Genomic DNA, 288,358 nt, shown 5'->3' with positions numbered 1-288,358 from the left:
CCATTCTTGAGGAGTGGCTTTTTTCTTGTAACACTCCCATACAAGCCACATTTGTGGAGAATTTGTGATATTGTTGTCACATGCTCACAATGTCGACTCTTTGTCATAAATTCCTGCGACTGCTTCAGAGTTGCTGTCGGCCTCTTGGTCGCCTCTCTGACCAGTTTCCTCCTGACTCTTTGTTCCAGTTTGGAGAGATGTCCTGATTCTGGTGATTCAACTCAGTGATTCAGTTTTTTTTCTTGACATGTTGGTTTTATGATCTTTCACTTGGATGTTCTAAGTTGGACTGAGTAAATACAGCTGGATAAAAAAAAAAAAAAAAAAAAAAAAATTCAGGCTGCAAAGAAACAAATATTTTAAATGGGGGTGAATATTTTCTATATCCTCTGTATTTATTTGTTTTTATTTAAGGCCAAATGATACATAAAGTGAATGAATTGTCAGCTGATAAGCTAAAGCTTTGGTGTTTTTGTGTACGTGTCATTTTGTTTTCAGCTTGTTGCCACTTAACACCTGCCAAAGGAAGATGTCACATTGGCCAATGGTGATTTTTTTCAACATGTTGGACGTCTCTGCCAACAACGCATTTGTGCTGTGGATGGAAATAAATAATTTATGGAACAAAGGGAAGAAATACAGAAGGAGGCTCTTTTTAGAAGAGCTAGGGAGAGCTCTGGTGGCTCCCCTCATGAAAAGACGGGAGAAAATTCCCCACACTCCAGACTCTCAGAATATGGTGATGGAAGCTCAAGCAAGTTGTTCACCAGTCAAAGCCACTCATCTCTCACCAGTAACCCCAGGCAAGAGGAAAAGGTGTCAGGTCTGTGACTGAAAGAAGGACATGCACATTTGCGGGTCACACCCTGTTATGATTACTTACTGCCAAGCATGTAGAAAGAAGGTTTAAACAAGACTTACATACTGTTTGTTACTTGGATTTATGAATAATTCTTTCCTTGCTGTTTTCTTGTTTACCATTGGAAAATGTGTAATCTGATTATTTCCCCATTTTGTTGGCTTTTTTTAAATCAGTTTATTGCATTAGAGTTTCTAAATATTGATGTTTTAAATAAATAAGCTGCAAAAATAATGCATATTCTGTCTTTTCATTGTAACGCTCTTTGTAAGTCTAATGTGGCATCACTGCAAAAACAGACACTTCAAAACATGTGGATTTAAAGATGACAATCTTTGACAAATATTTGTTTTTCTATGTAAGTATATCTAAGTACATATCCAAAATCATAACTTCTAAATTAAAATTAACTTTGATAGAGCATTGGGTTACTGAGATAATACCAACATGTGGATCACCAACGCCACCTGCTGGTTATAATTGTCATTTCATGTCATTGTCATGACAGCAGATGTTCAAAAACATACATGATATTTATCTGATTTTTCAGAATGAAGCCAATGGTTTCACTGCAGTAAAAGTAATAAATGTGTGTTTATTTTATATGAAAATTAATGGTGTAATTTAGAAATTAGGTCTAAATGTTTTTATTTTTTTATTTATCCCATTAAGTGAAGTTAACGTTACTACATTTCTTTAAAAATTATTTATTGAATTAAAAATATGATAAATTATTTGGTCACACTTTATTTTAAAGTCTAATTTTCTTCTATTAACAAACCATTAACTATGACTTTTGCCTAAAAAAACCTAATTTGCTGCTTATTAACAGCTAGTAAGGTAGTTGTTAAGTTTAGGTATTGGCTAGGATTAGGGACGTAGAATATGGTCATGCAGAATGTGCTTTATAAATACTAATAAAAAGTCAATATGTTAATAATAGGCATGCTAATAAGCAACTAGTTAATAGTGAGAATTGGTCCATATACTAAAGTGTTACCAATGATTTATTTTAAATAGATTAATTACATTTATTTACTCTCTGGTGTTGCTCTAATGTCATATGACATTTCTTTTTCAGAATACAAAAGGATAAATCTAAAAAAAACTGTTAGCACTCCTCTATAATGGTAAAACAGTGATGAACTTGAAGCCTTAATATAAGAGGCAAAACTATAATTGAATGATCGCATACGACTTTGTGCGGTTAATTAGGAATAAATGTAAAAATGCTCAAAAAGCACTAACCTTGAGAGAAATGTACTTTGTTTTAATTCATAGAAAATTACTTAATTTAAGTATTGTAGCAATGATAATGTAAATGTATAAAATAGAATTGTATTGGTTGTTGTTTATATTGTAGGTTTATTTGTTTAACCTGGAAAATGTTTAATTTTGGGGTGAACTGTCCCTTTAATTTGTATTTAAAAATGCTTTTAGCATTTAAAACTGTTACTTTTATTTTGTATATATTTTCAGTGTTATTTCATAGCTCCAGCGAAGGCCAGTCCAGATGGCTTTCATGTCCAGACTGTCTCGGTCACGGAGTAATTCCAGATCTCCCAGCAGAAAGGACTCAGAGAAAGGCTCTCCTGTACTAACCGTTGCTGAACTAGAGCGTCTGTTGTACACTGGGAAAACCGCCTGTAATCATGCAGATGAAGTGTGGCCAAGACTCTACATAGGTGACCAGTGAGTAGCCCATGAATATCTGCAGTTTTGGCCATATACAGGATGTTGAACAAGAAATGATGCTTTAGAGGCTCATACAAAACTAGTATTGAATTTTCCAAACAAAAACAGATATAATGGTCTTCACTGATCATAACATTTTTCACTTAAATTTGCAGAGAAATTGCCTCAAACCGTAAAGAACTCATCAAGCTTGGGATCACGCACATCCTCAACTGTGCTAAGAGCAAATGGAGAGGTGGTGCAGAGTGTTACGCTGGCATGAACATCACGTATCACGGCATTGAGGCCCACGACTCGCCCTCTTTCGACATGAGCATCAACTTCTACCCAGCGGCTGAGTTCATTCACAGAGCCCTTAGTTCTGGAGGTCAGTTCAAACGGAGCCTTTTTCAGTTTCAGTTTTAAGTTTCCAGGTCTTATTAAAATCAAAAGCACAACAGTTTTACAGCCTGATGATGCCATAGAGTGCATTACAGCCAGCCCACTTTTTCAGCGGCATTCGTTACGGAAGTATTTTTTCCATTCATTTTTCCCATAAAGATTTTTTTTTAAATCCTTGTTGGGTTTGTTAAAGCGTCATGAACCAAACCAACTAGCCATGAGGTGAATCGCAACAAACTTTTATTTGAAGCAAAAAAAGTATTTGAAAATTGGACAAAATGACAAAGGTACAAGACTGTACTTAATGGCTTTAGTGAAGGAAAGAACTACAGTCCCTTTAAGCATTGCAAATTACATAATCAAATTAAAAACTGTTGTGAAATATAAGTTTTATATTAAGATTAATATTTATATAAGCTTTTGATTGCATCAATAGAAACAATATATTTAAAGTTTATTGCAAAATATGCATATATATATATATATATATATATATATATATATACATAAATATATTTAAACGTGTGCATATGAATATGAATGTAGTCCAAAATCCAGTAATTTTTACAAGAAAATTTGTTTTTTCCATTTTTTTCTAATTTATGATTTTCATAACCAATTAAACACTCAGTATAATACTTTGAACAAAAATTGGAAAATTTACATGAATATTTGCTGTGTCCCTTTTTGTACTTTTGTCATTCACGTGAATATTTTGACATGGTGACTTTTATTTTGTAGGAACGGTTCTTGTGCATTGTGCCGTCGGACTGAGCAGATCTGCTACGTTGGTTCTGGCCTACCTCATGATTCGGCAGAACATGACTTTAGTGGAGGCCATCAAGACCGTGAAGGACCACCGTGGCGTCACGCCGAACCGTGGTTTCCTACGTCAGCTCAGCGGTCTGGATAGCATACTGCGTGCCAGCCGTAATGTAACATAAAGCCACTGGTAGCATCTAAATTTCAACCATTCTGCCCAGGCCTTTACCTAATGTGTTTGTATTGCAGAGCGTCTTTACATACAGTGAGTTTATTCCAGCTGTCCTTCTGCGGTCAGTAGAAATGCCTTATTACATCAGGACCTCTAGAAATGTGTGTAATGCCTTATTCGCTGTTAAATGTTCACATCTGTTCATGTGACCACCCACTGAAGTGTTGATTACCATAGAGAATTACATGCATGCTTTCATTAAAATGAGAAGGAATGCTTAATGGGGCTATTCACACTCAACATGTTTTTGCATTTAAAATGCAATTTTAATTAAAACGAAAAGTTTAACTTTTAATGCCACATTTTTAGAACAGTTTGTCATGTGCAAGATACTGCAGTTAAGCAAAGGCATTGGTCCAACATGTCCGTCTAGTGCATTTTTACAAATAAAGGCAGAGCAGTGTAGAGGAAGGCAAAAAAAACAAAAATCGTTGTGAATGATCCCAAGCCTGGTTTATGCTTGCCACAAATTCACTTGGTTGTGTGTGACAAAAATTATGTCATCGCACCACTGGCATACAGTTCAAAATGGTCAGTTGGACAGACAGAATGCGCTAGAATGAGAATCGAATTTTCCAGATTCATGTGCTGGAGACAAATACGGAAAACCAAAACATCTGGCATCTTGAACAGATCTTAAAGGGATATTCACCCAAAAATGAAATTTACCCCATGATTTACTTACCCTTAAGGCATCCTAGGTGTATATGACTTTCTTCTTTCAGATGAATCCAATCAGAGTTATATTAAAAAATATCCAGGCTAATCCATGCTTTATAATGGCAGTGAATGGGTGTCATTTGTCAATAGTCCAAAAGAAATCCAATAAAGCACATCCATCCATCATAAAAAATGTCCCACATGGCTCTGGGGTGTGAATAAAGATCTCCTGGAGCGAATTTATGCGTTTTTGTAAGAAGAATATTATTTAAAACTTTATAAACAGTAATCTCTGGCTTCTGCTAACTGTTGTATGTGCATTGCATAGATGCGTTTTATTGGACTTTTTTTTGGACTCTTTGAAAATATCTGATTGGATTCGTCTGAAGTCATAAACACCTAGGATTGCTTGATTTTCATTTTTGGGTGAACTATCCCTATAAGCAAGAACCTGTTGCTATTGTTCATACTTAAGATTTGAAGACAAAATACAACCATAAGTATTCAAATTTGGCATTCCAGCATGAATGATAATCCACAATTGCAGTTTTGTTATAAATTTGCATGTGTTGAATCACATGAAAGCGGCGCAGTAGAATGCAAAAACATGTTAGGAGCCGTTCACTTTAGAAAGATGAGACGCAGTGTGGTGGAATAGAGAAAAAAGCAAGTTTCATATAAGTTTTTTAAACAGATGAATTTAGAGCTGATATTTCGAAGGCCGTTATCACGAGACACAGCAAAAAAAGAATAAAAAAAAGCCAAAAAGACGTGCAAAAATGCATTCTGCCTGAGCAATCCTTTAGCTACTGCCACAGACCCCCATCAATCACTTAGAAAAATAGAGACCACATAGAATTGTCATGACAACAAACCTAGCAACACCCTAGTGACCACCTACAACACCATAGCAACCACTCAGTGAACTTTAGTATCAATCTAGACATAGCAATGCTTTAGCAACTGCCAACAGCACCCTAGCAACAACCCAAAACAATGTACCACAAAATACTACCATACTGACTGTCCAGAACACCCCATGATGATCCATCGATTTTACATTTAAGTTTAAATTTGCATTTCATTTTAGGTAATGTAGCTGGTCACATGTGATATGACACTGAGGTCTAGTGTACACAAGACTATATGCAAATTACAGTCAGTTTTGTTACACAATATCTTATTGATGTGTGCTTTGTATAAATACAACAACAACAACAACAACAACAAAAAGATCTCATGCTAAGTATTCTACATGTTTCAAGTTATACAAGTTGTCTCTTTTAACTTGTTTTGTATGGTATTGTAATATAGAGTAGCTAATGTACACAAGTGCAGCCTTCTTGTACTTACAAATCCAGCAAATCCTCAAGTGCAGTACAATGTACCGACTGTAGCTGTATAAATTACAGTGTGCTAGTATTATTGTCATTTCTGTACATTTGTATTATTGGGGACAGCTGTTTATTGTATCTGTGTATGTGTTCGTCATCATAACACCTAACAAATATTCAGTGGAGCTGAACTACTGCCAGGACTGCAGATCTCTTCCACTGCACGTGGATCTAAACTACACACCAGTTTGTGTCTTAAGAACAAGTGTTGATCGCTCAGAGATTAAACTTGTTTTGGACCAAATTTCTGAGTTATGGGGCGTGCAGCCGGAGACAAAATGGGGCGTTCAACAAAATTTAAAAGCATTGTTTGTTTATTTATAATGTACATGAAATCTAATAAACATTATTTCATTTTTCAAGTTGCTTTTGAGCTTGATCTGGAAAGGACTGTTTATGCATAGCTATTTAAAGTATTTTCCCCAGCAAAACAGATTTAATTGACTGATTTATTTATTTCACAAAATATGAAAAAGCCATACGTGCCACTGTTTTTATTTATTTATTTTTGTTTGTTTTATTGAATTTTTATGTTATATTGAGAAGAATAAAATGCTTTGTGTATACTAGTTTTTGTTTTTTACTTGATTAAAAAACACTAACACGGTTTGAAGTTAAAAACGTCTTTATGATGGATTTGTTTCTTAAAAACAGTTTTTCTCCTCACAAGATGTTAACTGATGGAGTCGAGTGGTGTGGATTATTGTGATGTTTTTATCAGCTGTTTTGCAGAGGATCTATTTGTGTGCAAGTGATGTAATGCTAAATTTCTCCAAATCCATTAAGATGAAGAAAAACTCATCTACATCTTGGTTGGCCTGAGGTTGAGCACATTTTCAGCAAGTTTTCATTTTTAGGTGAACTATTGCTTTAAAACCCTTATATAGCCCCATCCATGTGGTCATGTCATTCAAAATGTAGAGCATGTTGAGTTTAAATGTTTTACATTTCATGATAAAAAAGTATTCCAATTTAAATTGACTGACTTATGAAATATGAAATCTGTCCTCACTGTCCATGTGAAGGCTGACTCTAAGTTTCTTTGTAGTAGAGAGTTTTGAAGTTGACAGAGTACCACTGAATGTTTAGGGCTGTTTGCTTGTGTATAAGGAAGCTGGTGAGGGAGCATGGAGGACTAGGAATCAATCATTTGCTATTTATGTTGTTAAATGTTGTTAAAAGAGAAACTACTAATGGTCTACACTACAGACATATTTACAATCACCTATTTAATTAATTTCAGTAATTATGTATTTAAAAAGCAATAAAATAAAATGGAAAAAAAATTAAAAATCTGGTCTGGGTTGCACTAAGGTTGATCTGAGTTTTTTTCTTTTCTTCTTCTTCTTAATCCCAACACAGTAGCTGAATGTCCAGCATAACGAGAAAGTGAGCAAAACTGAAAATTGGCAATGGATTGAATTTTCTTTATTCAAAGAATTAAGAATAACTCATGAATAGCTCTCACAGCATATATTAAATATTAAATGAATCTTCTGTGAATTTACTGTGGTGACTTGTTAGGAGGGTGTGAACAAATAACTCTGAGTCAGCTTGATTAGTTCCCAGCGTACAAAGACTCTAAAGCCACCGGCTCAAATTTGCCTTTAAACAGGTCATATTTCAGTCTAATTTTCCTTAAAAAAGTTTAATTTTATTTCTTTAGGGTTTATTTTTTGTTATGATTTATTTTATTTTGGGTTAATGTTTTATTATGTGTTTTTTTTTTTTATTGAATTTTTTAGAAAAAAAAAAGATTAAAAAAATTGTTATATTATATGTGCTTAATTAAATGGAAAACAAAATTAGGAGGCTTTGACTGTGATTTATTTATTTATTTTCAAATAAATCAGTTTGAAATAAACTTTACATGGGTTAAGAAATGTTTGTGCTTTTTTTAAAACAATTTCACATTTTAAGAACTATTCATGCATATATGTATATATATATATATACATATACATATATATATATATAATATATATATATATATATATACATATATATATATATATACATATATACATATACACACATATATATATACATATACACACATATATATATACATATACACACACACACATATATACATATACATATATATATATATATATATATATATATATATATATATATATATTAGATGTCACAAACGTTTTCTGTTGTATAATAGAGCTACTATATTTATACATAGTTATACTTACACTAATATTTCTATACTAGTCTGTTAATATATTATTACACTAAATATATTTATAATTTTTATACCATAATTATTATACCATATAATGTTATATTATTACTGGTTCTTTTTATAATAGTGCAATTTATTTTGATGAACTTGAGAAGTTTTAACGGAGTGAATCACTGAATAAACAGTGAGTCTGATATTTAGGCTCCGCCTCCTGAATTACAGGCGGGGTTTAATGTTTTCTCGTGCATCTGGATATTTATGTCTTTCTGAGGTCCGTTACATAGTTTGATTTTTGTGATGCGGTCAGGAGTTTATTTTATTCACACTTATTTTATTCACACACACCTGTAGATGTGACTAAACAGTCCGTGATTCATTTGACGCTTGATCCGAGTATGAAGAATAAACACTGAAGTAAAGACACTCAGAAGCCTGTTTATAATGGTGAGGTTTATTTTTAAACTACTATTTAATGTCACTGTAAATTTGAAAAAATGTTTTCTTTCTTTTTCTTTTTTAAATGTGTTAAAAGTGATAACGCGTTTGAAATAAAAGCTGTCTGCTTTAAATACTTTCAGTGCTTTTTTTTCATTGGTCTTCTAACCTTACAATTTGATTAATTTTGCTCTAAGCTTGTTCAGGCTCGTATTGTTTATGAAACTGCATTATTATTGGGTATCATATTGTTTTGTCTTACAAATAATCACCTAATTTTACATAAATGGCATATTAATTGTTTTGACTTCTTTCAGGGCATCTTTTTCATCTTCAGGAAATGATTCATATTTAAAACACAATGCCTCCAGTGACCTCTCAGGAACTCCCTCTCAACATCTATGTGGTCATCTTTGGCACTGGGATCTTTGTCTTTGTTTTAAGCCTGATATTCTGCTGCTTCTTTATAAGGTAAGTGTGACTGTAATATTGTGATTAAATCTGTAATAGTTTAACAGAACAGCCCGTTTGGACCATGCCGATCCTGGATGACATTTCTAAAACTCTTTAGTGACTGGACTTCATCAGTATTTTCTTGTGAATAACGCCTGTGACACACTGACAGCTGCAGAGCAGAAGGGACTTCCTCAGGCCTCACGCACTTCCGAACTCGAACAATTCAGGACTAGATTGCATCTCTGTGGTTTTTGTTCACAATGCTATTTTTGACCAAAGACTTTTGGCTAATGTCATGTCAAACACTGAGAACTACGAAACCTTCTTTGAAATTTGTGTTTAGAAACATACGACACACCACAACCTTTGCCTGTACTGCCATACTGATGTCTAGAGAGAAATAAAATAACATATACACACACACACACACACACACACACACACACACACACACACACACACACACACACACATATACATACATATACATATACATATATATATATATATATTTTAACTAAGTCATCCCTTGTTAATGAATGGTTTGAATTGTTTTTCTTTGCAGTAAACTGAGACATCAAGCTCAGAATGTGAGAGCTGGATACAAGATGGTGAGTGCGTATTATAAATGATATCATCAGAAAGTGTTTGACACTTACATCACACTAAAAAACGTCTCAGATTCTGCAGGATTTTTCTCTTCACTAATGACACTTTTCTTCATGTTTGAAGGCTCGCTTTGAATCTGCCGGTGTTTTGGCGATTTTTATTGGATGTTCACACAGGTGTCCTATTAGAGGAACCACAGGTGTAGAAAATCACATAAACTATTAACACATTCTTTTTGATTTCATTTTGTCATGTCAAATGTGCTTATGCCACTTCTAAATGAATGGCACTTTCTTTGATTTTTTATTTAATGCATTGACATTCAGACATGTTTGTGTCAATTAAGTAAAGTCAGCTTTACTTCTATAACGTTTTATAAAATTGTGATTGTTTTAAAGCAGCTTCACAGTATCAACGGGAAAATAACAGAATCATTTATGCAAAATTCAAATATGAGATTTCAGTTTCAGCTATAAATCACCTCCAATTAAGATAATAATGTCATTATACAGCTCCAGTCAGTATTGATCAGTTCAAATGAGTTTCTTTCACCTATAAGCAGCTCTACAAAAGGCAACAATGTCATTATTCAGCCAGTTCAGAGTCAGTTCAATGTTCATTTAATTCAGTTCATTAATTGTTGTTGTTGCAAAATTCATCAGCTGTGTCCAAGAAGTGTCTAAATACTTTTTTTTTTGCTGCTACTATATTTTAAAACAAAAGATAAAGGACTGTGTTTTGCATTACAGGTTGTATTTGAAAATGAAACAACACGGTCACATGCACATGGGGTAAAAGTTTTGATTTAAGTTATATGTTATTAAAAAGGCAAAATATATTTGACTACTTGGAAGGTTTTTTTTTTTACTTTTTAAACCTCTGATTTTCCATCATGTACATCGTGTTTCTCAGTTAACATGTGCAGTCTGTTTGGAGGACTTCAGGACAGAAGATGAGCTTGGAGTGTTACAATGCCGACACGCCTTTCACGAGAGGTAAATCCCTCCGCTGCCTTTTATCATCTATTAATAAAAGTGGTTCATTGAAGCGAACACACCCTGGCTGTGCCTCGTAACTTTAAAAGCCCGTTCACACCGAGAACAAGACCTATAAAGATGAGTAACGTTAATTATTTTAGCGCCAACACACCAAAGCAAGATAACGCTACGTTTATTATTATTATTATTATTATTATTATGAGCACGCACCGCCCTTATGGCTGTCGCTTTAAGAGTGGATTTTGATTGGCTGTCAATGTTTTACCGTCCATCAGCTGGGAAAAGTCGTTCTGTGCCGTTATCGTTATTTAGGGTGCCCATACGTCCTCTTTTTCCCGGACATATCTTGGCCAGGATTTCTTAATAGCCCAAAATCGCTGTAGCAACTCAAATACGTGTACAAAAACACATGATTTTAGGCAATTTAGAGAAAAAAGGAGAATCGGACGTATGGTCACCCTATCATTATAGTTGTGGTGTGGACTTCCATATTCTCAGAGATATCGAACGATGATTAAAAGTTTGTTATAGTCATCGCCCTTGGTGTGAACGGGCCAGAATCATTTCAGCATATTGATTTGTCTTTCCAGGTGTCTGGTGAAGTGGCTGGAAGTGAGATGTTCATGTCCCATGTGCAACAACCCCATCAGTGCTGCTCTGGGACTAACGGACAGCCAGGGACACCTGCTGGATGAGCTGCTCTAAACCTCCTTTTCTGCCAAACTCTAACCTCATTAAGGTTCACTTCGAATGAAGTTCTCTGATACCTTACCTAGTAATCTGGTACAATTCAGAGAAAAGACGTTTATTTAAAAGCACTGTTATTGCAAAGAATCATTTTTTTCATCATTTGTCATCAGTCATTCAGGTTTTTTTTTTGTATGTCTGGTTTAAAATGTTTGCATAATGTTTCCATACAATATTGTGGGTTTCTTCTTTTTTTTGGTGTCCTGTGTTAGTAAGATCATTTTCAAGTATTCACTTTATGAATTTAAATTTAGTGGGACAGAAAACAAATGCTTAATTGAAATCAAATATGACTTAACATCACTGATCTATAATATCGTCATATATAGATCAGTGCTTAACATGCATATTTCTGGGCCTATGCAAGTTATGGTAATAATAGGATACATATTAACATGCATATAATTGTTGGATTTTACAGACATACATTTTTACTTAAAGTCCATTACTTTAGTAGGCTATTATTCCATTACTATTTTGATTTTAATTTTAGTAACTTGTTTTCCAAATATGTTTATATATAGTTTTATTATATTTATTAAATATAGTTTTCTATTTAGATATATTTTTTAGTTTACTAGTTATTTTACTACATCGATTTAAACTAAATTAAAATGTTTGCCTCAGCAGCTAGCTGAAATAAAAAAAGCTAATTATAAAGCCTTAATTTATGCCATTTCAAATAACTAAAATGTTTTATTTTTAGTTAACCCTGTTGAGAACCATTGCACTAATAAAGTGTCAGATTGGCGCCACCTGCTGGCCACTAGAAAGAACTGCAGCAGAACGCTGGCACTTTAGAACCAAAACTGACTTTACCGGGCTCCTTTTGAAGACTTCTGTATTACAAGAGCATATCAGCACATGCTAAATGAAATATCTCCAATTTCTTTAACAACAATTGAGCTGAACTGTCTGTTCCAAGAAAAGAAAGAATACAAAAACCTGCTGAAAGGAATCTTGATCCATCTTTAATTCATGTTTAACAGATTGTGTCCTGGGGACCGTCAGATTACATAAAATAGGACCATGACACATAGAATAAGCATCTCATTCAGGAATGGCAATAAAAAAAAAAAAAAAAAAAAAAAAAAAATCTATTTATCGTAAGAAATGTGCATGGTTGGAATGGGAGGGGAGTAAGAAACAATTAAAGTTGGCCACAATCAGCAATAAGGATCTTGGCAGAGCATTTCCCGCTGCTGCTTCCTTTCTTCTCCATGGCATCCACTACATCAATTCCTTCGACTACTTTCCCAAACACAACATGTTTGCCATCGAGCCTGGAGAAAAAGAACTTTAGCACTAACATCAAATTGAAATGCTCTTAACATTTTTATACTCCAAATAACCTTTAGTACAATGGAAAGGTTCCAAGGATGTTAAAGGTTTTTATCTAACAATAAAATTATCTCAAAGAAGCCATTTACCAAGCAGTATCAGCGGTGCAGATGAAGAACTGGGAGCCGTTGGTGTTAGGTCCAGCATTGGCCATGGACAGGGTTCCCTTCCCTCCATGCTTCAGGGTGAAGTTCTCATCCGCAAACTTGTTGCCATAGATGGACTTTCCACCAGTTCCGTTATGGTTGGTGAAGTCACCACCCTACATCAGAAATAACATTGACCAACATCAGTGTGAGTGGAAATCATTGCATCTGATAACGTGACGGGGTTCAGATCTTACCTGGCACATGAATTTGGGGATGACACGATGAAAGCCAGAGCCCTTGTAGCCAAAACCCTTCTCACCAGTGCACAAAGCACGGAAGTTCTCTGTGTAGATATAGAGACATTAATGCACGAGAAGACAGAGCCCACATTTATTTATAAGAAACCCATTTAATGTGGAATAAGATACTTACCGGCAGTTTTGGGAACAACATCAGCTCTCAGCTATTTTAAAGGGAGGGGGAAAACCAGAAATAGAAATTAAGCTTATGTCCAAGCTTACTTAACAGAAAACTGCTTATTGCAAAGTATGTGTAAATATCAGTAGACTTCTGTTTCTAAATATTTTAATTAGAAAATAATTGGCCATTTTGAGAACATCATAGTTTTATATATATATATACACAGCTATAAACAGTACTCTATACAAATTGAGTTAGTGTAAATTTTATGTCTGTGCACGCAATTTAAACTACATTTCGCAATTGAACTGCATAAATATGCACTTTTCACTTCTATACATGAAGATTGACTTTCATCAAAACTTTAATGCAACATTTTAAACAATGAACACAGAAAACTGATCAAAGGCTACCATGAATAATAAGATAAAATAGTGATTTAAAAGAAATCTTGTACATGTAAGTCTTGTACATTTTGAATTAATCAAAAGGATAGATTAAAGGCTTTGCAGTGACTTAAGTGACTATTATTTCTTGAAGGTACTGACCTTTTTCTATTTTACAACGAGTAGGTATAGATTTTATACCATAACTGTTAAAATACTAAAACAATAGCAGGACAAAGCGGTTTCTGCTGGTGTAACGTAGAACAGGTTCAACTCAAGACTTCAGCGTTTCTCTGCAAACCTCGACATTCACGAGAGCGCGCGCGTTACTGATACTGCACAAGTGCACTGACTCACATTTCTGCAGTACCAATACAAATTGTAACGCCAGTCGTTAATTATTCATGTCTGCGCATTTAAAACAATTCCATTACTTATAACTTGGGAAGAAGTTAAAATATGACAGCGCTGAGATGCAATATAAATTCACTTCTGGTGAACATGTTTCGCTAGACGGCTAATCTCCACTGTTCACCCCGCCCTTTTAAAAATGGAATGCTCGAGGTATGAAAAAATGATGAAAATGGCGTCCGTATTAAAAAAAAAAAAAGCCGTGTGCAGCGCTACACACGCGCCTGTAATCACTGAAAACTCCGCCATGTGCGCTCAGCTGTCAGTCTCCTGTCACTAACAGCAGCTCAACTCACATTCTGTCCGATTCTGGCTCAGATCGACGTTCCGTGTAACAACCGGCAACATTGTAGCGTCTGATAAACGGCGAAATGTAACAATGTTGCAGCTCGGCGCGGGAAACAAAATTGCTTCCCCCATCCGCCTATCTCAAAATAGAGACGCTGAGACATTACACGAACACACGCTTCTTACAACATTTATAATGGACGAAAAGTTCAATTAAACTATGTGATACAAACGCAAGATTTATTTATTTTTTTTATTTATTTTTTTGCATCCACCACTATTCGATCACTTTTTGTGACCTACCTCCATTACAATCCTCCCAGCAGACTTCCCATCGATGGTGATGTCAAAAAATACTCTGGGATTGGACATGATGGCAAAAAAAAATCAATTTGTATTAGTAGTTGGTCACCGAACGATTCCTACAAAATGCCGCAGCTCTACGGGAAGCAGGATGCGTGCGAAAACGGAATATATAGAAGCAGCCAGCAGCCCTTTTTTCAACTGGAACCTATGAAGCCGTGGAACCGCTGAATGACGTGCGCGTTGTCCAATCAGAGGCGACGCGCATGAATAAATTACCGCAGCGTTCGAACGCAAAGCTCAGATGGAGAGCGTTTGATTGACATCCTCATTGCCCCGTTAGAGGAGGTAGACATGACATTACTGCGTTCCATCCAATGAGCAACGAGGGAATAGTGTGGGCGAGTACCAGAGGGTCTGTCATGGCGCGAGGGCGGTGGCCAGCAGCTGAATTCGCCATTACAACACAAAATGTTATCACGGATAACGATTGTTTAGAGGGTTAAATTATCTTTTTTTTTCTAATTTATGGAGTCCTAACTGATATGTCAACGCACTGGAGAAAGATACGAAGCGAACCGAGTTACACAAAAAGCTTTTTTTCCTCCTCACTACGCCCGTCTTCTTGCATGACACACACCTTTGTCCGGACACGCCCCTTGTGTTCCCGCGTCTTGACACAATGCGGTGCTGCTCTGCTCTCCAAATAAAGCCAATGAAACGCAATGGGGCTTAAGTCTTTACTTATAAAACATAATGGAAATATCTCACATCTTTAGAAAAAACAAATCGATTTCAATTGTACATGTTTAATTCGATTGATAGAACTTAGTGATCCACCCAACACATGACAGTCAAACATCTTTTTGAACAGTTTGATCAACAAGTGATGCTGGTTTCTCAGTTTTTCATGATCATGGTCACAGATTTTGATGGTGAATTCTTTTTTTTTCTCTTTCTAACAAATTCATAAACTCTGCTAGGTAACACAGAAGAGAGATGCATACAGGCCCATCAATTATCTTTATAATTATAATAACAATTATTATATAATCAAAGATAAAATTGTATGATACACAAATGACTTCAAACATACAAACAAACAAAAAAAGAACAAAAGCATATCCGACGACTCTTGATACTCCCTGTATTGTTAATATACAAACTGCACTTCGCTAATGGTGCCCAAAGAGCAATGATAAATAATAAAATCAGACAAGACAGGAATCGACTCATTTCCCCTCCACGCCGAGAAAGCGAGCGCTGAATGGAAAACGGGGGGGAATGTCTGACATGAGCTCTTGTCATAGTGTTTAAATTGTCCTTTTTTTTCCATATCATGGGGTTAAGAGAAAGTTCACATCTGTGACAATAATAATACTATATCTGTACATATTTCACATGAATCCCAATGTTTTCCTCCTCAGTTATGAGTGTGGTTATAAACATCAGTCCATTTCCTGTTGTGACACTCCCACCCACCCAGATTTGTCAGAGCAAAATCTCACTACGGGAAGATGTTTGTCCAAAAAAAGTCCTTGTGTGCATTTTTATGTTTTATAACCTGTCTACAAGGTGCTACAGGGCTGCTTGTGCTCTGTCTGGTTTCAAAGCTTCACACATTTTGCTGACGAAGAAAACTGAATTTCTACCAAATAACAGCCCAAACTTGCATATTTAAGGGCGAGTGAAATGTGTCCGCAAGTGAGGGTGTGATTTGAGCCGACGACAATCACTGATTCCAGTCCTTGTTTCGTAATGCTAGAAATTCAGACCTCGTGGCCTTAAACCCACAGGGGAGGAAGACCGTTTTTAAAAAGAACATTGACGGAAAAAGAAACTAACAAGAGACAGACGAAAACAGAGAACAGGGTGTGGCATAAAATTAGTCTGAGTTTGTGCCAAAACACACACAAAGTGGGACTTGAGGTGTGCATTTGTGTTGGTTTCACAAAAGACTTCGTGTGAAGGCAAATACAGTAGCTCTTGAAGCAAATATGAAGCTCTTGTGTGTGCAAAACATAATAGTGCACTTCTTTAATGCTACTGTTTAAGGTCTGACATGTTGTGATTGCCTCTATTAGCACGTTTAAAAGAAAAAGGCTACACTTCTTCAAGTAAAGTTCACTTAAGATCAAGTCATCTGTGGTTTAAAACCATGTTATGTCACATGGAGCTAGTTTGTGGTCATCTTTGGGGAAAAAAAAAAAGGTAGAAATAAAACACAAGCCTGTTTATTAAGAGAATTACGTTCATCCGTTTGTTTTTCTCAAGTTACAACAGAGACCCTTTGGCTTTCCCCGTGTTATTTCTGAAGTGTAGCACTGAAGTGAAATCCTTATCTAATTTAGATTTAAAACAGGAGCTGCAATGAAAAAAACGAACAGTGACCCACCCCACACAATGTCATTTAACCACACGAGTCTGATGTGAGATGAGGCATCTTTCTACAAACGATTCAAGAGAAGAGTGGGAACTCTTTCAAACTGAAATTCACAATAAAATCTCGACAGAGTTCATAGAAGCAGACGAACAGTAACATTGTCACAGGAGGAAGAAAAAAAAAAAGAAAGATCTTCGTTGCACCTTCCTATCAGTCACTGCATTCCAGTCTCAGGAGGAAACAGTGCAAAGACGTAATCGGATATCTGTTATGCTTTCCAAAGCTCCTCTCAACGAGCCGGGAGTGTGAGGGGTTAGGGAGGCTGTGTGTTGGACGGCGATGTGCGACTGATGAATGAGCAGGACGGGGGGCTCAGTTGCTCTCAAACAGAGCGAGCAGGTCATCGTTACTGTTGTTGGGAAGGTCAGGGGGACCCAAATAGGACAGCAACTCATCTGGGTTTGTCAGCTCTGGGAGAAGCTGGAAAACAATTAGGGAAATCCAGAGTTAAGAACCGCCCTAAGGCAATACTAACGACACTCAAAACTGTTTATATTGGTAATAATAAATTCAACATAGCAGGCTATTCATAAACATGCTAAATTATTTTCCAATAAACAGGGGTGCACATAAGTGGTCCGCAGGTCTGCATGCGCGACCAAAATAAGAAATGCGTTGTGTAAATTAGTTCAGAGCGAGCGTTTGCGTACTGACATAGTTGACAGCTGTTAATGCACAATTACCATTTTAGACTGACAAACTGTACTGTATAAGTATCTCTATTCAAGCTGAAAGCATAAATCTTTATGATCTTTGGCTAAATGACTAAATGTAAATCTAGGCTACCTGCTAACGTTTTCAAACCACAATGCAAAACTGTGACATTTCATTCACTGACGCTCTTCATTCGGCAGCGCTAAACCTGGAAGCGCATATACTTACTTGCCGGCAACTTTAAAAGATAAGTGCTTGATTGTTTTATTTTTGAAAATGAAAAATTTAAATAATTAAAATTAAAAGTAATAATCAAGATTAATAATAAAAAATTATAAAATATTAGTAAATTTTACATTTTACTTTTAAGTTCACTATACAATTATTGTATTTGTATTTAATACTCCCTTTTTATTTTAAAATAAAATAGTATTATCACACTTTATTATTTAGTTTATTATTTTATATATATATATATAAAAAACTAAATAAAGTGCAATAATATTATCACTTTTATTAATTTATTTTTTTATAGTTATATTTGATGGGTCACACCGTGTGAGGACCAAACCAAATCTCCAGGTTCTGATATGAGAACCAGGCTGAAAAACGTATGTGCACCCTTGCCTATAAATTCCATTCAAAGCAGAGGTCTGCATTATCGTGGGATTAAATTAGAGATTTGTTTTGCTGCAAAAGTACATTTATGATTTGCAGGGGGAGATGGCCAGTTATTTTTCTATAATAAAAAAAACTTAGTGGCGAAGTCTGTGAATCAATTAAATAATCGCTAGGCCCAAATGGAATCTTTTAAACTGATTTTGGAAGGAAATCTGTGGAATTGCTTTAGTCATGGGAGTTAAAGGGATAGTTCACCCAAAAATGAATATGCTGTCATCATTTACTCACCTTCATGTCGTTCCAAACCCATGGGACTTTGGTTAATCTTCTAAACACAAATTAAGAAATTTTAATGAAATCTGGAATGTTTCTTTCTCTGCAGGTAGCCAAAACTTAGAAGATCCAAAACGGTCAAAAAGACGTCACAAAAATAATTCATATGAATTGAATCGATTAACAGATTGAATTTAGACACTTATTTACAGCTAAGCAATGACTGACACATTCATAGAGCGCATCACATATGGTAAACATGGAAGCTCAAACATGCGTCCATGATGTGCGAAAACCAATGAGATTTGTTATAGTGATGTGATTCACTCTGTATGTGTGTTCATATGTGAATAAAAGCCTAAATAAATCTTTTCAACATATAAAGTCACTGTATCTCTTTACAAGACTTGGATTAAACAGCTCGAATCACATGGATACAATTTCAAGATATTTTTTGGATCTTCAAAGTTTTGATTATCTGGACTTTTAATGGAGACACTTTTTTTGTTTCGAAGTCATACAGGTTTGGATTGATATGAGGGTGAACTATCTCTTTAAGAGTAGAACACTATAACCAATATTCCAAAATAGTTTATAAGTGCAAATGTGTCCCAAAGCAGATGTGGGGCTGGCCGTTACCCAAAAACGTTCCAAAAAGGGGAACGAACAGCTTTAAACATGCATAACTGCATGCATGGGACCTCAATTAAGCAAGAACGGATGGGAAGAAGATCATTATAAGTTGGTAGTGGGTGTACATGGAGTAAAATCCCGCAGAAACAGGCGGTTGTGCTCTGCAGACCTCTAATTTAAAGTGTTGACACCATGGGCAAAAGTCATTGCTTTGATCTGTAATAGATGATTGATTCCGACTTACATCAAGGGCCGGCTCTGAAACATCGCCCGGTCCCCCGGGGCCCCCCAGCCCAAAGCTGTCTGTGTGCATCCGGGGATTCTGGGAGGAGTTGCGGGAGTGCATGGGTCCACCAGGGCCAACCATGTTGGAGTTACCATGGAGAGATTGATGCTGCTGTTGCTGCTGCTGTTGAAGGGGATTGTGGGAAGGGTCCATGCGACTAGAGTGAGGCATCTTTATTTAGGAGGAAAGGTGTAAAGACAAAATGAGACGGTGAAGCTGGAACACACTGCACAGTAATTTAGTGACCTGTCTTGTGTTTTGTTTAGAGCGGATGAGATGTGGTGGGAAAAGCAGCAGCTGCGAGTGACGGACAGGAACACTGCGCTGTGCTGTCGCACACAGAAACGTTTGAATAGCTCTTATACGTGACAACATATGGGAACGACAGAAACCAAGATGCCAGTAAAACAAACTTGGATATCCAAGATAAGGATAATTTCAGTACAGTACATGCAGCAAACCAGCTGCGTTAATTCAAGCCACATAGTCAAATACATTTATAAATTTACACAATTATTGTAAATTATATTGTAAATCCAGCTAGCTAGTTGGATGGATGGACAGACAGACAGACAGACAGTCAGATAGATAGATAGATAGATAGATAGATAGATAGATAGATAGATAGATAGATAGAAAGATAGATAGATAATGAATAAACAGACAGAAAGACAGATAGAAAGACAGACAGACAGAGAGATAGACAGATGAAAGATGGATAATGAATGAATAGATAGATAGATAGATAGATAGATAGATAGATAGATGGTCAGTCTATCAATTCCTTGTGGTGAAATTTATCTAATGATAGGAAAACCCACCTGTCCTGACATCGGGTGTCCCACAGGTTTTTCAGGGGTAAGGAGGCCACTCGGCAGGTCAGACTGGTAGGAGAGAGGGGGCGGCCCAGAGGCAAACTCCCCCAGGGTCGGTGTGCCAGGGGCATTGGGGAAATCAGAGAAGCCTGGTTGGTTAGAGTATCCTGAGCCACCTGAAAGACATGCAACAATAAATCAAATGGAGGTCAAAACGCATTTCGTCCAAAAAAATATGCCTACGAAATTTGTTCACATAAATGCTTTTGTGGTCACTATTGGCATTTTTCCACTGCATGGTACGGCTTGGTACGGTTCACTTTTGGGGGGTTTTCCACTGGGTACAGTACCTGGTACTTTTTTTAGTACCACCTCGGTTGAGGTTCCAAGTGAACCGTACCTTTACCAAAACGTGATGTGTAAGATCTGCTGATCACGGATTGGCTGTGGAGAATAGTCACTACCTGCGTCACTGAACTTCCAACACAAACACAACAGAACCATTAGATTTAAATCAGCACAGCCAGCCAACGATCGAACGCAACTGTTCTGAATGAGCACACCTTTTTTTAACAGCCAAAAAGTTTCGTTGTCTGTTGCGGAAGTACAGACGTTCCTCTCGTTAATAGCAGAGGAGCGGATCCAGCGAGAACTTGATGGAGTCGTGGCAGAAGAGGCGGCGCAACTATAACGACATGTAAATATTCCCGCCCACTCTAAAGCGATACTAAACTGCAATGGAAACATAAACCGTGCCGAGCCAAGCCATACCGTACCGTACTGAGCCGAGTTGTACCATGCAGTGGAAAAGCGTCATATGAGGCCTTTACAGTTGGATGTGACGCCTACCTTGGCTGGGATAATCAGGGGTGTTGCTGCTGCCACCTTGTGGCATAGACTGATAGGGCGAGGAGGCTGGCCCTAAAGCTGCAATCATCTCCATGACGCTGGGCAAGATCATATGACTAGGGCTCAAGGTGCGACAGCGTTTCAGGGCAGGGCCGTCTGGGTCCTCTTTAATATGCAGGTCTGGTTTCACTGGGACCGGCTTCCAGCTGCACACCGGATCAATGGTGATCTCCTCATAGTCCGAACTAAACAGGAGAAAATAATTTAAGAACTAAAATACAGAACACTCCGCAGCTTATAGTGGCCATGAACCTTAAACCTAGACCCTCACATACAGCAACTGACCACGTTTTATGGACCCAAACTTTTCAATACTGGTAATACTAATGCCATGAACTTCACAAATTTGGTAAATCCAGCAATCAGTTCTTACTTGGAAATGCTAAAATCATACTGATTATGTCTATTTCACCCAGCTCTTGCCATTTTTGTGTGCAATATGTGTCACATGGTCAGGGAACTAAAAATAGTATAATTTAGGATATCTGCAATCACAGTTTAGATGCTGAGGTTATATAAAAACTTACTTCTGGATGTAGATCAGAATGCCCAACATGTACTGGTCCACTTCTAGCCCCTCCAGAAGGGCTGTTTTACTGCAAGGAACAGAGAAGTTTGTAAAACTGTACAAATACATCAGATATATACCATACAAAACACATTTCTAGGAATGCACTTTTATACAATATGATATTATTCAGGCAAATAAGATAAGCCAATAATTATTTACATTTTTTGGCCAAATAACAATAAATAAAAAATATAATATAAATAAATGTGTTATTCTAATTTTAATATTAATATTAATTCTTTATTTTTTTTTAGTAGTAATATTGATATTAGTAATATTTTAATAATTAATATTAGTATTTGTTATAATATTAATAAAAAACTAACATTAATAAAAATGTAAATGTAAAATACTTGATTATTAAAACTAATATATATTAATATTACATTTTAAATTATATAGTATTTTGTCTAGATAAATTACACATAAAACAATCTAAAATCATTCATGTAAATATTAGAATTTAAAAGTGAATTTAGGCATCATAACATTATAAATTATAGTATGAAAAATGCATATTCATTCTGAGATTTGTTATAGACTACATTTAGCACTGTTATTAAATTATTAGTGTTTTTAATAATTTTAAGACAGTTTTCCCGAAATAACATCGGCCGATTACCACTATGGTATGGATATATTTTGCATCCCAAATAATTTTCTTAGTATTAAAATGACAAAAGTGCTATGGAGATGAAGGGTAAAATGAGAAGATGATTCTTACTTGCACACAGGACAACGCCAAGTACCTCTCTCACAGTTCAGCTGCAGGTATGATTCCAGGTCGAAGCACTGTGGACCAACAAAGATGGTATTTATCTCAGAAATTTACTTTACAATGTCATGTGATTCAAATGTAAGCTAGCGGGCCTCCTCACCTGTATATGTCTGCAGTCGTGGCCCCTGGCAGGAAGCTGGATGCGTCGGAAGGTGATCGGACACTTGAGCGACACCTTGATGGCTGTCTGTTCCACGCCATCCTCGCCATTAAGGCCGGGAGTTCCTGGGATGGTACCGCTACTGAAGTTCCTCTTAACTGTGGAGGAAGAAAGAAGGATGAATTGCCATGGTTTCTGAGTTTTTCTGTTTTTATCTGTTCTAAAATACAGTAAAAACTGTGAACTATTATCACAATTTAAAATAACTGTGTTCTATGTGACTGTATTTTAAAATGTCATTTATTCCTGTGATGCAAAGCTGAATTTTCAGCAACATTACTCCAGTCGTCAGTGTCACATGATCCTTCAGAAATCATTCTAATATCCTGATTTGCTGCTCAAGATTGTGGAAACCATGATCCTTTTTTCAAGATTATTTGATGAATAAGTGCAAAAGGATAGCATTTATTTGAAATGTTAAATTATGTCTTTGCTATCACTTTGGATCAATTTAATGCATCCATGGTAAATATACGTATTAATATCTTTTTTAAAAAGTGTATGCAAAAGTGTTCACTCACTTTTAGCGACACAATGATCCGCTGGCAGGAGCCTCTTCTTCATCAGACCCTGAAGCACGGAGCGCACAGATGGCCTGTGAACCAGCTGCAGCACGAAAAGATGAGACTGCAAGAGAAAAAGGAAACAGGAAATGAACGCTGGCCCACATAAAACTCGTATTTGTCAGGCTGTTTGTGATTAAGTAGAGATTTCTGAAGGAAACGTGCGATGCGAGTCTCTGTACTTACACAGCAGCAGGCCGTGACCGTTATCTGGATGGTGTTGCGTCCCGGCTGGCACACATGCTTCAGGTAAAGGGGTTTGTGGGAAGTCTTGTTGTCCCCGCGCTCGATGGTGAGAGGCGTGGCGTTGACGCTCACCTGTACCGATGCCGGCCAGTTGGTGTTCATCTGCCGGTCTTCATGGTGATAGCACTTAAACTGCAGCTCCAGGTCAGGCCTGTTAAACACATGATAGATAAGATTACATGTTAAATACGACAATACTGACACATTTACAAACACAAATAGTCCCTGAGATGCTGAAAGGAATGAAAATGTCCGACCTCATCATAAGGGTCTTATACACGGAGTCTCGCAGCTGGAAGACGTGGTTGCTGACAGCCAGGTTGTGCTCCAATCTAAAAGGCTCCAACACCACCCCGTCCCGTACAGGGAAGGTCAGACGCAGGTCATCACTGGGGTTTCCTGCAGACAGAAGAGCAGAGTTTCAGTTACTGAGGTGCCACACCGCTTTCATTCATATCTCATATGGCAAGAATCAAAGGCATCTTATAAATGTTATAAAGTTTTTTTTAGCAGCCATACTAGATTTTTTGTTGACACTTATCAGTGTGTTCCAGTTTCAGTTTATCTTGTTATAAAGTGTTATAAACAGTGTCAAACATAAACTACCCTACCCTTTACCCTAAGCAGTGTTGTTATTATTACCTAAAATTAAAACTAGTAAAATCGAAGTGAAAGCTGAAATAAATTAAAATACAAATATTAGATGAAAAACTTTTTGACGCCAAGGCAACATGTCTAATTTTTTAATACTAAAATGACTAAAAATAAAACTGAAATGAAAAGAAATTAAAGCTAAATATAATTTTTTTATATATAAAAATGACAGAAGTACTAAACTAAACTGAAAAAAAAAAATCGAAAAATAAAAGCTAATTAAAATATTGATAGATACTACAGTGTTACGTAAATAATACTTATAAAACACTACCTTATGTGAAAAAAGCAGCTTTAAAAGACTTCATATGAAGTTTTCATCTTATGTGAGTGAGCATTATTTTAACCATTTTTTTTAACTATTTCTCAGTAAAACAGAGCATTTGACGAAAGAAAGGAAAAAAGTACATGCAACTTTGAATCCATTAGGAATCTACTGGATTAGCGGTCTTTATATGAAGAGTAAATTACTTTATTTTGATAAAATATTCTGAAGACTAACATTTAGTTTTTTGTCTGGAACAACATATGCAGATAAACCATTCACAATAAGGCCAGTAAAATGGTTGAATTTAAATATATGTAAGTCAACTTAAAATGTCTGTCAGAATTTTTTTTAATTTCTTCAGGGGTTAAAGAGGAAAAAACTTTTTTTCATGTGATAAGCATTTTATGTGACAGCAAAACATTTTTATTTCCATTTACATCAGAGAATTATAAACACATTCCAGAGATAAGAGGGGTGTTGGTTTGGCTGCAGTGCCAAGTGTTACCTGTAGGGGGCTGCAGAGAGTTAATGTTGGGCTTGACGTCATGGAGGAAGGGCGACTTGACATCTTGGCCGGGGGACATATATGGGGGCATCGAACTGCCAGGGGTCATGGGAGGAGTGGGGTTTCCTGGGAGAGGAGAGCTGGGGTATCCTGGCATTGCACGTCCGGGCTGTGAAAGACCAGAAGTGTGTGCAGGCATTACAATCTGTGGCCAGATTATCTTTACAGTCAGATTTTCATAACCGATACTGTTCAAAAACACATTCAGCTGTGTGGAGTTTGGACCCCGGCTGCCAAAGTCAGATCGAGGTGCTCACACGAAATGGTGAAATATTAACAGGCAGCTCCAACCGACTCACGTTTCACCAAACACACATGCATGCGAGAGAGGACACCAACCCCATTGACAGCGGCCTGGTTGAAGGTGTTGTACCCGGCTCCTGTCACTCCTGAGGGCAGACTGTTGTGGCTGTTGCCCTGTCCGTTAAACTGGTCCGCCTGCTAAACAAACACAAAGCTTTCAACATCAGGCTTAAAACAGAGCAAGTCAACCTTGGTTAAGCATAAATCATAGGGAGCTTGGTGCAGTGCGTTCTGGGATTGCTTCCTCCACAGAGATACATACTTTAGAAATTAGCAAAAATAATGTATCTAACATCTTACATTTAAAATTGGACCTGCCTATGTAGGCAGCTCACTAGGTTTTGTAACAGAGCCTAAGCATGCACTCATTTAGTGCACACTACAGTGATATGACAACAGTTATAATCTACCACTGTAATTCCAAACCCAGCACGGAATTTAAGCCACTCAGGTTGGTTCGTGTTTCACTGGAACTTCCAAAAAATCTTTTCATGACTAGTTGCCTCTTTAAAGTTCACTGCTGTATTTGTCAGTTTTAAATGTTGGTGTGTATCTCTGAAAACAGCAGCTTGTTTGTCAGTAATACGGAGAAAAGGAACCTGTTCTTTGGGAAACACGATGCCGCTTGCAGAGTGTTGCAATTTTCAAGTGAAACTTTCTGACAGCTTTCAAACGGAAAAATATGACTATAAATAAAATATGACTGCAAGTTTTAGAAAGTACCTAAATTTGGTTACTAGGAAGGCTCAAGTCTTTACAAGCAGCTTGATTTGAGGTGTCACACATCTGCAGCATTCCAAAGTCATAAAAAATTTCAAAATTTTCCAAATCCTAACTGCAAGTATGAGCAATAATAGCGATGATCTTTGTACCTTGTAGTACTGGTTGGGGTTTCCTGGTCCTGCAGGATACTGGCCCATATTGGGTTGCTGGAGGGGCATTCGGTGGGTTGGGTAAGATGGGGAAGGAGCGGACCGCTGTGGCCCTGGGCCGTGGTACTGCATGGGCTGGCCTGGGTACGGGCCCCCAGCTCCCATCCCAGGACCATACTGCTGACCCGGAAATCCCTGCATGAAAAGAACAACAGTCATTCCAGAACAGAACCAAATCTCAGCACTATGCTCATATTTTTGTCTAAATCATTCTTATGTTAAATACAGTTGTTTTGAGGAGTCCACATCTAGTTTTAAGTCGTAACAAAAAAACTTTTTTTTTTTTTTAGCTTTGTTCCAAAATAGTTATGTGATCTCAACATGTCTGTCACCATAATGAGGAACTACACTAATGCAGTGTTATTCTTAACTAAAACGAAAACTATTAGAAATATTTTTTGTTAAATAAAATAAAATACGATGAAAAACTTAAAAACAAAACAAAAAAACCTTGAACAAAAATGTAAAATGTTGCTTTGGCAACTGACAGAAAGGAATTATGTTTAAGTTAAAGTATTAAAATTGAAAAAAAAAAAAAAATGAAGTCACATTGACGAAGCACATACATTTATTGAAACCTAAACTAAAATTAAAATGCAAACCAAAAATATAAAAATAAAAGCCAATCCAAAATACTAATAAATACTATAACAGTGCTTTGTTCCAAAATCTAGTGAGCTGCTATGTGATCGACGGCCTACACAGGCAGCATCCTAACTGAAATACAACTTCATAAGTGACCGATTAAGAACATAATACAAATGAAGCAACTCACAAACCCTTGCAAGTCCTGACGCACAATTCGTTTGGTAGAATATAGCTTTAGTTATGATGTTCACCTAATGATGTGATGTCAAAATCTCATAGTATACTTCACTCTTCTGTTTTCTGGTTCCTGTCATGTAATTTTCTTCATCAGCAGTTTTTTATATAATTTTAAACTATATTATACAATAAAAGTAATTTAATCACAATGAGGTATTTTTAACCAAAACCTTATGGTATGGAATAAATTACATGCAACATCTTGGATGAGTTTTCCTAAGCTCATCATAATGCATTATGGCATTATCTGTGAATGATACATTTATATCTGAGAACCTCATGGCCTTTTGTGTCGGGAACATGTCTGATTGTCATATAAATTGTCTAAACTGTGTCTACTTTGACATCTGAATGCTCAAGTTGGTGAACATGAGTCTCCACTCACGTCGGAGTTATAAGGGCGTTTCAGGCCCTGTTGGTGGCGCGGAGGACCCTGCTGGCCTCCCGGGTAGACGGGATGCTGGGGCAACCTCTGGCCCTGCTGTGGGTACATGGGACCCATTGAAGGAGGTCTGGAGCCGACCATTCCAGAGGGGGCCATGCCGGGTGGGCCCCGGGGTCCAGAGTGCGACAGGAACTGGGTGTTGTAAGAGGAAGCACCACCCATCTGCAGAGCAAAACAACACAGAGATCCACACCCATCAGAACCAGTGTCGGGTAACAATAGCTGGAGACATGCCTGCTGCCGTGACTTATGGCTGTCAGGCCCTGGGCATGAAAGGGAAACGGCAACTAGGTCACCACTGTAAACAATCAAAATCCTGTGTGGCCATGATGTCTGCCGTCTAAACCCGAGAAGAAAGGCGGAATGTAAAATCTTCTAGAAAAATGAGGGGAAAATACTTTGCTTTTTTTTTTTTTTTTTTTTGCAATAATTAAGGCCATGTTTTTGGAAATAATGTTCGTTAATATGCATTCCTCCAGCAGGGGGCGAATTGAGCACCATGGAACCAGAGGTTACTGTGTGTCACACAGTAATAATTGCTGGAGTGGAGTGCAAATCCAAACCCCCCCCAAAAAAAAGCAGAGTGTCCACCAATCAGATTAACGGCATAAAAAAAAAAAAACAGATATTAAATATTCAAGGGGACGAGATTCATCACTAAAACATTTAAGCATGGCAAGACCTATTCCAGTGACCTTCCCTTCAGTACTGTTCACCGCAACATAGGTCAACCGTATATAACGTGAACACAAACAAGTCAAGTTTCTTACAGGCCCGTAGTTCATCTCCTGGTTTTGCTTCTCCTGTATTGCGGCGACAGTTGCTGTGGCGGTGGCCGTTGCTGTGGCTGCGGCTGCGGCCACAGCAGCTGCGGCAGCCGCTTGGGTGAAGTCAGTGGGCGGGCGCACTCCATGGGGCGGCATCCCGAGGGAACCCCCTCCGTTATTTGGGTAACTGAAAGGGACAGACAGAAGACAAACATGTTATGAATTGCATCGTTCATAACATGTAACACATTTGTGTCATAAAAAAAGATTAAGAAGCTGCTGATTAAAGTGACCCAGCATATTTGTTGAAGGTGGCATAAGTGGAGCTGATTATTCACGTTGTTGTAGCAGCAAGGTGTTGGTCTGGTGAGCCAAGGGGGACGCTGACTATTCTGAGTCAGTGATTCACAAGATTTATTGCGATGCATTTCTCTTAAGAGACATGAGTGTGTGTGTGTGTGTGTGTGTGTGTGGTTCTGTGAGTCAGCGCAGGGGTGGGACGTTACAGAACACACATCCCCCACTGCGGTGACGTCCGTCCGGCTGCCTGACATCATGCAACTCCCACGAGGAGCAAAGTCTAAATACAGCTACACAAGACACTGGACAATCGTTCCTTTCCTCACCTGCCCCCATATCCAGGCCCGGACGGGTATCCCCCGCTGGGCCGCCCGTACATGCCCTGCTGCATGAAGCCCTTGTTGGGCTCGGGGTAGCCCTGCTGGCTCATAAACTGAGGGGAGTTCATGCCCGGGCTGTTGCCAGGCATCATGTGACCACCGGCTGAGTTTCCACCTGGACCCATGGGAGCACCAAAAACCTGTCGATAACAAGAAGAGTTTTTAGATTAGTCATGAACGTAACTGAACGCTATTTTTTTAATTGCTATTATGTGTGTAATTTTATCAATGAATAGCATTAAAACGGCTTCTAAAAACGTACTTCGTCATGTAGGCTATATCATCTAAAAACAAAATGAACAAAAAGAAAGACAGGACTTGAGGCGATTAGGGTTTCCATCCAAAATTGCAGATTTAACTTAAGCGCAAAATTGGAATATCACATAAAACATTTGCGAACGAGCACTGTTTCCCTCCAACGCATCAAAGAGAACAAAATCGTCACTTTCTGTTAAACTGCTACTAAATATCAGTAAGAAAACTAGGAGAACTGAATATAATAATTTTCATAGCCTATATGATAAGTTACTTGCACCTCAGAGCGAGCAGACGAAACACAATAAATGATGTCATTGCTTTCAGAGGCGGATGCATGTTGCTGTTTGGGAACACAGTTGTGTAAGACATTATACAGATTATTATACATTATACATTATACAATACTTTGATGACAGACTTTGCTCAGGCATTTCAGAACGACCATAACAACATTTCAGATGCTGTGCAACTAGATCATGCAGTCCGCTGCTAGTCAAGTTATCCCTCATAGCGCAAAGTCAAAATTTTTCTTATATGCACTTAGAGGAATTTATTTGCAAAATGCATTTCCATCTCCCATCATTCGTTTTAATTAATTTTTTTTTGCAAGTGTAAAAAAACATCTAGTGTGAGTGTAAAATTTTTTTTGCAAATTAAGGGATTTTTATTCAAAATTTGACATTTCCATCACTCGTTTCTTATTCAATACTTCAAAATGCACATTAAAACAGGGTGATGGAAACATATTCCTGCACTTGAAAAACGCAGAGATAACGAAAAGCAAGCCAACAGAATTTCGGAAAGTGCCTGGACATCACACAGCACCACCGAAGTGGGTCTTCGAGGAATAGATGGCGCGGGCGGGATCGCAGCGGTTGCGGGCTGTAGTGAATGACATTAGCTGGCTTTGGCTAGTCTCTAAGCTAACGCCTATGTGCCTGTTTTGAATATGATTATGCATCGCTCCCGTAGAGTTATGTAAGCCACTTTGACATTACAGAGTTTACACAAAACTTTTCCCATTCCTTATAAATCAAAATAATCCCACACCTTGCTCGTCTTTCGCGTGGTCACTTTTGAGCTCGCCACAACTGACACGAAGAAAACTCATGTGAGGAATCGACTATTGTTTTCAGTGTTGACTCTTTAGGATTTACCTGTAAAACCATTTAGTAACAAAACTATCAACCCGCACATCCCTATACCCATTTTTTAGTTATATATATATATATATATATATGTGTGTGTGTGTGTGTGTGTGTGTGTGTGTGTGTGTGTGTGTGTGTGTATGTGTATATATACACACACAAACAAACACACTGATACTGTTAAATATATGTAAGCATGTAGGTGTGGGTTTGGAAATTTTCACTGGTATCATTGAGTCAGAAGTGTCCAAAAATTATTATAATAATTAATAATTTACTTAAAATCAATTAATAATTAATGCATTGATAAATCATTTTTATAATTAAGTTTATATTTTTTTAAGTAATTAATATTTATTATTTACTATATTTAAGTATTTCTCAATAAAACAAAATTAGCTCTGAATGATTCTAAATGGTTTGGTAATGGGATCTGCTGATTTACTGACAACAAGAAGAATGTTTTGTTTGAGAACCAGACATAAGTAGGACATTCTTGGAACATGCAGTGCTTTCTTTGAGGTAAACAAGCTGGTGACATCATCATGGCGGAGGGCCCTTCTTACCTGGCTGGGTGAAGGATTGGTTACCCCCCACACTGTGGTTACCACAGAGAGGGAGCCGGCAGGCTGATTGGGGCCTTGTTGCCAGGGGACAGGATCATATGGGTAAGAGGCGTCACTGCAGGGCGAGAGAAACACACGGACACCGGGGTTATTAGTGCATCTGAGTGCTTCCTGTATAAATCGCTCTTAATTCACTTCTCACTGATCCGCCTGGCATTATCCACAGCAGATCCTTATTATATTCCATCGATGCCTTTTGTCCTGGTATGATATCAGCATATGGTGTGAAGTGTGTGTGAGAGAGAGAGAGAGACGATCTTACTGCGACTTCAGACGTGCCACAGCCACATGATCTGAAGGTACTCAGCACAATGTTTCCATGGCGACTCCACAGTCACTTAGAGACAGGAAAGAGTAACGATGCCAAGGGAGAGGGGGGTGAGAGAGTAAGTGTGTGTGTGTGTGTGTGTGTGTGTGTGTGTGTGTGTGTGTGTGTGTGTGTGTGTGTGTGTGTGTGTATCTACTGTTTTCTGTGTAACTGGATCAAACCAGATCGCTCTCAATAATCGCTCGCCATCTTTACATAATTAGCCAAACTACATCACATGCTGATCAGAACAGGGAAACATGGACCTTAGTTAGAGTCAATGCCATATTTAATTTGACTTGAATAACAACGAGGCTGTGAGGGATGAATGTTCAATCAGTTGTACTGTTATGCACATCGTTCCTCTGGAAAACTGAAAAAATTAGACCTGAATTAAAGCTGTGCAATCTATTGAATGGATTACTAAGGTCCCGGATTCATGGCATTATATATGGTGATTAGTTTAAAAGGGCTAAAGGTGCACATGTACAGCTCCAGCAGAACAACATTAGGAAGACTATAAGGTAACCAATCAAAACTTGCACCTAAATCTGCATTTTAGGGACTGAAAAATGGTCTTAATGGATAGGACTGTGCCCAATAAGCCAACTTTAAAACAATAAGGATGGGAACAGAGCCCAAAACAACAATATTAGATAACGCTGAGTTAGCTGGTCACTTGTTTTACGACCTTTAACAATGCTTAACACTTGCTGGTGAAAGTGACATGAGTGAAACGTATTTGAGGAAAAATACAAATGGTGGGAAAAAAACTTGAGTGACTGTCATGCATCTTCAAAACAACTTGAATAATTTATCATCAGAAGTTCAGCCAAGAAGCCAAATGCATCTTTTATTGACGTTGTAAATCCTAAACCGAAGCAAAACATATACTACCGTTAAAAAGTTTTGGTGTCATTTTTTGTTTTTGAAAGAAATCAATACTTTTAATTCAACAAGGATACATTAAATTGATCAAAAGTGACAGTTAAGACAATTTTTTTAAAGATTTTTTTTTTTTTATAAAATGCTGGTCTTTTAAACTTTCTATTCAATATCAAAGAATCGTTAAAAAATGTGTCATAGTTTCTAAAAAAAAAAAAACAGTGATAATCATATTGTTCCTTGAGCAGCAAATCAGCATATTAGAATGATTTCAGAAAGATCATGAGAAACTGAAGACTGGCGTAATGATGCTGAAAATTCAGCTTTGATCACAGAAATAGATTACAATTTTTAATATATTACAATATTAAATAACAGAATTGTAAATACTAAAATATTTCACAACAAATCCATGTATACTGTGTTTTTGATCAAAAAAATGCAGCCTTCATGGGCAAAAGAAACTTTTAAAATCATTTAAAAAATCTTATAGACTCCAAACTGTAGATAAGGGGAAGAAACTGCTATAGTACTGAGCATTAAGTACAGAGTAGTACTGAGCACATTAATAACATTTCCTATCTAATTAACAAAAAGGTAAGTTCACTAAATGAGCTCTAAATTGTCTTGTTTTTGTCACAGTTTCAACAGTGATTCAATTGAAATAATGAAATAACAGTGATAATAATTGCAATACTGTGATGATTTAATAGAAAAAAAAACCTTAAAATACAGTTTAATGGCCAGTAAATTATCTTGAGTCACTACTTATTGGCAGGAGTGCCAAAAACCTTGGCCACCGAATGGGAGCATTCCAGGTAAAACTTATCCAAGCGGCAACAGCTCGAAAGTATCAAGAAAATGAAACCTGCAGGGTTTATCGAGTGATAACTGGCTCTGAACAGCTTCTCACCCGAACTGACCCGAGACACCTCAACCCCACTGCCACATGGAAGACTCTTCTCTTTAAAGCCCTTGAAGAAAGCCGAGATCCCCTTCTTGACACATTTTCACCTCGACCTGCGGCAAAGTATCTGCTGGCCTGCAGCCCACAGGAAATTGAGGTTCCAACAAAGGCTCAAAGCGAGACTCTCGATGAGGCTTGTCATTGCATTGCCGGGGCAAATAAACAAACTGTACCATTGGCGGCTTAAAGGCATTCCATAGGAGGCAGAGGTTTCTCAAAGTTCTTCTGCAGGAAAACCACCAGATACCCCTGCTCTCTGAAACAGGAAACTGTGGTTTCAAAGCCAAATCCTGCAGCAGCCAATCAGCAGCTGAGAGACAAAGCGACCAATCAATATTAAAAAAACCCAACACTCGTGCAGATTGAGAGCTCAGTGAATGAGAGGAGAAGGCGTGGGCATGAGGATTCAGTTTGGGGGCCCAATGCATGTGCCACTGCAAACGATTTATCTTCAGTGTACTGTGGTGAGAGCGAAACGCCAACTTCCACTTTTTCTTCATGTTTAGACTGTTTGTTTCATTATCGCCTCTGAAGCAACATAATTCCGTCTCAAATATCAGTAAAACTCATGAAAACGTGCCAAGTACACCTACATACGGGAGCCTGCAGTACATCATTTACTAAATATTTAAAAATAGATGTTAGGCAGAATGTCTACGCAGCATTTTTCCAAACAATGAAATTTAGTTTTAAATATATTAAATGCATATTTTATATATATATATATATATATATATATATATATATATATATATATATATTATAAAGTGGCTGGAGAGTGATATATATATATATATACACACACACACACACACACACACACACACACACACACACAAATAGAAATAATACTTATCTAATTTTTTAAATATATTTAAATTAGTCAAATAAATAGCTACATATATTATAATATGTGTAATATAAATTATATATGAAATAAATTAATGCATATATATTTTATTATAATTATGTAATGGATAGTTACATATATTCATATAATATTATGTAATATGTGTAATATATTACATATATTAATATAATATTATGTAATATATAATTTGAATGAATGTACATTTAAACAAATTACCTATATAACATAATTACAAATTAAATATTATATATTTTAAACTACTAACTATACATACATACATACATACATACATACATCTATATATACACACATATATATTAGGGCCGGGACTCGATTAAAAAAATTAATCTAATTAATTAGAGGCTTTGTAATTAATTAATCGAAATTAATCGCATTTTAATCGCATATAAATATTTGACCTGAGAACAGTGAGAAGTAATTGTTTTTCAAATGGATTTATTGTATACCATTGAATAATGACTGAATACATAAGCTTAAGCAACAAAATAGTTTATTTTTGTTCAACCAAGTCTAGCAGACCAGTGCAATTTTTGCCATGAAGTGTAGCAATAGCATATTTAGAAACAATTTAGAAATAGTACATTTCAGAAATTCAGGAAGCTTATAGGTGCTGGAACTTCTGTAAAGAGTTTTTTAAGTAATACACAATACTGTCAATTACATTCAGAACATTGGAAACCCTGACTATTAGAAAACATCTCTCTGTTGCTTCAGAGGCCATACATACTAAGTCCAACTCTCAATAAACTTGGCCAAAACAATAAAGAGTTCAACACAACTGTTGCACCAACAAAATAATACATAGTTCAACATAAAGTGTAAAGTCCACGCTAGCGGCTATATGTTTTGCGTTGAGGTGATACTTGAGGCTCGATGTGCTGCGCCGGTGATATGCGAACGCTAGTTGGTGCTTCAGTATAATCGTGTGCGGAGATGCGTATAGTGTGTGAGAAATTTTGCGGTGTGAAAATATGTTTTTTTAAATGTGGGGGATTTTTTTTTGTGTTTTTTTTTTATTTTTTTTAGCGTTTTTTTTTTTGTGTAATTAATTAATCTCAATTAACGCGTTAAAGTCCCGGCCCTAATATATATATATATATATATATAAAAAACAAACATACATATATATACATATACACACACACACACACACACACAAACAAACTATTTACATGCCACTAATGCTGCTGTTCGCTTTCATTTTGGGGGTATCATCTTTGACATTTTCCTTAACCTCCTTTTGTGTTCCACAGAAGATAGTCAGTCACATGTTTGAAATGACATGAGGATGAGTTAATGACATTTGTCAATTTTAAGTGTCCCCTCAAAAATAAAGTTTCCAAACAGAACCAAATAAAGTTCCAAAAAACTTTTGAATCTAGGGTTCTTTAGAAAACCATCCATATACTGGTACTTAACTTAAAGAACCCAAAGTGTACCATCAATAACTTGTTTTCCTCTCCAAATAACCATAAAGCACTCTTAAGGACCCTTAAACAGATAAAGAAGGCTCAAAGAAGCAAAACACAACTCACAAAAGAAAAAAAAAAAACAATTAAACTGCACGCCAAGGCTAATCTCATCCAGATAAGGCTGCAAAACAATAAAAACACATTGCTTCCCTGAAGCTATTACCAAATAGTAGTTAAAATGTGCAATATCAACAATCAAAACATCAACGCTATGTTTCAGACTGTTGAGTGCAGCTCTGAGGGAAGCAGGTGTCAGTGTGAGGGGGGTTTGAGAGTTCAGAATGTCGTTACAGAGGAAACAGTGGGCGCGAGTCACATTTTGACTTGCAGCTGCGCCTTGTTGATGCACAGGAGCTACTGACCTGTGTGGCGTTGGAGGCAGGGCAGGTTTCATGGAGTTGATGGGGTTCATCGGAGGAACCTAGGGGTCTATGTGACACCCCGAATCTCCTCAACCTAGCAGGCAGTCTGCAAAAGAAAAAGAAAGAAAGAAAGAGAGAGAGACACGTTAGACTAGGGCTGCACGATTATGACAAAAATCATAATTGTCGATTATTCCCGTGAAATTGTGATTAATAATTACGATTATCACATTTTACATTGAATGATGTTTACGCCATTGTTTGATACAACTGCATGCCGTATTTTAATATGAAAATGAACAAGCTGAAAGCACTCTAACTGAAAAAACTTTTAGTGCTTTTCTATAGTATTAAGCCTCAAATGTCGATTATACATCGGATTGGTTTCTTCTTTAAATTATATAAAAAGTAAAAATATGAATGGTATTATAATGTTATACTAAAATTAAAATTATGGGAAAAACCCTATAGATAACATGTAGAAAGAAAAAACGCACACAGAATAACATAATGTGGTGGTTTTTGAGATTTTGTGTTTTTGTGGTATATATTTTTGATAACGATTAGAAATACAATTAATAGTGCAGCCCTACGTTAGACTGACAGCATTCAATCAAAACAAGGGCTCTGTTCTGCTTTGACTTACTGAGGCAGATGCATAACACTGCTGTATTGGCTTTAACCAGTTTCATTTGTAGGGCTCTCAGATGGCTGCGGTTTTGCCCAGAGGTACGGGGGGTTAATCAACAACGGACTGCGCCAGCACATCTTTCTCCGCGCTTTGATAGGGTGGGTTTTGCAATCGTTTCCTCGAGTTGGAACCTTTCCATCAATCACAGTTTAAAAAGCAGCCACCGCCGCACACAAAGGAGCAAGATTTGACAGCATGTGGCATCTCGCGGGCTGCTGCACCACAGTCGAGAGAATCTCGGGACTGCAGCACCTCAGACAAAAGCCGGTGCAAAGCTTGAGCTTTAAAACAGAGCGGCGGGTTACAACCGTGGACGACCCGAACGCTACGTGTCACTTTAGGATCCTTGTGCTCTCTGTGGAGATGGGAGAAGCCGGGGAAGGAGGGAGGGAGTGAGAGAGAGGCCTATTTATAGCATGATTTGATTTCAAAAAGAAAAGAGAGATGTGGAAACATGGAGGTTCTCATGGCTGCTGCCGCCACCGCTTTGAGATCCGAGCCCTCTGCGAAGATAACGCCTTCAACCCCGCTCAATTATTTAAGCCATCAGGCAGCTTGTTCCGACCAAAGAGGATGCTTCTTTGTGTGTGCGCGTTTAGATTGTACAACATTAATGACAACAAGACCCCCCACCCCACCCCACCGCCTCTCCGTCTGTCTCCACTCTTGGGGGTGAAGCTTGATTAGCACACAAGCTAATTTGCCACCAACATCAGTGGCTGTCAGTCCCCCTACACCCCTAACTCTCTCCACCCCCTCAACATCCCTCTCCGCTTCCATTTTCTTCTCTTTCCTTACAGATTTAGGTCAGACACCCCACAGCTTGAAAAGAAAGGTGGATGAATGCCGCTTCTTCGAGGGGGGCTGCAGGAAGAGGTACTCAGAGGAGTGACAGAGCTGATCAGAGAGAGGTTCACCTACAGGGATAATGAGAGGATCGTGTGGAGGATGAGAAAGGGAGGTGGGCGGCAGTGACAAAATGAGATCCTCCATTGTCGTGTTTTGATAACCACTTGACTGAAGCAGGCTTAGCAATATTTACATGCTCACATAGCCATTTTCATTAGCAATTACACCAACTCTGTCCGTGTAAAGAGCCGTTTATTAAACCTGTATCTGATCTCAGCCTCTTTGCAATGCTATACTGAAGGATTTGTCTATTTATGGTTTGTGCATGTTTTTTAAACTAGGGATGCATAATATATAGGTGATCAAGACCAAAAAAATTAAATAAAATCCACCACTACCAACAAAATTGGTATAAAATTGGTCCTCCATCTGAAAGCACGTGATGGAAATTTACTACTAATTTACTGACAATTTGTAAGTGTTCAAGTAAAGAAATTGAACACTTAAAATAACATTGCATATTCTTCACTGTATAAATTAAATATATAGATTAATCATTTCGAGCTTAAGTAACATTAAGGACACCGACAACAGGTGATCACTTTAAACTCATTTTATGAGTCTAATATATTATATATATTTGTCTTATCAAGCACAAGACGACGCAGAAAGAAACTCCATACAAGGCTTTCGTGTTGCCTGAGACACAGCTCTATATGTGCTATGCACACAGAACACACTGATTGGAGTTGTTATTCACATCTTCTTGTGTTTAAATGCGTTAAAATCACTTTAATGTTCAAATTTGCAAGGTTTATTTGTCCGTTAAAGTGCAAGAAGACTCGAAAGAGAAACTCAATTTTATTTTATTTTTTATCAATTTTAATCATTTAGAAATGTATTAATTTAATAAATTATAAAAAATAAATATACATAATAAAAATAAAATAATATAATACATAATAAAATAATAAATTGAAAACAATAAATGATATATTTTTATTAAAAAATGAATAATAATAATTAAATATAATCTGTAAAAATAAAACAAACAAAAATATTTTCAAAAAAAGGCCACAGCATGAGCTGCAGTGGGTGGAAAAAGTACCCAAATTGTCCAAAGCATGGAAACCAAAATAAATTTAGAAAATATTAATGCGGAATTACATTTACAATCTCAATAACTTGCTGAAAAATGTCTTTCTGAATGCAATTAATAAAAAATAAATAGATCAACATATTAATCTATTACTTTAAAAAAACTACATTTTTTTCAATTACATTTATTTATCATAACAACTGTCCATTAGGCCTATAAGAAAAATTGAATGGTGTTTGCCCTGGCAAAATTCACTCCCACAGTTCTAGGACAGCAGATGCTAAGGCACTCTGGGTTGATTTCTTACTGGTCCAGGGCAAAATAGCCCAACCTCATATCTCTAGAAGGCCACTAATAATTAACAGCATTCTGTATCAAGCCAAAATGCTTGTTTACTACTTTTGATTTCTGGAGCCTGTATCTATGAAACACATTACCTTATAGCTCTCCATAATTAATTAACCGCCGAGTGACGAGCATTAATGGCGTTTAATTAGCCCAGTGCATCTCATCCCACCCCTGTAATCATTAATCTCTCATATTGGAACAATCCTTCAGTGAAGGAGCATCTATTCAAACAGTGGACAACCGTAATCCATCCACTCTGGAAACACGATACAGCACTTATGAGGAACACACACACATAGTTAAAGACCCCATGATGTGGCTTGAACACCGTTTGCTTTCCTGTGTTGACATATTTCCTATTGCAACAAAGTTTTAAATCACAGCCATACAACTTGCTTTAACAATGTAACATTCTTATTCTAGAGAGCATCTGATTGGACGACAAATTATACACGCCCCTGAGTGCAAGATGAGTCATCAAAATTTTTAATCCACTTTCCAAGTACAGAAACAGGAATCAAGTTCTTGGAATCAAGTCACAGAAATTCAATTTCAAACATGAGGTCTTTTAAAACATACCCGCACACCAAAGTAAACATCCCAACAAACATGTTAAGCGTAACAACGAGCCAAGGTGTGCTCATACCATCAGCAAAGGACACACACACTCTCCTGAAGCACTAGGTCTTATTTTGTGCTGTGAAATAACGCGGTTCAGCATCTTTGCTTATTGCTTTCCCTTCACTGTGTGACGGATAACAGCACAAACTATTCTTGCCCTGGAATGAACAGAACACACTGTTCTTTACTGCTGTGCTCCATCTAACCCCCTCCCCTCTTTTCCTCTAGTTCCACCCCTGGCCTGCAGTGACCTGTTCCTGCTGGGCTTCCCTCCCTTTCTCCAGTTCCTCCTACACGTGGACCATCATTTCTTTCTCGTGCTATTTCCCTTACTTTTAACCCTTTAGGTGCCAGGGTTTTTGGGAAAAAATGCTGTATTTTGATATCAAGATTTCAAAAGCTTGTGGCTTGAAAGGGCTTAAAGATAGAGATCTACTGGGAATAAGAAAAATGTTGGGCATGACCGAAAGTTTATGTGGGGTGTAAATATACTCATCTAATTTGCATATTATGACATCATCAGGAGGCAGCCATCTCAAATTTCATATATAGCAGATATTGAATTGATGCTTGAACTTACTTGCATGGTTTTTTTTTGTGTGTGTGTGTGTCTTTTTATCCTCATTCCAAATAATCAGAAAAGAGGAAGCCAACAGTAAAACAGGAGAAAGTACTCAATTATTACTATATTACTACACTATATAGTAAAACGCATGCGAACAGTAGCCTACTTTTTGAACATTCATCAGTAATATTCAGGAAATAAAAGATACTGAATGGATTTTTTAACTTATTTGCCAGGTTTGTTTTTTGTCTTTTTATTCTCATTCCAAATGATCAGGGAAAAAAAATGAAAAAACAAACAAAACAGGAAAACAGGGAAAAAGTAGTAAATTATTACTATATTACTGTGCCATAGTAAAATTAATGTGCCTATTTTTTGATCAGTTGACCAGCTGTCTGCCCAGTCAGGTATCTTGGTGACACTACGACCACGTTCGCCCCTCCCACCCACAACCCCATTGGGCAAAGGGTCGAAATGATCACTTGTTTGTGCTTCGTGAACACTCTCACCTTGCACGGCGGCACCATTGCGCTGCAAAGATGTACCGGGAGAAGCACGATCATTAGACGACTGATCGTCATTTCCAAAAGGCAAATATTCCCTTCAGAGTCAGAATCGGCGAATAACATTTGCAACACATCCTCACAGTACAACTTTTTATTAGCCATTTGGCGATTTTCTCTTTTTGAGGAACTACAGTCTATTTTATTAAGTATTACAACTTTGGTGCTTAGAGGGTTAACTTTCTCTACCCAACGTCAAACACACAGAGTCTCTTCCTGCACCCATCCGACAAGACCGTTCAGTCGGGGACAGCAGGGCAAGACGGAACCACAGGGGTGTGACCATTAAGGGCACGAAACGCCTCTGCTTTTTCTGCCAAACAGCACACAAAAGCTGGCAGGCCTTTGATTTCTGATAGGCCGGAGAAATGCCTGTGTGTCAGCACTCTTGAAATGAAGTGCAGATTCAGCTCTCTGCAGGGACTGTGCTTTCAGAGGACAGAACCTGAAACACATCACAGGTTCGGAGAGTATTCTAGGAACGATCGAGACTGGGATAAAAAGGAGTATTGTTCTGCACCTGAATTCAACTTTTTGTTAATTTTTGAAGCTACAGTGTGTGTTTTCTGCATCACTAGCAGCAACAAATGGAACAACTCTGGCTCAAAGGTGTGAGTCTGCAGCAGGACTAACTGTTTATCCAAACAATGGAAGGCAAGTAGAGTTTTTGGGGAAATTATTTTTTACAATCCTTCTTGGTGCTGCTAGTGTCACAGAAATCAAGTGTTATTAGTATTGGTAATTAAGTATTATTGGTATTCTGTATTATTGATTATAAAAAAAAAAAAAAAAAAAAAAAAAAAAAAAAAATCATAAAACCAACTAACTAACTAAAATATAAAAATGGCCACAAATTAAATATAGTTTTATTACTAGTTTTTATTATATAATTTTAAATATTTTAGTTTTGGCCAAATAGTAATAATAAAAATAACATTAATAAAATGTTAATGTTAAATAAATATACAACAATGATTAAATAAATTAATAAAAATAATTATAATTATTATTATTTTGTTATTTATTAAATCATCGTTGTATTTTTTTCTCATATTTATTATTTACTTTAAATAAACAAATTAATAAAAAATAAACAAATAATTAATACATTAACTTTGGCAGACTAAAAACTAAAGAATATATTTTTGAAAAACATACCAAAACATAAGAAAAAAAATAAATAAAATTATTAATTCTAGTTAAAAACGATGAAAGCAAAAACTAAAAAATAATATATAAATTATATATAATGAAATTAAAAAAATAAAATAACTTAATAAAAAGATCCTACCTGAACTAACTCACTGCATTTTCTAAATGTCCCCCAATCCAAGTTAGCTAAAATCTGTGTGTAATAAAGAAATAAAAAATCAAAAAGAAGAAGAAGAATTTGAAAAGCACAGCTGAAGAAACAACTTCAACAAAACAGTCTATTTCCACATTTTTTCCCCATCTAATACAACATTGCTTGAGAGCCAGCAACTTCAAACGAAGGACAATCCCAGTGCATCATTAAGAACAGTGGTCGCTCAAGACTAGCTGGGAAACCGCCTGTCCAAAAATCCACAATTCGTCTGCCTGCCAAATGGGGGAGCGCCTTGGGTCACACGGTTAGGCCTACCCTCCCCCATGTAGCCGAAGCCAGAGCCGAGAATCTGCTGCCAAACAGAGAAAGAGAAAGAGGCTGGGGGCTGGGAAAGGGGATGGAGGATTAGGAACCACAGGAAGGCTGGGCCTGATAACGCATTCCTCCACACATGTGCACACAAACACACACACACACTCGCTGCTCTCTGGCTAAAAGTGTCTCAACACCAGCAACGGAGCAGCAGCAAAGATTGCGGGGTTGAAACTGTAAGCAAGAACAGAGTACAATAAAGATCACTGTGGATATAAAAAGACACACATCTCACAGAGAGCAAGAAAACGGAAAAGAATGGGACGCCGCAATACATACACGCCCACAGACAGTGAGCTGTGAAGAACACTGATCATATCTCTTACCTGAGAGATCGGGAAACAAACTGCCTGGCGATTTACTCAAATCTGAAATAATATTAGGTGTCTGACAGTGCAGCGCAATAAATGCATCAACGCATGAATATTTGAGAGTGCCAATTCTGTATTACTGCAGCAAAAAACATGTTAAAACACGCCCTCAAACATCCACCACCCATCCACAAAAATGTAATGTGCATAACAGTGATGAAAATGCAAATTTGATTATTTGCAGAGAGATAAAAAAGGGAATGTTCCCAGTTAAACTCATACCTGCCTCATTCCCTACTAATCTCGCTTCGCCTTTAGGCCTCGGCAGATTGTGTGACGCAAGTTCGGCATACAGCAAAGACTCTGACATGGAAAAATATGCAAACGTAACTTGAATCCCAGTGTAGGTAACATAGATATAGATGAGTTGTTTTCGGGAGAGAGAAGCTCGGTTTAGCTGCAAGGCAGCAGCGACCACACTGCTGTTTGTGTGTGTAGCGCATGCCACCTTGTAGGTCAGCTTTGTTTGTTCAGTGTCCAGGCCCGTGTTTGGTGCTGTTTGAATTTCTCAAACAAACACACAGGCTTGAAGAGTGTGTGAGTGTGTACAATCCGGTCCGCCACCTCCCTTTGAATAAATTCATTAGCAGCAAACAGAAAGTGAAGAACAACCGGTTTTTGCACACTGCCTCGTCCTGGTATACATCTATGAGAGCAAAGCCAGATGCAAGAGATTCAGAAATTGTGTGAAGACTCAGCAGCATGTCAGCATCCAATTATTCTGAGTCAGTTCTAGTACTTTAACGATTTGTTTTAAAGTCAAATACAGCTGATTTCAGCCAAATAAAGGGAGTATAATATAATACAAATATTTTATGATTAAAAAAAAGGATTAACTAAGAAAATAAAATGGAATAATTTAAATTTAAAAAGTTTTGGTCCATATAAAGAAAGTCAATGAGGTCCAATGCCTTTACTCACCCTCAAGTTGTATCAAATTTTTATGACTTTCTTCTGTGGAACACAAAAGAACATTCTGAAGAATGTTGAACTTTTTGTCCAAACAATGAAAGTCAATTGGGACATAAACATTACTGACTTCCATTGCATCAAAAAAAAATTTTAATAAATAAATAAATACTGAGACATTTGTTAAAATAGCTTGTTCCACAGAAGAAAGAAACTCATACAGGTTTGGAATGACATGAGGTTGAACACATGGTGACTTATTTTTGGTAGACTATCCCTTTAAAAGCAAGCCTGAATTCCAAACGATACTACTATGACATCGCCAGCATGGAACGTGATGAGCATCCATGTTTCACAACACATCTGTGAGCGGTTTGGTCGTTGTTTGTGTCTGGAGGAGCGGCAGGGCATCAGGCCAGAGCAAGCACGTAGTGGTGGAACAAAACAGGCAGTGACTTTCTTAACTCAGCAGATTTCATGGCTCTCTCCAGGTCACCATCACTCAGAGTCCAAAGATGGAGGGAAAAAGCTTGTCGCCACAAGGCTCATCTCATCACCATAAAACTATGACAAATGCTTCTGCTTCTCGTCTACCATCCGCTTGGAAGTTTGGGAGTGTCCTGGACTCTCCAGTGCCAATCAAAACTCTCAAAAGGATACTCTTGGTGGAAAGACTTACTCTACAACGTCCCAACAAATTCCTCAAGGAAAATGACTAGGAAAGACAATTAATAAGCATCAGGGCTCCAGACTGCATTTTGCGACCTTTTTTTCCTGCTGGTGAGACTTAATTTTGTGAGTGGTCCTACTGGTGCAAGGGTTGGGTGATGTCTACAAATTTGGCATCGGATGATGTCTACAGTGAAACATTACGATGGACCATGACATCGGCGGGGGCGAGCGGTGGGGGGGGGGATTCATGATGCCGGCGCAACATCGTGATGTCTATCAGCCATCCGCGATGGATGATGGACGATGCCGTCATATGCCACCGAATGCACTGCCATTTCTGTTGCATATGAGAAACATCAAACGTCAAGCGAAACAAAAGCGTAACAAAATCCCGCTACTCATTTGAGCTGCTCAGCGCATAACGTTTATCAGCTCGGACCGCGACACATACGTTTCTGCTCCTTTTCTACCATCCCAGGTTCTCCAGTGTCAATCAAAAAATATACTTGGTGGAAAGACTTGCAATGTCCCAACCAGACATTGCTTAAAGAAAATGACTAGGACAGACAACATCAATAAGCTCTTCAACTGCATGCACCGGCATTATATTTTTACCATACCTCAGTGATCTCGCTTCCCAAACCCTTTCATCTCTTCAGATCCAAAATTGGGGGGAAAAGCTTGTCAATACCATAAAACTATCACACAACTTTCTGCTTCTCAGTGCCAATCAAAACTCTCAGAAAGATATTCTTGGTGGAAAGACTTGCTCTCTAACGTCCCAACAAGACATGCCTCAAGGAAATGTAGTAGTTCTTTACCTGTGAGTACAGCCATTATATTTCTATGAAAAAGAAACTGTGAGTAACACAGCTGAATGCATCAGTGTTTATAGGTTATTAGCAAAGCTGTCAAGATGCACGACATTCTGCAAGGCATGAAAAGGTTGAGAGGAAGTGCACAGTGGAGCGCATTCATTTGGCCGATATCAGATTTCTTTACGGGCATCAGTGAACAGTCTATAAGAGTCCAAGCCTCGCTGCTCTAAAACCCATTTCCCCTGTTCGCGTTCATTGAAATCGAGCAGCAGTGAATGCAAATGGCGTTACACTGTATTGATTCTCCTTTAATGATTTTGTTACACCTCGGACTGTCCTTTTCAAAAGCAGAGCTGGCTGGTTTGTTCAAGGGCCTCCGCTTGATAAACTTGTCTGACTTCAATGCTCAGCTGCTCCGTGCGTGTGTGTGAGTGTGTCTCTCTCTCTCTCTCTCGCTCTCTGCTGCAACGTGACTCGCTCTGCACACAGCACTGTCTTTCTCTCTCTCGCTGGTGTAGAGGGAAAAACAGGTTGACTGACTGATGGTTTGGCTGATGAACGGTGACAGAGCCACTCGATGGAGACTTGCATTGGGACAGCTTTCTGCCGGCCAACAGCGGCCCCCCTGCTCCATTATCAGAGTGATGCCTGCCGTGCGGCTTCCGTGGGGCAGTAAAAGAGCTTCTGCTGGGATCATAGCAGAGATGTTACTCTAATGGCAGTGTTTTGACTGCCAGGCTTTCGCATCCTTGCATAATGCGACACTTCCTAAAGATGAGTGGGTGGCCTCTCGATATCAATACGAGGGGCTTGAAAACGAGCAAGGTTCATGTGTATCTTATTTTTTGGAACGTGACGAACCCTACACATGCATGGCAACAAACAACGTTTGCATAAAGAAGCTCCCCTGCTGATGACTAGCTGCAATCATGGGACTCATCATGACGAGGCTCTTCACAAAGACAGCTCAGAGCCTAGGCTGAGTGCACATGCAACCACACTGTCAAGCTGAACACCACAAACCACCATCACACCTGCATCCAGAAAGAAAAATTTGATGAAAAGGTTCTTCCACACCCCAAAGCATTTGCGACTAATTGAGCAATTTGTCTTTTTGCTCATTTATTTTATCCATTCACGAAAAGGTGCGGCTTGAAATTGTAAAAAACAACGCCTTCCCTGTAACCAAAAAGCCTGAAGAAAACGATGTATATATGAATTAAGTGTATTTTAAAGATAGATAAATAAAGAAAATAAATTATATATTTATATTATTTTTAAAAATGGATATTAGACATATGGATATTTAAATAGATAAATATTTTTATGAAAATAAATTATCTATTTACATTATTTTTAAAAAATGGATATTAGACATATGCATAGTTAAATAAATGTATATAATTAAACAGGTATATTAAATATATTAAATCTATTTATATATTAAAACAGACAAAGAAAAGGGAGATAAATTATAAATTTATATTTATTTATAAAATAAACAAATATTAGATGAACATTACATTTTTTATAAATACATTTATTTATAGTAAATATGTAAATTAAGATTTTTTTAAATATATAAAAAAGTAATGTATTATATTTAAATATATACATATATAAAATACAATAAACAGATATTATATATTTAATATATTATTGAATATATTAAATATATAAACAAATAAATATGTAGATAGATGTACAAAAAAATAAAATAGAATCAATTATACCTATCTTAAAATATATACATATATAATGAACTGTATATACACACACACACACACACCATTTTTTATTTTTACAAGAAGCCATTTTATGTTTATTTTATGTATATAAAATTACTTTGTAATTTGCAAAATGGTCTCTCCGGACGAGAGCAGCGTGTATCTGAGCACGCGTGTCTGGTTTTGTGACAGAGCAAAGGAAATCTGCGTGCGAGCAGAGAGATTTGCGCTCGCGCATTATTTTAATGTGCTTTCGCGTTACATTAACGCGCTCTCGCTGCTGCTTCTGCACCGCATACACATACTGTATACGCACTGCAGACGGAGTACGTGTGAACCTGTATAATGTGTAACAAATATATTTCAACACCTGAGACACCGCTACAATGAGCTCTATGACCAATGCATGGCAAAAAAGAAAAAAAAATGTATTTATTATTATTATTATTATTTGCCATATGTCTAGACATTTTGTAACACCTTTACTTAGTGATTATTTTGACTTATGTCTGTTCTAGAGACATGTTACAACTTTTTGATAAAGCTCTAATTGGTTTTCTTTTGGAAATATGTTTCAAATTCATACTAAATGCATTTATGACTGTAAAGCATGTCTGTGTGTCAAAATCGTGATTAAAATCGAAATCGCGAAATTGATCAAAGAAATCGCGATAGTTTTTTTTTTTGTCCATATCACACAGCCCTAATCGGTATCGGCTCCGATATTGGCATTTTCTGCCGGATCAGGAATCGGCAAGACAAGACTGATCCAAATCCGATATTGTGCGTATACTATTATGTGTTATTGTTGAGGCAACATTATAAAGCACCAAAAAGTTTTTGTGCACTATATTTCAAGTGTTCTGAAGCTGTTTCATAGTTCAATGTGACGTAGAGATGAATATTTAAGTCATTAAATTCAAGTTCACATAAACTCTTCTTTCCTATACGGCTGTCTGTCGTCCTCCATTCAGCAATCAAACTGTGTGTTGTGTTCGGTTACTACAGTCAAAACAATGAAACTCTCTTCAAGAGCGCACAGTAACTGAGGTTTAAAACTGTTAAAAGAAAAGGCTCAATGAACTAACTCAGTTTTAATACACTACGTATCAATCTCTCTTCCCTTTGTACTAGTGATGAATCGTTCACGAATGAATCGTTTGATTAAACCGGTTCTTCTTAGTGAACCGGTTGAACCAGTTCACCAAATCAGACTGAATCGTTTGAAACGGTTCGCGTCTCCAGTAAGCATTAATCCACAAATTACTTAAGTTATTCGCTTTTTTTAACGTGACACTCCCTTTAAGTCAAAATAAACCAATATCCCAGAGTAATTAATTTACTCAAACAGTACACTGACTGAGAACTGAAGATGAACACGAGCTTTTCTAGCAGACTCGGAGGACTCCGTGTTGTTTCAAGCAAATCATTCTGCGCTCGGGATGTGCATAAGAGCTCTGTGCCGCTATATATTGGCGCCTTTAGTATTATTATACTTTTCTGCGCAATCGAAGATTTTTAATAGTCTTTCTTGTTCTTTCCTATCTATCAAATGATGCTGACTTTATTACTGTGCTATACATTTTTGTTATTTGATTTTTATATTTTTATGATGATTTATTTACTTGTTTTTTCAAGAATATATTTTACAACCATACAAAGAGAAATGTGTAACATTTTACCAGAATAAGATTAGACTTATTCACTTTTATTTGTAAATAAAACATTTCACTAGATTTTATAAAATTATGGTGCACCCGTGATTTTTCTAGAGTATCTTTTGCTGCTGAATTATCCACTAACCTAGTTTATAATAGTATTTTTGTCATAGATTATGGTTCTCAATTCTAGTCCTCGCACTACGCAACATCTTCACACATGGACAAATGTGACATCATATACCTCTGTAAATAAATACAACTTAAAATTACGTCTCGCTCACTTCAATGCACCATGAATGGAACATATACGTTCTCTTCGAACTGGAATCATGGCGAAATATCCTATGATATCCACTTTGCAGGGCACTTACGTTCGAATAGGACAAACATCTGAAGTGATAAGAGAAACATACAAAATGTGCAGAGCAGGGGGGCACGAGGACTGGAATTGAGAACTGCTGCATTACAATGAAGTTGTCTATATGTAGTAGACTGTGATTAACACACAAAAGAGTGACGACCAGGTCAACACAGAGAAGTACAGAAAATCTACATTGAATTAAAAAAAGAAACTGCTGGTATCGGATTGGATTGGTATCAGCAGATACTCAGAATTAGGGCTGCACAATAAATCGAATTTCTAATCGCGATTATAATTACGGATTCCACAATTACGTAATCATTCAAAATGTTATTCTGCATGCTTAAGATGCATTTTTTTCTTTCGACATGTTACCTTAGGGGTTTTTCCCATTATTTAAATTTTAGTATGACATTATAATACCATTCATATTTTTACTTTTTTATAATTTAAAGAAGAAACCAGTCCGATGTATAGTCGACATTTGAGGCTAAATACTATAGAAAAGCACTAAAGGTTTTTCAGTTAGAGTGTTTTTAGCTTGTTTATTTTTAATATAAAAATATGGCATGCAGTTGCATCAAACTATGGTATAAACATCATTCAATGTAAATTGTGATAATCGTAATTAATAATCGCAATTAAAATTTCAAGGGAATAATCAACATTAGGATTTTTGTCATAACCGTTCAGCCCTACTCAGAATTTTCGATATCAGATCGGTTCTGTAAAAAGTATCGGTGCATCCCTATGTATAACAATAGCTGTGTGTAAGCCCCACCACAATCTTCAACCACACAGCGATCCTACAACAATGACTTTCAATGACAAGTAACAATGACTTTCCAAACAAACACACTTGCAAGAATGCAGCCCATCATTTAAAGTCACTGTACAGTTGGTCAGGCAGTATTTGTCAAGAAACAATGGTCCTTGCAGTGGCAGGTGTATGAACCCTGTGCGTGGTCATAAGTCTGACCCACTAATCAGCTTATGGGAGGAAGAAGGGGAAATCATTGCTCAGAAGGCTGGAAGAACATTCTGCTGTTGTAACAGGAAGCTACAGCACACGAGCATCCGAGCAGCCTAGCATGGAATAACACAAACATGTGAGAAAGCGTTAGTCAGAGGGGTCCGTTTGACGACAGTGCTACACCTCTGTTTTCTCAGGTTGTGGGTGTGTTGTGGTCAAGAGGCCGGCGAGAGGACTGTTTGTGTATGTGGTAAGATGACGTCAGAGGAATGGGTCAGTCGCACTTCTCCTTGGGCTTTACACTGTGTCAGTAAAGAGTGTGTCAGTGTCCCACCCATGCACTGACTCACCGTTTCAGTCTGACAAACACACGCACACTAGGGCTGCACGATTATGACAAAAATCATAATTGTCGATTATTCCCTTGAAATTGTAATTGCGATTATTAATTACGATTATCACAATTTACATTGAATGATGTTTTTTACAACTGTTTGATGCAACTGCATGCCGTATCTTTATATGAAAATAAATAAGCTGAAAACACTCTAACTGAAAAACCTTTAGTGCTCTTCTATAGTATTAAGCCTCAAATGTCAACTATACATCGGATTGGTTTCTTCTTTAAATTACAAAAAGTAAAAATATGAATGGTATTATAATGTTATACTTAAACTAAAACAATGGAAAAACCCTTAAGATAACATGTAGAAAGGAAAAAACATATCTTAAGCATGCAGAATAACATAAGTGGACTGAACGATTAATTGCCGCTTTGAACGATTATGTAATTGTGGCATCCATGATTGTAATCTCGATTAGAAATTTGATTAATTGTGCAGCCCCATAAACATTCACACACACCAGATCTACCAGGGAGATCCGAGCTGGAGGAAAACCGGGGCTACTGCTTCTCCATCACTTAGACAGTAACACCTGAGTGGGTAAAGCTGTCCCAGGCAACAGATACAAACCAACAGATTCCAGATCAACTGAGTGATGGGCATTTTACACTATCCCCCCATCAGCTCAAAATATCACACATTAATCAAACACAGCATAAACTTTTTACAACTTGCATCTGTACAAAATGACACTAATGCAAACAGCTGTCCTGAACCTCTGACTGTACTGGTTCCTGGTTCAAGACTACCAGGTTCATGTCCTTCAGCTTGTATGGAGCAGATTTCATTCAGCCCCGATCTGGAACCGGCTTCGGCACACTCATGAGTCAGCAGACTGTCAAAAAGTTTAAGGTATGACACTGCTGAATGGAGCATACAGTAGTCAGCTTGTGATGAAGACAGGGGGTTAATGGTCAGGCAAACCTGACACCCTGTTAGTTTTGTCTATGACGAGCAGACGGAGAGGTGATTCTGGCTTAACCATTCTGGTCCAACAGCCTGCGGGAGTTGCTGTCCCTGCTCTCACCTTGTCATCCTGCCAGCCGGGACTAAGGGCAACGTGAACGCCAGTCACCTTTGTTCTCACCCAGAAAATGCAGAGTGTTAAAAGCATTAGTGTGACAAATCTATCTAGGGATACTTAGGAAAGCACATGAAAAGAAGCAAGTTAAGACAGGTTCCTTTCCTGGGTGGTGCTGCTGAAGAGAATCACAACCTGCATCTTGCGTGTTCATTCAGGTGAGAAAGTTAAAAACTGTTTTTAATGGCCATTTCAGCTTATTTCATAGGTGCTTTCTAAGAAACAATGAAACTACAAAGAACCCATGACTTGGACTGCATATAAATTATTGATATAAAGTCTTGGCAAGGGTGCATGGGGAAACAATAACCTTCAAGGGATAGTTCACCCAAAAATGAATATTACCCCATGATTTACTCACCCTCAAGCAATCCTAGGTGTATATGACAAGTCTTCTTTCAGACGAATACAATCAGAGTTATATTAAATAATGTCCAGGCTAATCCATGCTTTATAATGGGAGTGGATGGTAGCCTAAATTTGCATTCATCCGTTATAAAAGAAGTCCACACGGCTCCAGTGGGTTAATAAAGGCCTTCTGGAGCAATGCAATGCATAAGAAAAACATCCATATTTACAACTTTATAAACCTTAATCTCTAGCTATGTCATACACCGATCGGTCTGCGCAGCGCCGATGCATCTCGAACAAGCCTTACGTGCTAAACGTGCGTACGACAGTTAACGGAAGCTAGAGATTAAGATTTATAAAGTTGTAAATATGGATATTTTACTTATACAAATGCATCAGGTTGCTTCAGAAGGCCTTTATTAACCCCCAGGAGCTGTGTGGACTTCTTTTATAATGGATGGGTGCAATTTTTTGGACTTCAAATTTTGGGCTACCATCCACTCCCATTATAAAGCATGGATTGGCCTGGACATTATTTAATATAACTCCAATTGTATTCGTCTGAAAGAAAAATGTCATATACACCTATGATGGCTTGAGGGTGAGTACATCATGGGGTAAGTTTCATTTTTGGGTGAACTATCCCTTTCACTAACAAGAAGCAAGAACAAACATGTTATTTCAGCCGATGCCAATCAGTAAATTATTAAGCGAAAGCATGGAAACACAGTCTGTTGCTGTAAACAAGCTGCCAGTTGGTTGCACAACAAATTTCTCATCTCAACAATCAGATTCTTTTACTTCACCATCAACTTTTTTTTCCACTGACAGAAGGTGAGCGGAGAGGCAGGATAGAGACGCAGGGATAATGAGGCATCTATCAGAGCCCACAGTGTCCCTGTCACTGAGAACAGAGAATCCATTAACCCGAGTGACCTTGCTTGGTGGTGTCCACTCCACACTAACCAGACAACACCATCGCCGCTGCCACAGCCTGAGGAGGAACCAGAGGAACGGCTCATTACTGCAGAAAACCAGCCTTGGTAGGGAAGGGTTGTGAGGAGCGATATGTGTCCTCATGGTTCAGCCAAAAGCAGAATTTCATGTTGTGGCAGATTGATTTGCCTGTAATTCAAATCAGACTCAAAAGCTGCGGCACACTACTCCGCAAATGACCAACTGAAGGACATAAGAAGCCAGGGTGTCAAAAACAGATCTTCACTCTACACAACGTCACAATTAATGACGATTATAAGCTTTTAAATCTATAAAGTTATAGATTTAAAACATAAAAAATTAAAACAGCTTAAAGTAATACTAAGTAATAAAGAATTAAAGTAACAATTAAAGTAATTTAAAAAAATACATATTTAAATATTACCACACACACACATTTATTTATAAAAACAGAAACAAATGCAGTATTTCAAATGGTCCCTTACAGTAAATATATATTTTTTACTTATATTGCTATATATATCATTTATAGTATATAATGTAATATATTCTGATTTTCACACTGCATGCCTGTTTTACAACAACTCAGCAAACAGTCCCCCAAATAATTTTGTCAAATTAAGTTTGTATGGCCAACATGATCGTGTGTTTCATGTGCTAGGGTTCTCACCAACCCCCCTTGGCCTCTTTTTGTCCTTATAATGATTAATTGCGCCTTGCCATCCTCACACGGGGAGCTGCACCATATGGAGGGTGTGAATGATGGCATATGGTTTGTGTTTGTTTGTGGTGTTAGGTTTGGATGGAGACTGTTTTGTTTGTTGCTTTGTGGCAGGGCAGACCGGCAGAGGACCTGCGTCAGAGCCCAGTGAGGGCTGATGGGAAGATTAGACAGTGGCTGACATTGCAGATGAAACAGGAACGCAAGAAAGATTCATTTTGACAACACGTCCGGTTTTCCTGCATGAGCCCGAACGACGCACAACCTTTTCGTCAGATCTGATTCTGGTGTTATCAGTTTCAGGTGGCTTGTTTTAAGAATGACAGCTCATGTTTTAGCTCCATATGATATTAATTTATTCATCCATAGATTTAATTTATGGTATGGTACCAGTACCGATGTTGAAAAAGGGACACTTCACCCAAAAATGAATATTCACCCTTGTGTTTTGCTTCAAACCTCTGAGATAATTTCTTCTGCGGAACACAAAAGAAGATATTTTAAAGAAAGTTTTAACTGTTTTTGACCATATAATAAATGTCAGTGTTCAAAAACAAAATTGGACCCCATTGACTTTCATTGTATGTACAAAAAAAAAAACAAAAAAACACCAAGACATTTTTCAAACTATCTTCTTTTGTGTTATGCGGGAGAATGTAAGTCAAGTTTCGAGCAACAAATTCACACTTTTAGGAGAACAAACTCTTTAAACTACTATGTTTCTCGATCTTTTTGGTTCGCTAGCTTGTTATTTATTAAGAGTGATCAAAAAATAATTGGAGAAAGCCAAGATTGCACTGAGAGGTCAGAAAGCTCCCTTGACAGAGAGACTTATCAAAAGGCAGATGTTCACTCGGCGTACCTCTGGCAGAAGCGCACAAGATTAGAAACATTCAGAGTTGTCACAACAAATATGTTTCTTTTTGTGAGGGGACGTCGGTGCCTGAAGGAAGGATAAAGAAGTGTGAGAGAGAGAGAGAGACTTTGCTGCCTGGTGTTTGAACTGCCATAGTGTGTCTAAGCCTTTTCTCAGGTGGCCAAACGCCAATACAGTAGTGTATTTGAGAGTGTGTATTACAAGACATTGAACACAGCATCTAATCCTCCTTATCTGTACCAGATGTCACCACAGTCAACTAAAAATAAGAGGTGGAAATCGACGCCTCACACCTTCTCACAAACTAGTTGACTAGAGCAAATAAAAGTGTCCAATGCAAGTTCAACTGACAGTATTTATGGCATAATGTTGATTAACACAAAAGTGAATTCCACTTGTCCCTCCTTTTCTTCCAAAAAAATCTGGGTTACAATGAGGCCAATCCATAAATGTTATAATACTAATTATGGAAACAGTAAAGCCACAAGGTGTAAACTACATGTATGTTAACATGAATAAAGCTTACTAAGCTTTCCTATGTAAAGTTATATCTAATTTCACAACTTTGCAACCCAATGCAATGCCATAACTGTTGTTATTGGTAACTAAAACTATTAAAAATCATTTTTGTTAATTGAAATGAAGGTAAAACAAAACTAAATATTAGATTAGGGCTGGGCGATATATCGCATGTGATTGTCACGTGCATTTCGTCAGTAAAGCCGGTTCCCTGATTACCGCTAAATCGCCATCACCTGCTTTCAAATGGAGCGGCATTTAATAGACAGAGCCGTAGATCACTGACAAGCTACGCAATATCGCGTTCATTATCGCAGATGAAATGCGCGTGACAATCACATGCCATATATATCCCCCATCCCTATATTAGATATTAAAAAAAAAGGAAAAAAATAATATTAATTAGACATGTTTAGCTGAAGTACTAAAATTACTAAAACTGACATAAAAATAAAGCTAAATTGAAATATTAAAATAATAATAATAATAATAATAATAATAACAAAAGCTTGTAACAGAACAACTAAAACTTAAATTAAACTTAAAAAGAAAACTGAAAATATAAAAATAAAATCTAATCAAAGTATTAAAAAAAATTATAAAAGCATATGAATAAGACTAAATTAACAATAAAATACCAAACAACCTAAAATAAATGATTTAAACAGATATAAAGCTCATATAATACAAAAGTTTAAGAGCTTTAATGAAATAAGCTTCACATTTCTGCTTTCAGAATCTTCCAAAAATTTATTTTTTTACATGTAAAATGTATCCCTTCTTAAAGATTATTTATTTATTCATTTACCTTTTTATTTTAGAATTCTAAAAAAAAAATTAATTAAGAGTCGTCCAAATTTTTGGAACATCATGCCAAAATTGACATTAACCTTGAAACCAGAATGTTCCTTTAACAGCTTTTCATAAAGACTCACAAAAACTACACACAAATGAAGGGACACAACTCTCACAATGCATTAATATGAAACATTATCACTTTTCACAGAAGTCTTCGCACAATCTGGCGAGGCGTAGCATATGGACATGTGGATGACCAGAGATTAATTGTGTGCTTGAATCACAGGATTGGCCAAAAAACTGAGAGAGAAACCATTAGCTGCTTGTTGTCTACATGAGCACCCCTATAACTGACATTCCCAGGATTCCTAGCAGCTGGTGGAAAGGTACTCCAGGGTGACCCCTGTGACCCTTGCACATTGATATCCGAGACAAAGTGTCTTTACCTTTCTCTGTGGTTACAGCCGAATAAACAGTCCTCAGGCCACAGTCCCTACAGGAACAATTTGCGTGAGTGGTCGAAAAAGAAAAAAAAGCCCCACCGTCCCAAAGAGATCAAAGCTATTCCTACGCATCCCAACATACAGGAGGGAGTGAAGAACATCAATTTGCAGAGCAAACGGCAGCTGCTCTGAAAGGGAAAGAGCTACCTGCCCCCATCGTGGAGTGCTCAGTGTCCACCCCCAACTCCGCCGGTGTGCTTGTCCATCTCCGGCACTCATTTCAACCCCCTATACACCTCTGGAAGCGGAATTTACTACTCACATCCAAGTCTTTGAAATTACAGGATGTGGAATCATCTGTCCTCCTTTAATCCTGTCAGATGTGCTTCCGTTTTCAAAAAGGCCTTTGAAGGAGAAGCTTTGCTCGTGGATGAGGAGCTCGCGACCATTCGCCATTAGTGAGGTATGAAGCAGAGCCCTATCATTTCTGCAATGCAAGAACATGGACAGAATCGTGGAAGCCAGTTATAAAGTCAGAATTTACTGCATAATGCGGTATGTCACGAAAAAGCTGCGCAAAGCCGACCTAATAAGTCATTAGCCCGGAGCTGCTTCTGTGTTCAACAGTGAGCGTAAGCTACATTAAAGTGATTATTACGTTTTGAATATGTATATGTTTCTTACAAAAATGCATCGATTTGCTACAGGAGGCCTTTGTTCACCCCCCAGATGGGCGCTTTTTATTTAACTTCTTTTGGACTGATGTATGCAACACTCACTGAGTGCCACTAAACAGCTTAAAAGATCAAAGACAATTTTTTATATAAGAAGAAAGTCATACACCAAGGATGACTTGAGGGTGAGTAATTAATAGGCTAATTTTAATTTTTGGGTGAGCTAACCCTTTAACCACACAAAGCTACAGTGTTTTGAGGGCAGGGTCAAGTTGTTTGCGACTGGCCAATGTAGAACATAGGTGGGCATTATGCAAATGTGTTACTAAGCGACATATGATGAGCCATCACGGAAGTGGGGTTCGTATTACTGACGACTCTTTTAGACTGTTTAGAGTTGATTCTTTCTTTTGGGAGACAAAACTTTATTTATTGTGCACTTTCTGCTTTACAACTTTGCAGATTGTTTACATTAACATACAGCTACATTACACACTGCACGAAAAGGCAATATTTGAAATGGCATAAGAAGGGCACTTTAACAGTAAACCTCTGTTGTGCAGCACATAAAAGGAAATGTTACATTTTTGTTTGTTAACATTTTGAAAGATTAACTGAATTGTAAATGTTTTGTGTTTTATTTGATAACACGTTTTTTTACATTGTTTTATTGTATTTATTATTTTTATTTTTTTATTTTATTAAATTAAATACAGACAACCCAGAATTTCGGAATGAATGAATAAAATAAAAACATTTCATAGGGCCCTATTAGTGTAAAAAATTGAATAAATTACAAAATTGTTAAAGATTTAGGAACTCAACTTATTACAAATAAACTTTACAATAATTTTTTTTTTTAAATTATAAATAGACAAACATTTTGATTATAAAAATTAAATTAAACTATTAAAATGGAATTAAGGAAAAAACTTAATGGAAAACAGAATTTAGGAAAAACAAAAAATTTGTAAAAATAAAACAGATTTCATAGGACCCTAAAAATGTCAAACGTTGTTAAACTTTAAATAAATTGTTTATGTAAGTTTTAAAATCAATTGAATTAATTAAACATAATTTCTGACTATTATAGGGCTCTATGAAATCCATTTAATTTTTTCCCAAATTCGTTTTATTTTTTTCCACATTCCGTTTTTTTCCATTTTAATTTTTCTGGATTCTGGTTTTTTTTTTTTCATTTTAATTTTTCTCAACTCCTTTTTAATGGTTAAATTAAATTTTATTAATCAAAAAGCATTTCTAATTAATTAAAATCATGAAACTTATACATTTTCACACCAATTTATTAAAACTTTTTTCTTCACCATATGTTTTAATGTTACCTAATTCTGTTTTAGCATGTCTAATTATTTAAATGCATAAAAACAACTTCATTTATTAATTTTTTTTCTTAAAATAGCCTTATGATTTTTTTTTCCCCTCAGAAATTCTGTTGTGTATTTACATTTTTCTGGTTATCAAATGAAGGCATAAAACATTAATTATTGAAAATTAAGCAAACTTTATTTTTTGGTAAACAAAGGGAATTACTATTAAAATTAAAACATGGAAGAAATGTTGTATGATTATTCCTTAAAAAATAATGTTTGTTTCTTTTTAGTAGTAGTAGTAGTAGTAGTAGTAGGCTATGTACATTCTGCTGAACAATAATAATACATTTCTGGCAAATACTTGTCTTTAAATTAAAACTGACTTTTATTTTGAAGGGTTGCCGTGAATACCTTTACAGTTCTGTGTATGTGATATGATGCTAGTTTTACTCAAATCAAACGGTCAAATGATCATGAAATGACTCTCAGAGCAGTTCTGGAGATGTTGGTCATGTGTTTACGTCCTCATTTAATGAGACGGCAGACGCTGAAATCACCGCAAGCGTCACACGCGCTTCCATATGTATAATAAACTCAACCGCGCATCTGTGCCATTCATTAACAGAGACATGCAGAACATGCTGGATTCATATTTAAATTGACTTTTCCGGCTTAATATTTACAGATATTAGTCCATATCGTGATTTGATTTAAGTGTAATAGCTACTTTTGATTAATTTGTTCAAAATTTGACAAATTCCATGACATTCCGGGTTAAACTGTAAATTCCGTTTTTATGACTGGATTCCGCGATTCTGTCTGTGTTTTCCGCATTGCGTAAATCATAGGGCCCAACTATTAAAATGTAAATGTCTACTTAAACACAGTCCAGAAAAATGAATCCAAAAAAAAAAAAATTATAGGATTTTGGAAAAAAAATAAAACGCAATTTAGGAAAAACTTTCATATGGCCTCAACAAAGTCACCGGTGATGCGGTCTGGATCTCAGTGAATGCTAATCATCCGAGGATGGCCACGAGTCTTGACACTTTTGGCAAACCCTGTCCAGCAGCCTGCAATCTGACTTCAGCAATTTCCAAAAGGTCTAATTTGTCTGTCTGGAGAATGTGTGTGGTGAAAGGGGGGAAGAAAAACGAAAGCAGATATATCCAGGTTTATGACCTCTGCCCTCTGGGTTTTATCCAGCAGAGTGTGTGTGGGTAATAAAGCAGTGCTTGCATGCACACAGCTAGACAATAAGAGGTTACTTGTCTCTCTGCGCCTGTCCTCTAATTCACTGGCTGCAGGGGCAAAACAGCATGCAGTACGCAGGCGGATTACAGCCAGGCCTATCCGATGATCTTCAGGCTGTTCTGTAATGCTGCCACCCGCCTGTTAACACGCCGCTCGAGCAACGTCTGAGTGGTGTTAATGCAAGATCTCCTCCCTGATGCACGCCTCCACCACATTCCACGCGTTAGCTATATGAAAACTCGTTTTAGAGTCATTCACTGCATTTGATGTGTGTTTTACTCTATTTCAAAAACAGAGAGCCTATATTGGCATCTTGTAGCGGTTAGCCATTGACATCACCAGGGAGGGAAAACGGACACAGAGCAGCTCGAACATCGATTGCATTGATCTGTACCTCAACATCTTAATGTTTAATCACAAAGCAGCCCCCTTTACTCCGCCGTTATGTGATCTCATTAAACCCTTTAACCACATCTCTCCCCAGGCAGGCCGCGGGGGTCCGTGCTTCATACGGTTTCTCGGACCGCTCAGACATTTAATCCGCTGCAATTGATGACCACAGAACACAGAACTCAAGAGAGAAAATTGACGTAACGGAAGGGCTTTTTGAAGCCATGCTTTAGTGCACTAAATATAGCCTGGCTAGATCCATACGTGCAGCAGAGACGTTAATTTCAACACTGCATACGTTGCTCACTCCGCAGATATAAAAAGAAAGTCCCCTAGAGTACTGAAACAGTGAAGCAGACAGAAACGAGAGGGCATGGCTGAAAATCTGTCTGTGTGCTCTTTTATTGCTGCGATCTGGAGCATTACTCTCACTTTGCAAGAACTAAACAACGATCAACCTTACTTACCCCCTCCAGGACAAACGTTAACATGATACATGTATAATTTAAAAAATTTGACTGAATTTCTAAGGCTATAATTGACATGCAATACTAGCATACTGTGCAGTGCATACTGTTTACATTTCAACACAGTATAACTCTACGTAGTGAGGTTTAAGTTATAACACTTAACCTCACTACATAATAAATTTAACTCAGCAAGTGGCAATCAGTTAACAACAAGAAAAAAAAAAACATGTATTTTTTAACCCAATTTTGACTAAAAACTTGCTTGAGTAAAAATTGTGACTAAATGTTCCTCTAAATACGGCTGCATGGATTAAGGAGAAAAAAAAAAATCTAACTGCATTTTTTTTTTTTCGCAAAATAGAAAAATATTTTAGATGATCAATATGACTATAATGTAGTAATATCTCTTATTTTATGTATTAATAATAATAAACAAATAAAATAATAAATTAAATATTGCAATATATAGTTAACTATTGTTTATTGTTTTAAAAAATATTTAAGAAAAATAATATCATGTTTTACAGTACAATAGTAAAATGACTATACTAATATATATGGTCTTATCTTCTTCGTTAAAGCTGCAGTCCGTAACTTTTTTTTGTGTTCAAAATGTTAAAAATTTCTATAAAAAGCGAGTACACTATAAATACCATTTTCCAAACAGTGTATTTGGCTTGTGTTGAATCACTACGGTACACCTACAATTAGTGTTTATATTTGGACTATTTATACTGGTTCGGGTACGTACCGTTGCGGAGTAGCCCAGTACCTGCGTGATTCGTCACAGACATATCCAGAGAGAAGATCCTGCCACGAACACATCAGCCAAGCACAAAAACTTATCGGCCAATGCCGATATTTAAAAAATGCCAAATATCGGCCTTGGCGATATATCGGTCGACCACTAATCATTATGAACATAGCTCGACTTAAAAACTCAAAATAAATAGGCTAAAAAAACATGAAGAGATTTACATGTGAAGGAATCGCTCTTCCTGGACTGCCTGTGTGAGGTCTGGATTAAATTACCTCCTCATCCTTTTGTTCGTACTGTTGACACATCCCCTACAAAACTGCTGTCTTCACGCTCCCACTCTGTGCCAAGGTCAAGCACAGTGTTTGCACACACCAAGGTTAAAAAATAAAGTGATAGGTTTCCCAGTGCAATGACTCTATTTTAAAACTCAGCTCCTGTCCTCAAAGACATGGCATGGAGTGGCTTACAGTTACACCTGAGACATGTGCATGGAAGATACTCATCATTAACAAGTCAATTAAAGTCAGATGAAAAGACTGATGTGAGACATGACTGTCAACTTAAAAATGTCACAGAAATGTGTCAAAAATGAAGAACTGCAGCTATGTTCAAAATATACTTTACTGTATATACAGTACACTCCAATTTTAAGTCTAAACTCAAACCAAACAAAAAAAGTGTTATATTAAAAATTTTTAACATCCATGTATAGATAGATCGATGGTTCTGATAATATATCAATACGACCATAAAATATGACTACTAAACAGTAAATTTATTTTTCAAATATATTTTATTTAGGAATAAAAATATTTATTATTATTATGACTACTATTACTATTAATTCTAAATAATATTTATTTTATATTAAATTGAATATTTATTATTGTTGTTTTTGTTTTTTTGTTTTTTTTTAGAATTAATTATAATAGTATTATTGTAATTTAAATACATATACAAAAGTTGAGAATAAAAAAACAATATAATAATTTTATTTAACGGTAAAACTGTAAATTTACAATACTAATATTTGTGTTCTTATTATTCCCAAAATTATCGATTATATGTCAATATTAGAGGTCGACCGATAGTGGATTTTGCCGATACTGCATTGGACCACACTGGCCGATACCGATTAATTAAGCGATAGTTTTTAAAATGGATGCTGAACAAAAACTAAAATATTGCTTTATTTAAAAAAAACAGTACCGAATCATACTAGTAGTAGTAATAATAAGAAAAGTAATAATAATAGTAAATGTTGAAATTACCACAAAATCCGTTTTATTTTTTCCCAAATTCCGTTATTTCCGTTTGAATTTTTCTGGATTCTGTTTTTTTCCGTTTTAATTTTTCTTCACTTTGTTTTAATAGTTAAAGGTTATTAATCAAAAAGCAAGTCTAATTAATTAAAACCATGAAACTTCAATTATCAATTTAATAAACGTTTAACAAAAATTACATGTTTAGGGCCCTATGAAATGTTTGATTTTTTTCTCACCATATTTTTTATTGTTACCAAGTTCTGTGTTTTAGCATGTCTAACTATTTGAATCCATAAAACAACTTAATTTATTATTTTTTTCTTAAAGAAGCCTTATGATTTTTTTCCCCTCAAAAATTCTGTGAATACTGAAAATTAAGCAAACTTTTTTTTGGCAAACAAAGGGGATTTACTATTAAAATTAAAACATGGATGAAATGTTGTCTGATTATTCCTTAAAAAATAATGTTTGTTTCATTTTAGTAGTAGTAGTAGTAGGCTATGTACATTCTACTGAAAAATAGACCGGACTTTTATTTTGACGGGTTGCCGTGAATACCTTTACAGTCCTGTGTATGTGATATGAGGCTAGTTTTACTCAAATCAAACGGTCAGAAGCTCATGAAAGCTCTCTCAGACCAGTTCTGGAGATGTTGTTCATGTGTTTACATCCTCATTTGACGACAGAAGCTGAAATCACCGCGAGCATCACACACGCTTCAGTATTAATGAAACCTTGCGTCTGCGCAATTCAGTAGAGTCACGCAGAACATGCAGGATTCATATTTAAATAGACTTTAGCGGCTTAATAGTAACAGATACTAGAACCATATCACGATTTGATTTAAGTGTAATGACCTACTTTTTAATTTATTCATTCAAAGATTCATATTTAAATAACGTGCTTCTATTCTTGCACTTAATGTTAAATCCAATTCCGTGACATTCTGCGTTAAACTGTGTATTCTGTTCTATCACACACACTCCGGATGCGTTTATTTATTCACCAAACGGACACAAGTTTACTTTAATTGTGGTTAATTGTTTATAGATAAGTTTGAAACGGAAAGAGCGATCTATAATATAGCTCTATAAATGAAGCATACAGACTTTATTAAAGCCACAGAAAGACAAACGTTTCGATGAAAATGCTCAATATACAATTCATTATGTACATTAACAATGATTCAGGGCAAATATAATGTAATTTAATGGAAAACTATGTGAATGGCGCTCTGTGGCACGGCAGGATTTTCTGTCAGTTGCATTGAAATCCGGGTCTGAAGTTTCTCGCTCTGTTCAGCATGTAGCATCACGTGTCTAAACAAATAGCACGTGCTGTCAGTGATTTCAACCACTAGAGGCCGCTCTCGCACTGTATAATGAAAACAGACCCTTCCCAGTCGCTCCAGCAATGAACACAACCCAGAAAACTATCGGCATGGATTTTTGCTGATAACCGATTGTTCCAGCAATCAACTATCAGTGCCGATTAAACGACAAAACCGATACATTAGTCAACCTCTAGTCAATATGACTAAAAGATATATATTTTATGTCTTTAATATTTTAGTAATTATTATTACTACAGTATATCAATATTAAAGAAAATAAATAGGAAACATGAATATTGTAATTTCACTGTAAAATTACAAAAAAACAAGAATTAAAAAATAATATAAAATTTATTTAACACTAAAACTATAAATTTACAATTTATTTATTTCCAATTATTTCCAAAATTGTTCTGATTGTATAACAATATTACTACACAATAATGTTGATTTTGTAATAATAACAATTATTAGTATTACTAATTAAAAATATTTAAGAAAATATTACTATTTTGTATTCATAAAATTTTTATTAGAAGTACTAATAGCTATAATCTATGACTATTGTAAATTTACATTAAAATACACGAACTAGAATAGAAATAATTATTTTACTATAAAACTTTACATGTACAATACTAATATTTATGGCTGTCTTATTATCTTCATTTTCATATGTTAAATCATCAACCTTTTAAGCTGCAAACTCTGTATGCTCTTGTATGCAATATTACCTAACAGTACCAAAGAAGCGCCGTACAAACTAAGAGCATTTAATAATATTAAGCTTAGGCCTGTATCCCCGGAGAGAGGCGACACAAAGCCTTTAGGACCATAGCTTTACTTGACACTGCCGAGGCCGGCCTGCCATCAATTATTGACTAACTCCTCACGACGAGAAATGCTTTTAGTAAACATTTCCTCGACACAGAGCACATATGAAGACAATGCAACGGTGAGAGTTAAATATTCATGACCATAAGAAATTGTCATCATTTCTTTTAATAATCAAAAGAACGCCCGATGCGGTTTGTCCAGAATAGCAGATGGCTTGGGTTCTTATCATAATTAAGTGATCTATCTCCAACAGTGTCTTAGAATGACACGACGCATGCAAATAAGGGCCTAAAAAATAGAAAATCAGGAGAGGCATGTCTGTGGCCATCATTTGACCCCTAGGGACGGGTGGCACAGCATTTGTCGCCTACCTGGTCTGTGACCCGCAAACACACAGCCTGTAGTGCTGAGGTCCTGTTCACCACCTTCACCATCTGTCCATCTCACCTGCTGTGTCGTTACCGGCCTAAAACGCCTCCCGCTTCACCAACCTGCCTGTAGGTGTGCTGCCAATATGTAAAGCATCTGGGTGGAGCGCTCTATCATGATGCTAATGCAAAAGGTATTGTGATGCGACAGGCAAAACCCCCCTCCCATGCTGCCCGGTGTATGTGGAGCAACTCGGTTTCATCTTAGATCCCTAAAAAGACAGCTCAAACAAGGAAAACAAGCATGCATTTCACACACACCCAGATACTAACATGTTTAAAAACATCTCTCGAAGCAGATCCTGTGGTCTCCGGTGACAAAATTCAAGAGTTTGGTATTCACAACAAATAACTTTACAAACCAGAGAGCAACAACGATTGCTGTGACAGGCAACTCTGAAACACCAGTGTCTCAAATGCATTTATCTGTGAAATTCACTTAGCAGCATCCACACTTGATCTAATAACAGCTGTAGCCTACTTTATAATGCCACACACTGCACTCACCAGATCAGACCACATTCAAACCCGTTTGCATTGAGCGCACCAGCTCAAACTGAGATTCACTGTCTAGCTGTTTATTTCACACATATTTCAGACAACAACCACATAGCATGAGAGCAAAAGCATGCAGAAGCTAAAAGCAATTTTAAAAAACCCTGATTGAGTCGATTTATAGTGTAATTTCTTTCTTTTCACACACGACATTCTTTAAAGACTGACTAATCACCCAATTCATGCTCTAGCAGGATGCATTTCAACTGTAAGCTCGTGCGCATGGGTGCATCCTTCCTATATTGAATCATTTAAGGGGAACCGCACATTTATGACAGATTATTGCTAATCTGACAGCTGGAATAAAGAAGTTAAACGCACAGAAAAGCAGGAAACGATTGCACAGGGCCATTCAAATCACCAAGCATGAGTGAGAACGAAGCCTTTTGAGTCTTGGATCGCACTGAATATCGCTACACACAGGTGCACATACAAAAATAATCTAAACATAGCACAGGAAGAGATAATAAAATGAAAAAGATCATACAGACACCTTCCACTCCGGCTGCCCGAGGTTGATCTGTTTGGCTGGATTTGATTCCGCGCTCGGCTCTCCTTGGAAGAAAATCCCCTCGAAACGTTCAAAAACAAAAGATGGGGATATATTTCGACCCTCGCTTTGGTTGGAGTGGATAAAAACGCAACCTCAGATATCGGAAGCCGTGCGAGTACGTTAAAACCGCTAAAACTGGATCATATTATTTGTGAATGTCTCGGATTTCTGTGTATATGATCCACGTGTTGTGGAATAAAACGCCCTGAGCGTGCTGTCTCCTAGCATTCGTGTGTTTTAACCAAATGTTTTTGTGTAAATCCAAAGAGTCGCGGTTGCTCTTGTGCTGCTGCTGCTTCTGCTCCTGCGCGCGCGAGTCTGCTCGACTGCATTCCTCCCTCTATTGCACAATGAGTCGCTATAATTTATTCATGAGATCATGGGGATGGAGGTGCTCTGTCGGAAGAAGGAGAGGCAGTTTTTCTCTTTCTTGCTTGCTTTCTTTCTCTCTCTCTCTTTTTTTTGTCACTCACCCCCTCATCGCCCTCCCCAGCTGACTGACTTCCCCTCGAACGCGAGACTCGATTAATGGAGCGTCGAGCAGACGAATGAACGAACGAGACTGGAGGGCGACGATTGTGCTGCGCTCGATGATGAATGAACTATATGGGGGATTCTTCAATGAAGGGCACTTTAATCCATAATCAAATGTATCACATGTACTAGAAAATTTAACCTTTCACCTTGAGGTATTGGAACCATTTAAAATTATTAAAAATTTTCTTTAAAATCATTCTAGATGTTATTTTAGTATTATTTATATACTATTATAGACTAGTATTTATTAATGTCATTTTTGTTACATGATTTTAACATTTTTCATTAATTTTTTAAATTTCAATTTAGCTTTGTTTAATTTTATTTCCATGTCAGTTTTAATTTAAGTACTTTAACTTAAATTTCACTTTTCACACATTTTTTTTTTATCTAATATTTAACATTTATTTTATTGCAACTTTATTTCGATCAATTACAAATAATTGTTCTCACCTTTCTCAATGCATTTCAAAAGCATGGTGTAGTGAGTTATAAAAAAAATGTATCAGGATTTCCACAAAAATTTGAAGCAGCACAACTGTTTGCAACAAATGTTTCTTGACCTCAAATCAACGTATTAGAATGATTTCTGAAGGATCATGAGACACTGAAGGCTGGAGTAATGATGCTGATAATTCAGCTTTGCATCACAGGAATAAATGACATTTTTAAATACATTACTATAGAAAACAGTTCTTTTAAATTGTAATAATATTCCACAATATTACAGTTTTTACTGTATTACTAATCAAATAAAAGCAGCCTTGGTGAACAATAAGAGACTTAACATACCGACAAAAAACTGACCTCAAACTTTTGAACATGTATCAAAATTTAATTATGTTAAACCATTGCCAAATTGTTTCTCCTGAATCTCAGATTATTTAGCACAGTTATTTAATCAGTGTTGGCCTCATTCATGAAACACAAGCAGAACGAGTGTAAAACACTTTACATTTTATGTAATTTGTTGTATTAGAAACAATTTACACAGAAATTCCTTCCACTTGCTTTCATGAATGAGGCCCGATGTGTTCAGGGACGTGTTTGTCACATGGGCAGGTAGCCAAAGTGTCTTTAAACCATGAATTAGAAGAGCAGCAGTGTCTGCTGTCCTCTATAAAGCAGCAGGCAGTGAAAGGACTGGTTCAGACTCCTGCAAACCTCACAATAGAGAGATCAGAGAAGGGTGAACTCAACTTCTCTCAAACCCTCGTATGCTTAAATATCAACCGCCCTCTCGATTTATTTCATTTTTAATCTCATTACATTATTTTCTCTGGAATAACATGCATGATGAATCGCTCACAATAAGACCAGGAATGTGAATTAAAAAGTAAATTTGGTGACTGAGTGCTGCCTCACATCCAGCAAAAAGAAACAGCAGTAATTTAGCTGTGAAACATATGTATTGCAATCTGGCAGCAGTCAGCGGCGCTGCGTTTGGCAGAGACGGTGTCATGTTAGGGTTTGAATTCAGCTTCTGGGCATGAGGTGACAGAGACAGACGGTGTTCATCAGCCTGATCTTTCATCTGCTTTCCTGGCTTTCTTTTGCCCCTGCATTTGTATGTTTGTGATTTGTTCTGATGCTCTTTTGCCTCTGTGATGTTACGGAAAGAGGCAGTGATCACGTCACCCATTTTGTTAGTTTATCAAGCGCTTGCTTTCATGCAGTGACATAATTGTTATTCCTCTCTCATTCCTGTCCTGTTAAAAACGGGAAGAGAACTGCCCTTAAGACATTGAGTCAATAAAACAGGCACTTTACTACACCGTGAGGGGATCGGGTCGTGAAATGTTTGTGCAACAGAGGGGTGGGACTTGCATGTTATATGTCTACAGATATCAAAATCTCTTAATATTATCACCATGCCTCACCAACATCTCTGTGAATAAAAGCTCTGCATCATTTAAAAATGCAAAGGTTGGTAGAGAAATCTGCGTGGAGGCGTAAAGAGATACTGTTTGTTTCTGCTCACCCCTCGTTGAGAATGGTACGCCCCACGCCAATGGCAAGAACATATCATGGGAATTATCCTGCAGAGAGAATGGAGGGAGGGCGGGGGAGAGCGGGGAGGACTAGACTGGAGCTGCTGAGGAAAGAACAATGGATCTGCAGTCTTGATGAGCATGACTGAACGTTAGTCTGGAGGTTTTGGGCCAAACGAAGAGCTGTAGGGAAACAGTACAGAATATTCTTTGTCAGAGGTAGAAACGACAGAGACAGTCAGCTGAGCAGGTAACAAAGAGACGGACACCAATACTGTGAAAAATACATTATTTCTAATAATCCTGATGTGCAACCCCTGTGTTAGTATGCTTAAAAACCACAAAAAAACCTTTCAAATAATAGTTCTTAAAAGAAGCATTATAGTGTGAAGAGCATTTTATATCATCTAAAGAATCTTTTTCCACTATAAAGAACCTTTTGTTCAGTGGAAAGGTTCCATGGATGTTAAAGATTCTTCATGCCCATAAAGAATTTATTTCACCCGTACATGACAATTCTGTCATTATTTAGCATGTTCAAGCATCTCTTTTTCAATTGTTCATTGTGATTATGCTCAAGAAGCACTGAAGAAATAGTCCGCACACTATATAATTTGCTCTATTTGTATGTCAAACAGACTCATCTCTCATTTTTCATCTCCTGACACAAAAGAACCAATAGCTAACACTCTTAAAAATAAAGGCTGCAAAAGAGTAAGAACCATTTTGGGTTTCCAAAAGACCCTTGCAGTGAACAGTTCTTAAAAGAACAATTTTTTTCCCAAAAACACACCACATTTTCTGTGGCTCTGTGAATTTTGGCTTGCAAAATCCGGTCTTTTTAATAGGATATTCCACAACCTGGAATTTCAGGTAAGGACAAATGATTTCCCTATGCAGGTTTCATAATGGTTTCAGAAAGGAGCTTGGTTTGAAAGTGACTTCTGCTTTACACAATGCTACACTATATTGTCAATATACAATGGACCTTTTTTACCTGCAAAATGTAGCTTTATTTTAATAGTGTGAAAAACATTTTAATAATCTTTCCACTCTTAAAAATACATGTTCTTTACTGGTGTATGGTTGCATGAAGAAGCTTCAACATTTGTGGAACTTTTCCATTGCACAAAAGGATCTTTATAGTGGAAAAATTATCTTTAGTTTATTAAAATGTTCTTAACATGAAGGAAAAAATGGTTCTTTTAGGAACTTTTCACTGAAAGTTTTTTTGTGGAACCCAATATGGTTCTTCTATTGCATCTCTGTGAAACCCCCCAAAAGGGAGCTTTATTTTAAAGGGTGTAAAAAACAAGAACCAAATTAACAGTGAAATCAGAATCTTTTTCGAATCTGAACATCTTGGCAAATTACATTTGAGAATTTTGATGAAGCACACGATTTTACGATTTAAATGTCCATTTGTTTATCACATAAACCAATCAAATGACTTCATAAGACTTAATTTTTGGGAATTTTGGAGACTGACTGATGTGGTCATTGTGAACTGTTGCTGTATGGAAGAAAGTTGCGTAAATGTTCTTCAAAAAGTCTGCTTAATGTTCCATGAAAAAATGCTAGGGTTTGGAATGACACTAGGCAGTGTAAATAATTTGCGAATATTAGTCTTTTGATTATCCAAGAATCCGTACTATTTTCGATGCTCAAAGCTTAGAATCCTCGTGAAAAAATCCGAGTCTTTATTAGTTTGTGTGTCCGCGTCAGTTTGAAGTGCCTGCATCACTGCATGCGGCCAGTGCAGTAAGTGGAGGGGGGGGGGGGGGTGGGGGGGGGGGGGGGGGGGGGGGGGGGGGGGGGGGGGGGGGGGGGGGGGGGGGGGGGGGGGGGGGGGGGGGGGGGGGGGGGGGGGGGGTTCAGACTTATGCTCAGTAGCTCCCTGTTGCCCTGGAAACAGGTGCTGAGATTCTTTTGCCTTTTTTCATCTTTCTCCTCGCTATCGATGTCAATGCCACCTCCCACAGGCTCCCCTCCCCCACGACCTGCTGCATCCCCCTCCCTCTCCCCATCTACTGCAGTCATTTAACAATGTCACAGGCTAGAACAACCAACCAACCCCCCTCGATCCCCGCGCGCTCGCGAACCACATCGCCCACTGTATGAGGGTCAAACAGCACTCGGGCTAAAGATCCTTGCGAGCGCTGTCAAACCGCGCGTTTCGGCGCGCCGCGTCAATCTGACCGCGTCTTATCTCACTGCGCGGCAGATTGCGAGCTAGAATGCCACTCTGCCAGCTCTGTCTGTCTCTGTCTGTCTTTGTGTTTCCATTGGATGAGCAAAAAGGACAGACAAAGAGTAATCTGACTGGTGAGAAAACCGTCCCCCTCCCGCGCACTCCAAATCCACAACCTGGTACGATTATTCGCAACGTTCAAACGCGCGTTTGGGATGCAGCTGTGTTTAAAGCGAGATAATCAAACACCGATTTGTCTAGGTTCTATTTGCGCTCTAATGAAAGCATTTAAATTAAGCACGGCTAATGTGACGCGCGCGCATCCATATCCATTCCACTCCGTTTTCTGGCCTTTTTAAGTCAACATTGTTGTTGCGCGCTGCATTCCATTGCAGTGACTTCTGCCTGGCCTGAAGAGGAACATTCCTGGGAAGTGGCTGACCGACAATAACAGTCGGCAGCAAAAAGGGGGCAGGAGCGGTTTGAAAGAGCTGTTCTTTCCAGCCTTGTTCTCTGAAACACCAGCAACAAGAAGCTTTACCTCATCTGCTGCATTTGCATCATCTGGAACAGCGCTGCTTAGTTGCTCACCAACACTGTTCAGGTGGCAAAAACAATGCGAAATGCAAATAATAAACTGCAACTAACTGTATAATCCTGCGCAATGAAAACAAAAAGGCTTATCAACTTTTAAAAAGGAGGAGAAAGCAAGAACTGATAAAATGTCTACACTGAATACAATGTAACCAAGTCGCTTTGGATAAATGCATATGCCAAATGCATAAATGTCAATATAATTGTGTTTTAGCATTAATTGTGCCATTAGGAGATATGGCTAATAGTAAAATAACATTTGACCCTAAGTTCACTATGTTTGTTCCATGTGTTTTGATGGTTAATCCCATTTTTACTGTTGTTTCCAATCCATCTGTCATGTTAATTTTGAGAATTTTTATAATAAAGAAAAATATTTATTTAATTTAAATGTCATTTATATTCTCTAATTAATAGAAAGTACATAAGATGATGAAATAGAAATCGTTGGTAACTTTATAAATGTCTTTATCAGCATTTTTGATAAATTGTATTTGTCCTTACATCCAAACAAAACTTTTATTTTAATAATAAAAAATTCTCCTCAGTAGGATTTATATAAGAGAGAGACAGAGAGATAGAGAGAGAAACATTTTATATAATTAAAAAAATTATAATAAAAAATACAGAATAAAACAAGGAAACAGACATTCTTTGAAAGACTCTACACCTGTTGTCGAGCCTCCTCGCACATGGTTTGTTTTTACGAGGCCAGTCATCAAGCTACAGTTGTCATATTAGAAAAGTAGAGTCACCTAAGGCGCCGTGTGTTGTATAAAGCTGCTGGATCATATGCAGTTCCATAACTCAGACAGACATTAACAGCCACATCAGAGGCAGAGGCAGCGATTGAAGAGGACATTCTGTCTGTCTCAATCATGCCACAGCCCTCCTAATTAGGTTGAAAACAGAGAAAGCTGCAAGAAAGTGTGTCATCCAAGATATAGGAGTTCTCAAACAGAGATATCTGTGATTTATGCTTGCATATTGATTATATTTTATATATTGTTTGCCAATGTTAAGGATAAATAATGACTGTATTATAAATATATATATATATATATAATTTATAATATTATAAAATTGCTTCAGCGTTGAGACAATGTATTCAGTCTTTGCTGTTGTGTTTGAGGTTGTAGGGCCAGTGATGGTGGATGTAGCAGGGATAATGAGATTGCAGCTCAGGACAGCAGGCCAATCATGTGATGGGTCAGACAGCAGAGGGTGCAGAGTAAAAAAAAAACTCAGGAAAGGACCAACCATCTGACTCAAACAGGGAGAGCTTTTCACATTTAAAGAGAGCTGTTGTTCCTCTTGCCTGAGGTGAATCTCTGTCCACTGCATCCCGCTGAGGGCTTCAGGCACCAGTGAGCACAGGTTTGTCCAACAGACATTATACAGACCTAACTGAGACACAATGGCCGGTGGTTAGTAGCTGCAGTTTTGTGAAAATTCCTAATTTTAAGAACAACTGAAGTAGTACAATTTCAGAAAAAATGGTACAAAAGTACCCTTTCAAAAGAAATTAATATGGGAACTAATATATACTTGAGGTAATAATATGTACCTTTAAGGATCTAATATGCACCCTTTAGTAGTTAACAATGTACAAAAGTTTGCCTTTTTTAAATAGTACCGTCCCAGAGACAGTTTTTGTACCTTTTCCCATTTTTTCTTTTCTGTTGCAAGAAATAGCAGGGTTTTGACGCTTTAAGCCTTAAGAGAAGTTTTAAGAAAGTAATGAATGGTTATAATAATTGGAGTGTGGTGCCATCTTGTGGTTGATGTGACGAATGGTAACCGAGCAAGTGACCGACCATTAGAAGGTGTTACAAATAAATGTAATCATCACAAGCATTCAGACACTGAACGTCAACATCTGGGACGAACAATTAAAGACGAACAAGTGAGTAGATATTATTTACCTCCACCCCCTCCACCCCCAATTCAGCTTCACTTCAGTTACGGTACTTTTAAAAACATGTTTTTAAAGACTACACACACAAAATAAGAAGACTCAGAAAATCAAAAGTGAAAGAGCTCCATACATTACTGTATAAATTAAAGCATCACATAGTGTATATAGCCTAAGTAATTTGAAAGGAAATATATGAAATGCAAAGCATATTTTAAATCTATATTAGTTTGATTTATATACATATTTTCTTTCTTTTTTTACTACATACTTTCTCCTGCTCCAATCGAATTTTGTTTAATTTGTTTAATTATTAAAATTTGACCATGGCAATCATGTTTTTTTGACAAAATAAAAATTTAGCTAAATAATTAATTTATGATTATTTTTTTAATGTAATGGTATATTATTTATTTTAAAGGTTTTTTTGTTGAGTTGAAATTTCGTTTTTGATAAGTGTTTTGATATTTGATAGGTGTGTAGTCATGTTAGAGCTGTTCCCAGGAGAATATTCGCGTTCTAACTTCGAATCGAACTTTCGATTTTTTTCTTTATTGCAACGTTCGAACCCCGTTAATAAACTTTCCCGAATAAAAAATGAACCCCTTTGCCTTTTGTTCTATACTCTAATATGACTTGTGTTCTTTATCCTCCTGAGACCCAGTCATAAGAGGTAATGTCCTGAAATTATATTATAATAAATTTATTTGAGACCATATAAGTCAAAGTTTCATTTCTGAAAGTAGCTACAATAAAGAGCACATTCAGGTCTTTACAGAGATACCAAATTTTTGGAGGTTTAACCACGACAGTTCTCTCTCTCCTTGGTCTTTAAATAAGACTGACAATTACTGAATGACTAAATTCAACACTCTTATGGGAATATGATAATATTTTGTCACTAAAAAGTAAAGTAAAATAGTGTATCAAATCATTCTCTAATATCTTTCATCGTTGAGAATCTTTGTACAAAGTTTTTTTTTTTTATCTTTGTGCAAAGTTTGGACAAGTTACAGAAAATAAAGTAGCCTGGAACCAAAGATTAATTGATTTATCGAATATAAAATTTAAATAAAAAATGTTTTAGCAATATTGTTTTCATTTTCTTATTTACTGATTCCTGGTGTCCTCTAGGGCATATCATAAATACTATTATTATTATCTGTTCCAAGCAGTGCAATAATGCCTTTTCTTATTTATTTATTTATTTTTAATAATGTTTTTCTATGGTTCTCAAACCAGTCCTCTCAAAGTGCACTATGAACACTTCAGCTGCTTCCAGTTTAGGAACCAATCCGAAACCGGGATCCACATATCCCATCAAGAACCTCAAGACAATGCAAGACTTCAACAAAGAGCTTAACCAGCCACTTCTCAAGAAAGGACATACAATACTGATAGATGTAAGAACCATGCAACTTCATCCTTAGTGTCTGTATTCTAATTACTTTATAAAGTGTGCTGTGAATACTGATTCAGTCATAATTCATGTTTCTGGCTTGTCTGAGCAGATGACATGTTTCCAAAGTGGTGTAATTGTCCCTTATCAAGGGACTCATGTTTGGGATTCCCACCATGTGAAGTTACCACATCTGTATGTAAGTACAGGCATCCAGAGTGCTTTATAACAAATCTCTCTCTCTAAAGATCATTATCATTTCTATATAAAGAGCTTTTCTGAACAAGTAACTTATGAAAATAGAGAGGGTATGGGGTATTCGTTATTCATTCATATTCAGTAATGATTATTCCCCATAGCCACCGCCTGAATCCCCCAACAAGTCCCATTCACCCCCCTCTCACTGGGACGTCACCTGCCGTGCGTTGCACAATCTCACTAAAGGAAATAACTCTATTGGGGATGTTCAGGTAATGTAACAAAGACAATTAATTTTATGTTCATCATAATGTGACCAGTTTTCTGTCTTTTGTAGACCGCAATAATGTCTTACAATTCCAACAACAAGGACAGATGGACTTTTGATGCACTCTTTTTATATGGTCGGGTTAGTGAATGATTCTCTATAGTTTTTATCAGAGGACAGGTAAATGTTAAAGTGAAAATACATATTGATGACAGATTTGTGTAATCGCTCTGCAGCACTTACATGCGAAGGACAATAATCTCCATTTGCTGATCCCAAATATGGCCCAACTAGCTCTTGATTTACCTGAACTCATTAAACAGGTATGTTACAGGTTCCTACAATCCCAAAGTACTAGTATAACGTGGGTTGTAAATTTAATTGTTTTATTGTTAAAAGTAATGTTACTAAAGTATGGTCCACACTGAATGATTTTGGCAATAATTTTGCTTTTGTTGCAGGTAAAAAAATAATAAATCTCACAAATCTTTGATATGCAACATAAATCTCAACATAAAAACTTTATTTTCACATTAATATTTTACTATGATGGTTTTTGGTAGCATTTAAATTTGAAGTGTAAATACATTTGTCAGAATTAAAGCAATTGTTCAGTAAACACTGTAAATCATGTCAGTTTTCCATTTACATTACATTTATGCATTGGGCAGATGCTTTTATCCAAAGTGACTTACACTGCATGCACATTTTATTTTCCCTGGGATTACTCTGACTTAGAGTCTGTCTTGACTTTTAGATCTCATTAGGTTCATATTGTACAATCTGACAAGCAACAATCATGCAAGACAAAAACTAATTTAACAATCACACAGTGTGCACCATTTGTCAGGCTATAATAATGTCCCACTGGAACAGAGAAAATAAATCTACTTAGACTAAACCGATTGCATTGCTTATATATGTGTTTTTTTTTTTTTTTTTTAAATGCACGTCTGTTGTAAGTATGTTTGAGTATGTACTCTTTGTATCTAGCCCATCCCTCTCCTGCGACAGCAACAGAACCAGGCCATAACAATGTCTCAGCAGCAGATTTCCTGTCTGTTAGCAAACGCCTTCTTCTGCACCTTTCCTCACAGGAACGACACTAAACCTGGTTCAGAATACGCCAACTACCCCACCATCAACTTCAGCAGGTGTTACACTGATCACATTACACTGGTTCATTCTGATCTGAAAATACTGGTATTGTATCAGTTCATTATATATATATATAAAGTATTGTATCAGTTCATAATATTTTTTATATTTTTTGATGATGTTTTTGAGCCTGTTTGATTATGAGAGAGACCCGGGCACAGAAACTGAGGGCCATTTTCCATTACTTCAACACAGTGACAAATAAAAGTCATAATCAAGATCCAGGTACTGAGAACACGCATATCACATGGGATTTTGGATTCAGTGTAACTATTTCAGTGTAAATTTAATGGCCTTTAATTGTTTAACAGCAAAACCAGATGGACTGGTTACTTTTGAAAGGACTAGCATTCAAAAATCACAGCTCCCTAAATGGAAAATGTAAGTTACATTAATTACAATCTAAACAGACTAAAGTGAGTTGACATGCCTCTTACTGATCGTGTCTGAATTTAGACAGAAGAAGACTCTTACGAACCTTCACATCTCTTCAGAAGGATCCATTGAGCATGAGGGTACAGGGATGCTGCAGGTCAGTTTCATCTAAACTTCAGTTTTGTACCTGTTCTTCAGTTTCATCTACATCACATTGTTCTGGACAGGTGGACTTTGCCAGCAAATATATTGGTGGTGGGGTGCTGGGATCAGGATTGGTTCAGGAGGAGATCCTCTTCTTCATGAGTCCAGAACTCATCGTGGCCAGACTCTTCACTGAGAAACTGGCTGATAACGAGTGCCTCAAGATCACAGGTACTGCTGGGATGTATAGCACAGACAAAGTTAGAAAACTAAAACAACTTTCAGTCAGTTACAGTGATAGTTCATGCAAAAATGGTGACTGTCACATAGTCGCAGGACACTTTTTTATATCAGTAAATTTCAGACCCGCAATGCAACAAATTCACTATAGAATGGTTAAACACATATAAACTTATTTACAACACACACAGTAACTTGATAGAGCGATGGTGTTGATGGTTACGTGACATTTCCTCTTATCGCTAATGTGTCCTCAGGTCCTCAGATGTACAGCTTTACTTCTGGCTACAGCAAAACCTTTTCTTGGGTGGGTCCATACAATGATCCAACAAAGCGGTAAGTAATGATGACAAATGCACAAAATATAAAAGTTCATTTAAAAGAAAAATGTTGGTTTTACAGCCACAAGTAAATTCATAGGGATAACTGGAAGAGACGTTATCGGCAGATTGTTGCCATCGATGCTCTTGACTTCAAGAACCCGAAGGAACAGTACACTAAAGAGAACATAAAACGAGAACTCAACAAGGTATTAGTTTTGAAAAGTACAAATATTGAGGTTTGCTGTGGAAAGTATTTGTTATTGTAAGGTTAGGCTTATACTGTGTTACTCTCAAAGGCGTTTGTGGGATTCCACGGAGACATGAAAACAGCCATCGCAACGGGCAACTGGGGCTGCGGTGCCTTTAAAGGGGATCCTAAACTCAAAGGTAAATAAAGATAAAACACACACACATCCTGCTTGATCTGGAGACACTACAGATGGATTATGATAAATGCTCAGAACAGAATGTGTTTGTCTTCAAAAGCTCTCATCCAGTTGATGGCTGCCGCGGTGAGCGGACGAGACATGGCTTACTTCACCTTTGGCAATAAAGAACTTGCAAAAGAAATACAAAGAATGCATGAGATGCTGACCATCAACAAAGTGACCGTGGGTAAGTACATTCACTGAACTCAGAACACACAGGTATTAATTGGTTTAATAATAGAGCACAACAATAGGGTTACACAAACAAAGATTGATTCATTTTCTCCTATAGATTTTTAGAAATATATATATATTTTTAATATATATGGAAATAGATCTTCAGTTCAACCTTTCATATGAAATACACTATGAGCTCTGATGTTAAGTGCAGTGTCATTTATTTATTTATTGGCATGACAACCTAGTTGTTCAGAATTTTACTTATAGTATAGTAAGGTCAAATTTCTTCTGGAACTGATGTCACTAAAATTTGGCTGTTCAGTGTTGCTCTACAAATGCAATTATTTAAAAATAGTTTTTTGATTGATTTAGATCAACATTCAGTCCGAAGGTGAATTAAAATTACAGTGGTAACAAGAATATGAAGCATTATTGGATCGTTTCTTCTCTCAACAGGTAAACTGTACAAGTTGCTGAAGAAGTTCTGTGGAAACTGCGCTCATGAACGTGGCTCGCCAACAGACCTGTACAAATTCATCAGAGAGAAGATCGGGCAGAAGGATAATTTACTGTAAACAGAAGTAGTAAAAACAGTTCAGCAGTATTAAATATGTCAAGCTAAACTCTGAAGGAATTGAATAATGATACAACTGTACTACTATACAAAAAAACAGTTGAAATGTTTATCTTGTAAGACCACAGGTGTCAAAAATTGAATTATTTACCTTAATTAAAAAGCTTTATAGTCATTCAGTAACAGTAACATCCAATAAAGGACACATTTCACTTCTTTAATGCAAAAGAATTGTTTTTTCATGGTGAATTTGTAGTTTACTTGCATCAAGTATAAGTACAAATAACAGCAGAATAAAACCTGAATGCTTTTATTGATTAAATATGATAAGTTTTTGGCTTAATCTCAGCTTATTGTTTTTAGAAATTACAATAAAATAAAATGTATCTTTTTGATCCCATCCATAGTGTAACAATTTAGCATCGGCTGCACTTTAACTGTTTCAAAGTTTTGTTTCTGTACTTCATAAATGCCACTTTACTGTCTGTATCTAAAAAATAAGAACATTTAAACAGTCAAAATGCTCCATTTATGAGGGTATTACAAATGTTTAATAGGTTTAGGGTTTTTTGAGCAAAAGACTAAAGGTGAGAGATAAAAACAAGGCTTCTGGGTTTTGATCAGGAAAGTACACTATGACTGAATTGATTAAATGCCAGTTTTAGAAATAAATAAATGGCTTCTGTTACAAATGTTTAAATATATATATATATATATATATATATATATATATATATATATTTTGCCAGTTTTAGAAATAAATATTTGTTGTTAGTTTCGTTCTTGCGCGTTCACTTTAGTGACGAGAGGTTCGATACTTTCCCGCGAACCGGTTCTTTCTGACAGTTCGATTCAATGAACCGGTTAAAACACCCAGTTCACCAGTTCTTTTACGTCATCACGCAATGACGTAATTTCGCTCGAGCTCATAGCATATTAATATTAGCACAGCATCCGTTTAAGCTTCACGTATGCTGCTCAGTATCTCCAGCTCATCGGTTCTCAGCATGTCGAACGTGTCCGAAAGAAAAGGCTCTCGCTTCAGTGCGCAGGTGACTCGAGAACAGCTCCGTTCGTTCGGTAGTACACGCACGCTCAGTATATCAGCTGCTCGTGCTCAGCATGTTTCAGAGCTGTTGGCGTTACAGGAGTAACATAAACGCCAGGATATTGGTTTATTTCGAGTCATATGGACTGTACGGCATGTCCGAAAGTGAGAAACTTTAGAAAATTGTGGATCAGTGCTGACTCGAGATGCGAACTGTTTTGTACGATTCAGTCCGATTTGGTGAACCGGTTCGACCGGTTCACTAAAAAGAACCGGTTCAAAAGAACGATTCGTTCGCGAAACTGACATCACTAGTTCACTTTCGTCCTGGTCACACGATCTCAAGCACGTCAACAACACGGACTATTTATGAGTAACCTATGTGTTTTTTATATTTTTTATTTACCATTTTCTACACATTATTTTTCATTTAAGTATCGTTTGTTTTGTACTTAGCTTAGGTTAAGTTGTGTTGTTTTTATTTACAGCGCATTTAACTGTACACAGTTCAAAAAAATTGAAAGTGAAAGAGCAAGAAACACTACAGAATATTAACTACATACTGTATATAATTTGGTATTAATTAAAATAAAAGAGAGGAGACGCAGTGTTTTAGCATTTTTCTCTTCGTACAAGATAGTAGTAAGTACACTGAGTTTTATTTATATTAACGTTACGCACGAATATTTCCCCCCCACGCATGCCTTTATAAATACGGGTTTCCTGTCTTTTCCGTACTCCAGTGAGTTTTTGGTTAATGTTACCCTGACAGTTTGAACTCCAGGAAGAAATAGTAAACACGACTTCAGATGCGTAGATACGAAAACACGAAACACATTAAGAAACAGGGCAGAAACCTCACATCTGATTATTATACAAAAGCCACATAAAACTACTACAACTACTACTATTAAATTAATTATTTCATTAAATAATGTTTTTTGTGGTCTCTCTATAATTTTATGATTTTTTTCGGCCTCTACAGGGTATCTGCAGGATTCTTAAGCTCAAATTTTAGACTTTTTAAGACCTGCACCAAAAAAAATTAATACCTTATGAGCGCAGTAGAGCAATGTCTATAGTAACATTAAACAGGTTTTCACGAAAACTATTTTTTTCTAAAATTATAAACTTCACATTTTAGCCTTTAAACCATGTTTAAGAAAATGAACGAGTCAAAAGAACCAATTATTACATTAATTAAATAACATTTAAAAATATTTAACTATCTTAATTGTTTTGATTTTTATAATGCATTATCTTCTTGTCGATCCACCAGTTCACATTTATAACTCTGGTGATTGCTGCGTAAAATATGGATTGATTTTCATATTGGTCTGAACAAAAACAGCAGACGGGCTAATTAAAAATGCAGATTCATTCTCTGCCAGCAGGAGGCGCTTTGGGAATGGCAGAAATACAGCGGTTCCGTGGTAAAGGCTTTAAACAAAGCAGTGCAGCTTCTGACTTTAAAATGTATAGCACTTGTGTTTATAGAATGAAATCACAGTCTTTTGAGGTTTAGTTGTCAAATTAAGCCATATCGCAATTCTTGTCTTTCCGTGTCCAAATTTAAGACCTCTTGAAATCAAAAATAAGACTTTCTTGTACCATTAAGACTTTTTATGGTCTTAAATCTGTGGGGATCTTGATTTTTCTCTTTTTAGCCTGAAAGTTTACCATGGTGATAGTTTCCAAAATATCATATACGGCATTAATTAATTAGAAAACCCTAAATATTTCGTCCTCATGCAACAATCATAGATTTCACCCATGAAAATTTACTGAACAATGATAAACATGACAGAACCTTAAAGCGGTCCTATTATGTTTTTTCACTTTTTCAACTTTAGTTAGTCTGTAATGTTGCTGTTTGAGCGTAAAAAAGATCTTTCCCAAGGCAGACAAACTTAGATTGGTTACAATCATCCGGGTTTAAATCGCGCTCAAATTGATTTGATATTGAAGCAATATTTACACTGAAGCATGGAGCAGGTGTCTATGGTAAGGGGCGTCACGTTTCCCGACCAGGCGCCGAGTGCTGCCAATCACAGCACACACTGGCCCAGCTAACCAATCACAGCACATCTCGTATTTCAGAAGGCGGGCCTTCATTTGATAGAGGAACTATTCGAGCCGTTCATGCCAGACTGGGGAGAGAGGTGTTGTAATAATGTAAAATATGTGAAAAATAATGTGTTTTTCAAACCTAGTATGAGAGCCTGTTCTAGTACACCCCCGAAACAAAATCAAGAGAGCATAAGAGGACCCTTTTAACTTAAAGTTATTACAACATTTAAATGGGTGGTAAATCAGCTATTTTCGAAGGCTTTATTATGTCTATGGGGTGCACTGTAACATGCATTCATGCTTCGTTTTTAGTTTTGTTCTACACCGCTGGTTCCATTCTCGTAAAAACGGTCTATTGACTTCCTGGTTCTCTGAAGCCCCTCCCTCAAAAATTCCCAATGGGTTCTGATTGGTTAGTTGTGATTCGCTAACCATCTAGTGCACGTTGTCCAGAAACATCACGCATGTGCTCCGTGTATTGTCAGTATTGTCGTAAATTTTGGTTTATATTTTTTTGTCAGTTTCAGACCTAGACCATATTAGTGAAGAGGATCGAGCAGAACTCTTACAGGATGTTTCAGAATGGTAACTTATGCTTTTTTGTTTGTAGTTGACTCGTACTTTGTAGATTCGCTGTTATTTGTACACATTTTTATCCCTATTAAAGATTTAGTACAGCAGAATACATGATTGCATTGCATTGCAGCATTTTTGTAGGGTAATTGTTTAATTGATAACAGGAACACTCTGTCTACTACTGTACAACAACTCTTCCTAGGGTTCATGATGTCATCAACCCAGGAAGAAGCTCCTTGTAGTCCCTACCAGCCATGTTGTAGGCCTTAAATGCAGATGTTGTTTATGCTCAAACAAAAACATTACACACTAAAGCCTGTGTTATACTTTCCGCGTTCACGAGTCCGTTAGTGTATGCTATGGTATGAGTGACGTAAAAATCATCATCGGAGAGTGCGCGCAGAGACTCTGTGCAGACATCCACGTGCCTCCTATTTTTTGTGACTGCGCAGACAAGTACTCCCAGTCTTGATTGGGTACTGTGATATTTTTGTTTATTTTGGCCTTAGATGTCACGCAACAAAAACAGTGATGGAGTGAAGGGATGCATGGATCAGATGAATAACAGTGGAAACACTGCTGATCCGTCATCAAGAGGAGAATCCAAAAACCGGCCCTCACAGATGGATTCGGCAGGGGCCACCAGCCAGCACAGATCTAATGAGAATGGAAAGGGAGCAGGACAAGAAAGAACACCTGCATCTGGTGAGAATGCAGAGAAAATGACCAAAAATACTAAATCCGATGAGGTTCAAAACTCCAAACCTAACAATAGTACATCTGGAGAAGGCAGCTCTAACCAGCCCTCTCAAAGTGCACCTATGGACACTTCAGATGCTTCCTCAGTTGTTTCCAGCTTAGGAACAAGTCCAAAGTCGAAAGAGCAGTGGACCACATATCCCATCCAGAACCTTAAAACAATGCAAGACCTCTCCAGAGAGTTTAACCCGCTACTTGCGAAGAAAGAACATACAATACTGATAGATGTAAGAATCACGCAACTTCATCCTTAGTTGTTCTATTCTAATCTTTCGTTATAAAATGTGCTATGAATAATGATTCAGTCATAATTCATGTTAATGGCTTGTCTGAGCAGATGGAATGGATCCGAAGGGGTGTAATTGTCCCTCATCAAGGGACTCATGTTTGGGATTCCCACCATGTGAAGTTACCACATCTGTATGTAAGTATGGGCATCTAAAATGCTTTTTAAACAAATCATCATTTCTCTATAAAGAGCTTTTCTGAACAAGTAAATAGTATTCATTATTCATTCATATTCAGTAATGATTATTCTCCATAGCCACTCCCTCCATCCCATCACAAGTCCCATGCACCACCCTCTCGCTGGGAAGTCACCCGCCATGCGTTGCACAGGCTCACTAAAGGCAGTAACTCTATTGGGGATGTTCAGGTACTGCAACACTAATCATTGACAATTACATTTACACTACCTAAAGTGTGTTTATCATGTGACCTGTTATGTGTCTCTGTCTATTTGTAGACTGCAATAATGTCTTACAATTCCAGAAACAAGGACAACTGGACATTTGATGCACTTTATTATTATGGTCAGGTTAGTGAATCAATCACTATATCAGAGAACAGGTAAATATTTATGTAAAAGGTGTAAAGGGTATCTGAAAACCATACTTGGGTAAAAGTACAGATACCTTTAAAGTACAGACTTCATTACAAGTCACCAGTTCCAATACAACTTGAGTAAAAGTCTAAAAGCATCTGATTTGAACAGTTCTCAAGTATTTTACTTGTACTGAATGTAGGCTCAAAGATGCACTAGTCCTCAACACCTAAGAGAAATGCCAGTGAAAAAAACTTAATTTGTGAGGAGAGCGATCACATTTATTTTCTGAAATCAAAATAAAACAAACACCTCAATTACAATAAATCAAGGTCGACACAACAGCTTCTTAAACGCCTAGAAACACTGAAGTCTCCTAAGTAAACCAATATCCTTCAACCGTACCACCCACCCTGGATGCCATTTCTACCGAGGAGGATCCCACCTGCCCAATTTCTGTCCCTGTGGAGGTCTGTGCACACTACTGCAGCCATGTCCTCATCTCATATATGTTGACAAGTTTGTGTGTGTAAGGGCAAGACGCAGATGGCTATATCACTTCTTTTGTAATTGAGTAACTGCATTCCTCATCACAAATGTATTGGAGTAAAGAGTACATATACTTACTTAAAAATGTAATAGTAAAAGTAAAAGTTGCTAATAGCTTTGATACTCAGTAAAACTACAAAGTTGGCAAAAAGATACTTAAGTGCAGTAGCTTGTTACATTTACTCAAATACTTTACACCACTGGATACACAGATTGATTTGTGTGATTGCTCTACAGCGCTTACACAGAATGGAAAATAATCTCCATTCGCTGATCCCAAAGATGGCCAAACTAGCTCTTGATTTACCTGAACTCATTCAAAAGGTATGTTACAGGTCCTTTATTGTGTTAATTAAGAATTCTGTAATTCTATTATTACTTATGTTGTAAATATACTAGTATAATTTATGTTTTAAAGCAATGTCTGATTTTGTCATCTGAGACAGTTTGTGAATTGGCTTTTATGGAAAATCGTATCAGGTTCATATTGTACAATGTAACAAGCAACAATCATACAAGACAAAGAAAAAAAATCACATTTGCACACAAATGCATCATTTGTCAGGCTGTAACAATGGAGATTTAGACTGAATTAATTGCATTACTTGTACTGTCTACACTTTGTCTCTAGCCCATCCCTCTCCTGCGACAGCAACAGAACCAGGCCATAACAATGTCTCAGCAGCAGATTTCCTGTCTGTTAGCAAACGCCTTCTTCTGCACCTTTCCTCACAGGAACGACACTAAACCTGGTTCAGAATACGCCAACTACCCCACCATCAACTTCAGCAGGTGTTACACTGATCACATTACACTGAAACTATATATGCGCAGGTATGTGTGTGTATATATATATATATATATATATTATATATATATATATATATATATATATATACACACACACATACATACATACATTCAGCCTAAAAACAGTGGCCATGTGTCAAGGCATTGATTAGACGAGGTGGTGATGGGTCTCCTGGGGTATCTGGTACCACAATGTCAGCAGCAGGTCCTCCAGTTGCCGTACATTGCAGGGTGGTGGTGATGTAGCGCAAGCCAGCTTTTCGATTTCATTAATGAAAATTCACCCTCATGTTCCTTGAACCATTCCTTGTCGATTCTGGCAGTGTGATATGGTACTTTATCCTGTTGGTAACAGCCATCACCGGCAAGGAGCACAGTTGCCATGAATGGGTGCACTTGGTCCACAACAATGTTCAGATACCTGAGAGCTGTCAGGGATTGTGCGATTGGGCATGAATGGGTGCACTTGGTCCACAACATTTTTAAGATAAGTGATTGTTGTTGGTGATTGTGGAATCTTGATTCATCAGACCAGGCCACTTTCTTCCAATCATGGGCCCATTTCATGCATGCGTTGTCCAATCATGCACGGTACTTTTTGTTGTGGTCTTGGGGAGTTTTTGTGTGGTTGTTGGTGATTGGGTGGTGGTGGTGATTTGTTGCACTGTAGCCCTGCGGTCTCTGTGAACAATGTACAACATTCTCAGCCCTCCTCTAGCATCATGTGTTGATACATACTCACTATAGTTACACGTGAACAACCCACAAGGCCCGGGCCATCACAATGTGTGTCCTTAAGCAAAAATTGGCAGCTTTTTCTATTCTGACACCAAACAGTCTACTGACCAAAAGCTGGTATATTTTGATGATCTTGCTATATATATATATACCCCATTCAGAAACATGTATCTCTCTTTTCCCTTTGTTTGAAACCACATTTCATTCTGATCTAAAAAAAATATTGTTTTTTGTTTGTTTGTTTTTTTTGGCATAGCCTATTTGCTAACAAGACAGACAACAAAATTAGCCCTAAAGGCAGAGAAACTGAAGGCCATATTCCATTACTTCAACACAGTGACAAATGATGAAGATGCAGGTATTGAGAACACACAGATACACAGATACACAGAGATACAGAGAACACAGATACTGGACACTACTGTTCAAAAGTTTTCGGTCGGTAAGGTTTTTTAATTTAAATTTTTTTTTAAAACAAAATCTGTTATTCCCACCAAGGCTGCATTTAAAAGATACAGTAAAAACAGTAATATTGTGAAATGTTATTAAAATGTAACAAGTATTCCTTTGATGAAAGCTGAATTTTAAAACAGTTTATCATGATCATTCAGAAAAAACTAATATGTGATTTGCTTCATAACATTTATTATCATTTTTCATGATTCATTTTTTTCATTAATGTTGAAAACAGATGTGCTGCTTCATAAACATTTTTTCATGATTCTTTGATAAATAAAAAGTTCAAAAGAACAGCATTTATTTGAAATATATTTTGTCCTTGCTGAATAAAAGTATAATTTCTTAAAAAAAAAATTGTACTGACCTCAAACTATTGAACAGTAGTGTATATGTCAATGACGCAGGCACATAATTCAAAGGAAGCAATAAAGGAAATAATTTTGGATGTAGTTTAACCAAATATAATGTCTTTTATCTTCTTTAACAGCAAAACCAGAGGGACTGGTCACTTTTGAAAGGATTAGCATTCCACCATCACAGCTCCCTGAATGGAAATAGTAAGTTACATTACTTATACAGTAAATAGACTGAAGTGATTCGACATGCCTCTTATTGATTGTGTTGGACTTTAGTCAGAAGGTTCCACTGACGAACCTTCACATCTCTCCAGAAGGATCCATTGAGGAGGAGGGTACAGGGATGCTGCAGGTCAGTTTAATCTAAACTAAAATCTTGTACCAGTTACTCTGGTAAGTTTCAACTAGTTCACATTGTTCTGGACAGGTGGACTTTGCCAGCAAATATATTGGTGGTGGGGTGCTGGGATCAGGATTGGTTCAGGAGGAGATCCTCTTCCTCATGAGTCCAGAGCTCATCGTGGCCAGACTCTTCACTGAGAAACTGGCTGATAACGAGTGCCTCAAGATCACAGGTACTGCTGGGACGTATAGCACAGACACAACTCTTAAAATCGAAACAGATTTTAAAACACCAGGCATCACACACTTGCCTACTTTGTAAATAGTCAGAGATTAAAACTGAAGATCTCACACTACCAGACCTTTGTTATTTTGAACAACAAACACACAGAAATAAGCGTGAGATGTGACAAATGAAAAAAAAAGTTTTCTGAAGCGTCAGAATTAATGATATGTTTTAAATTAATTAAATGACATAGAGATGTTAATAATATTTTTAATTTGATAATATTATTTTATTTAACACGAGAGTGAGATATTAAGAAATATTTTTTTGGGTGAGCTATTGCCAGTCTCCATCTTAGAGTCTTTTTGCTAATGTGTGCTCAGGTCCTCAGATGTACAACCTTACTTCTGGCTACAGTGAAACCTTTTATTGGGAGTGTCCATACAATGATCGCACAAAGCGGTAAGTAATAATAATGACAAATGTACAAAATTCCAAAATTAACTTAAAAAAATTATTGGTTTTAAAGCCACAAGTAAATGAGTGTAAAATTTATTCATTTATAGCGATAACTGGAAGAGACGTTATCGGCAGATTGTTTCCATCGATGCTCTCGACTTCAAGAACCCGAAGGAACAGTACACTAAAGAGAACATAAAACGAGAACTCAACAAGGTATTAGTTTTGACAAGTACAAATATTGAGGTTTGCTGTGGAAAGTATTTGTTATTGTAAGGTTAGGCTTATACTGTGTTACTCTCAAAGGCGTTTGTGGGATTCCACGGAGACGTGAAAACAGCCATCGCAACGGGCAACTGGGGCTGCGGTGCCTTGAACGGAGATCCTAAACTCAAAGGTAAATAAAGACAAAACACACACATCCTGCTTGATCTGGAGACACTACAGATGGATTATGATAAATGCACAGAACACAATGTGTTTGTCTTCAAAGCTCTCATCCAGTTGATGGCTGCCGCGGTGAGCGGACGAGACATGGCTTACTTCACTTTTGGCAATAAAGAACTAGCAAAAGAAATACAAAGAATGCATGAGATACTGACCATCAACAAAGTGACCGTGGGTAAGTACATTCACTGCCATCGAAACACACAGAAACAAATAGCTTATACTATATCCTGATATTAATAATTGAGTAGGGCTTAGCAAATAAATATCCTACTATATCCTGATATTAATAATTTAGTTTTTATTGGTAAATTTTTATATCTTTTTAGATGGATTTTTATTAATATTTTTAAGATTTTTTTTGAGAGTAGATTTTTATTTATTTTTTTACAAAAATAATACTTTTATTTAGCAGCATTAAACAGCAAGTTTTCAACATTGATAATCATAATAAATATTTAATGAGCAGCAAATCATCGTATTAAAATGATTTCTGAAGGATCATGTGACACTGAAGACTGGAGTAATGATGCTGGAAATTCAGCTTTACATCACAGGAATAAATTACAATTGACAATATATTCAAAAGAAAAAAGTTATTTTAAACTGTAATGCTGGAAATTCAGCTTTACATCACAGGAATTGGAGACAATCAAAAAATCCAGCTTGGAGAGCAGAAGACTGTCTTGCCCACATTCACACAGCAGAATACGGTTGTCAGTCCTGTTTTTGAGTCCTTAATATGGTTACGTTCACACACAGTAAAGTTATTTTCAGGTGTGAAAACAGCATTCTGTAACTGTACTCACACCAGTAAATTTTCAGGACTCACAATCATATTCTCAGAAAACCTGCGCTGTGTGAACGGAACCGTACTGGACAACTAGCTGTTTGTTATGTCATATAGTGCCAGAGAGGGCTGCTCTGCTGCACAAACACGTTTACCTTGTGTTGTGTGTTTTCAAGTCTGGTTTCAGTAAATTACAGTGACGGAGAAATGAGCTGTGTGTCATCTGAAAGTTTTAGATCCAGTCTCCACCGGAGCTGTCAGTTTTGTGTTCTGTGCGCGACTCAAATGCTTCGCTTTCCACCCAAATATAAACGCTGCTGTCAGTTAATGAAGACTTTATGGATTAACTTGCCGCTAAGTTGGACTCATGTAGTGAGAGAAAGTGATAAGACTTTCAGTTTTATGGACGTCACCATCTTTGATATTACTCTAGTCACTATCGCTATTGTAACTGGTAAGAAATACGGGCTTGACTCCTGTTGCACGTTCATACAGACAATATTCGAGACGCTACTGTAAGCTGCTGTGTGAACGGGACATTTATTTCAAGACTCCAAAAACTGACAGCGTGAATGTAGCCTCCATTTAAAAAAATCTTACTGACCCCAAACTGTACTGTAGAAACTACAAGTCTGCATTATTTAAATATATTTATTTTTAGTAGCGTAATTTAATAACCAAATTCAAGAACCAAATACACTCAGTGTTGCTTTAAAAACATACAGTTATACTATTTTAAACTAGTTTTTCAAGTTCAGGTTTAGAGTAACCTGATCAATTCTTCTCTCAATAGATAAACTGTACAACTGGCTGAAAGAGTTCTCTAGACACAACACTCGTGAACATCACTTGCCAAAAGATCTGTATGGATTCATCAGTGAGAAGATCGGGCATATGGCTAGCTTATTGTAAATCTGCCTGGCTGCTCAGAGACACATACAAGCTCACTTCAGAAAACAGTAGTCAATAACAGTTCAGCAGTATTAAATATGTAAAGCTGCTTTGAATGTATCAGATTACTGAAGGACCAGAGTAATGAAGTAAACAATAATAATAATAATAATTAAAAAAAAAACTGCTGTATGTAATGTATTTGTTTTTGGACCACAGGTGTCATATATACTTAATTGTTTACATTAATTAAAATAAATTATAGTCTGTCACAAATCACATTAATCAAAGGCCTTAGGATCATCTGAAAGTGCACAAGACATGTCTTTATTAATGCAAAAATAAACTGTGCACGTTCAATTTGTTCTTGCATCGGTTATTAGTACAAACAAGCAAACAGACTGAACTGAGATGCTTTTATTGAATGAAGTATCATAACAGTAGTCTGGAATAAACATAAGCTTAAGAAAATAAATAAATCCTTTTATTTTATGTCCTGAAGAGAGTCTTTCCGCTTGCTGCTTAATCTCATTTTATTGTTTTTTAAATTACAAGAAGATAAAATGATTGTGTCAGCTTTCAGTCCTTGAATTCACCTACTTAAGTTCATAATAATTTGGCACTGAGTGTTTAGAGGGTGAATGGGAGAGATGAAGATATAGAAGAGGATGAAGGATATGGTCTCTTTACGTTTCTTTCTGTATTATAAAACTGCTAAACGCAGGCAGGCTAAGTATTTCCTTTTTTGCAATAATTTAAAAATGCATAGGGTTCCATGCATGCCGTTTAACGCCCTCATGATATCATCTCTGAGAGTCAACTCGGGTAACGGATGGTACAAACGTTTTCTTGCACTGTTGTCCATGATTTTATACATATTCAAAATTAATTATTATTCGTATTATTGAGGAGAAACCTCTAGTTCAAGCTGCATGTCACTTTAAGGCTGTATTAAAATCATCATCAACATGCCTCAGAGATACATGCATGTAAATCGATCCCATTACCATGTAGTTGCTGAAAGCTCACATCCTTTTAGTAAATCTGCATAGATAGGCCTCTCATACCTACTGTACAGTGCAAATCAAACCTGTGCTTTGGTCAGGACATTCCTAGCTGCCAGCCTGCCCTCTAACGCTAACAGCGGGGTGTGAGTTTCCTGAAAAATGAGGGACGGAGGGATGGAAATGAAGTGAGCAGATGGGGTGAGGTGGTTAGGACTGCCCCTGGAAGTCATTCAGGTTAAAGGCTGTGTTTAAGAATCGCTCCAACTCCACAAGATGAGTCTTCTTGTTGCCTGTGGCGGGGGCAGCTGCAGGCTCTCGGCCAGCGTACCTGAGAAGAATACATGTAAATAGAAACGTAAATGCACGTTTTCATTTAGCAGACGCTTTCATCCAAAGCGACTTACAATTGAGGTCTAACATGCATTACATGACTTGCATTAACATCGCAAAGGATAATTGGGTACAAATACTGTTGCATGAATGCACAGCATCCAGCATCTTTTGGACAGTTTAACTGTTCAGGACCAGCAAGGGACACATGAACAACCATCACAAAACAAAACAAAAAAACAGCTGTGGATCATCCTGCTAACAACAAAGTATTGAGAATCAAGCATATGTAAACTTTTAAATGGGTTCATTTTTATAAATACAACTATTATTTTCTATTGTGGACTATATGTAAATGTCTTTTATGTTAAATATCTTATTCAGGTCAGTACTAAATAAATAACATGCATTTTGTATGATCCCTCTCATTTTGGTAAAATAAATAAAATTTTTCAGATTCTGGAAGGTGTATGTAAACTTTTGACCACAACTGTGTATTTTTTTCCATCACAGTAATGCAATGCAAATGTTAGTTTTATTTAACACATGGCTTCATTGTCTGTATGCCAAATATTATTCTTTTAATTTTGGAGAAAAATGAGACCTAGTTCTTGAGAGATTTTGTGAGATTCACTCTTCAGATGAATCTAAGGACACGAGTTACCATGTGGGACGGGTGTTGTTGAACACCCTGCTGATACGTGGCTTGACATAGTCATAGTAGCCTTGATTCTTATGCTCTTCCTGGCACCACAGCAGCTGAGCCTGTGGATACTTCTCTGCCTCTGCTTTCACCAGGTCAAACGGGAATGGAGAAAGCTGGACAAAAATACATTTCAAGTCATCAAATACATCTTTGAACTACTTTAGGGTGCAGGCATCAAGCAAGAATTATAATGCTGTGTATAAATGGCCCATTTAATAAATATAATTATGAAAGTGTATGGAGGTACCTGCTCAATGCGGCTGATGGCCACTGTATCCTCCAGGCCTCTGGTCTTTCGTTCTTTGGTGAGGTCATAATAAACTTTTCCTGTGCAGAAGATGAGACGCTTCACTCCAGCTGAATTGTGTGATGCACTTCCCTCTTCTGGAATCAGACGTCTGAAGTGTGTGCCTAATCAAACCCAGCCAAACCTTTCTAAAAAAAAAATTTTTTTCGCAGGACATTGTAAGACTGGCAAAATTTCAAATGGACAAACCTGGCAACATGTCGTCAAAACTCGACTTGGCCTCTGGGTGACGTAGCAGTGATTTAGGCATGAAGATAATGAGCTAGAGTAAATAGAAAAGATTAAAACTTCATGAAACCACAAGTTAGCTACAGACAGAGTGCCACAATGTTTGACCAATACATTTTCATGATTGTTCTATGTCCATGATTTTTTTTAAAATAGTTTAATTTACATAGATTTGCTAATGAATCCATTCAAAACAATATGTATCCCATTTTGACTAAGTATATAAAAAGAATTATTTACTCCCAAATTGGACATTGCTAGTAAGTTTTACTCCATACAAATAGAATCGCTATCAAATAAAAAATTTTAGAGCAAAAATACTCAAATTTCCATTGCAAATATATGATTTTCCATGATTAATCCATGCTTTCCAAAACTGGAGAGCAATATTAAAATTCCCTGATACTTCTAGGTTTTTAATGATGAGGGAAACCTGTAGATATGATGAAAAGAGTGAAATGTCTCTTACAGGCTTTCTGAAGGGCAGAAGGATCTGCCTCCGAAGAACATGGAAGTAGTTTGCAGGAGTGGAACAGTTCACCACAATCCAGTTACAGTCATAAAGCTGCCGGACAGCAAAGTCCTCTGTGATTTTCTGTCAAACAAATGAGTATTAAGACAAAATTCATAGTGTATTGTGTAAAATTTTCATGCTTAAAAAAGCCAGAGATTTACAGGGTAAGTGTCAGGGTCATCATTGCACATCTGCAGGAATCTCTCCGGACGGGCAGAGGAGTGTTCTGGTCCCTGGAAAGATCATCAATAAAGTAATGAAAAAGGGAACTGATGACAAGATGCAAGCTCAGAGGTGGACTTAGGATGAAAAGATCTCACCATGCCCTCCATGCCATGAGGCAGCAGCAGCACGATGCCATTCTGTCGGACCCACTTGGCCTGGCCGGGGGAGATGAACTGGTCGATGATGCACTGGGCTGTGTTGTGAAAGTCTCCAAACTGAGCCTCCCAGAGCACTAGAGCGTCAGGACTTGCCATGGCAAAGCCAAGCTCAAAACCTGCACACAATGAGACACAGAGCTCAGGACATTCTTGTCCAGTGTTCATATAATGTGCAGCTTCTTCTGGGTTTGTTTGACTGACAGCAACCTGCCACAGTTTATTTGGTTTATACCCACCAAGAACCCTGTATTCTGACAGCGAGCTGTTGCACACGGTATAAGGAGCCTGGTTTGGGTCGATGTAGTTCATGGGAATGCAGGTCCGTTTGTCCACGTTCTGATCGTGTAGGACATGGTGCCGATGACTGTATGGGGATAAAAAGGTAGACTATGGAGTTGCTTCCTAATCAATTTTATTCAGGAGCAGTGGCAGCTGGTAGAATATTTTTCTAGGTAGGGTGCCACATCCAACATACATCCTGGAAGGATTTCTCCCAGCATAGAAAAAGGAAAAGTATCAAGACTTGAAACATTTTAAATAAAGATAATTGTTTTACCAAGTTCAAGGTTAAGGATGATTCCCATAAAACTACATTTTTTATGCAAGCTTTTTAAGATATATATTTTTTTTTTTTACATTTTCATAATTCACAATTTATCTATACAGTGCAACAAAAACTGTGAGGAATTTTTTTTTTACATTTGTTTAGAGCATTTTCTATACATATATAAATAACTACAAGTCAAGCTGCAACAACAAACAGGACCACACAGAGATGCCAACAGACCACTATACTGGTTTCCTTAACCTGACTGTATATAGATATATACTGATCCATTCAGAATTATTAAACAGAGCAAAACACAAATTAAAAAAGTAAATAAAAACATAATGAATTTTTCGAATGTGGTTATCTGAAGGCAGCTTGACATCATATGGTATAAGTGCTTGAGCAAAAAGCTATCAGAGAGCGCACATGCACGGTCTGTTTGTTTGCACATTAATAATAACGGACCTGCATGTCTAATAGTGTACGATTGCTGTATGTCACTGTAATCGTCAATCGTACGTACAATCGTAATCAGTCTAAACTTTACTGGTGAGATACTGGTTTATACAGACTAGCCCATACAGACTAGTCTGGCCCATACAGACTAGTCCTGACTTCATAATTATTTTTAATCTAGGTATGTTTGCTCCCACAAATCACTGTACAAGTTAATTTAACATATGATGATGAAAGCACATTAGTGCTAGCCCTCCCGGAACTCATAGAGATTGCATTGCAGTGCCTGCAGTTCGAAACACTTTGGTGGTGCGTCACCCTATCGCCCTAACTGTCTGTACTGCCTACAGGGAGGAGGTTCAGCACCTGGCCGCATGGTGCGCTGACAACAACCTGCTCCTTAACACCAGTAAAACAAAGGAGCTCATTGTGGACTTCAGGAAGAAGAAAGGAAGCATGCATGACCCCATCCACATTAACGGGATGGTTGTTGAACGTGTCTCCAGCTTCAAGTTCCTGGGAACCACCATCTCGGAGGACCTGTCCTGGACCACAAACACCTCCAGCCTGGTCAAGAAGGCTCACCAGCGCCTCTTCTTCCTGCCACCGTCTGCTGACTGAAAGGCACTGCAGAGGGTGGTGAAAACTGCCCAATGCATCACAGGGACAACACTTCCTGCTGTTGAGGTCATCCAGAGAAAACACTGTCTACGTCGAGCTCCCATCATTCTTAAGGACTTCTCTTACCCTGACCATGGACCGTTTAACCTCCTGCCCTCTGGGAGGCGCTTCAGGAGCCTCCGGACAAGGACCAGCAGACTCAGGAACAGCTTTTTCCCTACAGCTGTCTCCTTACTGAATTCTGCCCTCTGACAACCCCCCACCCCCTACACACACACACACACACACACCACTACACACTCCTCATCCCTCCTCATCACTACATCTGGTTTACAACAACAACAAAAACCAGTTACACTTGTTATTACTTGCACTACTGTCTGTTCATTCATACAGAATACTGAATTATCTATTTGCACACTGGAATATTTTTCTATGCACTTTTTACTGTCCATTGCACTAGTGTAAATAATGTTCATACGCTCATAGTTTCTGCTTATAGTGTACATACACTTATTACATAATCCATCTGTATAGTATGTTCATAGTACACCTATCTGTATATCATGCTGATAGTATTTAAAATCTGTAAATTATGTCCATAGTACTGCCTTATCTGTATATTTATTGTACATTTGTAACATATTGTAAGCACTGTATATCCTGTACTTACTGCTTATTGCACTTCTGGTTAGATGCTAACTCCATTTCGTTGCCTTATACCTTACATGTGCAATGACAATAAAGTTGAATCTAATCTAATCTAATCTAATGCAGAAACCACCCTTGTTCAGGATCATGAGATGCAGCTGTTTTTACCTGAAGGTCCCTCTCTCCACATCTTGACCACTGAGACGCACATGAATGCCTTCTTTTAACAGAGAACCTAAGGCCATGTATTCTCCCAGAGCCCAGTGCACTGAGCGGTTCTGCACCATCATAGCCCTGCCCTTCAGGATGCGGGTGAGACCTAGAAGAAGACAGACAGAATGAGTACAGATGCTGGCTCAAGCCAAAAATATTTTTAAGCCTTATTTGAGCTAAACAAGCAACTTCATGGTAGAATTTTTGGCAGATGTTTTTTGGTGATTTTATTCGTTTTTGAAATACAAGAAGATTTCATTATTTCTGTAGATTAGTGTTGGGCGATATGGCCATTTTTCAAATCGTCATATCGCCAGCCCGTGAGATCGCTGATTCACAATATTATTGTGCATGCGTGGCGGCAAGAGAGAGACTCTCTGTACTTATCATAGGCTATTTCATAACTATGTGGCGAGAGAGAGCCTATGCAAGCACCAATAATCGAAATAATATACTTTCAAACATGCTACTGATAAACTAAGGTTAAATATAAAAAATATTTAAAACAACTATTTCATATATATTCGGATACAACATGTCATATATCGCTATTAGACCGCACGTCCTGTGACGAGTTTGCCACATCAGACCAAAGTTATCAGTCTGCAGTCAATGGTGAAAATCAAAAGTAGATTTATTTTAAAGACCAACAGTTTAAATGTTGTACAAAAACTAACACGTTAAATATATAAAGTAATTTTTTTAAGGTGGGTTGTTATTATATTTGCAGTAAAGTTCAATTGAACGGATACATCAGTCATACAGCGCTCCGGACCGCACGCCGCATGATGAGCCCGACGCAACGCCACAGAAACAAGAATGAAATGCATTCTAACATAACTGTGGCATTAAACTCAGTTAGTTAGGGCTCGGTTAAAATATTGCACATATATAGACCGTTCAGATTACTTGTTAAAGTGCAATGAAATACCTTATATCAGCAGACGATGTATGTCTGTTTGTGGTTGGAGACTCCTTCACCGACTACAGGCTCTAATCCTCATTTGCGCGCGAGTGTGAAATGTGGTGCTGAAGTGAAATAGCGGGGCAATTTGATAATAATAGCCGAATTATAATAGGCTGCCTAATAATAATTATAATAATAATAATTTAACACATTTATAGGAGAATGATCCTAATATCACCTTGACTATTGACAAAGACATCTGCTATCATCGATATCTCTTGACTATCGTCGATACACGATACTATCGTCTATCGGCACAACCCTACTGTAGGTACAGTAGGAGATGTAGATAAAGCCAGTTCCCAACATGCTTCAAAGTTGACTTTGGGTACAGGTGAACTGACTTTTCATAACTGTTTGCCTATGTATGCAGAGATGAGAGTGAAAGGGTACCTCCGTGGATAGTGAAATCCTCAACAGGCACAGAGGAAGCCATCTGACCAATGTGACTGAGCACTTCTTCATTGAGACCAGTGGACGGACAGCTCATGCTCTTGGGTTGACCGTCCAGAGTGAAGAAACCTGTATGGTTAGGTAAAAATATCAAGTCAAGTAGATTTCAGAGCAAATACACACATGTAATACATACATGCAAAAGTGTCTCAGTTTAGGGACATCAACACAAACACACACACACCTGGCCAAGGTGAGTCAAGCCAGTGCTTGATGTGCAAGATCTTCTCATCTTTAGAACGATTGTACGCCTCCTCACAGATTTTGTCATACTTGGCAATTTCCTCCTACAAAGACAGGCAATGTAAATATTCACAAGTAATTTCAGTAAGAAAGTATCCAAAAAATATTGCTAATATTTCCTATTAATGTAACTACAACTGAAACACTACCATTCAGATGTTTGGGGCCAGTAAGATTTTTTTTAATGTTTTAAGTCTCTTATGCAGACCTTTTATTCTGTAATATTGTGAATTATTTTTACAATTTAAAATAAGAGTTTTCTATTTTAATATATTTTAAAATGAAATTTATTCCTGTGACGCGAAGCTGAATTTTCAATAGCCATTCTTCATTCATAGTCTGAAGTGTCAGTGCTCAAGAAACATTTTTTATTATCAATGTTGAAAACGGTTTCATATTTTTATGGAAACTGTGATACAAATTTTCTGGATTCTTTAATGAACAGAAAGTTCAAAAGAAGAGCATTTATTAGAAATAGTAAAAACATTTATAATGTTACACAAGAATTTCTTTCACTTCTGATCACTTCGATGATTGTTCTAATCTTGGTGAATAAAAGTATTAATTTCTTAAAAAAAAAAAAAAACCTTTCTGACCTGAACTTTGACTGGCAGTGTGTATATATTAATTTAAGGAGTTATATTTGGTTAATCTAACCTCATATTCCTGTCTGCTTACAGCTCCTTCTGCAATGAGCTTTTCAGCGTATTTCTGCAGAACAGGTTTCTGTTTCTTTATCTGTTTGTACATCAGAGGTTGCGTAAACATCGGCTCGTCCATCTCGTTGTGGCCGTTCCTTCTGTAGCTCACCTATAGCACAAAGGTCAACACGAGAGTCAACACCTAAATCACTTTTGACACCTAGGTGGCAACATTCCCACTTGACAAAAAAAAGTGTTTCCCTACCAGATCAACCACCACATCTTTATGAAAAGTGGCTCTCCATTGTGCAGCCACATTACACACGTACATCACAGCCTCAGGGTCATCTGCATTAACGTGAAAGATGGGAGCGTTGACCACTCTGGCCACGTCCGTGGGGTACGGCGAGGAGCGCGCCATCCGAGGGTCAGTGGTGAAGCCAATCTAAAGAGAGGGAAACAAAAATATTTATATAAATGCAGATATTTACCTCAAAAAAAGTCAAACGTATGGTGATTTCAACCATTGATAAACTGCACCATTTTAACCACATATCTTCTCTTCAAAAGCAAAGTAATCCAGAAATGATATGCGTGTTATTCCAAAACAAGCACCTATAAAACATATTGTAAAACATAGAGAAATTATACAATACTACTGCTGGGTGAGGTATTGTTTTAAGAAATCAGTACTTTTATTCAGCCAGGCTGCATTAAATTGATCAAAAGTGACAGTAAGACATTTATAATATTACAAATTTCTATTATTTCAAATCACAACAGTTTTCAACACTGATAAGAAGAAATGTTTCTTGAACAGCAAATCAGCATATTAGAATGATTTGTAAAGGATCATGTGACACTGAAGACTGGAGTAATGATGCTGAAAATTCAGCTTTGATTACATTAAATTACATTTTAACATATGCTAAATAGAAAAAAAGATGTATTAAATTGTAATAATATTTCCAAAATATTAATGTTTTACTGTATTTTTGATCAAATAATTACAACCTTGGTAAGCTGAAGAGACTTCTTTCAAAAACATTAAAAAAAAAAATCTTACAGACTCTAAACTTTTGAACTGTAGTGTATAACTAATTAGAAGAGAAAATTCTAGATGGAGTGTGTGTGCGAAACAGACCTGGTTGTTTACGACCACATGAATAGTGCCATGTGTGGTGTAGGACAGCAGGTCACTCAGGTGGAAGGTCTCATAGACGATGCCCTGACCTGCGAAGGCTGCATCTCCATGCAACAAGATGGACATCACTTAGAGACAAGGACACAGTCTTCTTAGTGACACCATGTCAAACGTGTCTTGTTGTCTGATCACAAAAGACAATTAAAAACAGTTCTTAAAACTGTTGACATAATACAACTGATCACACCTTTGTCATTATGAGGGAACTGTTTAAACTTTGGATATAGGCCTCTTGATTTGTCCTTTACATTTAGTCCACGTCTGTGCAACTTGATAAATTAAACCTTAAGATGACTCCTGCACTTGAAATCTATAGTAATAATAGATTTATTTTCCTGAAGCATGGATTAAAATCCTGCTAATGCAATAATGGGGTTTCATAGGGTCTTTAAGAGAAACACTTATAGCCCCTTTCACACTGCATGTTGGTCCCGGAAAATTGACTGAGTGCCTTCTTTGTGAACGCAAACACGTCCTTGGATTGATTCTGGGATGGATCCCGGATTGGGGATCTAGTAACATTGCTGGTTTCAGTCCTGGAACAAGCACTGTGTGAACAAAAGCCGGAACCAACGCCATAACGTAGTGATGATGTAGTTATCGTGCGACTCTTTGAGTGGGTGTTTTCAATAAAACAACTCTGCAGTGCCAGAGGTGCTAGTCGGTATTTTAAATGCAGAGAGTGGTGTTTGAGTGGGTGTTTTCAATAAAACAACTCTGCAGTGCCAGAGGTGCTAGTCGGTATTCTAAAGGAGGGGAGCAGTGCAACAGTACGTGATGTGGTTGTGTATGAGCAAATTAAAAACTAAATGCAACAGCGTGATTTCTCGAGAAATCACAGGTAAGTAGTAAGCTCAAAAAATTCCACCAAGTGCTGGATCATAACAGAAAGAGTTGCAGCAGAAGATTAGATTGGCCTTTCTACAATTTATGTTACAATACAGCCTAGCGTTTTTAACTCGTACATTACACTTCACATCCTGATGTCATGTGTCATTACGGGACCTTTACGGGCTGTGTGTGAACGCATACACAGATTCCAGGAAATCACTGGCAGTGTGAGTGAACCAAAATCTAACGACTCCGGAACAATTGCCGGGACACATTACCCCTGTATTTTCCAGAATCTCAGTGTGAAAGGGGCTTATGTTAATAACATAAGCACAGATGCTAGAACCACGAGGGCAGTTCACACACCCTCTTGCCGTCAGAGTCACCGCAGTAGAACTGCTCTGCCTTGGTCTTGCCCTGCACTACAGGGTCCACTGCCTCCAGGTGTGAAGGGTTGGCCATCAGAGACAGAGTGATGTGACGATCAGTGACCCGGTTGATACGTCTGTGGTACATACCCAGATGATACTTCACATCACCTGAGCCCTAAAGAAAACAGGACTGGAATGTCAAGATTCTTTGTTTGTAAGGAGCATTAAACTTCACATCACCTGAGCCCTAAAGAAAACAGGAATTGTATGTTTTTATTATTTGTTTGTAAGTGGATTTTGTTATGAGCTGTAAACAACAAATACAGTACTAAATTTTTAATGTATCACTGCACTGGTTGTTCCAGATTCGCATTATTTGTTAAACATGATCACTTTCATTTTAAAGTTGTCATGAAATTAAAATTCAACCTATTTCTAAGTGCTTGTTATTGTGAACAGTAACACCTGTGCACGTTTAACCCTTTTTTGGTTACATCATAAATATGAAAGCTTGTATCCACCACAGGATAAAACAAAGAAAAAAGAAAAAAAGGTAACTGCAACTTGCTATTCAGAGAAAAAAAAAATCAGAAATGTGAGATATTTACAGTTACCTTTTTTAAAATCCTGAGGTGGAATTGTGAGATACAAAATAACTAAATAATTTATTATTAATAATATTAATAATTATAATAATTATAATAATTCTGTTTATTTATATGGATTGTTTGATTAAAGTTTTTTTTATTATTTTTTCAGAAAAAAAAAGTGAGATGTAAACTCAAAATTCTGAGAAAAAAAGTCAGAATTGAGTGATGTAAACTGGATTCTGAGAAAAAGTTCATAATTGTAAGATGTAAACTCAGAATTCTGAGGGAAAAAAGCCTGTATTGCGAGATGTTGCTTCATATTGAGCGCTTCAAACTAATTCACAAGCACACGATTTAAAACGGCTTGCACTCCTGTTGAATGCGTGTGCTGCTTAATGCATTCAAGACAAGTTTTCCTCAGCACATGACTTACATCTTATGGTTCCATCCTTATCTGCAAATGTTAGAAAGTCACACCAGTATTCTGAATCATGACTTAAAAAAAACGAGGTATGTCCTGAACTGTCATTTTTGTGGAAAAATTGTTGAGATGGGACATTGGGATCTGGCTTTTTATTTGTGTGTAAACTCTGAAATATTTGTTTTGTAATCTGTATAGTGAGCTGAACTAGAAACTTGTGCTGAAGGAAAAAAAGAGCTGCTCACCTCATCTGCAGCTTCCAGCTTTGAATCAAACTGGCAGAAAATCTGTTCCAGCTCCTTCCGGATCACATTAGCAAGCACATTCAGACGGCCTCTGATGGACAGCAGACAATTCAGACATGTTTCAACAGCCTTATATACACTGTATACTTCATTAACCAGAATACACTGTGCAGTCAGTTGTTCCTCTACCTGTGTGGCATTCCCATGATAACGCTCTCCACTCCGTTCTCACTAGATTTGTCGATGATGGTTTTGAGTGCAGGAATGAGAGACTCGCATCCCTCTAGGCCAAAACGTTTCTCTGATGACCATTTTCTCTGCAGGAACTCCTCAAACCTGGCAGCATTACAAAAGCATGGACATAAAATGAAGAGAACTCATTTTTGGAATTTTGCTCATTCCGACTGATTTTGCCAGCAAGTGTCATCTGCAAATATATGATGCAAGTGAACTGTTTGATGCAAATGATTCCCTTTTCTTGCATTTTTTTAAAATGACCTTTAAACAACTGATGTCAATTTTAGTGGATGTATGAATTCATTTCCGTTTTGTGAAGGGTTTTGCTTTAAAAGTGTGCCTGTGCTTAAATTATTTGAATGGCAAATGATGAATTCAGGTCTCTGGAAAACAATGTCATGGACAGACCTGGTTGAGCGGACCATACGGGCCAGTAGCGTCCTTTTCTCGTCCAGAGTAAACTGCATCACTCCTGGCTTCTCAAACTTCTGTCTGATCCACTGGCACTGCTGCAGGTCATTGATGAACATGAACTCCACCCCAATGTGCTGACAGTAGGCCATCTGCATAGTGCGGTGAGAGAGAAGTCATGCAAAACAACCAATCTTTATAGTTCGATAGCAGAAAGACAAAACATTTATATTGTTGGTGATTACGTACCTCTAGACGCCGGATGATTTCCCTGAGTGGAAGGGCACTTTCACTTCCCCCGATGAAGGTGGTGGTGGGAAGCCGGAAAACTTTATCCAGATCTGCTTCTTCCAGTCCATAGAAGCCTAGCAGCAGACATGCAAACATATGGATGGAGAAAGGGGAGGAAGGGCACGACCGACACACATAAAACAAACACTGCTTTAGAGGAAGTATAGATGTGAAACATTTTTTGTTTTAAAAGTGCAATTTTTATCAATTAAAAGCAGATAAAAGCACATTCAAGCACAGAAGACACATAACATGCAAAGAAAAAGCTAATCCAATAGTGTGAGCAGAGGAAAAAAGAAAAGATGAGGGTGAAAAACAGATCTATTCCAGCCCATTCCACTGGGACCAGAGGGAATGAATGCATAAGACGCTACAGATGGCAACATGTTAGTCTTAACATGCATGTTTGAACAAACTCTTTTTACCTAGAAATGTGTTTCAGAGTACAGTTGAACTCTTTTTCGCATTGATTAATAAGCAACATGTAAGTGTGTTATTATCTGCAAACCATTAAGCAGAAACGTAGACCAGAATCTCGCAAATCAGTTTGTTCTGACCTATGATCTCAACGTGTGCTAAAACATGACATCATTTACAATGTGTAACACAGAGCTACAGACACAAAAAAATAAAAATTAATAAAAAAAAAAAATTAGGGAGCCATTGGCTCCTATAAGAAACAAAATTAGGCACCAAATAATTTTTTTATGTGCCACAGAATAAACATATATTATTATTATTATTTTAAACATTTCAATCATACGGTAATGTTTATGTCTCTCATCTTTTCTTGTCTTTATCATCATTTTAATTAGGGCTGAGTGATATTGGCAAAAAAAATTTTTTCTTCATATCAGTCAATATTGATAATTATCACAATAGATGTAAAATCTTTATTTCTTTCAAGTCTAAAGGCAGATTTTTGCTCCAAAGTGAAAGTTGTAGAAACCAGACCATTCATTTTCCTTAACAAAATAAATATCTAAATAGAAAAATGTATTTCTTAGTTTCTGCATGTTCTAATGAGTGATATTGTTTCAAATCAAGAAACAGGTCTGGGTTGCCCGATAATATTAATATTAATAATAATAATAATAATATCACTTTTTGTCTCTTAGAAATGCACATTTAATAGTAGCTTGAGTTAGGATGAAGAGGTATATTTTTGCTCATTATCACAATCAGTAACATCTGTAAAAATGGTAGCAACCTCATTTTTTAATGGTTACATTTATTCTGACCAAATTTTTTATTTATTTATTTGTTTGTTTTTTAATTAAGCATTAGTCTCCCATAGAAGCATACATTTATGTAAATCATGATAAACACCTAATCATGATCAACCTAATGTATAAAAAACAGTAGTCTAAAAACATTCAGTATAAATGCACACATTCTATCGCTTAATCACAAATACATACTACAATATATACTATTACTCCTGTAATAAAATTCAGTGTGAATATCCCAAATTTCTGCCACAATACCATAGTGCAGTGAGTGTTACCATAGTAAATCCATGGTAAATGATGGCAGCGTGTAGACTGAATGGTTATCGTTATCGAATTATCACCCAGCCTTAATTTTTATCCATCTTGTAGATGTCCTGGGAACTAAGGATCACTTAAATTGGGAACTAAACATCTTTTCCAACTTGAGAACTATATTCAGTCACAAAGAATTGTAATTAACACAGAATCTGTACCAGTGTCGTGGACCATAATTATTTAAGCAAAACTTTTGAGTGTAGTTTTGGCTCCTAATCAATGCATCCTATAAATGTTGTCAAGTCTTGCACACATCTAGTCTGTTTTTCTTCATTAGTAACATGAAATTATATAGGAGGTGGTGAATTTTACCTTTATCTCCTTGCATTCTATCTTATGTCAACAGGTTAAGTAAAAATATGAATATGCTATATAGCACATACATTTTGCAAAATGTTCCTATTTATAGTTATTTTATCAGGCTGGCTAATGAGATTATGGACACCGAATGGTTATTCTTTGTTATATTGTGATTATGGTTAGCGAAATGTTGTTCTTTGGTTGGTTTTTTATAGGTTGATGTTTTATAGTTTGAAGTTTAGATTTTTTTTTCCAACCTTTTGATGTCCATTCTTGATTTTCGTATGGAGTAAAAGAAAGCTGAAAGTTCATGTGCTGGCGCTAAAGCTATCGCTCATACCACATTAAAGAGTGCCAAAATGGCATTTATTGTTTGTTTCGTTATGTATTTCGTTTTCGTATTTGGCAGAATTTTAAAGCTGATACTTTGTTTATAAAATGTAACAAAGCACAAAGCTTAATGCGATTATTGGACCGCAAGCGCGCTAAAAATAATATGAAGCTCACGCATTAACAGAACATAGCTAATAAAATGTAATTATTAATGCGATTTATTGTTTTTAATGGATTTTTATATTGCTAAGTCCACACAGCTGACAGCTTTTCTTCATGCACTTCACATGGTACCGCTCTCTCATGCCGCCACAAAAGCTGCTTTTAGCAGGTATTCTTAATTCGATACAGGTGGTATCTTTTTTTCATTTTTCCACTAAAACTTTGATGTGCATCGTCACAGTTTATTACATCAACATAACAAAAGATGTGATCGTAAAACAAAAAGAAGAAGAAAAAAAAGTCATCACATGCAAATTTTAAATCATAATTACATAATATAAATCATGTAAATTTTTTCTTGTTGGTAGTGGAGACATTAGCAAAAACTTATTGAAGTTGTTACATTTTTTTTTTTAGTTTGTAACGTACTAACATTAGTTGTTCCTGTTTACTTATCTACACAACATACATGAAGTAATGTTCCTCAATGCTGCAGGCTAGTAAACATGGTAACTTTCCTGCAACACCAGTTAAACAAGATTATGCTAAACAAAGACCAAACTGAGAATGTAAGCACAAATAGCAGGTTTTGTCAAGTATGGTAACTTTCCTGCATTTGGTTTTTAGATAGATTATTTTAATTTAAGATCTATGGGAATTTTTTTTTTTTAGTTATTTTTAATTTTTTATGTCTTAGAAAAGGTTTGATGGTTTAGAAATTTGTAATTTGTCAAACAATTTAAACTTTATCATTTTCTTTCGCAATAGTGATATTAATATTAACACCACTATAAATTACCATTATAAACTGGCATCCATCAAGGGTGACTTTGGGAGAGTCTAACAGCATGTCACTGCCTCAAACCCGAGCTCTGAGGCAATATCTGACATTCTGTGAGGATCAGGACATTATGTAAGAAACAGATCCTAGGCAAGGTTAATGAGGGAAATCGCCAGATATGCCAGCTGGGGCTCCTACAAGGAGGAGAACGGCGCAGTGCCACGTGGAATTACATAAATGTATTTCTGCTAAGAGCTTTTTGATTTTCTACATTTATAGGTTTCATTTTTGTTTTAATATTTTTGTTATGTGCTTTTGTCATTTTTATTATTATTTTTTAAATATTTATATTTCACTATTTTTTAGCTTTAGTAATTTTAATAATTCAGGTTAAAATGATTTTAAGTTAACTGTCACGGTAGCACTAATGCGAGGAGTGAGGAACGAGGAGATGTAGGAGAAATCACTACACAAGTCTTTAATAATCCAGGAACAAGGAGTACAAGGCAGGTAGGAACACATAGGAAGCACAATGGGGAATGACGATTAGAAGTATAAGACCCGACAAGAAAACATGGGGCAGACTACACCTTAAATACACAACTTAAAAAGGTCACTGACAAGACACACCTGGGAGCAATGAACAATCAAACACAAGGGACAACTAGGTCATGGAGCACAATGGGAGGAAAACAAACACACTGACAGTCCATATTCCAAACATTACCAAAGCAATATTCCTTTTTTTTCTGTTTTCTCAAAGTTTTTCTTTAATATAACATATACATTTTATTTCTGCTTTATTTCAATTATCAAAAATTATTTTAAATGGTTTAAGCTTGATTTGGTTAACAATAACAACACTGCTGTAAATGGTTTGGAAATGCATGCTCAAGTATTCAGTTACTGACAGCCTTTTAGGAAGAAGCCATAAGGACAATGTTTGGACAACAAAATCAAGCACACAGGTTCCACTAAACGCTAAAAAAAGACAGCAAGGCTCTCTTTTTAACTATGCAACACTCTAAATTGATTTAATCACTGCTTTTTGATCAGGGAACTGGTGGGAGCTTCTAAAAAGGCTACTAAAATGCACTAGCTAGTCCTCATACCTCCAGCTCTTAGGTGAGACAGACGGGCTTTAAATACAGCTGCATCTGAGGAGTCAAAAAGCATCACATCAATGCCCTCTGTGTGGACATGGCCAGTGTTACAAACCTATTTTTGTTTTAACGGTCATACCACGTCATGACCTGAAAAGAACTGAACCTGTGAGGTGTTCTGAAAAAAGCACTAAGCGAAGCATTTCCACTGAATGAAACATAGAACAATGCAGCGCTGGAAAACTCACTCATCCCATATAGTGCACTTTAAAAACCCTACCGTCAATACACTACTGACTGAGGTCTCACTAGTACTGGATGCTATTGACAATCAGCCTGCCACTGATAAAGGCTCTAAAATATCAAGCTTTGCTATTGCCTTGTTTTTTATTCAAATTTTGCTTAAGTAGAACATTGTACTGCCAAAACACATTTTCATAATTAGCAATTTTGTCTTGTTTTCAAGTAAAATAAATCTAAACTACTAAGTTTTTTTTTATTATTATTATTTCAATGGCAGGCTGATTTTTCTTGCTGTAAGCAAGAGAAAATTTACTGAGGTTTATGCTTAAAACAAAGAACATTTTCTAGTGGAGTAAGAAAAATCTACTTCATTTGAGATTTTTTTTTTTGTTTTTTTTATTTATTTTGTATTTATTTTTTTTTATTAAGTGCATCTCTTTTTAATGGTGTTTCAATATTTATACTGTAAAAAAAAAAATACTAAGGAAAATTTATTTGCAGGGTGAGTAATGATGATAATTAAATAAATCACACATCTTTTTTACAAATATTCATGACACAAGAAACCTGAAGATCAGGAATCACAACTTTTGATGGGCTACTTTGAGTTTGTATGGGGCATTCTGATGGTTCAGATTTCCCAAATTGTTGTGTTGACTGTTCTAATGATAAACTAACCACAATCTTCCTAAGCAAGCTGACTGTGTACGCGAGGCTTGTCTCTTGCTTCCAATTATCCATGCTGAATGTGTGCATGCAGATAAACCTCTACAAAAGGTATGTGCTCAATACAATGAGAAATAAAGCAAATGCTATTCACAGCATTCAGAAAAGCCTACAGCATAGGCGTTACCAGTGCAATAAAAGAGCCACTGTAAGAGGATATGAAAATGGCAATCTGCAGAGAAAAAGAGGAACTACAACATGACACTAGATGAGACAAGTATTTCACTGACAAGCCGACACTTTTGAGGTCAAGAATGATGTTTACAAAGACATCAGGTAACATAATTTACAATGGGCAAAGCCAGGGGACTGCATATGATAATGTAAAAACTTAATTTGGCACCATTATTTGGCATCAGAGATCTATTTCAAATAGTAGGCAGCACAATAGTCTACTCAAATGTCATACATACACTATGTTCAAAAGTTTTTGGTCAGTAATTTTGTACATTTACAGTGGAAATCAAAATTAGAGAACAACCTACAATTTTCTAAATTTCAAGGTCACTGTTTAGTTCTATTTGAAGTTATCATAACAGGAGTAGAAGGGCAGTTTTTAAGCATATTTCATAAATTAATTGTATTCTGAAGCACAGTATAAAAAAACTTAAATGAGATTTTTGAAAAATAAAATGATCAAAATTAGAGAAAACTTACAGATACCTCCAAGTTATTGTTGTTAATCTGGCACCTGGTGCTAATTTCCTTAATTATATGACAAACCCTATTTAACTGGCAATATTCCTCTAATTTTCACTGAGATTGTAAAATGGCAGCTCTAAACTGACTGAAACCATGCAACAGGAGGTTGTCTGGATGAAGGCCAAAGGGACGACCCTTTTAGCCTCTGCATGAGATGTTTGAATCTCTGTGAAAATCTGTGATTTTTAGTATATTGCAGCTTTACAATGACACTAATTCATTCAAGTCCCCACAAACAGGCTGGTTGTCCACATAAGACAAATGCAAGGGAAGACAGGATAATGCAGAGACTCTCAATCAGTTTAACACTGCAGCTGGAATTGCTCGCGAGCTCAGCGCTGAACAGGGTAAGGATCTGTCTCAGCACATTTAAGAAAAGTCTAAATGAAAGCACACTTTGCAGTGACAAAGCCTCTCATCAGCAGAAATAATCAAAAGGCTAGGCTCACCTTTGCTGATGAGCATGTTGTGTGAACAGAAGAGAACTGGTCCAAAGTTCACTTTAGTGATGAGAGAGAGTGATTTATTTGGGACTCATGGGAAAGATTTTGTTTGGCATCAAACGGAGGAAGACTGAAGCCCAAGTGCATAAAGAAGTCAGTGAAAGCTGGAGGAGGAAGTGTTATGGTTTAGGGGATGTTTTGTGCAGCAGGTGTTGGGCCTCTTAAACACAGACATGGCTGGTGAATGCAAATGTTTATCAGAACCTCCTTCAGCAACATGCGGCTAGAATCTCCCAATCAGCCTGCAAGTTTCATGCAGGACAAAGCAGTTCCTTGAAGTTAAGAACATTGAAATAATGAAATGGCTGGCCCAGGGTCCTGACAGCTGTAACCCTCCAAAACTTTAAATGTAATCTTTTGAGCTACAGTGGTTACTGTTCTCTAATTATGATCACTGTTTTCTCCACAAAATAAAGGTTTTTGTTGAAATGCCTTGGTTATTTTGTCAAACATGTTAGGAACAGTGGTATACCCACAGCTGATAATCCTTCAAACTTTGAGCAATGGAGATTAACAATGTTTTAAAAAAATCAAGTATTTATAGATTTTTCTCTAATTTTGATCTCTAATGTATATGTATATTTGTTTTCAGAAAGGACGCATTAAATTGATCAAAAGTGACATTTTTATTGTTATAAAGATTTATATTTTAAATAAATGCTTTCTATTTATAAAAGAATCCTGAAGATGCTGTATTGTGGTTTCCACAAAAAAATATTAAGTATTACAATTGTTTTCTACATTGATAACATTAAGCAATGTTTCTTGAGCAAATCAGCATTTCAGATTGATTTCTGAAGGATCATGTTAAACTGAAGTTTGGAGTAATAATGCAAAAAATTCAGCTTTGCATAACATAAATAAATTACATTTTAAAATATATTCAAATAGAGACCAAGTATTTTAAATTGTAATAATATTTCACAATATTATTGTTTTTACTGTATTTTTGATCAAATAAATGCAGCCTTGGAGAGCAGAAATTCTTCTTACGAAAAAATCTTACAGATCCCAAACTCTTGAGTATAGACTCAAAAATCCTATTAATTAAATGTGCAATTTCACTTAATAATTGTGTGTGCTATATGTATTTTTGGACTTATTAGAGTATTCATATGTCTATTGTAATCAACTGATCATTGGCAGCTAGGTTTGAAACAAGGCCATCAACTCCAGTATCACCCATTTCCCAAGCAATGTTTATATTATGTTGAACCTGCACACAAACAACACTAACCCCTGAGTGTGCTTGTATTTTACCCATTGCAAATATCCAGACAGGTCTGGACAACATGCATGCTTCAGGTAAGGAAGGACAGCACAAAAATAAGCCATGCCACCTAAAAAGATTAAATCATTCTCCAACGCCTGATCAAAACCTCACCAAGTTTACCAGAAGATGTGATTATATCTGCCGGGACGTACGAATCAAGATCTGCATCCATAATTCCCAGAGGATCCAGCTGTGCAACGTGGTGCCCTCGAATCTGCAGGGAGTTCCAGAAAAAACACGTACAGACAGAAAAAGAAAAAGAGGAGAAGGTAGGACAGTAACCCAAAGAAAAGCAGTTAAGGAGGTAAGATTTGGACAGAGCGAGTGTGAAAGCCACCAGAGAGATGACAGAAGAACAGGGATAGAAGGACAGAGCAATGTTAACACAATAAATAAGCATGCCCCCAATCACACTGAACACCACAAGCAGTTCTCACCGGACTGATGGGACCCGATAGAAAGTGTGGCATTGTCAAAATTTACACAACTGATGCCCAAAGGGTCGAGTTTGGCTATATGATGACCTCTGACCTGTAAACAAGGCAACAGCACTTACAAGCTAACAGAGGAGATCACAGATCACAGATAACATTCTTTACTAAGGCACTTATATTTTATATTGAAAGGGTCCTAGCTTTTTAATTAATCAAATTATCCAAGATAATCAATTTTTAAAATATGCCAGGTGTGATGATATATTTAAATCAATTCTGTGGAGATTTGCAGATAAAGATTACATGTCGAAAAGATGCTCATGTATGAGGAACGGGGATAATATGAGGTCCTCATTTACTTTATCCAACATATTGGACCAGCAATATATGCTTGAAACTTGGAAAATTTGGAGGTAAGGGTAATATGTTTAGTCAGTACAATACCAGCAAAAATGAATGATGACTTGTTTTTTAATCTTGTACAGAGTAAAGTCACCAAAACAATGAAATAACTTAAATATGCACTTATGTTCAAAAGTCTGGGGTTGGTAAGATTTAAAAAATATATATTTTTGAAAGAAGTCTTGCAGGCTCACCTAAGCTGCATTAATTTGAATAAAATACAGTAAATATTGTGCAATATTATTACAATTTAAAATAAATATTTTCTATTTGAATATATTTTAAAGCATAATTTACTAATGTGATGCAGAGCTGAATTTTAAGCATCATTAGTCCAGTCTTCAGTGTCACGTGATCCTTCAGAAATTATTCTAATATGCTGATTTGTTGTTCAAGAAACATTTCTTATTATTATCAATGTTGAAAACATTTTTAATGTTAAATATTTTTGTGGAAACTGTAACACATTTTTGATAAATAGAAATTTTAAATGAATTGCATTAATTTAAAATAGAAATCTTTTGTAAAATTAAAAATGTCTTTATTGTAACTTTTGATCAATTTAATGCATCCTAGCTGGAATAAAGTTCTCATTTATAAAAATAAAAATAAAAAATAAAAAATCTTACTGACCACAAACTTTTGAACAGTACTGTAAATACAGGAATCATTATTAGTACAACAATATGAAGAGGGGAAAACAGCAGCAGTAGAGTCCTCTCCTCCAAACTTCCAAGATTTTAGCCTTCATACCTGGTAGGCACGGATGAGGGACTGCACGGCAAGGTGGTCTTCCACCAGTTTTTCCACATTAGGCTGAGCTCCAACCAGTGCCTGGGCCTGAGACAGTCCTGAGATACTCACCCCCACTGGAGGTGGACTTTGGTAGGCAGAGCCAGGGGGGGCACCTTCATTGGCATTACGGAAAAAGATATCCCAAGACTGTTGAGAAAGGAGAAAATAAATTGCAGTAGAAGAAAAATTATTCTTCAAGTTCTGTGCACTAAACACATTTTAAAAAAAGATTATTTTTAATGTGTTAATATACATCCACTAGGACTGGGAAAATAAATCGCAAATCGAGAAATGATTCAGCATCGATTATGAGATTTTCAGAATGCATCACTATTCTTTCTCAAGTCGATTCTGAGCTTACATATCCAGTGTAGACAGCATCACTTATTATAATGAGTTCTATAGTATTTTGTTCCGCCGCGCTGCTCGCGTCTGGTGTAGACACTGTGTTAGTTTTGAACAGCAGATGGCGCTGCATGCTTTAGAAACAGTTGTACTCTGCTCGTTTCCAAATCCTAACACACACTTGAACCTAAAATAATCATTCATAAAATTCGAAAAGGTTAGAACGAATTACAAGGGTGTTGACAGTGGGGTGTGTTTACATTAATCTTGCATCATAAAAGCATTCTGACACGAGGTGAAATTAAACGTCTCAGCTGAACGCACAAGCGCTCTTCAGCACTCTTCTTCATGAGCATGTGAGTGTGCGGATAAAAACTAGATTAGAGCACCATCTGCTGTTAAAATCTTATCTCGGAATTGATTCCAGAGAGAATCGCGATGCATTCGGAAGATCTCAGAATCGATCCATGAATAATAACATCCCTAACATCCACTGACTTACACAAGTTATTCTGCATTATTAAAATAAAATGTTAAATAGCAATTTCAATTTTTTTGTTTTGTTTTGTTATTTGACATATTTTAATTTCACAAGAATTGTGCAGCATTTTGTCCAAACAAAATTAAAGGATACCTTTTCATTTACAAATTGTCTTAAATCTAATTTTGTTGAAAAAAAAAAAAATAAATGAAAATTGTGAGAAAATCATGAAATCAGTATTGCGAATCGTATTGCATCATGAGCTGAGTGTATCATTACATCCGTACTGCCGACCAGCAGAACTGGTGTCTTGCATCATCACACAGGAATTATTCTGAATTATGAACTTTGCTTCATCATCCGAAGTTTCCAATACAGATGTGGTCTGTGGTCAAATCTGAGTAAACTGTGGGAAGGGGTCAAATTTCAGTAAACTGCTTTTCCGAGCAGCAAAACTTCACTGGATAAGCTGGATGTTTGATTGCATAACCAAAGACATTTGATGCAATCATCCGAAAAGCTTTAGGTTCATGCAAGGACAGAAAGAAGAGCAGTTTGAACCCTAGACCATGTCTGACCTTGTTCTGGGCATAAGGGCTTGCTTACCTACGTCGGGTCACTGTGACTCAATGACACATCACACAGGACCTCATACTAACCTGATAAATGTCTAATAGGCTTTAAGGAGCTAAAGAGCTCAGTGAGTTAAATTGAGAGCGCCAATGCCGTATCATCGCACAGCAGGGAAGTCTGTATTATGCACTTCCTTCATAATTGTCCTCAACAATTTAGTTATTATTTATTACTTCGGTCTACAATAGTCTGTATGTTGTTTTTATTTATGGCTGCTCATCGGAGGATTCACTTGCGTACTTTTTCTGTGGCTCAAGACGAATGAAACACTCCAAGGTCAAAAGAGTTAAAGCTAATTTATATAAATGTGTATAAATATGTATAGCAATATATAAATGCACAGATAGACAGTATTGACTGTTCATCTAAAGGTATGCTTAAGTGTGTTGTTCAAAGAAATAAATAATAATAATAATAAAAAAATATAGAACTAAATGAAAGGGTGATGCAGCAGGTTTGTCCACTGCACTTGACTTAGTGTGTTTCAGTATGATACATTCTTCACAGTTTCTCAGAAAACATTTTGTTCTAGTTTGAAAACATCCTGGCTGGAAGCATACAAAGGCACATGAAATGGAAAAGAAAAGTCTTACATAACAGCCCTGCAAAGCTAAGCCTACTGTCAGAGAGGGGAAACAAATTTGAGTTATGGATTTATGTGTGTTGTTTGGGATGGTCTTGTAGAATTATGAAGTTTGTATGTACTAAAGAATAAATTTGTTTCATAAAAGAATCATTCTAACTGCCATGGGAACTGAATCAACTGATTCAGTTCACAAAGATGTGACTCAAAAGGATGTTTCATTCACAAATCAAGATGTCGCTACCTCTTACATGAACCTGTCTAGAAGATTTATGGCTGATATCAAGATTTTTAGAAGATAACAACTTCTACAAAAGTTATATGGGTGCTTTCTGCATTAAGTCTTCAAAGATTCACTTACATACTGTATATTATATGGGTCAATAATAAAATTGAAGTAAGTAAATGATGACAGAGTTGTCATTTTGTGTGGACTGCTCTTTCAACATTCAAACAATTACCAATTTAACTTTTTAAATCAAACCTGAAGACTAAAAAAAGGAAAGTCATTAGAGTAAGTTATTAAGTTGTGATGAAAGATAACGTATAATTTTTTTCTGTCGTATAGCATCCACTGATTAATCTTCCACAATATGAACAGGATCGTGTTGTGAAAGTAAAGGGTGAATTTTGATTTCACATGGATTTTAAGCGTTGTAACTGTTGTATTGCAGCAAAGCAGCTAGGATTTTCGCAAAATGCTCTACGCTGAGAGCTGACATCTTACCTTGTGCACACTCTTGGGGTTCTCCAGCCATGCGTAGTACATCTCCTCCACATAGTTGGAGCTCGTCCCATTGAGAAAAGGCTCAGCGGCAACAGGGGCCGTGTAGCACCGAAAGGGCTGAAACGTCCTTAGGGCCCCAGGTGTCACCGCTGTCCTCTGTTGTGAGAAACTTGTAGCATTCTGAGAAGCTGTGAGCGGCCTTAGCCGTACAACGCAAGTCCTTAAGCGATGCATCGCAGTCTATAAACCAGCTCCACCGCTTCTCCAAACCAACCACGAGAACTAAAGCTCCACGCAGCACTGAATCCAACAGATTCTGGATGTGTTCTTTTAATAAAGGTGCTTGTCCTCCTACTCCTCCGCTCAAGGTCTATTCGATTGAAGTCCCAGGAAACTGAAAGAAACACCAGCATGTCAATAAATAAGATTAATAAAATGACATTGCGGCAACAGTAAATGTTTAGGAATGAACAGCATGTTTTTGTGCCTGCCCTACAAGGTCTGTTTTGCTCAGAAGTCTTACAAAGGATTCTTCCCGAGCATGAGACAGTTGCACATGCGTGCTGCCCTTTAATTTATGAAAATGACTGATTATATGCATGCGGAACAACATTTTTAAACCATTTTTAAACACTCTAAATGAGATCCGGTGTTCTGTCGATGTAGCATACTTTATCAGAATAGCATACCGGAAGTTGAGTTTTATGGGGGTATGCTGTTTTGATAGCCCCTGGTTTAATAAAAATACAGTTTATAAAGGCGTATGCTGTTTTGATAGCCCCTGATTTAATAAAAATACAGTTTTTTTAAATTAAATTCCACCAATTTCACTGCTGCGCATGCGCATTAACCGAAAGCATCCCATTCTGATGGGTATGGTGTTCCGTAAGGACACCGGACCATATCTCAAAACAGCCGGTATTTCTGCAATAAGAAGTTCAAACACTGTAACGTTATAGCTTACATCAGGGCTGCTGAACCTGTAATGGTTACAACAAATCACTGGACACCAAAACCTCGTCGAGCATGAAATATGACATTAAACTTTTCAACAGTGGGTGAAAAATAATAATCTCTTAGCAGCAGCGAAGGTCTCGTGAGTAACGGTCCACACCGGCTAGCTTCAGCTAACACCAGCTAATACAAAACTCTCCATAAAACCATCAAACGTCTGTTTAAATTGACAGTGTCTCAATAGAAGAGGATAAAATATCACATTATATAACTCTTACAACAAACAAACCATTAAATGTGTCTATTTACAGAGTTTTCTCTTCAGGGTTGCTGACAGACGCAGAAGTGACTCGCTAACGCCTCACTGACAGAAGCATTAAACATCAAAAGCGCTGCGAAAGCCGATACAAAGCGATTCAAATACTTACTCTTAGAGCGAGAACTGTGCTGTGCTGTTCAGTTTAATGTCGTGAAACAAATAAATTAAAGAGAAAGAGTGGGATATCAGGAGAGGATGAGTCTCTCAGCGGCTTGTTTCTAGGCAGCGCGAGCAGCGGCTCCGAGACAAGAGCGCGCATGACGTCAACCTCACGGCACGTGGAGCTGCATGAACTTTTTTTCCCTGCACTTCTTGTATGTAAATCATGGGCGAGGCCAGAAGTTTCCGATCTATAAATCCATCACCCGCAGGTGCTCTGGCTTCATTTGTGAGTTAGACGGTTCGGATTCAGTGCTAATACTTAGTTGCAATTGGGATATTCAATATACTTTTTAAAGAATACATCTATTTTGAAAAGTACCAACTTCTCAATATTTATTTTTATTAGGAAAATATTTAAGAAGGAGCTGGCTCTTTGCAAACCAAATTACATTTTATAAAAAAAACTTAATTCATCAGCATAGTAAATATTAAAGAACCACGGTAATTACTGTACCGTGTGATCACCACATACTTTGGAGAGGTTTATGAGCATCTTATTCTGCAATTTTGTTCCTAAAAAACACACAAATATAGACAAATTAAAGATTAATATTTCAGTTTCTGGAAGACTTCAGGAAGAATCATGGATCAGGACAGTTTTTTTTTTTATGTTTAAACTCTTAAAAATAATTATTTTGTCCTTGTGTGTGTTTATAAACTAATATAACAGCATATACAATCAGATCCTGTTTATTAAGACAGGATGAGAAGTTTTGTATGCACAAGACTGCATAACCATAAAATAATAGCCATAACTTTTCCTTTAGGATGAGCATGTAAACAGCCATTGTTGATTCCTCTGGACAGAGTACTGGACAGACTGTGCAAAGAACTGACTGTAATATGCATTTACACCTGAACACAAATCATTTTTAGTGACTCAGCACTGACAAGTACACACAGCTGTGAAATAAATTCACATGCTGCTTTCTCATATCTTATCAGCTTTCAGTGGTCATTCAGATAAACCCCTTACATTTGTTAACAACATCTCCACGTCAGCAGACAAGCATTTTGTTTAATATACAGCAGATACAGTATAAGAAACACACCATGGGTTTTAACATAGTCTTTTTATTGATAATACTGATAACATCTTAATACATTTCCTATAGCACACATTGAGAGAAAAAGAGGGAGAACACATTGGAAGAACAGATATGAATATTAATAAGAATTAGGAGAAACAAATATTTCAAAATAATTATTTTTTTCAGAACTGAATAAAATCCACATCTTCCCATTTTAGATTATATACAAAAAACTTGCAAAGTTGGAAGGCTGATGTTCAGATTTAAGCAAAAGATTACAAAAGACATTGGGAAAAAATGTGAATACTACAAATAGAAATCGACTTGATGTTGTAAGAGCTGCAACGCGTCACCAATAGAGAAACACAACACTGATTCACTCTTTCACATGTGTGTAACACACTCAGAGAAACTCAGACACACACCAGCTTCCTATTAGTGGCCTGATTAAAATATCATCACAAATCACTTCAACTATTTCAAGCTCATTATGTTTGGAGAAGAATCCAGTTGATAACAGATTAAAAACTCTTTTGGTGGTTATTATCTAAAAAACATTTAGGTTTCATTAACACAGTTTGTTAGTGCATTAAGATTGTGTTTCTGTGTTTAAGCAGAAAAGTGAGTGAATTCTTGGAAATCTTAACATTATGCAGTTTTGTCTAACTAGAACAGTGTGGTAAAGAGCGCCCCCTAAAGGATTAGACAGCATTTGAGCAAAGCACAATGAAGGTTGTTGATTAAATGGCATTGAACACAGACATAATTCGAGGTCCCTTTTGTAGACTGGCAGCCAAAGCACGATCCATTCCGTAATAAAACACATGCATAATGTGAACTAATGTGAACTAGTGTGACAGCGGCAAACACTGCGATTGACCCACACTAATAAACACACTGTTCATTATTTCACATTTTCTGTGGGTTCAACCAACACTGCTCAAACAACAAATGCCTTTACAAAAGCATGCCGTACAATCAGAATAGCTGTTTTACCATGATAGTCATCATCATCATCTTTAGACAAAAATAGTTATATGCACTTACAAAGCTTAAAAATAGATAGAATCACCAGCATTCAGTATAAAATAAACAGAATGAAACAAAAAAGTCACCAAAATGTATTATCGTGAAGTTGAAGTTCATGCAAATAGTTTCCACTGTTAAGATAAGTTAGCACTATGCAGCGGTAGTTTTACAAGATAGCTATTTGTTGATTTGTCTGCAATACTAAACACACATAAGAAAGGAATATCACCGGTTTGTCGACATGCAGACTGCTGTTTGCGGCGGATGTTGTATTTGTCACTATTTACATAGAGTTTGAAATTCTCAAATTGAGCTACAAAAATACGAGTCACATTTCAGATCGAAATTAAAGGAATAGTTCACCTATAAATTAAATTTTGTTGAAAATGGTCTCTTGCTCAGGCCATCCAAGATGTAGATGAGTTTCTTCATCAGAACGGATTTTGAGAAATTTGGCTTTACATCGCTTGCTCATTACTAGAGGCTCTGCAGTGAATGGGTGCCGTCAGAATGAGAGTCCAAACAGCTGATAAAAACATCACAATAATCCACACCACTCCACTCCATCAACATTTTGTGAAGCAAAAAGCTGTGCGTTTGCAAGAAACAAATCCATCAAGACATTTTAACTTTAAACTATTGCTTCTGGCTAAAATGCGAGTCCGTAATACATAATGGATTATGAAAAAGTGAAAAAGTCTATCTCCTGTTGTCCTCTCACATCAAAATCCACCAACATATTTGTTTAGAGCCGTTTTTGCTTGTAAATGGTACTCGATTTGCACATATTTGTCTCCTGATACAGTCAAAATGACTATTTCACTGGAAAAAACAATATTATGGATTGAAGACTCTATTTTGGCTGGAAACAAGGCTAGAAGTTAAAAACCTCTTGATGGATTTGTTAATTGATGGATTGGTGTCGTGCTGATTACTTGTGGATTATTGTGATGTTGTTATCAGCTGTTTGGACTCTCATTCTGACGGCACCCATTCACTGCAGAGGATCCATTGGTGAGCAAGTGATGTAATGCTGAATTTCTCCAAATCTGTTACAATGATGAAACTCATCTACATCTTGGATGACCTGAGGGTGAGTACATTTTCAGAAAATCTTCATTTTGGGTGATCTATTCCTTTAAAAGCAACATAAACACAACAAGTAGCCTCAACAAAGGTTGTGTGATTACAGAAATCTTTTGACAGGACGTCAAAAACGAACAGTACCAGTTGTTAGGAAGCCCCCTAATCTATCCACATAAGACTGTCTTCCAGTTCTGCTAGACAGAAAGACAACACTAACAAAAACATCCTTACAAATCCGCCAAAAATTCTCACTCTGTGTGTTATGGCTTTCAACACTTTAATATAGTGACGATGCTTTCACATTCAGGATATCAGTGTCATTGTATTGTAAAACCACACACATACACACGCACACACACACGCTTAAAAAATAAAATACTGCCATAATTACACCACATAAATGATATATAAAAAGTTCCTGCATGTACAGAACAAAAAAGAAAAAAAAAACGAATGAACTGTAGGTGCCTGAGTCGAGGTGAATCACAACGTTCCTGTGACCCCTTAAAATTCACAGGTTTCTTATCACCGTGGGATCCAGAATGGCTATTTAAATCTTGAACACACTTGGCCAGCGAACTTCCTGCTGCTTTACAATAAAGGCCCTTAAAAACAACATGCTGTACTCTCTCGAAACATCCTACTAGATCCCTAGAGAAAAAGAAGACAAGCTTCAACAGACATTCCTAGTCTCACATACCACCAAAACGCAAATAAAACCAGATCAGCGTTGATTGTCAATAAGAAGGACACATCAGCTGCTGGTCATCAAGGGCCAATACAGATACAGATAGAGATTATGCTCTGATTTAGAGACAGACAGCTCCTTTTGAAGGAATTCAACTTGGCAACCTGCAGATATACGAGGCCAATCTCAATGATGTGATGATGTCAGCTGCCTCCAAGAGATCTGATTGGTGATCTGATAATACGAACACTGATCACGGTGACAGAAAAACTGCGTGCCAACATATCCGTGAGAAAACTGACTACGAGTTTTGAATCTTAAAACCATGTGTGTGCTGCTGCTTTTAGATCGACTTCAGATTATTTGAACACCAAAAAATACTTAAAATCCATGCTTAAAAAAAAAAGTGTTTTAAAACAAAACATCAGTAATTTTACCATCAAATATACAATCTCAAGAACAACAGCAATACTTAGAATCCTGACCGAAGTAATAATCATATGTAATCAATAGTAGTAACAATAACAATAAATACAATGATAATAATAATGATGATATTTTTATTAAAACATGATCTACTGTATTTGGGAGTACCTGGGCACAGGGGGCATAAGGCCAGTGAAGACGAGCGCAAAGGCAATCGTGCGGGTTCTTATAACTCTAGAAGGGAACCTGGAGTCTATGATTGCTCTTGATGATTAATATATGCAGTGCTGCTCTTGCGTCGGGAGTGAGTCTTGGCATAGGAGTCGGAGGTGAGGGGGGTTCAGGACGCTGTGTTGAGAGCAGCCCAGCAGGTAGAGAGATAACTGTGGGTTTGCATGCAGGGGAGGACGGCTGTGTCCAGCGTTGGAAGGCTGGAGGTTTCGGAGCACTCCGACGCTGGACCTCTGCTGCCATTCTATCAGTCCTCCTTATCACTCGCATCTAATGTATCTGCTGCAGGGCCACTCTGAAATACACAAACACAGAAATGCTGTTTTTAATCAGCTCACACTGGAGTGAGTGTGTTCTAAAAATATTTAAAATATACATATATTTAAAAAAACTAAAAGAACAATTTAAATATCAATTTTCTGTTTTTATTAATGCTTATTAATTATATTAACAATTATAATATAATTAATATGAATTTATTCAAATTATTTATTTTAATTAATATAAATGACCTTAAACAAGGAATTTGTTGTATAAAATTATAATACGGTTTAAAAGTTTGAGGATGTTTTTAATGTTTTTAATGTTTCTGAAAGACTTTCTTTTTGAAAGTTTCTTATGTGTTATTTTAGTATAACTGAAATATTATTATAGTTTTTATTAATATTTTGAATTAATTATTATTTTATATTTTCTGTTTTATTTAAATTTTAGTTATTTAATTTAAAAATTTTTTTATATGTCTACATAATTTAATGTTTTGTTTATTTATTTCAGTTTTAGTTATTTTAGTATATCAAGTTAAACCAAATGAAAATGAGAAATGTTGCCTTGACAATAAGCTGAGATAAAAAAAGTTTATGTTTTTAATATTTTATCTTATTTCAGTTAATGTGTATTTTATTTCAGATAATGAAAATATTTTTATGGTTTTCATTTCAGTTAACTATAATTACCCAGAATCCATCTTGGCACCAACCAAAACTCTACTGTGAAACCGATTTGAATCCACACCAAAAGCTCTAGTGTGAAAATGAAAGTAAAAAGGTGCAGAAAATGGACAAATCCAAAGTGTCACCTTCACTGGAGAGGGGCAGCCGGTGCACCGGAGCAATGGAAATGAACGTTCTGCCATTTGGCGTCCCGACGGTGCCACACGCGGGTCTCCTCCGACTGGCTGCTGCGTGGCCGGCCCTGCCCATCCACAAACTGGGTCAGGCGGATGTAGGCGATGCAGGCGGCGTCTTCTCCGATCAGGTGCACGTGAGGGTTCAGGATGGTGGTGTGGATGGGCTTGCTGTTCTTAGAAAGCACTGCGGAGAACCAACAACACATGGAGAAAGATCATGTGCGTGGTGCTACTGATACTTCCTGTGATTTATACGACACATTAATGATTTAAATCATGCTAGTCTTTCTGCTTGAACACACTTACAGTTCTCAAAGTAGAATCTATGGAAGTCCATTCCCTCAACCAGGTTCCCCAAAGCCTCGGGTTCAAAGGAGGTCAGTCCAGGGTCACAGATTTTCCTGTTACAATGGTCCCATTGTGTATTATTATTCAGTACAATATAGTGTGTTTTGGGCCAAAGTGGTTTGTGTTTGCATGAAAGCATAAGGTAACATACGCATAGGCGTCAAAGTCCCCATTATTGATGGCTTCTATCAGCTGCTCCGTGATTTTAATGATCTCCTGTTTGCGTGCTGTAAGAGAAAACATGGACACAGGTGAATACACACATACCGTATGCTAAGTAGTCCCACTTTAGTTTAATCTTTTTTTCTTTACTCAAAATTATGACTATATAAAAAAAACAAAAACAAAAAAAAAAAACGTTTTACTTCAGGTATTGGAATATTTTAATCTTTTTTTTATTTATTTTTTTTTATTACAGAACAAAATAACAAGACAAGCTACAAACCCCCCACCCACCTCACCATGCATTCATACCACAACCACAATCATCCACACAGTGTTATGACAAAAAAGCAAAGTAAAACGAAGCACAAAGCAAACAAAGTTAATAACATAAGAAAATGAAAAATAAAATAAATCAATACTACTGGAATATTTTAATCTTTACGTTAAAAGACATTTGTGAATTAAAGACCCAATAAAATCAGAATGTAACTTTTGTGTCTATTAGTGGCTTAAAATGGACCAAAAAATAAACAAAATAATAAATAAAATAAAATAAAAATGGATAACTCATAGCCTTTATTAATCTTAGATAGGTGTCAGTAAACTTTTTTTTAAAAAATATAAATCTCTTATGCTGCATTTATTTGATAAAAATACAGTAAACAGTAATATTTTGAAATATTATTACAATTTAAAATAACTGTTTTCTATTTTAATGCATTTTAAAAAGCAATTTATTTCTGTGATCAAAGCTGAATTTTCAGCATCATTACTCCAGTCTTCAGTGTCACACGATCCTTCAGAAATCATTCTAATATGCTGATTTGCTGCTCAAGACACATTTCTTAAAAAGTTGTGCTATATATTTGTGGAAACATGATAAATTTTTTTCAGGATTCAGCATCCTTGCTGAATAAAAGGATGAATTTCTTTTGAAATCTTACTGACCCCAAACTTTTTAGCGCTAGTGCATGTTCCACCCCAACTTCCTGTCTCTACAGGAAATACATCGGCACAGGAAAGAAAATTGTGCATTCATGGATTTTTTTTAAAACTATAGACTGATAAAGCCAAAGCTAACTGTTCCTCTTTTTTTTTTTCGTAACATGAACAGACAAATTTCAACTTTAACCAAGAGTTAACGCTCTGAAACACTGGCAGAGGTCAGAAAGGTCGCGTCCTCCTGACTCCAGACCTGAGAGGCTGAGAGAGGTTTAACACACACCAGCTCCTGTGGACTTACCTAGCTTCTCAGTCATGATCTTCAGTCTAGACTCTCATCCATTCCTCCTCAATACTCTGACTGAACTCTCTCTTCTGATCAAGTTTGCACGCTCACACATGCACAGACTTCCAAAAACACTTTGCCTTCATCTAATCGACATCTCCACCAGTTTCCTCCTCCTCATCATCTTCTGTCTCTTCCTTGTTAACTGCATGGAGCTAGTTGAGCTATTCCTGGATCCTTAGATACGGCTTACTTCTCGTTTCCTCTCTCTCTCCCGCTCCCTCCCTTCACAGCTTCCTGCTCCACTTTAGAGGAGCTTAGTGGCCCCGACACGTCCTTCAGTTTCTCCTTGTCAATCTGACACCTCAGGTCTGATCTAAAGTCTCTGACTGTGGCTTCAGCTTTGATAAAAGTCCCACTTCCTCTAAGCGGATATGTACGGAAGTGCATCACAGTTCTGTCACAAACCAGACGCTGTTAATTTTATTTCAGATGCATAAATGCTGCATTTTTATCAGGAAAAACTGCCTCTTGCTACTTCCGTATGTCATATGTTGGTTACAGGGCCGTTATACTCACGGGGAAGTTCTTTTGCGTTCTTACCATTAAAGGGTCATGAACTGAGAAAACAAAATTCCCTTGATCTTGTGACATATAAGAGGTCATTGTAGTATAAAAACTTTCTGTAAATTTCAGAACTCAAAACATTCTCATTAGTCTAAATACAGCTTATATTGAAGCCAATCTGCTAAAATGACACTTTATGACGTGAAGTGGCTAAACCCCGCCTCCGCAGAAGTAGTTCAACACCTGCTTCTACATCACTGCCTGTTAAGCTCCACCCACAGATTTGCATATGTAGTACTGTGTAGGTAAATAATGCAAGAGGAAAACACAGAAACCAAATGGTTAAGTTGGCTCTGAAGAAAACTAAACACTGTGCAGTGCCAAGTTGTGCATTGCCTTCCTTCTGATCCTAACATTAGGAAAAAGTGGATGAACTTTATTTTTTAATGAATAAAGGCCTTTAAAGTCATTAAAGTGCAATGTGGACTTGACCTTATGCTAAAAGCACACACACTATATACTCACTCTGTACAGACACAGAGGGGGGCAGGGTTGGGGGGGAGGAGGTTTGGGGAGGGGGGACAGAGGTTCGAGAGGAAGGCGACTCCGTCTGAGGCTGCGGGACAGGTACGCGCCCCACACTGCTCACCAGATCTGTGAACCGGGCTGAGTGGATTGGGAAAGGGAGGAATGCATTAACCCACCATAAGAGAGAGAGATGGACAACATGTGAAGAGATGAAAAGGCAGCAACATCAGAGAAATAAGAAGATGCATGGGGCAGTCGTGTCTGATTGAACAGGAAATGCATCAATAACAAGGGTCAACGGTCCACACTTGCGCCAACAGATGGTGCATGAACAGGGTCCTACTGTACATTAAAAGTGCATGTTTTCCCTGTTAAACACCTAAGGAAATGAGTAATACTGTACATCATGTACATTCACTTTATAATTTTATCAGTGGCCTAGAAAAAACTGTTTTAATAGACATGGAGGGGGTCGGCTCATGGGGCCTGACATATTAATATCATACAGCTTAATATATCACATACTAGCTGAATACTACTCACTATATCTTAATAACTCCCCTGTTATTGGAAACTTGGTAAACAGCATAATACATTGTCCAAATTGCAAAGTAAGCACTGTCGCTCACAGCTTAATAATTACTTTATTATTAAATTGATCTGTTTAATACTTGAATACATTTAATATTAAATTAATAAATTAATAGTTAATATTATTAAGTGTTAAACTAAATGATTATGTCAAATTATTAAGCTAATTTGTTAATTAATAATGAGCTAATTATTAGTTTAATTGAATAAACTGAATTATTAATTATTAAACCATTAAAATGAATATATATTACAAAGTAACTACTTTAATGACAAACGTATTGCAGGACATTATTAACTTATTCAATTAAGTTACTTTATTTAAAACTTACATTTAAGAATAAAATATTAAATTAGTTATAAAGTCAATTAAAATATATTATTAATATTATTATTTTTAAATTAAGTTGCTTTAACACTTTAAAATAAAAATTATATAAAATATAAAACTTTTACAAATTAGAAATAATTAAATTAAAACTGATCATTAATATTATTATTATTAATTATTCAATTATTAACATTAACAATTTATACAAACTTATCACAAAAACATTTCAACAAATTGTTTTAAGTCATTATTTAATAAAGTTACTTAGATACTTTAGTATTAAATTAATAATTGAAATATACTGTTATTAATATTTATTAAAATTAATAACTCAATTAATTAAAATGGATCATTAATATTATTATTAATTATTGAATTACTGAAATTAATAATTCATTGTCAAAAACTAATTACTTTAATGACAAAAACAAAACTACATAATGTGCTAGCCAAAAACATTCACGGCACTGTGCATGAGCGCCTGTGCTTAGGTCTGCAGGGGGCGCTATACTCACTCTGCATGATGGGGGTCTGTGGAGGGGATTGTGTGGAGTGGGCAGCTGCTTCACTATCAGGCGCTGCCGGGGGCCCCGAGCCCCTACGGGTGCAGCCCAGGATGTCGGTCAGCTTGGTGGCTGTTTACACATGAGGGTGGGGGGGGGGTAATGATGACTGATGGTGGGAGCAAGATGACAGAGATTTATCCAAACTGGGTGTTGGTTAGCTTGGTGGGTGTTTGCAGAGCAGAAGCAGCGCGTGACAGAGATTTATCTGAGAGCGTTCACAAACGCAGAGGCTGCGCGGCAGAGCGTTGCAGGAGCAGAGCAGAGCAGCAGTGCTGCGATCGTTTTCGGCGCTGGGTCCTATTTTTGCTGCGCTGCTGACGCTCAGTTAAAGGAAGTACACCTTTGATGGTACCAAAATAAATAGGATTTCACACAAAAAAGTGCTCTAAATGCACAAAAGAAGCACATCTAATGTGTTTAATAAGAACTGGAGTATGTTAGGAAAGAAAAATTAATATTAAAAATATGGGATAAAGTGACAATGATCATGGGCAAAATACACATGTGACACGAAAAACAAAGTAATTTCCCCAAAATTTGCATTAATGATATCTACTGTGTTTTTAGCAAATTCCATTAAAAATGTATGATATTTAAATTCACATATTTTTCTATTTTTTTATTATTAATATATAAAATCTGTCAAAGTACTTACAGTTCTATCCAAAAATAAACTTTTTGGCCGAAATATAAAAACAACTTTAAATAATTTATACTGCTAGTTTAGCCTTAGAGATTTATTTATTATTAGTAGTAGTAGTCGTATTCTTATAACTAGGCCTATATATTGACAGAAGAACGGATGTTCAGCAGCTCTTTGCAGATGGTAAGTAATCATTTTATAGTGTTTTTGATGCTTTTCACTGGCACCACGGCAAACAACTCAATATAGATTGCCTAGCACACTACTATAATGATCTGTGGCTTAGTTTGCTAATTTACACTGTCTCCGTTGTTTTGTCGTATACATTTATGAATTATTTATAAGCCAGGATTGTCGGTAATGTAATTTGATGTGTCAGATATTCTGTTTCAAACAGAAAAGAGGTGGAGGTAATAGCTAATATAATAAATATAACTCGGATATATATATACATTTTCCTCTAATACCTGGAATGTTCAGCAGAAAACATGTGTTGGCTACATAAAACCAATGTGGTGAAATTGTAGAATTATTGTTCTTTTCAAGAAAAAACAAAATTGATTCAATTGGAACCAATTGACAGTAGCTACTCTGTCCAAAAAATGCCGGTGTGAAAGCAAAATCGCGCGCTGCTTCCGCTCTGCCTACCTGCTGCTAATGCGCTGCTTCTGCTCTGCTGCAGCTTGCGGTGTGAACCCGGCCTTATGCGTCTCAAAGTGATGTGTGCATGCCATTCCATTAACAGCCATAGGTGGGCAGCACACGCAACAACAGCAGGGAGTTGATCAGTAAGAGAAAGTGGTTTTTAATTGAAGGGTTTTTTTTTTTTTAAGATTAGCCAAAACCCTCTCCTGCTAGGCTTCAGGAAAACCATGCTTTCACTGCACTTGAATGGACTTCTCTGTTAAAGGCATACTTCAGTCATTTGTCCACATTTATTATTGGTTAAAGAGCATGTTCACCCAAAAGAAAAATTCTGTTATTATTTACACACCCTTATGTCACTCTCCGAGTCAAATTTATTTCTTTTTTTCTGCTGTTTTGGTTCCCATTGACTTCCACTGTATTTTTTGTTCATTTAATGAACCAAAACTATGTGGCTACCAGCATTCTTCAAAATGTCTTATTTTCCGTCATACAAAAAGTCAATCTGAACCAAAAATGTTTGGTTACCCACATTCTTCAAAATATCCTTCGTCTTCCGCAGAAGAAAGAAACGGTTTGGAATAACATTCAACAAATGACTGAATTTTCATTTTGGGGTGAACTATCCAGTAATTAATATTGACAGCTCATGTTTGAAATGGGTATTGCAGTCCAAATTCAAAATATCAGAGAGTTGTTCCCCTTAACAGTCTGTTATTAGCCAAATCAACCCATTCACACTTGTAAGTCACCTCAAGAAGAGCAAAAACTCAAGGGAAGCTGGTTATTTTTTTAGGGATTTAGGGCTGATCAATGCCGTGCAGCCAGGCCAAACCAAACGAGTGCAGACCAGACTTACAGAAGATGGCAGGGACGGAACCCGGAGGTGATTGGCTGACTTCAGATGGGGCTTTAACTGAACTGCTATATAGGCTTTTCCCTATTGAGTGGGAAGGAAATGGTGGGAAGAGACTGGAAAGATGAGACTGAGAATGAAGGACATGCAAAGATGGAACATGGCACAGTATTTAACCTATTATTGAGGCTGAGAGATTTACATGGAAGGGTGGTAAACCGTCCCGCCCACTTCTGTCACTTTAGAGCACGACACTTCCACACAACGAAATAAGTGCAAGTTGAACCTACATTAACCCGTGTGAATAAAACACACACATACGCAGAGCCTTAGCCCACTTCTCTCACATTTCTAGTGGTCCTACAGATAAAAATACACTGAAGGTGTCCTGAAACACGTGTCCCAGAAGAGCAGGATGGCAAAGCGCAGAATTAAGCCAACACTTCTTACGAACCTTACAAAGAAAGTCAAAAGGCCACAACATATATATATAAAATAAATAATAAAAAATATTTTTAATTGGTGTTCTTTTTTATATTTTTTATTACTATTGTTATTATTTTTCAAAAAGCAATAAGCCATGTGAGGCAGCATAACATAGTGATTTTACTATGATTAATGGGGTTTTAGTTATAACATGAAGCAAAGCAAGTTCCATCACACAATATACACTACTGTTCAGAAGTTTGGGGTTGTACGATTTTTAAAGGAGTCATGCCTTTTTTTTTGTACTGTTCTCTAGGTCCAATTATTATGTTATCAAAATTTTTACATCAAAAAACAATTTAGACTTAATAGGCTATTTTCTGTCCTGTTTTCTTCGATATAAGCTGTTTTTAGACTAACAAGAAAGTTCTGAAACTTACAGGATGTTTTCACAGTACAATGACCTCTTATATGTATATATACCTATATACCTGTATATATACCTACAGTATATATATATATATATATATATATATATACGTCAAAAGATCAAGGGGATTTTGATTTCTCAGTTCATGACCCCCTTTAAGAGGTCTCTTAAAGATCAATCGCTTATATGTCAAAAGATCAAGGGGATTTAAAATAACTGTTTTCTATTTGAATATATTTTAATAATTTTACAGTCTTCAGTATCACATGATCGTTCAGAAATCATTCTAATATGCTGATTAACTGCTCAGGAAACATTTCTGATTATTATCAGTGTTGAAAACGGTTGTACTACTAAATATGTTTGTGGAATCCATGATACATTTTCTTTAAGGATTCTTTGGTGAATAGAAAGTTGAAAAAAAAACAGCATTTATTTGAAAACATTTGTAACATTATACCTTATTTTTCAGTCACTTTTGATCAATTTAATGCATCCTCGCTGAATAAACGTATTAATTTATTTTTTTAAAAATATTACTGCAATTAAATTTTTGAGCAATACTGTATTTCTGAGTGACACAGGATGCTGAAGAAGAAAAAATACACTTGATTTTATCCATCAGCAATTAACTGGATTGTGAAAAGTGTTCTTATAGGGCTTGGTGATGTCTTCAGAACTGGAAAGTCCTTGGTAAAATCACCACAGATCACACTGTTAAAAAAAAATGCAACAAAAACAGAAGCCGCTCACCTTTGACATCTTCATCCTCAATGGTGGTGTTGCTGCTGTCTGAAGATTCCTGCAAGACAGACAAAAGCAGTCATTGTCTGACCTCACACCTTCACTAACACACACACCAACAAAACATTTATTCAACAAACAGCGACTAACTCCAATAAAGCACGACCAGTACTACCACTGAGACAGATGGGATAATCATCATCACAAATGAAGTCATACATATTCCACTTCTAGTGACTGACATTGCCAACAGTAGTGTTGACAGTCGCGGGCTCTAGATCCATCCTGACAGGAAGAGAAGGTTTAATCTCAGGCTCAGCCACCTGGTGAGGCTATAACACAGTCATTCAATGAAACCCAACTCCTGTGTTGTGCATCTCCACGTCTCTTCCCCAGATGGCAGCATTGAGAACACAGCTGCAGTCGCCTGCACCCTCCCCTCTGTATATGCATGTAACCACCCACACACACACACACACACACACACACACACACACACACACACACACACACACACACAAAGGCATTTAGTAGTTTGATTTTTGGTTTTTACCTTTTGCAAATGCAAATGACTGAGCCCCCGTCTGCTCGTATTTCTCTCTACAGGTTCCCGTGGGCGAGTTATCAGCCCACCGCAGGCACCTTGAGGGTCTGAGCCACAGACAAACGGACTGTCAGACGTCAGCCAGCTGTGGCCATGCATATGGGGACGGGAGGCCAGAGAGGGAGAGGAGCATCATGGAGGCAGGATAGGAAACATTTTTGATCTGAATCAAGTCTGATTGGATGATTTCAAACAGTGGTCTTTAATAAGGCAGAAATCAATAACAGTATGAAATATTTGTTTAAAAATTTAATAAACAGTCTTAATTTCAGTTAAAGTTTTAGTAATTTTGTTGCATGTTTCTGTATTTTTTAGTAGGCTTTTTTTTCAGTTTTATTTTGGTAAATCGAGTTTAACTAAATTAAAATGAGAAGAGTTGTCTTGACTATTAGCTGAAATATATAGTTTTTTTATATTTTATTTTATTTTATTTCAGGTAATGTTCATTTTATTTCACGTAATGAAATTTTTATTTTATTTTTTAGTTTCATTTTAAGTTTTAATTAACTATACACTCAGAAAAAAGGTACAAAAGCTGTCACTGGGGTAGTACACTTTTGTACCTTTTAGGTACTACTATGTACACTTTAGGTACTTATATTATCTTTAAGGTACCAATATGGACTCTTTAGGTACAAAGGTGTGCCTTTTAAAAAGGTACCGCCCCAGTGACAGCTTTTGTACCTTTTTTTCTGAGATTGATAACCCTTATTTTAATATAATACATTTATTTAGCTATGAAAATAGCAAAATAATATTTTTAAAATAATAATAACTCAATCACACTCTTGAAGTCAACATGTAATAATAATAATAATAATAATAATAATAATAATAATAATAATAATAATAATAATAATAATAATAATAATAATAAAATCTAACTATTTGATGGAATTAAAACAACTTTTTGGCAGACTTCAAGATCCAATCAACTGACTTGTTACTGAGCTTACCTTACTGACCAATCATACCTTAGTTACTGTTGCCATGTGCCATTTTCTACATTTACACATATGGCAGATGCTTTTTTTTCAAAGCAACTTATATTGCATTTAGGATACACATTTTTTATTATTTTATTTTTCTCGGATAAGCTATGGTTAGTTTTAAACACAATTTAATGAAAATTATCCAACAATATGTTTTTTTTAATAATTATGTTATGGCATAATTTAACAATTTCTTTAAAAAAAAGTGGTAGATAAAATGCTTTGCAATGTCAAACCATTCCAACCCACATTAAACAATATCCAAACAATTTTTACCACTTTATGAGCACATTTTTCTCACCATCAAGTTAGCAACAGTAACAATTATTTTAAATTGTAAAAAATTTCATAATTGTACTATTTTTACTGTATTTTTAGACTTCTTTTTTAAAAAACATAAAAACTCTTACCAACCCAAAACCTTTCAAAAGCAGTGCATTTTTTTTTCTTGTTGACTAAATGGTTTAATTTTGCAAATATGTCATATTACTGAAGTAAAACGCTCTCATGTTGAAATTCAACTAATTTCTGCATGTGTGTATTGACTATCAAGGGTCAAAAGAACACTGTGTCATAGTTTAACCTGAAATAATTAACACTGAACACTGTACCAAACACCACACACTTTCCCATCCTAATGCAACCACTCACAATCCCAAAACAACATCCTCGCTCGCACCACAGAATCAAGAGACTGGCAGCAGACGACAGAAACAGAGAGAGGAGGAGAGGAAAGTGGAGGATGAAAGAGAAGAGGATGCGGAGGGAGGTGCAGAAGGATATACCTTGATCCCATCCACTGGGTTATGGATAACAGTGGTCTGAGGCTCCTAAAGAGAAAGAGAGAGAAGAGGAAGAAGAGGAGACAGCAAGATAGAGAGGGAAAAAACAGGAGCAAAATGAGATGGAGGTGAGAGATGGCAAGAATAAAACAAGTGTTAGCAAAAAAAGACGAGAGATGGAGAGAGAGCAGTCTCAGAGTGAGAGAGAGAGAGAGAGAGAGAGAGGAAGAGGAAGAGGAAGTCGATGGAGGTTATTAGTCGCTCTGGTTAAAAGCAGAGGACAGCTGAAGGTCAAAGCCCAACTTCTGAAGCCAATCCAGAGATGTGAACGCATCTAATCCCAGCATAAACACTGCAAATGTACAACGTTTTAAAGAACTTTTGAATACTAAGTTCTTTCATTTAAAAACAAAATGCATAGAAATCACAAAGACATTGTTTGAGGGTAAAATAAGCTTAAAGGACTGTGAAATGTGCTTAACAAAATATGATTATCTCTATCAGAATATCAAAATAGTTCTTACTAACGATGTGTTAACACAACAATGTTCAAGAGAAGTTTTGCTCTTTAAACAATATAAAATGTTGCAATATAAAACCTGCAGCTGAAGCATCCAAAATGGTCCAAAAACGTAACTGAACACTCAAGTCGCACTTAAAATGATATCTGAATATGATTGCATTAGATCAGCGTTTCCCAAACTGGGGTTCATAAAGGAACTTTGTGAGTTTATGAAAAGCTAATCAATTAAATCACAAAAAAGGTCAAATTAAATAAATTAAAGATAAAATAAATAAAAATAAAACGTACAAAAAAAAAGAAGATATAAAATCATCATATGAATATGTTGGAGAACTGTGAACTTTTTAAAGTTTTGTTAAATTATAGAAATGTTAACTTTAAATATCAGTGTATTTATCAACTTAATATTTTAGATCAGCTGACAAATAGTTTGGGAATCCCTGCATTAAGTTTCTAAACTAAACTAAACTAAACTAAACTAAAATAAAATAATATTAAATTAAATAATAAAATAAAATTAAAAACAAAAAATAAAAATAAAACAAAAAAAATATATTAAGTTAAACTAAAAATAATAAAATACATGTTTCAATCTAATGCAATGACATGTAATTTAAATGTGACTCAAATGGCTAAATGCTTTTTGGATCACTGTATCTATCATAAAAAAATTTAATTGTGAGGCTCCGAATAGTTATTTCAAACTAATTTTAACTTACAATAAGGAATCTGGGTTTTCTTAGATGATATAGTACTGGTTTACATCAGACGAGATTAATTACAATAATATAATAGTATAATATTACATAAAAACAAGCAAAAATGCACAGAGACGTACACACAAACACATATATTTAATGAAACATTATAACGGTCATAATGAGATACTAAAATCGTTTAAACACATAGAGCCAACATCTAAGTTTGGTTGGTCTGCCATTGATCCAAACAATGAAAAACACAATGTTCATGCACACACTCAGCACACATCTTTGTGAAAACATGAAACTATCTGACGTTCAAAGCATCACAATTCTTCAAATCTGGATTATAAAAATCATCCACCGTAACATTGACATTGTTTCGATGACAAAGATGAAGATGCGCTTGGACTCAAGTTGCTGACAGACACACAGCATCTACAACAGGTGGCCTGAGACGCTGACACAGACAGACATGTGTGAGACAGGAGAAGGAAGCCAAAGCGACAGACGAGTCGGACGAGAAGATGGAGCGAGAGAGAACAGAGAGGAACAAGGAGGTAAATACCAGAGCAGGAGAAGGGACGTTTCCTTTGGGACTGGTGACTATGCTGTTTTTGGCACTGTTTGACTGTGGCTGTGCAGAACACAAAACAGTGTTAAAGGGTGTCAGTGGGTGTTTCAGGGCGAGATAAGAGAGAAATACAGAGAGAGAGCAGGAGTGATAATGTGTCTGGCAATGAGAGAGAACAGTTCAAAATTACAAAGAAAAACAATAAATAAGAAATTTTAAGAAAATTAGGCTTATTGTTGGGAGCAATCAAATTATTTGCCATATTGACAATTATTTTATGACAACTTAGCACATATCCCCGAAAATTTCGAATGACCATAATGTATCCAAATGTTTTCAGTTTTAATATTTTATTATTTTTAAATAATTATTTATTAAATAATTCATATTATTAAGTAACAGATTAGAAGATAGACCAACAGATAGATGAAACAATAGATTTTTTCCTTTTTTTATAATTGATATATTAACTTAATAATAAATACTGGTAAGTAACTGATTCATTAATTATTAATTTTAATAATAAACAGATCAACAGGATACATGTAGTTGAAACTATGTTTTTGTACTTCACATAATTTTCAAATTATGATTATCATTATCATCAAAAATTATATATATATGATGCAAAAAAAAAAAAAAGAATTACCAATGTGTACAAATAGTTAATTTATATTGTACTGCATTACAGTATTGATAAAAATGTCTTCATTTCTTTAAACAATATAACAACTTTTTTTTTTTTTTTTTTTGCCTGGACAATATCTTTGCAAATTTTGTGTGGTTCACTCTTTTAACATACAATAATTACAATTTATTGCATTGCACTGCTGGAAAATCCAGTTAAAACCAGTGTCTGATAGCTGGTTTCACATGATTTCTATGTGATCCAAGCTTCTCATTTGCTAATCCAGATGGTTACGATAAAGTTGACTTGCTAGGCTGTGTTCATAAAGCTAGTTAATCACCCTGGACCAGCAAAAACCAGCTTTTCTTTTTTGATGATCCAGATGGTTACGGTATAAGTTGAATTGATATGAATAAGCAAACAGAAGTAAGCAAACAGTTCAGAAAACCTCTGCTTGGTCCATTGTTTTTTTTAGAGATAGTTGCAGTAGGAAAGCAGAACTAGAGGAGAGTCCTTATGGATCTACATTGAGTACATTCACAGACAACAGCAGACAGACACACAGACACAAGAAGCAACCACGAAAAGCCCAATACAAAAGACATTTCACACCACAGTCTAAAACCAACACAACAGTCAACACTGACTCGCTACAACCCTACAATAACGTCAAACCCAAAAACACTCCGACCCTCACCTGCGTCTGAGGAGTCATTTAGTGCCATCTGACCCTTTAAATCAACCGCTTGACAATTGAGCAAGAGAAGAATCAATATAGATCATTACAGAGGAAGAGCAGATTTATTTGACATTGCGCATTAAATGACATAAAACCCCAACAAGATGAGCAAATGAATGAATGAGTAAACAAGAGTGCGTTGAGAAAGGGACGGAGGGATAAAGAGATTAGGAATAAATATCATTCTCACCATGTACTGAACGGTGGAGCTGGATTTCCGTTTCTGGGTGGAAAGTGAGTGATGAAGGGATGGAATGAGAGTTAAAATACATGTTATGATGAAGGCTGTGATGAACATTAAACACAGAATCGCAGGCAGGAAGGTTGAGAGAAGGTGCGCGTGTGGGTTTTTGCCAAGAAAGTGAGTTTGTCTGGTGGATAAAAGAGTTTTGATGTGGTTTAATGTACAGAACAGTCCTTAAGTCCTGACAGATAAAATGATTGATAGATAGATTTCTAATTCTACTTCCTGTCCCTTTATTCATCTGTTGTTTCTTTCGCCCTGAGCATGTGTTTGTAAGTGTCTGTAAGAGTTAAATCACACTCATCCACGCGTCCCCTCACAATTCCTCCTGCCGTGATGCTCTTCATCGCACTGCAGCACGAAAGGCAGGACAGTGAGAATACCGGAGCGTGGAAAAGAGAGGGAAATATCAGAATGAAGGAGTGTGGCGAGCCAGTTGCTAAGCAATGAGTGAGGCTTAGTGGAAGCGTCTATTTCTGTCTCCCGGCTCCCTGGGTTCAAACCGCCAGCTATTTTTGGGGCGAGAGCAACATTCTCTCCTGTCGCTGCTCTCACTCACACTCACACTCTGGATCGGGATGATGTAGTGGATCCAGAGCGAGGCGTGGGTGGAGGAATCATGGAATGATTGGCGATGAGAGACAGAAAGTGTCTCATTAGTGCGGCTGACAATCACAGGGCCGATGAAACATCACACCTGCCGGAGCGGCTAATGAGAGTGCCAGATAAAATTAACGATTCCCACTGCAGGTGCAGTTTTGAGTGAACTTGTGGAGGAGATCCTCTCAGCGGCTGACAGGAAGTGAACTCAGCTGAGGACGAGAACACAGTCTGACTGAAATACTGATGTGGGCGGCGCGCCTTGCTGATTCAGACTCAACCGCAGTCAGATACTGAGAGAAAATACAATATGAATGCATATTGGTCACTAAACTACTGTTCAAAACTCTGGGGTCAATAAGATTTTTTTTTTTTTAAAGAAATGCATACTTCTACTCAGCAGAAAGGCATTAAACTGATCAAAAGTGACAGTAAATGTATTTATAATGTTACAAAATATTTCTATTTCAAATAAATTATTTCAGTTAGTGGCCAAGGCAACATTTCAAATTTGAATTCAGTTTAAATTGATGTACTGAAATAAACTGGAAAAACTATTATCAATAAAAAAAAAATTATTTGTGTGTGTGTATATATATATATATATATATATATATAGTATATATATATATATATATATATAATATATATGTGTGTGTGTATGTGTGTGTATATACAAAATAACAAATAACTACCAACCGGGGAAACAAAAATGATTAAAAATTTAACAAAAAAGTATGTATATCAATGCCACATATTTGAGTGTTTTGTGTGCAATTTAAACATTTCTTACCAGCCCCACAACTTTTGCAGTATGCATATGCAGATATTGGTGTTTTTAATCTTTCAATATGAAAGTTATCAGATTTTTTTAATCTTTCTATATGGTAAAGTACTTCTACTTATCATATCAGATTTTTTAATCTTTCTATGAAGTTACAAAAGTAGTAAAACTTCCTAAAAATTAAAATTGATGGCTAGAAAGTGAAAGAAATCTGAAGAGGCTGTGAAGCGAGATCACTCTGCTGCACAAATTTAAAGCATCGTCTTTGAGACTTGGAAACATCCGCATTTATTCAGAACTAAATGTTAGAAACGCGGCATCAGCGCAGGACAGAGTTGCAGGATTTTCCTTGGAGTGCTTTTTAGCGTCGACCTCATAAAAACCTGCACGCTAAAAGATTACTTAACGTATGATTAATACTCAGAGTGGAGGGGATTATTCTCTAGATTAGACTCCATATCCAATCCCTAATAGAGAGCAGTCACAGTTTCATTTCTAATTCTGCGGTGCAACAGAGGTGAAAGCCGACCTTTTTACTCTCTGTCTGTCTGTCTGAGAGGATTATATGTTATCAGAACAAATGAACCTGCAAGTGCACTCTCTCTAACAGCTCATTATGGGTCGGAGGTCAACATCTGTGCGCGTTCACCTGATGCCGCGTGGCACACACCGGGCGGAACCGAGTGCCGGAATGTTCTGATTGCAATGACTGAGCCACTATGGGAAAACTATACAGAGATAATAATCAGATAAGATGCAGATCAGAAATTAAAGAAAGCGCACAAGCTTATACTAGGGCTGGGCGGTGTGACGCAGTAATGGAAGGAATGGGTGAAGTAGTAAAAATTTTGCTAAACTGTGGTGCAATTTGTAAAAAAATCTACATTAGTAACACTGTGGTGCAATTTGTAAAAAATCTGATTTGTGTAATTGTTTTAGTAATGGGTTTGAAAAAGAGAAAAAATTGTATGTATTGTAGTCTAACTGAAAAAGCTGAAGTACTAAAATTACTAAAACTTAAACTGAAATAAAATATAAGCAAAAATATTTTTTAAAGGAAAGGTAATACTGAATAAAATTGAGGAATTAATTTAATGTAACTGTAAATTTCTAAAACTAAAACAAAAAATAAACTAAACTTAACAGAAACTAAAAGACTATTAAATGAAAATTAAAAATTAAAAATAAAATAAGTTAAAGTCAAAGTACTACAATTTAAAAAACCCTAAATATAAATATTTAGAAAGACAAAAACAAATATGAATGACAAAAGCACATAAAATTACTAAAATTTAAACTAAAATATAAAAATAAAAAAATAAAAATAAAATAAATACTATGATAGCTTTTAAATTAAAAATAAATATAAAATCTAACTCATTCAATTATTTATAAATGCAATGACAGACTATAAATTATACTAAAATAACACTGGTTGCAGCATCACAAATAGTCACAGTTGTTCCTAAAAAGGTTATTTTACACCATGTATGGCTCATCCAATCATATTTAAATGCATTACTGGTTTAAATGGTTTCATAATCTTTTAAAAAACTCCATTCACTGAGTTGCAAAAAAACAAATTAGATTCCTTGTAAACCATTTTATTCACTGAATAATCCAAAAATAGGTATTAGTAAGTAGTTATATAATACATAAAACATTTTTGTATTGAATTTCGGGAAAAATGGCTATACTGTGATATACATTGTGTCTGTAATATAATATTATCATGTTATGAAATAAGATTACTATACCGCCCACCACCAGCTTACTTAGTGAAGAACCAATGAATCTAATCTCACAGAATACACACAAACACACACTGCTAGAAAGGACAGAACATGGAGACAAACACTGCAAACGCAAACACACAGATCTGCTTCAGATCAGACACACAGTGGACACCAGAACTTCCAACAAAGGACAAGAAATGTTCAGGAATCTCTCCTCTATCAGAAACTGTGCTTGGCGAATGTGAACAGAAAGAGAAGAAGGTATGAGAAAGGGAGGAAGAAAAAGGAATTAGAGGGGTCTTACCTTGACATCGGCCTTCCTGTTGAGCAGGCTCTTGGCTGCTGCAGACGGGGAGAGAGGAAACGCAAACATCAGCACGTTGGGATGGGAGCAACAGTCAACATTACCGGAGCAATAATGGTGCTCGGCCAAACATGTCACATAACCATCCGAGACAGCTGGGGAAATCCCTCCCGCCCCACATCCAGAGGATTACAGCTGTCTTAAACACTACATGCGGAGTGCATGTCCGCACACGCATCACCACAGGAGCATGGTGCGTTTTGGCGTATGCACGGTGTGGCCCACACTGAAACCTGGTAGAATTAATCATGAAATATGATTGAAATCGAAACTTCTCGTCCAGGAGTGAGGGGTTAGTGACTGCCATGCACACGCAATGCTGGTACACATGCAGAAGAGTGCAAACACACACACACACACACACACACACGGTTACTTAGCTAAATTGAGATATAGCATAGACTTCTGTTGTTTTTATATGATGCAAATTAATAGCTAATAAATATCCATAAAGCAAGGTCAATTTACTTGAAGAGCCAAATTGCATTAGATATTAAGATAATTTTGATTTTTGTTTTGTTTTAAGCATAAATCAAACAAAATTACAAAAAATTACAAAATTGTTTTATGCTTAAAGCAGGATAAAAATGTAAATAAAATAAATATATATGGAAACAGGTCTTCATGTATAGTTATTAAGAATGTTTAATGTTTTATTTATTTATTTATTTATTTATTTTACATCAAATCAAGACAAAAATATGGATTCTTTTTTGAAAAAGTTAAAAACTAGTGTTAAACTAACCTAAACCCTAATTCTGTCCCTAATCCCCCCTCCCACCCCATTTTTAGGATTGAAAAACATTTACACGATTATTACAGTTTTAAATAATTGCCTTTTATTTGAAAATATATTTTGAAATATTTTTAAATTATTTCTATGATTAAGATTTCTGTTATTTTCATATAAAACAAATTCATAACTAGTAAATATCCATAAAACAAATCAATTTACTTAAAAAGTCAAACTGCATTAGTTAAAGTATTCTGTTTTTTTTCCTTTGTTTTTAAGCATAGACCTAGCAAAATTACATGAGCTTTATGCTCAGAATAAGATAAAAATATATTATACAATATTTACGTTTATTTTAATTTAATTTAATGCATGCTTGCTGAAAGAAAGTATTAATTTATTTTAAAAAAACAACTAACCACAAACATTTTAACGGTAGTGTATATTAGTCACTTTATTTATAAATATTTTTTTTCTACCTCCAAAAGGCAGGTTGTGTCAGATTTAGCTGAACAAAGCCACAAACACACACACACTGCAGTTAAAGCAGGATACATTCAAATATTCTGTTCATGTGGCGGCAAGGACCTGCACAATGCTGCATTTTCTTGCCACAAATGAGAATGTTGATGTTTGTCAAAGTGAATAAAAACCGTCCAAGACAACTTCTCAAATGAAATGAAGCCTGCAAATACTATATGAACTTTAAATCTTCTCTGCAATGGCAACACAGAAAGAAATATTCTTAGCGTTTCTATGCGTTAAAGTCCCCTGACTTTATTCATCCGTGCAGATAAGGGCAAGGTGTTGTGTGCAGGAAGGATTGAGAAAGAGAGAAAAAGAGAGAGAATCTTACCTTGACACAAATGTTAGAGGCAGAGAAGAATGGAGAGAAGGAAAGATTAAGAAAGAATAGATTAAGAGACAGAGATCAGCACGGCTTCATCTGGAGTGTGTTTGTCTGGACGAGGGCAGGGGGTTCAAATGTGTGTTTCTTAACTGATGTATAACAAAGATTATGTTCCCTCTTTGGTTTTATTTTTCAAATCATCATCTTGTGCCATTTTCAAGCCTTTTCCTCCATGACACAATTGTAGTGACACCTAGAGGTGGCAACAAACTTGATTCACCTAAAACACCTGAGACACACACACAAAACACTGCAAAGGCACGGAGGAGAAATGCAGAGACAGGCATCTGTGGGGAATAAAAAAAAGAATCTACAAAACTTTCAGAAAAATTCTGACCGCTAGGAATTAATTTAACATTGTGAAGCAGTGCACTATGGGTAAACCAGGTCACAAGTGTTACAGAAGCACTGCTGTCCAATGCGTTATAATAATTATCAATCAAAATCTCACACAAGTATAAACAGACTAGACTAGTCTTGGACTGAAATGAAAGTGCCTTACTTAAGGAATATTGGAGGCTATATTTATTTTAATGTTCGTGGATCGTATTTGAAGCATGCTGTTGATTTTGCTACAAAAAAAGTTTACCCTCAATGTGAATAAATGGTTACAAAATGTGGTTACAGAAAATAATGGTATAGTTTACCCAAAAATGTATATTCTGTCATCATTTACTCAACCTCATGTTGTTCCAAACATGTAAGCATTTCTTTGTTCTGTTCAACACAAAAGACGATATTTTGAAGAATGCTTTTCATTTTCAGTTTCAGGTCCCATTGACTTCCATTGTATGGACAAAAAAATACTATAGAAGTCAATGGAACCCAAAACTCTTTTATGTTCCACAGAAGAAAGAGTCATACAGTTTGGAATGACATGGGAGTGAGTATTTTTGAATGGACTACCTAGAAAATAATCTGTGGCAATCAACAAGAGTCCACAGGCATTAAGCTCAAAATATGCTAATAATATTAATTCAATCATCACTGAAAACCTGCTGCATGCATGCTGGAATCAGCCAAGAGTACAAGTGCCAGATCACTGCAAACAATCCTAGAATCTAGTGCTGAAAGGACATTGAACCCCCTTTCCTGAACACACAGGTTTAAGACACATGCACTCGGATCGGATCAGATCACATCAGGCTTCTCCTGCGCCAGGAGACATGCGTGTGCTCTCGTGCAATGTTCAGTCATCAGCAGGCAGGCAAGAGAAAGAGAGAGAAACCTACAATTAAGAAATCTGACACACAAAAGAAACCCAAGGGGAGAAGAAAGAGGCAGAACACTGAAGGATGGATGGATGGATGGATGGAGCAAGCGGAGATGTAGAGGAGAGAGAAAGTGAGTGCAAATAGAAAGAAGAAGAGACAGAAGGAGAAGGAGAGAGAGAGAGAGAGAGAGAGAGAGAGAATAAAGGGACCCTGTCGGAAAATCCAACTAAAACCAGCTGCTGATATTGGCACTTTGAATCTGATGGGCCGTCTGCTGCGCTATTTATGTTCAGGAAGCATCGATTTTAGATTTACCTGCACATAAACATCACATTACACCAAAATGAGCTGTGGCAGATGGTCTTTTTCTATCTAAATCTGCAGTCACACTAGACTTTGTGCCCTATTCACTTCTATTCATATCCACGTGAGATGAGAAACCATGAAAGTTCAGTTTAAACAACACTAGACCTGCATATAATCAACATAGAGAGACTATATTGGCCTAAGCTTGACATTAAATGACATCTGCTTGTTTATATGTTTGGTGGGGCCTGGTTTTGATCTGGTGGATGATTATGGTCAAGCTGGTTAGAACTGGTAACCGCTTTAGCCTGACAACATGCCAGTGACCACATTCGAAAACCCCCAGCTTGACTGCCTTAAACTGATATGACCTGTTTTTTTCCAGCAGGGGAGAGATGATTTTGTGGGGTGTTTTCACACTGATCATGATTTGCAGCAAAATGAGGAGAAGTCATTTATTTTTTATTAAAATCTGACGATTTCAGTAGAAACTAATTGCGATGTGATCTGGCCATATTTAGTGATGAAAAAAAGCTATTTTTACTTAATGCAAATAAGAGTAGCAATTACTAATAGAAGCGAGTAATTCCACCATTTATCATACAGTAATATTGTGAAATACTTTTTACAATTTAAAATAACTGGTTTCTGTTTGAATATATTGTAAAATGTAATTTATTTCTGTGACGTAAAGCTGGATTTCCAGCATCATTACTCCAGTCTTCAATGTCACATGATCCTTCAGAAATCATTTGAATATGCTGATTTGCTGCTTAAGAAACATTTCATATTATTAACAATGTTGAAGTTTGTTTCATGCATTAATAATCATTAATCTTGTTTTTGATTTGATGGATTATGCACTGCTGCAATTACAACAGTTTGAACGACTCCACAATCAACAATACGGCTGGTGACCTGCAGCGACCTGCACAAGGTGACCTGCAGCGATGCATATCACAGCCAGTGTGAACGGGGCTTTAAGAAAACCGCAAGAGAGAGAGAGATGGAGAGGAAAAAGAGAGCTAGAAATAAAGAGAAAAGGGAGATCTAACGGCCATTCTCAAAGTCAGCCAGCGGCGTCTACAGCGCTGAACATGAGACCGCTGTAACTGTGTCATGCTCCAAGCTCCATGCTGAATATGAATCATGAGAAGTAGAACATGGAGCAGAGAGGATGATGGATGGAGGATGGGGTGAGACGTGAGGGACGAGGGCTACCTTGTTCCACCAGACTGGTGGTGGTACCGGCTGCAGCGGCGGCCGCAGAGACGCTGGCGGGTGCCGTGGTCTGCCTGCCCACTGCCAGACACACACAGACACACACATATGCCCATCGTGCCGTAGACTACTGGTTCTCAACTGGTATGCCAACACAGCATCAAAATTGTTTAGTGCACAAAAATGTCCTGAAAACATCTATGGCCTATTTCATCAAGCATGTTTCACACCCTAACCATCCTAACCACATACGACATTATACCGCGATTCACGATAAAAGGCATCTTTTCCATGTTTTTTGTCCTACCCAGCCGCTGGAACAACAGCATACAAACTATGACAATGATTATCTCAGGTACTGATCATGTGCTTTATTTAATATTAAAAGTGTGATTTTGAATATCATTTTGCATGATCTTTAAAGCCATACTAAAAGCAACAACGGTAATTTACCTCAGATCTTGACAATAGATGAAAGAACATAGAACATTAAACCTGTAAACTCAATGTAAATAAACAAATGTTTTCCATGGCAAAGACTATCAGTCACTCAGTATGAATATTTAATGATGATAAACACTAATATTTATTAATTAGTTTATGTATCCATTTCATCGTGAGAGCAGTACACTTGCAGAGAGACTATGCTACTTGACATCGATTACAAATCCTGCTGATGCATATGAATCAGTCTTGAAACATGGATTTTTTTTAAACCAAAGATTCATATTTGTTATATTTAGTTTATATATATATATATATACACTGCATTACACATAAGAAATTATATATATCTATATCTATATATATATACATTTTAAAACTGCTAAACTCACGTGTTTTCTTTTAAACTCTTTGTGAACCTGTATAAATTATTAATTAAAGAAATTCAATTGATTCACTTGCATTAATATAGTCAGATATTTTCTTTCAGCTGCCTTTTCACTCTGAATTTGAAACTCTGAATTAACCCCTTAGATGACAAAGAATGTTTTTGGTGAACCTGCTAAACTAAACTGGGTTGGATTTGGTTGTTTTTGTCAACTCTTCTGTGAAACTCAGAGCAGGTGATACGCAACCTGTCTAATTTTAACTTCTACCAAGTGACATGAATTTTAACCAAAATAACGCCAACCTTTTACATTGCATTAAATTTTAGGTCATGGCCCACCAGTTGAGAACCACTGCTGTAGACATTGAGGGAGAAACCAAAGGATAGAGCAGTCTGTTAGCATGGAGAGAGTTAGCCAGAAACACAAGCCGCTGTCTGCAACCAGAGAGGGATTCTGAGAGTCCATAACAGTAGGTGGCATAATCATATAATAAGGTTTCCCCTGTCACTCTGGAATAAAGAAAAGGCTCATTTTCTTGTCAAGCTCTCCTCGGGAAGCCACTTTCTCCTATCAGCGGGGAACACGCCGCTTTCGCCAGCGCCAATCTACACCATGGCAAAACAGAGCAAAGTTATTTGGGGGTTGGAGTTTTGATGTTGTGAGAAGGCAGCAGAAATACAGAGGGGGAAAAAATATAGAATAGGTGATAAAAAGGACAAACAGAAAAAAAGCTCTCATCAAACATTAAAGGGGCTATATCGCAGAAAACATGAATTTACTTGTTCTTCTTAAATTAAAAAAATGGTCAATCTGCAAAAACATTCACCCACATTTACTCTATTCAAACAAACATACAGCACAAACAATATTCTCAGATTCACAAACAAATGGCTCACTGAGTTACTGGTCTGAATCAGTCTAATGAGTTGTATTCATCAGAGCGGTTACTAAAATAATACTGGAGTATTTTACTTAAGGGATGTTTATATGATGTGTAGTTAAAGACGTATGCTAACAAAACAGTTCAAAACTGTATTTTACTTTAACAAAAAATAGGTACCAAGGAATATTTGTTGATTATAACTGTCTTAATAACAGAACTTGGCAATTTCATAGTAGAGAAGAGAAAAAAAAATAATATTTAATTTTAATATTTAACTTTATAATATAATTTATATATTTATTTTATTTTATATAAATAAATAAAAATATATTTTGTGTATTATAATATAAAATACAAATATAAAAATGATAGAAAATATATATAAAAATATGAAAGGATGTAAATATCTTAATATAATGGATTTAAAAAGGCAATTCAAATTTTTTATTTATTTTATTATTTTTTAATCATAGTGAATTTCTCTACTTAAACGTTTTCTACCATGAAATAGCCAAGGCGGACAACTGAAGTGTGTCCTTTTTTGATAATACATTTTTTCCCCCTATCCAAACACCCCATAAAGGGCACCTTCAAAATGACCTAAATAAATACATAAAAATAAAGACATTACTACATTGAGAAATTTTAAGTGTGAATGCCTAACTTGGATGGGGCATTGTTGAAGAGGGTATTAAATAGTCATGAAAAATTAAATTACTTCAAAAAGAAAAAAGAAAATGTCCCTTTTAAAAAAGAGGCCTAATAAAGAATAAGGGAATGACATACGAGGGCAAGTGCGTGGAGTGATGCTCGGACACTCCCACGCCTCCTCTACCACTGAGTCACCCTGCGGGACGAGGTAATTACAGTAATGAGAGCAGAGAGAGGACGGCTGACGAGCACATCTAAAACGCTCCTCAAACAGGAACACTGTTGCTTCCGCCCACCAGCCTGCTGTTGAAGTGCGAGCGAGTGAGAGTGTGTGTGTGTGTGTGTGTGTCGGGATGTGAGAGAGCAGATGCTTCAATACAGCAGAAATAAATCACATGTTATTATAAACACCAGTTCTCACACGTGGCGTTTGGCACAGGAGCAAACATCCAGAATTCTTGTTCCCTCCAGACAAGCCGTACGCGGCCCGCTGTTCACAAACACCACACACTTCCTATAGAACCGCTCGTCTCTGAATCAATCTGTCAGGACACTCTGAATGTCCAGCTGCTCTTAAAATCAAACTGTCCGATAAGAAACAGCATATCGCTCCCTTAGCTGTGACATTTCTTGTCTGATGCTTCAAAGCATAAAGCAGAATTTATTAATAGAATTAATATTTAGCTTTGAGATCACTTAAAGAGAGAGTTCACCTAAAAATGACAACCCCGTCAGCATTTGCTCAGCCTCATGCTGAACCAAACCGTATGATTTCTTTCCCATCATCAAACACAGAAGATGTCACGCAGAATACTGAATGTGCTCTTTTTAAAAAAGTGAATGGTGATCATCTGTCAAGGTCCAATAACAATACAATAAAAGCACCATAACAGCACTTCATTTGACTTGTGCACTATATTTCAAGTCTTTTGAATCCATATAATAGCTTGTGTTAGGAAAAAAGCTTTTACTCTCACACAAAGCAATCGTTTGGCTTCAAAAGTTGTATGGACTAATTTTATGGAGTTCTGTAATCAGTCACCATTCACTTGCATTTTATGGAAATTGCATCATTATATGGAAGAAAAAGAACCATACTGGTTTGGTATGACATGATGGAGAGTCAGTGTTGTTAACTAAAACTATTAAAAATTGTTTTCAGTAATTAAAACAAAACAGGAAAAAAAGAAAAAGTAAATATTAGACAAAAAAAATCTTAAAACTTAAAAAAACTTGAAAATTTAAATTAAAAAAGCTTAAGTATAATAACTGAAATAAAAATAAATTAAAGCTAAAAAGAAATAAAAACAAAAATCAATAAAAATGACAAAAGCACAAAATTACTAAATCATAAACTAAAATTACTAAATTATAAACCAAATTTAAAAATGAAAACTGAAAATATAAAAATAAATGCTATAATACTTTAATAGTACATGAATAATACTAAAATATCACTGTTAAGAGTTTGTGTTGATGCTTTTAGAATAAAAGTCTGATTCATTTAATGATTGGTGGTTTTGATTACTCTACTCAAGAAGTCAAAGAGTTCAGCATATCTTTGATTTGTCTTTCAAGACAGTGTCTATGCAAAGAGTTTGACGTGAACTTACCAGAGAAATTGCGCGACACCAGCATGGTGGTCAATATCGCACCCTAAATGCAAGAAAAAGATGGTAACGTGAACAGATGCATCAAGCGGTGGGTTTCAGACACATACAGATGAAATGACTCCAGTTGCAAGTATAACGACTTTTAAAAGAGACATCAGCAGACCTTGAGTTTCCTTCTTGCGTTGAACTTCTTCAGGCACTCGACTGTTTCCTGTCTGTGCATCATGGACGCCACAGTGGAGCGTTGCTGCAGGAAAGAGAGGAATCAGATTATTGATAGTATAGTGTTGTTTTGATGCTAAGTCAATATGAAACTAAAACCGATCCTATTTACATTTTTACTTATTGTGAACAGGTATATTTAAAAGAAAGGGGGGAATAATGAAGCTCTGCCACATTTTATATTGTGAACATTTTGTTTTATCATGAAACATATCATCATGGGTCACAAACGTCCTTTCATTTTGACTTGTTGAAGTGTATGTGATCTAGTGTATGTTGGTATTTTGGGCTGGTAATACTTACGCAGACCCACGGGTGTTTAAGAGCCTCCTGGGCCGTGATTCTCTTGGCTGGATTGATGGTCAACATCTGATTGATGAGGTTTTTGGCCTCAGGGGTGACCGTGTCCCACTCTGGCGAGGGGAACTACAGGAAACATGGGAACACGGTTATATTTTGACTCAAGTTGTGCTGTAAGAGTGAAATCACAAGGGGACTCACGTCATAAGCCCCGGCTTTGATCTGCTGGTAGAGTTTGTGCTGGTCTTCATCCCAAAACGGAGGATATCCCACCAGCAGAATATACAGGATGACTCCTGCAATCACATTATAGACGTCTCACTTCTAACAGATTCCATGCCGTTCTTTGTGTGTCTAAAGCAGACATTTAAATGCAATAATAAATGTAATAATAAATGCACATATAAAAGAAACATATGCATGCATACATAAACACAAACACAAAATTCTATTATATAAAAAATATAAACTTAAATACCAAATGTTATCAAAACAGCTACACTTTCAATGATGTCCAAGTTTATTTCTTTATAGAATTTATCTCATATAATTTCCACAATTTATAATTTATAAAATAATATAAATCTATTTTAATAAACAACATATAAATAATATAAATATATATAAAAAATGTCAATTGTATTGTTTAATTATATAGAGAAACATACTATAAATATAAACTAAAATGGCAAAAGTTATCAAAACAGCTGAAATCGCTTAGCACACTTGACTTGAAGTCTAATTTGTAAATAAATAATTGTTTTGAGCTGGTTCTTTGTAATAACACAAAATACACAACCGCTCAAAAGTTTGGGGTCAGTACTTTTTTTTTCTTTCTTTCTTGATGTGTTAAATTGCTAAAAGTGATAATGAAGACTTATATTGTTAGAAAAGACTTTGATTTTAAATAAATGCTTTTTTCAGTACTTCTTTTTATTCATCAATAAATGTTTAGTGGAAAAAATTTTTAAGTTTTTAAAATAATTATTAAGCAGTATTAGTGTTTTTATAATTTATAATTATTCTGTATGTTTTTTAATAATTTTAATTGATTAATTATATTGAGAAGTAATGAACTGGTTCAAATGAATAATTCATTCACAAACTAGAGTTGAATGAATCATTCTTTAAATGAGTTCTTTGTTATAACTCAGCATTTGTGAATCATCTGACTGTAAGACAGAAATTTGTTTTCAGATTAAAACTGCCAGGTGGGTTCAAGATTGCTGCTAAAAGTCACAGGGCATGGTGAAAAATAGTTTAAATGAACTAAACATTTATTTTGTGACAACAAACATAAAATGGCGAACAATTTTGAGTGTTGCATTTTGAGAATGACTCGTATGAATCCATGAACTGCTTCACTGATATACAAACAATCCTAATGAAGCACTTAGTCAAAATGAATCAGAATTTCCAACCCAGACAAAAAACACCATCCCACCTACTGACCTGCAAAGTAATTAAACCGCTCAACTAGCGATACTCTAGAGAAAGTGGATGTGAAACACGACGGTGGCGGCTGAACCGGTGAAAGCGCGGTTAGGCAACAACCTCTTGACAAAACCTGCTGGAGAAGAACTCTCCACATCTGAGAGCTGATGTGTCTGAATATGTGCGAGCGATAGAGAAAGAAAATAGAAATAGATGCAAAGAACTCTATCGGGAGGGAGCGTGTGACTCACCACATGCCCAAATGTCCACAGGTTTCCCATAAGCCTCCTTTCGTAGCACTTCGGGGGAAAGGTAACCTGGCGTTCCAGCAAACCCTGCATTGGAATGCAAAAATACACATCTAAAATCCAACATCCAGGCTCTTTATCAGTGTTTGTATGCCAGAGAAAACCATTTGGTTGCCAGATTAGGTGCTTGGAAGTAGCAAAATTAAACAAATAAAGCAAACCAGTTCTTTGGGAGAGTTTGAAGTGACCACGTACCAAACCAGGCCTGCTGGTCTCCCTGCACTTCAATGGCCAGGCCAAAGTCGGCCAACTTGACGGCGGCGTTCTTGCATTTACTGGCCAAGAGCAGGTTTTCTGGCTGAAGGGGAGATCAGGGGTGCACTCATATTACTTCTTAACCAAAATCTGATACATGTCACCTTTTAACACTTAACACATAACATACAACCACAGCTGCGCAAGAGATACAGCATACAAACTGAATCAGCTCCCAAAATATAAGCTGTGCTGGGCACCGCTAGAGTTCACTAGAAGCACATTGTCAGTTTGATTTAAACTCAAAATCATGTCTAACTGGCAAATTTCCTGTGATGTACTACTGCTTTCCATTTAAAACCACATGTTAGCTTGATATCTATGACTTTAGATCATCCAAATGCTCTGGAAACAAAATGGTCAACTGTCAAGAAAAATGTCTCCTAACAACAAAAATACAGGTGATAAATGATGCTAAACCATTGTTTCACAACCAGGTACATTACCGGTCAAAAGTTTGAAATCAGTAAGACTTGTAATGTTTTTTAAAGAAGTCTCTTCTGCTTATCAAGGCTGCATTTATTTGATTAAAAATACAGAAAAAAAACAGTAATCTTGCAAAATGTATTTATAATGTAAAATAATGGTTTCTATTTTAATATCCTTTAAAATATCATTTATTTCTGTGACGCAAAGCTGAATTTCCATCAGCCATTACTCCAGTATAAAGTGTCACTTGATCCTTAAGAAATCATTTTAATATGCTGATTTATTATTAGAATTATCAGTTAACAGTTAACAGTTGTGCTGCCAAATATTTATTTGGAAACTGCGATACTTTTCTCAGGATTCTTCGATGAATACAAAGTTAAAAAGGACAGCATTTATATAAAAATATTTTCTAACAATATAAATCTTTGCTATCACTTCTTAGCTGAATAAAAGTTCATTTCTTTCAAAAAAAGGAAAGAATACAAATTTACTGACCCCAAACTTTTTAACTGTAATATATATTGTTAGAAAAGATTTTTATTTTAAATAAATGCTCTTCTTTTTAACTTTTTATTCATCAAAGAATCCTGAAAAAAAAAAGTATCACAGGTTTTAAAAAAATATGAAGCAGAACAACCAGCACTGATAATAAATCAGCATATTACAATAATTTCTGAAGGCTCATGTGACACTGAAGACTGGAGTAATGATGCTGAAAATTCAGCTTTACATCACAGGAATACATTAAATTTTAATGTATATTAAAATGGAATTTTTTTATTTTACATCATAATAATATTTCAAAATATTACATTTTTTCCCTGTATTTTCAATCAAATAAATGCAGTCTTGATGAGCATAAGAAACTCCTGTAAAAAAATATTAAATATTAAAAAATATTAAAAATCGTTCTGATTCCAAACTTTTGACCGGTAGTGAAGCTGGGACCGGTCTTGTTTTAATATTATATATATATATATGTTATTATAGTTTTAATTAATATCTTATTTATTAATTTGTTTAGTATTTTAATTTTTATTAAATTTGGTCATTTTGTTTTGTGCTTTTGACATTTTTATTTCTATTATTGTATATTTTTTAAGAATATTTTTTTTTTGTTATTTTTTTTTGTATTTTCTACCATTTTTTAATTTTCATCTAGGGCTTATGGTCTTTTAAGAATAACTATTTTGTTTATTTTTATTTCATCTATTAGTTTTTAATTTATTATTTTTGTATTAACTGCTTATAGAATTTAATTAAGATTCAATTGTATTAAAAGTCATTTTAAGAGGGAGATTTTAATTATTAAGATTAATTATATTAAAATTAACCATATCCTGTAATCACAAACAAAAAAAAAAAAAGGAGATTTTAAAAACAATTTTAAAATTGTGTAAGTTCAAGAAACAAGTAGCTCTGTAATTACATCAGAAATATCTCCACCTATAAACATGGCCTTTGAATACTTTTTGGACAATGGGAAGCCTTGGAGCCAAAAAGGTTGAGAACCACTGATTTTACACACCTGAGTGTGCAAACATTTGATAAATTAGCTCTAGGTAACGTTAGTCTACATTAGCTTGCTATTGAGTTCATTAATACAGGATGTAGTAGTATTATGCAGAGTAGTGTTATTCATCCTGAAAAGCATCTTTAAAGTTCCTTACAGCACATTCCTCTGAGACCAGACTGGATTATCTTTAGCTTAACACTGTCGATTTGACTGACAGGTCGCACTCTCAGTGATCCCACTGATGTTTGATTAAGATTTCAGGAAAATAGCTTCGTTTTTATCTTTCAAGTCAACATGAAACAGCATTCACAATTTACCACCAATGATATTTACACAGAACACTGACAACATTAACAAAGGACACTAGGGTTGATTTTGATTTCATGTTGAAAAAAAATAAATAAATGCACATACCTAAACATTGAAAAATCTATTTTGATTTCATTTTCTCACGTAATATACTGTCACTGGTTTAGACATATGGGTTAATAATACATCATCCCACTTAACACACACATTCACACTTCCACATAGCGTTCAGCATGAGTGTGAGAGTGTGTGTGTGTGTGTGTGTGTGAGGTTATTAAGTAGGTTATGTTCCCTCTGCTCTGGTAAAAGTTGATCCAGGTGGGAAATCGGGTCCAGAGGAGCAAAGAATCATGGGAAGCTTATTCAGTCTCAATCTCTGATCTCTTTCTTCCTGTCGTCCTCACTCGCGCTACAGATGTCATCTGAAAAGAGACGAACGGTCTCTGTGTTCTGACGCTCAGCCGCCGTTGCCATCTGCTGGAGCTATTCGTGGAGCTCAGATGGCATCTCTACGTTTCGGGCTCATGGTTTGAAAAGTGTTCTGATTGAGAATCTGTAGGATGGTGTGAGATGCTCAATGACCTTGAGCCACATCCGGGGAAAACGACGCTGGAAACGCATCCAGACTGAGATTTGCACACCCTGATTCTTTCAAATATAAAGAGCGACTTCTGAACTGAAGCAGGATTAGAAAAAGAAGCAACATGAAATCAAAACCGACCCTATTTACTTTATTTCTAGATGTTGCTGATCATATTGTAACGATTTATTGGCGAGTTATTCCATTCTAGTTCAGAATCAACCTGTGTGAAAAGACTTCAAAAGAAATAACATATCACTTGACATGAAATAAATAATAAAGAATAAATCTGAAATAACTGCACAATTTAAGAGTTTTATGCCAGACATAGACATCCATGCACGCAAAACGTCATGCCAAATCGGATCGCGAGAATTAAAGGGTCAGTTCACACAAAAATGAAAATTCTGACATCATTTACTCACCCCCAGGTTGTTCATTCTGTATGAGTTTTTGAAGAATGCAGATAACCAAACACTACTATGTAAGTCAATGGATACCAGAAACTGAGTTGGTTACCAACATTCTTCAAAATTTCTTTTCTTGTGTTCAGCAGAAGAAAGAAATCCATACAGGTTTTGAATGACATGCGGGTTTTGAAGGACCCTACACATGAAGGTGTGTAGATGATGGAATTTTAATTTTTGGTTGGACTCTCCCTTTAAGCCATTCCTTCTACTGATTATCAATCGAATCTCATCATAATTGCACATCGCACATCACACGTATCATATCTGTACATAAAAGCATGCACAACACACACAGATGAACAAATCTCCTATCACTCACCTTGAGATCTCGGTGCACCACACCCATTTGATGGCAATGAAGCACCGCCTCCAGGATCTGCTGGATGCAGTGACTGCATGCAAACACCAGGGGGCGCATGTTAGTCTGAGCAATGCCATTTTCTCATGCACAGCCACAGGCAAGAAAAGCAGGGCAATCACAGGGATAATAAACTATAACAGTACATCTTCCTCCTAAATTAATGTCAAAGACTGATGCCAAGCATAAATAAAAATATTTTTAATGACTCACTCTTCCAAAAAAACGGTCTAGTAAATTTTCATAAAAGTGTGGCAAAGAGTTTTATCTATAGAAAAAGTATAGAGTATAAAAGTATAAAAGTATAGAGTTTTATCTATAGAATGAATCTCCCTACATCATGTCCACATCAAATTTCACCCCAAATCAAAAAAATAAAAAAAAAAAAAAAAAAAAATATATATATATAATAATAATAATAATAATAATACTAATAATAATATAATAATAATAATATATATATATATATATATATATATGCATTTTTGTGATATTATTTAGCATATTTTACCTCCCAAATCAAATGAAAAAATTATTTAATTTATTTATTTTATAAATTCAATTTTAATTGTGAGACATTATTTTCATTATAAACAATTAATTTCAAAATGTGTTTTATTATGAAAATACTGTCACAAAATAAAAATTTTTCCTAACATTTAAAATATCCCCAAATTTTAACTGTTGTAATCAAGGGGTCAGAGTTCGGCTAATTAATTCTTTCTTTTGACTTGAGGGTAAAATATGACGTAGACATATTTCATGAGATTCACCCTTGGATTTATCTTATCTGCAAAGAAAACTGAAGGGTTAGCATTCAAACTAAAAGACTACAAGTAACTCAGAACTTGAGAAAGACAACCACTGTTGCCCAAAACAAAGACTCTTGACAGGTAAAGAGAGACACAATAATGGATGAAATAAAGGCTACTACTTGATGCTAAACTCTGTTCAGTCCACAGAAGTGGTCACATGCATCAAAGTCTTTTAAAACAGCATACACAATGCTTTTCCTGCATACAGAAACCCTGTCTTACTGTCACAGGAAGCTCTAGCTGACACTACACACTTAAAAACGCTCTCAAGGGTGAGACGATCTCGCCACCCACGACGAGAGCGAGCATCAGGAGAGACACAGAGAAGGTGAAAGAGAAAGTCTGAGCCTGAGACGAGAAAGAAGAGAGGTGAGACTGGCAGGCGGCCCTGGAAAGGCTGCGGCGCTGCAGTGGACTGGAGTGTGTTTTTTGGCAGTTGTGTGGTGAGATAGGCTGGAGGAAATGTACCGGTGTGTGAGGAGAGGGAGGTGGACGGCGTGAGTCAGCCTGTGTAGGCGTGTGCTGCTGATTTACTGAGAGTAAACGAGTGTGTGTGTGTGTGTGTGTGTTCATGTTGTAAAACTGGAACATACAAAGCTGTTTTCTAGTTCTTCCACACTAAGACTCTTCAACTCCCTTGTTTTGGGGGCAAAACTGAAAGTGGACAAACACTTTCAGAATCATTACTATAGATGTGGACACTAAAATCTAATCTATACACCCTTAATAATGGGTTTACTTACATTAAAATAGTCAGATTTAAAAATCTAAAACGTCCTTTAAAAAAAATAACCTGACGTGACAAACTTTGATGTTGGCTTGACAAAATCAGGTTCTGAGAGTTCAAAACTACTTTGAAATACCAGAGAAAGTAAATAAAATGTCACTAACATGTTTTAACATGATTTAGCACATTGCTAGAATGTTTTAACAAATTGCTAACATGTTTTGGCAAGTTGCTAACATGTTTTAACATTTTGCTATGATGGTTTAACAAGTTGCTAGCACGTTTCTAACATGATTTAGCACACCACTAACATATTTTAGCATGTTTAACATCGCTAACATGCTTTAGCATGTTCCTAGCATTATTTAACATATCGCTAACAGCTATTTAAAGGGGTCATATGATGCTCTTTTAAAAGATCATTATTTTGTGTATTTGGTGTAACAGAATATGTTGACATGCTTTTCATAAAAGCATTTTCATATTTGATCATTTTTCAAATACTGTACATTATTGTAGGTCCTCTATGCCCCGCCTCTCTCAAACGACTCATTTTCTACAAAGTCCCTCCTTCTGACAAGCGCAGTCTGCTCTGATTGGCCAGCTGACCCAGTGCATTGTGATTGGCCGAACACCGCAAGCACATCTGAAATGTAGCGCCCCTTTCCATAATCGCAAGCTTCATCTTTCAAAATAAATGTAAAGACAGTTAATAATGTTCTTAGTTCTACCGTCAGTCCAAATCCAAAGGGGAACAGAGTGGTGTGACAGACACAGTGATGAAGCTCGTATGTGTTTGCAGTACACAAGCCACGGACGGCTAAGACAGCTGACTCCACTGTGGGACCCTGTCTCTCTCTCTCTCTCTCTCTCTCACACACACACACACACACACACACACACACACGCACGCACGCACGCACGCACGCACGCACAACACTCAAAACTATGCATTTGAACAGTCAATAGCAAACACTTAAACTAATAAGAAAACATACTTACAGTAGCTGATTCAGAAGCACCAGATTGTTTCCTAGGTTCACGAAACGGTCGTCCATAAAATGCTTTGCTGTTCTGTTGTAAGTTATCTTAAAGATTCCTAAATGCTTCTACTTTCGGAAGGACAAATAAAGTGCTTTTGCTTTCTCCTAGATACACACAGCATCTCCCTGACGGCTGCTTCAACACTAACTGCGGTTACTGAAACCACGCCTTCTTTCTTTGCGTGAAGATTTGGGCGCCATTACACAAATATTTCCACATAGTGATGTAGATATGTGGGGGTGTGTTAGAACAAGCCATTTTAGGGGGGCGTGGCAGAGTCTTAACTTTTATAAAGAATATCTCTTTGGGTTAGAGACTTTAGTCTTTGCAACTTTACAGATCTTCTTCATGCACCAAGAGCTTGTAACACTCCAAAGAGAAAGGAAAAATATAAATCACATCATATGACCCCTTTAACATGTTGCTAACATATTTTTTACTAATTCGAATTAACATGCTTCTAGCATGTTGTAACCTGCTTTGCACCGGGGTCCTGATCACCCTGTTGGGGGTTATTCTGCAATAACTACCGGCTGGATGTACATTATTCCGCTTATTACATTGCTACTTGCCACATAAGTATGAATTTTGAAATATTTAAATGCAAAGCTTCCATGAACACAGCAGTTGTGAGCAAGTTATTTTTTTGCTAGTAGGACATTTCACAAAATATGAATTCTGAAATATTTAAATGCAAAGCTTCCGTGTAATGATTTAAGACAAAACTGTTTTAAAATATGTTGGTTATCTTATAATCCATTACAATTAATGATTTAAGACAAAACTGTTTTAAAATATGTTCATAATTAAATAATGTAAATTAATATTGAATCGAGGTTTTCATATTTTATTAGCTAATCAAATGCTAAAACTGTTGATTTGCCATGATTGACTAAACACATCAGTTGTTTTCGAGGGATAACAAAACAAATAACATGAATTAATTATGTTGCTAACATGATTTGCCATGATTACTAACATCTTTAAACATGTTTCTGATATTTAAATAGAGCAAGTGCGATTCCCAGATATTTCAACAGATGATTTGATTTCATTTCATTATAACTTGATCTGATGATGAAATGAGCCACATCCGTTCAACTAACTTTCCTGTCATTTTTTCTTTGAAGGTTTAGTTTTCATCATCATTTGTTATCTCTACCAAATATGACACATTTCCTGTAATAGACGCAATCAAAAATGATGCACCTGTCTGAACCATAGACTGAACCTCCAGCTCTGCTCCAAATACAACCACTGAGTGCTGAATTCATCTCTGGTCGCACAGCAATTTCATCAATATCAATAGAAGGGCAATAAAAATGATTGATGGCTGATTTGGCCCACAGGCGGCCAGCTGAAGATCCCCTAGACTAACACAGTTTGGTTCACTAATATAACATAAAAAGATTTTCCAAGACAGAAAAATCACAGATGGGACCTCATTAAAGTAGTTACAGCAAGGAATCCAATTTTTCTTGATCTTTTGAGATATAAAAAGTTGAACTATGAAAACAAAGAGTTATTTCCAGAGCTCAAAACCTTTAGAATTTATTGGAGCCAAGCTGCAGAAATATCCAATTCTGAAATCCTAACAAATCTTAAACATACAATCACCAATTTTACACATCAAACAATACATACAATATTACAATATAATGCTTTTCAGAGCACATGACCCCAGTTGTTTCTCCTAGAGAGCAAATTGAGATTTCAAATCTCGATATGAACTGAAATATCAAATGATCTGAGCTATGCTAATGCATATTAATTCCTTACTGGAATTTTAGGACTACAACCTGAGACTAAGTTGGTTAAATGAAATCAATGAAAACTCAATTAAGCCTCTTAAACAATGGCCACATGCACATTGAAGCTAAATTCAGTTCACCTTTTAGTGCTTAATCTGGTTCAGTAATTTATATGCAGAAGTGACAACAGCATTCAACAACTGAATTGACTCCAGCAAAATTCAGGTAGTAACAACCACATTTGAAGAAATTCTATGCAGTGTCAATGGAACCTGTTTTTAATGGCATATTTAAACGTGTGTTAGAGTTGCAGTGCAAGAAATCACAGTGAACGAGGTACATCTTGACTCAGTGTTGCCATATCATGCTATAAAATACAGCAAATGAGAACAAGCCCATAACTAACTTAAATCAAACCATGTAATGTTGGAAATAAGCCACATACCAAAATATCATGACCTGCACCTGCCTACTTTATTATCTCCATAAAATGGATTGCTTTATGAGCTGAGCCCAAATAACAAGCCCAAAGATGCTTAATAACAATGAATAACAAGTCGTTTATAATAAGAGGACATGGCAACCCTTCAAGAGCGTGCTCTGCAAAGCGACCTTCCAAACATAAACAAAACACAACAGCAGTTTAGTTAAAAATCGCCGAACATAACGAGTCTTTGGTTGCTGTAATATTACTTGGTCAAAAACAGCAAAGATCAATCAATAGCACAGTATGGTTAAAACTGTGCTATGTTACAACTGCATCAGTCATCACAATTTCAAGAACAAGTTCTGTTCCGTACACAAACAAAACTATAATTTAGGGGATTCACTCCTGTATTTAAATGCAGTGTCACTCCTGAAATTTTAGTGTGTATGTGAATAAATAAAAAAGCAAATTCTGACTACTTTTTTTTCCTTCAGCAAGTCAAGAGGCAATATGAAATGCATCAACAGTAACCTTACATTTTACCATGATTTCCCCCTTAAAAAGAGTTGAGGTTTGTCTTACGTGTGGCCGAACAGAGCAGATCCTGTCAGCAGCTTTATTTGAGCCTCTGAATCAAGACCACAACAAGCTGCGAGACTCTGAAAGAGCCCTTCACTCAAGTGACTATTAAACAAAACAGCGGCACTCTGTCATCCTCAGTGCGAGGCTTGACTGAAACAATGCATTACACGCGCCCGAGAATTACCCAATTGCAAAGATAAATGACACTGTTTTGAAACAACAGAGAGAAAGGAAGACAGTGAGACAAGAAACAAAGAGAGAGCAGAAGACAGAGAGGGTGAGGAGACACTCTCAGTGCATCAAGAGCAGTTCAGCTGTTTTCACAACAGAGCGTTTGGTGCAGAGCCGTTAAATATACCTTTTCTATGAATATTAGTGAATATTAGTACCTCAAAGGGATAGTTCACCCAAAAATTTACTCAAAGTCATGTCATTCCAATCCTGACCTTCTTTCATCTGTGGAATGAAGATAATTTGAAGAATGTTTGGGTCAGTGGGTTGGTATAACTAAAAAATTAAAGGCGTCATATGATGTGATTTAAACTTTTCCTTTCTCTTTGGAGTGTTACAAGCTCTTGGTGCATGATGAAGATTTATAAAGTTGCAAAGACTAAAGTCTTAAACCCAAAGAGATATTCTTTATAAAAGTTAAGAGTCAAACAAACCCTCCTAAAACGGCTCGTTCTAACACGCCCCACGTCCACGTCAAAATGTGGGAAGATTTGCATAACGCTGCCCAAATGTTCACGCAAAGAAAGAAGGTGTAACTTTTATTCTGCTGTTGCTGCCGCCGCTGCCATGTTGTGGAGACGCTGTGTGTTTCGTTGTGAAAGCGAAACTACTTTCTTTGGCCTTCCAAAAGGGGACACAACTAGAAATCAGGGGTTAAGTTGTATTTACAACACTGTTCCAAAACAGTTCCACCCAAATATACAGATGTGTGCAGTGCATTTTAAGGAGGACGAGGACTGTTTCCTAGGAGAGTAGCCTACAATGCTGGTGTCTGTTTCGATAAATTGGGGCAGTCCAAACTTTGCATGGACAGTCTGGTGCTTCTGACTCACAGTCTGTAAGTACGTTTTCATATTTTAAAGAATTTGCCACTGAGGATTCAAACGCAAGTTTTGAGCAGTGTAGAGTAGGCTTGTTGTTTGTCGTTTCTCCGATCACAAATGCAGACATGGTTTTATGTTTATGCGGCGCGATACGCAACGCAACGCGTAAAAAGACAGTAAAAGTCATTATAATCAGTAATTATGTCCCCACTGGATGCAACAAATGCCTCATTTATAAGGTTTTTTGTTTGTTTGTTTTTTTGTGTTCTGACCGGGACACACATCACATTATGTAAAGGGCCATAACATTTCTATCACATGCTTGAGGAATTCGGCCAATCACAACACACTGGACAGCGGGCCAATCAGCATACACCTCGGTTTTCAGAACGATGAGCTTTGTAAAAATCAATGCATTTCAGAAAGGCGGGGCATAGAGGAGCAACAATAATGTACATTATGAAATAATGTGTCTTTTGAACCTTAAACCACATAAACACATTGCATTACACCAAATACACAAAATAATGTTTAAAATTTTCTTTAATTGAAAGAAAGCTGAAATAAAATATAAATAAATTGAGAGCAAACTGATTTTGAGTATGCAAGTCTCACTAAGAACTCAAACACCAAATTCTCACATGACCACATGATTTGATATATGCTATCCATATTACTTTTATAATTTTATACTCTTACTAGAATTTTAAGAAAACAACCTGAGACAACGTTGATGGTTAAATGAGAACCCAATTAAGTCTCCTGTGCAAAAAAAGAGCAACCCCTGAACATTTTCAGCAAGTCGAAAGCTAAAATAAAATAAAATAAAATATTCAACAGGCTGAAATGAAATATAAATATTAGATGAAACTTATAAATGAAAATGAGAAATGTTGCCTTGGCAATTAACTGAAATAAATACGTTGAAGCAAAATGACAAAAACTAAAACTGAAATAAAAGTTAATTAATCTATACTATAATTATAATAAAAATAAATATAATAAAATACAATAAATAAGCATATTAATTAAAAATAATAATTACAGTGACAAAAGCACAGAAATAACTTTAGCTAAAATGAAAATGAAAACTGAACAAATAAAAATAAAAGCTAATTCAAAATATTATTAATACTACAACAACTGTATATAAATAATACTAAAATAACACTGGTTTGGGTCAAAACAACAGATCCCACTTACTTTCACTAAATGAACAATAAATGACAATCAGAAAAGCTAGTCGTGCAGGTTTGGAAACCCAAAAGTTGGTTAAATAAAGACAGACACCATTATTTTTGGTTGAACTATTTGGTTGCAAATTGCTACTTTAAGAAGAAAGCAATAAAGCCTAATTTCTTTCTTTTCTGTCTTTCCTTTCACTGCTAATTCGAAATTGTCTTCACAGATGCTTTTCTGTACACATCTCTTTACAACAAAACGGCTCCATGAATCAGAGCCAAATAACACAACACGAAAACTGACCTGTGGAGGAATTCAGACCAAACTATGCGCATGCTTCTCATCTCTCGCAATTCATCCACAATGCCCTGTGCATTTTAAACTTTGATAGTAAAACCACCACCACCACAACAAAAAAACATGTTTTCAATTTTTAGGCCATCTCCTACACTCTTTTCTAGCTATAATGGTTAAAAAAAAAAAAAGCTGCAGGTGCTCGGAATTCTCATTAACCCTGTAAATCCTGACATATTTAATAATATTAAGAATTTTTTTAACAGTTAAAGAGTATATTAAACCTTTAGACAAAATCTTTAAAAAAAAAAAAAAAAAAAAAAAATTCTAAAAAAGTCAAAAATCCAAAGGGTTTGTGTTTACCATATTACCAAGTTGTGAGTACCATATTTGATACATCAGGCTTTTATAGTGCATTTAGTATAAGTGCCGCCAAACGATTAATCGTGATTAATCGCATCCAAAATAAAAGTTTTTATTTACATAATATACTGTATGTGCGTGTGCAATGTATATTTATTATGTATATATAAATACACACACATGCACACAAATTATATTAATATAAATATATACATGTAAATATTTTCAAATATATACTGTATGTCTGTGCGTTTATATATACATAATAAATATACATAGTACACACATATATTATATGAACAGAATTTTTTATTTTGGATGCGATTAATTGCGATTAATCGTTTGGCAGCACTATTTAGTATATTATAGTGAGAATATGGAGATCATACTTGAGGAAAAAAACACCTACATTTTATTCAAAGGCCCAAAAGGAGCAAAAATATGAAATTTGATACAGTTGCTGATATTCATATGGCCAAAAAATAAGATGAAATTCTGATAGCTTGCAATGTAAATCAATGAGATCTGTGTAGCAGATACTTACATAAAATGCATATAAATATCAGCTGCCACTCTATATCTCCCAATAATATCTCTTAGTAAGATGATATTTAAATACTTAGTTAAGATCCTGTAAGGCGTTATAAATTTGTGTATCAAATATGTAACAGTAGGCTTTATAGAGTTAAGTATGGAAAGCCACTGCAAATTGTAGCCAAATAACACAATGTAAAAAGTGACCTTCAGGGTCAACAAAAAGGGAATCGAACTCGGGTTCAAACCAAACAATCAAACCGAGTGTGAAAACAGCCAGCGAATGCAGAAACACACCAAAGTTCCCAGAAGAACAATTCAAGACAGACACATGGGCGGCTCGAAACAGGTAAGAGTCACATGACACATGCAGTGGGCCAGTGCACTTCCCATACTGACCTTCAAGTCCCTGTGCACTATGTCATGATGGTGAATGTGATTGACACTCTCTAGAATCTGATGGATACAATGACTGCAAAGACAAGCGAGAGCGGAGAGGACAGAAGGGGAAGAAAAAGAAAAAGAAAGGATGAGGGACGAGAGCCGTGACGGAGGTGGTGAGTTAGTCACAGGGAGACGAGCGCATGAAAGGAACGGCTTAGATAAGAGAGACTGTTTGATAAGAGTGTTGAAATGAGATGAGTGATAACAGTGAAAGCCCTGATGTTACACAACGCTGAACAATAGCAGCATAGCCCGACGCATCATTTCCTGTGAGGCTGCCGATCACACGTGGGATGGAGAAATGGAGGGAAGAGTGGATGAATCAAACAGAGTAGAGCTGAAGATATGGAAATGATCCGTGTATGTGTGCGTCTGGGTGTTTGAGAGAGAGTACGGCTGGTTTCTGAGATGCTAACGGTGTTTTTAACACACATATCTAATACAGGCTCAACTGTAAAGATGTCCCGCTGACCCGGGAACAGTGTGAGCGTTTTGGGCCAGTTGGGGGAAAAGTCACTTTACATTTAGGACGGTGTCACACTGCCACTGAAAAACATTTGTTGATTTTGTATTCAATTTTAAGCTGAAACATTTGGTTTTCGGTCATGTTTTCTACATTTTTGTTGCCGATTTTGTTGATTTCTCACTAAAATATGTAGCTACTTAACAGATTATAGATGCTTTATGATGACTAAAAAAAGTCTCGGAAGAATTATTGAAAATTACAAACCTATCAGTAATGTGCTTTCTATTCATCAAAGAATATCTGAATAAAAAGTATCATGGTTTCCACAGAAATATGAAGCAACATAACCGTTTTCAATATTGATAAGACAGGAGTAATGATGCTGAAAATTCAGCTTTGCATCATAGGAATAAATTAAAATTTACACTATATACAAATAGAAAACAGCTCTTTTAAATTGTAAAAACATTTCACAATTTTTCTATTTTTACTGCATTTTTAATAAAATAAATGCAGCCATGGTGAGCATTAGGAGCTTTTAAAATGTATTTAAATAAATATAGCTATAAATAAACATTGATAAAAAATTTATTCATGTGTCTTTAAAGCAATCAATCAGACTTGTAAACAATCAAACGGCAGAGACTTTTTAGTTAGGCAATTACCTAGCAACCACCTTAGCAACAGCATATTAATGTGAAGAAAACAGTAATTTTCTTCAGAAAGTGTGAAAATCCAGTTTCTGTCAGGGATTTCTAGTGCTGTGGAAACAGATCACACTCTAATAAAGCGAGTGTGCAGGTTTGCAGCACGTGCGGCGCTGAATATGAGCTGACACTGTAATTACGTGTGTTAATTAGAGACCTACTTTCAGCCATTGCTCTAGTGGAGGCAGGTGGAGGGGCTATGGCCCTCGGAGACGAATACATTTCACCGTCCTGACGGCGGGCGGGCAGCAACGTGACACATTTCTACCCACGAATATGGCTGATGAGCTCATGGATTCCAGCAGTTTCACCGCTCGCCAGCTCCTGTGTTTCCTCCCTCTGTAAGTATCTCTTGTTCTGTTTCTCGCTGTATATCTCTCTCCCACATGCATACCCACACAGTCAAATTGATTAAAGCTTTTCTCCTGAGGGTGACTGCAGTGTGTGTGTGTGTGTGTGTGTGTGTGTCTGTGAGAAGATCTGATGCAGAGAGGAAAACATGAAAAGATGGAATGGAGAAAAAGAAGCCGATGGGAAAGGGACCTGCAGAAGTAGACGCACAGAGAGAGCTGCCGCCCACGCTTGCCGCCTCAGCGAGACACTGCCTCAAACATTTAACAAGCCTCTGAAACAAAACTCATCACTCATATAATGTGGACAAAACTGGTACTCACATATTATACTAGAAAGTGCACAAAACACACGTTTATCTGGTTAAAATGCATGTAAAAAGAGAAGAACAAAGAAGTGTGAAAGGGGAGGATGGAGAGGAAATGGCCGTGGTGAGGGTCTGGACAGGACAACAGGAGGAAATGGAGATGCTGTTTTACCTGGCGTCAGCTTCACTGTAATATTCTCTGGCTACGATGTCTTCAAACAGCTCTCCACCCGTCACACTACAGGACAGAGAGAAGATATCACTACCACGGTCACCATATTCACATTTATTCTGTGATTCTTCAACTTCAGTTTGGTGTGCTTTACACCAGCAGAGCAAAATCTGTGCATTCATATTACAAAAGCATTCGCAGCATGGCTGGGTACAATGAAATGGAGCAAATTAAAGAAAAGTAAAAAATAAGAATGCAAACAAAATGAAACAAAACTTTAAAAAATAAATAAATACATTTTAAATAATGGATTGAAAAAAATTAAATCTAAAATTAAATATTAATAAAATAAAATGTAAAAATGGTTACAAAATAAAATAATTTACAAATGTACTACTAATGAAATTAATAAAATAAACTAATGCTACATAAATACATTAATTAATTAAATTAATTAATATATGTTAATATTTTTAATTAAATATTTTTGGATGCAATAAACAAATATTATAAAATAAAATAAATGAAAAAGCTGTTTAATTAAATATTTAAAATTAAATTAATAATAAAAAGAATAAAACTAACAATAAACAGCTAATAAATAAATGACAATAAATATATACAAAATTGTATATAAATTAAAATATTATATATAAAAATAAATTATAAATGTAAAACATAACTACTTATAAAACTAATAATATAATTATATAAAAAATTATATTAATTAAATTAATAATCAAATCAACATTTTTTATTAAATATTTTTCATTGAATAAACAAGTATTAATAAAATAATAATAATAATAATAATAATAATAATAATAATAAAATAAGAATCAATGAAGTAGCAATTTAACCAAAAATAATAAATGAAATAAATTAAAGGTGATTTGCGTTAATCAGTACCTTTTATTTTTAATTTTTTTACAATTACTAGCATAAAAAAATACTTTGGTTAGGTCTGGTTTGGTTGATTCCCCAAAAGTGAAAACAGCATGAGTACAGATTGACACAGCAACACTAGCTCAACCAATGGCGCAGTATTTAGTTGTACTGCAGAGACAGCATACTTCAGTTTGCAAGTAAACTAAAGTGCACATTTTTGTATCAAAAGTAGCAAATAATGTATCAAGAATGTATAAATGAATAAAGCAGCATTTATTAAACATGTACAGTTAAGGAAGATAAACTAAAGATAGCAGTATTGATCTAGTGTGGTTGTGCATGAGCGAGAGAGAGAGAGAGAGAGAGAGAGAGCGAGAGAGAGAGAGAGAGCGAGAGAGAGAGAGAGAGAGAGAGAGAGAGAGAGCAGTATGGATGGGGGAATCCTCTAGAAGAGAGAACACTGGGGCTTCGGGGGGGAAACCCCTGCTGCAGGATTTCTCTTCGGCTGGGCAGCCCAGCTCTGTTGCTATGGAAACTGGCTCTCGAGCGAGCGGAGGAGAGAGAGAGCGAGCGAGAGATAAAGAGAGATGCTAGGGGAAGGTAGAGTGAGTGGGCGTCTATTGAAGCGCACTGTGCACAAACAAAGCAGAGAGATAGAGATATAATCCGCCATATTATATGGAAGCACTTACAGGTCAAATAAGAGGTAATGGAAGCCTTCCTCTGATATACTGTCATGGAGCCGCACTGCATTTAAGAGAAAGAGAGTAAGAATTTCACGACGTACTTTCATTTGCCATTCACTCAAACTCAAACAGCACAATTTGAAGAGCGGTTTTCATGGGCTGGAAAGATATGCTTTCTATATTAATGCCCCTCGAGATCCCTTACGCTCATTCAAACCAGACTGTGTGGCACCTGCATCCTTAAAGACGGATTTCACACTGATTTCGTCATGAACGGAGACGTTTGGGTATATTTGTGAAGCTGACTCACCGATATTGGGATGTTTGAGCAGACGGCAGATACGGGCTTCCCGTTCCAGTTTCTGGTGATCTGGGAAAAGAATTGGGACTGTGTTAAGCCTCATGTAATGGAGAAATTGCAGATGTAGCATTTAAATGTTAAAAAAGCTTTTTATCTTTTTTAACCAATTAACAGTTCATATCAGAAATCTTTTGTGGAAGTTGATGAACTTTGAGGAAGTTTAGCTACTAGAAAACCATGTAAGCCCTTTCAGTTTCACATGAATTTTAGTGAACCGCAAGTTAACTAACCAACATATGTCAGATTATCAAGTATTACAGCAAATCAGGGTTATTATCGTTAACTAAAACCATAAAAAACTACAAAATAACTAAAATAATTTCAGCTATCTGCAAAGGCAACGTTTCTCATTTTCGTTTTGTTTTAGCTCAAACTACTAAAAATAACTCAAACTAAATACTAACTAAAACTAATAAAAAATATACAGACAAAATTACTAAAACTTGCAAATTAAAATCAATCAGAAAATATAAAAATAAAATGTAATCTGATATATTACCAAAAACTACAACAGTATACCAATAACACTAAAATAACACCACTGCAGTAGATTCAGACTGTTAGAAAATCACGCTGATGCAAATACACTACACTGAAATCATGTCTGACACTAAAACATGAATAGTAAGTTGGCACTGTTTAATCCACAGGGTTTTGGTTTGATCGTGACAATTGATTATCGTCATTGTTTTTCCTCACCCACACATCCTTCTTCCATCAGCAGAGGTGGAGAAAGCCATTGCATTAGGAAGAAAGATTATGAAAACCAATGAACCATGCACAATAAGACCATGAATATTTATGAAGACAGTAAAGGGGAAGGGTTTGCATTCTCGCTGTGAAAAGTGTCATTAAAAGTGTTGTATCTGAAAGAAGTCTCTTATGCTCACCATCATTTAATTGTTCAAAGAAATAAAGTAAAATGAATAGTAAAATTATTAAATATAATTACAATTAATAACAGCTGTTTTTTATTTGAATATATTGTAAAATGTAATTTATTCCTGTGATGTGCAGCTGAATTTTCAGCATCATTACTCCAGTCTTCAGTGTCACATGATCCTTCAGAAATCATTCTAATATGCTGATTTGCTGCTCAAGGAACATTTCTGATTATTATCAATGTTGAAAACAGTTGTGCTGCTTCGTATTTTTTTGTGGAAACCATTACACCTTTTTTTTCAGGATCCTTTGATGAATAGAAAATAATTTACTACTATCAAATAATTTATTAGCATTTATTTACTATAGATATTTATAACATTATAAATGTCTTTATTGTCACTTTTGAACTATTCAATACATCCTTGATGAACTGAAGGATTTCTTTCTTTAAAAATCTATCAATCAATCAATCAATCAATCAATCAATCTTACTTTTATGCCTTTTTCGTAGATGGATTGTTCAAAAATGACACCAAGGCTGCATTTACACTGAAAGTTATCACCTCATTGCTAGTGAAACTGTTGTGTTTATAAAATTCACGGGGCAGAGGCTGAAAACCAGCCCCTGAATGTGCAATTTTTTAAATAAAATGCGAGCGCATATATCTTTATGGGCAAACATGTCACCCTCGCATTGGGAGTTCTGCGGGAAATTGGATATGTGTGTTTAGATGGAGGTCAGATGTCCAGATATCAGATATGTATCTGATTTAAAACCACATTTGGAAACAGCTCAGATCGGATGCGAAATTTGTGGATTTTTGTGTTTGCACACGTGCATCAAATTTTGATCTGTGTCAGATGTGGGCAAAAAAACTGTTTTTTCTGCCAGTGTAAACGCAGCCCAATATCCTGGAAAATACTTGCATTTAACTTGTCATCACAGGATGAGATGTATAATGCTGGTGTTTAAAAATAGAAAAACCTTAATAATTAATTTCACATCTTTTTAACAAAACATACAAGCTTTTTTTCAATTCTGAAGGACCATGATATTTGTTTTTCTCTCCAGTCAAACAGTTCCTGCTCAATTCACACTGATCTCAGATCAGATCTTTTTAAACGTGCACATTTAAAGCGGTCTGCACACCACTTCAAACATGGCAGCGAAGGTCAGACCACAGGGTCCACTGTAAACCACGCAGCCAACCAGTGGCTGGAGATCATGCAACCTCTATTAGTTTGAGTGTGGAGCACACGCTCGACTCAAACGAATCTGCGTGATACGGAGAGACAGATGAGCGCAGCCGAGAGGCCTGGACTGCTCCAGCACACCCCACAGAGGAAGCCTGCTGTCTGCCATGCATGAGTCATACGGGAAAGAGGACAGCAGGGAAAGAGGCCACAGATCATCTACAGCGCTTCACGATTCAGAGTCCTGCTAGAAACACACACGGCTGGCTGTCCATCATCCCAGCATCACTGAGTGCTCCCAAATGGACTAATATGGATCGCAGCTATTATTAAAAGTCTGACTGAAATCAAGACAACACAAGAAATCAAATTTTCTTTTTGATGTACTATAAAAACAAACATTTCTTCTGAGCTGCAAATAGAACACGTATCAAAACCCAATTGTATGCATTTTCTAGAGGGACATCTATCACCGTTGCACTCGCATCTCACATAAGAGAACCGCATATTTAGAAAGTAGGGGTGGGCACTATATCAGTATGAAAGTAAGGCTGAACGATTAATTGCATTTGCGATAATATCGCAATATGAAAAAACAAGATTTTTCAATCGCAGAGGCTACGATTACACAGTCACATGACACGCGAGAGTAAAGAGGTGTGTTCGACTGGACTTGAAGATCGATCGGTGTATGACATCAAAGTACGGTGAGAGAGAGCATAAGGATACGTTTCCACTCTTATAGCTCTCACTGTACTTTGATGACACGAACCCATCGGTCTAATCAGCGCTGCTTCAAGTCGAACACATCTAAGCAGTCTTCAGAGGAAGCATCAAGCTGGCACGCTACAGTGTTGCCAAGTCTGCGGTTTGGGGAACCCCTCCATAAAAAAAGTGTATTTTATCGCCTGGAATACTGGTGGCCCCCCCTCGAAATGCGATTGGGCTAGTTTTGAGTAGGAATTGGGCGAGTTTTGTTGTGAAAACCTGGCAACCCTGGCACACTACACGCGGAAATGTTTGATAGCGTATATAATATGTTTGAAAGTATATAATGATAACTTTGATTACTCAAGCAGTTAAAGTGTTTAGTTGAATTTGGTTAATTGAGGTTTCTCAAGCAGTAACAGTGTGCATTTAAGGTAATATATATATATTCTTATTTAATATTTATTTTTTTAATACATATTTTTAATACGGATCGGTTTGTGAAAGGGAAGAGATGATGTCGCACAAACATAGACAGGTACCGGTCATTCAAAAGCTAAATGCAGAAAATATGTCGAGGCATATCTTGCTCTCGGCTTCACTCACTGTGTCTATACTGGACACTACAGTTGTTATAGACGATAACAACCCTCCCAAACACACACACACACACAACAGCTCATGAAGTTGTCACATCGAGCAGTGTGAGTGGTGCGAAGCTGTGAGAATGCTGACACCCAAACACCACAAAACGCCTCTGCAGCAAAGAGCATCAGACCCTGCCGAGACGAGAGAGAAAGACTCATCTGATCCCATCTCATCACCAGACAGCCGTAATGAAGCACACTTGTGTACATCACTCACATAACAGTCCCATTCTACAACTATCAAGCATTTCAGTTATTTCTCTGAAGTTCACTTACAGTCAAACACACTCACAAATGTCTAAGATTTCAAATTAAATAAATGTTACTGCAGCTCTAAGACATTTGTAAACTACCTCCTGAATCCCATCAATATGTAAATTACCTCATGAAATGGCATTCCCAACTCATTTACCATAATGCGACATATTTCATAAGGGTGGCACAATTTGGGGACTCATTGTGGTTTTTTTTATGTGTTTTTTAAAGAAAAAATATTGCAATTGCAATTTAAAAATGGCAAATAAATTTGTAAAAAAAAAATATATATATAAACACCTCCAGATTTTACTGAAAAAAAAAAGATTATATATCACTTTAACGTCATTATTATTATTATTAAAATATTAAACTAAATTCCTATTAAACATTACAAATATTACTATTGTAATATTTTACTGTAAAATAAAAAAAGAAAGAATTATTTATTTTACAATAAAACTGTAAATTACAGCACTAATGTTTATTTGTGATCTTAATTTTCAAACATTAAACTCAAATCAAGCTTTTATTTTGTCAGAAAAATATGAAATATTACTTTTGTAATATTCTACTGTAAAATAAGCATGTTTTATGAAAAAACAATTGTATTTTATAGCAAAACTGTAAAATTATAATACTTACATTTATTGTTGTCTTAATTTCTTCATTTTCAAATGTTAAACTATCAAACTTATATTTTAGCAGAAAAAAGAAAGATTACTTCTGTTATATTTTACTGTAAAATAAACATGTTTTCTGAAAAAAAAATTGGCAGTAAAACTGTAAAATTACAATACTAACATTTATTGTTCTCTTCAAGCTTTTATTTCCGCAGAAAAATTGCCTATTGTTACTATTGTAATACTTTACTGTAAAATAAAAAACAAGTACTTATGAAAAAAATATTTTACAGCAAAACTGTAAAATTACAATACTAACTTTTAAGGTTGTCTTCATTTCAAACATTACACTATCAAACTTTTATTTTGTCACAAAACAAATACTTCAGCAAGCTGCAAAAATAACACCAATCAACTTCTAAAACTCATACAGAGTGTGTAAAATGGCAATTAAAAGCTAACTTATGACTGTTTATTATTATTGTTAAAATTATTTGATAGTTATTGATATTTAATCTCAAAAATCTTTGCCCAAATTATGCAGCCAAATTTACTTTAATAGTGCTGATATTCAACCATAAAAAAAACATAGACCAGGACTTAAGTTTTTCTATTGGGAATTGATTCATTGCACATTTAGCAGATGCTGTTATCCAAAGGGACAATTCATTCATCATAGGCAAAGAATATTTTCCAACAAAATGCCCAAGGCAAATAAATACAGGCAATTTTGATGCAAACAAATCTCCCAGGAGGTAAACTAAAGATAATCAATGTTTATTTGAGACCAACTGTACACAATCAAATGCAACTGTGCTCATGTCTGCATGGCAGGATAACAGGACTGGCAGGAACAATTCCAGCTCAAATAATCGCTTTTATTGCTATTTATCCCAGCGGTAAGCCGTTATAATTGGAAACAATCACCGAGTCGTTTGCACTGATCAATCTAGTTGTTTCACTCCTGTGCTGCATGTATGTGTGTGACACTTTGGGTAAATCCAGGTCAACTCTATACTGCATTGCAGGTGCTGTAATTATGCACATAAAGTATTCAAAGCAAATCACAACTTCCCCAAAGCAGCTCTTGTTGTATAATAATAGACTCCTTGCTGAGGAAGGGGCTGCGTCGCCATTGGCTACACTCGGTGTCAATCACTCCACTCAGGCCCCGCCCTCTCACATTTGTTCCAGTTTACACTTACCACATTAACTCTTTCAGCACTGGCACTGCCTTCACATGAAATCGAAACACTGTTTCTGTAGCAAAACCGCAATAATATGAATGTACCCTGATGTCTGAGTAAAAGCGAATCTTCGCATGGGCGTCAGGGGAGAGCGAGGTGTCAGATGTGGTCATAAGCTGAGTCAAAACAACAGCAGCGATGACGAAGCGCCAATCTAATCTTTTTCCACTTGAAGTGTGGCCTGGCTTTGTTTCAGAAGCACAGCATCAAACAAAAACCCTGGTGTTTGAGTACTTGAAGCCATGGGTCTGTGTTCGAGCGTGTACACGAGTCCCGTGCTCTTGGCATGTTGGCCGGACTGACACGCTGTCAGCGGTGTGCCAAATGGTCAGGCTGCCCGTGATGACCTGCAGACTGTATGATTGGCCCAAGTGCGCCAACACTTCCCAAAACACACACACACACAGACCCGTTCACCCAAAATATCACAGAGCACCACAACAAACAAGTCAATTACAAGCGCTGACATCTTTATATTCACCTAGTCATTTAAAGTGACCATATTATGCTCATTTATAAGTTTATAATTTCATTTTTGGGGTCTGCTACAATTAGCATTAAAGGGATAATTAACAAAATAAGATATTTTGAAGAATATGTGTAACCAAACAGTTGCTGGTAACCATTGTCTTCCATAGTATTAAAAAAAAAAAAAAAAAAAAAAAACATTTTTCAAAATATCTTCTTTTGTGTTCAGCAGAACTAAGAAAGTCCTATCAGAATTATTGCACTTTTCTTTTTTTTTCGTCAGAAGCTAGATTTACTACGGTAATTTTTCTGTTCATACTTTTTTAGAATACACAACCTTTCAAAAGTTTGGGCTCAGTAAGGTTTTTTGTTTTGAAAGAAATTAATAATTTTATTCAGCAAAGATGCATTAAACTGTGTCTTGGTTTTTTACAAAAATATGAAGCAGCACATTTGTTTTCAACATTGATAATAATCAGAAATGTTTCTTGAGCAGTAAATCAGCATATTAGAATGATTTCTGAAGGATCATGAGACACTGAAGACTGGAGTAATGATGATGAAAATTCAGCTTTGATCAAAGGAAAGAAATAAATTACATTTTTAAATATATTAAAATTGAAACCAGTTATTTTCAACTACAATAATATTTCACAACATTACTATTTTTACTGTATTTTTGATCAACTAAATGAAGCCTTGGTGAAATCTTTCAAGAATCTTACCATCCCCAAAGTTCTGAATGGTAGTGTACTTTAAATAAAAGAATATTAAAAAAAACTGTGTTCCAAAAATTGTCATTTTAAATAATTTCAATTTGTTTGCTTGAAACAAAACCATTATTTTCAGCCATTTCAGACCACTGTACATAAATACTAAGGTATGCATCAAATATCTGTAAAAGACCCAAAATAACCACAGGTTTTTTAGCCATAACATCCATCTCAAAGTTCAAACCAATCCTCTTTTTCCAGTCCAAAAACATTTTCCAGCCATCATGATTTACCTCTTGCTGAGAGCTTTTTGGTGTTGATGATTTTGGCAGCATACTCTTGGCCCGTGCACAGCTTGACACAACGTCGCACGACTGAGAAGGCCCCCCTGAAGAAACAGACAGGGAAGAAAACCCAAAAAATCAGTTTAAAACCCTTCAGAAATGGCTTAAAGGGACACTTCTGTTCTCTGTTAGTGTTCCATGCAAGCAAATGTTGTATTTTGGGGTGAACTGTTAAGAAGTACAGCAGTTATGCACATCTAGCTCTTTACTAAAAGCATCAACAGAGCCAGATCAGAAATGAAAACAACACGCAGGTGTTTAATTTGATATTCACACGGGAACAAAATGTAGAACACACTCTGTCTTTCAAAAGCCTCCTTGAGTCTATTTTCAGCAAGACCTGCGTTATGAAAATCACTTGAGACAGTAATGATAACGGTCTGATGTCATTCCTTACTGGCTAAATTTAGCACACCTTGTTACAGTTACACAATACACTCGGCATGTCTCAAGCAGCCGCTCCGGATCCGTGACTTCGCGCCCCTCACTGACAGGCTCAGATGCCCTCGGAAACACCCATGTGATGATAACATGTGATAAAAACAGACCATATGCCCCTCTGTGACCTCAGGCAAATCACCTGCGCACGATACGCTTGGCTAGCGGACTAGAAGAAACGAAGCCTGGGAGATCATGGGCATCATTAGATACAGATCATCATTCAAAACATCATGCAACATCATCTAAATGTCAATCATGCACTTTCAAAAAGTGACTTTTTGGATATGGTAACATGGTAGAACTAAGTTAGGTCATACCATGTAACTTAGTGATGAATACTTAAATTCTAGCTAATGCCAATGCGCATATAATCATTTAATCGTCTGACCAATAACCAGGGTTAATAGAGTTAACTAAAACTGAAATAAAAATTTGTTAGTGTTGTTTAATAATGATGTAATAATTATTAAAATAATAAAATTGTTGTTTGTTGTAATATTATTATTAATATATTTTTTTTTTTCTTATTTTTTTTTTTTTGTTTTAGGCTGGGCGATATAAATAAAACGATTCAATGATCGTTATGCGCATCTAGTCACTAAATACTGGTTCCCTGATTACCACTAAATCGCCATCACCTGCTTAAAAACCTGGAGCAAGCATTTTAGTTAATAGACAGATTACAGTACAAAAATTGGATCAGCTGACAAGTTAACGCAATATCTATATATACGTATCATTATATTGTATTTAAGATGAATACGCCTTCGATAATCACAGCGATATTGCGTAGCTTGTCAGTGAACTATACGGCTCTGTCTGAAATTAAATGCCGCTCCATTCACAAAGCAGGTTTGGCGACAGCTTTAGCGCAAGCATACACAACGCTGGAACCGGCTTTGTGTGAATATGCTAAAAAAAAATCCTTTTGGTAATGCACGTGACAGTATGGTGCCCATAAGGTGACATATCACTTAGTTTTGTTGTGGCCCTAACTCGGAACGTGCCTTATGTCGATGCTTTTTGTTGAGAGAACGACATATTTTTCTCATGGCCACGAGTTTAATGTGTAAACAAACATGCGTGACCATAGCAACAGGATTATTAAACATTTAATTTAATACTTGTATATTATTATTATTATTATTATTATTATTACATTAACTTATTAGGGCTATATTTTTATATTTATTGTTATCCTATATATGCTTATTTCCCCTTTCAATTTGTGTATCTCTTTACCTAGTTAACATTTTGTATAATTGTGCTAGCATTTGCTAGCCTACTAAATATTTTGTAAATCAACGCCAGACAATTATGCCAATAAAGTTTTGACTTTATGATTGTACTTATGCCCATGTGTGATGATAAATGAGTGTGTTGTTTTTATTTACAAATGAAACTATGTGAATGATTAATTCCTCAACGAAACACTATTTTATTTATATTTACGGTCTATTAATTAGCCAAAATAAAATAAGTTTGAAATCTGTTAAATTCAAACTGCATTTTAGCAAAAATTGCATTCAGCATAATCAAAGCTTTATTGGCATGTCGAGCATTTACAGTAGGCTATTATTTACAAAAGTATTCAGAACGTTAATTATAGATATTTTATTTAAGGGTAAAAAATTAATATTATGTTATTATAAAAAATAAGCAATAATAATAGGCTAATAATAATAATATACAGATATTACGGGAAAAAGACGATCAGTTAATGGACTTACAAGACTGTAGGATGGATTAAAATGTTTTCTGGTAGGCCTATTTTATATTATGCACTTTATGAAACATTTATTCATGATAAATTTCACTTGAATGCTGACAACGGCACGTAATACAGCCCGGTAGCCAAGGCCTACATGGTTAATATAATATAATAATTTCTAGAATAAATAATATAATAATTTCTTAATTCAAAATAAAATATTAACAAATCCATCTCTGATAATCCCGGGTTGCTATGGTCACGCAGGTTTGTTTACGCATTAAACTCGTGGCCACGAGAAAAATATGTCGTTCCCTCAACATAACATCACGAATGATCTCTTTACCACGACATAATATCACGTTCCCACGAGTTAATATCACACTCCCTCAAATTAATATCTTGTGGCCACAACATATTATCATGTTCCCACGAGTTATGATGTCATGGCCATGACAAAACTTAGTGAACCGAACATGTCACCTTATGGGCACCGTATAAAAGATCTCAGAGCTGTTCAAATAAAAGTCCCGCTTGTGACATTTATCAACCAAAAATAAAAGATTTTCACCCAATGCCGATAATTAAACAATTCCAAATATCAGCCAATAAACTCAGTCAACCACTACCATCATGTATTATAATCAAAGAAATCAAATATTGCTTGGCAGTGTGAGGGAAACTTCTCAACTAATAAAACAGAAGGTCAATCGTCACAACCATGAGCTGTCCGCCCTTGACCGGGTGGAGGCCTGGAGCCAGTGAGGCCAGAGAGCCGTCTGTCTGTTAGTAAACGTGTCGGTTCATTAGTGTCTGAGCGTCTCAGCGGAGACATTGAGCTGATGTACCGCTGTCAGGAAGACCAACCCACCAAACCACCGAGCTGCGGGCTGCTGAGGTGTTTAGGATAAACTTGCACACAGCAGCAGAAAACACGTTCACAAACACCCCCAACACAACCCCCCCCCCCCACACACACACACACAAAAACTACAGCAACATTGTTCTGACAAGTAATAACCCTAAGTATAACTGTTAAATTATAAAATGTTACTTGATTCATAATACATTAAAATACAGTTAAAATAGTATTAATGTGAAATATTATTACAATTCAAAACAAGATTTCCTATTAAAATATGTTTTTTAATGTAATTTATTTCTGTAATGGCAAAGCAGATGGTCTAAACATTTTAATATTCTGATTTGGTGATCAAGAAATATTTCTTGAAGGTTTGAGGTCATTAATAGTTTGATATATATATGTGTGTGTGTGTGTGTGTGTGTGTAAAATTTTATAAAAAAAATGGATGTGCATATATAAATATATTTTATGTATATTTACTTATCTAGTATATTTATTAAATACATTTACTTATTTATAAAAAATGTGTGTATGTGTATATGTACATATGTACACACACACACACACACATATATATATATATATATATATATATATATATAATATATAAAACATTGTAAATAAATATATATTTATAGTTTTATGTATATTTATTTACAGTATGCTTTGTGTACAGTTATCTAAACCAAAATGCTGTTAAGAAAAGGCTAAAATGCATGTCTCCACCACAAACTGAGGATGTGGTCAAATATTCAGTTCTGTTTGGTGAAGATCTGCTGAAATGTCACACATAAAAAAAACGTTCAAAAAGTTGTAAATGTCTATTTCTCCTCAGTGAGCGGGAATAATACACTACGTTGAGAATTTACTGAAAATGAAACCCAGAGAGTATTTATTAAAACGAGAAGTTTAAAAAGTTATGAAACAGCTTCTAAGAGAAGTCTGTCGACTACTACTGTGTGTTTTTATGATTGTGGGTGATGCACAGGGGGTCATTCAGTAATTCAGTAGAAAAAGGTGATAAAGAAACGCAATACTGACTGACTGGAGGAGAAGAGGGGCTGAGAGAGTAAAATAATTTCCTAACGTCAGGCCACAGGCATGTCACACACACACACACACACACACACACACACACACACACACACACACACACACACACACACACACAGTCAGATTACAGACAGCAAACAGCCGCCCGGGAAAGCTCTCACAGCTCCAAATGTCACAGGACAGAACAAACACAATGTAGCGACCCTTTACAGCTGCCCAGAGTTTATGATACATTGTAACATCCGTTCATTATAGAACTCTTGATACATTGTATCAACCCTTCACATAGACTCTCAGAAAAAAGATACAAAACTGTCAAATGTACTAATATGTACACTTTAGATACTAACATATACTTTTAAAGTACTAATGTGTATTTTAAGGTACTAATATGTTACACTTAGGGGTGAATACTGTACCTTTCAGATCTTTTACTTTAGGATCCCACCCCAGCGACAGCTTTGTAGGTTTTTTCAGTGTAGAGATACAAGGTAGCAACCTATTGGCCTGATTAAACTCTCAAATGTACCAACCTGAACATAACCTCCAAGTAACTGATAATTATGATGAGACATGAAATATACTAACTGTCGCTCTAATGTTTCCTGATAGCTCCTCTGAGCTTTCTGCATGAAATGCACCATGAAGTATTCTAATTATGTTAAATACGTCCATACATATTAATGCAACTCCCATGCGCATTCTAGATATGCAATATCTCTAGATCAACATGCAATATCATTTAAATGAACCCCTGAGTGTTCATATTTTATCTTTGATTCAATACAGTCACTATAACAGCTCATTGATAAAAGCATTTCAGTGCAACTCCCCACTATTTTGCCAGACAGCATATAAAAAGCATGCAACATCCTCAGATTTAACACCAGCATGCTCATTTTTAGAATCAGAAACTGTATGCACATAAATATTCACTGTAATATGCACAGTGGTGGGTGTATTTAAATGCAACTGCCCTCAAATGTTTCCTGACAGCTCCTCTGAGCTTTCTGCATGACATGCACCAGAGGGGCCACAAAACATGCAAGATCCAAAAACTTAACCCCTGACGGCTTATATTTATGAGCACACACATGACAGCTAAAATAAACACAGTAGTGGGAGTATTTGAATGCAACTCCTTCTGATGTGTCCTGACAGCTCTTTTGTGCATCCTGCGCGAGATGCAACGAGTTCAAACGTGCCAAAAAGCATATAATGTGCATATAGTAAATAAGTAAACATTCACTTCAACATGCATGACATCACAATATTTAAATGCAACACGCCTTTAGGATTCCCCAGAGACACTCAATGCATTTCTGAAGCCAAAAAGCAGGAAACATTCTCAAAATGATCACCAGATCGCTGTTTATCAGCATACACTCTCTATATAGTTAAATAATGGACTGAGTATTTGAACGCAAACTCCCTCTAATGTTTCCTGACAACTCCTCTGGGCTTTTCCATATGAATTTACATTCAAGAAATGTGTGATATCGATACAAGATACTCGGTATACACACAAACCCCAGCAGAGAAGGCAAATCTTACTTTCCAAGTTCTTCATACAGCTGGTACTCGTCGGTGAAGCGCGTGCAAGTTGTCGTTGCCATATCTCAGCCTTCAGCGTTCGCGGCAATATCCGAGCTGTGTGTCCAGCACCACGATTATTCTGCCGTGCCGACGACTTGCGGGATTTTTGAGGACAAAACTTAAACGTGTGTCCGGATTCGAGTGAGGGAGAGGTTCGCAGGCTCGACTGCTTTACAAACCTCTCACCGAATGCGCCGTTCAGCTGCAGTGCACTTGTTTTCCGCTGCGCGAGAGACGCACGCTGACAGTCGCCGCTGGAGGGCGCCGCGGAGCTTCTGTTTGTGGCGTTACACCTGCAACATCTTTCCGTTTCACACCTTTTTTAGCAAGTGTAAAGCGAGGTGATCTCATCATGAACGTAAAAACACACTAGAAATTAACTTTGTCCAATTTAGCTGATCAAGTGTATTATACAACTGACACACACAAGTGAATACCTATATAAATGAATACCTATAACAACATTAAATGCTTCATTAGACAATTTATATACAGTTCAGTATCGTTTATATATATATATATATATATATATATATATATATATATATATATATATATATATATATATATATATATAATATTTATATTGTCCATATACCACATTTAAAATGTAATTTTATATCCTCCTGAGGAAAAAAAAAACGTCTTGTAAATGTTGTTGTTTTATGTCATCACATTGGTTGGCGCATAAGAAACAAATGAAAAAAAAAAAATAAATAAATAAATATATATTATATATATATATATATATATATATATATATATATATATATATTATATATATATTATATATATATATATATATGAAAAAAATTACATGAAAAGACATGTATAGGAAAAAACAATGTTTTATTTTTTCATTCACTTATCAGTTTTTAGGTTTCATGCTATTTTTAACCAAACTTTGTACAGAGATGATTCTCAAATATGTTATGAAAGGAATGATTTGATATACTATTGTACTTTATGGAATATGTGTGTAAAATGTCCATAAATAGATATTCCCATTTTATACAATGTATACACATTGCATCTAATTTGCATATTCATGTGTTATTGAAGCAGAGCATAATAAAAAAAAGAAGTGTAATAATGGGAGTAATAACTTTGCAATTTTTTAATTTTTATTTATAATATTTAATATTTTTTTTGATTTTTAATTTATATTTTTTTTGACTTGTTGTGTCTCCCCAAAATGCCTGATTAACATGATGTTTGTCCCGGTGTCCTCTACAGAAGACATGTATGAAAATTATGCCGTTTCGTAACAAAAAGTCATATTCTGAATTGAATTTTTTTGAGATGTTTATTTATGACAAACAATTTGAAAAATAGCCAGATTTAAATGATAATTACAAAACATTATCATATTTCCCTTTGAGTGCTAAATTTGATCATTCTGTCAATATCAGTCATATTTACAGACCAAGGAGAGGGAGTGTTTATGATCAGACCTCCACACATACTGAAATTGACATCTCTTAAAAAAGCCCTGAATATGTGGTCTTCACTAAAATATCAAATCCTCTACAGAGGACATAAGTCTATGCCTGGCACCCGTGGTAAATATGAGCAAAGAAGACTGAAAATAAATCTGTATGGTTTATCCTTTTGATCTTTCATACAAATTTCTTATGAGTAAATTATCTCAAGTATATCCCATTCATATTTACATATTTTATTAGTGCACCAGGGTGACTAGAAACATGAAATTGTCCAGCCATGACTTTCTGTTTGACAGAAAGGTATAGATATGAGGTAACACAAGGGCCAAATTTCCATGATCATCCATCACAATGTATAAAACCAAAGAATATAGTTCTGACATGCAGCAAAAGATTGTTGAGCATAACAAATGAGAAAGTGGATGTAAAGCATTAAAAATGTCCTTTGTTACCATCAGGGCAAAAATTCAAGATCTTTAAATCAACAGATGTTACGATTCTGCGAGGAGGACAGTTTGAGTAAAGACTCTCTGAGGTTCACAGCCAAAGAACTGCAGAAATTAGTTTAATCCTGGGGACAGAAAACCTTAACAAAAAAAAAAAAAATCAAAACAGTGCCTTCATCACCACAAGTTGTTTGGGAGTGTTTCAAGAAAAATCTTCTGCTCTCATCCATTAACATATATATATATATAAACCTGTCTGCCTGTGCAAGAAATCTTATAATAGGCCATGGGACAATCATCCAAAACAAACATCAAAACACAAAATCTTATAATAGGCCATGGGACAATCATCCAATGAGTGGGGTGAACTGAGACCATTCTGAGCATGAAAGCTTGAAAAGTGTGCTTGTACCAGTACTTTGTTATCTAATACAGTGTGACAGCAATATAAAAAAATCAATCAATAAGAAAAAAAGGTTTTATTTGACTCAGGCAAAAAAATCTGATGCAAATGATGGAAACAAGTGAAAGAGGAATTTTCCTCCTGTGTGAACTCCAGCAATCTGCTTAAAGAAACAGCACATATCTGATGAAACTTTGTTTCACTGTTGCTATTGTAGATTACTGAAATAGTATGAAAATTAACAAACAGTAAGTCCTGAATACAGTCAGTAACTGGGCAAATTTAAGATCACAGACACATGAGGCCAAAGAAAATCGCATTTCATAAAACACTAAAAATTATAAATGATCATCGGCCCATTTTGCATGCCAAACCGTAACTAAACATGAGTCAATAATCAGTGTCAGTGAATCAGTTATATTGGCATTAGATGTGCAGAGCAGACACTGTTGATGTTCTTTTTGTAGAACTGCAAGAAACCGACACCATTACTGAACTTCAGTGTGTGTGTGTGTTACAGTAAGAGCTGACTCTGCATCTGGCACTGTCACGAGACCTCAAAACTGGACAGCGCTGGGTGGCACGTTGAACATGGAGGGGTCAAACTCTTGGCCTTTAAACGGAGATCCTTCAGCATTCCAGCCCATCTTCAGCATCTCATGCACTTTCTGTAACACAAAGTAAAACACTTTTTCAACACAATATCCAGTTTCTCACGCAAACAAGTGCCAAAGCTTTAAAAGGAATAATTCACTAAAAAATGAACATTTGCTGAGAATGTATTCATCTTCAGACTATTAAAGATGTAGAGGAGTTTGTTTCTTCATCAGAACAGATTTGGAGAAATTCAGCATAACATCACTTGCTCACCAATGGATGCTCTGCAGTGAATGGGTGCCGTCAGAATGAGAGTCCAAACAGATGATAAAAACATCACAATAATCCCCACCACTCCAGTCCATTAGTTCATTAGTTCATGTGATGAAGAAACAAACTCATCCATTTCTCTGACGGCCTAAGGGCGAGTACAGTTTTCATTTTTGGGTGAACTATTCTAACTATTCCAGAGCAGTAATGAAGCTACATAGAGAATAACAATTCCCATCGCTTGCTCACAATCTCATGGCTCTGTGGTTTCCCCTGGAGTTTTTGGTGGTAATCAAATGACAGGCGGTCCAGTACGGCATGCTCCTCTTCATCTACAGTTGCCATAGAGCGTTCCCGGTTGATCTGGTTCACATCGATCTCAGTCTCGCCCTTCAACACGGCGCTCCACCAGACCTCCCCGGTTTTACTGAGAGACAGCTGGAGGAAAAGCCCAAATGACCATCATGACTGTCTACAACTCCTCCTAACAAAATATATCAGACCTGTATCCAGCTTACACTGCCTCAAATTATTCAAATAATAATAATAATAATTACAATCCCACAGAGTATCTAAAAATAGAATACAGTGTATACAGAATACAATTTAATGACAGCAAATAAGATGTAAACAAAACAGGGTTGCTATTGCTAACTAGAGGGTTTCTGCAGGCTTTAAGAAGGCAAATTTAAGACCTTTTTAAGATCAATTAAATAATATGAAAATAACTTTTACTGTACCTACTGCTCACACTGCAAAAAAAGTGACGTCTTGCTTTTCAGTGCAAATGTCTAAAGATTCATAAATCAAGATACATTTACTCAAGAAGTCTTGTTTTCTGAGAAATTGATCAAAATGAATTGAGTTTGTGATTAAAAAAGAACAAATATTTGCCAAAGGGGTAAGAAAAATAAACTTCACAAGGAAAACAATTATACCCCAGTGACAGATTTGTTATTATTTTATAAATAAACTCAATTAATTTTGTTCAATATCTCAGAAAACAAGATTTTATTATATCAAATATTTATTGATTTAAAGATGTTTACATACTGTACTTATACTATATATACTTATACTTTTTTGCAGTGCATGCAACATTTAATGCAATGAATCTTATGACCTTTTAAAGACAATTACTCAATTAGTGTATACAGTAAGGGCAAACTAAGACTTTAAGACCCACAGAAACCCTGTAACTAAAACTACTAAAACATTTTGCTGAAATAAAATGAAATATAAAAATCAGATGAAAACACACTTTCTATTAGTTGCCAAGGCAACATTTCTAAACTTTTTTTATTTTTGTTTATTAAATTGTTATAATGTGAATAATATGAATGATATAAATGAATTTTAAATTATTATTTTGAGTTTACTATATTAGTTTATAAATATTAAAAAAATAACAGCAATACAAAATTGCTAAAATTGCATTTAAAATTCACAAAGATATTTGAAAACCAAGCACTTATCCACTGACAAGACTGTTAGTGAAATTTGAAACTGAACCTCGTTTAAGCAGACGCAGTCTCAAAATGGCTAATAATAGGCTGATACATCATTTCAGATGCACCATCCAAAAATAATGTGTACCAGAACGCAGTTGCCAGGCTCCAGACTCCACAGGGAATTTTCTGTGTTAATTTTGTGTGTGAGTTCGCCCTCCATCAGGACTCTCTGCGATCCTCCCTCGTTCAAGGCCACGCGGACCCTCCCCGGCTGCAGATCCACAGACACCTGCACACAGAGACGGAACGGAACGCAGACTGTTATCAAATTAGCATTGCAGTAATACAAGACAGCAAGAAAGAAAAAAATCACAATGAAGATTCTGCCAAACTGTAAGAAAGCAACACTGATCAAATCAGATGGCAACAGGTTACACTAACCTGTCGGCCTTTAACGATGTTAGGCTGCACATGCACTCGAACCTCCACATCCGTGTAATCCTGCGACCAGGTGTATTTTTCTCTAATGGCACCATTGTAACTGTCTGCATTCGACTGAAAGCGGTCTTGTCCGCTGGAAATGTGAAACAGAACTTATTAATAGGTCCAAACAGTGCACAAAAGTTTGAGGTTGGTAAGATTATTTTATGTTTTCGAAAGAAGTATTTTATGCTCACAAAGGCTGCATTTATTTGATCAAAAATACAACAAAAACTGAAATATTGTCAAAAATGATTACAATTTAAAATAACTGTTTTTTTATTTGAATATATTTTAAAATGTCATTTATTCCTGTGATGCAGCGCTGAATTTTCAGCATCGTTACTCCAGTCTTCAGGGTCATGTGATCCTTCAAAAATCATTCTGATATGCTGATTAACTGCTCAAGAAACATTTCTTACTATTATCAATGTTGAAAACAGCTGTGCTGCTTCATATTTTGTCAAGATCGTGATTTGTTGTTCTTTGAAACAGAAACCTTTTGTAATATTTATATCAGTGATCTCACTGACCCCAAACTTTTGAACAGTAGCGTCTTTCAGCATTCATATTTTTTGAGCAAATGCTCTAAAAGTCAAGCATACGCGCTTGCTGTGTTAGAATCAGAGTCTGATGGCGCTGCGGCTCCTGCTGGCTCAGCGGTGCTGCTCTGAGTCTCTCCGTGTGTCTCTGAGCTCAGTGCTGATGGTGCCGGGACAGCCGTGGGCTCTTCTGTGCTCCTCTTCTCCTCCACAGGAGCTTCAGCCTCCTGTTCTGACCGAACCTCCAGCTCCTGTACTGCAGGAGGAGCGGCTTTCTTCTCCTCCGCCAGCCTCGCTGCCCTCTCTCTGTCCTCCTCTGCAAGATTCTCAAATAACTTAAACGTCTGATGGGAAAAAAATGACAGAAAATACACTTACAGTAAATTCAATAGACTCTTCGGTTTATTACAGCAACTATATATACAATATATATATATATATATATATATATATATATATATACATATATATATATAAATATATATATATAATTATTTTTAATTTAATAAATTACTTTTTAATATAATAAATTCAAGACAGCAATTATAAAGTGGCATAACATAGTTAAAAACATTAATAACTTAAATATTTTAATTTAATATTTTTTAATAATTAATAAGACACTGTCACAGCAATTATAAAGTGGTAAAAAGAAATTATATCAAATATTTAAATGACTTGTTATAATAATATTTTTTTTTTTACCATATTTTGAACTAGTACCAAGACAGTAGTACCATGGTACTATCTGAAATATGTAAATATCACAGTATATTAATATAATAATCATTCAGTAGCTGCGGGTGTGTATTTACACGTCACGTCACTTTTTCCTCATGGTTTTCTCAGCTGATGCCGTCACTGCAATGCCGCATTTATACGTAACGTTATGTCTATCCAGTCAGTTTAATGGATAAAAGCTAAAGTCAGTTAGTACCTTGAACACCATTTTTTCAGCTGCTCCGGGCGGGAAGCCCATGCGGTCCTGCGGGCCGCTGAGGAGGCGGTAGAAGTCCGTCTTTCTGTAGAGGAACCCAAAATAGACCTGCAGAAAATTCTGAATGTTTCCAGCATGCTGCAGGATCCCCAACAGCGCGTTATCATACAGCTCAGTCATTTCTACCGGAGAAGACATGGCTGAGCGGCTCAGCGGGAACAAATCTGACTGAAAGCGGTTTAATTTCGAGGCTTGTTTGATGGAAAACAATCGTAAAGCAACAGCAGTGCAACAACAGATCTTTCGAGAGCAACTGCACGTCCTTCTTCTTCTTTTAATGGTGTTTATGGCGGTTCGCGAGCCAACTGGTGCACTACCGCCACCAACCGGATGGAGTGTAGCAGTGGAAAAAACCTCCCTTCTAATCCAGTTTCTTTAATAATTGCACTATATACTTCATTCTGTTCTGCATTTTCTTTCAAAAGGCTTTGCATACTAAATGTTTCTATTTTTTATTTATTTATTTTTTTTACAATTTATTAAAACATGCTCTATTGTTTCTGACAATTTTATTTTATTGCATATTATTGAATTGAACTCAATACTGTTAAAGTGTGCTAATATGTATATTATAATAATTAATGTTAAAATATTTGATATGCCCATAACGCGGTATTAAAATGTACATCCCGTGCGGCAGGTGGCAGTAATGCGCTCTTGAAGACTGACGGTCGCGTGCAGTGAACGAACAAAAACATGGCGACGTCCTTGGTCAGACAGACAAAATTGCTGTCGGTAAGATTTATTTAGACTTTTTTTTTGCTATTCTAACTAATAACACGTTTCTAATCGAGAGGATCTTCCATATTTTATGTAACTGACGTAGAAGCGGTCTGATAGATAGATATATAGATAGATAGAAACTGGCGCTGAATATTATGTGGGATGGAAATCACGATTTAGATTGATTAATTAATCAAATATTCTCTATTTTCTAGATTGTGACCAGCCAGTTAAGTTCTGCTGCATGTTTCAGGAACATTCACTGCACTGCAGCTTGTTTAAAGGTATGTGAACTCCAGTGTTTCGATCAGTTTAGAATTTGACTTTTGTGCATCTTGTTTATCCGAGCACATTTAATTTATTCTATCTTCTGTTTTGTCTATGTATAGTCAAGTGGGGTACATATGGTAAAAAAAGTATGAAAAAACATTAAAATGTTAACACACTTTACAGCTTTCTGTGTTATATATTGTTGAACTTCTACCTTTAAAATTAAAATTGCCCCATATTTACATTTATACATACTAAGCTAATAGAAATAGCAGACTAATTCAATAAGACATGTCATAAGTCAAATAACGAATAAAACAATTTCAAAACCCCAGAATGAATGAAAGCACATTTCTACATGTAAAGCACAAAATGTACAAAATATATCAATATTACAGGAAAATCTATTTACAAGACTGCAAGGGTATTATTTATGAGTCTGAAGAGTTTACAAGAAATTTTATTTGTGATTTAATATTCATGAACACCACAGGATCTGTTGGCTGTTGTGGTGGTCTAGCTACGGTGTTTAGGAACCGTTATCACTATCACTGTTTACAATTGTACAGCACTTGTATAAATACATTTTATAAATAAATGTGAACTTGATGTAGTTTTCAAATTTAATTCCACATCAGACCATCAACAGTCATTTCAAGATGTCACAGTAGTAGACAAAATCCCATTGGAACAAATCCTGGACAGATCTAATATTATATGAAGGGAGGCCAGAAACTGATTCGACCGCTTACAGTATCAGTATTTTTTTTTATCTGCGTTTTTAACCCAGAGGATCTGTCTCCTCTCTAACAGAACCGTGCAGCTCGTATTCGAGTGGGTAAAGGAGACAAGTCAGTGACTTATGAGCAGGCGTATCACCCTCATCACATCGGCCACAGGAAGGGCTGGCTCTCACAGCACACCAGTAAGTCACAATCTTTGTATAAGACCTGCTGGATTCCCAACATTACTGACACTGTAAGAGCTGGCGATCCAGTTACCTGTAGTATCTCTTAATGCCCAAATAACATTTTCTTTCATACGCTTCCTCGTCCCGTAGGTAATCTTCAGGGTGAAGATGGAGCGGCGGAGCGTGTGGTGGAGGACGTCTTCATCAGACGCTTCATGTACGGCACGTTTCACGGCTGTTTAGCGGATGAGATTGTGATCAAACGCAGAGGAAACCTCCTGGTCATCTGTGCTGTGATGATACAGAAACTCTTACCGTCCAAATTCTACTTTCTCATTGGTTACACAGAGGAACTGCTCTCGCATTTCTACAAATGTCCAGTTAAAATCGAGATGCAGACGGTAGAAGAAAAAGTAGTCTACAAGTATCTCTGAGGCCATGTGTTGTGGGTTTAGAAAATTGCTATTAAAGGGAGAAGCTTGAGGAATGTTTTTTCATTTATTTGGGAAATCACTAGTAAAAATATCCACACGATGGTGACGTGAAAGTGTCTTAGACTGTGTGTGCTTGTAAAGATTAAAATATTTCTTTATTGCTTCATGCCTTGGTTGGAAATTAATAGGAGTTTGGTGCAAATATGAACTTGGTGCTTGGATTAGTAACCGGTCATAACAAAGAAAATGTCTGATTGATTGAATTAATTGAATAAATACAAGTATTTACCATAAAAGATAACACAAATACATATAAGGAAATTCTAATTATGAAAGGGAAGGGGGTAAATATTGCCCCTTAATGAAAAAATAAATGTATTACCCTACTTCATACATTAAGTTTTTGTTGTTAATATTTTTTTTTTCACTCAAAAAGCAGTGAATTATGTATTTTGCATTTTTATTTTAAATTTATTTGACATTTTATAAATTGACCTGAGGATTAAAATCACTTTCTTTAATTCAGTCATCAATAATTCTGACTATATATTAAGAATATTATACATATTCTATAAAGTTCAGCATGCTCAGTTTCTTCATTTAATCAGTCTAGATGACTTTCAATCAGAAACATACATTCAAATAGATATTAAAATCCTTAAGAAGGAAAAGAATTAGCATGAAGTGGACACTGCAAAGCAAGCTTTTTTTCATAAATTTATTGATTATTCAAAATGAAACATTTGTATCATATAAAAGCACAAACACTGCTTTAGTGCAAAAGGGCACAATCATATTTCAGATTAAAATCAAAATAGGCAAAAGTCCCTTAAATATCAGACCTTTCCCTTTATCTTTTTAAAATAATCAGAACAGGATTTCCACGGAGGCACATGAGTATTTGCAGTTATGGATACGTATAAGGTTTAATTCACAGTATGAAAAATCTAAATAAAACAACCATGCATCACCGAAAATAAAGTTTAAACAGAAAAACAACTCCTAAAATGCAACTGGGGAATGTTTTGATGCTAGTATATTTAGCCAAACATGACGAGACTTGAATTAAACATTCATTCATCATAAAAGTGCTGAAAAAATTAGCAGTAGGAAGTAAGGCAAGACTGACGACAAGTGACCTTCAGTCGAACTGGTTCAAGCCCTTAGAAACTGTTCATGCAGCTGTATGACAGCATATGAACTAGAATCACATGGTAGATACATTCATATTTTAAGGAGGGAAGTGTGTGTGACTTCCCAGATCAGAATTAATGGGCGAGTTCATGCCAAATATTACATTTCTATAAATATCTACTCACCCTAATGTCATCTTTCTTTCTTGCATCAACTGCAAATCCATCCACTTTCATTGTATGGTAGAAATAAAAAAGTATAGGTTTGGAACACCATAAGAGTGAGTAAATACTGACAGGATATGAACTATCTCTTAAGAATTTCGGGAGATATGTGTGCAAGTCAAAACCCTGATACATCTTCACATTACTGAAGTTAGCGTTCACTGCTAGAGCTGGGGTCCGGCCCGCCCTCTGGCATGGTTTTATTTGACGTTTCGACAGCTGTCGCCTGTGCAGGACTCCAGCTTGATCAGCCTTTGGTTCATGATCTGCAGAAGCGCAGGATCGACCTTCTTCACGATGTTCTCCAGCTGATGGGGATCTGACGTCAGGTTGTAGACCTCTACGAATGACTGCAGGAGATCACAGGGGAAATTCATTGAGGTTCAGCATAAAGTCTGGTCCACAACTACCCAGCTGACTGACATGTGCTCACCTCGTTGTCTGCGAACTCGCAGTACTGCAGGTTTGCATCCTTCAGAGTTCTGACGCAGGCGTATGTGTTGTTGAAGGCATCTTCACATACGCAGTCTGGGAAGCATTCCTAGAAATGCAAATGCATCAACGCCATAGAACAATTTTCGGTTCCAAAAGAACCTTTCAGTGATCAGTTCTTAAAATAATCACTTTTTCTTGGTGTGAGGAACATTTTAATAATTTTCCACTGTAAAGAACCTTTTGCACAATTGAAAGATTCCATGGATGTTAAAGGCTCTTCATGTAACCATCAATGGAAATAAAGAAGCTTGTTTTTAAGAGTGTAGTAAATGATTCCTGAAACACTTACAGCTAGTCCAGGACCGAGTTTAGGGCAGCTGGGATCTTCAGAGGAATTCCCCTCACCGGTGTACTCAATCAGAAAGAAGGGCCGTTCGGTGCCGTTACGCAACGATGGTGCTTCAGGAGAACATTAGAAGAGAAAAGACACAGAGAAGACTTTCTTTCATTGTGACATTAGACAAAAAGCATTAATTGGTAGAATTCTCATTCATGTAATTTTCATTAGGACAATTTTTCTTGAAAATGAAAATTAACATGAACACTAAATGCAGACAATATTACCTTGATTATAATTGAATTTATATAGGGTCATAACAGTACTTTGTAGCTTTCTAGTCATGAGATTTGAGGGAAAAAGTGCTAAATTTTCACAATGCATAAAAATCTGAATGGTCCTAAAAAATGCTTAATTTTCCTTCATAGAAAATATTTTTCTCTTTTGATTTGGCCATGAAAAATGATGTGGACATCCTCCTGACAGGTTTTGTGAGAAACATACACTACTGTTTAAAGGTTTTTTTTTTTTTAATGTTTTTGAAAGAAGTCTCTTCTGCTCACCAAAGCTGCATTAATTCGATCAAAAATACAGTAAAATCAGTAATATTGTGAAATATTATTACTTAATAATAATAAATAAAAATAAAAAACAGTAAAATATGGTGTTATTTATTATTGTGATGCAAAGCTGAATTTTCAGCATCATTACTCCAGCCTTCAGTGTCACATGATCCTTCAGAAATCATTATGATATGCTGATTTGCTGCTCAAGGAACATTTCTGATTATTATCCATGTTGAAAAGCAGTTGTTCTGCTTCATATGTTTTGGAGAAATTGTGATACTTTTTTTTTCAGGATTTTTTGATAAATAGACTATTCAAAAGAACAGCATTTGAAAAAAAAAAAAAAAAAATTTTTTATTTTGTTGTAAATTTTAATTTTTTTTTTTTATAACTTTCAATCAGTTTAATGCATTCTTGCTTAAAAAAGTATTAATTTCTTTAAAATGTAGTGTACAGTAGAGTAGATTGTTTTGCTACAATGCATACATTAATGCTACACTGAGGTAGGTATTGTATTCATCAAATACATCAAAACAGGTGAAACAGCATTAAAAAAAAAATGTACTGAAACAGGAAGTGAAAATCATGACACACTCACCATCTGTGGCAGGAAAGACTGTCCGTCCATGTTGACGGTGGAGAGGTTTACTCCTGCGATGTCCAGGATAGTCATAGAAAGATCTATATTCAGCACTGGAGACTAGTGGACAGGCAAATAGATGTTATAGAATTTTTACAGTCATAGAACAATATATTTAGACATGTTCACTAAATCAGTCCTCTAACCTGAAGTGCTTGTTTAGGTTTGATTCCTGGACCCCGAACCAAGAGAGGGATGCGAATATCAAACTCATAAAGCTGTCTCTTGTCAATGGGCAATGAGAACTGGCCTGAAATTGATTGAAAAATAAGGTGTCAGAGTCAGGTGACAACAGGTCAATAAAACTGTGGAGACTGAGGACGCACCGGTGTGATAGCCGTGATCAGACGTGTAGAAGATGTATGTGTTGTTCAACTCCTTTATTGAATCCAGTTTCTTAATCAGCTGCTCCACCATGTCGTCCACTGACAGAAGCGTCTGCCACCTATCAGATATTAAACACACATATCTCAACAGAAAGATTTATTTGATATAACGCTGTATGAAATCTATATTTGTGTACCTCCTGCGGTAAGCGTTATCAAGGTACTCAATGGAGCTGTTTGGCATTGGATTTGCAGGCTGCCGCAGTAACCAATGTTTATCCTAAAATCAGAGAAACAGCATCTTATGGTCATGCTTATGGTCATCCTATTTCTTTAATTAAAGGGGTCATCAGATGATACATGCACTTTTACAAGTTGTTCGAACTGAAATGTGTGTTGGCAGTGTGTGTACACAACCACCATATAATGATAAAAATCCACCATAAAGTTTTTAAAGTTTAGTTTAATTTAAAATCTCTACCCCTTTCTCAAATCGAGCCGATCTCAGATGCGTGTCTTTGTGACGTCTCACAGACAAGCCCCTCCCATGATAGTTTGATTGACAGTAGTGTTTCGGCGCAGACTGGACTGGCGTCTTACCTTAGTCCCGCCCTGAGTGACTGTCATCAGTCCGCTATTATTTCACCGCCGGATGTAGACAAGAATAACTCCTAAGTGATTGAGGTGTTCTGTTGTTGGATGTGGATAATGAACATAGCAGTCGTCATTTACTCCTGACATCTGAGCCGCTGAACTCGCAGTGGATTACATTTGTTTCTGAAGGGAATGCACCCCCGATCTACATAAATGCGTCTATGTTTGCGCGAATCATTCATGATCCAGCCTCATCTACAGAAGAAGTGAGTGTAAGGTTTTTTAATGAATCTTTGCAAATCGCCTTTCCAAATAATGTTTAAATTAGCAAGTTTCACGATGGATGCGTCTAAAGTAAACAGTCTCTCAGAGAGCGGCTTGGAAAAGAGGGGCGGGGTCAGCAGAGCTCATTAACATTTAAAGGAAAATGCTACAAAACGGCTTGCTCTGAATAGAGTTGTTTTAGACAGGGTAAAAAGGTGTTTTTATACTACCATTGAGAAATTTTAACCAAACTATGTTACAGACTTTTCATTAAGACCCTAAAGAATCATATCAACTTGTCGAAAATGGGCATCTGATGACCCCTTTAACACAGATAGTAAAATTCTTTCTCAGGTATAACTTTATGCTTAGAGACATCCTTGCCTTCCTTAAGCAATGAAGACCAGACTGATTTCGTTCGTGATTGTCAATCGTTCACTAACATGAGACGGCTTCTCTGCATTATCCAATATTGCAATCAGACTAAGCAGAGAATTCTGGTAGTTTCGCTCGATGGCGAAAAGGCATTCGATCGCGCAGAGTGGACGTAACTATTTGAGGTTTTACGGCAATTTAGTATGGGAGATGAGTTTGTGAAATAGATTCAAATACTTTATAGGTCGCCCCATGCTTCTGTTTTGACAAATGGCATGCTTTCTCTTCCCTTTAATCTGAACTGTGGAACTAGACAGGGTTGTCCCCTCTCACCACTTATTTCTGCATGGTTACCAAAGCATATGTGGTGGGCATTGACAACATATATATACATATATATAACAATGTAAAATTATATATATACACATATATACTCACTGACTGGTATTTTGGCTATTTATTTAACAAAAATTATACAAACGCATTTTTAAAATATATCATGAATTAAAAAAAAACAAGCTTCTTGCTCTATTTTAAAAATATGAAAAAATATTTAAAAACTGATGCTTATGTAAAATTTTACAGATTAATATTTAATAATAGATCAATTCTGAATAATATTTCTATAAATATTATTAAAATATATATATATTTTTTTGGATATTATTGTAGATTTGGTTTCTTGAAGTTTTAAATATTGTGGAAAGCCAACCGAACTCATCGTTTACACCTGCAGTACTTCCTCATTATCTGACAGATGTCATTAAGGATGAAACTGAAAGCTGAACCTTTCCAGGCATGTTGAAGCTGCCGTCACGTGGTGCTTTGACGTCGCTGAAGGACTGCTGATACTGAGGGGCAGCCGTCCACGGCGAGTGAGGAGACGGCGGACACAACATCATGAAGAACGGGTGATTGGGGCTCCGCTCCTCCAGGAAATGCAGCGACCGGTTCAACTAGAGAATCAAAATACATGTAAGATATATTTTTAAAGCCTTCAGGCAAACCAAACTGGATTGACACAGCCCCAGACTGAAAGACTGGCTTATCTATGGGAAAACAACAATTGTGAGTGGAGTTTAATTTAAGACTAGTGTTAATCTGTTTCCGGGACACCTGCCCTTACTTAAATAATAACAGAGCAGTGGTTAGCGATGCAAGATTGCAGCCCAGGTTTCAGATATCAAGCAGTCCAGTCATGCGTCCCACAGAAATCACATGAGACACTGCTGAGTGGACAGGCTGACGTGTGGGGGCACATCCTAACAGTCAGAGTTACGCAGAATTTGCTTCATCACCTTCTAAACTTGTTTACGTTGGAAATGCATCAGTTAACACAATGTGGTTACCAAATAATATCTGTTTTAGGACAAGACACAGTCTGTTCAAATACCAGTCAGTGAGAACAGATTGTGTTAACTGATGCATTTCCAACGTAAAAAACAAGTTTAGAAGGTGATGAAGCAAATTCATTGGCTGTCACATTTAGCAGGAAGTAAATGCTTGCAAAAACTGAGTGTCTTGAGTGAAATGAATGATTTAATCTGACATAACATGCTCCAACGTGTAGTCAGATTTTTCTATTTACTATCCTAATACACATTCCTAGGCTTATTGTGAAGTGTTTATCAGGGCTACTTATTCAAAATAAAAAGATTGTCTTTGAAGTTTTTTAATGAACATATAATACCTTGCCTATTTCAGATTTTTAAAAAGCCCCTCCACAAAATATAAACAAAATAGATTTATAATATATTTATATATACATATAAATATATTTATAATTGATTTATATATAAATAAAATAAGTTAATTTTATTCCTCACTGAATATCCTGTTTAACCCAGAAGTGCATCACATAATGGAGGTAAAAATGTATTTTAATGTTGACTCTACACTTAAAAGCGTTAAAAACTTACAACCAGGTCTGTGAGATAGTCCTTCTCATAGTTGTCTCCATGATTTTCCTCTTTTCCATTTACAGACAGTGTGTAATTGTAATATTTAGAGTTTCCCACCTGTAGATACACAAATAAAGCCAAAACACTGTTAGACCATACTACAAAATGAAATATTTGCCCTGAAACCATCAGTAAGAGAGAAATTAAAATGGTTAAACAACAGATCTGCTTTTGTAGTGCAGGTTGTAATGAGACTGCATCACATGACTTACATACTAAACCATGCATTCTGCACGAATGCTTGTCTATAGGTGACTGACATCATATATTATACTGCAGCACATACAGCTTTTCCCTGCTGATCTGAATGTAAAAGGGAATGCTGCGTCTGTTCATGACTTACCAGTGCGTGCCATTGGTCCCAGCCAGGAGGCACATGACCCACACCGCCCGCGTCTTTACTTCCATACTGAGGACACAGAGAGGGATTTACATGAGCTGTAAGAGGAAAAACAGTGACTGGGAGAATCTCATGAAACCAGTCAAGCACATGCCAGTCATATTTCCCCTCTACCTCAAAAATGTTATTTTTTAGATTTTAGATAAAAAAAAGAAACTAGATTTTGTTGATGAAATTAATGATATTTTAAGAATTTGGGGGATAAATGCATATATATACACACATTTATTTTGTAGAATTTTGGGTGAAATGTGACCTGGACATGTTTTAGTGAACAACTGGAGATTTTTTCCATCGCAACATTATTTTTTTATGACAATTAAGCACATTTTCATCAACCAGTTGTCATTACTACAATGCAAATGAATATATAAAATATATATTAGATTTAAATAGTGAAGTATTTATATATGATTGCATTTGTTGCACTACTGCAGATATATATATATGAATCATGGCAATCAGAAAACACACAAAAAATTCTATTCTATTCTATTCTTGAATTTGAAGTAACCAGAACAGGAATGTAACTGAAAAGAAACACAAACTTTAGCAGTATTTCAAACTTCTCAAACCTGTAGGAATGTTGTTGGCTTAGAACACTTCAGACATTTGAAAGATTGTAACAAATATTTAAACACATTGTGCAGAGCTTCTGATATCATTGTAGGCAAATTTCCAAAAACGAACACCATGCAAATAGGTCAGTGATACTGTATAGAGCACCAGGCGGGTCAAAAGCTGACCTGATTCAGGTATTTCCCACCATAGAAGGTCTGGTAGCGCATCTTATTGAGGTAAACCGGAAAGGCAAAGGGCTCGGCCTCCTTCTGCCACGCCGTGCTGCTGCAGTTGCCAGAAATTGAGTTATTTCGGACCAAATGATTGTGTGGATATTTACCAGTGAGGATGCTGCTGCGACTGGGACAGCACAGAGGGGTGGCAGTGAACTAAACACAACAGGAAAGAAGAAACTTGTGATATTTGGTCAGAATCAGTAAGTCTTTGGTTTATGGCTGAGCACTCACAGCATTGGAGAAAGTTACACCAGCATCACCGATCAGTTCTTTGGTCTTCTTCATGGGTGTCTGTGGATAAAAAAATAACACTTAATGAGATGGCTATAGTGTCAGCATGATGCATCATCTGTAACAACTACAACGTCAACAGGATGTATGATTTCACACATTAATTTTTGCCCAATGACTTGTTCCTGAACTTGATTCTTAAAACAACAGCTGCTTCAATATGACTTTAACAGTACAATAAATGCTACCATGTATAAATATTTTTTAATTTAAATAAATACATATATATGTATGTGTGTGTGCGTGTGTGTGTGTGTGTGTATATATATATATATATATATATATAGATAGATATAGATAGATAGATGATAGATTTAATAAATATATAATATATAACAATTTATATATATATATATATATATAATATATATAATATATATAACATATACTATATATATATATATATATATATATGCAGAAATATCAATGCAAAAAATCACCTAGTACAACAAATGCTACAATGTATAAATACTTTTGAATTTAAACAATACATTTACAAATTTACATTTAGTCATTTAGCAGACTCTTATATGCAAGGCAACTTACAAAGGAGGACGATAGAAGCAATCAAAACCAACAAAAGAGCAATAATATGAAAGTGCTGTGACAAGTCTCGGTTAGCCTAACGCAGTACACATAGCAAGGTTTTTTTTTTGTTTTTTAATTAATAAAGAAAAACAAGTAGACGGAATAGAAAAAGAACAGGAAATGCTAGTGTTAAGGATTTTTTAAAATAAAAATACAACAAGTAAAAAGAGTAGAAAAAGAATAGAGAATGCTAGTATTACAGGGTCAGTTTTTATAATAAATAAGAAGTAAAAATGAAGATAGAATAAAAAAGAATAGAGAATGCTAGTGTCAGTATGATATATATTTAACATTATTACTAGATTTTTCCATTATCAGAATGAATTTTGTGATAAAATGTCAAAAAAATCCTATAATAACCTTTATTACATCAACAATATAATTTCTTACATTTGTTCTGTTTGAATTTGAGGTGAATATATCTACATATTCATAGTACTAATGTGTGTGTGTTTTGACATATACCAAGGTAGTAACATGCTATTTTTGGAAATTCATTGATATATTGCCTCAATAAAAAAAAATAATAATAATAATAATAATATTATATATTTTTTTATATATATTGAAAACAATAAGCACAAAATAGGCTAAAATAGCCTTAATTTCAAGAACAACATAAAATGACATTCATTTATTATGTAAACCCTTTTTTTTGTAAGTTCACTGATATAAAATGTCAACATTATGGTGCATAAATTTCAGTATCTTAAACTATCTGAAACCACTGTATTAAGCTACAGTACAGTACAACACCTTGTGCAAAAGTTAAACTGTCATGGTACACGACCAATAGAAAAGCATTTGTAGTTTAACTTTGTACACTTACCATTCCCCCCATCTCCACGTCCTGGTCGTCGGTGAGAATGAGGATGATGTTGCTCAGTTTGACGCATTCTGAACACCTGAGCGTGCAGGTGAGAAGCGCGGCGAGTAGACAGGTGGACACCACCCGCGCGCTGGACCTCCACTGACCGACCCGCGAGCTCGCCATGAGGCCAAACCCAGACCAAACCCGCAGTCTGGAAGCCTGGAAACCCGGAGTCAAGCAGTCGTGGGTTTCGAGTGGCGAGCTGCAGCACACACGGTGGAATGAACTGAGAGAGTTTGAGGAAGTGAGACACTCAGTGTGTCATGTGACTGCAGCCTGATCTAACAGCTGATGAGTTCACAGACAGTCATAAAAACACAGAATAAAGAAATAATAATTTGCTCTTTTTTACACAAAGGTTGTGTCTGTTAAACCATGTTGTGGGTAGTTTTTATTGTTTTAAAATGTTAAATTAATTATTGATTATTGCTCTGACAACAAAATTTTCCACAATAGAATTATGCTTCTTATATATACATATATGATATATATATACATATATTCACGTATGTACTAAGAATTCAAAAGAAAGATAGAACTCAAATGAACAAATTAAAAGTTTAACAAACATGAGCATGTGCGTTTTATTGGAAAGTCACATCCCCTCTCTTGCACGTGATTGTGTGTTATTGTTTTACAATCACATATGGCTTTATGGTATTGTAAATGCATTCGAAGATCAAGAAAATCTGTACTTTCGCATTTATTATTTTATTTTTTATTATATAACTACTGTGAGTTAAGTTAATATAGCAAGTCTGCACCCAGTCGGAACGCTTTTGGGTGCACCAAAACTTTCTCAACGTGTGTACCACTCAAAATAGATCCCCCTGGATACAATCCTATGAGACAAGAGGCAGGTCTTCTGATAGGTGGCGCGTGTGGCCCAAAAACCTGAACTCTCGATTTAGTCACATTCAAATATGAAGATGCCTTACGTTTTTGGGGACGTTTTGTTTACAACGCTATTAACGTTTAAATATATTAACATTCGTGATACTTTGTTATATAATTGGAATCTGGCAGAACAATTATAAAATGATTTTTTAATTCATTTTCTAGTAATCACAAATGGCTGCGATTGGTCCGTCTTCACCAGCGCAGAGAAATGTAACAGATACCACGTGATAACACCGTGCCATTACAGTCTATAGTCATTAGCAGCGATCAGGAAAACTTTTAATTTAATAATTATACTGATAAGCTTACTTTCTTTATAGCTGTTTCAACACCAAGTGAAGAGTTAAACCTGAATACTTATTATCTATACCCACGGTGACTACTTAGAGACAACTTTCGGGCCACCGATGCGTGCATTTGTTTCACAATAATTGACGTTCTATCTACGTATTTTATTTCTGTGACGCACACGTGACAGTCTGGTGGAAGCAGTGTTGCCAAGTCTGCGTTTTTTTCAAACAACTTTATTAGATTTTATCAACTTTCAAGTGTGTATATATATCAGTATTTATATTAATAAGTGTGTGTTTGTGTGTGTGCGTGTATTAATTCATTTTATATACATAAAAATTTCCATTGATTAGCTACTGGCAGTTCACCATATTATATATATTAAAAAAGTTTTAAAATATTTTAGGTATTTTTTTGCAAATACAAAAATACTTTCATCAAACCAATTAATCAAATCAAAAGTTCTGTGTGTATATATATATATATATATATATATATATATATATATATATATATATACTTATATATATATGAGTGTGTACTTTTTTCATTTTTACTATTTTTTCATTTTAACTTTTAATTTATATATTTTTACTCATGAATTTAATTTAATATTTAATGAAAACATACATATATTTAATATTATATATATATATATATATATATATATATATATATATATATATATATATATATATATATATATATATATATATATATATATATATATATATATATATATATGCAACTTCTAAATGATTTGATTAATTTGTTTGATGAAAGTATTTTTTTTCAGACAACTTTTGTTTGATTTGACTAACTTTCAAGTGTATATATATCAGTATTTATATTAATAAGTGTGTGTGTGTGTGTGTGTGTGTGTGTGTGTGTGTGTGTGTGTGTGTGTGTGTGCGCGTATGTGTGTGTGTGTGTGTGTGTGTGTGCATGTGTGTGTGTGCGTGTGTGTGTGTGCGCGTATGTGTGCGAATGTGTTTGTGTGTGTGTATGTGTGCGTGCGAGTGTGTGTGTGTCTGTGTGTGTGTGTGTGTGTGTGTGTGTGTGTGTGTGCATTTTTGTGACATATCAGTACACAAAATTGTATAATGACAAGGGTATAACAAAGGTATTACAAGGAGAAGGTGACTTTTCAGAACATTATTCCATGTCCCCACTTTTCAAAATGCATAGAAATCACACAGAATGGAATGTATTGAAAATCTGAAATAGCACAAAGTTTCCTGTGATAGAATATACAGTTTGTACAGTATAAAAACCATTACGCCTATGGGAATTCCCCACTTTTCACAAAAACAAACGTGTGTGTGTGTGTGTGTGTGTGTGTGTGTGTGTGTAATCAGGTTCTACAATAATTGACATGGACAATCTAGAATTGAGCTCAGATGACCTCCGACCTCATCACTTTCAGGAGTCCAGTATTACGATGACCTCCAGAAACCCGTCACTAGGGCGGAGGCTGATGTCATCAGTGATATCGTGGAGAAAGCTGTGTTGCTCGGAGCAGGAGGTCACACAGCTTCAGGAGGCCTGTGTGCTAATGATGTGCAGATCATTCATGTGCATTAAAAGTCAAGTTCACTTGTATATCGCTTTTCACAATACATGTTGTTTAAAAGCATCTTTACAGAAAATACGGATGTTAATGTTTCTAATATCTTAATATTTTCATGTCTTATAATAGCATTTAGCAGATTAGAGGTGGACAGAAGTATAGTTTACACTTAGTGATAATATAAACAATCAAACACCTGAGATTTACTATATTGTGTATATTGCTTTACATGAATATACTGTATGAATGAGAGTAAAGTTGAATGTACAGTATATACAACTTTATATCGCTGGTATTATCAGAAGCATCCGGCTGGGTGAGATGCTTTTTTAGTTGAGGTAGTTTTTGTAGTAGTATAACATTTTTTTTTGTAGTGGTATAAATTTTAGTTCAAATTTGTTTGGTTTTGTTTGAAATGAACACATTCTGAAGTTATTTTTTAAGCACTTAATTCAGTAATTTTCATAGTTGTCAGATCTCTGATTATTGATTGAAAAATAATGATAATTTTTTTTTTCTACCAACTTTTGATTTTGATCTAATGGAAAAATATAGACAATAATACTTGTTATTGATAAAAAAAAAAAAAGCAAAATGTATTTGAATATAGGTATATAATGTTTTTATTTCTTAATACATTATAAATATGAAAATATTTTTATTTCAAGTGTTTGATTTGGATTTTTGATTGATTTGATGAATTTTTTTTTTTAATACATAAATATTATACATTTGTGTGTCTATTTTTCATAAATATTTTTTAAGACAACTTTTGATATAAGTGATTTTTTGTTCATTTGATTAAAATATTTTTATGTTCATGAAAAAAAATGGTAAATATTCTTTTTTTTCATAGAAAAATATTTTCATGACAAAACTATTGATTTACTTATATATTTATGTAATTACATACACATATATTTTTCATTTACTATATTTTCTGAAAGTGTAGTTTTCATTTTCCTATGTGTTGTTGTTCAAATTCTACTTCAGTGTGGAGTTTTCTGAATCTCTGTGAGAGTGTGATTGTCTAAACTGAGGTGTCACACCTGACTTCATGACAGTGTTTTGAGGTCAGTTTTGTTCACGCATGATGATGTCTGCTCTGCAGCTGTTTGAGAGGGAGCTGAGATGGTGGGTGGGGCAAGAGAAGCAGTCACACAAAGTCTGTCCACTACAAATGTGTCAGTGCTTCCATCACGAGCTTTATATTTTAGCTCCCAGTTATCATCATATTTCATATGTAAATATTTAAAGGACGTGATGGAAAAGAGACTTCAATTGTTTTGCAAACACCAGATATCTGCTACTTTTGTAGTCTGTATTTTGTCAATACTTTGATCAGTTTCTCAGTTTTTTGCTCCATATTCATATGCAGTTCCAGGTTTTAATATGTGGTTCTTTGTAAATGAAGTAAACAGTCATTCTCTTTTATCAGATACTACTTCTAGATGTTTGTGAGTTGTTTGTCTCTTTGAAACTTTGAAAGTCTGATTTTATATTTATAATTAAAGATAAATTTAATTAAAACTCAAAATGTGTCTCTTTATATTTTCCCATGATAGTGCTGCAGTAATTATAGACTTTGTCTTTGGATAAATGACCATAAGTGGTTTCCATGTAATATCCTCTCCATATACTGCACTGGCACATATTGATTTGACTTTAATTTTTGATTTAATTGTCTCATCCACTGGAGTGCGGTACAATTTCTATACACTATAACTTAGTAAGAGGTTGCAAGTAAATACACACTTAATTCATCAGCCATTGTGTTTGACGTAAAATGGCACGTGACACCTTATAAAAGATGTGTATTTTTTAAAATTACTCTCTTCCTTCTGTCAGTACATAGTCGAAATTTTACTTCAAAGAAATACATATTTACATTTAAAAAAACATGAAAATACATATTTTTCCCAATTAAAAGTTTGGTATCAATAAATTAATAATAATAATAATAATACTTTTATTCAGCAAGGATGTTAAGTGATAGTAAAGACATTTATAAAGTTACAAAATGTTTCTATTTCAAATAAATACAGTTATTTTGACGTTTCTATTCATCAAAGTATCTTGTTGAATCTGTTTCCACAAAAATATAAAGCATTACAACTGTTTTTTTTTTTATGTTAGCAGTAATAATAATAAATATTTCTTGAGCATATTAGAATGAGTTCTGAAGGATCATGTGACACTGAATACTGGAGTAATGATGCTGTAAATCCAGCTTTTTATTACAGAAATAAATTATGTTTTAAAATATATTCCAAAAGAAAACTGTTATTTTAAATGGTAATAATTTTTCAGAATATTGATGTTTTTACTATATTTTTGATCTTCTTTCAAAAGTTTTATTGAACCCAAACTTTGGAAGAGTAGTGTGTAACATATAATGATTATCTGTAATGAAATTCAGAGAGGAAACGTTGGTGTTTTGAAGCTAATGGTGGTATAGTTGTGAGGCTGTCTCCAGTATGTAAACAGCAGTCTCTGTCTCTGCAGGAGATCATTCAAGTATGATTTCACCTCTGTGTGTCTCCTTTCTTTCAGTGTTAATGGCAGCACTGTTTATTTAGCCTTTACAAAAGAATCAACTGTGCCGTTATACATTGAATCTGTGCATATTTGCCTCTGTATAATGCAGTTATATGTGTGACCCTGGACCACAAAACCAGTCATAAGGGTCAATTTCTCGAAAAATATTGAGAAAATCGCCTTTATATTCAGAGGACTGTTTATACAGGACTTATACATATATCAGTGTCAGTTATAATAGTTAACTAAATTTAAAACCATTAAAAAAATTATAATTTCTTACTTGAAATTATTATTATATATACATTTTATTTTAGCTTGTTGCCAAGAAAACGCTTTTTTTTTAAATTATGTTTACCTTCGTGTACTAAGATATCTAAAACTAAACCTGAAATTAAAATCAATAAAAACTATATAGATATTAAAAAAAAAGCAATAATAATAATAATAAATAACAATGACAAAAACATTGTCTGATACCATTTTTTTTTCCAAAGTATGAAACTTTTTTTCCTAAAATATGACACTTTTTAAACAAGGCACTATGGTGATACCATAAAAAAAAAAAAAAAAAAAAAAAAAGATTAAAATAACATTTAACGAACCTGGAAGTTTGAATTTATTTATTTTTTTAAATACTTCAATAATCTCTTAAATGTTTTATTTGCCACTGTGTACATTCTTTATAAAACACTAGAGCACAGAGTAAATATTATAGTTCATGAATATGACAATTACATTACTATCTGAAATGGCCAAAGTACCACAGAATGTATTTTGAATTAATACAAAAACACAAACAATATTTTGAGTCTCCTCTCATAGGCTTTTTATGATATTCTGTCACAGAAGTCTGTCATACACTAATGGACAGTGTGAAACACTATATTGTTTTATCTCCAGTTTGCAGCCTCTTTAAATGGCGTGTCTTCAGTTTTGACAGGACATCAACGGCCGCGTCTCATTTCATCTACCTTTAAGTTGTATTTTACTGCGGTTTGAACCCAGCAGACACCTTCTGCTAACAACATAATTGACCTGTAAATGTAATTTTAACTTCAAAGAGCAGGTCTATGTTCACACCTCACGTCAGCCTTTACATTACACTCTTAACAGGAAAAGGAAAGGCCCAAATGCAGCGTTCCCTCCTCCCTTGTCTTTTTCCGCAAGGACACTTCTTTCAGTCAAGTGTCCATGATCTGAAAGCATTCACAAACATGCTGATCTGGCCCCGGCTCCTTAATGATGAGCGTCGTAAGAGACGGGGTGGGTGGGTTTCGGCAGTTATGCTCAATAGGGATTAATGCCCCCTTCACACTTCCCCTCCCCGGTTCCAGGTGTGAAACAAAAGTGCTCTGAATGGGCCTCTGGAGCGTTCCGGGACACCTCTGGCCTCGGCTCTGGAGACAGGGCTCCAGGGCTCTGGCCGACGGTCTGAGTTCCCGCCGTAATCGCAGACCGGCTTTTCCGCCCGGGCTGGTTCCTCGGGTTGTTCTTTGAGCTTGATTCCTCTGATTGGAATAAATGAGGGATAACTGGATGTGTTGCAATCAATCTGATGGGATTAACCAGATTAGTGACTTTCATGGACATTCCCTGCATAAAAAAACAAAAGACAAGAACACACAGGAACACTTACCAGAGGCCGTATTAAAGTGATTAAACAGACATGTAAGATCATAATTTAAGTGCTGATGCAACAATTGACACCTAAACTAATGCAGAAATGTAAAAATTAACACAATTGGTGCATACAAAAAGAATAGCAAGGTACTTAGAATAAAGAAATATTCTCAACATTAGGCAAGAAATTCAATTTGCAAATTTATTACTTAGGATTTTTATATTTTAATTTTTTAGTTGTTTTTGGTTATAATTTAATTTTGGCCTATGCAGTTGCAATATGCAATTTTAATGTCAGATTTTTAATTTCATTTTTTATACTTATAATAATATTTTGTATTTAAGGTTTTAAAACAAAAACAATTTTGATTTAAAATGAAAACATCATTTAATTTTTCATTTTATTTTACCAGCATAAAGTTGTAACTAAAACAATAAAAATCATTTTCGTTGCTTGAAATAAAATAAAAATTAACTTAAAATAATGTAGGAAAAAAACAGTAAACTTGAAGTACTAAAATAACTAAAACTGAAATAAAAATGTATAAAATATATTTAAAAAAATATAAAAAAATAGTAAAAACAAATTTAATGTTAGATTTTAAGGACATTTTAATTTTAATTAATATAATTTTTTTATAATTTTTTTTTTCAAAATGTATAATAATACTTTTGAGAATAACACACACACACACACACACACACACACACATATATATACCAAAACTAAAACCATAAAACCTATTCATTTCTTAAAATTGAATCTTCAAATACAATCAACTATTAAAAACAAACTAAATAAATTAAATAAAAATACATACAACTATAAATATAAAAGAACTCAACAAAAAACATTCAACTAAATCACTCAAACTTTCACTAAAAAAACAAACAAACAAAAAAACAGAAAATATAAAATAAAAACTAATTCAAAATATTAATAAAACAATATAAAAACTATACTGTATAAACTATAACTGTATATATATTTTATATAGATTTTTTTTTTTTTATTGAAACCTTTATACATTTTATTTCAATATCAGTATGTTGATGTTGTGTTTATTTTGTGGTTGTGTGATGCTGGTTTTGCTCAGCTGGTGTGTGTTCAGCCTCTTGCCCCTGCAGCGCTGAGAGAGAGACAATACATGAGCAGTCAATACAGAGCAGCAAACAGCCCTATTAGAGATGAAAGGGGCTCAATGAGGACAATCAAAGGCCGTCACTGCTGGGGGCCATTACTCTGAGAGACTGCCGTCTGTAGCGGCGCTTCAGGATAAACTCACTGACAGACCCCTCAAACCCACCAGCCTCAGCCCGTATCACACTGATGGAGCCAGATATGCTTAACTGGACTCATGATCACAAATAACAAGAGAACAAAATAGTTTAAAATGGTATCTGTTCTTAATGATCGAAATATTTCCAACAATAAAAATAAACTCTCAAAGTTTCTGCTTCCAAAATCAGACTGATACAAATTTATAAGTACATAAATAAATAAAATGCTTTCTTTTATATCTGATTAGTTTTGCATTAAAGAAATGTGAATGTTTTATAAAGAGAGGATGGATTGCAGAAAAACTGTCAATAAAACTTGTATTTATATTTGATTAGTTTTACACTAGTTTTAAAGAAATTATTTATATTGATCTTTTTAAACAATGAAAAGCCTCTAAATGAATAAATAGATAAATAACAGACAATTTATTTTATACCTTATTAGTTTTACATTAGTTTTAAATAAATTTTAATGATTATTAAGGGAAGTTGCACTGCTAAAGTCATCTATATTGCTTTTTTAAACATTATAAATAAATAAATAATAGTCAATAAAAACTGCTTTATTTTATATTTTATTACTTTTACATTAAAGAAATTTCAGTGTTAATAAAGCAGCCCAGTTACTATAAAACTGGGCTGCTGAAATCATCTGTTATCATCTTGATATTTTATTAGTTTTAAAGAAATTTCAATTTTATTAAGAGAGGACAGACTGCTGAAATCATCTACATTGCTATCTTTTAAACAATTAAAAGACTATAAATAATAAACTAACGTATATCACTATGTTATACATAACCTAATCACATAGCAAACCTATGTGATACATAACCTTAAAAAAAAAAACGTTCTTGCTGTTACATTATCTGCTCCTCAGATGAGTGTTTTGGATTCTGGGTTCTTTAAAACCACAGTTATATTGATGATTTTCTAAAAAACCAAACATCTATATGTCTGAATGCTGCTATCAGGTCAGGAACATTATTACAGAATCTCTCTCACTGTAATCTGTGCTTTAATGACAGTGTTAGAGAGATGAGAAGTGGACCTGCCGTCTCCAACCCCTCCCGTCTGTCATCCATAAAAACAGGCTCCTGTCTGTACTGCAGCCTGATTCCTCTCCACTGACACGCACATCAAAGTCAGGCCCTGGTTTATCACATATCAGGGCCCGGGGACAGCGGAAACGAGACGGGGACGGTCCTCTAACACTGAGCCTTACTGGAATATAGAAACCTACAATGCAATTACAGACAGATCAGTGACAGATAAGAGAGGAATGAGATCGGCCTGTTTGTTTGGCCTCTCGCTGAAAGAGAGAGACAGATAGAAATGAAGATACAATGAGAGAGTGTAAACAAATTATCTGCTCTTTGAACCTTTAAATGGGCTGAAGAGGGAAGAATATATACAGATTCAGCTGTCTGCATGATTTTACTCTCATTATTTGATTGTTTGAGAAGACGAATAAACAAATTATATATTTTTTCCCATGATTAATGCTTTTAAAGTAATTGAAAATGAGCTACAATCTGTGTAATAAAATAAATAAATAATAATAAAATAAAATAAATTAATTTGACAGTATAAATATAAAATGGCTGTTTCTGAGAACATCCTATATATATATATATATATATATATATATATATATATATATATATATATATATATATTTTTTTTTTTTTTTTTTTCATGATTAATGGTTTGAAAGTAATTGAAAATGAGCTACAATCTGTTTTTATTTTTAATAATATTGTCACTTTTGTTGTGTCAATCAATAATCAATGTTATTGTGATGTCAAATAATCTAAATATAAAAATGGCTGTTTTTGAGAACATCCTATATATATATATATATATATATATATATATATATATATATATATATATATATATATATATATATAATATTTTCTTAAAATTACACTATGCATAATATTATGATGATTCTTCATATTTAATATGGTTGTGTGCTCATATTTAAATGCCCACGCGTAGCGGCATTGGGGCCTTCTTCCTGTCCTGAAGAAGGCCCCATGCCACTACGCGTGTACACATATACATATACAATATATGGAAAGTCATTTTTGCAATAAAGACATTTTAATTACGGAGTGCCTCGGCTATCAGAGATCAAGATGACATTTTACTGCCTCTTAAAGATGGACCGAAAAGATGTTCTACCTTGGACCGAAGAGCACCCAAATCAAACTTAAAAGGGATTGAGCACGCGATTCATCTTGAATCTAAACAGTATTATTGTTTTTTAACAATCTATGAACAAAAACACTTTATTTTGTCATTTAAAAAAAATTAGTGCATGAAAAAAAGAAAAAGCAAACAACCCAAGAACAAAACACATAAAAAAGCAAAAAACTATCAAACAAAACAAGTATGTAAATAAATGACAGATAGATAGATAGATAGATAGATTGTTAGTTAATAAAGTTTTGTACTACTTGAAAATAATTATTAGTCAATAAAGTTTTGTACTAATATAGATAGATAGATAGATAGATAGGATTATTTTACTTTTTAACACATTTGTTTGGATGTATTTTGTTTGTGGTTGATAATTTATTTAGTGTATGTATGTGTGAGTATATTTCCTTGGTTGGGTCTTTCTGTTGTTGTTTTTCTTCAATGCACCCAAATGGGATCAAACCCTTCAGATCCTTTAGAAACAATAATGGTACAAGCTGAGGCTGTTTTATTTGCTTGTGTGATAATCAAAAGTGTCTGGCAGGCTTTGAAATCATGTATTCTTCAATAGTGGGACTGATCAGGTTAATCTCAAGCAAGCCGCTGATAAACCAGATCAGCTATGCGTAATGATGCCGTTTGGGGGGGCAACAGATCAAGGGGCAAGCAGTTATCTCTGTCAGTAGTTGGGTCTCTGCAGACTACTGTCTCCATACTTGTGTAGTGTTTCTAAAACAGCCCATTAACCTCTACCTGCCACTTTAAAAGAGCCGCCTGCTTTGATACCAATACTGGCTGAAAGGGGCATAAACAAGAGCTGAATTACCCACGTTTGCAGCTACTCACAGGAACATTAAGTGTCTATGAGAGAGACATTTTCACAAAAGGACAGAACTGCAGTTTAATTCTAATGGAATCAGAGAAACTGACCAGATTTTTCATAATAAAGTAGTTAAGCAGTATTTTTTATTCTAAAGACACTATGAAAAAAAGACCAAGAAACATTCATGTTTTATTTTCTGTATTGGAATCAGTAAAAATAACTAATAATGAATAAATAAATACATTTCTCATTTGACACTATGAAATGTTTGAGCTTCATTTTGTTGAGCTGCATCTGACTCTTATTAAAGAAATAAAAAGAAAAAAGAAATAAAAAGAAAAAATATTTAGATGTCTTCTATCAAGTTGTTGACATTTCTGTTCTAAAGAGATTACAATAAAGGACTATCATTTTTTTTTTACTTTATTTTATTGTGCTGAAATGAATGAATAAATATTTTTTTCATTTTATACTATGAAATGTTTGAGCTTCATTATGTAGTGGTGGAACTGTACATAAATGAATAAATGAAAGAACGAATGAAACAAACAAATAAATACTTTTTCCAAGTTGTTTTATATTCTGTTCTACCGATATGGGACTGTAAAAATTGGTTTATTTTATTGTGCATGAATCAATAAATTTATGAATGAGTTATTGATATAATTTTCAAGTTGTAGTTTTACATTAACATTTCTGTTCTAAAGAAATTTTATGATAAAAGGACTATAAAAAAGATTGAAATCTTAATTTTTTTTATTCTGCAGAAAGAAAGAAAGAAAGAAAGAAAAAGAAAGAAAGAAAGAAAGTTTTAAAGTGTATTTAGTTCTGTGGACTTTATGCGGTAACATTTTAGTCAAATAACTAAAACTATTCAACTTTTGGGATTAGCAAATATTGCTGTTGATTATGAATTCCAAGCCCCTGTGTTTAACCTTGAACTTCCTCCACCACACTGTTCTAATGTGGACACATGAAATCACACACACATGCACACCTCAGAGAGGAGACAGGATCAGAGATGGTTTTAGGGAGGGGATTACATCTCCAGACTTACTGGTGCCAGGAGTTAATGGGTTCACTCGAGGCCGATTGAGACGTCTTCATTACCACACTTGTGAAAACTGAAGGGGTGGAGATCAGGACGTTTCCTTTGATCCGGGGCGAAGTGAATTGTAAATGAGCTGGGATTAGCCCTATAAATACTTAAGCCTCATGCTGGAGGTGTTGATCAGTGAACTCAAAAACACGCTTGCCAGAACACAAACACACATCTGACTCATTCAGACACGGGACTTCTGCTGGAAACTCACCCTTAAGAAGAAGAACTGCACAACTGCCTTGTGTTATACCGGATATCTGCCTTGCTTTGCTGGATTTGGACACAGTTGGTTGTCTAAGATGAAGGGGCATTTTTCCATCGAGTGGCTTTCTCAAAGCAGCCAGGCCTCGGCATCAACACTTCCCTCAAACTCTTGGGTCTCTCCCGGCCGGGACGTCCCGAGGACCTCTGGCACGGCATCTGAGAGCCTTCCTGGCTTCTACAGCAGATGGAGACCAGAAAACATGGAGAATCAGGAGAAACATATGGAGCCAGCACAGTCGGGAAACAGTTTGTCTACGCAAGAGACAGAGTCAAATGACAACAATATCATCCAGCAACACACTCACGGTAAAAAAACTGTTCTCATAATCCAGGTTAATATTGCTGAGTAATCTTTATGCATTTTTAAATGGTTTAATGTAAAATACTGATTTAAAAATACTAAAAATAGTTTTTTGGAAAATAGTATAAATAATTATTAAACATAGTAACAATAAAGGTAACGTACAGAAGCTTTGCCAGCACTGGAATAAATTAAATAAAAAATGATTAAAAACAGAAAACAGTTATAAAAGTTTTTAAATAATGATTTCATGTAAAATACAGATATAAAAATATTTTTTTGTTTGTTTATTTAACAGTAAAGTATATAGTATCAAAGACTTTAACAGTTTAAAAGTAAAACTATAAACTGCCAAAACGAGAAAAAAACACATTTTAAAATATATTAAAATAGAAAGGTTATTATTTTACATTTTAAATCATTTAATGTAAAATATTCACCTAAAATACTGTTGTTACTTTTATTGGATAAGTAGTAAAAATAGTCTAAATAATAAAAAATAAATATTTTTCAACACAACTATAGTTAAAAGTACTATAAAAATACTGTTAAAATAATAAATAACACTAAAATGCTAAACTAGTTAATTATTTTAAGTATAAATCTATTTCATGGAGTTTGTATTAGGATCCCATTTTAAAAATGTAATGCTAGCAAATTTACAGTTTGCATGGGATCTACTTTAATTTACTTTTGTCGTAATTTTTCTACATTTTTAAAATTTATTTACTTATTTTCAGTTGAACATTTTCCAATAAAAAATTCAAATTTACAAAATGTTTATTTTCTCTTGCTCCCTTGTTTTTATTTTTTATTCTTTTATTTAATTGTGTTTCCTGGCCTCATATTTAAATCTTTATATCTATTTGTTTCCTGATAGCCTCAGAGCCAGGTTTCAGCAGCAGCACAGAGGAGGAGGAGACATCAGGGTACGAGAGCGAGGGCGGCCCCTCTCTCTCACCTGGGGCCCCTAAAGAACCGGCGCCATCAGGATCTCCCTCTACTGGCCGCAGACCCCGAACGGCCTTCACCGCCGAACAAATCAACAGTCTAGAGAGAGCCTTCAAAAGGAATGCTTATCTGGGGGCCCAGGACAAAGCTGAGCTCTGCAAAAGACTAAATCTGTCTGACAAACAGGTGCGACGTCGCTTCATTGTTATTATTATTATTACTATGATTTTAATAATGTGATTTAAAGCGACTGTGTGCTAGTTTTTTTTTAGATATAAAAATAACTTAAAAAAATAACTCGATGAGTGCTTTCAAAGCACAGCGTCGTGAAGCTTCGAAACCTTTACGAATCATTTGATTCGAAGCAGTGATTCGAGTCACGTGATGTCATTGAACGGTTCTTCGTTACGTCATAACAGTTTCTAAATGTTTAGTATTATACATTTATAATAACATTTTTTGTATAATAAAAATAAAGAACAGTAGTTAAAAGTCTCTTATTGGCCTGTTTAGCCAAGCCCTACATAAAACAAACAAAATAATTTAATAAAAGAACACACATATTACACTGACACTTAATATTTAATGGTATTTGATGATTTGTTAACAGCAATTCATATATTATACTATGAAAAAACACTTGGTAGAAGGTGTTTGGCCCATAGACTGTATAAAAACAGGTTTGGCCTGAGTTTTTGTTGCATTTACACAGTTTTGACCAGCAGACGTCACTAACGTGTTGCACGTGTTGCACGTGTTCGAAACAGTGAATCTTTTTGCGAAGCAATTCAGTTGATTCAAAGATTCAAATAGGTTCGTTTCTTCCATCGCTAGCTTTAAATATCAGCTTCAAGATCATTCTGATGGTACACTGACTTAAAATAACGTCTGTACGGGGAGAATATGTAAATATTTGGTAAGCCGGTACGAAATTTCGCAAAAAACAAATACACGCCTACAGCTGTAATTCCACTCACTTAACTGTAGGGGGCTCCAAATTTGAAAAAATAGTGATTTTGCTTTTATTTATGTATTAAATGTGAACTTATCTTATGTTTCTCTCCATCAGATCAGAAACTGGTTCCAGAACCGACGCATGAAGCTGAAACGGACCGTTCAGGACAGTCTGGCTCACGCCTCGCATGTGATGCATTACTCCGATCTGCACAGTTTCCGTGCCGCTCCGTATCCCAGCTACTACCCGGTGGTTCAAGAGAGCCCAGCATCTTATGGCCCCGGATTCCACTACAGCCCTGCTACTTCCGGAGGCCTGTCAACCCTACCTGTGGAGGCCCTGTATCAGTACAGCACCCTACAGAGCCTTCCTGTCCATCCCAGCAACCCCTCCATGATGAGTCCATACCAGCCCTTTCACTCACAGTACTACAACACACAGTGAGACGAGACTCAAGTCAAGGCTACACCTTCAAAACATCGTTGCATGTGTGAATGCAGGGTGAAGTGCAATAAAAATTTGACATATATATATATATTTTTCGTTTTGAGGAATTATTTAAATATGATTGAAAAGTTCTATCTCGTTCATGTCTTTGTGTACAAAAGGAGTGTATAAATAAATCAATTTCTGTTTGACTACACTGAAATGTGAAGTGCATCATTACTGACTATTGTTCGAAAGTTTATTTTAATGATTTTAATTAATCAAAGATGGATTAAATTGATCAAAAGTAACAGAAAGACTAAATGCTATACAAGATTTCTATCGCAGATCAATTCTATTCATTTGAACTTTGTTTATCAAACTGTTTTTAATATTGATAATCAGAAATGTTTCTTGAGCAGCCTATCAGAATGATTTCTGAAGGATCATGTGACACTGAAGAGTGGAGTAATGATGATGAAAATTCAGCTTTGCCATCTCGGGAATTAAATTTTATTTTAAACTATTCAAATAGAAAACAATTATTTGAAACTGCAATAATATTTTGCATTATTACTATTTTTAATCAAATAGATGCAGCCTTGGACTTTTTCAAAAAACACTTAAAAACAGCAGTGTACCATTTTGGGGATTTTCTTTTTCTCCAACAAATATAATCAACTGAAACTAAACACATTTAATCTGATATTTTCAGCATGCTATTATTTATTGCTTACAGTTTTAGTTTAGCCTGTCAAAATACAAAGAATAAACATATGTGGCCACATTTACTTGAACACTGAGTTACATGTAGTTTAGTAAAAAAACATTTAGTAGTTTAGTACAAAAGCATTTAGTTACAGGGTTTCTGCAGGTTTTATGAAGATAACTTTAAGACTGTTTGAAAACACGACTTAAAACAGAACTCCAATTCTTCATTCGTTTTACAAAAACAAATAGCATACGGCTTGAATACCTCAGCTCCCAACCACTAGAATATAGAAATACCTTTTACTATAGCTTCTGATCACACTGCAAAAAATGCTGTTCGTTAGTACTTTTTGATTTCCAGTGCAAATGCCTAAAGACTCTTAAATCCAGATGCATTTAATTGAGATGCAAAATCCTATAAGATGTCCTGATTTCTGATAAATTGTCTCGAAGTGATTTAAACAAGAACAAATATACAGCTAACAGGCTTCATTTTACATCTTAAGTAATGATTTCTGATAAATTGTCTCGAAGTGAGTGTGTTTGGGTATTAGATATTAGTACTGGAAAACAAGACAAAAATACAGAGGAAGATATTCAGTTTTTGCAGTATTTAACACCATGACTATGAATTCAAGACTTTCTGCTCTGATTTAAGATCTTTTATTGCCTTAATTTGTGGAAGGGAAAATTGAGACTTTTTAAGATCCACAGAAATCTATTTGTTAAACAAATGTTTAGTCGTCAACTATAATCAACCACAAAACCATCTGCTTAAGTTAACATTGAAAATGGAAAAATTTTCTTAAATACTTTTACCCAAGCATTTAAATCTATACATGTCTGTACTTTTTAGGTACTCCCTGTACTTTGGTTTATTTCAAAAGATATACACAATGGAAATGCAGCTAGGAAAACGTTTTCTATAAATTTTATTCACAATCTCTTATGTCAGATCCAAGAATGACTATCAGGATTCATTTTAATAGATCTCCTGCAGCGATTAGCGGAGCGTAAATCTAATTTGAGGAGTTTCTAAGGAACACGCGTTAAATGAAAATCACAAAAGGCAAAACATTTAGAAAAAAAACCCCATCTTTTTAATGTATAAAACAGATTTTTAAAAGCCAATAATGAAGCCCAGACCTCACAAAAACCATTCCTTAACCCAACTAAACACAAAAACCATGATCACATTTCCTTACCCCACAACATTTAACACCCCCTCCCCCATTAATTATCATGAATATAGTACGTCAAACTCTAATCATTGTTGTGTTAATCTACGCTTACCAAACATAACCAAACAAATGGGGAAACGTAACAAAAGCAACTGCTCTCTCAATGCCGATTTCTATACAAAGACAGAATCGAACATCAATACATTTTATACGGTTTTCTGCTGGCCCTTCTTTCCAATCAGTGACTTGTGGATGTGTGGAATCACACCTGTAGAGAAAGACACAGAGACATGCCATTAAAATAATATCAGCCCTAAAAATATCCTCTTACAGCATCACAGCTACATTTTTAACACCCTGCACTCAAAAAAAATAAACCAGGAGTTGAAAAAAACTCACCTCCACCAGCAATAGTAGCTTTGATAAGTGAGTCCAACTCCTCATCACCACGGATGGCCAGCTGTAAATGCCTTGGTGTGATACGCTTCACCTTCAGATCCTTGGAGGCATTACCAGCCAACTCCAAAACCTGCGAATATGACGAGCAATGGGTTTGAACGAGCTTGCATTTGCTTTAGAGAAGCATTCACAGTAAGACTAATCCCAGCCTGCCGCTATGACATCCAACAGGCTTGTTTAACAAACTGTGCCAAAATAAAATCATTACCTCAGCAGTCAGGTACTCCAAGATAGCGGCGCTGTACACCGCAGCCGTAGCTCCGACACGGCCGTGGCTCGTAGTTCGGGTCTTCAGGTGCCTGTGGATACGACCTACAGGGAACTGAAACATAAAAACCAATCAAATACTCAATACCACTCGGTTAAATTCAACAGCAGGTCATTTTTTCTAATCTGGCAGAGGACTATGTACCTGCAGACCAGCTCTTTGTGATCTGGAGACTGCTTTTGTCTTGGCTTTTCCACTGTCCTTTCCAGCTTTTCCTCCTGCCTGCAGAAACACAATATAAGGGACTTATTATTTAAAAGCCTGATCGAAGTTGAGGCCAATGTAAATAATGCATTTTTTTTTTAAATCGAAAAAAGTCGAACCTGTATGCTGATGCTTAGCGTCATTTATATTATTAGTATTTAAATAAAATTAACAAACCAAAGTGAATACATTTTTTGGCGTGTTCAAACATTTAGCAAAATGCTTCGACGAGAGTTGGCTCTTATTTATAAACATTACGTTAGTTCTAACTCTATTAATTTAAAATATTGCCATATTCCACCAGCTCTGCATTCGACTGATTAAATGCACGCATGCATTTTCTGGCTCTTTGACTTGGTATTTTTGCAAAATAATGCAGCAAATTCACTTTAATCCGTGATCGGCGCTCTTTTACCAAAACACTGCAAACCCACAAACACTGCGAGCTTATTAAAAGCCATCACGTGCACAAAATTAAACCTGGGCACCATTATAATTTATACAAAACACAACCGTCCGAGCTAAGCTTTATTTTAGAAATTAGACAATAAAAGCTTTCTTTACCATGTCGCCAGATGAGCTTCTTCTCTTTTCGCACGAAACGGAGGGAAAACACAATGATGCCCACTCCGGCGTTAGCGCGGTCCGTTCAGAGTAACAACCAATCAGCGAGCTACGTCTTGGTTTGAAACGTAGGTTCTGTCCAATCACAGAGCTCCTCTATACGGAGTTTTTTTTTCTCGGACCACCAGCGCGCACTAGTCTTGTGCGCATGCGTGCTGGCGTCATCATACATTACATTAAAACCGATTGGAAAAACATAAGTATTTTTTTATACTGTGATGTGATCGGCGATGTTCCGATCACAATAGAGTCTACAGAATAATAACTGCCATGTTATTGTGCATCGTATTCTGTTGTAAAAGCTACAACGCATAACATATAAAGTGTCATTGAGCACGTTTGGTCTCTGTTCAGCTTCCTCTTTTCAACGCTAAAATTGTAAAAATTGCTCTTGTGAGTCCCTTTTGCGGTGCAAGCTTATCTCTGTTTTATGACTGTAATGTTTGACTAATAAAACAAACAGGATTTTGAACACTGGAGAACTGAGCAAGCACAGTAATCTGTTTCCTTATTTTTACATTAAATGTGCATATCAGTGGTTGTTCTTCATCCTATTTCCTTCAGTTCCTTTCAGGTTTATGTGTTTAACAGCAGTTAAATGCATATAAAGCGCGTTTTTTTTACATGGCCGCGTTCAAAATGACTTAAATATACAGTAATGAACAAATAAATAAATAAATTGGCCTCGTGGAAGTGTTCCAGAAAGCAGGTTATGTGACAGTGATATACCCGGGTATGTTTAAGGGTAAGTAAGCGCATTAACTCTCTCCGTTCCAAAACCGGAGCAGGTTCTGTTTCAGGGTTAGTATACTTCTATCTGCGCATGCGCGACCTATTGATGAGACTCCAGTGGGCGTGGCAGGTTGCGCACAATATTATGATTACAATATAACTATCAAATACTATATATAGTATTGTGTGTGTGTGTGTGTGTGTATATATATATATATATATATATATATATATATATATATATATATATATATATATATATGTATGTATGTATTGTCATCTCACACATCATGGATCTGCATTTTCTATAATGTACTTCCATAATAAAAATATATACACTACTGTTCAAAAGTTTGGGATCAGTAAGACTTGTAATGTTTTTTAAAGAAGTCTCTTCTGCTCATCAAGGATGCATTTACTTAATCAAAAATGCAAAAAAAAAAAAAAAAAAAAAAAAAAAAAAAGCTAATCTTGCAAAATGTTATTAGAATATAAAATAATGGTTTCTATTTAAATATCATTTAAAATATAATTTATATCTGTGATGCAAAGCTGAATTTCCAGCATCATGACTCCAGTATAAAAGTGTCACATGATCCTTAAGAAATCATTCCAATATGCTGATTTATTATTAGAATTATCAATGTTGGCAACAGCCAAATATTTTTTGGAAGCTGTGATACATTTTTTTGGGATTCTTTGATGAATAAAAAGTAAAAAACAACAGTATTTATTTAAAATAGAAATCTTTTTTTAACAATATACACTACCATTCAAAAGTTTGGGGGGTCAGTAAATTTTTATTCTTTCTTTGTTTGAAAGAAATTAAAACTTTCATTCAGCAAGGATGTGTTAAATTGATAAGAAGTGATAGAAAAGATTTATATTGTTAGAAAAGATTTATATTTTGAATAAATGCTGTTCTTTTTAACTTTTTATTCATCAAAGAATCCTGAAAAAAGTATCACATTTTCCAAAACAATATTTGGCAGTACAACTGTTGCCAACATTGATAATTCTAATAATAAATCAGCATATTGGAATGATTTCTTAAGGATCATGTGACACTTTTATACTGGAGTCATGATGCTGGAAATTCAGCTTTGCATCACAGATATAAACTATATTTTAAAGGATATTTAAATAAAAACCATTATTTTATATTCTAATAACATTTTGCAAGATTAGCTTTTTTTTTTTTTTTTTTTTTTTTGCATTTTTGATCAAATAAATGCAGCCTTGATGAGCATAAGAGACTTCTTTAAAAAAGATTACAAGCCTTACTGATCCCAAACTTTTGAACGGTAGTGTATGTGATATTTCTTATTATATAATTGGCATCAAACAATATAATTTGTATTCTCATTGATTAAAAGATTATATATATATATATATATATATATATATATATATATATATATATATATATATATATATATATATATATATATATATATATATATTTAAATGATTGGCATAACCATCGTTTAGGTGGCGATATGCAGTATGTATGTAAATGATCGTTGAACAAAAGGGCGCGCTTTTTCTTAGCGTCGGTTTCTATGGCGACTCGTCCATTCGTCGCTCTTTTTAGAATGTCTTGTGTGTTAACCGTGAACATACTCTACTCTGGAACCAGCACACCTCAGGTAAGCCAGGTTGGGTTAACGTTAATCAACCGAAAGATCAGGGTATATGTGACGGTAAATGAACCTTGCTTTCTGGAATATACACCCTGGACTCCCCACCTGAACCATATGCGCATGCGCGATGCATTTACTGCCTTTTTTGATTTCTGAAGATTGACTCATCCATAATGAATTACCACTAACACTAACGAGAAACGTAAGTAAAACATGATGAAAACGATTGTCATATGATTAAAAGCCTATGTCATCAATTACTATATAATTACCATCGCCGTTGTTACAAAAACACCACCCGTAAAGTAACAATATTCACCCACTCTCAGCGATCCAAACTTAATTATTGGCTTAAAATTATGTAGCTATATTAAGTTAAAAGGGACTCATTTTGCCTAAATTTGATATTTTTCCCTCTTTCTTTCATTTTTGGCCATTCGGGGAGTTTTAACCTCACTTTAGACAGGTTAGATTTCACTTCTTTAGCTAATCTTGTTTGTTTTTTTGGCCTGATGTCAGGGTTGCCAGGTTTTCTCAACAAAACCCGCCCAGTCGCGTTTCGATGGGGGACCTGTTAAAAGTCGCGTTCTGGGGAGGGTAAAATACTAGTTTTTTGTCAGGGGTTCTCTAGTAAAATTCGCATCCCAGGGGCCAAATATCACGTTATTTGGGTCGCTGGAATGAAAAACAACCCGCGGCAACAGCGCTGACTGAAAACCCGAAAACTGTCGACTTGGCAACACTGCCTGCCCTGAATTTGCGCTACCTATTTATAAGTAAATATATGATCCATCTCTGTTTTCTTTTATTTGTGGACAGTGGAGGGCGTAATACTCCACATTTATTGTTTTCCTTCTTGATTTATTATTTTACAGTGTGGCTATATATTAATAAACATATTTCATCAAAAGAAAGGGATTCCATTGTCGTTTTCTGTCATAAACAACAGCAATATTCACCAAAGAAATATAAAAGTAAACAGTTTCTGCATTCTTTTGTGTGTTAATTATGATGCCTGTCAATTTTTATGTAGGCCTATATGATTTCTTTTCTTTTCTTTTTTTTTTTTTTTTTTTTTGCATTCTGCATATTATTTTTTTATATTTACAAGGTTTCCCCAAAATAGTCTAAAGTAGAACAAAAAAAGTGAACAATGTAGGCCCCTCTTCCTCAAATCTTGCCCTGGAGGTCCAATGCGCTGCAGAGTTTAGCTCCAACCCTGATCAAAGTCACCTGCCTGTGATTTTCTAATGATCCCAAAGACATTGATTAGCATGCTCAGGTGTGTTTGATTAGGGTTAGAGATAAACTCTGCAGGAAAGTGGATCTCGAGGTCCAGATTTGAGGATGCCTGATGTAGGCTATAGAGCAGGGGGTGGCGAACTCTGGTCCTGGAGAGCTGCAGCCCTGCAGAGTTCAGCTCCAACCCTAATTAAAACTCACCTGCCTGTAGCTTTCTAGTAACCCTTCTGACCTTGATTAGCTTGTTCAGGTGTGTTTGATTAGGGTTGAAGCAAAACTCTGCAGGGCTGCGGCTCTCCAGGACTGACGTTCGCCACCCCTGCTATAGAGCAGCGGTCCTCAACCACATTCCTGGAGGACCCCCAACATTGCACATTTTGCATGTCTCCTTTGTCTGACGCACCCATTTCAAGTCTGTGAGTCTCTACTAATGAGGTGCAGGTGACCTGAATCAGGTGTGTTTGATTAAGGAGACATGCAAAATGTGCAGTGATGGGGGTCCTCCAGGAATGTGGTTGAGAACTACTGCTATAGAGTATAGACCAGTGGTTCTCAAACCTGTCCTGGAGTGCCCCCAGCACTGCACATTTTGTCAGTGGAGACTGCAAGACCTGAAGTGGCTGTGTCAGATATAGGGAGACATACAAAATGTACAGTGCTGGGGGTACTTTACGGAGAGGTTTGAGAACCACTGCTATTCTTGGTTCTTATTTCTAGGCCAGAGATCCTCAAATCTGGACCTCGAGATCCATTTTCCTGCAGAGTTTAGCTCTAACCCTAATCAAACACACTTGAGCATGCTAATCAGTGTCTTTGGGATCGTTAGAAAATCACAGGCAGGTGACTTTGATCAGGGTTGGAGCTAAACTCTGCAGCGCATTAAACCTCCAGGGCAAGATTTGAGGAAGGGGGTTCTAGGCTGTTATTTTTATTCTAGAAATGGACAGACTGTGAAACACAAAAGACATCAAGGGCCAGACATTAACAAATATTTGTAGGATTTTTATGAAAAAAAAAATTAATAATAAAAATATCTGCACTGTTTTTCACTACTTCACTTAAATTATGTTAATACTATAATTTGTTATTAACATTTTATCTCAGACCATTGGACGTTTTATTAAGATTCAAGAGTTGTTTGCAGTGCGCAATGAATATGGCATGAATTTTGATGATTGTGAAGCTTGAGGTAGAAAATTGTGCTAAAATTTCTCATGGGGGATTCAAGACACTGTAGCTATATGCATGGATGTAATAGGTAAATAATTATAGCGAATTATTTTTTGAACTTAGAAGTAGGCTACCTTATGAGATATCAATGAAATATGATTTCTAGTATTCATTAGAAATGGTTTATTACTATAATTATGCTATGTTGGTATAATTAATTCTCAGATTCACAGTTTTTTATTGGAATGACAATATTACGAACAGAGCAATAATTAAAAACAATTTGCAATCATTTGTACACACACACACAAAAAACAGTGTTATTCAACCAGTTACATGCTGGTGTATCGCCTTCTACAATTAAAAGCGATTCAAGAGTGATGATTTTTCATGTGCGCGCTTTTCACAATCACTTTCACGCAACATACTGAACTCGGGAATTAAAGACCGACGTCACGTTTGACGTCATCCTCACATAAAGGCGAAGTTCAGCTGATCTACAGTCAGCGTTTACGTCATAGCTCATAATTCAAGAAGGGGGAAAACAGCTGATCCTGGGTCAGATTTTAAAATAAAATACGCAGAAATACGTAGCACTTTATAAAACCGTTATGCAAAAATGACATTGTAGGCCTATGCATTTTATAGGAGATAGAATTTCATTACATTTAAAGTATTCGTTTTTTAAATTTTAATATAGCCTAAAAATACTTATATAAATAGTGTTAAAAAAAGATGAAGTGCATCTGTTAATTTCCATTTATTTCTAGTTTAAGGTACAATAGTCCAATACTGTCTTGTTCATTTTATTTTATTTTATATTATGATATAAACATCAAATGCACGTCATATTTGTATCTGTTTTCTTTTCTGTCACTTTTATTGCATTGTTGCGCTGGCAGTACAAAGCAGCCAAGTACTTTTATGATTAAAAAAAATATATAATGTTTGTTAGTTCTCCTTCAAAGCTTCAGCTGAGCTCCAGAAGGACAGGAAATGCCTGCACAGGAGGAGGAAATGTCTCTGACCAATGGAGCCCGAGCGCACCTCCCTCACGCCCCGAATGACAAGCGCGCAGACCTATTAGTGACCCCGCGAGCGCACGCCGCTTGTTATTGGCAGATGTGAGACCAATGCTGTGGTGCTGTGCCGTGCGTCGTGCGTGCAGGAGAAGGGCAGAGAGGAGCGTTTCTCTGAGGGAGAAGTTGGATGGAGGTGCTGAAGATGGCGGATGGAGACAGCGGGAGCGAGCGCGGGGGCCTCCAGCACGTCCAGCGGGAGCAGGAGACCCAGGAGCTGGCGTCCAAGCGCCTGGACATCCAGAACAAGCGCTTCTACTTGGACGTCAAGCAAAACGCGAAGGGCCGCTTCATTAAGATAGCGGAGGTGGGCGCCGGGGGCTCCAAGAGCCGCCTGACTCTTTCCATGTCCGTGGCGGCCGAGTTCCGCGACTACCTCGGGGATTTCATCGAGCACTACGCCCAGCTGGGTCCGAGCAGCCCGGAGCAGATCGCACAGTCGTCAGGCGGCGAGGACGGCGCCCCGCGGCGGGCGCTGAAGAGCGAGTTCTTGGTGCGTGAGAGGGGAGGGTAATACCTCGACTTGAAGGAGAACCAGCGCGGGAGGTTCCTGCGCATCCGCCAGACCCTCAACCGAGGTCCCGGCTTCGGCGTCGGCGGAGGGGGCGGTCCCGGGGGCAACGTGCAGGCCGGCCAAACCATCGCGCTGCCGGCTCAGGGCTTGATCGAGTTCCGAGACGCTCTGGCAAAGCTCATCGACGACTACGGCGGGGAGGACGAGGAGCTTAGCGGGGGGCCCGGGGCCGCGGTGGCCTACGGCGATCTCCCAGAGGGCACCTCCATCATGGTGGACTCCAAGAGGTTCTTTTTCGACGTCGGCTCCAACAAGTACGGCGTGTTCCTGAGGGTCAGCGAGGTCAAGCCCAGTTACAGGAACTCCATCACAATCCCCTTCAAGGCCTGGGGGAAGTTCGGAGGAGCCTTCTGCCGCTACGCCGAGGAGATGAAGGAGATCCAGGAGAAACACCGGGATAAGGTGTACGAGAGGAGAGAAGAGTCCGAGGGCGAGGTGGTGGACGACGACTGACCCCAGGAGATGACCGGACGTGTGAAACAATAAGTGCATGAACTGAACTCAAATAGCCTACTAAAATATTCATCAGACAGAAAAAATAGATCTGTGAAATATCTATGTGGTGAGGTTTAGGGGAGGGGGAGGCGGGTCGACTATATTGAAGCCATGGGGCGAAGGATGTCTCGTGGGTTTTGATTTATTTCTGATGCTGCCCTGTCCTGTGAAACCAGCGAGTTTAATTGTCTTAGTTAGCAATTAAACCTTTGTTACATCAGCGCCAAGGCTGCTGAATTATGATAAAACCAGGCTATAAGGGTGCATACTGTCCAACATATTTTTAGAGGAGATACATTTATATATACAGTATACATATATTGCGTCACTGGCCATGGTGTGTTTTCTACCAACGCAGCATGAGTCTTTCTAAACGTACATCAGAAGTTGTGTTCTCAGATGATTTTTTCCCTTTTATAGACAGATGTTCCCTAAGTTATTATTTTAGGCTTTTTGTTCTCACATCAGCATGATTTTTATGATTTGGCCAATTTGATTGAGCATTGAAATGTTTTAAATTAAGATTTGGAGCATGATTTGACCCCTGATTTTGTGTTTGTGTGTCTCAGCTGTTCATGGCGAGACTTTTTAAAGTCATAATCTGACTTCATTACAGGCATTAATGATGAAAATGGTTGCTTTATGCACATCATTCCACTATGGACCGGTGGGGCATTTTGGTTTCGGGGTCAACACACAGAAAGCTTTGTTTTTTCAGACTTGGGTCCAAGTGCCCTCTGAATATTTAAGGATAGATTGCTTAAGTCAACACACATGTGATATTAGTTAATATAAAAGAAAAGCGCTACATGGGCGAGTGTATTTTCACCCCATCCCCTTTTGCGTTGTCTTTTTTTTAATGTGAGATTCTTCTTTTTCAGAGAATACGTAAACAAACCAGCATATTTTTGAATACGCAAAGTAAAAATTATATATAAACTAAAGAATTATTAAAGCTCAAGAAGCTAATTTTGTAAAAAAAAAAAGATAAATAAGCTGGGATTGGAAGACTGTCCAGTGTATTTTTTTTGTGGAAGACTATAATATACATGAGATTAGCGAAAACGTCACCCTCCCAAGCTCCTCCCACAACCTTTTTGAGTTTACAGCATGCACTTCGTTACGTTTTCTTTCTTCGCGATTAATATCAAACGTCTTTTCGGTGGTCTCCATTTCTGTGCATGCCCGTCCCTCATTTGCCTTTTTATTTAAATTATTGCTTTCTCTTGCGTAGTATCTGCAGCTATATTAATGCGATATTTTTGTTTAGCCTTTCACCAAAAATATTACTAAAATAACCAAGTAGACCAGTAGGTTATGATGGAGAAAGATTGTTAACTTTAAACACATTTCATCCATGCACTTTAGTAAAAACACAAAATTCGATATGCTTGCATCCACGGAGAAGAATTGAAGAAATTTTTTTTGTAACATTTTTTTTGGGGAGCAACAGTGTTTTGTGCTGATTTGCAAGGCCTCCTTTGACCTATTTTGTGTTAAATGGCAGCTGTTGAAGTCATGTGTACTGCTGTGATCTTTCCTAAAATGCAAGACAGACGAATTGCATCCTATGTTATGAAATGATTTATTATCTGTTGGCTGCAGAATTGTTAATGGATGCCAATCTCTGCACTCGTTTTCTGTACTTCCACGATTGCAGCAGCTGTTTCTCCTCAACAGCTCGCTGACTTAGCAGGCTGGTTATTTTAATGCTAGAAGCATGAAGAGGGTGAACATTCCTGCCCTGGTGGCCATGGATTCAGCTGTGCCATTTGCTCTGTAGTGTGGCGAGGCACAAGGGCCCGATTGTTGAGCCGATTGCATGCTACTGCAAATGTTATTACATCAGCAGACTGCATCCGCTACACGTGATGGTGGGCCGCTGAAGCTGTAGGGTAGAGAAAAACCTGTCATTTGGCATTGTAGCATGCAGCATAGAGCGTTTTCTGCGTAACCTTAAAAAAAACAGGCCCTTGATTTGGCAGCCGAGCCTGAACGGCAATAGAAAGCGTGACACAGCAGCTGTTGGCAGGACATTCTTGCGTTTCCCCCCCGCTTGCCCCCCTCCTCAGCTGCTGTTCGGGTTGCTCCGCTAAACTGAGTATTTGTAGATGGGAGGCACCATTCGGGACTCAAGGGAGGCTGAGTTGGCTTTACAACACGACTCGTTGTTCAAGCTCGCTTTAGGAAGGAGAATTGCTATGTTTCTAGCACTTTGTGGTTACGCTGGCGTGTCTAAATCTGCAGCATTTGTTGATCAAGTGTGCATTCATTTTGACTGTAGGACCCATCAGTACTATTAGTGAAGTGAATGTGTCATGTTGAAGAACTCAGATCACTGACAAATTGTTTCAAAAATGCAAATGACAACAAAAAGCCATTTCAAAAGCCGTTTTTCTTCACTTTGAAGGGGTATAGATGCATTAAAACACTCTAGGCTGCTAATTTTCAAAGTGAAGTTGAATATCGCAGCACTTTTTTTTTTTTTTTCCGTTTAACCTGTCCATTTGAAATATGAAATTGGGCACAAATCTCTCCAGAACACCATAAATGGACTTTCTTTCGACTGAACTTGGCTGTGTTTATTTCATATGTATTATATATAAATATATATGTGAGAATATGTGCTGTAAAAGTTTGTTTTGTTTCCGCCTTAATGTCACAGAAAAAAAAATTAAAAATCACATCAGGGACAGGAAGCAATACTCATTCAGAAGTTAATTTCCTGTCGGGCTCGTCGCCCACTCTTACAATTGGCCGATTTGTCTTCCTGTTTCCTGAGGTTGGGATTTGTGCAAAGTTCTGTGGGGCATCCGCATACTTTTTGAATGAACAATACCTCTGTACTACTGTACGAAAGATTGGAAAACCTCTGACTGAATGTTCTGTTATTCCAGGTGACTCACCCGAGCTCTTAACAGCATCCATGTGTCAACCACGTTTTACCTGATCATACGCACAAGAGCAGCAATTCATAGAACAATCAAAGCTATTTTTCCAATATCTTATGTGTTCAGCAGAGATTTTAACATCTGAATGCCCTCATCTGGTTTAAACTCAGGTTCTTGGCATTCTCCGTATATATATATATTTGCTCGATTCATTTTCTATCTGTTACTTGATACTGAAGTTACGGAGCGAGTTCATGTTTACTGCAGGACACTGTCAAGAGCTCAGGTCTCAGATACTCAAAGTATCTCCACACATCCCATCAAACCCTGTCCCATACTAGACTGCCTCCATCAGAACAGGCAGACTTCCATTTTTCCCGTGGTTAAACCTTTTTTTTCTTTTCTTTTTTTTTTTTCTGGAGATTTACAAGTCTATATTTAGAAAACGCTATGTTTGTTTGTAACAGAATAAAGGAAATTATAAATGATGGAAAGCAAACTACTGGCCTGGCATGATTTTGTTTATGTACATTGGTTGTGTTCACCAGTTTAAGTGTTGTTTTTGTAGTATTTATAGCTTTTATACATATTTCGAATTAGCTTTTGTTTTTATATTTTTAGTTTATTAATTTAATATTTTATTAATTTTATGTGCCTTCATTATTTTTAAAATTATTATTATTTTTTAATAATTACTATTTAGGTTGAATTTGATTTTAGTGTTGCACAGGCACTGTTTGTAGTTTTGTTTTTATTTAGGTTTTTTTTAATCTAATATTTATACATTAAAAATATTTTGACGTAAAGCTGAAATAAAATAATGATTTAGTTAATAATAATAACCCTATAGTCAACATAATATAAAAATCAAACCCATTTATTTTCTTAAAGTAAACAATAATAATAATAATAAAAAAATTAATAATGAACTTTAATCAAGATGTAATGACTTTTGTTTCAGAGTCCCGCCTCTGACATGACTGTCCTTTTTGGATGACGTCATGAATGCCTATTATTTTTCAGCTGCTCCACTCCAACAACCTCCATTCTGGTATGTAAGGCCCACTTTTCTTGATACAGTCAGTTGCTGATGGTTAAAATCATGTTAAATTCTAAAATGGATTTCCATTTAAGGGACTAAAATAGGTTGCAAAGACTATTTAAATTCTAAAATCAAGCCGTGTAAGTTTGTGCTTACTATTGTGCTTATGCAATTCATTTTTTTATTTTTTTTTAAGGAAAAAAAGAGCTTTAATTCTGAAATAACTTTCCTTGATTAATGGCCGTACAGACTTTGGGTTAATATTAGCACATTAGTATTAACTATAGATAACTACATAATCTTGCCAATAGTTAATGCGGTAACTAATTGCAATGTAATGTCAGTTAATTTAACAATAAAAGTTACTGCAAAAAAGCAAATAACTAGATTTTGGGTTATATATAATCTTGCCAATAGTTAATGCGGTAACTAATTGCAATTTATTTTTTGTGAACACTTTGTTAATATGTCACGTAATATATTCAACTGTTTGAACTTTTGGTGTCGCAACTCTCAAAAATACAGTAAAAACAGTAATAATGTGAAATAATATTACTGCTGAAAATAACAGTTTGTATGCGAGAGATCATTACTGCAGTACATGCACATCCCCCTTCAGAAATCACAATTCCTGATCGTACCTCAAGACATTCTTTCGATTACTATCAATGTTGAAAACCTTCGATTGGGATCCATTTTTGGTCCGGATTCTTCAAAAGAATAGCATCCAAATGAAACAGACAGATGTCCTTTCTAAATAAAAGTATTAAAACTGACCCCAAACTTTTGAACGTTAAGTAAAAGTAAAACTTTACTGCCTGACTTATTTGAAATGCACTGAGCTCCTGCTGTGATCACATGAGCATTCACTGGTTACGAAGAGTCGGCACTGTCTCTAAGCATTAAATGTGGACCAAATTTAGGCACGAAACTGGACGGTCTGTCATTGTTTTGATTTAGGTCATGGTGGGTGGGGTCATATGATGTCATAAGAGCAAAAAGCAATAATAATCAAATGTCCGGGGCAGGCAATTGATTAGGTTTTTATTTGTCTTTTTTGTAATGCTTTTTTGTGTTGTTTGTCTTTTTTTATTTTGGTTGTTTTTTTCAAGATTAATAATTGTTTTGACTTATGATTAAGTTAATGATTCAAATGTGTAATTATTCATTTAGCAGACACTTGTCTGAGTGAATTTAATGTTACCATTCACAGGACAACAAACAGCAAAAAAAAAAAAAAATAATTTTTATTAGTTTTTTTGATGTCTGTTTTTTTTTAGTTTTTTAGATGTTTTTTTAATGTGTTTTAGTTTTTAACTTATTTAGTTTTACTTTAGAAATGTAAGAAATGTTGGCAACTAGCTGATTTAAAAAAATATATATTTATTTCAGTTAATGTTTATTCTATTTCAAGAAACCAGCATTGTTTTAGCTAATGTTTATTTCAAGTTTTTTTTTTTTTTTTTAATTTTTAGTTTTTATTTTTTTATTTTTTAGATAAATTATTTTTTAATATTTAATTTGATTAAATTTTCAAGTTGTGATTTTTTTTTTTTACATTAGTAGCTGAATATATATATATATATATATATATTTAGTAAATGTTTACTTTATTTCAAGTAATATTTTTTATGGTTTTACTTGATGGCAACCACTGTAATGAAATGGTTATGGTTATGTGATGGCAACCACACACACACACACACACACACACACACACACACACACACACACACACGTTCATATTTATTTTATAGCAAGTAATAAAAATGTGTTTTTAAATTGTTTTAGATTTAGGTAATAGTGGCATCTAGCTACAATTATTTTTTGGTTATATTTTATCTCAGTTTTCCAATTTCAAGTAATGATTTTTTTAAATTCTTTATTTTTAGTTAATGACAATAAACCTGCTGCACACAATGCTTTTGACATCGCTTTGAGGTGAAGTCCTTGGAGAGCAGCACACAGTGTTTGACTCTGTAAATGAACTGCTGCCTTTGGCAACCAGCTCGAGTTCCCTGGTGAGAAGTGAACGCACGAGCAGATGAGAGGACAGTGTAAAGAGGAGGAGGAGGGAGGGGTGTTACGTGATGGGGATTCTGCGTTCGCAGGAAGAAACCCTGATCCCAGCATGCTGCTGGGCTGGCAGGCTATATTTAGCTGGTGTTGCCATGTGCCCGGAATCTGAGACATGACACATTCTGCAGCGTGCGCATGTGAGCGTGCAAAGGCATGGGGGGAGGAGGAGAAGGGTGCGTGCAAAAATATTACACACTTCTCACATAATTTTAAATAAATGCATCAAACATGGAAGGAGCCATATTATCTATGTCAATCCTTTGAAAATTCTAATGCAAAAAAATTGCATATATGCCCTTTTGTTTTTATGCAGTCGTGCTCAGAGAGCACAGAATGACCTGAAACATCTTTTATGACACTGTTTTTTGTATGCATGGGTTTGGCTTGTGCAATTCAATGTAGCCACTGTGTGAAAAGGGAATTGGGTTGCTGCAGTGGGACCTGTATTAGAACAATTCAGTATTTCTCCAGGAACTTACAGTGGAGGGCAGTTTGTGGGAGGAATCCTTTTACATTTAGGATAAACACCCCGTTTGGCATGTGATTTAAATCTTTACTCATGAAACCACAGAACCTTTTGATGCAATTACCTGAGCCATAAATAGCAGTTGACTAGTTTTAATTAGATTGTTTTTAAAGGAATAGTTCACCCAAAAATTAAAAATAACTTAAAAAATTTTCACCCTAATTTTATCCAAGATTTAGATGAGTTTGTTTCTTTATCAGAACAGATTTGGAGAAATGTAGCACTACATCAATGAATGCCTTAAACATTGAAAAGCTGCGTGTTTGTAAGAAACAAACCCATCAAGGCGTTTTAACTTCAAACCATTGCTACAGACATTAACTGATGGACTGGAGTGGTGTGGATTATTGTGATGTTTTTATCAGCTGTTTGGACTCTCATTCTGACGGCACCCATTCACTGCAGAAGATCCATTAATGAACAAGTGATGTAACGCTACATTTCTCCAAATCTGTTCTGACAAAGAAACAAACTCAACTACATCTTAGATGGCCTGAGTGTAAGTAAATATTCAGCTAATTTTAATTTTGGGTGAACTATTCCTTTAATCAAACATACCGTCAAATGTAATGAATCTCACATGTCAAGCTTTCCATATGAAAAATCTGCAGCACTGGTATCTATCATTCATGGCTTTGATTTGAAATCACACAATCATGTGTCTGTTTAGGGACATGTGCAACCAACTGGGAAAAACCTTTGCTACTAAGAACCCAGCAAATGCCATCTGGTGTCTCCCCTTACAAAGAGCAGTCGCTGCTATAGTACAGCAATTGGATCAGAAGGCAATACACTCATATATATTCATGTAACATTGTGCTCTGTATTTATATTCATTTAGATGATACTCGAAGGTTCTTTAAAGATGGCATATCATAGTCTAAAATCAACAACATGGTAATATAGCATAGTTCGTTTTATTAATATCTTACATGTTGGATATCTTCATTGTGTGACTTAAAAACTGTAAATGATGATATAATCAGTAAGTCATGGCAACACATTAAAATGATTTAACCGATTTCAAATAATTTTTTTTTAACTCCGTCTACCGACAGTGTCTGTATATACTATCAGACACTGTATATACTATATATACTGTGTGTGTGTGTATATATATATATATATATACATATATATATATATATATATATATATATATATATATATATATATATATATATATATATATATATATATAGATATATATATATATATACGTATATACATATATATATATATATATATATATATATATATATACATATATATATATATATACATATATACTATATACATATATACTATATATGTATATCTATATATATTATATATATATATATATATATATATATATATATATATATATATATATATACATATATATTATATATATATAATATACGATATATATATATATATATATATATATATACATATATATACACATATATATATACACATATATATATATATATATATACATATATATATATATACATATATTACACATATAGTTACACTATATATATATATATACACATATATACATATATATATATATACATATACATATATATATACATATATATATATGTATGTATGTATGTATGATGAAATAAGTTGACATTTGATGTACTCTATTTAAAAGACTTATAAATCGTCTGATATCAAGATTTCAAAGATCACTGTCACATTATGAACCGAGAGGAAAACTAATAGACAACATTCATACTTAATATCCAACTCTAAGGACGCTTGTGTTTCTTATGTATTCCAGTGAACTGGCTGTATGCAGTGAAATGTTTTACCACATGGGGGCGCTCATGTCTAATTTTCTAATTCTGTAGCAAGACCAGAGCAAGTACAGCAGAGGGAGCTGTGACCTGATATATAAAACAAAAAAATAAATGAAACGTTATTTTTCCAAGCATAAATTTTAACCACATTTTGAAATACAAGCTATTAATTATTCTATTTTATTTATTTATTTTTAAAATTTCAATATATTTCCCGACCTCATGTTTCTAAGTAAATTGTCAATGTTGTTTAATACATTTTTGGGGCGATTCAGCTAAAAAAACATGCAATTATGGGTAAGATGAATGTAAATTATCTATTCATTCTGTAATAAAGAATTAGTGTTCTGCTAATTGTGTTAATCGGGTGTATCCAACTAGTGCCTTAAAATGTATAAATGCAGTTAATTTATTCTGTTAAGAGTTAAGCACAAGATTTTGCTTTTTTTTTTTGTGCACAGTGACTTATTTGTTAGTGCACTTGGGTATTCTGTTATCATTTTATATGATAGTCTTAAGTAAAATACTACTATTCAGTGCAATTCCTTTCTTGTTCAAAAGAAAAACAGTGAACAAGGTCTGTTCTTTTAAACAACTACACAACACCAAGTAACATCCATGTCTTGTTTATTTAAAAATAAAAAATAAATCATTGCAGTGTAAAATAAGTCTGATTTAATAATAATTTAGAATAAATATTAAACAACTAAAAAATTAAATAAAGCACATAGGCAAATGTTCGTACTTAAAGAATTCAACATGAATTTACCAATCCCAACACAAACCTTACACATATAATAGACAGAACAATAACAACAACAAAAAAACTGGTCGATACATCAACTCATACAGGTTTGTAACGCTGAATAAATCCAGATTATAAACTGTACATAGTACATACTCTCTGGAAATATGTTTCTGGATCAAATCTGATTCTTAACTAGATACGTTTTTGATCCTCAAGTGTGAAGTTTGTGGTTCGGGTGGTTGGCATCTGGTTCATTTCCACCTTCTCCCAATCATCAAAAGCTGTGCTAATAAACCATCCAGGATATTTAACAGATTCAAAAGTGTTGTAACGTGTGCCGGTTTCTTTCCTGAAGAAGAGGAGGCTGTCATTCGGGTCACCGGCTTTAATGGTGTTCACAGAGCCACTGGCCTCCTAAAACAATAAAAAAAATGTTTAAATCCTCATTTTATGATGTGGAAAACATTTTTTAGGGAAGGTTAATGTGTTTGTGCTGCACAAACCTTCAAGATCAGGACAGGGGAAGAACCATCTAACTGGGTACAAGCAAGGTAGAGGTTGCTGTTGGAAATTCCCAGGCACACAGGCTGTGCTTCCTTTTGTGTTGCACTCGACACGAATGTTGACATACTGAATTGAACTGAAAGAAACATAAAATGTGTAGGGGGAACCGTCAAAAGGACATTTCGGAAGTCATGCATTAAGATGGAAAAGCTTGTGTTATAAAAATTTACCTTTGTATTGCATTGCTCCAGCACTCAGCGTCACAGCCTTCAAATGAAGAGGCTCGTCACTTAGTTTGTTGCTCTGCACCATAGTCTTTTTGTACTTATCACAAATGGTGCACTGCAAGGTCAGGCTGGTCTTATTGTAAATTGGTGTTTCATTAAGCGGCTTCACCAGACGCTCTGTGGAAATAGAAAGAACATCAATAACCTAAAGAGAACAAATGCTGAAACCTAGTCAAAAAAATAAATAAAAAAAACCCACACTGGACAAGCCAGCTTGGCCCCTGTGTTAAAAATCTGAGTTTTACTGTGTGTCAAATTGACCCAAATTAGATTTGATATAATACAATCAAAAATAAGGTAGTATGAGTAAATCTTTAACCCTTATGCTGTGCGTAAGATCCTTTTCCTAATTTGGTGTACTCAGTCAAAAATGACTGGCCTTTTAAAAATTGCTTGTGAATCTATCATTATGCTATATTATAACCGAATCTTGGATTCAAGATTCTTTTTTGTTTTCTTTCAATTTCTTTAGATATGCGCATCTGTCAGATGCATAAATGTAAATGTCAACACCCTTCTTAGAGAGTAGTTGAGAACCTCAAAATGCATAAAAAAATATTATTTTGGTTGTGCATCTGCTTTTAACAAGGGAATTTGCCATTCAAATTGACCCACAAACATTAAAAAGTCACAAAAAAAAAAAAAATGGGTTAACCAGTATTTCCGACAATCTGGGTCAAACTGACCAGCTACATAACATAATGGTTGAGGTGGTCAGTATGGTTAGTTTACTGGTCCTTCCAGCTCTAACCATCTTGACCAACTATCAAACCACCAGAAGCCAGATTTAGTTGCTTAAAAGTTTGCTAATGGTACCTTCGATCACATTCTCCAAGATGAAGCCGAGCAGCTCCTCATCACAAAACTTGCCAGAAGACATATTTTTGATGTGCTTCAGTCTTTCCACAGCAATGATGATGTTCACCACCTGCCTCATGCTGTGAGGATGCGAAGACAGCTCCAGTTTGATGTCATGCATGTCGCATTGGCAACTCTGGAGAAAAAAAACAAAAAAAACCCCTATGTTTTAGAAGACTTGATATTAATCACACCATATCCATGAGCATATTTAACAGCAGCTCACCATGGATTGTGGATCTGGGCAGTCCAGTTCATCAGAGTCGGCACTGTCAGAGTAAATTGCACTGTCTGTCTCGAATGCTCTGTTTAGGAAACAAACAAAATGCATCATTAGAGAAGTTTCAAAGCTAGTTAAAGAAATAGAAATGTTCTGCTTCATGTACAGATTTTACTTTAAACGCATCATCTAGTCAAGAACTATTTAATAATGCATTCATAAAAATAATATAAAAAAAACAAGTGATACTTACTCTGACAAATCCAGCGGGTGTACATATTTATGGTATGCCATCGTTCTAAAATAAAGCATAAGACTAAAGAGTGAGAAAATGATAAACTTTATCTTTAAATACTGACTTTAAATCAAGATGCTCTTTAAAGTCCATCACGTTGCGTACCTGTTGTTTGGTGCAGTTCACTCTCTGGAATTGCTGAGCTGGTTGTTTCTCTCTTGAGAGTCTTCAGTTGAATGTGTTTGTGACAGTGGAAGTGAGCTTTTATATAGCTGCAGCGGGAATTTCCTGTCAGGGAAGCGCGTTAGTTAATCCATACAAAGGAGTAGAAGTTTGTAAATTTCGACATCAACAGGTTTTTACAGTGACACGTGATCCTTTAAACTGTAAATAAACTCACACGCACTTTCCTCTGTTACATGGCTGTCACAATAGAGAATTGTACAACAATTATTTTCATTTTGTCCAAAGAAAAGAAGGTTGTGGGCAAACTCTCGTGCAGTTGCACTTGTTATAACATCATGCTCATTTTGTTGTGCGAATCTAATCATTTATTCTAATTTCTACATTTTAAAAAATGCTATTCATACATAGATTCAACCCTTTGAAGACAATAATTCTGTTTTCACTTAATTAAAAGTCAGTTTGAAGTGTTTTGACTGTCCTAAAGTATAAGTATATTGTATAAGGAAAAAAAAGTCTCATTAAAAAAATATCGCCATAAGTAGTAGTAAAAAAGAAATAAATACATACATAAATAAAAAGCAGGGAAGCATTAAAAAGTAATTAAAAGTGTTTGTTTTGCAAGTAGAAACGAGAAACACACACAAATATATATAAATATATATATATATATATATATATATATATATATATATATATATATATATATTTAAAAAACCTTATTAAATTCAAGACAGCATGACAACATTTTTTTTTAGTATTAGTATGTTTGCATGATTAGGCATGCAATAACATAAAAATGTTTTGTAAAAGCCGTGATTTATTTTTGTGAATATTTCTTAAGGTCTTGACTACTAGAATGTTATATGGCTTGTCATAATGCAAAGTTGCCATTAAACAGCTTATCAACGGCTTTTCAAAACAATAATAAAACAAAGTATTAAACAAACAAAAATGTAAAAGGTTTAATACAGTAATATGAGCCTATTGTTTTGTTCAGCAACAATTGTAATTACGCAGTTGGTTTTTTTGTGGTTACTTGTTTTCCGTCCGCTTTTGCAATACTATGATGTAACTAAAGTTTTTGTTTGTAGGAAAGAATACACACACACACAAAAAAGATTCTAATTTGCACCAGATTTGAGCTACACATGGGATTCACATAAGAAAACAATTATTTATGAAACTGAAAACATAGTTAGTAAAATATAACCCATGTGACAACTAGCCCCGGTCACAACTGACACCAATATGTGACAAAATGAGCAAGAACTTGTACACACTTATTGAGATTTACTTGTACTTGAGAGAAATTTAAGACCTACAATACCTACGGTGTTATTTTGTTGACACTCAGTCCTCCATGCAGAGTTACTGTCTGTGCTGTGAGGAGCAGTAATCTCTTCAGGGGCATACGGTAAAAGTGCCACTCACTCCAGGCTGATCTTGAGACATGATCCCTGAAAAGGCAACGACTCACTCGTGCCCCACTCCAAGAACCAGATAACAGCCCATAATATCACATTCAGGGGTCACAGTCAGAGAGGTCAAACAGCAGCGGCTGCAAGAAGTGTCCACATGAGATAGAGAAAGATGATTGAAAGTTGAAATGAGAGATTTACACAAAAATCTGGCCCTTTATACATGTGGAACACGACCAATGTCACAAATTTGTGACTAAAATGTCACTACTCGCCAGGTTAAGAATACGCAACAGGAACGGTCGCAGTTCAATGAAAGGATATTTATCCACTTTTTAATTTGTCTCTAGTCATGTTTTTTTTTTTTTTTTAGGCTTTTTAGGTCGGGTTAAATCTGCGATCTCTAACTGGGTTCATCTGGTGGCTTCCATGGCTGAAGTACGCTGTGTTTTACCACCTGGCATCCCGGGGAGTTGTAATACTAATGGGTAAATTAGCAGTGGGCGGAGTCACACAGACCAAAACGAAAACAGCCATTCCGACAAAATGCACATTTTAAAGTAGAATAACTGGCTGTAACATTGTTTTTTTTTGGAAAAAGAAGTATGTGAACTTGTTTCCTAAATATCTTCAAACATATTATGCAATTTTTATGTTTTAGAACATTCAAAAATATAACATACAGTCCCTTTAAAATTTAGTTTTTGTAAAAATACAATACACATTTGTAGTCATTTAAACAATGCCTTAATAACTGGCTGTTTATATGAAACTATGACGAAGAAATATTATTGTAGCATAAGTGCTGAATTACTTTGAAGTTAATTAGATTAGGTTTCTTAAAGTCTGAATCAGCAATTTTCACTGAGGTCATGCATCAAAAGTTCTGGATTAATTAATTACCTATTGTGTATGGGAGAATGTCCACAATTTGGTTATTATAAAAATAAATTCTTCAGCAGAAAGGGTTTTAGGTGTTTTGTCTAGTTATGCAATCCCCATTCACTCACTTTTAAAAAATATTGGAGCTAGAATGTCCAGCAGAATTTCTGCGTTTATGAAACTTCCTCATTTAGCTTCTGCAAAATGCTGGTATGAAATGTTAACCTTGGCAGCACTGCCAATTTACATCATGAGAACACATAAAAATCAGTTCATAAGAACAGCTGTGGATTTGCAAATTTAAGCAATATTACTGTATTTTCATGAAGTTTCTGTAAGACAACAGACAGTTAGGATTTGTTAACAGTTGCAGTACATAACAGGAAATTGTGACATAAACCACATAAACAGCAGTGTCTCCGCCCCTGAAAATCCAGTTTACCCCGGACTTTCTTATCCTGACATCCTGTGACTCTGTCTTTCTAGGTGTGTTATGAAAGGATGTGTAAAACAGTGTTGCATCATAAGGGATACTGTCAAAATTATACTAGTTACATCATAGCCTCAAATTCTTGTTTCGTATTGTTGTGTCAAGTATTATTACTGAAATCTGAATGGGTGTGTGAAGGAAGAAAGAGGGATAAAATATTATAAGCTAATATTAATGTAAGTTATAATATTTTATATAAATAGTACTGTTAGCAACTGTTTAAATCAAATGAGTCTTGATGATATAGTGATATACCCTACCGTTTAAAAGTTTGGGGTCGGGAAGATTTTTTTAAACTTTTAGTCAGTAACGATGCATTAAATTGATCAAACATGTCAGTAAACACATTTGTAATGTTACAAAAGTTCTCTGTTTCAAATAAATGATTCATTCATTCTGATCATGTGAAGACTGGAGTAATGATGCTGAAAATTGAGCTTTGCATCACAGGGATAAACTACATTTTATAATATTTTCAAATAATAAATAGTTCTTTTAAAATGTAATAAAATTGCACAGTAATACTAATTTAAGTGTATTTTTGATCACATAAATGCAGCCTTGGTGAACATTTGAAAGGTATTGTATGCATGTACATGAGTATGATGTAACCTTGTTTGTACTTCCAAATATGGTCTGCCATCATTTCCGTGCTTGTAAAAGGAAATTGGTCATAAGGTACTGTATACTCTTGGGTAAATAGTGAGTATATACAGTTTACAGATTAAAAACCCATATATATATATATATATATATATATATATATATATATATATATATATATATATATATATATATAATATATATTAGGGCTGTCAAATGATTAATCACGATTAATCACATCCAAAATAAAAGTTTTGTTTACATAATATATGTGTGTATACTGTGTATATTTATGTATATATAAATACACACACATGCATGTATATATTTAAGAAGAATATGTTATGTTTATATATTAAATATATTTATATATAATATAAAATATAAGAATATAAATATATAAATGTATATACATGTAAATATTTTCTAAATATATAATTTATGTGTGTGTATTTATATATACATAATAAATATACCCTGTACACATACATATATTATGTAAACAAAACTTTTATTCAGGATGTGATTAATCGTGATTAATCATTTGACAGCCCTAATATATATATATATTTAGCTATAATACATCTCTAAGGTACATTAAAAGTGAAAGATTTTAGCAATCTGAAAAAAGAAATATTTTTGTTTTCGCACTATTCATTTTTATAATTTGATATATTTTTTAATAATGTTTTTGACTGCATCTGCCTTGAAAAGTATATAAAAAATGTATTAATGTGCTGAAATATTTTTTTTGGGGGGGGGTCCTCTTATGTACGGCAACTCATCTGACAATATTGTTTGGCAAAAACCGAATTCAACTGAAAAATGACATAAACCACAATGAGCAACGTGGTTTTTTTTTTTTTTTTTTTTTTTTTTTGAAATGTAACTTTATAAGAAAATACATAAGGAAGCTGAACAGAAAGTGCTGTTCATTTAACCAGTAACCACAGAGAGCTTTTGGACAATTAAGTCACTTACAGATACCAGGGGCCAGTTGCATAAACTTAGTCACTATGTTAAAACTGTGCCTTAAGAACTAGTTTCACTTACTAGCTGTAGACAAGGGGTAATCGGTCTTACTTTTCATATTCAAAATAGACCAATTTATCTTTTTGTAATGGAATTGAAGTTATGACCAGTCTTGAAGAAAAAAGAATTAGATGACTAACTTTTTAAGACTAGTCTAAGCGGTTTATGCAACCGACCCCTGGACTACATGGTATTAGATTAGTTGTCCGTATCTGCCCAAAGCAGCTGTATGAAGTTGTATGTAGTTTTGCCTACTGTTTTGTGGCCTTAGTGTTATTTGATTGGTATTCGTTTGCTGTTTTTTTGGACGTATTTGAGAGGGAATTTGGCGTACTTATTTCATAGTGCATTGATATGGCAGAGCCATCTTTGAAGGGTGTAGGGCATTACTGTCTCGTATAAGCGTTTGGAACTCCCTTTACGAAGGTAATGACTGACCCAATGTTACCTCAACAACGTTGCGCGTGCGTGCAGCATTCAGCACTCCACCATTTGTTGCAAATATATATTTCTTCTCATTATTATTTTTTTATTTTTTTTTTTGTATATTTTTGTGTTTTTTTTTATTTTGATTTTTTTAAATATAATTTTTTTTACAATAATATTTTATAATATTTTTTGTGAAAAATATTTTGTATTAAAATAAAGTAAAATTTAATTAGCCTGTTCTACTTACGTTTGTATGTGAAGTCTAAATCAACCACAACTTTGCTTTAAAATGCATCGCAAGATCTCCTAACTCAAGATCACATGATCACAAACAGAAATCACTTTCTGTGAAGTGACCATCGCATGTTCCCTTCGCTAATGGACTTCTGGAAGGGCCCTTCGCGAAGGGATTCAGCTGTTCACTTTCATTTGGAACATCCCTACAAATGGCATCCCCTTCCCAAAGTTCCCTTCAAGGGCGCAAAAAAAGGTTTAGAATTCGCCTAATTGTCTTAAATGTACCACTGTCGTAATTACAGTGTGCATTTATTGCTGCCGTAAAGCAATCCGCCCTTTTTGCGGAATTTCATACCGCTCACCAAACTGTTTGGGAAGAAAACAGAAGTCATTCTCCTGATTAGAAGTCACTGTACCATCAGAATAATTTATGGCCATGATTTCTAAACTGCCTAAAATTAATTTTTTATGCTTTATTTTCCTGTTGTTTTCATACTTGCTGAAGGTAATGACTGAAAAGTAATTTGACCAATAGCGTGCAGGCATTGCACATAATCAACCAATATGGGCGTGCAAGAAGGCGGGATCTACAGAGAACGATCAAAGCAATAAAATACTTAAAGGTGTTGCATGTAAGATTTCCATTCTACTAAAGCATAAAAATACCATAATATGTTTGCGGATATTTAAGAAACATGCTAAGTTAACATACTTGTTTATTGGAAAAACAATGCTACAGTCAGTTATTCTCCTTTGAAAATGTGCATCCTGGGCCGAACTCTTTTGGTTTGTGAAACCCGCCCACTGCCAGTTTACCCAATAGTATTGCGGCACCCCGGCTTGCCAGTTGGCAGAAAACACAGTGCATTTCATTACATTCATCGTCAAGTGCGCTCGTCCCTGTTTGTGTCATCAATCTGGCAACCTGTGTGTGTCAAGTCTTAGGAGGAGGGGCCGGGTGAAAAAGCCTAGTACCTAGTTTTTGCAACACCTAGTTCAACCACTCGGTGTCAATCCTACATACAGCACCTATAATGTAGGCGCACTGTAAAGAGCATGCCAATAGAAAAACAAAACCTGTACATTTTAGGTAATTTCTCGGACATGTCCGTTTAAAGAGCAAGCAATGGTCTGCATGGAAACATAATACAAAATAAATGATCAGTTTAGCACTGAGCTGTTTATTTCCTGTGAAAGAGTTGATACCGAGCATTCAACGGCTCATGTACAATACAGAAAAGATTTGAATCTTAACTACCAAAAATGGCTGATCAGAAGTAAAAGTGTTTGAATCCCTGGTAATATCTACGTTTGTACCTGAAAAACCGACATCTGCCAGCAACTGTTCCTTCTTTACAACCTCCATGATTCAGAAGTTTCTTATAAACTTACAGTCATCTCAATATGCAAAAATCCCAGCATTTCTTTTGATAGAGTAAGACAAGAAATTATATATATTATACATTTGTTATTTTTTGACCATATAAATTGACTTTGACAACAGAACAAACAGTACAACATTTCAAACTGCAGAAAAATATTTACTTGGATCACACACTGATCGGTGCGGTCAGTTTTCAACGGATGAGTTATAATGACAGCAACATAAATAAGCACACTTGTAAATAACTGCTTAAAATGGTTACATGACTATTTTGCATCAATAAACCAGAACAAATGAAGGCTTGAATTTCTTGTACATAAAGTCCATCCTGAAAGTTACTCAAATCATACTCTTCCTTTGCACATTAAAACCCGAATCACACACTATACCATTCAAAAGTTTGGGGGCATGATTTTTAGTTTTGTTTTATGTAAGAAATTTATATTTTTATTCATAAAGAATGCACTAAATTAATCAAAAGTGACAGTAAATACATTTAAGATTTCTATTTCAAATAAATGCTGTTATTTTGAGCTTTCTATTCATCAGTAAATAATGGAAAATTGTATCATGGTTTACACAAAAATATGAAGCAGCACAACTGTTTTCAACATTGATAAGAAATGTTTTTTGAGCAGCATATCAGCATATTAGAATGATTTCTGAAGGATCATGTGACACTGAAGACTGGAGTAATGATGCTAAAAATTCAGCTGCGCATCACAGGAATAAATTACAATTTAAAATATATTCAAACAGTTCTTTTAACATATTTCACCATTTTTTACTGTATTTTTGAACAAATAAACATCCTTGGTGAGCATAAGAAACTTGTTTAAAAACAACAACACAAACTTAATTATTCCAAACATTTGATTGAGTGTAGGCTGGAATGTTGTAAAAACTATATAATAAACTATACAATAATAATAAGCTACTAAGAATGTTCAACCAAGCATCTTCTAGGACAAGCCGATGGAACGGATAGCAGATTCATTACAACGGAGGTTTTAGGTTAATTACCCATCTACACAAGGTTTCTACATTTCAAAATTAGATACAACCTCCAAAACATGGGGGTTTTCAGTATTGCTAAGATTTACTTTCATGTTAAACCAATGGAATGGTCAGGTTATTCCAGTATGGGAAAGGTTTGACATTTTTTTGTTCAATGGTTCCTTTTAGAACCGTTCGCTGAAAGGTTCTTTAAGGAACCCAGAATGATTCCTTTTTGGAAACTTTATTTTTAAGAGTGTGCGAAGAACATTTTAAAGAATTCGAAAGAACCTTTTGTGGAATGGAAAGATTCTATGGATGTTAACAATAAAGAACCTTTATTTTCTTTATTGGCATCTGTGGAACCACTATACAAAACCTTTATTTTTAAGCGTGCACTTCCCCAAAGGTCTAAAATCATATTTGTGATCAGATTTGTTTCTTTGTTTCTGCTTTTTTGTCCTTCACACAGAGAGGCTGACAGCTGCAATGACTATTAAATGGAAAAAACAAGATTACGTGTTTGGAATGACATGAGGGTGAGTAAATGGCTATTTGAACCCATTTTGGCACATTAGGGCTTGACAATTCAGGGCTGGAATACTGCTTTTATGATACGACAGAGATTGTAAAATCTTGGCACACCATTTAATTTAGTAGCACGTGCACACGCACACATCTTGAGGAAACAAGTGAGCTCAAACAGAGCACAGAGGAAGTGACATCAGAGGGAGTGGCTGAATAAGCAGAACAGTGTGAACATATCCCGTTTGACCAGAAAGAAGAAGTCTTTTGTTTTTTCCTCAACAGTCCTCCATCTGGCTCAATCGCTGCATTCCAGGATTAAAAGATTCACTTAAGATGACAAAAACAAATTAGCTGTCACAATAAAATCCTTGTGAGTTCTGCAGGAAGGTCAGGTAGAAGGTCAAAACGCTCCTCTCTGGCTGTGAAGCTCCTCGTCTGGCCTAGATTCCTGGCTCTTGCTGGCCCCTGCAGAGCACGGGGAATCAGAATGAAACCATCCGTCAAAAACACTGATTCATCGTTCCCTGCTAACGTGTTCTGACATCATTCTGTGGACAGTGTCCAAAATGAAATTTAAAACTGAAATGGTTGATGGATTAAGAGGCCAATGAATCACTACGACTTCATCAGAAATTTGTTATTATTAGTAGCTTATCAGTAGATGTGTGGTTAAAAGTCACATAAAGTTCACACATACAGTGTGTGTGTGTGTGTGTATATAAGCAAAAGTTCAATAACTAATCTGTACTGATAAGAACTGATTTAGAGATTTTGGCTGATAGTAATAATTATTATATTATGACCAGTAACTACAAAATACTTTTTTTTCTGTTTAAGATTTTTGTAGTAAAAAAAAAAAAAAAAAAAAAATAATATATATATATATATATATACACATATACATGTATAATAATTACAAAAATAAACTTTATAAACTAAGTTTTAATATAATATTGATATCGGTAGTCTTTCTTTCTTTCTTTCTCTCTCTCTCTCTCTCTCTCTCTTTCTTTCTTTCAACCTGTTTAGGAACATGTCCAGGTCATATTTTACCCAGAATCAAAAGACATATATAAGAAATAATATAACATTATTTTTGTTGACAATTAAGCCCATTGTAATTAGTGCATTATTTTTTCCTTTTGAATATATATATTTTTGTTTTCTCATTTTCAATCTTATTCTCATTCCTGAAATGAAGTCAATTTACTGGTTGGAGGTAAAAACAAAAATACAGTAAAGTATTTTTTTTTGATGGCACAAACAATACTAATATGATGTATACATATTTTAAAATTTTAATATTTATATAATTGGTTTTTACTGTAATGAAAATGACAGTATAACACACATAATATTATCTCTTAATTTTGGGTGAAATATGACCTGGACATGCTCCTTTTGTGAGATTCACCCATTTACTATTTGAATGAAAATAAATAAATAAACAAAAAAATTAATAAATACTGATGATATACATATATTGGAATATCAGACTATTATATTATTACATCAAAATATTATTTGATATAATTTATCAATCAAACAAACAAATAAATAAATACAAAATTAAATTAAATTAAATATAACATTTGTAAGAGTTAGCAGTTTGGTAGACCTACCTGGGCATTTATATCCTGTCTGAGAGATTAATGTGGAGGTGCCAACAGACAGCATTAATATAGAAGAGGGTTACTTTGGAAAACAGTGGCATTAACAAATGAGGAGTGAGAAAACACTGACTTAAGCTCACATCAGTGATGCATTCAAAGGTAACCAGTGACATGCACTGATGTATCATACCAACCACCTGCTGGCCCTCTGTGATGCTCCGATGTGCTGATGGGAGACATGTTTCTAACGTAACACACCATGCTTATCACTTGCATTTACCTCATGCAAAGCACACTAACAGTAGTTGTCAATTGCGTCAAAGAATGAAAAGTGGAGCTGAAAGTCTAATGGAGATAAAAAGAGGGAGAAAATGAAGGGAAGGAGAGAAAAAGACACAGAAAGAGAACACAGTCTTAGTTCAGCAGAAGAGAGCGATGCAGATTCATAGACATTCCCGGTCGACCTGTTCTTGCATGTTTAGACTCCACAACATTCCAACGCAAGCCAGTTACACAGGAACACAGGAAGAAGAAAATACACAAAATCAAAAGAGTCATGCATGTGTGCCGGTGTGTTCATGCGACGTACCTTGAGTGGTGTTTTTTTCGTTCAGGAGTTTGGTTTGACTGTTGGGCAGGATCTTGATTTCAGGCGGGTCGGGGCTCTGGGCCACCCGCGATGCCATCACGGCATTGAGGTACTGCAGACGGGTCACCTGTGGGACACGGCCCCATTTTAACAGCAGAAACACAAAGCTGAACTTTTCTGAAGGTCACACAGGTACATTACTGATGTGTGACGAAAAAGTCCATCATTTTTCAAAAAAAAAAAAAATATTTAAGATCTTGTTGAAAAATAAAGATGTACACAACATAAACAAATTCACACACACAAAAAAAGACAAACATACAACACTGTGCACTTTAATCTTTCATGAGGGAAATTAACTACAAGTGCATAAATCAAATAAAAAAATTACAGTACAATATAAAACTGCTGACTTTGATTTTAGGTCTCGAAAAAACTATAAACTTTTTATCTGTTAAAAAAATAAAAAGTATTTGCTAAAAATCATTTTATATATATATTTTTAAAGTAGTTTAAATATAATTTTAATGTTAAGATATTAACAATAATAAAATAATAATAAAATGTGTAAAATATTAATATATATATAAAATATATTTAAATATATATTTTTTAAATAGATATGTAAAAATATTTTAAAATGTTGAAATAATAATAATAAATATTTAAAGATATTTAAAATACATGTTAAAATAATAATAATAATAATAATAAAAATTTTAAATGCTACAATAATTAAAATAAATAAATATTTAAATATATTTTAAAAATGTTGAATAATAATAATACAATATAAAATATAATATAAAACTGTTGACTGATTATAGGTCTCGAAAAAACTATAAACTTTTTATCTATTAAAATAATAAATAAATACAATTTGCTAAAAATCATTTTATATATTTTTTTAAAGTAGTTTAAATATCATTTTAATGTTAAGATATTAACAATAATAAAATAATAATAATAAAATATTAATATATATTTAAAATATATTTAAATAATTATTTTTTTTTAAATAAAATGTAAATATATTTTAAAATGTTGGTATAATAATATTTTTTTTAAAGATATTTAAAATACATGTTAAAATAATAATAATAATAATAATAATAATAATAATAATAATAATAATAATAAAATGTTTTAAATGCTACAATAATTTAAAAAATTAATATTTAAATATATTTAAAAAATGTTGAATAATAACAATACTACTAAATATTTAAATATATAGAATGCTAAAATAATAAAATAAATATACAAATATTTAATGTAATAATAATAATAATATTTAATGTATCTTTTTAAATGTTAAATTATGTAAAATAATATTATGTAAGTTTTATTTTAAAAACAACAACAACAAAAACATGCATTGAGGAATCATGCACAATAAGAAAATAAAGTCAATTTTGATTCATAAGCAATAATCCATGATCAAATACAACTAAATCCGTATTGGAACTAGGGATGGGAGATATCTTATCGTTTGTGATATACCGGTAAAAATTCTCCCCAGGATAAGAATTAGTCTTCCCGCGATAATAATGATAAAATCTAGTTGTTGACGTATTTCTGTGTGCGACTGTGTGGAGTGATGTGAAGGAAGGCGAACATGAAATTGAGCAGCTCCTTCTACAATCTGGAACAGGTTTGGATAACACTGTACAGTGCGACAAAAATCGCTCTGAGCCTTGAGTAAATGTACTGCAGTAGCACGTGTGCAATACAGTTTTACATGTGTATGAGTCGTTTACAAACCTGTCGTCCAACAAAGATATTATTTATTGACGTGCTTTTTCTCCATATTAACTTCATAACATATTCGAGTGTTTGAAATAACTTATTTTTGAGATCAGATGTGCTTTCGTATCAGAATAAGGCAGAAATCATACTATTTTATAGAATTATATACAGTGATAAAGGCTATGTCGATTACCATTGCATTATGAATACACTTTACAAATACCCAAGATTGCTTGAAGAACACAGACCATGTATTTTGTGCAATTGCATGTTTGTCTTCAGGTTTCCTCAGTCAAGATTTCTCTATCTGTGTTTTATTCAGCTACAGTGATCACTGGATACCTCTGTCTATATTAGTGATTTCCTGGAGCATTACTTCTACTGTGCATATGTGGAGTTTCTGCGCAAGGGCGCCCTCCGGCTTCCAGTATGAATTAAACAGTTGTGTGTACTGCTCACCACACCCTATTTTGGGTAAAAATAGGAAATATAATACTTTTCTCTAAAAAAAAAAATCAGGATTCCCTAAATTATCGTCATTGATATCGTTATCGCAATAAATATGAGAACTTATCATGATACATTTTAAAGCCCATATCGCCCATCCCTAATTGGAAAAGTCAAGTCAAAAACACCACAAGAATAACTACAAAGCTAAGTGAGCCGAGAGCGGCGTGTGTTGATCTGCGCTCACCTTGATGAACTGCAGGTCTGTGAGGGCTCGGACTGTGTAGTCGGGACAGTAGCTGGACGGGCTGGTGGCGTCTCCCAGATCAAAGGGGTCTCTGGGGGACTGACGCTGCGTGGACACCGGAGACTGGTGGACTGATCACACAAACAATCATCACAGTCCATATACCACACAGACTGCTGACATTCACAGCAATAACACTGTGATCCCAATCAGACGTTACGCAATAAAACAACAAGTGATAAATCTTATCACTACCTCAGATGTTTATCTGAGTTTTCTGCTACCGCATAAAATGATTCCATCCATATGTTTGGATTGTATGTTTGTCGTGTTGCGTTGGGTAGCTCTGCCCACAGTGAAATCTCATTGGATGCACACTTATCACTTCATGCAGCATTTGACTTTCAGTCAGGTCAGAAAACTCAAGAGTTTAAACTCAACATCTAAACAATAGTCCCATATAGTCCTTTTGCTTTCAAAACACACAAGGCTTGCAGAATCATATCAGCTGGTTTTTGTTTTGTTGCTCTACAGTTTACAACCAAAACTGACAGGAATGTCTTTGACTATCGTGCATTTTTATGCCAACATTCATGAGTCACACTTTGATTAGAATGGTGAATTTGGATTGGATCTGGGATTACCATAAAATCACATATTAACGGGACAAACCTGAGGAGGGAGCTGTGAGCGCTGAAACGCCGTAGTAGGTGAACGCACCGTTCTCAAACTTCAAACCCTCTTTTCCGATCTCCACCTCCACACGGCCCTACACACACACACATATGATTGAAACATCACAAAAAATTATAAGAAATACACACATTTTATTTTATAATTCAAAATATATATTCCAATAAATATGAAATACAGATATATTTATTTCGATATTTTTAGAATTATATATATATATATATTTATATATATATATATATATATATATATATATATATATATATATATCAATATTATATATCAAATAATTAAATCAATTTTATGTTATAAATATTTTAAATATATATTTTTTTGTTAAAATAATAATAACGATAATAATAATAATAAGTCATTATTAAATTATCAATGTTAAGTCATCAAATATTGACATGTTTAAAAATATTTGAAATGGTGATATTTTAATACATACTACCAATAATACTAATACTACAGTACTAGTAATACTAACATCATATTTCAAAAACACAACTAACAAATATTTATCAATGAATAAATATTTATGTTTTAATTTTAATTGTTAAAATAATAATAATAATAATAGTTAATATTAAATTAGCAATATTAAATAATAAAATATTGAAATCTATTATTATGATTATATTTTAATAAATAAAAAATACTACTTCTAGTACTGCTAATATCATAATTATCAAAATACTAACAAATACTTAGCAATGTTTAAATATTTCTTTATATTTTAAATATGATTTTTATTGTTAAAATAATATTAATAATAATAATAATAATAATAATAGTTATTATTAAATTCACAATGCTAAATGATCAAATATTTTAAATATTTTACATATATTTAAATGTTAATATTTTAATAATAAAGAAACTATATCATATTTATCAAAACACTATCAAAACATTCTGATAGATTAATAATAAACAATTCATTTTTTGGTTATTTTTAGTATTATCAAACTATCAATGTTAAATGATCAAATATTGAAATATGCTTAAAATATTATTTTAAATGTTCATATTTTAACATTACAATACTTCTACAACTAGTAATAATATCATGTTCAGGTATTGTATATTGTATATTAGCACTGTTATTTACACCAGTGCTTATAAAGTGTTGACATGCACACACGTGTCAGACACCGTGTCGCACCTGCAGCAGCAGAATGAAGTAATCCACAGGGTGGTTCCGCGTGTACAGGTAGTGATCAGGACTGAGTCGGTTCGCGGGGTCAAACTTCACTTCTTGGTTGACGCTCGGGTGCCGCAGCAGATGAAACAGGACTCTCTCTGACACGCGCTGCGGGCTGAAGTGTTCCACCTCTGAAACAGAGCAGGAGGTGCCTGGTTTGAAATCACCTCCATTAACCAGCACAAATCATCCTGCCATTGATCCGAGAGACAGGGGATGTCCTTTAAAAGTTGAGGCTTGTTGAGACAAACTTCTTTACCTCTTTATTCAGGGCTTGAATTTTGGCGAGGGATTGCGGATAATTCTACTGATTCCCGCAGTTTCTGCGCTTGTAACGCGGGAAATTCCCGCAAATATTTCAACGTGAAAGACGCAAGCGACAGATGACGGAATGTTTCATTTGCACGTGCTTTTTAGTCTTACAGTTCAAACATTCAAGTGCTCAATTCAGTACTTGCGCGCTCTGTGACTGTGAGACGGCTATATACAAAAAATAAACTTTGCCGGTATACAGGCTATTAAGTTCATACAAACAGCTGCAAACAAAACTTATTTGTAACAGTTTGATCTGTGCGTGAGGTCTTAAAGAGACAGCAACAAAAATAAAGACTTTATTCAACAATTCCTTTGTCAACAGTCTCCTCTGTGTCTCTCCATATCACCGTATGCTCTTCTGTATCATCCCCGCCACAAGGATAGGGTGATATGGAGAGACACAGAGGAGACTGTTGACAAAGGAATTGTTGAATAAAGTCATTATTTTTGTTTTCTTCGCTTACAAAAGGTGTTCCTGTTGCTTCATATAACCAAGATTGCACGTCTGATGGCGCATGGAGTATTCTGACGATGACTTTCATACCTTTTATGGACCTTGACACTGTTATTTATTTGGCAGTCTGTGGGACAGTCACAGGCCTCCCGGTTTTCATCCAAAATATCTTAAAATGTGTTCCGAAGATGAACGGAGCTTTTATGGGTTTAGAACGACATGGGGGTAAGTGATTAATGACAAAATTTTCATTTTGGGGTGGAGTATCCCTTTAATGTTTATTAATACATTAAAGACTAACCAGTGTTATTTTTAAGTTAAATGGATTATTCTGTTTCTGTGGTATTTCTGTACCTAAATATTACTGTTAAACCTATCAAAAATGTAATTTATTCCTGTGATGCAAAGCTGAATTTTACTTCTTCAGTCTTCAGTGTCACATGATCCTTCAGAAATCATTCTAATATGCTGATTCGCTGCTTAAGAAACATTTCTTATTATTATCAGTGTTAAAAACAGTTGTGCTGCTTCATATTTTTGTGGAAATTGCGATGCATTTTTTTCAGGAATCTTTTGTAACGTTATAAATGTCTGCACTGTCACTTTTGATCAATCAAATGAGTCCTTGCCAAATAAAAGTATAAAATGCTTGAATGGTCTTAATTCATGATAAATGAGATATTGTTTTGTGATTATTAATATTATTATTATCAATAATAAATGCATTTTTTAACATTGGTCTTTTATTATATAGCAACGGAGCCCTGTGCATGACAAAAATTGATTTATGGGGGGAACGAATTACTGACTATTGAAAAAAAAACAATCTTCACAAAACATGCCTAATTTTTCCAAGACCGTGGGAACCATGGTAAAATCACTGTAACACACAGACTTATCGGTTGATTTGAAAGCAATCAGACCTCGGGACAGGAATCGGTGGGTGGCCAGCAATAGTTGAGGTGAGGTGCGGATCTTTGGTTCACCCTCTGGAGGTTTGAAGATGGAGAACTCGTCGTGAACGCTGCGCGGCTCCAGAGGAATCTCCACCGGGGCCATCGGACGCTTCACCTTCATGTCCACTGTGGAAAAACACAACGCATTATAAATCAGTTTAAATGCGGCGACAGGGTTCAGCTCAAAAACACATCAAGCAGCTGCTCACTGTAGCCGTCAGACTCGTCCAGGATCTCAGATTTGATGATCTCCTCAATTACGTCCTCCAGCGTGACCAGACCCAGAACCTCGTAGAAGGGATCTCCTTCGCCCTCATTATTCACCTTCTGAACGATGGCCAGGTGCGAGTTCCCTATGAAGACAGAGAGAGAACATATGCTTTAGTAGAAGTTTCAATAACTGCATTCAATAATTCATCATTATTAAATCTATGATTAATAACAAAAAACAGAATTCTTATTATACAGTGAACATTCATCTTCAAAAAATATTTGACAAAACAAAAATGCAGTGATTAACCAATCAGAATCAAGAAATAAAGAGAGATGTGTAATAAACACTGATATATAAACACTGTTTTACAGGTATTATAACATCAAAATATAAAGAATTTAGAAAAAATATCAATTATTAAAATATAAATGAAATAAACAAATAAAAATATTAAATATTGATATGCATTCAAAACCAGTGCAAATATTGCTTAACATTGTTAACTAGTTTGAAGGCATCTGTTTAGGATTATCATGCAATCAAAATGCTAATAACACACTCTAACAGATTAATAATAATGATAATTAGAATTATTATCCTTATTGCTAAATATTTTATAATTTTAATAGCATTTTTAATGTTAATATTTTAATAAATGCTAATATTTTATAAATAATACATTCTAAAAAATGTTTAGTGCAAATAAAAGCTCAAATATTTATACACATTCATTATTAGCCTAATCAGGCCAACAGCAATAATTATTCTGACAATAATAATAATAATAGTTACAGTAGCAATACTGCTACTAATAATAAAATTGTAAATGTTTAAATATTAATAATATGAAAACACAATATCGGCCTGTCATAAACAGATACAAATAGTTTGAAGGCATCTTCTTAGGATTATCAAGTTATGAAAACACTTCAAAAATAATAATATACCCCAAATATTATAGGCATTCAATATTGGCCTTGTCAGGTCAATAGCAATAATGGCAGATAATTGATCAAATATCGGTCAAACACCGATACTCATTGTTTGAAGGCATGTGATTTGACATGCCTTTTTTGAATTCCTCCAGCATTGCATCCAGCTTGGTGTCATTAAAAACAAAATGCAGAGGATGGTTGTAGAACTTGGTGATGGTGGTCATGGGAGTGCGGTCCTCCGGGTCAACCAGCGCCAGGTCTTTGACGTACAGGATTTCGATGATGTTGGACCTCTCCTCCTCGTACACCGGGAAGCGAGTGTAACCGCTCTGCATGATCTCGGACATGGTGTTGAAGTCCAGCACGGCCGTGGAGGGCAGCATGAAGCAGTCTTTCAGCGGGGTCAGGATGTCCTCCACGGTTTTGGTCCTGAGAGCGCCTTTACTGAACTCCACCTTGACGAACTCATTATACGGATCGTTCACACTAGTCCGAATCATTTCCATGGTTTTCTCACGGATGCCGACGGTGCTCACGTCCCGGTGCAGGATCAAGTCCAGCAGGAGGCCGAGAGGACAAGAAAGTGGACACGTCAGGATGAGACAGATCTGGGCCAGCCATATCAAACCCGGTGCCATCTGGAACCCATAACCTGAACATACAATATGAGGAACCAGCTCAGCCAGGAGGAATATGAGGACGCCACTGGTGAACACAGCGGGCACGATGGACCCATAGAGATGGTACAACAAGACGCCGAGCACCGAGTGACCCAAAGCACAAATGAACAAGAGCGAACAAACCAGAACGTTTCCTCTCCTCCGGATGGGCTTGAGGCGCTTGGCCGCCCGCTTTTCATCCTCTGAACCGCAGCTGTGCAGAACATACAGCTCCAGTGGGTCCAGCCACAGCAAACTCAGATTCACACATCTGACCACACTGCAAAGCAAACCCAGAACCACGACCACCAAAATCAGAGCCCATAATGGAATGGAATCTGATGGCACAGCCGGGTTCTTAATTATCAACTTGTCCGACCCGAAAGAACCCCATGTCTGGTTCTTTAAGACGCAGAAATGATGGAGCACAGGCTCTGCATCTTTATTCTCCGGATCGGATGCTGCAGCTTCGGTCTGGACTTCTATAATCCCGCTGTGCTCGTCATCCGACGCGAACGCTCCGCGCACCCGGAACACAGAGGAGTTGCGGCGTTCCTCCAGCGCGCACGGGTCACCCGAGCCGCCTCCAGCCGCGGCGAACGCGACCCACGGCCAGGTCTCATTGGACAGGTAAGACCCAAACAATCTGAGCTTGAAGGTGGTCCCGTGCGGAGCTACGAGGACCCGCTCGCGCATGTACACCCGCTCGTTTAAATTCTCCAGGCGCAGTCCGTAAACCTGCGTTTCTTGAAGGTTGCAGGTTCCGAACCCGCACAGGAACGATATGATCAACGGCAGACGCAGTTCCGCCAAGCTGACCACCATATTGGAACAGGGCAGCCTGGCTTTATGAATCATGTGACGCTGATGTTGTTGCTGCTACGCTACCCTCCTACTTTTTCAGTTGTTTTCATATAAAACGGTGAGGGAAACTGGCTCGGTCCGGCCGCCATGTTGGCTCCGTGATTCTTGAGAAATAGGCACTTGCCCCTGAACTCTGGAGCCACAATGAACGCAGTTTCTTTTTTGCACTGCCGCTACGTCGTGTCCACAATGGACCAATGACAGAAGAGCAAGTGCTCGCTTGACCAATCGGAGAACGGTCTGTTTTTGGTAAACCACGCCCACAATGGCACTGAAGAAATTCAGCGTGTGAGATGAGCTCAGCATCTTCACAAGGCTCTTTTGAAAACAAACTCTTTTTTTTTTTATTTATTTTTTTTCGCAGCTTTTATACGAATTTAGCGGTTAGATTGACAAAGAGAGAGTTTGTGAGTTAAAAACTGACCGTAATGTTTTACATCTTACAAAAGTTTCACCTACGGTTTGGCTTTGGCATAAAAGCAACATCACTACACACACTGAGCAAAAGAGGCGTTTTAATATATAATTATTTAGGTTTAGCATTTACATAATCAGAACTCAAATGAAATACAAAATATTATATACAGATTGATTTAAATACGATCGTGTTCATGGGAAGTAGTACAGTACATCTGCGTTTGCATTTCCCTTTAAAGAGAGCAACTTAAAAAAAAACAAAAAAAAAACATAATTACAGTTTGCTGTGATGCTTTAAAAAGTAACTGACAAAAATAAACTAACCCCACTCTAAAATAAATGATGGAGTTATTTTTCTGTATTTCACATGGCTTTTTAATGGAAGACGGTGTGTTTTCACTCTTTATGTAGGCCTATAGTGAACCCAAAACAAAGTCTGCTTAGTATGCAATTCAATACCCTGAACAGTTTGAAAGGTCAATATAGGTCATGACCCTGAAAAGTAAATAAATGCAGCGTGGAAAATGCAGACGCTTGGTGAAAACACACTTTTGTAATCTTTAACTGTGGTGTAATTATCAAACAGGGGAACATGCACAACATCTATCCCATTGAGTTCCTGCCATGAACATTAAAAGCAGATTACGGAACCGGATCGAAATCCCAGCATCACGCTCAAAAGAATTTCATTAGTTTCCACAAGCAGAGTCACCTTGCAGTAAGAGAGAAACATGGGCATTATATGGACAAATCAAAGTGAAAAAGGCTTTGGCTGATGTGTTCATTTACAAATTTAATTCCATGTAGTGTTGCAACTTTGGTCATGATATAACATGTTACGCCTCAGTACAGAGTTTGAGCGCAATGCCCACGTTTTGGTTTCAGTTGAAGTAAATACTACTCAAATTTCACATACAAGAAATATCAGTTGAGGTAAAATGAAAACTTATTTCTCTCACTGTGCAATTGTACATTAAACATCTTAAAAAGAAACAGACCTATTTATTGCTTCAGATTTAAATCTCTCGTAAAGGCAACAAAACATTTATAAATAACTTATAAATCATCATACACTAGTTGGACAAAGTCAGTTTTATACTGTTCAATGAGAAAACATAAATAATCAATCCAGTGCTATTCTTCTCCATAATTATTTCTAATACTCTGTAACTCTCACTGGGATTTTTTTTTTTTTTTTAACAATTTATGAAATAAAATAAAAGAACACTTTAACACTGGAAGCTTTATGCATGCACTGCATAGCGTTGTTACAGTATGAATACATCTGAATAAGGTTTAAAAATGGTTTCTAATGTCAGCTCAGCATTAGAGGAACACAATGGAAAAATCACTGTGTGACCTCCGAAACGTGATCTCTGGACAGAACCAGTTTATGGTCAATGCAAGAAGATGCAGAAACTCTTAAAGCTAGTGCAAGGAAAGAGGCTTAAGTTTCTAATAGTTCACTAAAAAAATAAAAAAATTAATTACATTTGCTGAAAGTTTCTTCATTGGAAAATAAATTGAGACTTGCTCACCAATGGATGCTCTGCAGTGAATGGGTGCCGTCAGAATGAGAGTCCAAACAGCTGATAAAACACCACAATAATCCACACAACTCCAGTCCATAAATTAATGTCTTGTGAAGCAAAAAGCTGTTTGTAAGAAACAAATTCACTCACTTATTAGTTTTGAGCTGTTTTCTCTCGTAAGCAGTACTTTATCTGTGCAGATTTCTCTCCTGATTCAGACAAGACCATTTTTTCATTGAAGAAAGCAATATTATGGAGAAAGGACTCATATTTTAGCTGAAAGCAACAATGAAAATGTCTTGGTGGATTTGTGTGGATCATTGAGATGTTTTTAGCAGCTGTTTGGACTCTCATTCTGACGGCACCCATTCACTGCAGAGCATCCACTGGTGAAAAAGTCATGTAATGCTACATTTCTCCAAATCTGTTCAGATGAAGAAACTCATTTACATTTTAGATGGGCTAAGGATCAGTAAATGTTATGTTTTTTGGGTGAACTATTCCTTTAAGTAACCTATGGTCTAGAGGCATATAACAAACCAAACAGCACTAGTGACTTTACACTTCAGGAAGAGATACTGAAGATTCAGAAATGCATGAGAATCAACACTGTTTCTGAGGATGGGAATGTCGGTGGAAAACAGCATTTGTGTTGTTTGATGGACAGTCGTAGCCTTCGAGATCAAGAACTGGTTAAATCGTACAAAATCTAAGGTCATATTTCACCCCAAAATCAAAATTAATATATAATTAGGACCATTAAGATTTTTGTGTTATCATTTTCATTAGTATAAAGTAAAAAAAAAGTATATTGTTAAGCATTTATATATTTGTATGGCTTTTAAGTTTTTTAAAAAAATAAATATAATTTAAACAAACAAATAGTTGTATTCCAGTAATAGAGAATTTGTGAAGCAAATGTGCTTAATTCTCATGAAAATAATCCATAATATGATGCAAAAAATCTTAAATGGTGTAAACAAATAAATTTTGTCAAATAAAATATTTTGTTGTCAAATATAACTCATTTTTGTCCCGGAGGATGAATTATAATTGTGTCAAAAAAAGAAAGAAAAATAAATTAAACAAATATACATACATACTAATTTAGACAAAAAATAAATATATTAATGTTTAAATAAATTATATCATGTTTTTTATCATATATCACAGATCTGAATTTGCATTGGTTAATGCTCTTTTCTTTTTTTTGGTTACAAATGTCTGTTCTGAGCACTAACTGACCACGTCTGGTTCTCCAAACCATATCTGCGTCAGCAAATTTCACGTCTCCAAACTAAATTTACAAAGTTTCCCTTCACGTTTGTCACGTTGAGCTATGATTGCGCCACATACAGCTACATCACACAGCCACACTTACCAAATCACGTTGGCTTGATGCTTTCGACTTTGAAAGAAAGCGGTCAAAATCATATAGTACCATAAAGCAGAAAAACTAGACCAGAACCGTCTTTCTCTGTGCTAAAAGGATTCAGTCCAATAATAGCTTATGAGACTCAAAGTGCTCTTATGGTCAAAATCTCAGAAAACTACAGCACACAAATGTATGCTGCTGGATCAGAGATATTATAAAAAGTGCATATTGTTCAATAATTCGGTTAGATACTGATGAATTTGTATAATGCCTTTAAACGGTATGTGTTGCATACCGAACACACTTATGCGCTGAAAGCTTTGAGAGAGTGTCTACATGATTAGCATGCAATAGCAGGCATAACAGTCTGCATAACTGAACACCTCAGCGTCGGGCTGAACCCGCAGCCCCTAAAATCACAGTGAGATCACGTCCAATATTGAAGACGATGCACCTTTTTGGAGTTTTTTTTTTAACATACTTTGTCATCTCGAATCGAGAGAAAGTATGCTACATCGTCCAGTGTATTCGTGCGATTGCCTGCGGTCAGCTCTGGAGCTCTCTGAGCCCCAGATTAGTGTTGTCAAATGGTGCTCTCTGTGTGCGTGTGCGTGAACGTGTGCATGTGATGCGTGAGAGGGTTGGGGAGGGGCGTCGGGCTGCTGTTGCCGTGGGGATGAGGGGCGGGGCTAGAGTTGGTGTTCAGGTGTGACTGGTTCTGAGGGTGGATGTGGCTCGGACGCCGTTTGGACAGGCTGTTCCTGTCGTTGAGCAGCGAGGTCGTCTCATCCGGCCCGTTCTCTCTGGGAGCCGGCGGCGCTGTGGTGTGGTTCAGAGTAGAGGACATGGGAGGGGTCAGAGGCGGAAGAGGGCCGGGGTCCAGACGGATATGGCTGCTCTCAGGGGACTGGGGCGTGCTGTCCAGTTTTGAAGCCAGGAGGCCGGTTTGGTACTGCGAACGAGTGACCTGAAAAAGAAAAAAAGGAAACTTATTTACACTACTGCTCAATTTTTTTTTTTTGGAAAGAAATTAATACTTTTTTTTTCAGTAAGGACTCGATCCCATTAAATTGATCAAACGTGAGAGTAAATATTTTTATGTTACAAAAGACTCAAAAATCATAAATGCTGTCATTTGATTTTTCTATTCATCAAAAAAGTATAACAGTTTCCACAAAAATATTAAGCAGCACAACTGTTTTTAGCATTATTGATAATACAAAATGCGCAAATATTTTGATCCCACTAACTCAGCACACCGTCTTTAGTATTTGATAATGCTACATTCCACTCTTTCTGGGGAAAAAAAAGAGGAAAAATATTAAAATTAAATTAAATATTAATATAATATGATTTAAATATTAAAACAACATTAACAAAAATAATCACACACAAAAAAATAAATAAAAAATAAAAAATTATATATATAATGTTAATATATATATATATTATAATATATAATATATATATATAATATATATATATATTATATATATATCCACACACAAAAAAATAAATAAAAAATAAAAAATTATATATATATTTATAGCAAATATTTACACTCAGTTAAATATTAAAACCACAGGAATAATAATTCTTTCACACACACACACACACACACACACATATACACATACATACATACATATACATACATACAGTACAGACCAAAAGTTTGGAAACATTACTATTTTTAATGTTTTTGACAGAAGTTTCTTCTGCTCATCAAGCCTGCATTTATTTGATCAAAAATACAGAAAAAAATGTAATATTGTGATATATTATTACAATTTAAAATAATTGTTTTTAAATGTATTATACTTTAAATTATCATTTACCGGTATTTCTGTGATGCAAAGCTGAATTTTTAGGATCATTATCACACGATCCTTTAGAAATCATTCTAATATGATGATTCATTATCAAAGCTGGAAACAGTTCTGCTGCTTAATATTTTTTCAGAACATGTGATACTTTTTTAGGATACTTTGATGAATAAAAAATAAAAAATTAGCTATGTTTTTAAAATATAAATATTTTGTAATAACAATATACACTACTGGTCAGTAATTTGGGGTCAGTAATTTTTTTTTGTCTTTTTCTTTTTTTTTTAAAATAAAATCAATACTTTATTCAGCAAGGATGTGTTAAATTGATAAAAAGTGATAGTAAAGAAAATATATTATTAGAATATATATTATTAGAATTTTTTTTTTTATTTTGAATAAATGAAGTTCTTTTTGAACCTTTTATTCATCAAATATATAGATACATACATACATATATATATATATATATATATATATATATATATATATATATATATATATATATATATATATATATATATATATATATATATATAAAAGAATCATTTCTGAATTATGTGATACTGAAGACTTAAGTAATGATACTGAAAATTCAGTATTCCATCACAGAAATAAATTACTTAAAATATATTCAAATAGAAAACACTTATTTTAAATTGAAATATTTCATTATGTTACTGTATTCTCTATTAAATAATTGAAAAGTCGCGTTGCCTTTTCTGAACTCGTAGACACATTTGTGTGAAGACCAGACCAAACTTTGCTGTTATCAGCTGTTTATGGACGTGACGTACCTTCACATACTGCAGGTCAGTGAGGGCCCGCACGTTAAAATCAGGGATGTACTGTGCCACAGGGCTGTTATTGAGCTGGCTGTTACTGCCGATGATGGACACCGAGTCGACTCTCTCAGTGCAGCTCAGAGACGCCGAGCGGTTCAAACCACTCAAGTGAGACGGGGAGCGAAACTCTGGAACGCACAGGAAAACCATCAGTTCATGTCACGGCACGCCTGCTTACAAACACTCACACAGATGAAACAGAGTCAAGACGACACACAATACAGACACAAATGTGGCAAATCTCAGAACATAAAATGAATAAAACATCAGTAAAATGATGTCATTGATGAGAGGGACAGAACAACAATAAACAAGGAGCCACAAACAACTCGTATCACATTTGAAATGAATGAAATGATTATTGCAAATGATTGGATGGTCATTTCAGACGTGCATTTGTGTATGAGAAGCATTAATTTGGTTACACTAGAGAAGCATAGATTATAGTGTACTATTCAATACTGTAATATTAGTATGTGACTATAAAGAACAGAGGATGTACATAAAAACCTCGATTACCCAAAATCACGTGGGATCAGTGCTGTAATGTTGATACACTAGCGCCCTCTACAGGTGCTTTTATGAACTACCTGCAACAGTCACTGCAGCGACTGTGTTTGGGATTGACAGGTTTTACTGCGACAATAAAATAATCACTGACTGATGCGGACAAAACGCATAACTGACTCAGAAGCACATGGTTACTGGCAGAGCTGGGTAGTAATTACGTGTAATCTGGATTATGCATTCAGATTCCAAAAATTAAGTACTTGTAATTAGATTAAATTACATTTTTAAATACTCGTAATCAGACTGGTTACTTTTTTATTCATTACATGATTGCATATTATTCACATAATAGCAATGAATTATTCATAATGTATTGATTCTCCCTAATTCCTCCTCTACACCTTTTAAATGTTCCTTTCTAAAATAGCCTACCGCTTATATACACTCAGAAAGTCTAAGACCAGTCATTATTAGTCAGGTGGCTACACAGCATTTGACCACTGGATTTACAAAAATCATTTTGGGTTTAAAAAGTGTTTCAACATTGCATCAGCTACTGATGAACATACATTTTTATTTGAATTATCGCTCGGTGGGTTATTTAACCATGTGATTTAAAGTATTTGTTTTGGTTTTTATTTGTGTTTGATTAAAATGCACAAATTTACACAATTTTTTATTTACATGTAATGCATTCCCGAACTTTTTTTTGTCATCTGAACCTCTTTCACCTAATATTTTCTTGAAGTAGGCTACCCCAGAGTTTTAAAAAAATATATTTTAATAATTAAATCACGTTGGAATGCTCAAGGTTCTCCGAGGTTGGTTAATGGACACCTGTAAGTGTTTTGGTTGATGCTATTTTAAAATGGTTTATTTATTTTTACATTTTTATGATTTAATGAATTACTAGCTTTTTTATTGAACTCACAAACCCCCTGCAGTTCCTTTACGAACCCCAGTTTGGGAAACCGTCATGTGATGTAATTTAATGTTTATTGCACCTCATGTTGTTAATTACAATGAATGGAATATATTTTCTTACTCAATTTGGTATAAGATTACCCTATTTAAATCAATGTGATAAACGAGTTCGGTCAAAAGTAAACGAAGTTATTAAAAAAATAGTCTGATTATATTACCTAAAATATGTAATGTTTACATTACAAACTATGATTTTTGTCATGTGATTTGTAACTGATTACAACGTGTAAGTAATTTACCCAGCTCTGGTTACTGATAAAAGCATGGGGGATTTTTCTCTGTTGAAATGTCATTTGCTTACACTGCGAGCGACGCAACGTGATAAACTAGAACTCTCCGGTTATAATCAATGAAGTCTTTTACACCGCAAAACACGCAAAGTTTGATTTTGATAACGGAAGCGATCCAGTATTATCGTGACGCTCGCGTGCTCTCAAGAGTAGTTTGGTCTGTAATGGTAACCAAAGTGAACATGATTCAAATTCATTACGAGTTGCTGACGAAACCAATCATCATAGCGATATCATAGAATTTCGATGATATCGGAAAATTGCCTTAGTATTTGACTATACTTTATTGCACTTCTGTCGAAAAAAAAAAAAAAAAAATGGACAGGTGGGTGAAAATATCTTACAAAATGTTTTTTAAAATGATAGCAAATTGGATAACACGTTACTTTACGTAATTAATATTCATGATGTAAACCACGCCTGGCACATGGCTGACTGAAAATAAACAATAGAAGAAAACAAGAATTGTACTGTACAAATATAAGTTTTATTTTTGTTTGCAAATATGTTTTAGCCCAAAATATTAAACAAAAAAGGCTATATTGATGTCTCTGAAACATTTGTCTTAGTTATTTTGAGTGTTTTTGTCTTTTTCGTTTTTAAAATGTCTATTTACTTTTTATTAATTATTTCAGTTTTAGTAATTTTACTATTATAAATTGAATTAGACAAAAAAGTAATAAGTATAAATATAATAAGCTATATTTTATATATATTAAATAATATATATAATATATATTATATATAAATATATATATTATTTAATATAAGTTATATATAAATATACATATTATTTAATATAAATTATATATATATACATTTGTGTGTGTATGTATGTATATATATATATATAGATATATAGCTATATATATATATATATATATATATATATATATACACACATACACACAAACGTATGTTTTTTTTTCTGTTACCATGTTATTGGTTTAGGTTTAGTTGATAACAATACTGCACTACAATTGTTTAACACTTATTGACTGATAACATATAATTATAGTAATATAATTTATAATGCATATTTTCATTCAAACAACGATGCTCTGTTTCATCACGACGTCACAAACAGGTCTTCATTCAGCCTCTCAAAGCTCATGGCACGTTTTCTAGTATATTCTGATACCAAGGCAACTCAGAATGGAGCAGGACTGACTCTTCAGGTTGGTGTGAATGTTGTGCTCAGTTGCAGGAGGTCAGGTGTGATGGACAGGCAGCAGGGTGAGTGTGTTAGTGGTTAGAGCAGAAGAGCTCTTCAAAGACCGAGCTCAAGAGGTCAATGTCAGAGTCAACCAGTCCAGCAAGCTTCCATTTTAATAACACTGTCATTTAAATCTATGTATATATGTCACATCATGCATATAAGCTAACACTCACACAGTTGATTTCAATAGTTATGTTGCAAAGTTAACAACTCAAATCTAAAACAAATAAATTCTTTATGCACACAAATACTGGATGAAAGTCAACTTTTTCTACTTTTCAGTATTTCCTAATAAACAGAAAAATACATTTTGTGTATGCATTTTTTATTTAGATGGAACTATTTTCTATCAGTATTTTATACAGTCATAAAATTTATTTTTATTACAATACAAGACGATGCCTAAAATTTTGTCTAGGTTTTGAAACAGATCTTTGAACATAAATAAAATAAAATAACATAACATTTCAGTTTTTTACTTTAATAGTGGTTTTTGTATCATTTTTGTAACTTGAAAGGACTAAAAAGAACCATAAATATACCAAGTTAAATACTATAGCCATATGCTTTATTTCAGCTCTTCTGAATGCAAACAATAATTCTGTGTGAGGGGGAAAAAAATCAAAATCAAAATAAATAGTATTATTTACTGAAAATGGTCTGCTGTAGCTCTCGAATATTTTGCTCACACACATTCAAACCTGCCATCTCAAGACTAGTTTGAAATCAATGATGTCAGATTGTGTTTTTGAGATTCTTGTGGCTAGTTTTGAATGAACATGAGCACAATGTAACTGGAAAATACTAAATATTTCCTTAATTTTTGCATGTGCATGTGCATTTTTGCATGTGCATTTTTAATCAGCTGGAACTATTTTCTACTGATATTCTATGCTGAACTTAAATGTATTTTTATTGCATTATTTAATTAAATTGAATGAATTAGATTTCTGTGTTGGATAAATGTATGTAAATAAATAAATTGTTAAATTGCATGTGAACTTGCTGGACAACAGGTCATAGCATGATAAAGGTTATTTTTTCCCTTTTAAACTAGCTCCTGTCCCACACTGACCCCCTGTTAGCTACCCCTACATCCCTGAGTTAGCACCCAGCATGCAGGGCATTTACCTGGAAAACGCGAGAACAGAGAAAACCTCTTAAGCGAAAGGCGGCGCGGACGAGGCGACACCACGGAAGGAGAGAGAGGGGGGGTGACAGCTGAGGAGGACGGGGAGAGAGGCAGAGCAGAGCAGAGGAGAGACAGAGAAGCTCTTTAAACACGCCACACATCAACATCCTGCTGAGAGCTGCTTCAGCATCAGCAGCCGCTGAAGGTACAAATCCCTCATTATAAAACACTACGGGAACTTTCTTTGAAGGGGTAATGCTTTGAAGGGGGTTGTTTTATAACTTTTTCTTGTGATGTTAAAGGTTGTTTTTGTTTTGTTAAAGGTATTGTATTTTTCGCTCCAAAACTTTATGTTATTTCTTCATTCATTTGTGACTTTCATCATTCAGTGTGCAGAATGTCTAAGCTGCTCTTTTCCATACAGGGAAAATGGACTTCAAATTGCCAAAAGGCTTCAAAAAGGAATCAAAAGCACTATAAAAGTGGTCTATATAACTCATCATTTTATGGTTATTTTACTCATAATTTTGAGTAACATACCAAAAGTCATTATTAATGAAGAATTCAGACCTACAGTGGGCTGAATCGGTTCAGTCTGCTTCGAAAACCAAGTTTAATGATTCAATGAAAAGATCTTTAAAAAAAAAAAAGAAAAGAAAAAATCTGGTATTAGATATCGCTACTTTTCTTCCAAGGAAAGCATGTCAACATTTTCAGTGAATAACAGTAAATATTTTAGCCGGTTGCACACACTTTTAAAGTGATATTTGCATCCCTTTTGTAATTTGAAAGCACTTAAAAGTATCATTTATTAAATTATAAATATATTTAAATTATTAATTATATTAAAACCATAAAGTATCATAAAAGTGGTCCATATGCTATATTTCAGCTCTTCTGGATGCAAATACTAAAAAAACTAAAGAAAAAAACATTATTCAATGAAAAAAAATCTCTGACGTAGTTCTGGAATCTCACACTTTCCCACATTCAAACCTGTTGGCTGCACAATTAATCGAAATTAAACTGCAAAAGCGATAAATCACGATTAGACACAAGCTGCGATTGTCATGCATATCTTTCAATGAAGCACGGTTCTGTGATCAGCAGTAAATCTCCATCCGAAGGCCAGAGGGCGCGCTCACGCTGAAACTCCAAATACGCCCCAGCAGAAAAAAAATCCAGGAAATGCCTATTGCAGCTGAATAAACAAGATTTAACTGCTTTCATTGATTCAACGTGACTAATAATCACACGACTATGGCAATATGTGTCTTATCTGAGTTCGTCTTATTATAATTTTTATTATAATAATGTACATAATAATGCAATACTGGGTTGAGTAATATGGTTGTGTATTGGAGAATTGTAAAAGAAAGATATGGTTGAATAGTCCCGCCTTCTAAATGAAAGAGCCAATCGCTGATTAATATAGTGTTTGAGTAACTTGAGAGTCAATGCTCATACGCAGTCATCAGCATGTTATAACCGTGCATGCACATTGGCTGGTCTAGTCTGAAATGCTTTTTTAATGCTATTTGAGCATAAGAAACAACATTCATGGGTCAGTTCATTTCAGATTATGTTGCAGTTTTGAAATGTCATTTATTTGTGAGTTCATTGGGCATTTTTTGAGATTTCAGGATTGCACCAATTATTTAGATAGGACTTGTTTTAGCTGCCCGGAGGCGTTGTTGGTATGTATGGCCGAGAGTTGAGAAAAGTTTTTTTTTGAGAGAGTTTTTGGTGTATGTGTATCCATACATTAGCAATGTGTAGGGAAAAATCAGCTTGGACATTCTGCTATACAACTCTTTTTAGGTTTCAAGGCTGAAAGAAAATACGAGCTTTGGAAGGACATGAGGGTGAGTAAATGCCCTCGTCTCTTACGTAGTGTTTCTCAAAGCATACACAGCCACACATTTAGACACATGCTAAGCACATAAATGTGATGTTTGGCACATGAATGGACTGCAGCTGGAGATGAAGAACAGAATCAGACTGCATTATTAGTGACACTCGGCCAGCAGACGTCCCTGCAGCCAAATGTGTCCCGTTAAGTCCCGTACCGTCATTGTTATTATGTAATACAAAAGATTAAACTTACAATGACAGATCATGACAAAGTGCACTGAGTGACTCTAAAAAAACAGCGCTGACAAGATCCATTAGTTACACTAAGGCTGAGCAGCAAACATATCAACAGACACATCATTGTTACCATAAATCAGCCTTATTCAGAAAACTCAAAAATGCATTCATAAATCATATTACAAAACTCTGTCAGCATTTACTCATCTGAAACTGTGCTGGTTGCTCTTTTCCATGCAGTTACAATGACTGAGAAGCTTTCAAGCCTCCATAAAAAGAAGATACAGTTTTTGAATGACACATGGGGGAGTAAATGATGACAGAAATTTTATTTTTTTGGGTAGACTGTCCCTTTAAATGAACAATTTCTTCAGGTGGGACTGTTTCGCACTTTTTGATTAGAGAAAATTAGAGATAAAACAGCGAGGTAAAATACTCACCCAGGCATGGTGTATTCAGTGCCATGACTCCATAATAAGAGAAAGGACCCGTCTCAAACTTCATATTCTCATTTCCAGCCTCAACTTCCACCCGACCCTGAAAGACAGGTGTGAGTTAATTAGTTTCATTAGTCAGAAAAGTCAATTGTGCAGGACATTTTGTTGAATAATGTGGAGACAAATAAATGAGAACTAAATACATTGCTAATAAAACCTTTGTAGCTTTTGTGTGTTGTCCTAGATACTGAAACCTTAAGCCCTGAAGAACCCCTACTGGTTTGTTTCCTAAATAATTGAACCGCATTTTTAAAAACACTTTAAAAACAAAACATCTTATTTTGAAATCTTAACTGGTTTCCTTAAAGAACAACCTGTTGCGTCTCCATAATTAAAGACGAATGACACAAAACCCAACTGAAACTCCCACAAGGAGTGTGAGGTCAGTACTTTCAGTAGTTTGAAACCAGTCGTGTGTCACACCACATTCGAGCATGTATGTGACATTTTCCAATGTCTCAGGCATCATATTTGCCCCATTTTCCACCCCACTGGAGAGTCAACCTTTCCTCTCATTTTCAGAAAAAGGTAACCGGATCCGCAGCGCTCGGATTGCATGACACACGGATCCTGTCACTCTATCTGCGTCTCCTCTGCTCTGGTGTCTATATTCAGGAAGACACTCCAAACACAAACAAAGCTCACCAACTTAGCTGCTTTCTGTTACACCAGTAAACCAGAGCCAAATCGAGTTTCATAAAACAAAACAAAAAAGGAGTTAAACCTGACACTGTGTTTGTATACTAGAGCAAAAACTAATTATTGACAGAAATACTATTATTTCTACTACTACTAAACAAATCTCCAAAATTATATACAGTACCAGTCCGAAGTTTGGTGTCAGAATGTTTTTATTTTTTTTTATTTTAAAGAAATTAATACTTTTATTTAGCAAGGAGGGATTCAATTGATTAAAAATTATAGTAAAGGCATTTATTATGTTACCAAAGAGTTCCATTTCAAATAAATGCCATTCTTTTGAACTTTATATTCATCAAAGAATAAAAAAACAAAACAAAAAAAAAAACATCAGTTTCCACAAAAATATTAAGCGGCAAAAACTATTGATAATAATAATAAGTACTCCCAACCAATCATCACTCATCAATAACTAAAACTTACAAAATTATTAAATTTACTAAAACCAGAAGACATAACAATCATTCAATTACGAAAATATTTATTAAACACTAAAATATTTATTGAATACATTTAAAATATTTTAAAGTATGTGTGTGTGTGTGTGTGTATATATATAGATATATATATCTATATTATATATATATATATATATAATAAAAGAAATTATATTTATTTATAAATTAATTATAAATATTTAAATATAAAACAAATATTTATTTCAATTAGATAAAGTCCTTTGCTATTTAACAAAATGTAAACAAATCATTGTAATTTTATTTATAAATTAATTATAAATATTTAAATATAAAACAAATATTTTATATGTATTATATATATCATAATTATATATATATATATATATATATATAGTTCTATATATATATATATATATGTATATGTATATATATTATATATATATATCTTATATATATGTATATATATATAATATCTATAATTATATATCTAATCAAAATCTATTTATACTTTTTTATATTTTTATTTAAATAGAAGTATAAGAAATTATCAAACATAATTAAAAATAAACCAATCAAAACAATACACAATTATTGTTATTTTTTAAAATATATGTTATATATTATAGATTCTATAATTAATTTATAATTTTGAAAATTCAGTTTCATAATTTCATAAATATATTTGATTATCTATTACATTTGAAATCATTTTGAAACTTAAAATAGAGGCAGATTTTATCCGGAAAATTAGCATTTGTACATAAGCCGCAGGAGTTTGGTGAATTTAAGCAGACATGTGGTTTGATGGCCAGTGTGACGTAACGTTCCCTGACACATGCCGTTTGTGCTCCGTATGACATTGTGCCGCGGGATGATTACGACTGTGATAAACACTCTCACACTGAGGTTCTGAAAGTGTTAGCCTTCTCCTGGCTGACCCCGCGCTGAGCACACAGCAAATCTGATTTACTGATCCCCGGGGGCCGTGCGCCACATCGGCCCTGTGACCTATCACAGCTCGTTCTACCTTGACCTTGATGCTTAAAAGCTGCTGCACATATATTCAAATCAGATGACTGGAAAGTATGCGGGAGGTTAAAGGTCACGCTATTGTGTTGATCCCCGTACAAGTTCAAATATGAGTCAGTATCTATATACGTATCATCAGCTTGCTGTAGAACAGACATCCAAGAGTCTTTCCATCAATCTCGCCTCTGATTGGACTGTTTCATAAAAAGAGGGCATGGACAGTGCACAGCTTTGATTGGTTGTGCATTCAATTGTGTGCGTGTGTGTGTTGCTGGGATTAGAGCTGCTATGCTCAGGATCCCTTTCTTATGTAAGAGGGATCAATTAGTGAAGGGCAGGCCTGTCTGATGCAGGGCCTCGTCCAGTTAAACCTACAGTGAGGTCACAGACGCTCCCAACAGTCCCGTCAGTGCAACTCTACACCAGGACGCCGTGGCCGAGGGGCACCAACGAGCCGCCAATCTCAAAATACGGCACTAAAAAAAGGTTGAAAATGCTAACCAGCAACCAGTGGTACTTGCTAAGGAAAGCATCAATATTACTAATGCTCAACCTTCAAATCTCTATTATGAAGCATTAAACCTCTGCATGCGTTTCATTCTGTTCTGCTTGCGCTACACTCTCAGAAAAACTGTCACTGGGGCGGTACCTTATTTATTCGTAAAGGGTGCATATTAGCACCTTAATGGTACATATTAGTATCTAAATGGTACATATTTTTGTAAAGGTACCACCCCAGTTACAGCTTTTGTACCTTTTTTTTTCCTGACAGTGTAAGAATATGAACGATGCCCGAAACTGTGCAAAAAGGTGTGCTGTTAATTCTCCAAGTGATCAGACTTATAATTTTTGCTTGGTAAACAATAAAACAGGCAAAAAAAAAGAAGAAAAGAAAGTAGTGCTGTCAAATCGATTAATTGCGATGTACATATGTATATATAAATACACTAGGGATGTAACGATTACAAGTTTGACGATAAATCATGATAAAATTCCCCACGGTTAGTATTACCGTTTCATATCTTAATTATCATTAAAACTGTATTAGATTACCGCGATTTGAACAGCTCACGATAAATAAATACTGTCCAGCATAAAGCACAGTTTTCAGTAACAGTCATCCTAAAAATTTTTGGAGGCGGTGTGTAAACGTGATTGACAGAGTTCGTATTTATTTTTTAATGTGCGTAAATTTCAGATGACATTTCAAGGACCTTTAGTATGAACAGTACAAAAAAATTATGAAATAGTACGAAACTTGAGTTATGTTTTAGCACTTGCTATGTGAACACAAAAAAATTATCATGGACATGATTCGGAAAGGTTAAATGATCCTGAAACAGTCACACTTGTAATGTTCATGGACAAAAATGTCCGCATTGGAAATTAATGTACAGCGAATTACATCTAGTGGAAATGTTTGGTACTGCGCCCAAACAAAACCTTACTACTACTTTTTTTTTTTTGCAATATCAACCACAAATTTGAAACACAACAATATAGATTTATGAGTAAAACATGTTTTGGAAAATATATATTTCATATAAAATTTAAATACTGTATTTTTGTGATAAAAAAATCTTTTTTTTTTTTTTTTTTTAAGTTTAACTTTTTTTTCACTTCAGCTATAATCTGCCAAGAGTCATCTTAAAAAAAGAGACCAAACTTAAGTATGCGCTCTAAAGCATTCAAGATTTATGAGTTTAGGTTGAAAATGTTATTCTCAGATGTACCCTCAAAAAGTGGTAGTAAATGGATCATAACTATTCCATAAATATATTTTTGTACCATAACATCCCATAAAAATACAAAATATGAAATAAAAAACATTATCAAACTAAAATACAGAACATTCATTTCATTGAAATAATAATAATAATAATAATAATAATAATTAATTGGTCATTTTTGACCACCACATGAGCAGCAACAGAGGGTTAAAACACCCTAGAAACCACATAACAACACCCTGGCAACCACCTAAAACACTAGACAACACACTAGGAGCACACAAGGCATTGCTATGCTGTTGTTATGGTGTTCTAGGTTGCTAGGCTAAGTTCTAGGTCTTGACCACTGTTGTATATATGACTGGATCGCTCATCGTATTATAAACTGCCATTCAGCGGTGAAGCCACCGGAAGTGTTCGAGTGGCCATCTTACTATTGCCTAACAGCTGAGAGTTTCATTGACTGACAGCAAAAACACTGACCTAAAATCACCCTATTTGAAGCGTATCAGTCACACAGAATTGTTTTTTAAGATAAGTGTATGTAAATTAATTTTTACTTCAGATGTTATCTGCAATGTTTATGGTCTTTTCGCGCAGGATAAGCGCTATATTGAAATAGTTAAGGTGGGCGTGTCAGCTGCACTATTGCAGACACAGGTGACTGATCCAACACAAAATATATTTCTTTATGTACGTAATTATGCAGGAAATATTAAACATGAATATATATCTGCTATTAGTATCGGAAACTGATTCGTATATACAATACAAGCCTGCTAATATATTGCTCTATATTGTATTGAAATGCAAAGCTTACCACGCTTCATCTTGGAAATAAAGCGTCATGTCTCTAATTCCGTAGCATACGCAGTCAGTGTTGTTTCTCTGAATAAGTTATGATGCATGTATTATTTTATGTCCTGAGGGAGCAATATCTATTTCAGACTCCTCAAGATGACGAAAAATTCTATGGCATTTTAGCATTAGTTTCCAGAAGTAATGTGTATGTTTAATTCATTATTAATTTAACTGACATTCATTAACTGTTAAAAAATGATCGTTGTAAACTAAATCATTGTTAGAAAAACATTTGCAGTTACCCTACTGTGTGAATAAAAAACAACATAATTACATAATCAATGAACGTGCATAAATACAAAGCATAAATCTCTATTCAGATTTCATGATTACTTTGTCACTTGAAATGCATATGTTGTGGATTTGTCCGTCTGATGTTCATCATGTTTATCTGATATTCGCTGCGGTATAGGAAAAGTAACTTTTATGCAGGGGACATTCCCGACATTAAACAAATAACCATTTACATGCTCAGGAGGTTTGCATTGTAAGAATGTACAGGGGATACTTCAGATATAAAAATGCTGACTCGTCAGGTGACGTTTTCTCATTAAAATCATACGATTTCCTATTAAATCAATGAAATGTATGGGCACGTCATGAGCAATCCAGTTCTCTATTATAGATCAGTGGTCTTGACCCAAAACATCCTAGTAGCAACCACAAGGCAATGCCGTGGAAACCACTTAAAACAACCTAGTAACTACATAGCATAACCATTCATAACATCATGGCATCATGGCAGTGAGTTTTGAACAGGAAAACAACACTCATGTTTTCTTCAGAAAAATCTGGTCTATTTTTAGATGCATCTAATCCTCTACTCAAAATACTTAACCAATGACAGGCAGGCAGAACGAGATATTTGTGGATAGCTGTACAACTGACATCCCTGGAGCAATGTCACTGGGATCGAGTCCCCTGCACAAGGTCAAATGGTGAGGGGTTACAATCACATGGGACAAGCCCTGGGGAACCGGCAACTTCTCTGACCTTTTCTCCTCCTCTCAAATCATCCAAACTCTCGAATGCAGCAAAACAGTACCAGACACTTCATTATTAAAAAGGTTATATTTTTAACTTGAGACATGTTTGTTTTGAATAAAAATCGCTACAAGAATAACACGGATTTCTGAATGGTTGCCAGGGTGTTGCTATGCAGTTTGTTAAAAAAATAAAAAAAATAAAGCCAAAATATCTTGTCATAAAACATCAGTAAAAGTCACAGCAACAATAAGAAAGTTGATAAATTTGGTGACAAAATCTCCAAACTGCCAGCACTGCAGATCATTCCTTCAATGCAAGTCTGAGGTATTTTTTAATTATCTTTGTTAAGATAATTTCTATATATACAAACACATTTTGAAATATTTTAAACATATTTATAAATACATACATTTATAAACATGTTTCTATTTGTATAAATTAGCACTAGATAATGTATTATGAACAAACACAAATTAATAATAGCATATTTCTAAATTAACCTAGATTAATAAATGCTGTAAAAATCCATTGCCCATTGATAACTAATGTTAACATTAATGTTAATGAAGTGAACCTCACTGTAAATCATCTTATTTCTAACACCATATTTTTGTTTTCTTATACTTTGGTATATAAATTTATATTGAAATCTATTCTAAATGAATTGATTTAAATAAAGTGTGTTTACAAGTTGATCAAACTAATAACCACCATTCCTTGCAAATGATTTGATATCTGAAAATAAAACTCTTAAATATCTTGTTTATCTCCCATCATATGAAAATCATAAACATGATCAGTTATTGTAAGTATTAGCACAGACATCCTCGAGAAGCAATAGTAATTTAAGCTCAACTAACATGTGACTGATTACTGAAGGAATTAGCCCACTTTCTGTTTTGACAAAGGCACTTTTACTGGCAGCGGAAAGCATTTTTAAACCCATCTAAATATTTAATAAAGCACATGCAGGAGAGATGTGTGGATATTTGTGGGTGTTCAAATTCTGCCAGAGTCTACAGAGCTTCCAGATGAATTCTCCACACAGGCCTACCAGTCAGTTTTACTTACCTGAAGGATAAGGACGAAAAAGTCGGCAGGTTTTCCACGCTGATATAAATAGTGCTGTTGCGAGCGCTTGTCGTTCTCGTTGAACTTAATCTCCTGAATGACATCCGGATGCTTGAGGATTCGCAGTAAGACCTTGTCTGAAATCTGAAGCGGACTGAAAAGGCTCACCTCTGTGGAAAGATGGGTAACAACAAAAATCTGCTGTTATTTGCAATAACAAATGCTCAAAGAGAGAGGTGATAATCAGCTCACCAGTAGCGAGGAAACGATGTGCTGCTAGCATTAGTTGAGGCGATATCTTGAATTTGGATTCCCTCTCATGTTTGAAAGCAGAAAAGTCCCTCTTGTTCTTGTTGGGATCCACTTTCTTTCTATTACTATTGTCAGCTAGAAGGCAAAAAAAAAAAGATTAATCTCTCAACCAATGCTCACCTTGTTCCCAAAAGCATCATAAGCCCAGGTATCACTAGGGATATAACGATTCACTCAACTGTTGATGCATTATGATTCACGATACGATTTTCTCACTTTTTTTTTTTTTTAAGACAAATTATAAATGAAAAGGTGTCCTTTATTTCTCAGACAAAATTCTGCACATTTCTTTGTGAAATTGAAATTTGTAAAATAAAACTAAATTGAAATTTTAAAACAAACCTCAATTAAAATAAACAAATAAAAGAAATCACTTCATATAAGCAAACTAAGGCTTAGCCTGTGTGCTTTCCATTTAAAATTAGAGGCAATTAAACACTGCATACATTCCGAATGAGCAGCTGTTGATTTAAACTAGATTGCATAATTTAGAAACTGGAAGCAGAAACAGAATGGTGTGACTATACTATATAAATCATATCTGCACAAAACAAAAACAGCAGACGGGCTGAATGAGAACACAAATTCACTCTCTGCCAGTAGATGGCGCTTATGGAACAGCAGTGATGCTGTAAACAAAGCAGCGCTGCACTTATAAATACTTCAATATGCATTTTACAGAGGCAATATGAAAAGAAAACACCATCTAAACCTTTCTGAAGACAGTGAACTCATCCCCAACTGTGTCGCAATTCGTTTAACATCTCAGCCGACTCAACCGTTTTTAACAATTTTCATCTGGCTCGGCGTGCATCATTATATACCTAATTGGCACCAATAATCTCAATGATGTACTTAGGCTCACGGTGCTTTTGGGAAAGCCTAGATCAATAAATCAACTGAACCAATTAATAAATCAATTACATTTCCATGGATAATCTCACGTCTAGACTAGCAAACAAGCAAGAAAATAACTATCACGAATGTACTGTAAAGATCAGACTCGTCCAGGATCTCAGATTTGATGATCTCCTCAATGACGTCCTCCAGCGTGACCAGACCCAGAACCTCGTAGAACGGATCTCCTTCGCCCTCATTATTCACCTTCTGAACGATGGCCAGGTGGGATTTACCTGTGGACAGAGCCAAAGATCTCGGACGTAACATGTTGAACACTGGGAATTAAATGTTCCAAGTGTTGTAATTGCACACTGAATGGCTGTTTAATGGTTATTAAGATTTAGTTCACACCAGGCTAGGAAAGCCACTGAGTCGGTGTGGAATAATTCAAACCATATTCCTACGGAAGCACTGCATGGACATGCATATTAATGAGCTGTATGATCACTGCAGTCTGAAAACTCATGAATTATTCATCATCTTGTTTTATCCGAGGGGCCAGATCAATCATGACCATTTAAGCAATACTGGGCCATAAGGCTTCATGTTTGGAGCCAAAAGAGTCAATCAGATCAGAAGTGCTACTAAACTTAGAGCTCAAAGAGCTTAGGAGGGGGAGATGACGGAGATGTCTGGGGATTAGAAAAACAAAGGAAAAAGGGAAGGATGGAGCACGACACTTTGACGTCAATCAAAGGGAATCTGGAAACGCTGCACAATAAACACTACTGGACAAAAACTATATTATACTGAATTTGTACGACACTTAATGCTCAAATCTGAACCAAAATAAATGGATGGACTAATACAGAAGTTCTGACCAGCACCAACAATCAATTATTATTTTTTGTTATATGCTAATGCATGGTTTCCCCTACTAAAACTTTGAACTATATTTATAATACAAGTAAAATCAGGCATTAAAACATGTATTTTCAAAATTGGACAATTTAGACTCCTAAATAATGACTAAAATGATATCATGCATCTCTAATAAGTGACCTTAAGTAGAGGAAATACCCTGATTTTTTCTGAAAGCCAGGGATTTAGAGCAAGATCAAGCCTTATTTTATAATACAAAAAGCATCAGACAAGCAGTCTGCTTAAGAGAAGAGCTAATATTTTCTCGCTGAAATACACTCCAGTGTTCCTGAGGGATCAGCATTTAGCAAACCACCCACATTTACTTATTTGCATTCTCATAAGCTCATTTTACATACATTCATATCTCAGTGGAGCTCATTTTAAGCAAATATTAAAACACGTTTGAATAGGGTTTGAAGAGTTTCTACAAATTTATCATCAAATGCAGCAAAAGCAATGTCCTGAGTTGACATTTTGGACAGTACATTACAGTGCCTGTCACATTGCTTTTGTCCCTCTGTGGCACCTCTGCAGTGCTGCAGTGATTGAGAGAGGAAAAATGCAGCTTCAAACCACCAATCATTTTAAAACACCGCCAATACAACTCATCTTTAATCAAAAATCTTTAATGGATGAACATTAACAAGTACTAATCTAAATATTGAGGAAAACACGCCTCCCTAAATTTCTATGGTGGTTACGGCCCTAAATCTGAAGGTGAAAGTGGTAGAACATCAGAGTGAGTGTGCAAACTCGGGTGGACCGGATGATGGTGTGTATTTTTTATAAGCATCAGGTGTTTCTCGCAGCATGGGATACCTCTGCCTTTTCTAGAAGAGCTTCATATTGATTGGAGGCTGATACAGGGAGCATATGGTTATTGATTCGGCTCTCAGGGGGAGTCTGAGCACCCATCATAATCAATAGGAGGATGAAAACAACCTCATGGAGCCAAAGCCTTTGCTTCCTGTGAGCACAGCAGGTTCTTTATAAACTTTCAAATCCACTAACCTTTCTTAAACTCCTCCAACATGGCATCCAGCTTAGTGTCGTGGAAGACGAAATGCACCGGGTGGTTGTAGAACTTGGTGACTGTTTTAAGCGTCGTGCAGTCGTCGGGGTCAACGAAGGCCAGGTCTTTGACGTACAGGACGTCCACGATGTTGGAGAGTTCGGTATCGTACACGGGTATCCGCGTGTAGCCGCTTTCCATGATCTCAGACATGGTGTTAAAGTCGAGCACGGTGTCAATGTGAATCATGAAGCAGTTGCTCAGAGGCGTCATCACATCCTCAACCGTCTTGGTTCTGAGTTCCAGAGCACCTTGTATGATGTTCAGTTCTTCTTTGACCAGGTCGTTGTAGGGTTCGGTGACCTTCAGCATCTCCACCAGCTTCTCACGGTTGTATACGGTGCCGATTTCCTGCCCAAGAATGCAGTCCAAGAGCTTACTGACGGGGAATGACAAGGGGAAGGTCAGGAGCATGAAAAATTTGGTCAACACGATAGTGTTGGCACCTACAGCCAAACCGTGGCGTGAGCAGAGCGCTTGTGGCACGATTTCACCAAATATGACAATGCCAACAGTAGACGCCACCACGGCTCCCAACCCCGACCCAATCAAATCATCTAGCAGGATCGTCAAAGTTGTGTTGACCAACACGTTACCCAACAATAAAGAGCAAAGCAGATAGTTGCCCTTGCTTCGAATGGGTTCGATTTTTCGCGCATACTTCTTTTCCTTAGTAGTTCCACAGCTTTGTACAATGCGAAGCTCCATTGGATCCAATGCCATAAGCCCCAGGTTGAGTCCACTGAACATGCCGGACAGCACCAGCAAACCTGTAATCAATATGATTTGGAACCACAGAGGTAGAAAATATTCTTTCTCCTCTATGACTAATAATCTTCCATCATTTTCACCCAGCTGGACCCATTTGTCTCCCAAACCGTGCCTGACACACAGGCTGTAGGTCTTTTCTCGTTCACTCTTACGCAGTGGCTTCACATACACACTCACCAGACCTGACGTCCCTCTGCTGCTCACGTTCATGAAGGTGCTGATGCTCAGGTCTTTGGTGAAATCCTCACAAGTCCTGTTTGACTCGTCACTGTCCCCCGTATCCACATACTCTGTGAACCTGATGTGGGATGCTGAGTCCGGGCTCAGGTGCAGCCCATAAAACCTGAGCACGACGCTGCTCTCCTCCGTTACCTGGATGAGCCCGTCCTCCGTCGTGCTGACCGCTTTATCGCTCCTCTCCAGCCGCATGCCCAGGATCTGACTGCTGGAACCGGGGCTTGACGTCTCCGTTCGCCCGCCGACAGAGCTCCAGAGGAAGACGATGAAAGTTAGAAGACACCCCTGTCCGCTCCGCTCTGTCGCCATGTTTGTTGCGCTCTCTCCGCAAGGCTGGACCTTACGTCACGTCATCGCTGCCACACGCGGGCCCCGCCTCCTATTTGCATAATGCAAAGTTGCGCAACGCCCACTTATTTGCGTGCGAGTTCTAAATTAAAATACATAATGTTTGGGCTTTAAAGATAAACGTCTCATGGCATTATAAGGAAGTAATTATTTATGATAAATTGTGGTAATACGTTTAAATAAATGTATTATTTATGATAAATTGTGGTAATACGTTTAAATAAATGTAAGCATCTAACAGGTTTACGATTAAAAATGATATTTTTTTTCTTCATTTGCCTTTTTGTGTTTGTTTATTTAATGCTTAAATAATGAGTACAATTTTTTTAAAATTATTTTTCATTATCAGTATAAAATAAAAGCAGTAGAATAAATACTATCATCGTGTAAGAATAGTAATGAAGAGTAAATTAATCAACGGCAATAAGCTGCCATAATGTAATACATGTGTGTTTTTTTTTTTTGTGGGAGTGTGTAAAATCAATGTTTTTGTGTATTTTGAGTGTCTGTGTTTTTAGATCGTTAAAATATGATGCAAGTGCGTCCTCTAGTGTTACAAATAAACATGAACTCATCAACATAGTGTATTTTCTTAAATGCATTTTATTCTCAGATTAGTGAATAATACTGTGCACATTTAAAACATTCTCAAAAATGATAGAAGTGGCTGCAATCACTAAATATTTCAAGGATTACTATAATCTTGCTATTACAGAAGGCTTTACCCATTAAATGCGCTGCCATGAGTTCTGTTGTATTATAATTGCAGTAATTCAATGTCATATTCATTGAGAGATATTCTCAGTAGTCTATATTCCAAATAATTTCATATTACGGAAATTGTCTACTTACTAAATATTTAATACTTTACAGTCCACATCAGTCTACACACCTTCCATTTCTCATACACAATTGTAATCCAAATACTGGAAACGGTTCATCCTTTAGGAACTGCTTGCATACAATCGATTTTTAATAACTTTATATAATAATATGCTTACAGAGAGCATAATTATCTAAAAACCTGTGATTGTGATTTCCTGTGTTTAAACAGTGTGCTCAAAGTCCATGCATTTCACTGGTAATGTAAGGGCATGCGTAATCTTATCTAATGCTAATGGATATATGGCATAAAGTCTGATTCCAGTCGAGTTTTATGACTGTTTTCCTGTATGTCCTTCAGGTAGAAGCACGTCCACGGTGAAGCTGACTTTCTTTGAATGAAGCACACTGTAAGTATTGTCAAACCTCACCACATCTATAGAGAAAAAGAGATCGTTATCTGTTGATTTATTAGTTATTAGATTAATTAATTAATAATTGGATTAGTGGAATAGAACTATGGAATATTGTAGCTTGTTTAGAAAAAAAAAAAAATTCAGAAGAGTAAAAAAATAAATAAAAAAGGTAATTGTGACTTTTTATCTCACAAATCTGACTTTATATCTTGCAATTCTCTGATTTTTGAGAAAAAAGTCTGAATTGTGAGAAAAAAATATTTTAATTACCTTTTGTTTCCTTATTGGGTGGGGGAGATTAGATTAAATAATAAAATGTCATGTCAAATTCAAAACAAACGTACAGATGCCTGATTCCTCACAGGTGTAGGATCCATCTTCTGGAACTAGGTGGGAATTGTAACGTTCAGTAGGCAGTATTTCCTGCATGGCTTCCACTTTCTTTGTCTCATTCCCTTTTGTCTTCAGGAAAAGTCCAAAACCAATATCAGACCCCTCACTTGCAAACTGCCATCTAGACTGAGAAAAAAAACCTAGTGTATTACTAGTTTAACCACAAAAGAAAAAGAGAGGCTATGCTCAAAATCCAGTACAGGCATACATATGGAGTATATTGCATGCTATTTTGCTTAACTATTATGCATAATTATTAGCACTTACAAATGGTACTTACCGTAGTACGCAGTTTGGAAAGAGCACCTCATAATCTAGCTGGTACGAGGAGCCACGGCTAATTGTGATAAACTGGTCATACTTACTTTAATGGAGTCCCGCACATAGTACGACTTCGGCACTATGCCACCATAACGTAACTGACAGGAAGACGTCAGATGAGTAAAGACAACTAAATACTGGTATTCTGAATGGACTGCCATTCAAAAGTTTGGGGTCAGTAAGATGTTTTTTTAAAATAAGACTCTTATGGTCACCAAGGCTGCATTTATTTGATCAGAAATACAGAAAAAAACTGTAATATTGTGAAATATTATTACTATTTAAAAGAACTGTTTTCTATTGTAATATATTTTAAAATGCAATTTATTTCTGTGATGAACATTTGTATTGTCAGCATCATTACTCCAGTCTTCAGTGTCACGTGATCCTTCAGAAATCATTCTAATATGCTGATTTGCTGCTTCTTATTACTAATGTTGAAAAAAAATTGTGCTGCTTATTTTTTTTGGACTACATTTTTTTTTCTGGATTCTTTGATGAACAGAAAGTTCAGCATTTATTTGAAATACAAATCTTTTGTATCATTATAAATTACTTTAATGTCACTTTTGTCCCTGAATAAAAGTATCAATTTCCTTTTTTTTTTTTCCAAAGATTGACCCCGAATTTTTGAATCCAATTTGTAGCGGTAAACTCCTGTTCGCTAATAAACCTCACCATGGTCTTACAGAGAGGGTTTCCATCAGGATCAGTCATGGATCCCCCGTAAACCGCAGGTAACTGATCTGCATCCACATAGTTCCTCAACACCTCTTTCCAGTTGGCTGGAAGGTGGAGATCACAAGAGAAATTGCCATTCATGAGGTGTCATTCATGCAGGATGAGTTACACACCAAAGTCAACAATATAGAGTTTTTTTTATCTTAACTAGACAACTTACAACCCAGCACAGCAATCTTCTGCCTTGTTTCCTCACGCAAAAAGTGTTTGACCAAGTTATACAGTATGCAATAGGGAAGAGTTTAGGGGCTGTAGAAAGAAGAATTTCAGAACTGTTTATTATTAAACAATCTCACAGTGATGTTATTTAACTGGTGCAACAATTACTCACATTTGATTAAAAGCACCTTTTTTAGGTTCTCTGGATAGTTCTCCTCAAACATAGTCAGAATCTGCAGGGGATAAATTGGATGAAAAGCCAAAGATAATATCACAATATGACAATTTTAGATGTTAAGATGGACCTTAGTAATGGAAGATACCATATTTAATTTGAGACTGTAAAATGGTGCCTTAAAATGAGACTGTAAGGCATCAGTTACAAACGATTAAAAGAATAGTTCATCCAAAAATGAAATTTGCTGACAGCTAGTTTACTGACCCTCAGGACATACAAGATGTAGATAAGTGTGTTTCTTCATTGGAAAAGATTTTGAGAAATGTATCATTACATCACTCGCTCACCAATGGATCCTCTGCAGTGAATGGTGCCATCAGAATGAGAGTCCAAACAGCTGATAAAAACATCATAATAATCCACAAGTAATCCACGCAACTTGTGAGAAACAAATCCATCATTAAGGCATTTTAACTTTAAACCATCTCTTCTGGACAAAATATGAGCTGTAATCCATAATAACACTCCAGTGAAAAAGTCCAGCCTCTTTTGCCACATCAAAATCCACCAACATATTTGTTTAGAACTGCTCTGAACTGTTTTCCTGTTCTGTGCAAATTCAGGCGAGATGACATTCTCACTGGAGATTATATTATTGACTCGTATTTTAGTCAATAAAACAATGGTTTAAAGAACACCTTAAAGATTCATTTGTATATTACAAACACAGCTTTTCGCTTTAACTGATGGACTGGAGTGGTGTGGATTACTTGTGGATTATTGTGATGTTTTTATCAGCTGTTTGGACTCTCATTCTGACGGCACCCATTCACTGCAGAACATCCATTGGTGAGCAAGTGATGTAATGCTGAATTTCTCTAAATCTGTCCTGATGAATAAACAAATTAATGTCCATCTTGGATCGCCTGAGGGTGAGTAAAATTTCAGCAAATTTTCATATATAGGTGAACTATTTCTTATTATTTAAATACCTATTGACCGGCAAATAAAAAAAGAAGGATTCAAGTTCATGCACCAAAGCTCTATGTCAGGACCCTGCTCCAACACACATTCCATGTAGTTTTCAAATAAGCCTGAAGGACTTGATTAGATGGATCAGGTGTGTTCAATAAGGTTTGAATCTAAACTCTGCAGGGCTCCGGCCCTCCAGGAATTGAGTTTGACACCCCTAACTCTACGTGTCTGAGCATGTGTGCTACTAGGTCACAGTAATATACAAACAATTATTTATAGCAATGTTAAAAGTTTGTATCTTATTATGATTATTTGGCTTCAAATTGACCAAGTTCATCATGTTCCTACCTCACCGTACAACAGCAGGCTTCCAAAGATGTATCATGCCAAGCCCCTCACAGTCATAAATGATGGTGATTGATTCAATGTATTTGCCAAGCTGATGAATAAGATCAACCATAATAAAAAAAAAAAAAAAATTCCTCTTGACAATACCCCATAGATTCTCTAGGGTTCAGGTCTGGTGACTTTTGCTGGCAAAAAAGTCAAGCACACCAACACCATGGTCATTTAACTTTTTGTGCAGACTGTGGAGTGTGGGCAGGTGCCAAATCCTGCTGGAAAGCTTGAAATCAGCATCTTCAAAAAGCTGGTCAGCAGAAGGAAGCATGAAGTCTTATGAAGTGCTCCAACATTTCTTGGTAAACTGGTGCAATGACTTTGGTTTTCAAAAAACACAATGGACCAACACCAGCAGAAGGCATTGCACCCCAAATCATCACAGACTGTTGAAATTTACTTCAAGCAACTTGGGCTATGAGCTTCTCCACCCTTCCTCCAGAGTCTAGGTCCTTGGTTTCCAAATGAAACTACAAAACTTGCTCTCATCTGAAAAGAGGACTTTATATTGCAGCATTAAACACTTTGTGTTTGCTTTGAGTTGTCGCGCTCGTTCACCTGATATTTATACCCGGTCACTCGTTGATGAAAAGACAAGGTATGCGTTGCTGAGGTAATGAATGAAACATATAGAAACGATGCATGACAAAAAATCCTTGATATTATTCTGCAAACAATCACTTGGATAGTTGTTTACATACCCTACAGACGATTCCACTTTTTTTTTTTGCACAATATTTATTTAATAACATATATCTACAATTTGTCAGTACTGGTAAAAACACCAAGGAAATATTTCGATTTCGATTTATCATAACTGAAATTCCCGTTATATTAAGAGTACATTTCAATATTTAACACGTGGACCAATAATAATCCTTCAACAAGTGACGGATATTTATATTATAATTAGTTTCAGAAGATAAGCCAATAACCGAGAAGGTGGGCGGGGTCAGATTCCACCAACGTTTAAGCCTTCGAATTAATTTAAAAAAAACTATCAGCACAGACGCTAAACTTTCTACGCAGCTAAATCAGGAGAAAATATCAAGTAAAATTTATTTAATTTCCAGTGTACATACGAAGGCTTTCGTATCCATCTCGCATTTACATTAAATATCTATACAATATTTCTATAAAATGGTAAGTAAATTTGTCAGTATCTGAAAAAGTTAAACTAGCATAGCGGTTGGCCGACTAACGGTCGTTGTTTTTTTTTTTTTTTTTTTTGTTATTTTTACCAGATGTATGAGCTTTATATTATCAATATCGTGATGATTAATGAACAAATTAAACGAGGAGGCAAAAATAAAACACGTTTTGATGGTGCAAATTGTCTTAATTTGATTTACCGTTTTTCTTCAGCGCGAGTGTATCTCCATTCATGTGGGTCAGGCGGGAGTCCAGATCGGTAACGCGTGCTGGGAGCTGTACTGTCTGGAGCACGGAATGCAGCCGGACGGGCACATGCCCACCGACCAGACCACCTTCGGCGGAGATCAGTCCTTTAACACCTTCTTCAGCGAGACCGGCGCCGGGAAACGTGTGCCCAGAGCTGTGTTCGTGGACCTCGAACCCACCGTCGTCGGTCAGGATGCATTTACTCTGCACTGCTTTTATAAAAATGTCGAAATACCTTACTACAGTTAACTTTAGTGTAACTACTGTAAATAATTATAAAATAGTGTAAGAATCGTTTTCATATTTTTTTGTGTAAGTGATGGCTAATAGTTTTCTGCTGACGTCATCAAGCCCTTTCATTTTTTTGAAACCTTTCCCCTCAGGGGCGAACTTGGGGCCCTAAGCAAATTTCAGGTATAGGCCCCCAACACAATAACTATGTTGCTCTCTCTCTCTTTCTCTCGTAGTTTATAGTTTATTTACCCCTTTACAACTCAAGTTAATAGTTAGTCAACCTGATGCTGTTCTAAAGCCATATTAGGCTACCTCATTATAATGCTTGCACTTGTCCATTTAATGAATTGTAACCTTTTTCAATCTTTTTACAAAAAGGATTCAAATGTCATAAAATTATCCCATGCAACTCGTTCCATATTCCAAGTGTTCTTAGGGCATACGGTAGGGTTTGCCAAGAAACAAATCGAAAATGTAATCTATTATTAAGCGAAAATCTCCAGTCATCGCATTCATGTATTTGTATGAGTGTGCAGCAGTTTGGTGCGCATAGGAGAGCACACAAACAAGTCATTTTTAAACATCAAGACAAATAAAATCATGACACGAAACACAATAATTTCTTCTCTGAGGTTAATATATTCGTTCTGAGACAGACAGGATTATACAGCCTAGAAAGTGCGCTGTATAATCTATAATCATTAATCATTAAAAGCTGTCATTTACTTCAGTTCATCGCAATCTCACGACGTTCCATTAATCAATGAAGCGGTCTGCACGGCACAATGAATCTCTTAATTACATTGTATTTACACATTGTTGTAACGAGAGGATTCGCGAGCTTGCAGAACTCAGCACTTGACAAAAACTCAAGTGTTTTGAGTGGTGAGTGAACATTTAACACTCTCCAGAACACAAATACACACACTAGTGTTTACCAAATATGTTTCACCAATATCAGATGGGACCCCCTGATTCCCCTTGCCCTAAGCGGCTGCTTACCTCGTGTATTGGTTAAGTCCACCCCTGGTCCCCTCCAATAATCTGTCAAACAGAGACCACTTTCACCATCCCAGTGTTACTTTAGTATTATAAGCCCCTGCCCCTAATTACAGACTCTAAAGTGCGCCTTTGGTCCGATCTAGGTGTCCCTGGACTGCGATTTGTTTGTACACTTTAAAGTTTTTTTTTCCCATTTAGATGAGGTTCGAACTGGAACATACAGACAGCTGTTTCACCCAGAGCAGCTGATAACTGGGAAAGAGGACGCCGCCAATAATTACGCCAGAGGCCATTATACCACTGGCAAGGAAATAGTAGACATGGTAATTGACCGTGTTCGCAAACTGGTAAGACATTTTTCTCTATTTAGATATACAGCTTTTATTGCAATTACATTTATATTGATGAATTAATAGTTTGTGTCTTTTGTTTTTAGTGTGACCAGTGCACTGGACTACAAGGATTCCTCATCTTCCACAGTTTTGGCGGTGGAACTGGTTCGGGTTTTGCTTCACTGCTGATGGAGAGGCTGTCCGTTGACCATGGCAAGAAAGCCAAGCTCGAGTTTGCGGTTTATCCTGCACCTCAGGTACCTTATTTTTTCCAGTTCACTTGACTTTAAAGTCCCAATGAAATGGAAGTAGCGACAGATCTTTTCTTATGGGTTGTGATGAAAATCTAAGTGAAACACATTATTGAAAAGGGAAAATTGTTGGGTGGGTGCAACACATCAGCAGATGTGAATGCAAGGGGTGGAGTTTTAGCGAACTAAATCTAGTGAACTATACATCACCAGTCCAGAAAGAAGCCTGACGTTTCACCGGAAGATTGTATTATGATTAGTTTGATTAAAGATCACAAAGTCAAAAAACGCAAAAATAGAAACAAGTCCAAGGATGAATCGTTCACAATAAGATCAATAACAAAGCACATTCATGTCAAAGCAGCATCAACGATAAAGAATGGTTTGGTCCATTCATAAAAGATGTGATTTTGTGTTTAAATTGAAATTTACTTCATCGGAATGGTACAAAACTTGGTGACTTTTGTCTCTGTTCAATGGATTTTAAATACTTTTGCTTCATTGTTAATTTAAATATTGCATTAATTGAAAAATAGTATAAAATGTGTTTTTTTGTAACTGTTTATAATCAGATTATTTATAACAGATGGATACAGATGTTAGTAGGAAACTTGACTCCGTTGTGTTGCAGACATGAATGAAACCATGTAGCACCCTTTAGCAACCACATAGCAGTGTCCTGGAAACCTCCTGTAACACACTCAAGAACCACTTACTTTCAGTGTTGAAAACCATTACAAGTTCAACAAACTGTTTTCTGTTGGATTTTTCTTGAGGTTTCCACTGCAGTGGTAGAGCCCTACAATTCTATTCTGACCACACACACCACCCTCGAGCACTCCGACTGCGCCTTCATGGTGGACAACGAGGCCATCTACGATATCTGCCGAAACAACGTGGACATAGATCGGCCCACGTACACCAACCTCAACCGCCTCATTGGGCAGATTGTGTCATCGATCACCGCCTCCCTGCGCTTCGACGGACCTCTCAACGTCGATCTGACCGAGTTCCAAACCAACCTGGTGCCGTACCCTCGCATCCACTTCCCCCTGGTCACGTACGCACCGGTGATCTCCGCAGAGAAGGCATACCACGAGCAGCTGTCCGTCATGGAAATCACCAACGCCTGCTTTGAGCCAGCCAATCAGATGGTGAAGTGCGACCCTCGGCACGGGAAGTACATGGCTTGCTGTATGCTGTACCGTGGAGATGTGGTTCCAAAGGATGTCAATGCTGCCATTGGAAGCATAAAGAACAAGAAGACCATTCAGTTTGTTGACTGGTGTCCCACAGGGTTCAAGGTCAGCCCGTGTCTTTTATTCCACATTAGATTGTATATTGGAAGCAAAGCATCATGTGTAACTATTAAAAGTGGAATAATGATATAACATAGCATACAATAGTAATGTTTGTAAATATTAGCGGGATGTCTGTTGGGTGTGAAAATATGTGTTCCTTTAACTGCTTGCCTTTTTACCATTATCAGGTTGGTATAAACTACCAGCCACCAACTGTGGTTCCAGGAGGCGATCTGGCCAAAGTTCAAAGGGCAGTCTGTAAGTTGAGCAACACCACAGCCATCGCTGAGGCCTGGGCCCGTCTGGATCACAAGTTTGATCTAATGTACGCAAAGAGAGCCTTCGTGCACTGGTACGTTGGAGAAGGTATGGAGGAGGGTGAGTTTACAGAGGCCCGTGAAGATTTAGCTGCTCTCGAGAAAGATTACGAAGAGGTGGGAGTCGACACTCCCGAAGGAGAAGGTGAAGAGGGAGAAGAATAAATTAAAGTTTTGAATATAGCAATAAATATTGACATAGCACTTTTGTTAGTCTTTAGGCATTTATTAATCAGCATTAAAAAAATCTAGTCACCAATAGCCACTAATCAAACAGCTACAATGTACAGTACTTTACATAAGGAGTGTTACAGGTTACCACACTACAGATAAAACAGTTCAAAAGGATTCTGCACCATTAATCGTCTTCAGAAACACAAAGTTGTAGATGGCTTCGAAGATTAATCAAAGCACAGCGACGGTGTGAATAAATGCTTTCTTCATTAAACATCACTTGTTTGTTCTGTAGCAAGGCACATTTGATTTCTTTTACCTGTACTTACATCAGTGTACAGCAAGTGACTTTACGCTCTAACTTACAGACTTGCATAATAACATCCTTCATATAAAACGTGCACAAGAATTGTCACAACCCAGCATGACAGTACATCAGAAATGCAGTGCCAAAATAGATCACTTTACATATCGGAAATGTTGTAAACAGCATTCTAATTATATAATATTTATATAATATGTAATATAGTAGCTATTTAAGGATAGTTTTTTTCAGTTTAGGATAATTAAACTGTTTATTAAAGTCGGATTAACACTAAGAAAGTCTTTTTATAACAGACTTACTGTCAGGCTGGTCTGTTAATGCCACAGGAGTATTTAAACATTTCATGTCAGAATGAAATCAAAATGAAGT

General features: G+C 35.8%; 19 protein-coding genes and 1 pseudogene across 85 annotated transcripts in view; 8 read left to right on the top strand and 12 right to left on the bottom strand.

Moving 5' to 3' along the window:
* LOC109058981 (dual specificity protein phosphatase 26-like) overlaps window positions 1-6,345 on the top strand; it is a 23,527-nt gene extending 17,182 nt beyond the window's left edge. For 2 of the 3 annotated variants that reach the window (XM_042765539.1, XM_019076179.2), the window contains exons 2-4: window positions 2,339-2,551; window positions 2,710-2,921; window positions 3,677-6,345. In XM_042765539.1, the coding sequence (XP_042621473.1) occupies window positions 2,373-2,551; window positions 2,710-2,921; window positions 3,677-3,879 (594 nt within the window). In that variant the 5' untranslated portion in view covers window positions 2,339-2,372 and the 3' untranslated portion in view covers window positions 3,880-6,345. Of the gene's footprint in view, window positions 493-2,338; window positions 2,552-2,709; window positions 2,922-3,676 lie in introns of those variants that run through there. The other variant, XM_042765538.1, reaches the window with a different exon arrangement.
* Window positions 6,346-8,458: 2,113 nt separating this feature from the next.
* Window positions 8,459-11,887, top strand: LOC109058923 (RING finger protein 122-like). Its single transcript, XM_042765542.1, has 6 exons — window positions 8,459-8,624; window positions 8,933-9,086; window positions 9,637-9,682; window positions 10,430-10,471; window positions 10,593-10,675; window positions 11,269-11,887. Exons 2-6 carry the CDS (start codon window positions 8,977-8,979, stop codon window positions 11,381-11,383), a joined length of 396 nt encoding a protein of 131 aa, XP_042621476.1. The 5' UTR covers window positions 8,459-8,624; window positions 8,933-8,976; the 3' UTR covers window positions 11,384-11,887.
* Window positions 11,888-12,374: 487 nt separating this feature from the next.
* Window positions 12,375-14,883, bottom strand: ppiab (peptidylprolyl isomerase Ab (cyclophilin A)). The gene is made up of 5 exons (XM_042765540.1): window positions 14,664-14,883; window positions 13,288-13,318; window positions 13,110-13,198; window positions 12,856-13,028; window positions 12,375-12,708 (listed from the first exon to the last, which is right to left on the bottom strand). Exons 1-5 carry the CDS (start codon window positions 14,730-14,732, stop codon window positions 12,576-12,578), a joined length of 495 nt encoding a protein of 164 aa, XP_042621474.1. The 5' UTR covers window positions 14,733-14,883; the 3' UTR covers window positions 12,375-12,575.
* Window positions 14,884-16,881: 1,998 nt separating this feature from the next.
* Window positions 16,882-66,382, bottom strand: LOC109058984 (zinc finger MIZ domain-containing protein 2-like). 6 transcript variants are annotated; one of them, XM_042765533.1, is made up of 20 exons: window positions 65,819-66,381; window positions 41,999-42,052; window positions 35,972-36,077; window positions 31,027-31,141; window positions 29,001-29,194; window positions 28,378-28,561; window positions 27,548-27,769; window positions 26,278-26,472; window positions 25,442-25,543; window positions 25,043-25,211; window positions 23,873-24,014; window positions 23,556-23,766; window positions 23,328-23,433; window positions 22,747-22,904; window positions 22,593-22,660; window positions 21,825-21,893; window positions 21,238-21,482; window positions 20,395-20,564; window positions 19,532-19,744; window positions 16,882-17,526 (listed from the first exon to the last, which is right to left on the bottom strand). In XM_042765533.1, exons 3-20 carry the CDS (start codon window positions 36,019-36,021, stop codon window positions 17,419-17,421), a joined length of 2,721 nt encoding a protein of 906 aa, XP_042621467.1. In that variant the 5' UTR covers window positions 36,022-36,077; window positions 41,999-42,052; window positions 65,819-66,381; the 3' UTR covers window positions 16,882-17,418. The 6 variants fall into 6 exon arrangements, with proteins under 6 accessions (XP_042621467.1, XP_042621466.1, XP_042621465.1 ...); XM_042765532.1 differs by lacking the exon at window positions 41,999-42,052 and having other exon boundaries at window positions 65,813-66,381; XM_042765531.1 differs by lacking the exon at window positions 41,999-42,052.
* A 6,538-nt stretch (window positions 66,383-72,920) lies between these two features.
* LOC109057773 (poly(ADP-ribose) glycohydrolase-like) lies at window positions 72,921-78,616 on the top strand. Its single transcript, XM_042765722.1, has 16 exons — window positions 72,921-73,097; window positions 74,349-74,509; window positions 74,618-74,704; window positions 74,865-74,975; window positions 75,041-75,112; window positions 75,208-75,294; window positions 75,965-76,207; window positions 76,279-76,354; window positions 76,441-76,510; window positions 76,586-76,661; window positions 76,732-76,879; window positions 77,146-77,224; window positions 77,309-77,417; window positions 77,508-77,598; window positions 77,698-77,826; window positions 78,276-78,616. Exons 2-16 carry the CDS (start codon window positions 74,366-74,368, stop codon window positions 78,392-78,394), a joined length of 1,641 nt encoding a protein of 546 aa, XP_042621656.1. The 5' UTR covers window positions 72,921-73,097; window positions 74,349-74,365; the 3' UTR covers window positions 78,395-78,616.
* A 717-nt stretch (window positions 78,617-79,333) lies between these two features.
* LOC109104258 (poly(ADP-ribose) glycohydrolase-like) lies at window positions 79,334-90,237 on the top strand. The gene is made up of 17 exons (XM_042765721.1): window positions 79,334-79,445; window positions 82,597-83,073; window positions 83,184-83,270; window positions 83,391-83,501; window positions 83,592-83,663; window positions 84,456-84,542; window positions 84,850-85,010; window positions 85,352-85,458; window positions 86,023-86,124; window positions 86,713-86,782; window positions 86,858-86,933; window positions 87,009-87,156; window positions 87,533-87,611; window positions 87,716-87,824; window positions 87,915-88,005; window positions 88,102-88,230; window positions 89,639-90,237. Exons 1-17 carry the CDS (start codon window positions 79,365-79,367, stop codon window positions 89,755-89,757), a joined length of 2,106 nt encoding a protein of 701 aa, XP_042621655.1. The 5' UTR covers window positions 79,334-79,364; the 3' UTR covers window positions 89,758-90,237.
* Window positions 90,139-116,243, bottom strand: LOC109097361 (2-oxoglutarate dehydrogenase, mitochondrial-like). 6 transcript variants are annotated; one of them, XM_042765525.1, is made up of 23 exons: window positions 116,063-116,243; window positions 114,681-115,074; window positions 111,870-112,058; window positions 110,392-110,494; window positions 102,566-102,681; window positions 102,314-102,468; window positions 101,858-102,004; window positions 101,669-101,759; window positions 100,408-100,587; window positions 99,151-99,279; window positions 98,272-98,451; window positions 98,023-98,175; window positions 97,307-97,409; window positions 97,063-97,191; window positions 95,658-95,808; window positions 93,448-93,575; window positions 93,149-93,327; window positions 92,990-93,061; window positions 92,784-92,909; window positions 92,276-92,348; window positions 92,027-92,190; window positions 91,738-91,892; window positions 90,139-91,071 (listed from the first exon to the last, which is right to left on the bottom strand). In XM_042765525.1, the coding sequence occupies exons 2-23, from the start codon at window positions 114,912-114,914 to the stop codon at window positions 90,951-90,953; spliced, it is 3,078 nt and encodes a 1,025-aa protein (XP_042621459.1). In that variant the 5' UTR covers window positions 114,915-115,074; window positions 116,063-116,243; the 3' UTR covers window positions 90,139-90,950. The 6 variants fall into 6 exon arrangements, with proteins under 6 accessions (XP_042621459.1, XP_042621463.1, XP_042621462.1 ...); XM_042765529.1 differs by having other exon boundaries at window positions 110,401-110,494; XM_042765528.1 differs by lacking the exon at window positions 110,392-110,494 and adding an exon at window positions 110,718-110,811 and having other exon boundaries at window positions 116,063-116,242.
* Window positions 116,244-117,173: 930 nt separating this feature from the next.
* Window positions 117,174-179,830, bottom strand: LOC109062978 (calcium/calmodulin-dependent protein kinase type II subunit beta). Of its 50 annotated transcripts, none has more exons than XM_042765477.1 (23): window positions 179,487-179,830; window positions 173,812-173,906; window positions 166,728-166,787; window positions 166,424-166,478; window positions 164,844-164,909; window positions 162,796-162,868; window positions 149,898-150,000; window positions 149,646-149,729; window positions 148,162-148,256; window positions 147,964-148,086; window positions 147,602-147,685; window positions 147,439-147,481; window positions 143,459-143,539; window positions 139,015-139,052; window positions 133,974-134,042; window positions 132,185-132,229; window positions 129,813-129,861; window positions 128,207-128,287; window positions 126,009-126,128; window positions 122,235-122,310; window positions 122,042-122,136; window positions 121,685-121,919; window positions 117,174-120,901 (listed from the first exon to the last, which is right to left on the bottom strand). In XM_042765477.1, exons 1-22 carry the CDS (start codon window positions 179,546-179,548, stop codon window positions 121,687-121,689), a joined length of 1,830 nt encoding a protein of 609 aa, XP_042621411.1. In that variant the 5' UTR covers window positions 179,549-179,830; the 3' UTR covers window positions 117,174-120,901; window positions 121,685-121,686. The 50 variants fall into 50 exon arrangements, with proteins under 50 accessions (XP_042621411.1, XP_042621410.1, XP_042621412.1 ...); XM_042765476.1 differs by lacking the exon at window positions 162,796-162,868 and adding an exon at window positions 153,584-153,656 and having other exon boundaries at window positions 179,487-179,829; XM_042765478.1 differs by lacking the exon at window positions 162,796-162,868 and adding an exon at window positions 153,584-153,656 and having other exon boundaries at window positions 139,015-139,049; window positions 179,487-179,829.
* A 2,053-nt stretch (window positions 179,831-181,883) lies between these two features.
* LOC109062986 (nudC domain-containing protein 3-like) lies at window positions 181,884-186,441 on the bottom strand. The gene is made up of 6 exons (XM_042765475.1): window positions 186,100-186,441; window positions 185,226-185,506; window positions 184,582-184,714; window positions 184,286-184,429; window positions 182,939-183,127; window positions 181,884-182,490 (listed from the first exon to the last, which is right to left on the bottom strand). Exons 1-6 carry the CDS (start codon window positions 186,295-186,297, stop codon window positions 182,380-182,382), a joined length of 1,056 nt encoding a protein of 351 aa, XP_042621409.1. The 5' UTR covers window positions 186,298-186,441; the 3' UTR covers window positions 181,884-182,379.
* A 305-nt stretch (window positions 186,442-186,746) lies between these two features.
* Window positions 186,747-188,662, top strand: LOC109062996 (28S ribosomal protein S24, mitochondrial-like). The gene is made up of 4 exons (XM_019080076.2): window positions 186,747-186,894; window positions 187,098-187,166; window positions 187,966-188,077; window positions 188,213-188,662. Exons 1-4 carry the CDS (start codon window positions 186,856-186,858, stop codon window positions 188,494-188,496), a joined length of 504 nt encoding a protein of 167 aa, XP_018935621.1. The 5' UTR covers window positions 186,747-186,855; the 3' UTR covers window positions 188,497-188,662.
* Window positions 188,663-190,029: 1,367 nt separating this feature from the next.
* LOC109062939 (N-acetylglucosamine-6-sulfatase-like) lies at window positions 190,030-198,575 on the bottom strand. The gene is made up of 13 exons (XM_042765474.1): window positions 198,258-198,575; window positions 196,781-196,840; window positions 196,499-196,702; window positions 195,696-195,761; window positions 195,311-195,409; window positions 194,180-194,347; window positions 192,356-192,438; window positions 192,159-192,277; window positions 191,979-192,082; window positions 191,791-191,892; window positions 190,639-190,749; window positions 190,288-190,395; window positions 190,030-190,204 (listed from the first exon to the last, which is right to left on the bottom strand). The coding sequence occupies exons 1-13, from the start codon at window positions 198,420-198,422 to the stop codon at window positions 190,055-190,057; spliced, it is 1,539 nt and encodes a 512-aa protein (XP_042621408.1). The 5' UTR covers window positions 198,423-198,575; the 3' UTR covers window positions 190,030-190,054.
* A 12,172-nt stretch (window positions 198,576-210,747) lies between these two features.
* Window positions 210,748-213,753, top strand: LOC122146488 (homeobox protein vent1-like). The gene is made up of 3 exons (XM_042765473.1): window positions 210,748-211,205; window positions 212,081-212,337; window positions 213,221-213,753. Exons 1-3 carry the CDS (start codon window positions 210,935-210,937, stop codon window positions 213,548-213,550), a joined length of 858 nt encoding a protein of 285 aa, XP_042621407.1. The 5' UTR covers window positions 210,748-210,934; the 3' UTR covers window positions 213,551-213,753.
* A 1,405-nt stretch (window positions 213,754-215,158) lies between these two features.
* On the bottom strand, window positions 215,159-217,073 carry LOC109062999 (histone H2A.Z). Its single transcript, XM_019080083.2, has 5 exons — window positions 216,920-217,073; window positions 216,296-216,373; window positions 216,092-216,205; window positions 215,824-215,953; window positions 215,159-215,692 (listed from the first exon to the last, which is right to left on the bottom strand). Exons 1-5 carry the CDS (start codon window positions 216,920-216,922, stop codon window positions 215,631-215,633), a joined length of 387 nt encoding a protein of 128 aa, XP_018935628.1. The 5' UTR covers window positions 216,923-217,073; the 3' UTR covers window positions 215,159-215,630.
* Window positions 217,074-222,775: 5,702 nt separating this feature from the next.
* Window positions 222,776-227,307, top strand: LOC109097919 (transcriptional activator protein Pur-beta). Its single transcript, XM_019111541.2, is given in 1 exon segment — window positions 222,776-227,307. A coding segment is annotated over 1 exon segment (897 nt). The 5' UTR covers window positions 222,776-222,975; the 3' UTR covers window positions 223,873-227,307.
* A 5,554-nt stretch (window positions 227,308-232,861) lies between these two features.
* il1b (interleukin 1, beta) lies at window positions 232,862-235,383 on the bottom strand. The gene is made up of 7 exons (XM_019080073.2): window positions 235,269-235,383; window positions 235,122-235,166; window positions 234,875-234,953; window positions 234,607-234,784; window positions 233,734-233,907; window positions 233,503-233,639; window positions 232,862-233,413 (listed from the first exon to the last, which is right to left on the bottom strand). The coding sequence occupies exons 2-7, from the start codon at window positions 235,160-235,162 to the stop codon at window positions 233,192-233,194; spliced, it is 831 nt and encodes a 276-aa protein (XP_018935618.2). The 5' UTR covers window positions 235,163-235,166; window positions 235,269-235,383; the 3' UTR covers window positions 232,862-233,191.
* An 8,011-nt stretch (window positions 235,384-243,394) lies between these two features.
* Window positions 243,395-254,398, bottom strand: LOC109097441 (metal transporter CNNM3-like). 4 transcript variants are annotated; one of them, XM_042765470.1, is made up of 10 exons: window positions 252,841-254,398; window positions 251,768-251,911; window positions 251,526-251,684; window positions 249,795-249,964; window positions 248,606-248,702; window positions 247,934-248,064; window positions 245,491-245,617; window positions 245,182-245,246; window positions 244,911-244,929; window positions 243,618-243,753 (listed from the first exon to the last, which is right to left on the bottom strand). In XM_042765470.1, the coding sequence occupies exons 1-8, from the start codon at window positions 254,222-254,224 to the stop codon at window positions 245,197-245,199; spliced, it is 2,262 nt and encodes a 753-aa protein (XP_042621404.1). In that variant the 5' UTR covers window positions 254,225-254,398; the 3' UTR covers window positions 243,618-243,753; window positions 244,911-244,929; window positions 245,182-245,196. The 4 variants fall into 4 exon arrangements, 3 of the variants coding, with proteins under 3 accessions (XP_042621403.1, XP_042621404.1, XP_042621405.1); XR_006161017.1 differs by having other exon boundaries at window positions 244,911-245,246; XM_042765471.1 differs by lacking the exon at window positions 245,182-245,246 and having other exon boundaries at window positions 252,841-254,397.
* A 330-nt stretch (window positions 254,399-254,728) lies between these two features.
* On the bottom strand, window positions 254,729-278,265 carry LOC109097440 (metal transporter CNNM4-like). 2 transcript variants are annotated; one of them, XM_042765467.1, is made up of 8 exons: window positions 276,832-278,265; window positions 275,046-275,189; window positions 273,997-274,131; window positions 273,745-273,914; window positions 266,892-266,988; window positions 264,360-264,449; window positions 260,178-260,353; window positions 254,729-258,521 (listed from the first exon to the last, which is right to left on the bottom strand). In XM_042765467.1, exons 1-8 carry the CDS (start codon window positions 278,207-278,209, stop codon window positions 258,138-258,140), a joined length of 2,574 nt encoding a protein of 857 aa, XP_042621401.1. In that variant the 5' UTR covers window positions 278,210-278,265; the 3' UTR covers window positions 254,729-258,137. The 2 variants fall into 2 exon arrangements, with proteins under 2 accessions (XP_042621401.1, XP_042621402.1); XM_042765468.1 differs by lacking the exon at window positions 264,360-264,449 and having other exon boundaries at window positions 276,832-278,264.
* Window positions 278,266-279,197: 932 nt separating this feature from the next.
* Window positions 279,198-281,659, bottom strand: LOC122146487 (annotated as a pseudogene).
* Window positions 279,429-287,699, top strand: LOC109097446 (tubulin alpha chain, testis-specific-like). Of its 2 annotated transcripts, none has more exons than XM_042765464.1 (6): window positions 279,429-279,480; window positions 284,018-284,240; window positions 285,488-285,636; window positions 285,726-285,878; window positions 286,649-287,176; window positions 287,362-287,699. In XM_042765464.1, exons 1-6 carry the CDS (start codon window positions 279,469-279,471, stop codon window positions 287,653-287,655), a joined length of 1,359 nt encoding a protein of 452 aa, XP_042621398.1. In that variant the 5' UTR covers window positions 279,429-279,468; the 3' UTR covers window positions 287,656-287,699. The 2 variants fall into 2 exon arrangements, with proteins under 2 accessions (XP_042621398.1, XP_042621399.1); XM_042765465.1 differs by lacking the exon at window positions 279,429-279,480 and adding an exon at window positions 283,605-283,795.
* The window catches only part of LOC109097444 (vacuolar protein sorting-associated protein 37B-like), a 5,087-nt gene continuing 4,428 nt past the window's right edge, over window positions 287,700-288,358 (bottom strand). Inside the window, exon 4 of the mRNA XM_019111090.2 lies at window positions 287,700-288,358. This exon is cut by the window's right edge and continues 1,034 nt beyond it. The gene's annotated coding sequence lies outside the window, so the exon portion shown is untranslated.

Source organism: Cyprinus carpio, chromosome A10 (genome assembly GCF_018340385.1).
Source record: "Cyprinus carpio isolate SPL01 chromosome A10, ASM1834038v1, whole genome shotgun sequence".
Taxonomy (NCBI): Eukaryota; Metazoa; Chordata; class Actinopteri; order Cypriniformes; family Cyprinidae; genus Cyprinus; species Cyprinus carpio.
The sequence above is the reverse complement of the archived record's forward strand: the minus strand, read 5'-3'. Positions and strand labels throughout refer to the sequence as shown.

Coding starts and splice junctions, on each gene's coding strand:
- LOC109058923 (XM_042765542.1), top strand. CDS start 8,977: ATGCCTCCAGTGACCTCTCAGGAACTCCCTCTCAACATCTATGTGGTC. Junction 9,087..9,636: donor TTCTGCTGCTTCTTTATAAG/GTAAGTGTGACT, acceptor TTTTCTTTGCAG/TAAACTGAGACATCAAGCTC. Junction 9,683..10,429: donor TGAGAGCTGGATACAAGATG/GTGAGTGCGTAT, acceptor TTTGCATTACAG/GTTGTATTTGAAAATGAAAC.
- ppiab (XM_042765540.1), bottom strand. CDS start 14,732: ATGTCCAATCCCAGAGTATTTTTTGACATCACCATCGATGGGAAGTCT. Junction 13,319..14,663: donor CTGGGAGGATTGTAATGGAG/GTAGGTCACAAA, acceptor CCTTTAAAATAG/CTGAGAGCTGATGTTGTTCC. Junction 13,199..13,287: donor TGTTGTTCCCAAAACTGCCG/GTAAGTATCTTA, acceptor ATATCTACACAG/AGAACTTCCGTGCTTTGTGC.
- LOC109058984 (XM_042765532.1), bottom strand. CDS start 36,021: ATGAACCCCATCAACTCCATGAAACCTGCCCTGCCTCCAACGCCACAC. Junction 31,142..35,971: donor CTGCCTCCAACGCCACACAG/GTCAGTAGCTCC, acceptor CTCGCCCTGCAG/TGACGCCTCTTACCCATATG. Junction 25,544..26,277: donor ACCCCAACCAGTACTACAAG/GTACAAAGATCA, acceptor GTGTTTGTTTAG/CAGGCGGACCAGTTTAACGG.
- LOC109057773 (XM_042765722.1), top strand. CDS start 74,366: ATGAACACTTCAGCTGCTTCCAGTTTAGGAACCAATCCGAAACCGGGA. Junction 74,705..74,864: donor TGAAGTTACCACATCTGTAT/GTAAGTACAGGC, acceptor TATTCCCCATAG/CCACCGCCTGAATCCCCCAA. Junction 76,208..76,278: donor TCATTATATATATATATAAA/GTATTGTATCAG, acceptor ATTATGAGAGAG/ACCCGGGCACAGAAACTGAG.
- LOC109104258 (XM_042765721.1), top strand. CDS start 79,365: ATGCTGCTCAGTATCTCCAGCTCATCGGTTCTCAGCATGTCGAACGTG. Junction 83,074..83,183: donor AACATACAATACTGATAGAT/GTAAGAATCACG, acceptor TTGTCTGAGCAG/ATGGAATGGATCCGAAGGGG. Junction 88,006..88,101: donor CGGAGATCCTAAACTCAAAG/GTAAATAAAGAC, acceptor TTGTCTTCAAAG/CTCTCATCCAGTTGATGGCT.
- LOC109097361 (XM_042765525.1), bottom strand. CDS start 114,914: ATGCATCGCTTAAGGACTTGCGTTGTACGGCTAAGGCCGCTCACAGCT. Junction 95,809..97,062: donor GGATTTCACTATCCACGGAG/GTACCCTTTCAC, acceptor GTCTTCTTCTAG/GTCTCACCCGCATCCTGAAG. Junction 91,893..92,026: donor CCATCAGCCGCATTGAGCAG/GTACCTCCATAC, acceptor ATTTTTGTCCAG/CTTTCTCCATTCCCGTTTGA.
- LOC109062978 (XM_042765477.1), bottom strand. CDS start 179,548: ATGGCAACGACAACTTGCACGCGCTTCACCGACGAGTACCAGCTGTAT. Junction 173,907..179,486: donor CTGTATGAAGAACTTGGAAA/GTAAGATTTGCC, acceptor CTGTTTCTTCAG/GGGGGCCTTCTCAGTCGTGC. Junction 122,311..126,008: donor ACAGACCCCCATCATGCAGA/GTGAGTATAGCG, acceptor TTTCTCTTACAG/CACGCAAACAGGAGATCATT.
- LOC109062986 (XM_042765475.1), bottom strand. CDS start 186,297: ATGTCTTCTCCGGTAGAAATGACTGAGCTGTATGATAACGCGCTGTTG. Junction 183,128..184,285: donor AGCCTGGCAACTGCGTTCTG/GTACACATTATT, acceptor CTTTTCCTCCAG/CTGTCTCTCAGTAAAACCGG. Junction 182,491..182,938: donor AACCACAGAGCCATGAGATT/GTGAGCAAGCGA, acceptor TTTGTGTTACAG/AAAGTGCATGAGATGCTGAA.
- LOC109062996 (XM_019080076.2), top strand. CDS start 186,856: ATGGCGACGTCCTTGGTCAGACAGACAAAATTGCTGTCG. Junction 187,167..187,965: donor GCACTGCAGCTTGTTTAAAG/GTATGTGAACTC, acceptor CCTCTCTAACAG/AACCGTGCAGCTCGTATTCG. Junction 188,078..188,212: donor CTGGCTCTCACAGCACACCA/GTAAGTCACAAT, acceptor CTCGTCCCGTAG/GTAATCTTCAGGGTGAAGAT.
- LOC109062939 (XM_042765474.1), bottom strand. CDS start 198,422: ATGGCGAGCTCGCGGGTCGGTCAGTGGAGGTCCAGCGCGCGGGTGGTG. Junction 196,841..198,257: donor ACGTGGAGATGGGGGGAATG/GTAAGTGTACAA, acceptor TTTTATCCACAG/ACACCCATGAAGAAGACCAA. Junction 191,893..191,978: donor AACCTAAACAAGCACTTCAG/GTTAGAGGACTG, acceptor CCTGTCCACTAG/TCTCCAGTGCTGAATATAGA.
- LOC122146488 (XM_042765473.1), top strand. CDS start 210,935: ATGAAGGGGCATTTTTCCATCGAGTGGCTTTCTCAAAGCAGCCAGGCC. Junction 211,206..212,080: donor CATCCAGCAACACACTCACG/GTAAAAAAACTG, acceptor GTTTCCTGATAG/CCTCAGAGCCAGGTTTCAGC. Junction 212,338..213,220: donor TAAATCTGTCTGACAAACAG/GTGCGACGTCGC, acceptor TCTCTCCATCAG/ATCAGAAACTGGTTCCAGAA.
- LOC109062999 (XM_019080083.2), bottom strand. Junction 216,206..216,295: donor CACAAAGAGCTGGTCTGCAG/GTACATAGTCCT, acceptor TTTATGTTTCAG/TTCCCTGTAGGTCGTATCCA. Junction 215,693..215,823: donor AGCTACTATTGCTGGTGGAG/GTGAGTTTTTTT, acceptor CTTTCTCTACAG/GTGTGATTCCACACATCCAC.
- il1b (XM_019080073.2), bottom strand. CDS start 235,162: ATGGCATACCATAAATATGTACACCCGCTGGATTTGTCAGA. Junction 234,954..235,121: donor CACCCGCTGGATTTGTCAGA/GTAAGTATCACT, acceptor TTTCCTAAACAG/AGCATTCGAGACAGACAGTG. Junction 233,640..233,733: donor TGGAGCAATGCAATACAAAG/GTAAATTTTTAT, acceptor TGTTTCTTTCAG/TTCAATTCAGTATGTCAACA.
- LOC109097441 (XM_042765469.1), bottom strand. CDS start 254,224: ATGATTCATAAAGCCAGGCTGCCCTGTTCCAATATGGTGGTCAGCTTG. Junction 249,965..251,525: donor CCACCGATTCCTGTCCCGAG/GTCTGATTGCTT, acceptor GCTCTGTTTCAG/AGGTGGAACACTTCAGCCCG. Junction 245,618..247,933: donor CAGACCTGCAGTTCATCAAG/GTGAGCGCAGAT, acceptor CGTGTCCCACAG/GTGACCCGTCTGCAGTACCT.
- LOC109097440 (XM_042765467.1), bottom strand. CDS start 278,209: ATGGCGACAGAGCGGAGCGGACAGGGGTGTCTTCTAACTTTCATCGTC. Junction 274,132..275,045: donor GGACGAGTCTGATCTTTACA/GTACATTCGTGA, acceptor TTTGCCTTCTAG/CTGACAATAGTAATAGAAAG. Junction 264,450..266,891: donor ACTGAATACACCATGCCTGG/GTGAGTATTTTA, acceptor CGTCCTCCTCAG/CTGTCACCCCCCCTCTCTCT.
- LOC109097446 (XM_042765464.1), top strand. Junction 285,637..285,725: donor TTGACCGTGTTCGCAAACTG/GTAAGACATTTT, acceptor TTTTGTTTTTAG/TGTGACCAGTGCACTGGACT. Junction 285,879..286,648: donor CGGTTTATCCTGCACCTCAG/GTACCTTATTTT, acceptor ATTTTTCTTGAG/GTTTCCACTGCAGTGGTAGA.